Consider the following 278,267-nt stretch of genomic DNA (forward strand, 5'->3'; position numbering starts at 1 on the left):
AAAAAATTTTTTATATATATATATATATATATATATATATATATATATTTAATTAAATTATATTATATTATATTAATGCTAACTTACATGATGCAATGCAAATTCTGGATGGTCATATTTTTTTAAAGTAAGCTACCTATGCTACCAATATAATAAATTAAAATAACAAATCAAAGGTTTCTCATTTTTGTAGGCAAAATGTTTGTATATGTATAGATTAAAATCCCATATGTTCTATTATTTTTGTCAGATTATTATTTGTTATTCATTTTTGTAATGCAATCACTGAGTTAAAATCTGTAGGCTATGCAAAATAACTGTTTGAAACCAGTCATATGAAAATGGCCAAATCACTTGAATTCTATAGGCTACTACAGCTTAGTTGCTATATATCTCCACTGCTCTACATAAATATATCTTTATATTAGCTATTGACTGCATGACAAGATGAGCTGCCATATTTTCAACATTTCATGAAACATTGATTAGATGTATTAAGTTAAACTGGGAGGTCATTTTGAGTATAAGAAAAATGGTTCTAAACAGTTCCAAATTAAGGTTATTCGGCTTGTAACACTAGCAGAACCCTTTTTGGTGCTAAATAGAACCCTACGTTTCCATAAAGAACCATGCTTTGAACGTGCTATGGACCTTAATAGTGTTATAAATAACCTTTTCAACAATATTTATTTTAATTAATATTTATATATCAGTATCTTCAAATGATTCATATTATTATTATTACTATTAGGCTATTTGTATATGCTATATGTTATTTACCGGTATTAATATTGCTTTTAGTCCTCTCTACCCGGTCTTATTATATCTTGTTGCCTCTAATTGGGTTTAAACCATTTTTTTTAACAGCATGTTGTGTCAATTAGGTAGCCTATACTTTTATTTTTTATTGACATGGCAGATTGTATAATATATTACAGTAATAAATAACAATTGACATTGAACACAATATAGATGTAATGAAGACCAAGTTCCAGTGAAAAATGTTCAACCCCCTCTTTACATCCTTCATTATGTGTGTATTTCTGAGTGGCATTCTCTCTGCATGATGAGGTTATGATACATGACAGCTTCTGAAATAGGCTACTCTGAATATTCTGAAGTGTCATCCATTTGATTATTGTATATATTTATTATTATTATAGCTATTGTTTACATTTACATTCTGTACCATTGGTTTAGTTTCTCTCTCTCTCTCTCTCTCTCTCTCCTCTCTCTCTCTCTCTCTCTCTCTCTCTCTCTCTCTCTCTCTCTCTCTCTCTCTCTCTCTCTCTCTCTCTCTCTCTCTCTCTGTCTGTGTGTGTGTGTGTGTGTGTGTGCGCGTGCGTGTGTGCGTGTGTGTGTTCTCGAATGAGAGACTAAATTTCGTTGTATGCTATACAATGACAATAAACGGCTATTCAAATTCAAATGTGTTATGTAAAAACCATTATGTTCATGAAGGCCAAAATGAGTAAACATGGACAGTAGCCTATATGAGTCCTTTACGGAAAGGAAAAGGTGATATAAAGTCATATAGCTTTAATGTTTTTGCGACTATATGTTTATGGATCATCATAAATTCCATATGTTATTACTTTGTGAAGCTTAACTGAACAGAGCTGCTGACACATGTTCAGTTTAAAAGAGAAAAAGACATGATAGGAAACCAGTTACACTTTTTCAAGTGATAATTTATAGGCCTAGACATTTTAAGAAAGAAAACATTTAACGTTACCTGCTGAAAGTATGTTGACAGTCTGTTAATCAGTATGAGGTGGCTTTGACTGTTACAGATTTGAAAAACAAAAAGGCGGGAATAAAGAACCCTAAACTCGAACACTAAGAAGAACCATTTCAGCATAACGTTAAAGGGTTCATCACGACGATAGGCTACTGTTCTAAATATAACTTACGTGTTACGTGTAAGAACCTTTAAAGAACCATCTTTTTTAGATTGGGTAATATTGTCCTGTGTGTGTGTGTGTGTGTGTGGGTTTGTTTGTTTGTTTGTTTGCACGGCGCCCTCTTGTGGGTTTTCTGTCCACACATTTTGCCACTGATCGCACAAAAATTAAATTAAAGAGAAACATGCTACAAAATAGGTATGGAGAGTAAAAGGTATAACACGTGAAGATTGTACATTGCAAGCTAAACAAACTCTCCATGTTATAGGAAAACATCTGACTGTCAGGAGGAGCAAACAATTATAAACACATCTATCCTATATCATCCTATATCATGCAAGAAATGAAGAATCAGCCACGGGAAATACCTATTGTAGAAAATAGACCTTATTCTTTGCGGCGTCATCGAATGAAAGCTGAGAGGGACATATTCTGGGTTGTTCTGCTAATGAAACACTGCAAAAAATGTCTTTGCAAGACATTTTATTAGACAAAAACTCTAGACAACATGAGCTGTGGAAAATTATAAGTGATCTAGGAGCTTTTTACAGCGGAGATTCCATTGAAAACATGGTGAGTCTTTCCATCACAGCCTCGCTTCCCCATGGCTACTCTGAATAGGGTAACGTTAGCTGCTATAATGTAAAGATGAATGTGCAAATGACCAAGGACGGACATATTTTTTTAATTTGCTAAGGTAAGGACTGGACTGGACTGAAAGGACGAATTTTATTAAAGTGAGACAGCAGGTGGCAGTAATGCAACATTATGAATGCCAACACTGCCGTAAAACACCATAGAGACCATCCGATGCACTAGGTGGCAGTATAACAACATAAACTGATTCATCTGCCACCGAAAACAAACCAGAGAGGGAAATATACACTTGCAGGCTGCCAGGCTCACACACGTGGACACTGCGGTAATAACTGCAACCAAAGGTATGAGAATATATTTACTGTTACCACTACTAAAACACATAAACTGGATCAAAACATTTGATATTTTATGCGAATAACTTTTCCATGTGTCGCTATAGGCTGATTGTATGCAAAGAAAGTGCTTTATAGCAGTCCAAAATAATTCTCATTGGTCATTTTGATTGTAATTTAAACATATTCGTCTGTGTTGTTGAATCAATATAAGGTAGGCTGCGTTTTGTGGTCCACCACATATGCTCCAAATCTCATGTAGCCTAATGTTAGCCTGTCAAGAATATGTCCATTTTCCAAGTCCTTTTTCACCGGTCAAAATATATGAAAATTATTTCGCAATTGTATTATACAGTAATGAAAAAGCCAATGATAAGCGCAATGAAAATGAAACTAAAAGGTGATGAGGTTAATCTCATCATAAAATAATATCGCAATGCAAATAAATACATTAAACTAAAGTTCTTAATGTAAAATATAATTTATTTTGAGGTGAAATATGACCTTTGATACAACATATAACATTGATATGTATCTACTGAAATGGCAGAATATTGGTTACTTTGTGTAAAAACAAGTTATTTTATTATCACGTCACTTTAGATGACATCATTAGCACATCAGTTGAAGCGTCTGGCTTTGCCCCAGAATGACTCCAATCTGCTCAGTCGGAGAGAGGTGGCCTCTGTGCTCTTTGACCCTAAAGATGCTGCTACCATGGACCGCAGCACCTTCTATGCACTGGGTGAGTTGCTTGTCTTACCAGAGCTTGTTTTTCCTCCAACCCTCTACGGACACATTGAAGCTTGGTAGAGTACAGAAAATGAAGTGATCAAATGTAAGTAATGCTCTATGGTAATGCTACATAGTCTTCTAAACCTAACCTTGACTTATTTAGTTACCTTTTATTTGAAACTTTTAGTTACCTTTAGTGACCTTTTATTCACAAGTACTTTCCAAGGTAAGTACACTGTATGTACCTGTACTGTAAAATAAAGTGCAACCTAATAACTTACCTGTTGGTGGCAAGCGTATATAATTATTGCATCAAGCAGTAATACTCACCTTACCTAATTTCTGCTGTAATTAATATTTCTGAACAGGCTGCACAGGACTTGAGGAGCTGATGGGTATTGATTCAGCATTCAGTGAGTTTCAGGAGACTCTGTTTAGTCAAGCCTCTCTGACTTTAGAGCGCAGCATTCAGTCCAAAGAAGTCAACAAGAAACTGGACAAGAGCATCTCACTCTTTCTTACTCGACTGTCACCTTACTTTCTGCTCAAGCCTGCTCTGAAATGCATTGAATGGCTAATACACAGGTAAATTCAGTAGATTTGCCTTTGTCACACTTACGTGTTTGAGTCTCACTTTGTGATTCAACAGTTTGCAGACTATTGATTTAGGCCTGGTTTCACAGACAGGTCTTAGAATAATAAAAATCATACACCTTTTATAATATATATTGTTGCATGGGGAAATCTTGACCTGTCACTTCACTTATAAAAATCTTCATTTAACAAATTGAACTTGATTTCAGATTCCACATTCAGCTGTACAACAAGGACAGCCTGATTGCTTGCGTGTTACCGTATCATGAGACTAAAGTGTTTGTACGAGTGATCCAGCTTTTAAAGATAGAGGATCCAACCCACAAATGGCACTGGCTGCATGGACTTCAGGTAAATCTTATCAATTTCGTATCATATAAGTGACATATATATTGTCAACTTGTCGGTGTAAAGAAAGATATACTTTCATTTGTGATTGTGTCTCTTCTAACAACCCTGTGCTTTATCTATAGAAACCTGGTGTTCCCCTGGCTCGAGGAACTCTGCTCACACACTGCTATAAGGATTTAGGCTTCATGGATTTTGTTTGTTCTATGGTCACAAATTCAGTAAGGGTAAGAAACCTGGGTTGTGTGCTATCTATTCTGGTTAAAGTCTGCCAATTGAGTAATTCTGCTCTGGTTAATGCTTTGAATCATATTGTAGGCATACTCTGGATTGCTCCGGGATGGGAACTGTCCACAACTGCGCGTGGTTTTCTCTTTCTATGCATCTACCATCGTTTCTGCACTTGATGCAGTGGAGAAGATAACTAACTCTATAATTTCCAAGCTGCTTCCATTTGTACAACTGGTAAGACAATTATTCAGTAACATAATGCAGATGTGGTTAAGTTTATATTATATATGTATGTGTCTGAGATATTTTTGATGGATTATATTTTTGTAATATTGTATAATTATTTTTTATGTAACATTAGTATAATATAAGCTTTGATAATCAGAATTTTAATTAGTAGCCAACTGATAAGATTTTTTTAAATGACTATTATTTACATCCATCCAATTCCATTTCAAGTCCATATTCAGGTTGCAGTCATATTCCCAATACAGTGCTTTGCTTGTTTGCATGTAGACATTGGAATATTCCAGTGTACGTGGTTCTCCTTTCCCGATGTTATTTTCAGATGATTCAATATGCTGCGTCATTAGTTTTGTTGCTACTTTTTCCACAATAATTTAATTATGGGTAACACTTATCACCTTCAGAAATGCCTGACAACTACACCACGAAATGAAAAGTGCCAGGCAGTTAATAATAATATAATTATCATTCTTAATCATTTCTGTTAGTGATTTTAAAGTTAGATTTTAAAGGCTCCTAATTTTGTTTTTGAGGTCAACCCGAACCTCCATCGCAAGGACGACTTGAGCAGGATATTTCTCAGTAATACGCTACTCATTTTGACGTACATTATGATTTTTCAACTGCCTTTTCCTCACCATCAGCATTAACAAGAGTATGTCCATCAACAAACCGATGTGTATATTTCAAATTTATTGCAGTGCACATGTGGGAACTATATGAATAACAGTGCATACATTAGCCGAGCACTAACCTAAATCACTAATGTAACATAAACGTTTGGAAAACAAATCTTGCTCCATCCTTTATCTTTTCTCAAAGTAGTAAGAACGACAGACAATCTGCATTAATAATAGACACAGTTTTAGTAAATAGTGGCCCACAGCTGATAAGCAGAAGTATTTCAGTAAGACTCACACACCCGGTAGAAAATGTAAACATCAATAATTATTCAAACTTACAGGTTGTGATTCTGCGGAGCAAGTTGGTCCAAATAAACTGGGTACTGACACATCATTCCAGAGCAAGCGTTTTACTTAAGACTTCACAACTTTGCAGAACATTTGTACATTCACAAACCGCTATATTTTACACTGCATGACAGAATATTTGAAAAACCATAATAGGGGCACTTTAATAAATTATATTCTAGTTAAAAGTCTCATCACTCCAGAAATTTGTGAGCAACCTCGTTTGCATGGAGACGTTTGGCTTCAATCGAAATTAAATCATTATGATTGATGAATTCAAACAGTTTACATGAATGCTAAATTAAGTGCTCGGATTGATGTTTGCGTTTACATGTCACGAGCTTTAAATTAGATTTGGTCTTTTGACATGCGCACACTAAACCAATATACAGAGTTTCCCACTGTTGTCATGTACTAAACATCCTCCTCTTCTTTGTTTTAGAAAGCCGACTTAATATTTATTTATTCCGCGTCCTGTTTAGGAGACGACGAGCACATGAAGCTTTGTGCTTTTAAAAAAAAAAAAAAAATGCTGGCAAGGAAAGAGTTAACAGTGTGTCAAGCACAGTTGCCATTGCACACGCGCAAAACTTTTCATTTTTGGATTTCAATCCAGTCAAGTGTTTACATGTCCTATCGAATTGATTCGAGATTGGATTAAAAAATAAAAGTTGTATCCCTCCCTTCTCAAACCAATTGAAATTATAATCGGTTTAGTCACTTTTATTCCGATTGAGGTGTTTACATGGAGCATTTTCATTCTGATTGGACTTTTTAACTAATAATAATAAGGAATACAGTTCTCCATATGCATGCGTCTTATTTCCTAAAAGTTTTTTTTAATTTTTTTATTATTATTATTTTTATATATATATATATATATATATATATATATATATATATATATATATATATATATATATATATATATATACACGAAAAGCACAACTACATTTTGTATATATTCAGAATAGGCAGTGATTTCTCTTTTTAAAAATAATTCAGCATACAGCATCCTGTTTTTGAACATATCTCAATTTAAGTAGTCTGCATAATAAAAATTGTCTTAAACTAAATGAGTCAATCGAATAACTGTTCCCAGTGTCTAGGCTATATCAAGCGGTGGGGGCAATGCATTACCCATATATACATAATACAATTTAATAATATGTAAATGCAATATACTCAAAATTACTTGATTGTAATTATATAATATATTTCTCTACCACATTTTAAAGGTAAATATCACCAAATGGAATGGACAAAAATAAATATATGATAGGAATATTGTTCCAAGAAAGGATGTAAGCAACTGAACCTAAATACTTGTCTGCTTTTTCCCTACATAACCAGGGGCTGAAATCTAACTTTTTAGACTACACTGCTGCCACTTACATGATCGTGTGTCAGATGGCTGTGAAGGTAGTGATGGATGATCAACTGGTGGACACTCTGACCTTGCTGTTGTGCAGGTCTCTAGGTCGAATGCCACAACTGACCAGAGAGGGTTTGAGCTGCATTATCATCCTCTTGCAGAACCAGAAAGAAGGTGTAGTTGGTCCAAAGTAAGTTAGTAATTTGTACTCTACTTTGTCTTTGAATAGGACTAGTCTAATATATTTATCTCACAATTATCTCTATCTAAAAATTGTATTTATTTTGTGTCTTTTTCCATTAGGGCATTTGGGTGCCTGTCTGCTACCCCTACCCTGGTGTCCACACTCCAGAATATAGCTACGGTCCATGACATCAGTCCCTTACTGCGTTACCTGCTGCCCCATCTCATACAGTCTGTGATGACGCAGGATGGTTAGTTTCTATCTTTGAATCTATCTATATATATATATATATATATTGAGGCTGGGAATCGATTAAAAAAATTAACTAATTAATTGAAAATAGCCCTATATCAAATAATATTAAATATCAATATATTATTCTTCATTCAGTTCAATGCAACATACTCCGATTTAACAAATTTTGTATTTATTTTTTTACAATAATAATCAAAATAAAGTATAGTTCTACAAAGCTTTTATTACCAGAGCATGTGATCAGAGCAGGTCATTTTACCTTTGTTGTCCAGCATGGCTATACCAACTCAGTAGGGCTATTGCAAACAGAAGTTTACTATTGAGAAATTTCACGTTATTTGTGCGGACTTATTTTTCATTGCATGATTGGTACATGATGGGCGGTTGGGCCATGAACGACAGAGCAGAACGTGCAGTGCATCGACACGCACGTGCGAAACTGAGAGCGCGGCACACACACTGAGCGGAAAAGACCCGCTCGTGAAACGTGATCGCCGAACACTGAGGCGCTTATATTTTCGGCCTTTTTTCTCTTTCGGGCAAAAACTGAAAATGCCATTATCGGCCGAAAATTCGGTGCATCCAGCTTCTATGGTATTTGATTTCAGCTTTGCTAATTGTACACAGCATCTTTGTTTTGTCAAACGCGCCATCAGGCAACTTTTTAAATGCAAAAATTCCTCCTAAAACTCCTTCTCCATCTCGGTTCGGCACAATCACAATAGCAGCTGCAAAAGGAAGTCATTAAAAGGAGGCAAAAAAAGTGCTGCGTCAAGTTTTTTTTTTTTGTTTTTTTTTTTGCGTTAAACATCTCAAATTAATCGCAAAGATTAACGCGTTAATTCCCCCAGCCCTAATATATTTATATATATATACACAGTGAAGAAAATAATTTCATTTTGTTTGCCCACTTACAAAGAAATGAAGGGTCAATCATTATTATGGTAGGTATATTTTAATGGATAGAGACAGAATATCAACCAAAAAATCCAGGAAAAACACATTATATAAAGATATAAAATATATAAATTGATTTGCATTTCAGTGAGTGAAATAAGTATTTGATTCGCAAGCAAAACATTTGGTGGAGAAACCCTTGTTGGCAAGCACAGAGGTAAGACGTTTCCTGTAGTTGGTCACCAGGTTTGCACACATCTCAGGATGGATTTTGGTCCAAACCTCTTTACAGATCCTCTCTAAATCCTTAAGGTTTCTTAACTGTCACTTTGCAAGTCAAAGTTTCAGCTCCCGCCACAGATTTTCTATAGGATCAAGGTCTGGAGACTGGCTAGTCATTGTCATGCTGGAAGACTCATCCACAACCCAGTGTTTCAGTGTTCTAGCTGAGGGAAGGAGGTTCTCGTCCAAGATTTTAAGGTTTCATGGCCCCGTCCATCAGCCCCATGGTGAAGTCGTCCTGTACCCTTAGCCCAGAAACAGCCCCAGAGCATAATGTTTCTACCTCTGTGCTTGACTGTAGGGATGGTGTTCTTGGGGTCATAGTCAGCATTTCTCTTCCTCCAAACACGACGAGTTGAGTTGATGCCAAAGAGCTAAATTATGGTCTCATCTAACCACAGCACTTTCTCCCAAGCCTTCTTAGAATCATTTTAGATGTACATTGGCAAACTTCAGATGGGGCTCCCCCGTACATGTGCCTTCTTGAGCATGGGGACCTTGCGGGCGCTGCAGGATTTCAATCCATTGTGGTGTAGTGTTTTACCGGTGGTTTGCTTGGTGACTGGTCCTAACTGCCTTGATATCATTAACAAGCTCCTTCCGTGTAGTTCTGGGCTGATCCCTCACCTTTCTCATGATCATCCTTGCCCCATGAGGTGAGATCTTGCATGGAGATCATGCAAGGATGATTGATGGTTATTTTGTATTTCTTCCATTTCCGAATAATGGCATCAACAGTTGTCTCTTCCTCACCAAGCTTCTTGCTGATGGTCTTGTAGCCCATTCCAGCCTTGTGTAGCTCTACAATCTGGACCCTTTGACAGCTCTTTAGTCTTGCCCATGGTGGTGGAGAGGTTGGAGTGGAAGATACAGATTCTGTAAATGCAAATCAATTTATAACCCTTTATATAATGTTTTTTCTGGATTTATTAGGTTGAAATTCTGTCTCTATCCGTTAAAATAAACCTAACATAAAAATGATAGACCCTTAATTTCTTTGCAAGTGGGACAGATCTGTCGCGTGCATCCTGTCACTGTAAACTGCCCTGTCAATCATCTTGTCACAGTTAAAATCCTCCATTCAATCTAATTTATTTTCCTACCGTTTCGGAGAGAAATGTAGTAGCACGTTCATCTGCCAGTCGTGGGTCTTTCATGCGGAGACTCTCCTCATGTGTTTGGAATTTGAATATAATGATGCATTTAAAAGTTAATGGCTAAACGTGTCTTTACAAAAGTTCACAATGCTGCTGCAGATGCAATATAATGTGGACAACATTGAATAAATACATTTTCGTCAGGTTAGATACTGATAATTAATCACTTAAACCCCTTTATCTAAACCTCTCTACATAACGCCGGACTCGCGCGTCCTCCATGTCTGTAGTTTTTTTTAACACTTTTCACTCGTGTTTGTAGTTCTAACCGAATCCTCGCCCAACGCGCGATGGGTTATGGGCAATATTAGCCGTTAGTGTTCATCGATCTGCACTTCGGATTCTGACCGGAAATAGTAGACTATCCGGGTATCTTTGGAACACTTATTTCAGCATACTACGATTTGGGACGTACTAATTCTACTTTCGAATACTATTTAGGAAGGATAGTATGTGAATTGGGACGCTGCAATGGTTAATTGTTTTATTTATTGTTTCCCTATAGGTGAGCAGCAGATTGAAGGTTTGTCTCAAAGTACTGGACTATTAGAATCACTGCTTCAGAATCTTCAACTGTCCAACAACTTGGAGAACACTGCAGCCAAGTAAGCAGGGTTTAATTTAGCCTCAATTATGAGTAAAACTCTCTTTACCCTGGACATTATGGTCTGCTTTATTAAATCTTTATTCGTTTACATGTATTGCTTTGAACAGGCTGCTTCTTGAGGAGTATGTTTCCTGCGGCAGTGAGCTTCCCTCGGATAGGATTTCAACTCTTAATCAGAGAATTCAATCTACTGTACGACTGTTTGAATCCAGGTATGTTTAAAGTAGGGGTGTGCCAAAAAAATCGATTCACAGAAGAATCTAGATTCTCATTGGCAACGATTCAGAATCGATCTGAAATGTCCAAGAATCGATTTAATAAATAAATAAAATCAGCTGGCTGTTCGCCTCCATTTTTGTAACGGGACGTGAGCGGCAAATCACTAAAACAAAAAGGAAGCAAATGGATGAGAGGGAGATCTTTCGTTCCTACCATTTGCATGTGTTTTAAGTCCTGTCAGTTTAACAGGGCGCGCTTGACAGGGCATAAGAACGAGCAGAGAGAGAGAGCCGGCCGCGCGCGCGCACTCACCCGAGCGCTGTCTGCTCTCTCTCTCCCTCGCGCATATGAATCAAAATCAATTAATACAATGTTGTCGGGAAAAAAACTCTCCAGTGATGAAATGGTTTCTGTGTTGACAAATCTTGTGCGATATCCTAAACTGCCGAATGCATTGCTTGTTTTTTCTGTTTACATTTCATTGTGAATGCTGCTACGTCAGAGCGGCCAAAGCGTCAACAAGATTCCCCGTACTTTTTGACAAGCGTCCTTGACAGGGCGACCATAGCTTTTTTGCAGCTCAAGTCGGCGGCGGTGTGAACGTACAGTCAGCCGCCAGCTGCAGACCAACGCACACTGCAGAGTGCTTCACGAAACTCCCTGCTAACTCCGAGAGGGCAAAAAAAAAAAAAAAAAAAAAGACTCGGTCTATCGCTGCTTCATCGCCAGGTAGCTTAGGGGTAGGACTATTATTCATTTTGAAAGAAGCACTTTATTTTCATAACTTGTTATTCTTTAAGTTACTGTGTCTGACTGAGAAATATAGATGTTTTTTTGTCTTCACCGGTTGTGTTCTACATGATATTTGTGGTAAACTGCATCTATTTTCAACCATTTTGTATTATGAAGAAGCACTTTTGTTTTGTTCCAACTTATTTTATAGCTAGATACTAATGAGTAGCAATTGAGAACATGTTTTTGATAAAAGGCACTTCCCTGAGAATTGAACTTAATAAATGTGAAAAAGACACTTTAAAGTCTCCGTTTGTCATTCTGTATAGCAAAGCAGATGAGAGTAGATCATGATCAGAAACCCGATTAGAAATCATTATGGATAAAATCGAATCGAATCGTTTTGAATCGAAAATCTTTTTGAATCGAAAATCGATTTTGAATCGAATCGTGGCCTCAAGAATCGGAATCGAATCGAATCGTGAGATGGTAAAAGATTCCCACCCCTAGTTTAAAGTCACTTCTGCACTTTTGTGGTATAGTACAGCTCCTAAAATGTTATTAAATCATAAGGAGTGTTTTGTTTATTTTTGAGTGTTTTTTATACCCGTATAGGTATCCATGTGCATTGGATGTGGCACTGGAAAATCATGTCAAAAATGTGTTCTCTGATGATGAAAAAAGTCTGCTTCATCAGTTCATCTCTCTTACTATGAGCTGTGGAAAATATCAGGTAGGCAACCATGCTGTTTTTTTTTTGCAACCAGTCTTAAACAATTTTATGGATTATTTGTTACCTCCAGAATGGAGTCAGCTGACCTTTATCACAAAATAAATTCTGACAGGATAATCAGGACCCTGATGTGAAACTGATATTAGTTAATATGTAACATGAAACTGGCACAGATACGTATTAAATCAGTTGCCTGTGATAATCAGTTACACAAAAAAATATGCAAAATGCTGTCATTGTACTTTTTAGTTTGAATACTTCTGATTTGTCAGAGTGCTGTGTAATAAGAAATATTTACCTGAAATATTTAAACTTGTTTTTTTGTTTTTTTTTAAATATTTTTGATTTTCACACAAACAAAAAGAGACTGTAAACAGCATAAATCTTGCATGTGTAAGAGTTGAGTTTGTTTCACATGCTGAGCTTCTGTGATTAAATTTCTCCATACAATGACTGCAAATGACTTTACGTTCGTCAAATGTTCCATCTGGGTTTAATTTATAATGACCTTTTAAAGATGGTCTTTCTCCATCATTTACTGATCTGCAATGGTAAATTGTGTATGCAATTCTGATCTTTTTCAATCTGCTCTCAAGTTTCCAATCAGTTTTTAGAAATCAGAGAGAATAGAATGAATCAGATGTGTTAACGCTGTTTCAAAAATAATGGCTTTAATAATTTAAGTAAACCTTTAATAAAACCAAAACAAGACTTTTAAATGTTGTTTATATGCAGATCCTGCCAGAGTCAGACACCTCTCTGATGCTCAGCCTGAATCATCCACTACCCTCTGTGAGAAATATGGCAGTAGACTACCTGACGAAGATCCTCACCTCACAACATGTGTGTATCTTTTGTATTCTCTTTTGATGTTAGCTTACCATTTTCACCTCGTTTTTCTCATATCATCCCATTGAACATCCAATAGATGAACATTAATGAAGTAATGATGAGATGTTTTTTGTTTGTGTGTCTTTATGGAGCAGAATGGCTTTAATGAAGCATTTTTGAAAGATTCATTGCTGGAGAGAGTAAAGGATGAAGCGTCGGAGGTTGTGCTGTCTGCCCTTAAAGCATTGCAAGTAAGGACCACGTCATAAATGTAATTTTAAAAAAAATATATGTAAACTTTCAATTCGTCTTTTTGTATAATCTAAATGTTAATTGTCAGTTATGGTTGCTTGACAGCTTCACGTGGGACTTGTTGATCCAGAGGAGACTGTTTCCTGTTTGATTTCACTTCTTCATCGCATCAAACCATCCGCAGATTGGTTAGTTAACTGTTTTTTTTTTTTTTTTATCTTCTTTAACTCTGGAACTATACAAATGTATGAACAAATAATGACAAAAATATCAAGTCGGACACAAAATCAACAATCTGATGACTGCTTGTGCAATGAGATCAGCAATGACAGAACCAAGGGGTGGATCACACCAAACACCCAAGACTGCTTTATTTTCACTATGATTCACAACTTTAGAATGTAGCCTTCAAATATTTTTCAGTTAAGCAAAACTCAGTTGCCTTGAAAGAAAACTCCGGCACTTTTAGCGCAGAGGATTCTGACAAATTTTAAGGCACAGTATTTGAGTTTCGCCACTAGCGGTTGCTTATTTAAAACGATAAGAAAGGCGTAGCTTGATGACACCGTGGAAGTTGTCGTGTTCACCTCCACAGCTGATGGACAGCCATCCGTTTCAGTAATCCGACCGGACTCAGGCAGAAACCATGTTCATGGATGAGCTAAAGTTTTATTAACGTTACAGTGGTATAAAGCAGAGCATTTTACGTTCCTGTTTTTATTATGCCTGTATGTTGCCACTACTGCTGCGTTTAGTTGGTTATTTTTATTATGATTAAAGTTGCGTTTAACGTCCGCCTTCTTCTTCCCTGAACTTGAACTTTGTTATAGTTGCATTTGAAAGCTGAAATTCACAGTATTTTCATTCATTCTAATAAAACAGTCGCAAGTGCTGAATTACTACTCATATAGGTCACTTTATCTGCCGAATTAAAATTGTGGGGTAAACGCAAACACGTACGCAAAGGACCATTTGAAATCAGCCACCTATTGGCAGGTAATTAAGTCGGTTCTCCGTAAAACCTCAGAACTGCAGAAAGACTTGTATAATGTATAGACACTAGGGCTGTAACGATTAATCGCGATTAATCGCGATTAATCAAAATTCAAAATAAAAGTTTGTGTTTACATAATATATGTGTGTGTATTGTGTATAATTATTTTGTATATATAAATACATACACATGCATGTATATATTTGAGAAATATTTGCATTTATATACTGCATATATATTTTTATATGATTTATATTATATATAAATAGAACTATTTTATATATAAATAACACATTTTTATTAAATATATACATGCATGTGTGTGTATTTATATATACAAAATAATTATACACAATACACACACATTTATTATGTAAACACAAACTTTTATTTTGAAGTTTGATTAATCGCGATTAATCGTTACAGCCCTAATAGACACATTTTTACAATTTCAATATCCACTTTGTACCAAAGTACCAGTATTTTATTATTTTTTTTCTACAGTTTTCTGCCCTGCTGCAGCTTTTCTTTTTCTTTCTCTCGGCTCCTTTCTAGAGCTGCACGATTCTGGATAAATTGAATCACAATTTGTTTTGTGTAAAATTGAGACTGCGATTCTCCCACGATTCTGATGAAAAAAACATTCGACAACTAAACAAAAAAACATTCAAACTAGAGGTTCGGACAAAATGTGCATTGCTTTAGTTATTTAATATATTCATTTGAAGTCAACTAAATAATAATAAAAAATCATTCATAAAGACTTGTTTCATTATTGGATAAATCAGCGTTTATGCATAAATCTATCAAATTAATGATTCAAGGACAAGTCCTCCTGGCATAATGATAAGCAATACATACAAAAATTGTTGCATCAGCAATAGATTTAGAATTGCATTTTTTGTTGTTGATGTAGTTTCTTTGACTGCACATTCTGCAGCCGACCAGTTGAGAAACACTGTTCTAGAAAACAGTCCTAGAAATTTCCAGAAAGTTCTAAACAGTTCTATAAAGTTTTAGGAATGCTACACATAGTAACTTTTGTTATATGGTTGTTCCAATTTTTTGGGGTGATCTGGGGTGACTTATTTTTTTTACTGCATCTTTATGATATAGGAAGTTATAACCCTTGTGCCTATGTGGCAAAATAAAATTAGATTTTAAATGTCTTTCTTTTAAATTTATTTCTTTACACATTGCGTCAATACAACATATCATTATGATGTATCAATCCATATTAATGTACACTCATAATGACAATGTATCTACACTAAGAAAGATACTTTAATAAGATGCTTTAGTCAGGCTTTATCTGTTGTTTTCTGCAGGTGTTCAGTGCTAAAAGAGGCTGTGCAAGTTCTTGATGACCCACGTATTATTGAGGGCAACCCAGATCTTAAGGCACAGATTATTTGGGAGCTCCTGCCATTTCTGGTGTTGACCAATTCTGCGCCCGAGGGTGTGGAGCTGCAGATTACATCTTCTGTTGCTGAAACCAGTCTGCTTTCCAAGCATCCTCTAACTCAGGATTGGGCCAAAGGTACATTTTACAGGCAGGAAATAATATATATATTTATTTGAAATGCTGCCTTTTATTTAATTTTTCCTTCTTTTGAATGGTATTTTTGGGAAATTACCTTGAAGAAATGTCCAATAGATATTATCTTACATTTACAAGGTTTAACTTCCATATGTGACTTGTGTCTGAGGAAAAAAGGAATGTTCAGCATGAAACAATGTTTTATTATTGGTTAATATTATTTTTCCTGTGCACACTGGCTTTGTATTAGAGACAGAAATGTATTAGATTTGAATGAAATCAGTATTGATTAATTTCTTGTTGTCTGCTTTTTCTTTCTTTATAGTCCTGAAGGATGTTCTGGTCAAAACCTCTCCGTCAGATGTGCTGGAGGTGGCCAACCAAATGCTCACAACAACTCTGGTCAAGAACTTGTCCAACATGGATCATGCAACCAAGCGAAACACTGTAAGCATCCTGTGCAAGCTTAAGGGAATAATTTACCGCAAAATTAACATTCATCATTTACTAACCCTCATTTCATTCCAAAACTGCATGAGTTTTTTTTTTATTTTTTTTTATTTTTTTTAAATACTTTCACCCAAAGAAAGACTTTTTGTGGGTGTGTCTGGGACAGGTTTGTGAAGCGCTTAAAAGAGTCAGTTGTTTCCATTAAAATATCTTAATACAGAACCAACATTGTCTTTGTTGTGTTTTCTCATGTGTATTTTGCAGCTGGAAAATATGTGTGATATCCTGAGGCGTCAGGGCAGTGGTGTGCGGGACAGAGCCGTATTTGTTGTGTTCAGTTCAGCTCTGCTACAGAGCCTACAGTCCATGACAGAGAGCCAACACCTCCACACAGCACAGAGCGTGTACAAGCTACTGGAGCCATTACTGATACAGGTCTACACAATCCAACCTGAACAGGTCAGAGTGCAAATGCAGGAACAAATGTCTTCAAACTACTATTTGCCAGTAACAATTTCAAGAAGATTTTGACTAGGGATTCATGATGTTCATCAGCCTCTGGAGCAGGATGACCTTTTGATGTTGGCCATAGTTTTTAAAATGATCGATATTGCTCTGTTTAGACCAACCTCTTGTTGTTTTTGTTGGCAACATGTACTTTGTGTTGACTTGTGCCGATAATTTAAATCTAATTTTGACCCATACAGTTAGTTACTAGTATATTGTGAATTATATTTAGATTTTGTAAACTGGACTTTTTTTTACATATCTACATATGTTATTTAGTTAAAATTACACATAATTGTATTTAAGTCCTATGTTAATTTTCTCTTTTTTTCTCTAATGTATGTTAGCCTTCTAATGAGGAGGTATACGAGTGTCTTCCGGTCTTTGTGGTATTGGGTGAGTTTCTGAAGAAAATGAGCTCTGGTCTCAATGCAGAGAGAGAACAAGGCCGCCTCCTGCTTTCATTCCTGCGGCTTTTCATCGATGCACTTAAATGTCCAGATTCCTCATTCAAAGGTAAAGGACTGCTTATTTAGCTGTGGACTGTGACATGGTTGTAATACATATTACACAAGCATTCATTTGTGGCAACTTGCACTTAATGAAAACTGAAAGAACTAAAAATCTAAATATTCACACTATTTAAATGCTTAAAAAAAGTTTTAGTTTTTTTGTTTATCTACATCTGTATCAGGAGTGTTTCCTCCAAGGAGGCAATGAAGGAATTGCTGCCTCAGAAAACTGGATGATAAAATATTGCCATTTAAAAAGTGTATAAATAATTGTAAAAATCCAAATTGACTGTCCAATAGTGAAATCTCCAGTTTGTTACAATAGGAACCCATTGAATTAACAGACCTCCTAAAGAGTGCCGTGGGTTTGTTGGGGGGCAATTGAGGTTTAATGGGAAAAAAGTCACGAGAGTAGGCAACGATAAATCCTGCTTCTCGTTTTTTGTGCACGTTTAGCATTCGCAAATTGGTTTGAATTAATAAATAATGGTGTTAATGGGGATACTAATTAAAAAGTAAACTCACCCACTTCATGAGAAATATACTTAATTTTAATAAATGGAACAATATTTACAAAAAATTGTAAATTGAATTGTTTTGGTTGTTATTGTTTTCTTGATAGTGTAAGTAATGTTTATTTATTTAACCTGAAAAATGTCAACATTGTGTAACAAACACAAATTCACGTTTTTTTATTTATTTTTTAAATTAGGTATTTGCCTCATTTCAGAACATCAATGTACACCACTTATCCACTACCGTTCAATAGTTCATGATAGAAATCATGCTAATATTCTGATTTCTAATTGTCATCACTGTTAAAAACGGATGTGCGTGCGTTCTTTGAAAAAAAAAGTTCAAAAGAACAGCGTTTATTTGAAATATACGTTTTTTTGTAACTTTTGATCAATTTAATGCATCTTTACTGAATTTTTTTTGCACACAAAAAAAGGTACTGCTCAGTACACTACAAACTTAATATTTGATGTTCAAAAAATGATTAACTGTTTGGGCAAATTAATTGGTCAATTTTATCTAAAAAATATTTATTTAGCTAAAAATTGGATTTCTATGTAACAAAATTAAGTTTGTTAACTAGGTTGTGTTTTTCAGATGAGCCATGGTGGAACCCAGAGAAAATGGACACTAATACCTGCTGTTACCTGCATCTCATGTGCCGTCTGTTTGACGTGGTTATATCAGGAGCTAGTCAAGGGCCCCTGGCTCACGGCTTCAGGAGCCTAATGCAACCTCTGATACAGGTACTGTATTCTCACAGTTACTGTTTAACAGACAACTAGCCTATATACTTCCTCTTCCTCTCTAGAAGGAATAACATGCTGTTGAATTAGAATTTTACTGATGTATATGAAGAACATTAATAGTTTGCATAAATATGCAGTTCTTGGACATGATTTTCAATATTGCCATGCTAGAATTATTCCAGATACTGCCATTGTTACAGTGAGGAAATGCTTGATTTGAATATTTATTTTCTAGTGTATTTGATTTAAAACAATGGCATTGGCAAGATGGCTAATTTCTCTCTCTGGTTTTGTCATTTTTCAGATGCACCTGAATGAGCCGATGACAATGTTTAAGTTTCTCTCTCTCTTATGGGGCTACAACGGTAATTTGGGTGATCAGTTGGATTGTCGAGTTAGTGCCATACTGCAAACTCAGGTTCTTTATGTGGGAAAAACTTTGCTTTGCAACCAGCCACAAATAACCCTGAACTTACTGGCATCAGGTTCCTCTCCAGGTATGTCAATATGGTTTCTCCCAAATCAGGTTACATATGTTGTACCGGTACATGTTTTTTTGTTTTTGACTGTTTGCACATCCACACAGACCTATCAATAATTTGATACATTTTTAAAACCGTATAATCTTATGTTTCATAGTTTTTAACATTCTTACTTTTAAAAAAAAATTATTCGTTTTAGGCAAATGTTTAAATGTAATATATTTTGTATTGGTGACACTAATAGCGTAAATGTAAAACTCTTTTCGTTTGAGCAAAAACTCAAACGAGAAAATTCTAGATTTCACAAACTGCATTGGAAATGCAAACATGGAACACTCTTTCTAAATTAATTAATTTGATTAGCACTGTTTATGTAGAAAGCAGTTATGTAATTGTTCCTCTAAGAGGCATTACTGACTTTCATAATGTGTAGTAAGGCTGGGAGATAAATTATTTGTGAATGCAGAAGACTAGTTTCGAGCCCTTTCCTTGTCCCATCACCAAGATATTTTTATTCCCTCTCTGAATTAAACCTTATTCATTTCCATTAATTGTTTCTGTTTGTTTCAATTAATCTGTTCAAAATGCTCATTGGATTTCACTCAACATTTTTATTTATTTTAAGTATTATAATTATATAGTGTGCATATATATCTGATGTTTATTACCATTTTGTATTTGTGCCAAAAAATGAAAATTATTAAATAGTTTGTTTATTTATTCAGGGTTTTTTACTGCATTTTATAAACTAATAAATAACTACACTAATAGTTTGCAAATGATTTGTATGTACTTTTATAGTACACTTACTATAAAGTGTTACTGATTTTTTTTTTTTTCAGTGACATTTTGTTCTTGGCTTTGTCTCATGTGTGCTTCACTGTGGTCATGTTTTTGCAGTGGTGCCATCCTTGCTGGTGTGTGTATGTTCAGGCGTGTGTGAAGTTCGGAGAGCTGCCATTGCTGTGCTTCACTCTCTCTCTGGGGTTGTTTCTTCCCCTTATTATCCGCTTGTGGAGAACCTTCTCAAATCAACAGAGGAGATCATAGCTGACCCCTCATACATCAACCAGGTCAGTCAAACCACAACACAGCATCATGGCTGTGGTAAACGGGATTTGTCTTCTACAGCGTAGTTATGTTGCGTTATTTCTGAAAGATGCTTAAATAAAAAATAAATTACCGTACTCTTTTGATGTTACTGTAGGCACTGTCCAAGATGTACGAGGAGGCAGTGTCACTGAAAGATAAGAATAAGAAGCTGGCATCAATCGAGCAGCTCCTGCAGTGCGTGCAGTCACCTTGCTGCCCTGCCTACACCTCCAAAACACTGCTACGAGCACTTCAGGATGTTCATGGAGAGGTACTGTCACCAAACTGTTCATTTTAGTTTGCATCTCCACGCTATAGTAGCGTGTTTGGTCAGTTGGTTTATATGAAAGTGTTTTGAGCATTCCATGTATTCAGGTTGTCGAATTGTCGTTTTCTTGTCATTATTAAAAGAATAGTTCACCCAAAAATAAAATAAATTGTCATTGTTTACTCGCAATCATGTCATGTCCAATGTAAGATCTGGGTCCTGAAGCAAAACAAGTTGAGAACCAATGTGGAGTAGTAGAATGTGGAGTTAGTAGGCCTGGAGGCTTTTGTTTTTTAAGTAACCATTGCTTATTTGGCATGCTTATCTTATAATAATTCCCTTTTGTCCAGCATATTTTGGCCATTCTTCTGCCTGCTGTGGAGCGACTTCTTGAGCAGTGTGCTCCAGATTCATGTACCTTCCTGCCAGATGAGGCCCTCCTACTGAAGCTCCTGCTGAGCAAGTTCAATGAGACGTCTGCACCTTTACTGGTCAAAGACCCTCGGTGCCTAGAGGTCTTCATTAGGGCACTGGGCACCTCAGCCAAACCATACCCTACTATGCCTAGTTTCCAGATCATTGCCCTCGAGCAGGTTGGTAGACGTTTAGAAAAAGTTTTTGATTGCACTAACCCTTTACGTATACAATAGCTTTTAGAGTTCTATTTTGGGTCTCAGACTCCTCATTTCACATAGATTGCTCATTTTAGCTTTGCTAATACATACTCCATCAATACTAAATGTCGTCATTTAACATAGTTGTCTCTATAATGTGAAGATAATACATGTATCATAAATAATATATAATAAAAAATTGTTGTTGCACCAAATTGGAGACAGATCATTCTCTATGCTTAGTTTTGTTTATACGGTAAGTTAATTTCGTGTTTCCTCAGATCACCAAGCCATTCTTCACTGCTCTTGGAGATGAAAAGATTCAACAGAAAATTCTTTCTGTTCTATTTGATTTGCTGGTGGGGAACAAAAACCCTGACTGTGCCCAAACTATCAACAGCGTCTTTAAAATGGTATGGGAAATGTCCATTTTCTTTTTTCCAAAAAATATTTTTAAATGATATCTGGAAAAATGTGTAATGTTTTTCACTTATTTGTGGCAATAATAAACCTGTTAAATGTTTTGCTGTGTCCCTGTTTCTAGATTGCTGTGGATGCTGAGCTAGTGGCCAATGAGCTTATGCCTGTAGATAAACAAAGAGTTACTGCTACAGTTCAGCAAACACGCAGGAGTAAAATGCAAACGAGGTGTGTAGTTGTCCTTATGTAATAGACTCCAAACCCCAGTTCGGGAAAATTAAGATTTTAAATTGCAATTCCACCCCCAGAAAAACACAAGACTCATCCGGGGCAGTGCCGGAGGAGGGTGTTGTCTCTTGGCCAAGGGTTACCCTGATTTTAGAGCTGCTGCAACACAAGAAGAAGCTTAAGAGAGCCCAGTATCTTGTGCCTGCTCTGTTTAATCTGCTCTCCAGGTGTGTTAAGACAACATTCACTGCCATGTTTTGACATTAGACATTTACTTAAGTTTCCCATATCAAACTCTTGAATTTGAAAATGCTCTGGTCCAGTCAAATCAATATTAATAAATTAAATCTCACCAACGTTTCTGATTAAATATTCTCTGAAATATTTAACATAAAAGATTGTGAAAGCTCTTTCATTGTGTCCTGCAGATGTCTGGAGCCTGCAGCAGTTGAACAGGAAAATATAGAGTACATAAAACAACTCATCCTCAGCTGCCTGCTGAATGTCTGTCAGAAACTGTCTCCTGATGGAGATTCTATCAGCAAAGGTACCAGACACCTGGCATGAAATTACTATAAAAACATTAGAATGGTTATGATGAGGTCAGATGTTTTTAGCCTTATCTGCTTGGTAATATTTTACTTGAGGGTGTGAGATAATTTTGCCGACCTTAAGATAGAATTACCATCCAGGTTTTTGTCACTGCTGAGAATATAAGCACAAGCTTTCTCTAGAGGTTCTTTGAGTGCCAACTCAGGCAACTTTGGGCATATTGTATTTGTTTGTGTTTGTAGATGAGCTGGAGGAGGATAAATTTAACGTGGAGCTGGTAGTGCAGTGTGTCAGGATGTCAAACATGCCCCAAACTCACCATCATGCACTTCTTCTGCTCGGTGCTTTGGCGGGTATATTCCCTGTAAGTACAGTCATGAAACACACACGCATGCATTCAAATGCAGTGGTAACCATCTTTCTCTCTGATTTCAGGAGAAGGTTCTTCACAACATCATGCCCATCTTCACGTTCATGGGCGCCAACATCATGCGACTAGATGATACTTACAGCTTCCAGGTCATCAACAAGACTGTTCAGGCAGTTATCCCTGCTCTTATAAAGGTTTGTTTAAACACCTCTTTGTTCTGTATACTGTTTGATATACCATCTGCAGTTAAAGCACATCTTGTTTGTTTCATTTCAAATCCATTGTGGTGGTGTATGGAGCCAAAAATATTAGAACTGTGTCGATGTCCCAATATTTATGGAACCAGCAAAACTATTTAAAAAAGTGTGACTTATAGTCCAGAAAATACAGTACATGGCAATGCTTTTGCAACCAAACAGAACTTGCTATAATACAGGTGGGCAGTTTTACACAGGGAAGGCCCACTTCCCGTTTTCTTCATACAATGTGAAAGTCTAGTTCTTCCATTATTTACATGGAAAACGTAAAAACTGTTACAAATTGCATTACACTTGATTCTTGTTTCTCCACAGGCCCATGAGGGTGGAAGTGCCCAGTCTGAGGGGCATATGGAGACTGTGGTAACACACATCATGCATGTGTTTGTTGATGCCCTGCCTCATGTGCCCGAGCACAGACGTTTACCCATCCTCAGCCAGCTGCTGGGTACGCTGGGCCCGTCTCGCTTCCTCTGGGTCCTGATGCTGCTCTTGTTTAAGCAGCATGTCACACAAACATCTGTCAGCGCAACTGGGGCTGAAAAGGTACAGAAAGTTTCATGCATCTTTTTTTTTTTTTATCTCCAACTGTATTGGTATTATGGGGTTTTAGCCATTGAATAAGCAATTTTTTCCCAAAAAATGCTTTGGTACACTGGAAACCCTTTGTAGACACAGTTGTGTGATGTGTTCTGCAGGAGTCTATTGTAGAGACAGATCAGGACTTCTGGATCTCGGTGTGCTGTGAATTTGAGATAAAGGAGCAGCTGACCTCCCTCATCAGGATTCTGCAGTATCTAATGACTTTACCACAGGACAAGGAAGATGGTAAGAACTACTCACTTTAATGAAATGCCTCAAACTTTTTCTTCAGAAGAACACAACATTTTTTTTTTAGAAAATGAATCCATCTCTGTGTGAGTCCATATAATGAGTATGCTTTTGATGCATGAATAAAACTTCATTAAGTTATTTTAATTAGTGTGCCTGCCATACAATAATCACAATAACCTTTGTTACTTTTGATAAGAAACAAAGTCTCAGCTTTCAAAGCTTTCACACAGAAGGTATTTTAAAGAAACAGTACAACTTAGTGAAATATATCATGTCTCAAGTAGTTGCTCAATCAGCGTTTCAACCACAGAGAGATATAACAATATAACAGCGGTCACGTCAATAAATAGTGTCACAACGTTACATTTACCTAAGGAAAGCCATTCAGTGTCCATAGCTCAACTTAGCCAACTAGAAATAATTCTATAGAATATTTAGCTAAACATTTTTTATTATATTTTAACTTGACCTGTGATGTTTTTTTTATTCCATGTTTGAATAAATCATGAAAAAAAAATTTGACAGCCACTGTTTAAATGTTTATTTTTCAATAACAAATTGGTGTAGAAACTTTTTGTATCATATTAAAAACTGCAATTTAAATGTATTAACTCAGTTTTCATTTGTTTATTATATATAAAAAATGAATAGGTATTGAATTTAATTATTTGATATCGTAGTAATGACAGGGTGACCAACTGACAGGGTTCCCTGTTTTTCCTTAATGTACTGTAGCTGATATATATCTAAATGAAATTGAATCGAGATCGGAATCAAATCAAGAACTTATCAATAGGACTCTAATCAAATCTTGAAATCTGGGTCAATACCAGCCCTAATTTTAAGAATTAGATGTATAAAATTGAACTACAAAATAGTGCACAAAAGGAAATTGTTTGATATTTTCTCTGTGCAGCTCCGGAGAAAAATAGGACCCGTGGAAGAAGTGTGGCGAAGAAGGAAGAAACCATCTCTGATCTAATTTTCAATGTGGAAGCGCATAGTGGCAAAGACCTCCGCCACTTTAAATTCCTCTCTGTCTCGTTCATGGCTCAGCTACTTTCCTCTGAGAGATTCGTTGGGAAGGTAGGTTTAGAGCTGGAAGCAGTTGATTTAATGTTGATATTAAAATGACCCCAGGCATTTTTCAATAAACATCCTAAATGTGTAATTTTTTTAACTGATAGATGGCTGACTGTGAGGATCTGACAGAAGGCACCTTACAGACTCTTCAGCACGAGTGAGTTGAAGCTTGGCTACAGTACTTGACTTGATGGTGATTTATTGTAGTGTTGTTTGTGTGGTCGTGGTGTAATGTCTGTGTTAACTTGTTAGTTTGCTGGAGGAGGTTCTGCGTTACATCCATGCAGTTGCTCGATGTGTTGAGGATAATTCAGATAAACCCACGGCTAAGTTCTGGAGAGCTCTGCTCAGCAAGTCCTATGACACCCTGGACAAGGTAGGAATCGCTGCATTGATACAAATATATTTGTAATAATTGACATTTTAACATAATGTCCTTTTACAATGCACAATCTGATCAAACAACAAGCATACAGTTAGTTTTCATACTGTGCACAATACACATATTATATACTGCAGAAATAGTCAAATAAGATACTTTTCTATTCCGACAGAACCAAAGTCTGTTTTCTTAAACTGGCGACTCCATTGAATAGTTGTTTTGTGTACACTTTAATTTGTGCATGCATATGCAAAAAACATGCTGTATTATGTAACTTTTAGGTTAATGCCCTGCTGCCCATGGATACCTTCATTATGGTAACGAAAGCACTGATGGGTAATCAGTTAGCATCAGTAAGAAGGAAGGCTATGGAGTTACTTAATAACAAACTACAGCAGCGGACACACTGGCTGGAGGAACAGGTAAAATAAAAACTCATTACGCAAACCGATTTTAATTAAGCATGTAGACTGTTGTAAATGTTGTATTTTACAACTTATAACCATAGACTGCTTTTAAATGTTACCTCATCTCATAATCCTATAATATTTCTGACAGATTACTGTACTTCTGGAGCTCATTGGCAACCTCCTGAACACCGTAGGTCGGAGACACGGACAGGACACAGCACAGGTAGAAGAAGAGTTGGCCATCAATCGACAGACGGCCCTTTACAGCCTTAAGCTTCTGTGCCGAAATTTTGGCACGGGCCACCAGGAGGCATTTATACCAGTGCTGAGCAAAGCGGTGGAGCTGGTTGCTAATAAAGACGAGGAGAAGAACGTAGTGGGAAGTGCTCTGCTGTGTGTGGCGGAAGTTACCAGCACACTGAAAGCCCATGCTATACCACAGTTACACAGGTACAGTTAATCCCATAGTATGGCCTTTGGTTTTTACGTGTACGTTACCATATGCATACAGTGTATATGATGTACATATCGTCATCAGCATTAAGAATGCTCCAATCGATTGGCAGCAGATTGGTATCAGCCAGTAATCACATTCTATGGCTCGATCTGTAGTCACTAAATTTAGCCGTTTAGCTTATCTTTCAAACCAATCACAATTTGATGACGTAAAGCTATAAAAAGTTGCCACTGACACATGTAAACGGTATACAGATGAGGCTTTTGCGCCACTTTCTGCATTAGTTAAACCGCACAACTTTATTTAGAGCAGGTTGTCTCGATTCAAACAAGCTCACACACGTCAAGTCATCTTCATTTATATAGCGCTTTTAACAATTTAGATTGTTTCAAAGCTGCTTTACAGAGATAAACTTATCATTTAAGGTAACAGATTGTTTTGGCTTTATAGCGGTTCTTGAATAATGTAATTTTCCAGCTAAAGTTAGTTTTGATTGATTCACACAACATAACATGATGTGTAGGTCTTGAGAAAATCTCAATGTCAAGTGACATGACATGCTGCTTGGCTAAAGCTATAGGACTTCCTGGAGTCGATCGCATCACAATCATTTTCCAATGTCATTTGAAAGTTCAACCAATAGAAATTTGATTTGCCGTGTGGCAAAAGTGTTTTGTGGCGTTTACACATGCAAGTAGTTCTTATGTTCAGTAAAACAGTCAGATCACTTGTTTGGAGAGAGTTTTGGACTTTTTAATAAAAAGACTTCCAGGGTTCCAATTGCCATAACTTTTGATTTCTTTTAGATAACACAAAATTTAAACACAAACTACTGAAGAAGTAGCAACTCCCTCACACACAAATGTTTGTGCGAAGGGGTTAAGAGATTAACCGCAACTCTAGTTTAAGGGGTTTAAAAATAAATGTTTATCAGTCATAACTTCTGGATAGAAATAGTGCAGACTCTGGACAAGGATTAAACTTTCTTGTGCGCATGTCAAGCGCCAGTGTTCACGCACACCATCAAATGAAGTTTACTTTGAAAGGCTATTCGTTTGGCTGTACGCATACACTTAAGCATTCGTGTCATCTGAAGTATGCTTTGGGCTTTAATTCACTAGGGGTGGGAATTAAAGAATGATACTATTTTTAAAACTTACTGCAAGTGAATGCTCTTCATGACTTGTTAATTGTGTTGTATTTAGGCTGATGCCAGTAGTGCTAGATACTCTGAAGGAGAGGAAGGACCTGCTGAACAATGAAATCTACCTGCTGAGTGCCGTCACAGCTCTACAGCGCGTATCAGAGACGCTAACACACTTTCTCAGCCCCTACCTTCAGGACACTATCTCTCAGGTCAGTATCAGGGTTACTTCAAGACAAATCTTAGAGTAGCATGTGTGTTTCAAATAAGTTTTATTTAGTAGGTTCTTATTTGAATCTTCTCATTATTTCCTGGTGTTCTAGGTCACCCGCTTAACTCTGCTAGCCGAGCAACTGACATCTTGCCCTCAGCTGTCTGTACGTCTCGCCTCTCTCAGCTCTACTCTTGCCACAAAGGTGCCTCCCAGGGTCCTCATTCCCACAATCACAAAATGCTACTGCGACATGGTGGATGTTCATCAGGTAGGATTGGGTCCATTACTGAAATACCGAAGAGTTTGAAACATGCATGAATGAGAAAATAAAGCTTGATGTTAGAAATTCATTCACTGACTGACACACACCCGACATGCGCATGGAGAAAGCTGACTGTCATGCTTAAATGGTCAAATACACACAAAGCTGTCAAAAAGCCATCTTGATGTGTATTCATGTAAATGTTGTTGGTTAAGTGAACTTAAACAATTGTGAGAAAATCGAAGACTATCATTGTGTATCAGTGCATTAAAGGAACACTCCAACTTTTTGGGACTTTAGCCTATTCAACTTATCCCCCAGAGTTAGATAAATCCATACATACCTTTTTCATCTCCGTGCGTGCTATAAGTCTGTTTGACGCACCCACCGCTAGCCTAGCTTAGCACAAAGACTGGATGTAAATGGTTGCAGCTAGCATACTAATCCAAATAAGTGACAAAATAACGCAAACATTTTCCTATTTACATGTTGTGATTTGTATAGTCACAGAGTGTACAAAAAACAGTCATATGAGACACAGACATATTTTAACCGTATAAATAATGGGAACTATATCCCCTGAATATAGGGCGGAGTGATAACCGCAGCGCACCTGAGACGCGCTCTGAACAAACTCTCTGCTCCTCACCACGGCACGTCTCATGTGCTGCGGTTATCACTCCGCCCAAGTAGCAGTGCTTCGCCTTCAGAGAATATAGTACCCAGTATTTATACGGTTAAAATATGTCTGTGTCTCATATGACTTTGTTTTTTGTACACTCTGTGACTATACAAATCACAACATGTAAATAGGAAAATGTTTGCGTTATTTTGTCACTTATTTGGATTAGTATGCTAGCTGCAACCATTTACATCCAGTCTTTGTGCTAAGCTAGGCTAGCGATGGGTGCGTCAAACAGACTTATAGCACGTACGGAGATGAAAAAGGTATTTATGGACTTATCTAACTCTGGGGGATAAGTTGAATAGCCTAAAGTCCCAAAAAGTCGGAGTGTTCCTTTAAGTGAAAGCAGCCTAACATTCTTACTAAGACTTTACAAAATACCTAACTAAACTTTACTAATCTAAATAACTTTAGTAGCTTTAATCAAATTAATCAGGACAATCAAATCAAGAACAAACAGACTTAAAAACAGTTGTTATCCAACAGCAATAACCACCCTTAATGCCATAAAAAAAACATTCATAAAATGAATGGTGGTATGTGTGTGTATCTCCAATAAGATGGGGAGGATTTTTTATTTTATTTAATTTTTATTGATTGATATTGATTTACTGATGCACTAACTGTTTGGCACTTTAAAAAAAATGTCATTGTACAGGTTACAATGACAATGAAGGACTACTTTAATAAGGAATCAGTATGTTTAATTCATGTGAAGACTGTGTAGTGTCTTATTTTACATTTATTCTGTTTCTGTAATATTTTGTATTTTAGCCTACCTGGAGAGAAAAAAAGTTCAGAAACTATCTTTGTCCTATGGTTTTTAATTTGCTGCTTTGTTCTTATTTTAATAACTAAAATAAAAATAACAGCTTTTAAAAAAGTTTATCTGTAAAGAAAAAAAATTAACAACTTTCTGCATTTTGCTTTTTTTTCTGTCGTACGACTACTGCCATACATGTTTGTCATATCCTAATTATAAAAATGTTTCCATAAAATTCTAAAAGATAACTGCCACAAAATCGCACAAATCTCAACAAACTGAAATCCTTGTGTTATTACTAGTTTAATTCTCAGCTGATTCCCTTCTCTTACCTGTTGCAGAAACGTCTTGGTCCACTGATGACTATCCTGAAGGAACACATCACTCACATGGAAAAAGACCAACTCAACAATCATCAGTCAGAGCTCACTTCCTTTTTCCTGTCTGCTCTTGATTTCCGTGCCCAGCATTGCCAGGTACTGCACACCCCTGTTTCAATGTTATTTTTTAAATAAGTGCACTTTATGATTACTAATATAACTTGATTTAATAGGGAGATCTAAAGAAGACCGGTGAAATTGAGGGCTATGTGTTTGACTGTCTGCTAGTGATGGTTATGAAACTTTCAGAAGTCACTTTCAGGCCTCTCTTCTTCAAGGTAAGCATCTACTGTTTAGTGTGAAAAGACATCCTCTAATAACTTAAGACCACTTCTTTTTATTTTTAGATGCATAAAGAATACCAGTAATGGGCTCTTTCAACACACTGCTTAAAGAATCATTTTGGATTTGGAAACCCATTATGTCCTAAGCTTGTTAGTAAATTCTAGAGAGTTGTTTTGTTAAATATTTGCACTACGTTACATATTAATTACTTTTTGAAAAACATACTTTCATTATTAAAAAGTTTATATAAAAAGTTTAATTTGGACTGTCAATTTTAGCCTTTAATATTATAGTAATGTACCAACTGACAGTGTTCCCTGCATTGTTAACCGCATTAGTTGAGAGCTTGTTTTCCTTAGTCTGAAAATGAGGATTGGTTTGAGATAGGGTTGTCAAAATGACCAAGTCAGTACTGAAATGTTAAAAATGTGATGATACCAGCATTTCTGCAGTACAGGTAACACTGGGTATATTCGGTAGCGGCTGCTTTCAAATGCTCCCACATGTATCGGTGTAAGCGCTCTGTGAAGATCGTTAAAGGTTTCTATTTACAAAGTGTTTTTGAAGCATTGAACATTACAGACGACTACAAGCCAATTACAGACATATCTATTGAGCGAGTGAACACAATCAGTGGTGTTTTAAGTTTGTCCAAATTCTCTCAACACTGCTCAAAACACTGGAGTTTTAATTAATTGTATGGTTTCGAGTTCTTTCATTATTAATATTAATACGTTTATTTTATATAGCGCCTTTCTACAAACTCAAGGTCACTTTACAATAGTAAGCCCAATAAACATTACAGCAGGCATAAAGACAGGCATAAATGTATGAGTGCAGAGAAATATAACAGAAACATAACTTGCATTACACATTATATTATGATAAACATAAATCAGATCATGAGACTGGATCATATTACCAGCAAGTGCAAACTTGATGTAAATAAGAGATTCATTGTGCTGTGTAGACAGCTTTTTTGATTATAGTGGGAGTTTTCGCAGGAGTGTAGATACAGTGAGCAGGTGCTGAACTTAGTGATTGACAGCTTCAGTGATTATAAAAGAAGCATTCTTTGCTCACTTTCTTATAAACCTTATACAATTTGAATAAAGCTTTGTTTTTCACACACACACACACACACACATATTATGTAAACAAACTTTTGTTGGATGTGATTCATTGCGATTAATTGATTCGACAGCACTAGTTTAAATGTATTATTTATTTATGATTATCATCATAATGAACTTTATTTAAATGTTTTATTTTCAAATAGGTAAATAAAATGGTAAAATAGTTCCAACAGTTTTTGCTACGGTACCAAAATTGGTTCTGAAAACCATAAAATATTACTGGTATTGGTGCCAACTATTGGAATTGTGGATCCTGTAACAACACTAGTTTGAAGATTGGTTAAAAATTGACGCACTGTTCTTGGTAAATATCCAACTGAATCTATATTTAATCAAAATTATCAGAATTGAATCAAGAGCTTGTGAATCAGAATTGTATCAATTCATGAAATCTGTGTCAATACCCAGCCTTTCATCCAAGTAGGCACGGTAGTAGCCAATAAATTGGACGATTCATTAGTCAAAAATAGATTCTTAGACACTTATAGTAATTGTCAAAAGCTCAATATGTACTTGTAAGTTACTTTCAAGAACTTTTGAAGTGTAAATGCATGCTGATTAAATCTCCTTTTTACTTTTTCTGCAGTTGTTTGACTGGTCAAAGATTGATGGCGCTTCTAAAGACCGGCTATTGACGTTCTACAGACTGGCAGACCGTATCGCAGACAAACTCAAAGGACTGTTTGTGTTGTTTGCTGGGCAGCTGGTCAAACCCTTTTCTGATCTACTGCAGCAGCTCAACATTTCCCACACAGGTAGTCTGAAATATGTTTGTATGAAGTTCTGATTCAGTAATTTTTCTTCACACATTTATTTTTAAATTATGTAATTTGCTTTGACCTCCACCCTTTTTGTCTGTAGACAAAGCCTTCTTTGATTCAGATGATGACGACGACGACGATGATGATGATGATGATGATGATAATAACGTGACAAAGAGTAGCCAGCTGCTGCAGTATGTGTTGGACTGCCTCCACAAGATCTTCCTCTATGACACTCAGCGCTTCCTCAGTAAGGAAAGGGCTGATGCTCTGCTGGTGCCCCTGGTGGATCAGGTCAGTGTAGCACATAAATTGAATGTATTAAGAACTACAATCTATTCCTGTGTTATTCCATCGCAATGTGTTATAAAATAAACAAAGTTATTGGATAATCTGTTGGATAATCAATTTCATAATTGATTAAAAAATGCATACTCATTTTAATTTATGTGGACAGTGACTTAAATACATCTCATCAATGATGGACCTGTTTTCAGCTTCTGAATTTAAATTCAATTTGATATTTATCGGGCTTAAAGTAAAAAAAAAAAAAGACTATCTATGGTAACTTTCTTGAGATCATCAAAAGGCTGGATTTCTTGCAAAGGTCAGGGGGACAACCAAAATGTGTATTGTTGGTGTGCCTCAAGGACCGGGGTTGTAAATGCTGGTTTAACCAACATGTTGTCAGGTGGCAAGAAAACCATAAAACAAGAAATGAAATCACAAAGAGGATGCCTGTAATCAGGGGTGTCCAATCCTGCTTCTGGAGGGCCACTGTCTATCGCAGCAGGTCCACCGCGGCACCGCCCCCCCTCCAATTTCTTTATAGTAATAAAAATAATTTAGTTCAGTTAGAGAACAGACACCACAATTTAAAAACTGAACACGTCTGCTCAATTCAGCGTAAGCCAAACAAGTGGCACAGCTCAGCAGCAGGAGTCAGTTTTCAGCTTATTTCGCCTCACTCTTGAATGACGGAAGATTGGTTTTAAAGCGTAATCTAAGCGAGTTTGTTTTTGTGGTTGTTGTGGTTTTCATTAAGAATAATAATGAAGTTAAATGCGAAGTCAAAAGTTAAATGCGCACTGCCGCACAGGCATTCATAACGGTGCGTGTCAACTGCCGTGGAGAAGAGCGAGCATTTTCAGTTAATTTCTATTAACTGTTGAGTTGAGCTTCCATAGAAATTAATTGAAAACGCTTGCTGTGCACCGTAAGCGATTTTGGAAAAAGAGGGGAAAACTCCAACGATGGTACCGGTATTACTGGTGTTGTCACGCATCGATTAACTGGTGGGAGAATTTCCTCACCATCACATCTCTATCACTGTCCTGCACAGTTCAGCTCCAACCTCAAACAGCTGAACAGCTAATCATGCTCTTACTAGAAACTTCCAGGCAGGTGTGTTGAGCTAAATTGCAGGACAGTGGCCCTCCAGGACCGAGTTTGACTTCTGAAGACCCTAATGACTGTCAAAGTTGATACAGCTCTAAAAAGATTATTGGTTAATTTGACTTTTGCAGATACATGTATATATTTGTTAAAATACTTTTAACTTGGAAAAACTTGGATCAAAACTTAGTATTGGTATAAAGGTTTTTCCTGACATTGTGGTGTCTAATGAATTTGTTTTCATGTGTCTGAAGTTGGAGAACATGCTAGGAGGAGATGAGATCTACAAGACCCACATTACCAAACATTTGGTGCCTTGTATCGCCCAGTTTGCTGTCGCCATGGGAGACGACTCTCAGTGGAAAGTTCTCAATTATCAGATTCTGCTTAAGATGCGTCACAGTTCACCCAAGGTATGCAGATTCTTGAGTGTGATAAATGTAAAAATACAGTGCTCAAATTATGTGCCAGTGTGTGTGGTACCAATTTACAGTGTCCAAAAATCAATTATGAAAATTGGTATTGAAATTCATATTTGTGAATAAGGACAGTACTGATACCTTCTTTCAAAATTGCATTTAGTCCATTGTAATTTGTAAGTTGCTTTAAAGAAATAATAATGCCTTTCTTAATGGACTAGTTGCACAGTCAAAATAAATGTAATGAATTGGTTAAATTTTCATTTGGATTGTAAGGGGTGGGTTAAACCCTTTCTAATCCGTTTGATAGGACATGTAAACACTTGATCGGATTGAAAACAAAAACTGGAAAGTTCTGTGCATGTGCAGTGACAGAAATGGCGTATGATGCACAGAACGAGCGGTTGAATATAGTGTAGAAGTGAAAATAAATGTCCATGTTGGCATTTCTTTTCAGGTGCGTTTCTCTGCACTTGTCATGTTGCTGGAGTTGGCAAGCAAGCTGAAGGAGAACTACATGGCTCTTCTGCCAGAGACCATCCCATTCCTGGCTGAACTCATGGAGGGTAAGAACATTACATCAATATTTAATCAAATGAGCTCACATGATTCTGTAACTTCGTGTTATCTATGTTGCTGCGTTGAGTTGTGTTTTCAGAACACTTAAGTCTGTCATTTTCATAACGTTTCTTTAACAGTCAGGAATATTCTTCCTTGTTTTACAGATGAATGTGAGGAAGTTGAGCACCAGGTGCAGAAGGTTATTCATGAAATGGAGTCTGTCCTCGGTGAATCACTGCAGAGCTACTTTTAGAGTCCCAAGACTTTCACACCATCACAGGCGCTTCTCACACCCTCTGAGTGTGCATTCATTATTCTTACATAATATTTACCGATGAACTGTTCGGCTAGAACATGGGTCAGTCTGCCCGCCGGTTCCACAGCACACTTTATCACCTCACTGCCGGTTTGACCTGTCCTACCTTTGACATCTGCATGAGCATTTTGGGGCACAGGGCAATGTAAAATCACTGGATACCACATGCTTTTTCTAATGTTATATAAAAACGACACATGATGTTAGTCTAATTTTTTGAAAGAATGGTTTTATGGCATTGAATGACACTTTGTAATGCAAACTGATCTTTCTCTAAAATCTGAATATCATAAAAAGATGAGCCTGGGAAATGTGCATTTGTGTTTGATTAAAGTGGGGGGTGGGGGACAGTGGGTTCAGTGAAAGTTCAGGTTGAGCAATATGCTCATTGCTCACATTAACAATACAGTTTTAATGGGTTACACATTTAATATCTCTGGCATGCATACATATTCAGATCTAAGCTGCCTGTTCAGTGTGGTTCTATCTTTCTGGAACACCTGTGAATATAATGTGCCTCATATACCTACATAAAAATCTTTTTGCATGTTATTGTAAAACAATGATGTGAAACTAAAAAGAAACAATGACTTCAAAATGCCTGGCCAATATGAACCAAATGCAACTAATGCTATAAATGACATAGCATCAGCCTTGACTTTTAATTATATCAATCAGTTATATGTTTTGTCTTATTTACTATGATGCGATCTTTAACTTAGATGAGAAAGGGTTACGGTTTCTTTTGATCCCTTACTTTTTCATAGTTTATTCAAAGGCAATGGACCAAAGGCATAATAATATACCGTATATAACAACTGAATGTAACCTATATATGCAATGTGGTCACTGTACAGTGTAGGCTACTTGCTAGTGTGAAACTAATGTATTTTACAGTGTCCTTGTTACATACGTTACATGTACTTACCATAGTAATAACAGCAAATTATGCATACATGCAATTAAACCTCAACCTAATCCTACCCTAACCCAGGAGTAAGTACGTGTTCATTAATATTACTCCGTACTTAAATATATAATCACACTAACAATGACACCTTAAAATAGTGTAACCGTTATAACTAGGTACTAACCTATCCCTAAACCTATTCTATCTAATCACTTGCTTGCTACCCAATACTTGGTTATATAAAGTGTTACTGTTATAACCCAGTTATTGTTACATAGTATGTACAGGTGGAAAATGACTGTAAAATAAATTGTATTTTAACATCAAATTTTTAAGATTAAATCTACAGATAAGGATACATTCATCTGAGGTGTAGTAACAGTTTTTTTATTATAAAACTGCTCTCTCTTAATTTTAAACAATTTTGTAATGTGACAAATAAATGTTAATAATATTCTGTGTAGCCACTTAATATGAACTGCATATGATTTCGGAAAATAATGTTTTTAAAAAATTCTTAAATATTAACTAATAAAAATACTTAATACAAACATTGTACACTTGAGCCAAAATAAATAGGGCTGAATTCAGGTTGATTGGGGCACTTTTCCAAGTCATCTCAATGGCAAAAGGTGTCCCAATCACTCTGAATTTACCCCTATATACTTCATATAACTTCAAATGGCTTAATAAAATAATAAACCTTAATAAGATGGAGATCATAAATATATGATATAACCTATAGTAAAATGTATTTTCTTGATCCTTAACCCTTTCATGCATAGAGGTCACTACAGTGGACAGCTGTTAAAAAAAGCATTTTCTTGAATTTGCACGGGTTTGGATGGCATAGTTGCACATCAACCTCTCTATATATTATATTATACTATATTATACTTTTCACATGATTTTATATCATTTTATTGATTGGTTTGTGAAATACATACAATATTGCTGTGTTATTACTGTATTATGTTTAATAGGCCTACAGTATCTCTTCAGTAAACGCATGCTGTCCACTCAAGTGGACATCTGAAAATATCTTTGAAAAATGTGTTAAAAAAATCAAATCTTATTTTCCATGCCCTAAGAGCAATAAAAACACATAGGAAAAAAATCCTGACTCAGGATATCATGATTCATGCATGAAAGGGTTAATAGAAAAGTTCATATTTTCTCAATCGCTTCATTAATTAACCACGTTCTATGCAAATTAGGCGACTGCGGCTTCTCAAACGAGTTCTTTCCCATTTACTTTTCTTGTCCAAAACCGAAAAAAAAGGTTAATCGAGAACAGCGCGAGCAGCCCAATGACTGCCACCGGCCAGCGTGTCGTCACTCGTCCTGTAATCTGCTTGGATTTGAGCCGCTTTATTCCAGACTGCTGCTGGAGACACTGTAACAGTGATGAAGCGCTTCGGCGGATTAAGAGCCGCTTTCCCCATATTCAGGAGAGACCTCCATCATCAGCACAGTGTGGGCATAATAGGTGCGCCTTTCTCTAAAGGACAGGTGAGATATAAAGGCCAAAAGTCCTTTTCTCGTTTAAAATAATGATATTCACGAATGAAAAATGATATGTTTGCATGTAAATGCACGCATGGTGCAGTATGGTGCTGGTCTAGTGCTCATGTTATTGCCTGTTACTGCAGCAGAGGGATGGTGTGCAGAGAGGAGCAGACCTCATTCGAGCTGCTGGATTGGTGCAGAAACTTAAAGGGCAAGGTGCCACTACTACACCACTACACCTCCTGATATTTACACTACTTAGCAATATTTCAGTACAGTATAATGCATCTAAAATATTTGAAGCAACAATTTTTGCTTTCAATTTAATATCATTATACATTCATATTGAATATGCTGAGGACAAATAAATAAACTGCATGAAATGTTAGGTCAAATGTGATTTTAAAAAAAAATCCATTGTGCCTAATCCTTTAGTATCTAAAAAAAAGCTAGACAACTTATATTCTTTTACACATTCACCTAAATCTTAATGATAAAATGTTTTTTATTTTATTTGTTGACACAGTACCTAATGTGTATTTTAAGAATTTAGGCTGTGTTCACCATGCAGTCAATATTCATCATTGCCATTTTAAAAAGAGCTTTAAATGCTTCATTTCTTCTGGGCCTGTACACTATAAAAATTGCTGGGTTGTTTTTGAATTAAAGTGTTAACCCAACGGTTGGGTTTGTCCATATTTGGCCCAATTTTGGGTTGTAACAACCCAGCATTTTTTTAGAGTTTATAGCTCTGTCATTGCACAATGTTTTACAACTTTAAACAAATAGCTGAAGGGACTGATGCCATGAACAGGGACAGTAGATCAGTGCTGCCATGTGTTGTCTTTATTTATTTACCTAAGAAGATGCGATCTCATAGGAGCAGTAACACTGACGTTGTACCACTCCCCTTTCTCTGTGTATTCAATATTGAGGATTGGGTTACTAAATAAAAGTGAAGCATGTATTTGCACATCTTAACTCTAACAAACCTAGTAATGTTTAATGCTGTCACTTCCAAACTTGAGTTGGTGGTAGAATGGAAAACTCTACAGTTTGGAAAAAGTCAAATCAGTGACAGGCTGTAATATAAATGAGTCATTTATTTAGATATTCATTTCAAGATTTTTGAATCATTCATTTAATATTTGAATAAGCACACTTTTGAAACACCATAAGTCAATGTTAAATCTTCAGCTTGTATATATATGGTATACAACAGGCTAAATGCACACCTTAAGAAAAAAAATTGCTTTTTACTGCCATGGTGTATGATTGCAGAAAAAAAAATTAATGTTTGTATTGAACATTTATGGAGCAACAGATTTTGTGTGAAAATAAATTATAAAAGTGGTTTATTTTGTTTAAAAATCGTTTAAATATATGAGGTGGCGAGATGGGCCTTTCTACCTTTTAAATACGATTTATGTATTTCAATTACATATAAATTTCCCATCCATTGTCAGTCATGCATGAAATATAGAGATAAGATTTTCGTAGATTTTTTAAAAGCTACTTCGTTTGAAGCCCTCTGTCCCTCCCCAGGTTGTGTAGTGAAGGATTATGGGAATCTGACATTTGAAGAAGTTCCCAATGATGAGCCCATTGGCAGGCTGAAGTCTCCGAGAGCAGTCGGCCGAGCCAATGAGCTGCTCTCCGGAGCTGTGCAGAAGGTCAAAAGCGATGGCAACACTTGTGTGATGCTGGGAGGAGATCACAGGTGAGTGTGTGCTTTCGGGTCTGTTAAATATCACATTTGCAAGCACCAAACCAACATTGAGCCTTTATGCATATTCATTTTCAACAATATGTTTGCTGTTTCTTTCAGCTTGGCGATTGGTTCGATCGCCGGTCATGCCGCCTCAAGACATGAGTTGAGTGTTTTATGGGTGGACGCACATGCAGACATCAACACACCTTTGACCACGCCAACGGGAAACATTCACGGACAACCGCTGTCTTACCTCATCCATGAACTGCACTCTAAGGTCTTTAATCATTTCAGCAACTTGTGTTAAAGTTTGTGTAATATGTTACACAGTCAACTCCAACAGAGATGTTCAACTGTAACATCTTAACCTCCTGTCCATGGCTAGTGTGAGTATCTCTGCCTTTAGCACACTCTTAACAAACTAATAAAGCAAAGGCAAGTTTATTTACAGTATGCACCACATTCCATACACAATGGTAATTTTTAAAGTGCTTCACATAGAAATAATAAAATGGCTAGTCTTGAAAAACGAAGACAATTTGACGGTCGTCGTAGGAGAAGTCACTCTGCAGGACTGGAGTCAAATCTTCTGACACTGCCAGAATTTCGTCGGAGGTAAAATTCGATCTCAATGGTCATTAATCGGCTGTTGGTGAACACTTCAGATTTTAGCCTAGGATCAGAGGAATCTTTTTGGATTTGCACAATTTGTTGTCCAAAATTGCAAAGTGTGCGCCCGGCTTAAGTCTTGTATGGAAACAAAGCATCTTCAGATGATAGTATGCTGAAGAGCTCTCACAGGAGGATGGGGAGGGCAAGCTGGGCCACAGGCTTTGGTAGTTATTGGGCTTGCCGCTTTCTGATTGATATCTGGGGCCTCACAGAAATAGAGTGGGATAGTTTGGTTCCAGCATACACCAGTTCTTAAATTTTCTCTGAGAAGCACAGAAGTGGAGATGCTGGAGAGAGGGATAATGTGTCTGGTGAGAGGGGCTGTTGCTCTGGTGTTACCGGAGGCTGTAATATGTTGTCCTGGCTTCCCTGGCTGTTTTCCAGAAAGTCGCCCTTGGGTGCTGAATCTAGGAGCAGTTCTAATCCGTCACAGTCTGTCTGTGGTGAGCTCTGTGGGCAGGGCTCAGCTGAGATTGTGTCTGTGAGCAGAGGTTGTTGTGGCTGTGTGGTGTTATCATTGTCCTTGTCAACTGCATGTCCATTCAGGTGCTGAAGTGAAGTCCTGTGGTCATTCAAACTCTGTCCAGGTGTGTGTGTGCGTGCCATTCAGGATGAGTGCGTTGGCACACATTGCAGAAGGATGATGGAGGGAGAAGTAGATATTGTCCTTTAGCACCAGGTTTGTTTGGGTGGAGGCCATCCTGTTTAAACAGTTGTCTCGGACTCCAGAAAAGATTGAAGTTGTCAATTAAGTTCACTCCTTTTATGTTCAGGTTTTTTGCAGCCATGTATTAAGCCCAAGTAACCGTGAAAACCTATTTGTTCCTCTTGCTAGGAGAGATCCACCAATGAACGGCTGAACTTTTAGTCTTCTAAGTGTTTCAAAAAGTTTGTTGAAATCCCTCTTAGGAGTTCTGACTGCTCTTTGTGAATATCCTTCTTCTACACATGGATGCTAAGAAGTCGAACAATAAACACTAACAACTAACTTCATAGAAAAAAAATTAAAAGAAATTTTAAATTTATGAAACGAGGCATTGGTGAATCTCACAAAAACACAACCATATGTCACATTTTAGCCAGAAATAAAAAGGAAAATGAACCCTGTTTGTTTTTAGAACCATAATGATTCTTTTTTTATTAGACATTATTTATATGAACATTTAAGAAAGTCTCCTTAAATTCCCATTAATGGAATGTAACAATTTACTTTTATAATTCTCATTAGATTATCATAGATATATGAATTGCATTATGCAATTTAAAAAAAAGTTTCCAGTCTTTTAGCTTTAATTGACATGGCATTTTATGATTTGAAACATTGATAACATTTCGCTTTTTCTAATCTTTCTCAGATTCCCATAATTCCAAATTTCTCATGGTTAAAGCCTTGTGTAGCGGCTAAAGACATTGTCTACATTGGACTCCGAGATGTGGATCCAGAAGAACAGTAAGTTTGTAGATTATAATGTTATTAAAAGTCCAAAATAATACATAATTTAAAGTCCCCCTGTGGTACAAATCAAGCTTTTAATGTTGTTTATATGTCTATGTGGTGTTTTAATATGCTTTAAGACAAACAATGCAAATTCATGTCAACACCATTATTTATTTTCTCCTTAAAACTGCAGTGAATCAAAGAGTCTCAAAAACATGGTTTGAAATCACTGGTGTTTCTAACGTCACAAACTACCTTGTAACCAATCACGTCTACGTGTGATCGTCAACGAGTGGAACTTTGAGCTGGTGTGAGTGAGTGGAGGCAGGGCTAATTTGCATATTCATAGAACCGCGTATATTAAATGATGACAAGGGTGTAGTTGCATTCAAGCTGTTTTTTAGATTAGATTAGATTCAACTTTATTGTCATTATGCAGAGTACAAGTACAGAGCTAATGAAATGCAGTTAGCATCTAACCAGAAGTGCAGAAATATAGTGTTTAATATACAGATAAGTGCAGAAACATGCATAACATGTTCGTCAGTAGTACTATGAACAGTGCAGTATCAGTGCAAGGTGCAATTAGAGAGGTGGTGTGGAATTCAGTAGGATCACAGCCTCGGGGAAGAAGCTCTTCCTAAGCCTACGGGTGCGAGAGTGTAGGGTCCTGTAACGCCTGCCTGATGGAAGGAGGGTGAAGAGTCCATAGTTAGGGTGGGAGGCTTTCTTGATGTTGCTTGCCCTTCCCAAACGGCGTTTGTGGTAGATGTTCTCAATGGTAGGTAACTGAGTGCTGGTGATCCTTTGGGCAGTTTTCACCACTCGCTGGAGTGCCTTACGGTCAGATACGGAGCAGTTGCCGTACCACACAGAGATACAGTTTGTTAGTTTGCGCTCAATGGTACAGCGATAGAAGTCCACAAGGATCCTGGGACACAAGTTAGCTTTCTTAAAGGCTCTGTAGGAAGTAAAGGCGCTGCTGTGCCTTTTTGACAAGGGTGGAGGTGTTTAGAGACCAGGTTTAGAGATCAACCCGCCTGAAGTCTACAATGATCTCTTGGTCTTCTGAGTGTTTAGTTCCAGGTTGTTGGCGGCACACCACACTGCCAGGTGCTCTACTTCATCCCTGTAGGCTGACTCATCGTCATCTTTGATCAGACCTACCGTGATGTCATCTGCGAACTTGATTATGGTGTTGGAACCATAAACAGGAACGCAATCGTGGGTTTATAGGGAATACAAAAGTGGGCTCAGCACGCAGCCCTGTGGCACGCCGGTGTTCAAAGTGATGATGGCGGAGGAGAGGTTATCTAACTTAACAGATCGGCGTCTGTTAGGCAGAAAATCCAGAATCCAATTACAGAGCGAGGTGCTGTCTGAGCTTGGAAATCAGCTTGGAGGTTATCACAGTGTTAAATGCTGAACTGCAATCAGTGAACAGCATTCTGACATGTGCATTTTGAGGTATTAAGGCATCAATTGCATTTAAGCCATTAAGATTTTTTTCCAAGGAAAAACGTTTAATAAATACATTTTGGTGATCAAAGATGAGTTTTAAGGGATACAATTATTGACTACAGGGGGACTTTAAGTAAAACAGAGTGCATTATATCACAATTTCAGTGTTCATTATGAAGTCCAACTCATACTTTACATAACAGTTATATCCTGAAGTACCTTGGAATCAAAACCTTCTCCATGACAGAAGTTGATCGACTTGGAATAGCAAAAGTTATGGAGCAGACATGTGATCACATGTTTTCAAAGTAAGTGTGTTACTTTGGGAATCTTTCCTCCTTTTTTATAATTATTCAAAATATCTTAAGAGTAGCCTAAATATTTATTGTGGAAACATTACTGCTCTTTCTGAATCAGGGTGAAAAAACCTATCCACCTGAGTTTTGACATCGATGCATTGGACCCATCAGTGTCCCCTGCAACAGGCACACCTGTAGCGGGAGGACTGACGTATAGAGAGGGGATTTACATCACTGAGCACATCTGTCAAACAGGTGAGAACACGAGGATATGCAAGTAGATAACTAATTAATAAACCATGTTGGGGAAATTTACTTTCAAATGTAATGTGTTACAATATTGCATAACTCCCTAAAAAGCAATTAATTGCGTTACTACTTTTTATGGAAAGTAATGTTACATCACTTTTGCATTCATTTTTCTCACCTGGGTTAGGCTTGCTTGTTTAATAAAAATAAAATAAAAACTTCTGGAGCTCCTCCATGGGACTAGAGACCGGTGTGGCGCACAGGTGATGCTCATTAGCACTCGCTGCCTCGCATTGCCCTGCTTGCCACAAAGAGACTGACCCCTTGAGTTGGCACCGCGTGGAGGACGGAATAAAACCTTCTCGGAACCGAAATGCGCCGCAGACGTGTGCAGTGTAAATAAGGGGTTATGTAATTTACAGGCTGATAAACTGGCATGCTTTTGGGCTTTCTAAGATTATTAACCAAAAACTCAGCCCACTTGGCTGATGTGTTAGCGCCACCTTGTGTCAGTTTCAAAACGGACCAATGAAAATAATAAGAGTTTAATTTAATGAATTATAATCAGTCTACATTATTCTACATATCAGCATCAGCTATTAAAAAGCCAAATGACCCACTAATTACAGTGTTTTTGTGTTTGGCTTTTGCTTAGCAATTTCATTACCATGATCATTCTTGATAATTTTACATGGACTATTTGGCTTCTTGACTTTCCTCCAGGGCTTCTCTCTGCTGTAGACATCGTGGAAGTGAACCCAAAGCAGGGCACAACAGAGGATGAAATCACATCAACAGTAAACACTGCTGTGGATCTGTTACTGGGGTGCTTCGGACGGGTCCGCGAGGGCTCTCATGAGCCAGATTACAAAATGCCAAATCCATAAATCACAGGGGTTTTTTTTATTTCAGGCTTCATTCTTGTTATTTTTGATTACTTTTCTATTATATTTACTTACTGTCATCATTTAGACAATCATGTCGTTCTGAATTTAAAAAGACTAAAATGTAATTTACAATTTTTTTTTCTTGCATAAAAAATAAATTCCAAAGATATATGCAAATTACACCACAGTATATTTCCATAGTGAATGCAGAAAGTAAAAGGCTGTATAAAAAAAATGTGTTTGTTATTTCCAAAAATCAAATCAAAAAGTCATTGTTGCCAGGAAGTTTAACAAAGTTTAATGTAAGAACTAAAATGAGTATAAATATATTTAACCCTATAAATCTTACTTGCATATCATATTTGATATGCAAATTTCTCTAAATTGTCTCTAAATTATCAACGATCAAAACTTTGCTGAAAAAAATGTGTGCACAATCTACTACATGCTTTATTATGAAAGTAAAAGGCATTTTACCATCATTCTAAAAATGCTCCCTATTCCTCACATATCAGCAACTGCAACAAATTGAAGATTTGTATAAAGACTGAATAAAACTGAGGTGTTTGAGTATGAGTATGTTTGAGTTTTCATTGAGTATGAGCTCCTTATTCTCACTACTTCAAACGATATGAGCCATAAAAGACTGATGAATCAAATGATACGGGAAAAATGTTTTTTTGTCTAAAGTTAATAAACTGATCCATTAAAAACAAAGATATGTCAGGCTTTACAGAGTTAAAAAAAATAATCTAAATGTTTTTCAACTAAATCCACACAATGGGCAAATTATATTTAATCTATTTTAATTGAACATTTAATTTTTTAAGTTATTTTTCTTACAATTACCAGTGGACAAAAACAAGAGTTTGACAATTTGCTGATTATGTGTGGCTGTATTGGAAAATCACCAAATAATGTTTGGCAAAGCCAAGACTCAAAACATTTTTGGTTTGCCAAATATTAACATGTAATAACAGATCAGTTAATGTAAGAGACTAACAATGAGTATTGTGTTAGAAATGTTTGCAACTTAAACGTCGTAAGTAGTGTATTTAAAAGTAAAAGTGTTCGTGTTCCGCTATTCACGTTTTCTGGTTTACGTTTCAATGTAAACAATAATAGAACTTGTATGATTTATTATAAAGGAGAGGGAATGCGCAAAATAAAGCAATGAGATTCACTTTGGGAAAATCATTTTTATTAGACCATTCCCGAACATTCTGTGAATGCGGCAAACATGCATTCTGTGCATTTTCTGTCATGTCACTTCGTTCTGTCTGTCAGTCAGAATAAGTGTTGGAGATATGCTGTCACTTCAGTGCTGTGATTTGATGCCATTGTACAGCTCAATAGCTAAAGGCCTGTTGTAATGGAGTGTTGTCAGAAATAGCTGCTTTCTTTGAAGCCATAGTGTGCAATGATAAAAGGCACTAACAGAGGTAATGTAACCCAAAGGCTGGCTCACACTCTTTGATTAAAAATAATGTCATGGGCCACAAGTAGGCTGCTGCCAACACAGTAGACATGAACAGCAGGGAGGAGGCTGTGTTTTCAGAGTCTGTTCAGAATCCAGGAGGAGTGCATGAGGAAGACGAGTGAAGGCTTTGATCAATCTGTCTCTTTCAGGCTGCATGGTCTCCTGAATTCCTGACCTCTCTCGTGGATCCATTTATTTGACACTAACGGATAGGCAATGAGAGATTGAAAGAATGAAATTTGTCAACAAAAGTTGATATATGTCAAAATATGTATAACCATGCCTTCAGAAAAGTAACAGGGTTGAGAGTTTAGAAAAGTTTAGGAAGCTTTAGATGGTTGATAGTTTAATTTGACGCTATGAACAATTTGCTCAGGTGCATAAATTATTATTTTTTTAAACTGAATTTAATTTAATACATTTATCAAGGGAATTCATGACTTTTAAATTATGTATTATATCAACTACAATGTGCTTAAATGTTAAAACAGCAAGAATTACTAGTAAAATAAAAGTAAAGAGTTGATAGTTTAATCTGACATTAATAAATATTTGTGCATAAATTATTAGAAAGGAAATTTAATTCTGATGGTAACATAGTTGACAATGTTCCACAATAATACATTATAATAATACAATTATTAAAAAAGGTTATTAAAAAAGAAAAAACTTTTATTTGTTCTTACTTGCTAAAATAATGAAGATTTCACTAAGTGTTTTTTTATTTATGGAATAATACATTATTTGAACAATGTATAATTATGATGGTAACAGGGTTGACACATAACCAACTTCAAGACTTTTAAATGGATTATGTAAACTTAATTGTGCTTATTTGCTAATACAGCATAAAATACTCATGAAGAAGGTAAAAAGCAATCCGTAGATAGTTTAATTTTACATTATTAACTAGTTGCTCAAGTTTATAGTAACAAATGACCATTTAAGATTGTAACAAACTTAACACAATAAAAGATTAGTTATTAAAAAGATAAATGTTTTATTTGTCTTCACTCTCTGATAATGAATTAACTTAATGATAATGAAGATAATGAAGTCCTTAAAAGTTTTTTTCATTTATAGAATAATACAATATTATAATTAGCAATAATTATGATGGTAACAGAGTTGACATAACGCAACTACATGATTTTTAAATGATGGTTTATGTCAAATAAAATGTGCTTATTTGCTAATACTGCAGGAAATACAGGCAATCCTCATAAAGAAAGAAAAATGAAAATAAAGTTGCTGATGTGTTAGAAAATGCCTATAACACATAGTAAAAACTGGTGTCAGCGATTCATTAGAGGACTAAGAAACTCTCCTGATAATACATTGTGTCTGAGACACTCACCCCATTTGTTTCCCACCAGTACGGGGCAAGCTGCGTGTCTCGTGCTGTAATCTCCCTCTCCGCTGGGAAAGAGATTATACCAGAATACAGCTGTACCCTAAACACAGACACACAAATGTGAAGTGATAATTCTTAATAGGAAAGGCAGTGGTACATATAACTGTCTATTTAAACAAATAAAGCAACACCCATGAGATATTTTCTGTACCTGTTTCTATGGCTTGATGTTTTGACAGTATATATACTGTGAAACAGCAGAGTTGTGTCAAACCGTACAGTTTAGTTACCTACGGTTACCGAGTTATATTAAAGTATTTAATACACATCAAATTTTCCTAAATAGACTCTACTACAAGGTCATCCCTAGTGAAAAAGAAGTGAGCTTAATTGTACTGAATGTGCACTTGTAGTGTACCTTGAACTCCTAAAAGTATACTTAAAAAAACTGCACTTGCTGATAATATAATATTAATGAAAAAAGTTTTCTTAAACTTTTTAAAATTGCACTTTGCAATAGTCAAATTAAAAGTTGTACTTTAGTGTATTTAATAATGATTATATTTAATAATCTTTTGTTGTGCTTTAAAGAAGTAAATTTAATTTGATGTGTTGACACATAGTAAAGCATGCCAAGTACTTGATAGTATGTATGTTGATATTACATTTAAACTTACTTTATCACAAATTAAAATAAATGATAAATATTTAAATAATGAAATAAAAAAAATGAATAGAAATTACATTAAAGTATATTTAAGTTTACCATAAATGCTAGTACATTCAACAGAACTACTGTAACGTTTTGCCTTTGTTTTTGTTTCGTTTTCATATTGGACTTTCCGTTACACGTTTCCTGTGTTCCTTTGTTCCTGACAGTTATTATTTGCCATGGACACTAATTTAACAATCACACCTGTTGAGTCTGAGTTAATCATCACTGGGTATTTTAGTTCCTCATTTCTCTTCAGTTGCTTGTCTGGTATTGATTGTGTGTCACACGCTGTTGCTTGGCTACTCGTCATGGGTGTTGTTTATATTTAAGTTACTTTGTTTATAGTTATTCTGTGCTTCATCTGTTCATCTTCCTGAACCCTGTGGTGACATTACCCACATTACCACGATAGAAGTAACATATTACATATAAAGATACACCCCAGTCCTATAAGTGGTTTGCAAAAAAAAAAAAAAAAAAAAAAAAAAAAAACTTAGGTTGCATTTAATATAAATTGAAACTATAATATATTTTCATTTAATTGTAAATAACATGCAATTAGGTATCCAAAAAAATTAAAGTTCGTACTTATGTATATTCTTTTATTTCTGTAATAAGCACTTATTTTAAAAGTATGTTAAACGTGTACATCTTTTTCACAAGTGCAGGTAATATATAAATCATTTTGGCACAGAATTTCTAAACTCAAACAGCACCTTCATTGGCTTTACTGCAGCTCCAACTTCTGGAAAGACAGTGGCACCCCCTGCTAACACATCACTCATCTGCAACAAAGTAGACGTTTTACAGGGAATTTTATACCAAGTGAAAGCAATAGCAGAATCGATCAAATCTTACTCACATAGAAAAGCCAGGTTGCTATACGATTCCCTGTGCCCAGCTCTTTAAAAGCATCTGGTTCATCTTTCTAGTGGAAAAAGCATATTAAAATGGTACATATTGTATATAACTCGCATGCTTTGCAACATCAAATACAAAATGCGTTGTATTTACCCGTCCAAAGTCAAAGTGTGGCTCATATTGTCCTCCAACACCATAATTCGCCACCTAAGAAGACATAAAGTTGTAAATTGAAAGAAACAGAACTGAACTATTCTCAGTCTCCTGCATTAAAGGCCTCATGAACACGACCTGTAGTTCTTCTGCTGTTTTGACATCGAGGCCTGTGATGTCTTCTATGCGCTGATTTATGTGATCCACAACCGGATGCTCATAGGCCGCCAACCACGCGCTGACAGAAAAGACAATTAATGACTTATTGGCTCGGTATTCCCACTGAGAACTATTTGCAACAGTATAACATTTTCTGTTTTTACATAAAAACAAATATAACGTGAGTTGTCCAGTGTAAAGCTGCAATGAAGAAATGCAATGTTTAATATGTGATTTTAGCATGTGATATAAACTTTTAGTATTGTTAGTATGCAGAACGCAGGGAAAAATAGTCATTAGAATGAAACTAGATTTAGAATAGCATTTGCCCAACCAAAACTTATGGACGCTTGTTTCCGCCACGGAATAAAAAAAGAAAAGGTAATTGCTAAATTTTCTCTCACAAATCAGACTTTTTCTTAGAAATGTGAGATAGCTTGCAAGTGTGAGATATAAAGTCAGAATTGTGAGGGGGGAAATTCCATTTTTTGAGATAAAATGTCAACAACAAAAAAATCCCATTTATTTTGTGGTGGAATCAAGCTTCCATAAAAACTCGCCACCACTTAGCATGTCAAAAGTGGCCACCCTTCAAATTAGGTTAGATTAGGAGATATATGATATATTCATGAACTTGTTTATCAATCTGTGAGTTATTGACAGAAATGAGTTTCACCTCAGTGTTTAGCTGATGTTTTGAAGTGTGTGAGTGGTGGCTAGGGTTACTCAAACACTTTCAATTATTTACAAAGGCAGCATGACTTTAAATAGTAACCTGTCCGGTAGAATTCTCTATAATGAGGGTCACCCATGCAGTCCGTAGTCTCTTTTCATCAGATATGCAACTGTCATGTGTTTTCTCAATTAATATAACGGCGTGTTGTATGAAATATAAAGTATAACACATTAAAATAATATGAAGACAAATAAAAGATCATCATGATACCTGAAGTATGGAAGCTTGTTTCTGCCAAAAAAAACAAACATTTTATCTCACAATTTAAACTTTATTTCTCGCAATTGCAAGTTTCACAATTCTGAGAAAAATAGCCAGAATTGAAAGTTATAAATTCGCAACAGTGAGAAATAAAGTCAGAATGGTGAGATATAAACTCATCAGAATTGCAAGATATATCCTAAACTTGTTAATCACTCGCAATTCTGACTTTTTTTTTTAGAATTGTGAAATAAAAGTCCCAATTACCTTTTTGATATTTTTATTCTGTGGCGGAAACAAGTTTCCATACTGAAGTGTGTAATTTCTATATTTCCCATAAAAAATAAACTTACTCATTCATTTACTCACTCTTTTGTTGTTCCAAACCAGTATGCATTTTTTCATCCATACATTGGAAGCCAATATCAATTTGTACCCCAATGACTTCCATTGCATGGAAAAAAACTTTTGTGTTCTACAGAAAGTCATACAGATTTGGAACAAGAATAAGTAAATGATGATGACAGAACATGTATTTTCGGTGAACTATCCCATGAATGCTTTTTTAGACCCTAAACATTATTATTTGTGCTTTTTGTTCACATACCAAAATATTTTGTGAATCAAGATAAATATGTCTCTGCAGCCAGGTCACACTATTCACAGTTTTATAGACTGAGGTCCACAAAGAGGATTCTGGGTAAAGAGAGAAAGGGGGAGCAGACAGATGTGAACTCTGCGCTTTATCTTTGACCCCTTACCTCTTGGAGACTCTGTACAGGGCGGTGGTGAGTTTGCCAGTTTGAGGGTCATGCACGGTGGCACGCCTGAGCTAAAGAGCCAGCACAGAGAAAAAGAGAGGAAATAGAAGAGAAAGGTGAAAGGTGCTGTTGACACACAGCTTAAACTGAACTACACCAACTGCGGACCTGGACTGCATGGGTGGTTTATATGTAACATGGTGTGAAGTTTCTGCCAGAGTCGAACTGCTACAGGTCAAATTGATAAGACTAGGGTGTTCACTGATTACGTACCTCTTGTGTGTAAAGAAGCAGTGGAAGAGTAACAATCCCAAAAGCAAAACAAACAGGGATATCTATTTATTATGCATGGTATAAACGCACACTTATAGGGCTGGTGGATGGTATGATGGGATAAACTGTGCAACAGAACTATTGTGTCACTTCATAAATTGTGAAAGCACTATGCTCACAAGGCTGCATTTATTGAATCAAAAATACAGTAAAACAGTAATATTGTGAAATATTATAACAATTTAATATATATATATTTTATATAATTTATTCCTGTGATAACAGCTGAATTTTTTGCATTATAACTCCAGTTTTCAGTGTCACATGATTCTTCAGAAATCCATATAATATAGTGATTTGATTCTCAATTATTAAAAATGGTACTTATTATTATCAATGTTGACAAACTGTTTTTGCTGCTTAATATTTTTAATAAATCTTTTCAGGATTCTTTGATGACTAAAAAATTCAAAGGTTCTCTTTTGTTTTGTCTAAAAAAAAAAACAAGAATACTTACCCCCCAAACGTTGGAATGGCAATGTTTCCAAAATATTCAGAAATAACTATTTTCAACATTAATAATAAAAACGACACAAAAAAATTCTTAAGTACCAAATCATGTGACACGAAAGACTCAATAATCACATAGAAAACAGTTATTTTAAATGGTTTGAATATTTCAGAAATATTACTGTTTGTCGTTTTGCTTAAATAAATGCAGGCTTGGTTTTTCCTTTCGAAAACATTAATAAATCTTAATTATTGCAAACTTTGGACTTACTTTAGTTGTTTAAGTTGTTACAAACTTATATAATATATATGTGTATGAATGACTTTGGTCAACCCACCCATAATACGCATGTGACAAATATCCCCTTTGTCTGGGCTCTTGTTAAAGTTGCTTTTCCAGCATGCAGTAGAGGGATCTGGTGTGTTGGCAGTTCTACAGGCCAACAGAAGCCTTACCTTTTACTGATGCGATATTGAGCCGTCTCTAGGACACCAGTAATGGGGTTGGAGATAGTGGCTCGGCGCAGCTGTTGAGCCAACCGGCCAAGAGGACACAAGTTACACAGCAGCTGTAGTCTTATTGGCTGACCACATGAACTTGAGCGCCAGCCTTCTTACTCTATATGAGCCCTTGATTAAACTCTGGACTAATCACTTTAAATGAACCCTGAATAATGGAGGTTACAACAAGTTTTTTCATAATAAAAATACTCCAAATATAGGAGGCTTTATATGCTTAATGCTCATAAAGGATAATGCTCAAGTATTACCAAAGAAGTGAAAATGCCTGAACCAGTATGTTTATGTACCCAACAGACCAGATACATTTATAAGTGCAGTAAGAACATTTTGGTTTATGCTTTACAGTTGTCTTTCTCTTTAAATTGGAACCTACTAACATGGATAAAGCATCACATAAAAGCAAGGGTTGTTGGTACACAGTGTTATTGCAGAAATACTTTATTCACAGGCATATTTGTCATTGTTACTGAATGTGTCAGACAACATGAAGGTTACCTAGATAAAACGAGTTGTGATAGGCTGTCATGTGTTCTTATTATGGTAGCTGCCATTAAAGGTCAACCACCATTGTGTAGAAAAATCGCTCATTACCACTGATATGACTGGTGTTTTTATCTCATTCGAGGGGACATCATTTTAAACATGTTTGTCAAAAGTATTATTATTATAGGTTAAATTTTGTTACAGTGGAAAAAGAATAATTGTACACCTTTAAATAATTTCCGGAATGAATGTATATTTAATGTAATGGTAAATGCTATTTCAACTATATTTTGGTACCAGTTTCCATCATTTGTTAATAGATACAACTTTTAATCTTAAAAATGTATTATTAAAGGGGTACGGCATGAACGGCATTTTTTTTTATGTTTCCAAAGGTTCACTTTTTGAACGCTCTGTTTGAAGGGGCGTGTCTGCTGTGTGACATCAGTGTAAACGCCCACTGCTGTGGTTGGATGACATCTTTGTATATTAAATAAGTATTACAAGTGGAACATGTGGAGGTTGCAGTGATGCGCATTATAGCCGATGACAAACATGTCTGTTGAGCGCATGAATGCAGTGATCTTGTCATTGCAACTCGATTTCTGCACTCTCACGAATGCTTTCATCATAACTAACAGTGCAAACACAATGTAAATAAGAGATTTCATTGTACAGTTTAGACAGTTTCAATATTATATAATTTTAAATGGGAGTTTTGGCGAGTTTAGAACTCTGATACACTGATAAACTCGCCGTGTGATAGACAGCTCCAGAGTTTGTAAAGGGTGGGTTATGTGATTGCTTTCTGTATATTCAATTTAATCACAAATTAAATAACAGATTATTTTCATGCTACAAAGAGAAACAATGTAAAGTTGATTTACTGATGCATAAACAGCATGATTTTAATGATTATGAGACAATAAAGAACTGTACATGAATGTACATGAATCATTATATTTCAGAAATTACTGATCACAGATAAGGCATTAGAATTAACACTGTTTGCAAAGCTGCAACATTGTGACTGATTTACAAAAGAATCCACAGTGAAATAAATATCCATTCAACAAATAATGCTACTGAGACACCCACATAGTTGAAAATAAATAACCATTTTCCTAGCATTAGGATCCTTTGGACGGTAATGCTATTTTTAGTCCGGTGATCCTGTATCTCTTTTCTCTCTCGTCTCACTAACTTGCCAGTGGGCGGGGCCAAAGACGCTACGATGTAGAAGTAGGCATTGATTTAATTCTGCAGACGCGGTCTTTTGATGCACTATTACTTCATAATATGACAAAATCCAAAACTAGTTGTTTGAGCTTGGTTTCAATAAAAAAACTAACAAGGAAGCTTTGAGGTCTGAAAGTTGATTTTTTTCTGAAGGATGTTTTTAATAGTACAATGACCTCTTGCATGTCACAAGATCAAGAAAAATTGATGATTTCTCAATTCATGACCCCTTTAAATGTTTAAATTAGCATTAACTAAGTTGAATAAACGCTGTACAAGTATTGTTCATTGTTAGTTTAAATTAACTTATGTAGTTAACTAATGTTAACAAATGAAACCTTACATTTTTACACACACCGATGTGACATCAGTTTTTTTTTTTTCTCAACAATGCAATTTTGTCCTGATGTGATGTTTTTTTCCAGAAAATGCGGTGCATGGCCAAAAGGAAGTGAACACAAACACCACATCCATATTCTTGATGAACATTTAATTTAAAAACAAATAAGGTAAACAGGAGTTCAACCATACTTGCTTAATGCGCGAGAACAAACCTCATTGGTTTCCTCACATTACGCAAGCATGTTTGCAATTACTGTCCAATTTTTTATGTGCTCTATGTATGTGCGTTGGTCAATGCGTTGCTAAATTAAATTGGTTCATCATATAAATCGACTGTGTTTCTTCAGAAGAAAGTCTTTATGAACTTTTTGATGCATGAAAGTCTGGGTTGTGAGGACTTTCAATGGATGGACAAAATAATGAGAGAAGAATTCAAAACCCCAAATTTTTGTTCCTAAGATGAACAAAAGTCAACATGAGCTTAAGGTCAACGCGAGTAAATTATGATAGAATTAGAATTTTTGGTTGAAGTGATCACTAACCATCACTAGGACTAGGGGTGTTGTTAATGGCGTTTTGGCCATTAATAGTGTACATATTTATTAACATTTTAATGTGTATAAAAGTTGAACTCACCCTCGGTTTGGCCAGTTCCTTGACCTTCTCCATTTCTTTTTCTGTTATAATTTCATGGTAACGAATGATACGTGGACGGTCCCATTCGTCCTCTTGTTTCACTGGGCCGAGCATGTAAAATGGATGTCTGTTATTGTTGTAGTAACGGCAGAACAAACGGCTCTGTCTGCGAGGAGTCTGTAAGGATGAGATTATGTATATATTTATTTACATCTAATTTATATCTTGCGCAAGACAAATAAATGAGTTAGTGTTTTATGTTATCTCACAGCATGAGAAGTAAGTTTCAATGTGCTGAACCAGGCACTGCCATAGCAAAACCCATTCACTGACTCCCAAAAGCTGCATAGCAGAGCATGTGGGTGTTTTTAATGAGTTTTGTATGCAATTCAGCTGTGGTGAACTGAACGGACAAAAACAGATTTGTGCCATGCCCACATTCCTACCATGGCTGTGCATAAATAATTAAAAGTCCTGTCTTTAGTAATTACTTACCTCAAATACATAAACCACTATAAACAAACATAATAGGTTACACCAACACAGTAAAAAACAGCTTAAACTGGCTGAAAGAGAGGACTGGTCCCACTTTATATTAGGTGTCTTTAATTACTATGTACTTATGTAAAAAAAATATTAGGTACAACATACATATTGTGTTCATGTTGTATTACAAAACACTTGATGCTATTGAGGTGGGATATGGTTTTAAGGGTAAGGGGTAAGAGAAGTGTTATTACATCTGTAATTACAGATATTAATTACAGATTTAATTAAATGCAATCGTTTTTTAAAATAAGTGCAATATAAAACACACATTTATACAATAAGTGCATTGTATTCAATTAATTATTTTAATTGTATTACATAGTAGTTAAAGACACTTAATTTAAAGTGAGTGTGACATTAAATGACCGACATCAGCTAATGCATCAGCATTTCATGCTCAACATTCCAGTGAATATTTATATTAATGTAGCAGTTACAGTATATTAATAATCACCATTCTGAGTCCTTCTCCTCTACACAGCTTCTCATATTTCCTCTTCTCAGGGAGATATTCCTTCTTCCCAACCTCCTTTTCTTGCTCTTTCTTACTCTCTTCCTTGGGGCTCTGCTCCTTCTCAGCCTTATTCTGTTTGGCTAGCTGGTAGTCAAAATACTTCAGGTTCCCAAGTGCTCGCTGGTGCTCAGGATCTAGACGGCAGAGATAAATGTTAAACATATAGTTTTGAAAACTTATAAATACCTCAAATGGCTCAGAAATAATATTTCAACTCGCAGATCATGATATGATATTCTGGTCTCCTTTCTTCAATGGCATGTGAAAAGTATGTGTAAATATTGCATTGTAGGCCACGTTCACATTAATCCTAAGAACATATATTTTTCTCAAAATTTAGCTTTTTCAGCTTTTTGAAGACGCTCTCCCAAGTAGATAAATTTGAAAATGCTGTTTCCGCGTTATACTGTGGACTATGGAAGCTTGTTTTCATCATAGGAATAAAAAAGGTAATTGCCTGATAGGCACGGATACAATATAAACCACCTTACACCAACTTACACCTGAACACAAACTTTTTATCTCACAATTCAGACTTTTTTTTCCCCTCAGAATTGTGAGATAAACAGACAACTGCAAGTTATAAAGTCCGAAGTGTGAGATACAAACTTGCAGCTGTGAGAAATAAAGTCAGAATTGCGAGATATAAACTAATTTCTCCTTTTTCTCAGTTGAGAATTTATATCTTCTTATTCTGACTTTATTTCTCGCGACTGATTCCCCCCCACCCCCCCCACCCCCACCCCCCAAGATATAAACTCGGAATTGACAAAAAAAGGTCACAATTGTGAAATGAAACGTCACAATTACCTTTTTTATTACATAGCAGAAACAAGCTTCCATTGTGGACTGTGAAAACGGAAGTATTTGAAAGCGATGGTGCATGTTTAGTCATGTGACACATATTGTACCCATATTTACCTATGGTTGTTTTGGCATTTACTTTCTAGTGTTGCTAAAGATAAATGGACACACCACAGAGTAGTGATATATGTTTCTAAAAAAAAAAAAAAGATCATGCCAGAAGAATATTATTATACATGTTCTCTCTGCACCTTCTCAGTAAGATTTTAATATTTTTTTAGGCATGCACAGCAATGTGATTTAAGACATCTTCAGATGTTTCAGTGTGGACAAGCAACTTCTGGAAAGATCTTTAGGATCTTAAAGATCCTAGTGTGGCCAGAGAGTGTGAAACGCCATTTTCAAATACATTCCCAGATGAACGTGGACATAGCCATAGTCTTGTAGAGCAGACTAACCCACAGTGAGCAGTCTCTTGGTATAGTCCAGAGCTCTCTCCAGCTCCCCCTGCTGGTAGACGGAGTAGCTGAGGTAGTCCAGCACGGTCACAATGTCAACACTGGATTCTTCTCCTTCATCCAGTTGCTTGAGTGCCTGGACCATCCATAGCTCTGTGTGGTAGTAGTCTGCATCGGAGTAGGCGATTTTTCCTAGCTCAAAACAGTCCTCTACCGTCAGGGTGTTTTTAAATGGCAAGCCTGTAGTAACACCTGCAAGAACACGTGCAATGAGATGTCATACAAATGCAAAAAATGCATATCTGAAGTACAGTTGGAAAATGTGTGATCTTTCATGTAGGTCACACTCACCAGGCAGGTTTCCAGAAGAGATGGTCTGTGTGTCCAGTTGGTAGGTGTCCTGCAGTCGGAGGAGAGCTTTGGCTGCACCGTTCTGGTCTTCATCATTAGGGAAATACTGACGCTGTATGGTCAGGTTTGAGATAAAGCCTAGAAGAAAATGTGGTTATCTTTTCATAAGAAAAAACATATCTAGAAGAAGAACATCTGTGTTTTTTTTACAACTGCTAGTGCAAGAACACATTTCTCAATACTTAGGTCACATTTTCAACTCCTCACACTTCTCCTAAGTTTTAGCTTGGCACAGCAATAATTTCACATCTAAAATGCACTAAAACTAGCAAAACACTTCATACATGTCTCAAATCAAGCCATTCTTTCATAACAATAGGAAAGGTTTTCAACAAACAAACACACTTTGTCACTCTTAAAACAGTGACCTAAAAACACTAACAACAGGTTGCATTATACAATGTTTTCTTTTGTATATTTTCTTTACAAAACAAGAATGACACTTTTTAGTGTTTATAATTCACTGCAGTAAATTTGACATAGTCTATATTACATGATTTACATTAAAGTATAAACTATTCCTGAATTTTCCCTAAGTTTAGTTTGTATAGATGATAATGTACCTGAACACATACACAGCTGTTAGTCATTCAGTTTCATCTAATAGCTTTGACAGTATTTCATTTAGATTTGGAATATATTTCTATGTGGCATTACTGAAGAAATGTAGAAAGTTGCTGTTTTATTCAGTTTTGTATTATGTTAGGTTTTGAACTTTAAAGGGGTGGTATAATGCCCTTTTCACAAGATGTAAAATAAGTCTTTGATGTCCCCAGAGTGTGTATGTGAAGTTTTAGCTCAAAATACCCCACATATATTTTTATATAGCATGTTAAAGTTGTCACTTTTTGAGGGCGAGCAAAAACGCACCGTTTTTGTGTATGTCCCTTTAAATGCAAATGAGCTTCTGCTTGTGGCACAGGGGGCGGAGCTTCAACAGGGCGGAGTCCTTTTACCTCACACAGAAATGCACTGAAAATTTCAAAAACTTTTAGCCTTTTATGTTCAAACCGAAGTCAGAAAGATTTCTGAATGGTTAGTTTGTTCATTTATGTAGCTTATGTGTAGTTATCTTCTAGTCATTGATTATCATATTCTGTCTTGATAAATCGTTCCCGGGGGCGGGTTTATGTAAATTTTAGGGTTAGTGATGTCACTAATCATGCATATGTTGTTTATGATCAAACAGCAACATTACACACTAACTAAAGTTAGAAAAGGGAAATCATATTCAACCACCCCTTTGAATTAACATTTTGTAAAGAGTATAAAACGTGCAAATTGGCCTATAGGTACTTAGAGTTTTGGCAGTAGCTGCGTCTGATTAAGAAAATAATGTTATTTGAAAAGCGTTAAATGCATTTTGTGCCAAAGCAATGTTAAACGATCCACAGTTTAGCCCACATAGACTGCTCACTGTGTAAAGGGTTTTAAAAAAGTGACCTAAGTATTGAGAAATGGGTCCTAGCGATTGTGAAAAACTGTCATGGGTTAAATTACAGTGATACTGACCATCAGACATGTCCTTGAGCACTAGGTCTTCCACTTCACCCCACTCTGTGTTTAGTCTCTTCATGAGTTTAAAGGCATTGACAGGGTGACCCAAAAACCCCTCTGGGTCCTGTGTGGCTGTGGATGTTAAAGCATCAAGCTTCTCAGCCCACCTGACAACACACACATGTCTGATTCAGAGGCTTTATTGTTGTCATATACAGCTTACACACAGTGCCACAACATTCCTCCAGAACGTTCCATAAAAACAACGCCAAACTATGAGACTGAACTAGACAACACAGATTAAATAAACTAAATAAACATTTAGATTAAGAATTAAGTAAGTAAGAATTAACTAAATGAAGTAAGAATTAAATAGAAACTTATTTAAGGACAAGATAAGAGTACATAAACACACAGGACTACATGCGTGCAAAAGAGTGATGCATAATGCTATGATTACAATCCTAGTCTACTACTAATATCTACTGCTTTACATAAATATACCAACTTTGAATATTATCTGCTCCACACTAAGAGTGATGTAAAATTGTGTAATATGATATCAGACACGGCTAATGGAGAAGGAGATTAACTACTTGTGAATAAATGAATATAAGAAATCATAAAGCTTAATATGGCGATTGGCAACTATAGGAAAATATGTCCCACCTTTCAATTAAAAGTATCGATCATCTTATTGGCAAAAGCATCATCTAGACGTTGCACTCAAGATCCCACATGTGCATTTACTGGATCAGAGTGAAAAATACTGTTTAGATTTAGTTTAGATTTACTTCTTAGACTGCTAAGAACTGTATCTCTACAGCAAATCCTGTATCTCAATTGGGACATCCACAACAAAAGAGCTTTTTAAATAATATAGAACAATAAATAATGAAAAAAGATGTGGCTAACAAGAGAGTGTCAAAATAAAGGTGCATCTTAAAAATCTATATTGCTTTTTTTACGTGTCGCATTGATACATCAAATTGTTAGTTAGTCATTTGTTTGATGCATTGATCCATACTGATGTATCATTACAACTAAATATTGTCAGATTTTATTGACATACATAATTGGAATCAATGTAATCTCAGCCAACCATTTTGAAGATTTCTGTCATGCCCCATTCATAAATCTGTTACTGCCTATTCAAACTTAATATGAGTTATACTTGTTGTTATATACTTGTTATATGTGTTGTATGGCTCCGGTTGATACTGTTAATAGATATTACTCACCGTTTCACTTGCTCCAGTTTGCTTTCCTCTGCTTTGATGTAGTCTTTCAATGACGTCACCAGGTCTTTTTCTGTGAACAGCAGATCTGTCATGTGACCTGCAGACAGTGATTAAGAGAATGACCTGTCTAGTTTTCCATACCTGTCAGTTGCATGGTAATTGTTTATGAACACATGGGTTTAAAGGAATTGGTTGCCTGTTAGAACCTGTAGGAGTATTTCAATCATACATTTATAAAAAGTTGAAAAGGTTACATACCGATAGAAGTGAAGAAGTCATTGTGAGCAGAGGAAGACTTTAGCAGAAAGATGAGTAAAATACAGCACACACTCATAACTCCCATCTTTATCCTGTTCCACACACTGCCTAAAAGAGAGAAAATGAGATTTACATATAAGCTGTTACATAGCTCTCTGAAATGCTTGATTCTGATTGGTCAATCGTTTCATTGAGTGTGGGAGAGCCCAATACTTTTGTATAATGACTGCGAAACTGTATATTTGACTGTGGCAGGGTTATTATTGTTAACTAAACCTTAAATTAAGTTAGAAATTGAAATAAAATGTAAAATAACAATGCATTTTTCTTTTTATAAGTATAATATAGATTAATCCTTGGTAAAGTTACAAAAGTTATTCAGTCAAGATGTATATAGATCAAATATACTGTTACACATGTTTTCTTTCTCAACTGTTTACGTTTACTTAGACAACTAACAGTGTTTACAAGGACATTTTGACATAATTTTGTGTGTATTTGTCCGGTCAAGCGCAAGACACGAAAGACAACTCAATTCAGTATTCATGCACTATATGTATAACACAGAAAACAATGTGGGAGTGCAGAATTGAGTTCACTTTCATGTCTTCTTGCGCTTGAATGGTTAAAAACCACAATAATAATACACATTCTGGAATTGATAAGCAAAATCGAAAAACTGATTCATGAATTGGAAGTGATTTTCAATTCCCAATCCAAACCCTAGTTAAGTGTAACGTAATATACGATTTACAACTTGAGCTTGTCAATATCAAAAACAGCAAACTGACAAAACTGCCATCTTGTATGCTTTCTGATGATCTGCACTCTACACTGTTTTTGACATTTTTGCTGAGTTTTCACCCAAATAATGTTATCTGGCTGACTAACACAGACAAGGTTTGGTCAAATTTGCATAAATTACTTGTTTCTTGACACAACAATAAGACAACTAATCATCCAGTAATGTTTTGCATCATATGCCATCATGTTCCATCACGTTCCAGCAGAAGTGTGGGTTTATGTAACCTTGTTACATTTTTCTCTCTTTTTTTGAAAGTTTTTTTTAGTTATCAAAATTATTTTTTGTAAAAAACTTTTGATGAACCTTAAAATAATTGAGCAAACTACATTTAAAAGGGAATATGTCAGTAACACAGAAGATCTTTCACTAAGAATAGAAGATCCCACCGCTAAAAGCAGATCATTTACAGCTCAAATAACCAATTCCTATGGAAGAAGGTGTGGAAGTGGAGTTGATAATGCAAACCACATGGCCTAGATGGGGACATTAAATCTGAATGAAGAATCACAATATTTCACATATTTTCTTGTGCCAGTACAGTCGAATATACTCACAACATACCAGAAATAGAGTAAATCAGGAACTGACAAACAAAATCTATTGAGCTCAACAAAATATTATCACAAAAAAAGGAAGTGTATGACCCATGTGTATGTTGCGGAAGCATTCATTAAATGGACAGTCCACCCAAAAATTAAAGTTCATGTCATTTGAAACCTGTATGCATTTCTTTCTTCTGCAGAACATAAAGATATTGTAAAAAATTGACTTCCTTGACTACATCTACAAATTCTGTCATCATTTACTCACCCTCAAGTTGTTCCAAACCTGTATGAATTTCTTTCTTCTGCTGAACACAAATGAAGATATTTTGAAGTATGTCGGTAACCAACCAGTTGATGGACCCCATTGACTTCTATAGCAAACACTTAAGGGTGAGTAAATGATGGCAGAATTGTTTTAATTTTTGGGTGAACTATCCCTCTAATATACTGCATTATATTAATTTTGCGCAATGTTGTTGTCACCCCAAAAATGTGATGCCTTCTTTACCGCGGTTTTCAAATCTGCGCATGACAGCGGCATCTGTGTACGTCACAATCACACGTACACTTTGGTCAAAGTGCTATTAAAATCAGCATACGCCACATATTCTACTACAATAACTTTACATGAGGTAAAGATCAAATATTGCCTAAATCTCATTATAATGGAAACTTAGACATTGTTGTGAGAGAAAAAAACAGATATTTCTCAAAATATCTTCTTTTATGTTGCACAGAAGAAAGAAAGTTTTGGAAAAAAACATCAAAAGATGACAGAACTTTAATTTTTGGGTGAACTATCCCTTTAATGAACTTCTCACAGCTGCTGAATGTATTTCAGCACAGCAGTGAGGCGTAAAAGAACTTGAGGCGCGACGCGTTGTTCTGTGCCAGACAGATAGTCCACTCAAACCCCCGCTGGCACTGTGAAAGAGGACAGCTTGACAGCATTCAGTTAGCCTGTACCTTCAGTTTATAAATAGGGCAGAACAACGAGCAGATTGCACAATCTTCTTCCTTCATTTGCTGACCTTTTTTTTGGAAAGCTGCTGCATTCACTATGTCTTGATATGTCTAAATATATGCGTGTTATCCATCTTAAATAAAAATGAAAGTTTTAGAATTAGTGCATCCCAAATCTATAATGATGGAAAGATGTGTGTGATGGAAAGATGGATTTTGTTGATTCTGATTTTATTGATTGGTAACAGCCATTTAGTGTCTTATTACTCTAATTTAATTTATAGATATAATTTAAGAATTTGTATACATTTAATAAGGTTAGAGGTAAGGTTTAATAATGCCCATAATAAGGCTAAAAATGCCCTGGAAATCAGTTTAAGGAAAAGGATATCACAAATATTCTGATTTAAATACAGTGACAAAACACTGATGAGAACATTGCTTCAGAATAAATTAAACGTATCCTTTTTTTTATTATTCTGGACAAGTCAAGTCATCTTTATTTATACAGCGCTTTTTACAGTACAGATTGTTTCAAAGTGGCTTTACAGTGATAAAAGGAAAATAATGCAACAAAGTGTGTTTCTAGAAAAAAATAATGTCCTAGTCAAGCTTAAGTAAGTTCAGTGGTGGTTAATTTTTGTTGTAAAAAAGCTAGGCCTATTCATTTAATCAATTTATATATATTGGAGAAAACAGTGATGTCATCGTCAAGCTCAGTTCTCATATAATGTTGTCGATGCAGGCAGATAAATAATATTGTTAAATATATTAAATGTCCCCAACTAAGCAGGCCAAAAGCCAAAGGCGACAAGTAACTTTTTTACTCGGACAGGTGAACAACTGATTTACGTCCGAATGAACGCTTACATGCAAAGGCAAAAGACACCATTTTATTTCAGCAGTGAAGTGCATTTAGTGTGTAGTACAAGTATGAGAATTAGGATAAAGCCACTGTTGGATAACATGCCTCTTTTGAGTATTTGCTTTTTAGAAGTGATTTGAGAGCATGCTGAATTATTTCTCAGAAGGAATCTTGAAACAGATGATTTCAAAACCATTTTATGGGGGATAATTATTAGTTGTGTTTGCTAAGACATTCGGAAAAAACCCAAACCTTACATATAACTCCTAGCATCATGGCTAAGTTTTATACATGCAAACATCGCATTCATCAATTTCAGTTTCTCGGTTAAACTAACATGATCTCTATTCACTTTTGTTAGTAAGTAGTTTGAACCATAATAAGGGCTGCAGCAGGTTATTTAAGAACAACGCATTGTGTTTTTTAGTAGGTTATACATACAATGGCTGTCAGGTTGGGCTGAGCACCTCACTTTGTTCACATTGTCATTCTCATTTTACCTGTTTAAAAAGCCCCAAGAAAGAGAACACAGAACTAGAAACTAAAAGCTTTATCTTTCAGGTTGTGAGTGAGTAAGAATATAGGCTTAAAAGAAAGTCAGTTTAGAACTAGGAGTCCAAAGTTATTAACCAAAACAAGACAAAACAGCTGTTCCTCAATCACTACAACATATTTAAAAACTGTGCTGACCGTCGCTTGACCTGAACTGCACTTATCTTTCTGGTGTTAAAAATCTCAGAAAAGCTAAACAAAGCAAAAAAGGTTACTAATGCAATTCCCAGCGGTTTTCAAAAACTTGACCATCTGTTGGGCGAAAACCAGCTGCTAAAACAAGCACTACAACAGGAATTTACACACACACAAATAAGACCTGAAACCAGTAGCGCACAAACCATTTTAGATTCCTCCTGTGAAAACAAGTGCCTGTTTAAAATGCGTTATCCTAATTCAAAAAGACAAGAATGTAATCAGAACATATACTTGACTAAACCTTTGAGGAACTAGTATTGACTTGTAGAGAAGGCTTGCCTAAAATCCTGCAGTGAATACACTAAAAAAGCAATAGCCTGGGGTCACGTCAGGGAAGCTTACTGAAGGTGGTCACTCAGAAGGACTACACCCCTACACAGGCCTTTTCCTAACTAAAATATTATTTGAATTATTTACATTTTAAATTATTCTTTAAAATCAATGACGATACATATAAATTGTAGCAATTTTTATAAATACAACAATTTATTCAAATGTTTTTCTAATAAATCTATTTAGGTAAATCTATGTTTCAATTTAAAATGATAAAATTTTGTCTTTACATTTGGATTATTCAAACTGAATTGTATAACCATGCACAGTACTAAAAACGTTTTGTCAGGTAAGATAAAATGTGGACCTACTTAATAGTAGTAACAGCAAAATTATAGGTAAAAAAAATATTTTGACTGTCTCAATCTGACTTTTTAGGGTCAATCAGATAGAAATACATTTTAAGTGTGCATAACATGAACAAAAAGTAGCTATAATGGTATTAGGTGCCATGTTTTTTTATATATATATATACCATGAATATACCATGATACAACAAGAGTCCTTTTCTGTAAGTGTACTTGTGCAAATAGAATGGTATTTTCTAATGTACAAAGGTAGTTACATTATTAATAGGTCACAACAGACGGATGACTGTTATTATGTCCATGTTTTACAGTAACCGGGATATTTGTAAACTGATGTGGATTGAGTGCCACGTCCCTTCCCCTCCCCCAGTACATGACCCAAACACTGTAACTTTACTATACTAACTTCTCACTTCACTATACTTAACTAGTGCCTTTGAAAATGCGTCTAGTGTCTCTTTTTACCGCTGCAAATTATCTTTGACTGTCTTTAGCATACATATTTTCAGAACAGATCCACAGGCAAACCTCTAATTATAACGCCATGGATTATATTATCAATCTAAATGTTATGTTGGTGCTATGTTCTAATAAATAAGTACACACTTGACTTTATTACCATTCATATTGCAGTCAGCTAAGTTATTGATTGAAGGAATCTCTACAGTAGGAGAGGGATGGTTGTGATTTTATGATCGCATCGATTTTTGAAATCAGAACGCGAGAGGGTTTTCATCACCTGATCAAACCTACGCAGCAAAATCCCCGGAAAATGTATTGAGAACCGGCGTTTTACTAGCGAGAAATGGCAGTAAGTTACACTAAACGGAAAAACTATGGAAATATGCAGCCAGGGAAATTTCTAGAGTGGCTTGAGCCTGTGCATATAGAGAGTATGTTTACTGAAGCGATTATGTTTACTGAAGCATAATAAGCAGGTCAACTTACTGTTCCTCTCTGGAATGAGTCGATAAAACAAAATCGAAAAATGTTGTATGGTTAAGCTTCTTTGCCTTTCACTCTTCGGTTGTTCGTTCGCAGCTGAAATGAGGAAAAAACTACAGAGGAAAAATGCTTGCGCTGCAGCGCCTTCTGTTGTTTATACAGAGCAACTATAGGCTTTCACTGTCACATAAAATCACACTCCTATTTTGGCATACGTATTTTTTCTAATTTTGTGTTTATTCATGCATTACTTTTTATCCAAATTGATAAAGTGAATCTCTCCTATCTACTTTGGACTTTTACTCTGTGTTGTAGGTGACATTGTAGAAAATATTGCACACAGTTTCCCTTTAAGAAACTGAGTGGGTGAATGGGAGAGTAGTTTTTCTTGGTGCGCTGTTCTGACCAAAGACTGTACAAGGATTTTTTTTTTTTACAGTCTATGGTGCTGACGCATACAAATAAAATGACCTCCTGGTCTTGTGTTACTCCTACCTCTTGTGTTTTTGATTTATCAGAAAGCTAGGCTACTGCATTTAATTTTCAGCATGCTCTCGAGTCTTTACTGACAGAGCACTTGGTAAATAAGTACACTGACTTTTGACAAAATTGTTGGCTGTGGTAAAAATGATAATGAAAAAAAAACAAAAAAACATTTGTCATAGATTTTTGTAATAAAATGTTATGGATTTATATTAATAAATTAGACAGTGATTGTAACTATCACATCACATGCCACTTTGACTGATACACAATGGTGCCAATTATTGTTTGTATCACGTATGTCATATATTCACACATTTCTTCACTTCAGGGTACAGTTCAGGTACTTCAAAGAATGCCATAATTTCCCCCCCCCAAAAACGTAGTATCATCACAGCATGTCCAAAAACATAGCATGGTGCTTTTATCATAAAAAGCATAAATAATGCACACTTAAAAAACTATCTGTGTAGTCACACTTCTCCAACGACAGAGGGCGCTGTTTCCACATTGATTTCACAGACGCTCTTGATGACGTACTGACCTCGTATATATTGCGCGCAGGCATCGTTTGCAGGACTAACAGAAGCAATCACATTTGTCTATTAATATATCAGTATATTATTTAGGGTGCCATATGTTATGTAAACGGAAAGCTTCCTGGAGTGGAGAGCGACAAAGTTTTACGAAACATTATCTTTGAATCAGTCGCGGTGTGTTACGTTAGATTGTTATGTTAAAAAAATGTGTCATTCAACTGCTGTGCATTTTCACGAACATAATCAACGAAACTGTCATTCATAGGAAATCGTGATACTGAAAGAAGAGTCTATACTGCTACTTTACGTTTTTTACAAAGTTTCAAGGGCAAGTTCTATTTCGTGACTGCTGAACTCTTTAAAGTAACATTTGGGTCGAGCAAATGTGAATGTTAACCTTTATATTGAACACACAGGCAGAATATTGTGGACCTTTTAGACATGCTGAAGTCATTCAAGCTTCTCTTCAACTGTAACCTGGTGTTATCACGCTCCTGCTCTGGATATGTGTCTCGAACGAGGTGTGTCTTTTTAAAATACAAACATTTATTTATAATATAAAATAGAATGCCATGTTTGGAGTAGGCTCCTAGAGTTAATATAATGGATTAAGATAACCCTTGTTACATTATTAGATATTATTTGAATGAATCTCACAAACTTGTCAAGAACATGTCCAGGTCGTAAGAAAAGAAAGAAATAAGAAATGATGTTTTCCATAAAGAAAATAAAGACTATAAGAATCTGCAGACTTACATTTGTATAATTGATTTGTATTGAAAATAATTCCCATGAGTTTACAGTGCAAACAGTCCTAAAAAATTTGTATTTCTTTCTGTGTTGAGTTTTTGGATGAATGGCCTAATTAACATAAATTAAAAATCCATGAAACATTGATTGGCTTGATTTCATGTGCTGTTTTTGGTATTAAATGGTATTAATTATAAAGTTTTATCTAATAATTCCCAGCATGAATTTTGGAGAGATATTGCTCAAGAAATTCTTTCTTAAAAGTTTAACCCAAAAATGAAAATGATGTCATTAATTTCTCACCCTCATGTCATTACAAACATGTAAGTCTTTCATTCATCTTTGGAACACAAATGAAAATATTTTTGATGAAATGTGAGAGCTTTCTGTCCCTCCATAGACAGCTACGCAACTACCAAGAGATCTTAAAACTAATCCAATATGAATCGAGTGGTTTAGTCCACATTTTCTGAAGAGACCCGATCGCTTTATATGATGAACAAATTGAATTTAGGCTTTTATTCACATATAAACATTTATCATGTGAGAACAAACCTCATGGGTTCTTGTGGAAGCTCAAACGTGCTGCGTAACACGAGAATGAACCTCACTGGTTCTCGTTGAGTAAGAGGGTAACATCATGAGGGAGAGTAATTAATGAAATATTTTTCATTTATGGGTGAACAATCCCTTTAGTATCTTAATATAATATAAAACATTCATGTTTAGGTACCTTATGAGACTAAGAGAGGATGATGAGGCATGTCGAGAAGCACTGAGGTCTGGGAACTTTCTTCTGTATCATAAGCTTGCTCCGCTACTGCAGAAGACCAACAGCGGCGTTTACAAACTGGCATGTCTGAAAGCCTCAGGTCTCAATACAACACCACTTGAACTCTTCCATGACAGAAATGAAAAGGTTTTGGATATAAGTTTGTATGTTTGTTTGCCAATTCCTCTAGATTTGGAACACATACTGGAGAAGGTCGGAAAGGACAAACGCTTTGTTAACGAATCTTTTCTTCTGGGATGCACTGACAAGAGTGAACCACAATTCTCACTAGAAGTGGGTCAGTCAATACAGCCTGTACTACACAATACTATGAAAATATTTTAAAGCTGAAAAAATGATCACTAAATAAAATTTTAATTGCATGTATGCATTTGCCAAGTGGTTTTATCCAAAAGTTGCATTCCTTTACATTAGATTACTTTGGTTTTGCTACGTATTTCCATGCTCTACAGTTTGAGATACAGGAACACTATATAAATGGGAATGTGAGTAGTGTTTGTTTGTTCCTGGACACTTTAAGTTCTTATTTTAAATATGTTCTAGTTTTTCAGGCAAGGAAAACAACATTTATACTATACAGTACACTTTATATTAGTGCATGATGCACAATATATACATTATATATCATCTCATGGAGATTTCTTCTCTATAGGTGATTTAGACCGCAGTGCGTTGGAACAGGAGTGTAGAGGAATGTTTGTGGACCTCAGGAAAGCTTTCTTCATGATAACTGGACTAGAGTCTGCTCTGGTAGCCAAAGTATGTACTTTAAGTTTCTAAATGATCAATAATGCTACTGCTACTTGTAACCGCTTTGAAACGTCATGTTTTTGTGCCAGATGATATTTGATTTCAGAAAACATGGGGTAAGTAAGCAGGTTGAATCACAGGTATCATCCATGAACTGACTAAGGAACTTGATCCCACTCCCTCTCTGTCCCCAATACTATAGGCAATAGTTGTTGTTAAACTGGACATTTACAATTTCTAAAGTGGTGACGTGAATGTTTACTTGCACAAATCTTCCTGTCATGATGTTGGAAGTTAACCTGACAATCCCTAGTATGAACACTAATATGGCGTGATAAATTCAGCTCAATTGATTCTTAAAGGTTGTGCGGTGTAACTGGCAAATCTGATGTATTATGTGTATTTCTTTTAAAGCTGTTTTTGGGATGTTTGTTGGTTGTTACATGAACTATGAATACTGACATATCTTACTGAAGTCTGCATGAAATGAAAATACACCATTTTTTTACACACTTTATTGATCTTATTATGAACAAAAATTAATCCATGCGTGTGTTTAATTTCTTTTGACCTCGTCATTTTTAATCAAAATGTCATAACTGGATGTTCCGGTGAATACAGACTTCTTTCTGGTGACATATGCAGAAATTCTTCAATCATTTAGTTTGCTTAAACTACTCCTCCCCTTTTTTTACGATCGACTGTAAGCTTGTACTCAGATCTGCCACCATTCAATCAACAACTGATGCATAGAACCTAGTCCTGCACATTTTCTCGTCACAATATGGACGGAAATATCTGTTGCTGCTTCCGTTACATTGTATTTTTTTTTTTTTTTCACTATACGTTTTGATATGATGCCAAATAATAAAGCAAAGAGAGCTATTAAATGAATAAAGTTGGAACCATTTGTATGGTGACCATTTCTAAGACGTTATCTGTATAAATACGGTTTCATTTGGTGTTTGTTTTAGGGACAGGCTCTCCTTCGATGGCATCAGACCCATGGCTTTTGCAGTGCTACGGGGCAGCCGACTGTCAGGAACCAGTCAGGAAGTTTCAGAGTTTGCCACAGCAGTGGCGTCACTTACTACCCCAAAGTAAGCATGATGTCAGACAACAGGACAACTGCCACATATTGGACATACATCTGATACAAATGCGTTTTCAAATCATTTGTTTTGTCTCATTTGTCTGATGCTGATTTGAGTTATATTGATGAGCTGTTACTCTGAAAAGGACCCTCTTGGTAACACTTTATTTTAAGTGTCTAGTCATGTGGTACAGTAGTTAAGCATTAACACACCTGTGGTTAATGATTAATTGAACCTATAGAATAATGCCATTATATTTGGAATATCATGTATTATTTATGCAGTAGTTAAGCATGAACATTGTCTTTAATGAATGGAGTTGATCTCTTGGTCTTTAGTAGTACAGTATTACTGGCAACTTTGCCATAACTACTGGCTTATTCTAGTGAATAAACTTGAACATCACTCAATAAGTACCATACAAATCAATAATTAATGTGGAATAATACTTTTCACTTAAGAACAGGGTACAAAACTGTAAAACCAACACTTACTAAAAACAATAATTAATATTGTTGGGTGTACTTAATAAATGGTAAATCATTATTTCTGCTTATTTATCATTCAAATGTTTATCCTTTCAGATATTTTTTAAGTTGTAAATAATGCTAAAATGCTTGAAATATATGTTCAGTTAATTATAAATTACTGGTTATAACTTAACTACTGCATAATAAATGGCTGACTCCATTGGCTAACCAAACTCTCACAGTTTAAGTAAATAATGGTATTTTATCATTTTGCCAGTAATTGTTTGTAATGTAATTGTATGGCCACAATTTCTCGTTGATTATCTTGTTTCGGAGTACATTGAATTGCAAATGCTGTTTCGTGTTGTCTTTTAATTACGGTTCCCACTGAGAACATTAGCAGAGAGCGGTTTGTCCTTGACTTGCAGATGGCACCTGTAGTGATCGTGCTGGTGTCTGACGGGAGCAGATGTCTGCTGGCTCGCCAGGCCATGTTTCCTCCAGGCATGTACAGCGCACTCTCTGGCTTCTGTGACATGGGTGAGTCACACTTTATTACAAGCTGCTGTCCACGCCATGTCCGTCTGTGGGGTTACGCAACCATTTAGCTATTTTACCAGCTCGGTTTTATCAAATCATTTTGCAGGAGAGTCTTTGGAGGAAGCCCTGCACAGAGAGGTGGCAGAAGAGGTGGGTCTGGAGGTGGAGAACCTACAGTATTCTGGATCACAGCACTGGCCATTCCCACAAAGCTCCTTTATGTTAGCCTGCCACGCAACTGTTAACCCAGACAAAACGCAGGTGAGACTTGGATGATGCCTTTAACTATTGTTATTAACTGCTCTGAAACACAGGTTGAAGATCCAACACAGCTTTAATAAGGGAAATCCACAATCATAATCCAGATAACATGCAGAAGGTCAAAACCACAGGGCAAACAATCCAGGTCAGAGTCCATGACATAGGCAGAAGATCAATACCATAATACAGGATCCACGATAAAGCACTCAGAATTTGCAGAGCAAGAGTGAAAACACAGCAGCGCTTAACAAGCTGAACCTAATCACAACATAATGAGTCCACTCCAGGCAATGGGTTATGGGAATTGAAGTTCATGATGAGATAACCCAGAAGTCGCCCTCTGGTGGAGATTATGGGCACAACAGTCCAAAGACATAAATTCTGTTATTAAAACAACTGTATATAAAAAAAGAGTTAATATCACAAAACTTGCCAAGAAGATTTCCATGTGATATTTTAATCAAAAATCAAAAGAAAACTATTTTGGTGGGTTTTTATTGTATTTTTTATGACAATAGACACATTTCATTTGTTTATTATAATTTAAGTTATATTTACACATAATTGTGTTCCTTTTAATTGACTTTAAGTTATTAATATATTCGCGCTTTTTTTACATTGCGGGTGCTTAATTGTAAAGAAAATGTCAATGCAAAAAAAAAAAAAAAAGTTTTCTCTATGCGTTTTCTCTAAGTGTAATTAGTAATATGTTTTGGTAAAATGAATATACAGTATTTCTCTGTCAATTATAGAACTGGTTATGTGAATGAGAATTGGTTCAGTTATTAAAATGTGAATGAAGTGGAATACTATTTTGAGACCCGGAAAACAATCAGGCATATCCAAATAAATGTTAATGCGTTTAATTTAAAACAACACAGTAGAGGCTTTGCTGTTTGTATAACCTTTACCTGCTTTAACTGTTCATGGATAGGTGAATATAGACACGGCAGAGCTTGAGGATGCTCGCTGGTTCACTTTTGAAGAAATAACAGAAGCACTACAGAAACCTCCACGCAACCCTAAAGGAGAGCCACCTGTGTTCTGGGTCCCGCCTCCTTATGCCATAGCCAATCAGCTCATTCAGGAATGGGCCAATCAGCAACAGCTATCAAGAAAATGACATGGCCTAAAGTAACCATGCACATATTATACTTAAAGAAAATATAGACATGAAAACCTGAACAAAATGTATGTGCTGTTATAACCACAAGACACTGATGTGGACTACTTGTAAAATAATCTTCAGTAATATTCAAATGACTTTTCTTATACTTGTTTTGGAAAAAAAAAATATAAACACAAAATAATTATAGATTGAGAAGATAATTATCATTGTGTAATGATTTCATAACATGAAATATATTTGTAAATGTTGATGAATTGCATCTGAATTAAGAAAACTGCACATCTACCTCAAATAGTAATCAGCTATACACTGTAACTGTTTTTGCAGAAAATTACTGTTATGAATTTTATTACAATAAAGAGAATACCAAGAAATAGTGACATACTACATTTCTAACATTTCACAATAGAATTCTTAGAAAAGGTCTAGAAACATACTGAAGCCAAAGGCAAAATCTGAATATATTCTAGAGTAAATACGAAGATCCCTAAAAATATAACTAGACCTGTGTTGTGTATAAACGTCATAAGAGCTGACACAAAATTCAAAATGGGTTGTCATATTGGGAGAATTATGTTACCAATGTTGAATGAAAAAAAAGTTACTGTGGATTTGAGTCTTAAAATTGAGCCAATAACTAATAAAGTAAAAGTTTGGTTTAAATCACTGCAAATATTTTATGCAGTAAAAGCTAAATTAAAAATATTCAAAAGGGAGAATATTTTAGAAAGACTGTTGTATTGTAGGGTGTGCTATTTGGTCATTTAACTTTTAAATTTAGTAATCAAACATACATCCTCCTGTTGTGTTAGTTTCGTTGACTGACCTCAATTCAGGGGATAAAAACTCACCGACCAATCAGATTCATTCTTTTGCACCACGTGACCAATCCCGCCTCTCCTGCACACTTGGTGGCGCTGAAGCACTAAATCCTGTACTAATTCGTTAGAAGAAGAATGGTAGTCAAGATGGACGCGGAGCTCTTGTTGTTTTTGGTTTCTGAGAACAAGGAATTATTTGATAAAAACCATAGCGAGTACAAAAACACGAAGCGGAAAGAAGTGCTCTGGCAAGGAATAGCAGACAAAATGGGAGTCGATGGTGAGTTGTATTTGTGTAGCTTGCTATGTAGCGTTACTGTCAACGCGTTAACAAGCTCCGTCTATGGCTGTGTGTTTGTACAGTGGAAGAGGTGAAAGCTAAATGGAAAAATCTAAGAGACACATACACAAGAAAAAAGCGACTGGAGCAGGATGGTAGTCGGAGTGGACGGGCAGCTAAGAAAAAGAAGCAATGGAAATATATGCGAGTGATGGACTTTCTCGATCCCTCCACAGAACACAGAAGGTATTCGAGTGTATTTTGTATGAAGCCTCTCTTGCGCCTACAGATGTACTATTATATCAGTGCTTGAACAGTTTGAAAAGTTTCCCATTAAATTCACTAAATGTTCAGTATTCAAAATCCATCTGACAGCGGTGACGATATTGTAACATTATGTACAGTTGTGCTATTGGTCCTATCTTCCTTAAAATATTTATATACTGGATTCTGATTGGTTCTTTTTTTCTTGCTTCATTTGCATAGCAAATTGTGTAGTCTTTTCAGTACATTGGTGGTATTAAAGAGATAGTTCCCCCAAAAGTGAAAATTGTCATTTACTCGCCCTCCTGTCATTCCAAACCCATTGTAACACAAATGAAGATATTTTTTAACGAAATCTGAGAGATTTCTGTCCGTCCATGGACAGCTACACAACTACTATGATGCTTCAAAAAGTTAATTAAGAGATTGTAAAACTAATCCATATGAATTTAGCTGATTAGTCCAAATTTTCTAAAGAGACATGATCGCTTTAGCCTACATGATGAACAGATTTAATTAAGGCTTTCATTCACATATAAACATTCATCAACTCACACATCTGTGGTAAACATGCTCAAGCATGCTCATTCTCGTGTTACTCAGCATATTTTTCTCATGTTACGCAGCACGTTTGGGCTTCCTTAAGAACCAATGAGGTTCATTCTTGTGTTACGCAGCACGTTTGGGCTTCCTCAAGAACCAATGAGGTTCATTCTTGTGTTACGCAGCACGTTTGAGCTTCCTCAAGAACCAATGAGGTTTGTTCGTGTGTTACGGAGCACGTTTGGGCTTCCTCAAGAACCAATGAGGTTCGTTCGTGTGTTACGCAGCACGTTTGGGCTTCCTCAAGAACCAATGAGGTTCGTTCGTGTGTTATGCAGCACGTTTGGGCTTCCTCAAGAACCAATGAGGTTCTTTCGTGTGTTATGCAGCACGTTTGGGCTTCCTCAAGAACCAATGAGGTTTGTTCGTGTGTTACGCAGCACGTTTGGGCTTCCTCAAGAACCAATGAGGTTTGTTTGTGTGTTACGTAGCACGTTTGAGCTTCCTCAAGAACCAATGAGGTTCATTCTTGTGTTACGCAGCACGTTTGGGCTTCCTCAAGAACCAATGAGGTTTGTTCTCACATGTCAAGCAGGTTAGGTTGAGTTTGTTTATGTTTCGCTGGTCAATGTTTACAGTAGCCTATGTGTAAGTTCAATCTGTTCATCATATAAAGCAATCATGTCTCTTTAGAAAATTTGGATCAGACCACTCATTCATTTGGATTAGTTTTACGATCTCTCTTTGAACTTTTTGATGTATCAAAGTGGTAGTTTTGTGGGACAGAAAGCTCTCAGATTTCATTAAAAATATCTTTATTTGTGTTCCAAAGATGAATGAAAGTCTTACAGGTTTGGAACGGCATGTGGGTGAGTAAAATTATGAATTTTCATTTTTGGGTGAACTAACCCTTTAAGCGATGTTCAAAATAGCGTATTATTATACCACTCACACTATTTCTGCTGTATAGTACACTTTTTATAGTTAGTGATTTTCTAAACGCAGAGCAGACTGCAATACAATGCATGCAACCTCCTATTTCCAGTGTGACCAATGTATTCTGTATGTATAACTGTATGTATTATTTTATTGTACTGGCAATAATTTTTCATATAAAATTGAAAAATATTAAACTTTTATAAATAAAATGCATTTTAATTTGGAGATGACAATTGGATGCTGCTTACAGAATTAAACATTTTACAGTACATGAAAGATTAGTACACTAATAACTAGACTTGTTTACATAACAGTTATATAGAGTTAAACTATAGAGTTATAATTATATGAGTAGGTTATAGAATAGTTGTGATATTGGTTATTTTTTTCTTAAATGATTTACATATTGGATTTGATTGGTTCTTTCTTGTGTCCTACCTTAAAGGCTCTGTTATTTTTACCAGATATTTGTATTATTACTAAAAATAGCATATTACCAAACTGCTCATACTATTTCAGCAGTATAGTTAGTACACTTTATAGTAAAGGAATTTTCTTAACTCAGAGCACACTGCATTGAATAGTACTGAATCCATTAATTCAATGCACACAGACTTGTCAAATTATCTTTTTTTTAAATTAGATTGAACTGGCTAGAATTAAACTGCATAAAATGCTACTATTCCTCCCCGAACATAACTTGTCACATTACTTAAGTGTAATAAAACATGAACTCCATGTTTTTTGTAGTGTGCACTATTATATATACTGGACGTAACATTTTGCCAAAGTCTTGATATTCTCGACTGTATCAGACAACTAAAATCGCAACATTATTTGTTTACGCACAGATGTCAGTTTAATCATACCCATCTACTACAATGTGCTCTTTTTTTTGTTACAGAAATAAACATGTAAAAATGTTCTGTTTCAACAGTAATTAATTAATTTAATTAATCAAGAAAAATAATTTAATCTTTGTGAAATGGTGGGAAAATTAAATTTTAGGGTTTACACCGCAACGATGTACTAAAAACAGAAAGGTTTTTCGTGTACAGAATAACGTTGCCAAAACGATCCCTGTTCAGACAGATCTGTCACTTGCCTACATACTGAACTTGTAATGTGCATGACATCACCATTTTCACAAATTTGTTTTTTTGTTGTTGTTGTTTACACTGAGGCTATAATGGTATTGTTTTAAAAAACTTAGAAATCAGTTTGTAAGTTTGCGTTTTTAGGTAGAACCCCAAAATGTCGTTATGTGAAATGAATAGCCAAAAAACAAAGTGTGTAGGGTAAATGGCCCCTTAATTTAATTAACATTTTAGCAATGGGTTGTATCATGCATCTGTTCTGTGTTGTAATGAAGCATCCAAAACCTCCTGGTTATTCACAGTGGTTTTTACTGGTGTACAGTGTTATTTTGGACAGCATTCCCGGCAAAATCGAGGATGACGAGCCAGATGAAGACAGCGGGGCCGAACCAGCCAGCACCAGTACGGGAACGTCCGTGACAAGCCCAGGAGCTATCCGGTCTGGCATTGTAAAGAGAAGGCGATCAGAGACACTAGAGCTGTTGGAGAGGTATTTGGCCTCTAAAGACTCGAGAGACAAAGAGAAAGACGAACAACAGCAAGATGAAGTCGATTTATTTCTTCGGAGCTTAGCACCCGCGTTAAGACGCTTACCTGCTTCGAAGCAGTCCTTGGTGAAGCTTCAGATCCAAAAAATACTTCATGACGCAGAGTTTGGACAGCCGAGCTTTCCTCAGATTTCCTCAGTATCACCAAGTAATCAGTTGTTACTACAGTGTAGTGTTGTAAAACCCAGTTGAAATACTTTTATATTGAAAATAAATGTCACTTTAAAAGAGTGATTTCGTGCTGGTTCTTTTGTATTTCCAATGTTGAGTGTTCTAGTCTTTATGCATAAAAAGGATAAGTATATAAATAGATTTGTCAAAACATAAAACCCCACCTTAGACTTTCATACTGATCAAAACAAGTTTATTATACTCAGATGATCTACTTGAACAATAATACATCCAACACTACAAAACCATGGAATGGGAAAACATATATACAAAACATGTTACAGCAACACTTACATTCTCATTTGTTTCACAAGCTGGTATGAGCATGAAAACACGGAGCAGATTCACACTAATCAAATGCACTGTAATAAATGGATGAGAGTGTGTGTTAACTGTTATTATTCAGGTGTCTTATGGCTATCAAATGGTCAGTATCCATTATAAAGTGTCCTTTGATTATTATGTACATTTCTAGATTAGATCACAAGATAAATGATAACATTTGGTAGAAATAGCCGTCTAGTGAAACTTTACTTTTTCTTGCCCTTCTTTCCCGCTGCTGGTTTCTTGCAATATTTAGCCTCCAGATCTGAGATGAGAGAGTTGAATCCACTTTCTTTGGACTTTTGTCTTTGCTAAATAGAAAATAATTGTCAGGATACATTGTTTTTTATTCATGCTTCTTTACAGGCGGTGACTTGAACACATCTGATAATAGCGAAAATAACACCCCACACACACAAATATACTGTATATTATAGAATACAAAAATATTAATGAGTACAATTATGCAGCATAGTCAAAAATTATTTTCCTCTAATAAATTAGATGAGTCTGACCCCCTTTCATTTAGCATCAGATTAACTGCAACTGAGTAGTTAAACATTTTTAAATGATTTCACTTCAGTCAAAACAGCTGAAAAAACAAATATAATCACTGGGAATATGATTTAATTGTTTATCACTTTTGACCAATAGGTGGTGCTGTTAGCAAATTAATGTGGTCTGGTCAATGTGAGTTGACAATTGTCAATATGCTGAAGCTTTGCTGAGTTACAGCGTCAGAATCAGCTTGGCATGATTCTGGGCAAAGCGTTCAGAAGTTATAAGCAATATTAGCCATTTTCATATCTCCTGACCAGTAGGTGGCGCTATGCCAAAACACTGCAAGTAACCTCAGGTCATGCTTGTGATGAGATGTACCAAGATTGGTCTTAATACGCTAAAGCGTTACAGAGATACAGCCTCGCATCAATTTTAATGTGCCCTTCGATAAATTTGTTTGCCCGTTATTTAAGAACTGTTTGGTTTATGAAAAAGCTTTTAAAAACTTTTTACCAGGGCGGTCTAAAGATGATGTGAGCCAATTTTGGTGAAAACCGGACGAACTGTCTGGAATGAGTTCCTCAAAGGTTACTAGCATTAACATAAGTGCAACTTTGGACAGCTGGTGGCACTAATGCGGGTTAGAGACTCAAATTGTTCTGGTTATTATTCAGACTGACTGTATCTGTTTGCCAAATTTCACAACTTTTTGCCATACGGTTCTACAGGCAGCCATAGACTTGAGCAGAAGAAACCTAACTGAGACAAATAGGTGCTGGTCTCCTAAATATATTAAAATACAAAACGCTAATTTAAATAATATGAAAAACAATATTCCTGTTTTACTGCACGCTTGATTAAATAAATGCAGCCTTGGTAGCATAAGACAACTTTCAAAAACAAAAAAATCTTACCAACCCAAAAATGTAAAACTAGCATAGTTTTGATATATTGTCAGACATTTACAGCAGCTTCGGTTACATCTCAATTGTTTTTTTTACCTTTATCATAGCTACCAGGCTGTCCTCACTGTTCAAGCCCATCTCCTTCTGCATTTCCTCTGCCTCCTTGCGTTCTTTTTCTGCCTAGAAAGACAGGATAACACATTAAAAGGGCTTAAATCCTAATTTCTTATCAAAACTTCAAAGCAGTCAAGTGAATCAGCACCTTTCTTTTGCGGTTGTTCTTCTTTTTGACACTCTCGTGAGTGAAGGCTTGGTAGGCCGGCACCTCTTCAGCATCAACGGCTTGCTGTAGTACGTCTCGGACACGTGGCTCATCTTCAGAAGTACAGCACAAGGCGGACTCCATGATCAGATCCATGTCACCTTCATGTTGTAGGTACTGTCTCTTTAAGTCTTCTACCTCTTCATCAGAGCCTTTATACTGCTTCTCAAAGTCCAAGATCTCTTGCAATGTGATCTATGGCAGAGAAGTATGACAATCTTTTTAGCAACTTCCTTTGGAAAAACCAACATATAAAACAAGCACATGATGAAATACCTTGGGAAACAATCTTCTCCAGTGCTCTTCCCAATTGCGATCTTGATCAAGGGAGTCTGACTCTTCGTCCACTATTCCCTGTTCGTCATAGACCGCCCTTTGGTCCTTGTCAGCCAACACTGCATAAACCTTTCCCAAGACCTGTGGAAATGATGAAAATGTTATGTTTAAGGATGTATTTATTAGATGACATTTTAAATTTAACCTGGTACTCCCGAATTCTTTTTTCCCTTTTTTAATCAGAATGGTACGAAACTTTGTGACTTTTATGGCACTTGCTAGTGAACACAAAAAATTTGACATGTTTCAAAAAGACCAAATTGTCTAAAAATACTCCTTACTCTTAGCAGTCAAAAATGACCTCCATAGGAATGGCGCAATGGAAAATACTAAAATAATGTATCTAGTTACACCATGGCATTACGTATGAATATAATTTTTCTGATGGCTTTAAAGGCCCATTCACACCAAAAAAGATAACTGTGACGATAACGATACATTTCTAATTGTTCTAAATGTACAAGAAAAGCAGTTCACACCACAGTATAACAGAAACGGTATTGTTGGAATCACTTTCAGAGTGATTTTTTCCAACTGATGAACAATAAAAACATCAGTCAATCAGAATCAATCCTGCTTTCATAGCTCAAGCATTTAAAGGAACGGACGACAAAACTGCAGTGCACGCTTAGAAAATACAGAACAATATCATGCACTGGATTTGAAAGTCGGCATAAAACGGAAGTTGCTATAGTCTTTTCTTGCCTATTGTTATATATATTTGAGTGGGAACGGCTTCTCAAACAAGAAAAGAAAAAAAGTAGGACGGAACTTGATTTTGTCCATGGGAAATTGATTGGATGGTTGTAGTTTGCTATTGGTCGATCTCATGTGAGTGACAGGTTGTCCCGCCCTCGCGCCAGTAAACACAAAAGAGATGTCATTGCAAGAGGGAGTGGAAGAAGTTATAAACAAATAGTGCATAATTTCGTGACTTAAATGTTAACTAAAAAAATATTACTGAACTAAAATGTAGTACATTAATTTCACTGAAAAAAAGTTCAGACGGTGCTCAATCACTTTTAACGAGCAAGGAGCACCAGATGGTTAATGTTGATTTTGTGGATCACCTCTTGTAGGGCTTCCACCTACCGTAACCATTAAACAAGGCTCTGAAAGATTATTGGGCAGTAGTATAGTGTTGCATTAGAGAAACAGTGGTTACCTGAAACTTGGTGGTGGCTAACTCATCACCAGGAGCTCTATCTGGATGAACCTGCAGAGAGACTTTATAATAGCCGCGTCTGATCTCAGAGTCAGATGCTTCTTTGCAAACACCCAGAACTTCATACAGAGTAGAGGTCTTGAAGAGCTCCTCACACTGCTCCAGTAAACCCATGACTGTGTGAGAGAGAAAACACACACCAAATCACCCACTGACATGTTAACTACAAAACAATGCCTAGCATGCTAAATAATGCATGATACTTATTTAAGCGTGACACGTTATGACAAAAACCTTATGCTTAGAAGTTAAAAAAAAAAAATTGTAGACAATTGTCCAGAAATACATGGATTTAACAAACTCTCGTGTATCTACCTCATCTTACAAAAACAACAGTTAACGTTAGCTGAAAGCAAATCAACGTTTTATTAACGATCTTACCGGAAACGTTGACAACTGACAGCGTACAGAAACTTGTTCAAATGTGGCAGACAGAGATTAACAACTAAATGCTTTCAGCAACACAGCAGCATAGGCTTCCCCTAGCAATAACAGGTCGCGCCAAAATTTTGGCGCGTTGTGTACACGTCACAAAACGTCATGACGTAGGACAGCGCATAGTTAAAATTTAATGTACATTTACCAAACAAAGATATATTTTTTTCTGTTGTTATCCAATTACTTCGTAGATACTATAATAATAAAAAAGAAGATGATTATAACAGCCAACAAAAGCCAAAAGGAAGAAAACAACAAACAGCCAAAAAAAACTTTTATTATGCATTCTAGGACCCGGATTGTAATTGTCGCACGATGTTGTACTTCCGTGTACTACAGCCCAGTAAGCCCACTGTTTCCTAAAGTATGTTTACAATCGTTTTCTCACTTTAATGAGCTCTAAGTAAGTTTTAGTTTCAGGCAGAATGTCTCGCTGTGTTGCGTTACAGACGCATCTGGCGTCAGTGGTGGAGGCGTTAGTTCACGCCGCGATCGCTGAAATGTACAAACTAATGGAAGAGGAGAGACTGTCATTTAACGTTATCGTTAGTGATATTACCAGCGATCAGTGTGAAGACGAGGAGACTGGGTCAAGAATGAAGAGGGGAAAGGAGGAGAGAATGGTGAGATTGTAAGATGATGTTGTTTGGAGATCTGCGGCCTGTAACCTTAAACATGCGACGCGTTCAAAGCCATATAAGCGCATGTGTGCACATAGTATAAAGATCAGTGCGCAGTTAGCGCAAGTCAAAGCAGATGAACGCACCATCACCATATCAAAGGTTTCTTTCTTGCGGGATATAATGTGTTTAATACAAATTATTTACCCACGGACATCATTATTTTAAAAAAAATGCCTTTGTAATCTTTGATCAAAATAGTTTTTTTTTTTTTTTCACCACAGAGTAACAAAATTAAAAAGGGTTCTTGAGACTTATCTCACAAAATATTTTCTTCTCAGAATTGCGAGTTTATATCTCACAGTTCTGACTCTTTTTTTTCTCAGAATTGTGAGAAAAAAGTCAGAATTGTGAGATATCAACTTGGAATTGCAAGAAAAAAACTGTTTGTGAAGTCGCAATACCTTTTATATATATATATATATATATATATATATATATATATATATATATATATATATATATATATATTTATATATTTATTTATTTTTTACTCTGTGGCAGAAACAAGCTTCTGTACATACAGACAATGCAGTTTGATAATAGCAAATAACAAATACAAGTTGTTGGAATTGTTCTATTATTGTTGGAACTTGTTTTAGATAAAAACTAAACATATTTTTTCAAAAATCAATTGACAAGGCTGAAGATTTTGAAACTGACTAAGTAGTAGTTAGTAGTAAGACTAACAAAAAATCTTTAAAAATGTCCAAATAGTGCCTAATTAATCAGCTGGTATTGGTCTATCACTAGTAATTTGTAATTATTTATTCTTTCAGAAGCAGTTTGCATCAGTCATGGAAGTATTGGGCAACGAGGCTCTTGGGAAAATAATCAAACTCGTTGATGAAACCAAGTTTCTGTTGGACCTGGAGTGTAAAACATTTTCAGGCAAGAGGGCAAAACGTCCCGGCAGTATCTTGAACATTCTGTCTGTTGGAGGACTTGGTAAGAAATCACATTCTGTCTCCATAGGCATAAAGTATTATTACATTTCTGTCAAGTGGGTGTATCACTTAATATATATTTTTTTGTTGTTGTAAAATTGATGTCATTTGTACATTTTAGAAGAGGAACATTCTTATGATGGAAGTGCAAGAATCCTGGAGACAAGAACAAGAAATGAGGTAAACTGAACAACATGTACATCAAGGCTATTTACCAAAATGTAAAAATAAGGGCATGTGGGCGAGCCAGAATATTTTATCAACGGAAATCTATTATCAACCGAACACTGTTCTATAACATTTGTTTACTACCATATATTAACTACCACCCCTTCACTGTGCTTACAGTCGTGTTGCATAATAAACACACCAGTATTTGGTACACACAAGTACCTGTCATTCTGTTGTAGTTGAAACAGACATTTCATTTGTCTAAATGTCATTTTTTGGGGAATTATTTGGCATAATCAAATGTGCCACACTGATTTTAAACAATGCCTGACAGTTGAAATGCACTGAGCAATTCACCACAGATCACAGTGTTACAGTCTTACTTAGGAGACATGATATATTTTATAATATATATATATATATATATATATATACAATTTAAAAAGTAAGAAAAGTAATCAACCTCACATAAGGCACAGAACATTTCAAACAGGTCAGATTTAACCTCTAGTCCACAAGTTGGTTGGGCCTGATGTACATGTTCTTTATGTACACTTAACCCTCCTAATGCATTAAAAAATGTACACCTTTTGTATTTTCGGGTCAGTTTTGATCTGGTGTGAGCTTATAAAACATTCATAATGTAATTCTTTTTCACTAAAACCATATTGTATCTTCTTATTAATTAGTGAATATTAAAGTTTTGAATGCTAATGTGTTAATAATATGGGATTACTACATTTCCCCCCTTTTAAATAATAAAAAAAGTTGAGAAATTCTTTGAAATTTCAAATATTACAAGAACTACAGCAAAACCTCTGTGGTGCAAGAACAATTTATTTTTTCAATATGCATAACAATTTATATTTGAATGTATCATTATGAGTTTACAAGAACATATGAACTGATAATAACCTCCATTAGTATGAATGGAATGTAACTGGTGCTGATGCTGCTCAAAAACAGTCAAATTTATGAAACCTACATTTTCTTTTTCTAACAAAACAACATTATTAATTAAACATAAATATTTCTCCAGAATGTTTTTTTATATATACTGTGAATAAATGTTCACTTTCCAATTAAAAAGACAATCGACAGCCTGAATCTGCAATGCTTCTTTAAAAGGTGGCAGCAGAGTGAGACTCTTCCTTTTTATAAATTTAGACTATTTGGTCTTTTAACTTTTGCTCTGTAGCTCATTAGATTGGCTTTAGCTTGGTTTACAAGAACAGTTCACCAAAAAATAAATGAAAAATTCAGTCATCATTTAGTAATCCTTACACCTTATGATCTGTGGAACACAAAAATAACTTTTCTTGAAGAATATCCTGAAAAAAAAAGTAGTGCGTTTGATTCACTCTTTATGCACTATATTTGAATATTTATTTGTGGGTCAAATTTTGCTTCTAACTTATTCAACAATACATTTTCATAAAACCATGAAACAGAAACGGTTTTAAGTCTAAAAGAGAAAAGTCACTGAATTGCTCTGCTATTTTATGATTCATTAATTACATAACTACTTTATTCTCGCAGTCTGATGAGGCCACAGAAGACCGTCCAGAATCCCCACTGACGTTGGCTGTGACGATCAGAAATGAATTTGGAAAAGTTGACTTGAAGTCCATCAGTAGTGGTACGTAAATAATGTTCATTTACAAATGAATGAGACAGTCTGTCTAATTAATCGGTCCAAAAGTTATCAATCTAATGAATCCATTACATTCTGACTGATCTGATATTTATATGGCAAAGTGGCAAAATATTTTTTGCTGTAATAAACAGATATTGATTGCTCTCCTGTCAGGTCACTTAAACGCTTCTTCAGAAGACAGAGTGGCATCTGTTCTGCAAGAAGACAGCAGTGAAGATCCTCAAGACGCTGTTACTCTCTTTGGAAAGAGATCCTTTATTTGTTCCGAGTGCGGCAAGAGTTTCTCTTCTCAAAGCAACCTCAAATCACATCAGCGCATTCACACTGGAGAAAAGCCCTTCGGCTGTGTTCTCTGTGGCAAGGCTTTCGCCCACAAACAGAGTCTGTCTGACCACCATCGAGTCCACTCAGGAGAGAAGCCATTTGTTTGTAAAGTCTGCAGCAAATGCTTTGGGAAAGCCGCGCACCTCAAAACCCACGAAATAATCCACACGGGCGAAAAGCCGTTCAGCTGCAACGTTTGCGGAAAAAGATTCAACATTGCTCAAAATCTTGCCAGGCACCAACTCACCCATACAGGCGAAAAGGAGTTTCGATGTTCAATATGTCAGAAAAGCTTCACACGGGCCATCACGCTAAAAACGCATCAACTCATCCACACGGGTCAGAAACCGTACTCCTGTGTGTCTTGCGGGAAGGCGTTCCGCCACGCCGTCAACCTAAAAAACCACGAGCGCATCCACACGGACCAGCGGCCGTTTAGCTGTGACCTGTGTGGCAAGACCTTCCGCCAGGCTGTCAATCTGAAAATCCACAAACGGATCCACACGGGGGAAAAACCTTTCAGCTGCAAGGAGTGTGGGAAGAGCTTCAGTCAGCAGAGCAGCCTCATTTCACACGGACGCACTCACTCGGGAGAGAAACCCTTCGGCTGCAATTACTGCGATAAGTGGTTTAACAATACGAACAGTCTCAAGCTGCACCAGAGGGTCCACACCGGCGAGAAGCCGTACAATTGTGAGTATTGTGGCAAGTGTTTCAGTCAAGGTAGTCACCTGCGAACTCACAAACGCCACGTCCACGGAGGGGGGAAGCAGTACATCTGCGATAAATGCGGGAAGAGATACGCAGATCCTCGGAATCTTAAATTGCACAAATGCGTTTATGCTTGAACATGGTGTAGCTCATCACATTTGTCATTATAGAGATATTTTGAGCCCATTGTTCTTTGGTTTATAAATGATTGAAAAAGATTATCTGAAAATAGTTTCAATCACATAGAACTTTTTCATTTGATCAGTGAAATTTAGATTTTTGTTTTGTTGCCAGTGTCGTGGCCCCGAATGATGAATATCAATAGTTGTGACAAGCATCATTTTTCTCAACAAAATATAATTTATTTTGAATTATGTATTTATTTAAAATTCATATAATATTTTGTACCTTTCTTTACATGTGGATCCTAACTGAAAAAGCTATTTATATGCCAGTCATATTTATGTTTGATGGAACACAAGATAGTTATAGAACCACAGACAGAAAATACTAGGTTATGATATCTACAGTTCTGATCATCTAGCCTAACCCCTGATATTGACGTCTTATGCAAAACATACCAATGTTAATTATTTATTTAATAATTTTTTTATAATTCTAATTAATTATTATTTACAGCTACAGATGAGTGAGGTGTTAAACCCTTATTAAGACAAACTATTTAAAGCATAAGATGGCATCCATATGGTCAAGTACTTTATTACTGTTGTTGCCCTGTTTTCTGTCAAATAATTGATATTTGATTCATGAAAATGTTGCCAAATACAGTTTTCAATAAAACAGTGTTATTGAAGATATTGTGTGAGTATCTTCATCTGCCTTTTATTATAAATTATAATGCATTATGTTGGTGAAGATCGCAAAAACAGGAGAACTGAGTGTATTGCTGCATAGTCTGCCAGTATTTTTGGTATGGAAAATACAGGTTTGCACAGATTTAGATTTTGGGCTCATTTGCTGTCAATTAAAATGTTTATAAATATTTTAGGTCATGTTTGTGGGGTGTTCTTTTCCCCCTGTGATCCTAATATCCCTGAGAAAATAATGTTTTCAAAGATTATTCCAGGCATTTTTGGGGGTCACGGTTTATAAGTTAAGGATTGCACTTAAAGAACATTGTCCTTTTATGAAGAAACAATACTGGTATTATCCTTCTGTATTATGGTAGTTGATATGTGACATGAGTTTTTGTTTTTTACATAAAATGTATATCTATATCCTGAGCATTTATTTTATGTTTTAGTACCCCGTTTTATTTATACACTATTTTAATAACCATTTCGTCTTCAGTAGTTCATTTTAAATGCTCCTTCAGTTCGACAAATTAATGTATAAAATACAAATATTCAGTGTTATCTCTGGTTCTCTCGACATTTATACAACTATTTGCAGTGTAACCAACAACCAGTATTGTGCATATTATTTGTAAAATTAATGTTTTTTTTTTTGTTTTCTGCAGAGCTACACAATTATTATATACAATATATAAACAATCATGCTTTTTAATTGTAACAAATCTATCTTTTTAAATGAATGTAATAATTTTCGATTGTGATCATTCATTAATTTGAGTAGTGTGCAAGAGAGAAAGTGAGAGACATGCGCATGCGCGCTGATTTTGCACTTCCGGGTTTGTCTTTAAGTGAAATGTAACATTTCGCTTGTGATGTGTCTATGAAACTTGTTGTCCGGGCAGCGAATGAAAGGTGCTTATTTATAACTGAAGACAAAAGACACTGTGGCGGAGAATACTGTCATGCTCGGTCAATGAGACTCTCACTAGACTCGCTGTAATGGCCTGATGTTGCACTGTTGTGCCTTATGACCGGACGGACTGACAGCAGCATGACGCGCCTGATGTTTCTAGCGGCCGCGGTGTTTCTCCTGTCCGCTCCAGCGAGCGCCTCTCAGGGGGACAAAGAGCCCGTCTACCGCGACTGCGTCAAACAATGTGTCCGGACGAACTGCACGGGGGCCCGACTGCGCGGATTCCAGTCCGCTCAACCTCCATACATGGCACTTATAGACGGTGGGCCGAGGGTCCGTATCTGCTTTACTTTTCGAAATGGATGATCCCCATGGAGGGAGAACCTGAATTTGTAAAGTTAGGACGGTTGTTTTATTCTCAACGATATGAAAAGTGTTGCCACTCCCATTTATTGCACATTTTCCCCCGAAATGCTAAAATGTCCCCGTAAATATGCAGGCAAACGCGGTTGCCTACTATATCAGTCAAACCAATAGCGCGGCAAGATACTGACATATGATTTTTATTAACCAATCAGGTGTAGTTTATTTAGAACAGCTGTTACACGGATTCAGCTGTCAGACACGAACAGCACATTGACCATCGCCAAGGACATTCTGTGTAATTGTAAGTACATTTAATTAGAATATAATATCTATATAAAATGTTTGTTGTGTACACTGTTTTGTTCAAACGTATGTAAGCGTCTCGTTAGTGTCGTTTTAAGTAGGGTAACGTAGACTAACCATGTTCCGTACAACAACGATGTTCCGTACAGATGAACTTTTACCGCCGATCGCTGAATAAATAACATTTATGCTTTTCTTAGTATTACAGTCTTTATTAAATGAATATAATGTTATCACAAATTGTTAAATATATTACCTTTTTGTTTATTCAATGCTTTGAAATGGGGAATTTAAACGATTGCGCGGGCGATGACTGTTTGTCGCCACTCTCAGGTGACTGTCAGCACAGGCGCTGTTTGCCTATATCATCCTGCGTGCAGTGATGGTGTTTATATTCTTAAAGGGTCAATTAAATTAATGTAAACGTAACTTGTTACATTAATTGAATATTTTAACTATCTAACAATCTAAACATTAACTCAATTGACAGTGTTATTTCGTTGCCAACTTTTCATAAAAAGTAGCTTATGTTATTATTAACTTTAATGGTAAATGGACTGCATTTATATAGCGCTTTCACAGACCCAATGGCCACCAAAGCGCTTTACATTGCCTCACATTCACCCATTCACTCACACATTCATACACCGACGGCGGTGTCAGCCATGCAAGGCGCCATCCAGCTCGTCGGGAGCAGCTGGGGTTAGGTGTCTTGCTCATGGACACCTCGACACTTGGTCAGGTGGAACCGGGGATTGAACCACCAATCTTTCGGTTTGTAGACAACCTACATGAACCACTGCCGCCCCAGTTTAAACTTTAAATTAACTTTCAGCAACGGAGGAGTGGTCGCTGGCGTGCAGTGAAAGGCGGAAAGTGTACGGAACATGGTTAGCCCACTTTATTTTGAACTGGCTAACTAGTAACCAGTGTTGGGGAAAGTTACTTTTAAAAGTAATGCATTACAATATTGCGTTACTCCCTTAAAAAGTAATTAATTGCATTTCTTAGTTACTTTTTTACATGTGCATCTACCCTTAACACAATTTGGTTTTTTTTTACACGAGCAGTGCACAAGTTCCAGTATGGCCTCTGGAGCTGGCGGAAGTGTCATCCAGTCCACTCCGTAGAAATCTCCTACCATCTTCCAGCCATGATTTACAGGAGGAGGAATGTCTGGATCACTGTATATATCTATATTATTTGTATTACTCTTATACTTTTACTACACTGCACGTGTGTGTGTGTGTGTGTGTGTATATATATATATATATATATATATATTACACACACACACATACATACACACACACACACTGGGTATGTGTCACATTTCTGTGTATACAAATCTTAAATGTATATCTTATAAGGCTACTGCTAAAACATTGCATATTTATATTACTGTAAACCATACTACTGTCTATACTGCACTGTGTGTCTATACAATATAATACCAACCTTTCTTTGCAGTTTCTTCAACTAAAACTGCCTCTCTTCTCTTTTGTGCGTGTTTTATCTTCGTGATATTTGTGAAATGGCTGTAGCACTCCCTGTGGTAGCCAGTGTTAGCTGGTTTGACTAACTGGTTTGTAGGTTCCTGGCTTTGCAATTTGTATGCCTGTACTGCCTCTTTGCCGATTTAATGAATTTCTCCCAACTTATGTCTGTGAAGGGAATGGTGGGTCTATTATCTTCAAATACATGCATGCAGCACTTCATGTTTTGACATTTCTTTCCAATAAACATGAAAAAGCGGGAAAAGGGAGAATTGTCTGGCTCATTTTTATGACGTGTTTTCCAAGCAATACCATATATCAAATGTGTGAAATCAGAACGGTGTATTTATTAAAGATTAGAAAGAACTGACAGGACATATTGCCACCTTGGAATTATAAGGTTCTATCTGCATTCTGATTGGTTTTGCGATTTTGAGCTTTAAAGTTTTTGCATTCCATTCGACTGTGTAGAAAGAACCTTTTTTTTTCTAAATAAAAAGTTCAAAATGTACACAACTTAAAAAAAACATCACATAATGTAAAGAAGTGGTCACAGAATAAGAATATGTGAATAACTTAATTTTTACAAAAATGTCAGACAGAACCTTATAATTCCAAGGGGACGATTTTATGACAAAAGATGGTTACATAAAATAAAAACGGTAAGAATAGACAACGTTCCCCCTACATTCACATTTTGTGTCAAACTGGATATGTAGCATAAGTATAGTTAGTTAACAAGTTAAATTTTTCCTGGGCGCGAAACGCGCTAGTTTGTTGACAACCGCGTCATCAACACCGACAGTTTTCCACGCACGCTATTGGATGAAGGCAACAAATACGTCATGAAGGTCGGACCCCACACGTAGCTGCTTGCTCTATTCGCCGGGAAAATAATTTGGAGAAAGTTACCGATATTATAGTTATGTGCAAAGTATGTGAGTGGCAACAATTTTTATTTGCTTTGTTGAAAAGCGTAGCGGTTACTTATAAAAAACTGGGTTATCCATCACCACAGATCGTCCGAAAACACGAAATCTCCCCTCGGCCCACCGTCTATTACAGGTACTATACTAACCTATTCGTGTTGGGGAACACCACTAACCTATTTGAGTGTTCTGCAAACTGCAAATCTCAATAGAAAATATGTCATATTTTTTTATCAATTAAATTAAGAATTTGTATAGTAAATTATTCATGGACCCATTTTATTGAACAGTATTTAATGTACATCTTGATATGAGTATTTATGAAAATATGCAAATTACGACCAAAAGGGGTTTTGGGCACTTTAGAGGGGTTTTGTCATGCTGGAGACCAGTTAAACTAAACCAGCAGGCTGGTAGACCAGTTAAACTAGCTAGGAACAGCCAACGACCTTAGGCTGATTGAAGTTTTTTCAATCAATCAATGAAGGTTTTTTTACTTTTACTTTTGAAAGAAGATCAGATGATCCCCACACACACACCTTAATTTTGAAGAAGACTATGCTCTTCTTAATTTTGCAATTTTATCTTAATATCAAATTTTTAAGATTTAGTCAGCTGAAACCGTGAGGTTACTGATCTAATTTGTATTTCTGGAAAATAGTGATCTTTGACCTTCTGTTAAATTGAATGACAATTTCTTTAGTGCCCAGTTTTTAATGAGGGATTCAGTTTTATTATCGCCAATTAAAACTGTTAAAACAATTTCTGATCATTGGAATAAAATATAAATATTTGTTAACTTTAACTAAACAAAATTGTGAAATATTGCTTTGGCAATATACTGAAATAAGTTGAATCACTAAAATAATTAACTGGAGATAATTAAAAACTAAAACTGAAATAAAATAAATTAATTCTAAATAGCAATATTTAACAAAAGAAAATGCAAAAATCACATAATGAAATGACTAATACAACTAGTGGACACATTCATCTTTTTATTTGTGGATTAGTTAAAATTTTGTTTTTATTTTTAAGTGAAAAGATAAAAATAGATCAGTGGAATAAGAAGAATTGGCACAGAAAGACCTTAGCGGCACTTTTCAAAATGTATTTTTTATTATTATTTTCATCAGGGTTTTTATTCAGTTCGATGTGCATTTTAGACATCTTTGCTATTCATTCAACCTATAAGCTAATCGAGTAAAAACATTCAGATTGAATTCATACCGTTGCTGTTAAGATATATCTTCAATTAAAATATAGGCAATTCAATATCTATATATTATTCATATGTCTATGACTGTCATATTTCAAATGTACCTTTTATATTAATTTATTCTCTTGTCTGTCATCAGTCAATAATTCAAATAAATTGTCAAAACACAATTTTAAAAATATGAAGCAGAACAACTGTTTTTAACGTTGATATTAATAAGAAATGTTTCTTGAACTGCAAATCAGCATATTAGAATAATTTCTGAAGGATCATGATGTGAGTCTGACTGAAGACTGGAGTTATGATGCTGAAAATTCAGTGGATCAAAACCTTTCATGAAGGTTATACATGATTTTTGAACAATTCCCGTTCTTGTCATATGACAACTTTGATGAACTTCAAATGTTGACTACTATATACAGTATATATGTGCATATTTTGCAATAAACAAAATAGTTTATTATAAGTAGTTTTATATTCCTAAATCAATTTTTGAATTGTATGTTATTTCCCTGGCTAAACCCGTTTAGTACGCTGTATTTTTGTCCGATTTTCAAAAACTTGTTTGCTTCAAATCAAAGTTTGTAGTGTTGTGATTCACCTCGTATCTGATTGGCTTGATTACTGGCTCATATTATAATTCTTTAACAAAGACTATTTTAAAATATCTATGGGATAAATGAATGAAGATACTTCCAGAATCAGCACTGCATTCTCTTATGTCAGGGAAGATAACTTTTAATGTAGGGGTCTTTAACCATGTTAGACCAAGAACCCATTGCTGGATAGGGAGACAGATTGTATATTTAAAATGTTTTAAAACAATAATTGGCGTACCCCTGTTCTAGTGGAAGTATGCCATATAATAAATTGTATTGAAGGAATAACTTCCAACGTGACCGGCACTAAGTTTGTAATATCATTGTTCCTGCTGGTACGGCGGCACAGTTCTGATTATTATGCAGGAATGAGAGTTAAGCTAAATCGACAGAATTTGTCATAATGTTAATTAGTCTGTGTTCAGACTTCAGACTAATTGTGTGTATAGTAAACCTTTTGGTGAGATTTGGTTGGTTATTATTGTAATTTTACGAAATGTCAGATTTACTTGATTTACATGTCAAAATATGTTGTCCTGAAACCTTTCCTGTGCAATGGATGATTTGAAGTCCGTGATGTTTCAGGCTGGACGTGTCGTGATGACTGCAGGTATCAGTGCATGTGGACCACCGTGGGTCTGTACCAGGCAGAGGGATACAGTGTACCACAGTTTCACGGGAAGGTCAGTGTCAGAATGTCAACCAATGTGAAAGGTGACCAATTTTAGTGATCATCATCATTGAAATCTGTACTTTTTACCTTGATTCTACATCTTTTTTCCTTTTTGTGTCTTTGTCTAGTGGCCATTTACCCGTTTCCTGTGTTTTGAGGAGCCTGCGTCTGCGCTGGCGTCTCTGCTCAATGGTCTGGCGTGTCTGCTGATGCTGCTGAGATACCGAAGCGCCGTCCCTCGTCAGAGCCCCATGTACCACACCATCACCGCCTTCTCTCTGGTGAGACAGTGTCTGCACTAGTACCCAGAACCAGTTCTTATTCATAACTAGTTTAATTTTTTGCCAAATATGCTGCAACTGAATGACAATGATTTCCATGAATGATTCCAGAATTTCTGCATTCTTGCTCTGTTTCCTGCACTATTCAGTGTAATGGGGGAGAAATAGTGGGTGGTGCGTTGGGCTGCACTATAAATTATGTTTTATTAACATGATGATGATTGAAATACAATTAATCGAGCAGCACTAGTGGTGTGGAATTAGACAGTAAATAGATAACGTGTCTTCCTATTGTGATGTTCTCACTGGTTGCATGCAAAAACAAACATGCAGCATAACTATTGTAATTGCATTTGCATGAGCTTGTTCAATTAATGTCAAAATGATTCAAAAATCATTTTCAAATTCATGAGATATTAGTTTGAATTAGTCTGACGACTCACTAAATTGGTCGAAATGGGTGTTGACTTACACACTGGTCCATAATACATTACTTTTGAATTGTTACTGTGTTATGTCGTATTAAAAGTCCCCCTGTGGTGAAAAACAAGCTTTTAATGTTGTTTATATGTCTATGTGGTGTTTTTAATATGCTTTAAGACACAAATTGACCGTGTACAAATTTGTAAGTCAACCCCATTGCTGAGTAATTTCTCCTTAAAACTGAACCAAACAGTCTCAAAAACCTGGTTTGAAATCACTGGTGTTTTTCTGACATCACAAACTACCTTGTAACCAATCAGGTCAACGTGTGATCGTCAACGAGTGGAGTGGAGTGAGTGGAGGTGGGGCTCATTTGCATATTCATAGAACCGCGTATACTAAATGAGGCAATGGTGTAGAATTACATTCAAGGTATTTTAAGGCATGGAAAAAAAGATTTAAATATGTAATTTTGGTGATCAAAGATTAGTTTTAAAGAATACAATTATTGACTACAGGGGAACTTAAAGGCTTGTAACATATATTTAGGACCAGTTATTCTTAACAAACCATTTTTAGTACTCTCAAATACTAAAAGAATAGTGTAGGATCCAGGGCTCAGTTGTAACAAGCTCCTTAAGCTAAGCAAATCCTTTGTCATAATTATAAGCAAATTATCACTAAAAGCTTTTTTGACTGAAGGGATTTGTTGTAACAGGCTGCAATAAACCGCCGGAACCAGTATCATTAAATTCCTTACAATTTCCATCCCTATTCTACACCTCTGCATACAAAAAAGAGGAATCAAAAAGTCTGAAACCGCACTGAAAATGTAATATTTGACTTTTATTTCATTAATTAATTTTTAAATGTTAATGGCGTAAATAAGTGGGGAAATATTAGGATTTTTCATTATTTCTATGTCACTAATCAAATTAGTGATGTTGATCCGGTGACTCTGATCATGTTGTACAGATGGTCAGATCCTCTTTGGAACATTAGGAAATCATGCTGGATCACATGATCAGTTTTGTTCATGTCATCTCCAGTGCTGCGGTCTAATACCAAGACATTCTGAAATTCATGATATATAATTGATACAGTGGACCCCACTGTAAATGTAAGTGGTGCTCAGCCATGTTTGTGTCTCTGTGCAGATTTCGCTGAATGCATGGTTCTGGTCTACAGTGTTCCACACGAGAGACACCTATCTAACAGAGGTAACCTTTTAAAAAATGATTCAAAGACAAATTCTAAACATTTTTTATTAACATTAATGACAAAAAAATATTTGTCCAAAGCATTGATAGATTTTTTCTGTCTTTGTTTAATAGAAGATGGACTACTTCTGTGCATCAGCTGTCATCCTCTACTCTATCTACTTGTGCTGCGTCAGGTGTGTGAACAGGAAATGCTCATAAACGGTCGATTGACAATATGCAGTGCTGTTGAGCTCTGTTTATGATGGTGATTCGAGGATTAATATTTGTGTTTCAGGACTCTGGGCTTGCGTAGGCCTGCAATTTCCAGTATGGTGGGAGTTCTGCTCATTCTGGCCTTCACGTCTCATGTGTCATATCTGACCTTCGTCAGTTTTGACTATGGGTACAACATGGCTGCCAATGCCACTATAGGTAAGGTGTTGTGAATACCACAGTAAGTGTGTTGACATGCATGATTTTACAGTGATTATGATATGCTAATAACGTCTAAGGTCATGTAAAAATGGTGTGAGTGGCCTAGAAGAGTTAGGTTCGTTTTGTCGACATGTTGAGGGGACGCCGTTTTCTGCGCTGCGAAAGCAAATCCACTTTGCATGCACTTCCAAAAGATGAAGACTCGGGCTCAAATTGATATGGTAAAGCAATGCCATTGTTACTGTTCGATTCACTGTCTATCAAGCGCTGAGGAAGTCTCCGGTGCTGAAATTTAGATATGATAATGGCCATTTTATTTCTCACACACGCTGTAAGCAGTAGACCAATCACAACAGACTGGGCCATCTGACCAATCAGAGCAGAGTAGGCTCTTGGAAAGGAGGGGTTAAGAGAGACCTGATCCTTTATCAAACCATTTTAGACTGTAAAAAAAAGAGATGATATGAATTCAAGTGGGGTTCTTTTACCTTGGATGCATGTAAACCTATTGTAGGAGACCTCCAAAACTAAATTAGGAACCTTTAAAATAGCATAATAGAGGCACTTTAATAAATGATCTTAATAAATATGTATGGTCTTATTGTGAATGATTCATCAGTGTACATCGTTCCAAATAAAAAATCAGGGGAGTAGTTTTCCACAATCCACTGCAAACTTACATTCAGCTATTTTATTCAATTCTGGAATCAAATAGGTGGTTTTCACAACCTATCAATTCTCACTGAATAAAATCGAATTAAAATAATAAAAGAAATGAATTAAATCAAGTCAAGACCTATAATTTTAAATATTTTTTTCCATTCAGAAAAATGGGTTTTGAATGTGGTTTCATATTTAATTTAATTAATGCTCAGTCAATTTATTGAACACTGTAATCTAGTAGATCTATCATTTCAAAACCTCATGTAAACATGTACTGTTTTTTTGCAGTGTTATTTTGATATTTGCATACAAACCTTAAAATAAGTTTTTTACAGGGTGCTCATTTTGGATCATTTTTAAGCATTATGTTGTGTGTAAACACACTCAGTGTTGTGTAAATAGGTCTGGGTAAATACAAAAAGGTTTTTACTTGACATTTTAGATTCAGATTCAAGTAGCTTTATTTGCAAGCTTTATATTGCCAAAGCACTGATATCATTAAATTACACCATACATCTTTACACATAAACATTTTTTTCCAAATAAAATAATCAGAATGAAAAGTGAAAACAGTTCACAATATTTGTTATTACTGAATGCAATTATTTGTTTTATTACATATGCACTGTTTATGTTGTTATTTCACCTTTTCCCGGATACATGTTAATAACAAAGATTGGTCGCTTCAGCTCGGTGTGATAAACTATGCATTAATAAACACCATACAAATATGATATTTGTGAAAAAAGGTGTTAACTGTTAAATGGCAGTGTTTCCAAAATAAGTGGACAGTGTGACTTAAATCATTCTGAAATGTGTTTATGTATAACATAACCCTATTATAATGCCTATTTTGGAAATCCAGTTAAATTCTCTTCAACAAAAATTTCATTTAATTTATATATATTTTTATTTGAAGCCTGATGGATGCAATCCAAAAAAATATATATATTAATAACAAAATGAATGAGTCTGCAAAACCAGCTTTACATTATGTAATACTTTAAAAACAAGATTCAAACCGTAATGGGAAACCAATAGGTATTAGTTTCTAACCCATGTGTCTTTCCTCTGACCTTGTGCTTCTATCACAGGCATGATAAACCTGTTTTGGTGGCTGTGCTGGTGTTGGCTGAACCGGAAGATTTTGCCGTACTGGTGGAAGTGTGGTATGGTGGTGCTTTTACTGCATGGCCTTGCCCTGCTGGAGCTGCTGGATTTCCCTCCACTCTTCTGGGTTCTAGACGCTCATGCCGTCTGGCACCTCAGCACCGTGCCCGTCCACTTCCTCTTCTACAGGTATTGTGTCTGGTTGTTATCTAAAAGAAAGAGCTTTCAGTAAGAGTCTGTACCAAAGTTTCCAAAAGATGAAATCCCATTAATTTCCAATGCAGTCATTTGTGACCGTGAACAATACAAGTGTGACTATTTTTTTCAGGACCATTTTAACCCTTTCAAATAATGTCCATGATTTTTATTTAATTTTTCACACAGCAAGTGCCAAAACCGTTACAAAGTTTCGTACCATTAGGTTAATTCTAAAAAAACTGCTTTATACAAAGCGATTGTTACAAAGCAGCTTTACAATAATAAACAGGGAAGTAATTATCTATGATCTAAACAGAATTAAATTCTGCGGTACAGCAGCTCTAAAAAAGACAATAGTGGTATTGTTCGGCTGAAGTCAGTTCAGTGTTGAATGACTAGTATCACCACCATAATTCTTGCCTGCCATGATTATTAAAGACTGATTTGATCTTTATGAAAAGAAGAGTTAATGACTGGCATGATATGAGAAAAATATTCTTTGACATGGATTTTATAGCATACTTTTTATATATGTCCGATCACTTTGGTGCTTTATTTTGTTGACAAATTTTCATTTTGATTGTTTGATTTCCTTAAATTACAGATAATAATTTTTACCCCCATATTAAACTACACTATCCATGTTTCCATCCACCTATTTTTATGCAAATTTCAGGATATCACAATAAAAAATGCTGGATGGAAACGCCAAAAACAAGAAAATTAATGCTTGTTAATTTTACTAACAATTTCAAAGAAGTATGAAAGCTTGTTTCCACCACTGAATAAAAAATAAAAAGTGACTTTTCTCTCAGTCTGAATTCTGAATTGTCTGAATTGCTTTACGAGTTATAACGTCAGAATTGCGAGATATAAACTCACAATTGCAAATTATAAAGTCAGAATTGCAAAATGTAAACTCCCAATTGAGAGAAAAAAAGTCAAAATTGCGAGTTTATATCACGCTAATCTGACTTATAACTCGCCATTCTGACTTTATATCATGCAATTCTGACTTTATATCATGCAATTGTGAGATTATGTTTTGCAATTGTGAGAAAAGAAGTCAGAATTGTGAGATAAAAAGTCGGAATTAACTTTTAAATTGTTTTATTCCGTGGCAGAAACAAGCTTCAATAAATAAATGCCAAGTAGCGTCTTAAATTAAACATGAAAGACTGAAAAAGTAATTTCTTGTCAAACAATCTTTGTTATATTTACAACTTTGAAAATCTTTTTTCCTTGTTTTTTTTTTCATTCTCGTAGTTTTCTCATAGACGACAGCCTTCACCTCCTCAACACAGAGAAGCCTGGAGTGAAACTGGACTAGGAGGAAACAGTCTCAGAACCCCAACCCCTCCTCTGATATCCTTCCCATCAGGGCAAGTGCGAGCCGGGCTGAGCCAGGCCTCAACCGCAGTGGCTTCCGGCACGTGTCCTGGGGCTGAAGTTTCGAATTCGAATGTTTTTCTTGTGTTTACACTTTCTTTTTACCATAACTTTTTATTTGTTTGCATTGGACCGAAAGGGTTGTCGTTTGGTCAGGTTTTAAAGATGTGCCACAGTACTGTAGTTGAAACCTGATTGATGTTTGCATTCACTGAGCTTTGCCTTCAATTAAGAAGTGAATTAGCCTTTCTATGCCACTTTATCAACACAGCATTCTTTTAAAAAGGTGCACTGATTAATAACACCACATTTGCTGATAAATATCTTCGCATAAGTTATTCATATCTCCCATTCATATCCGTCTACATTTGTGTTGCGTGATTTAATAACCCTGCAGTGTATATATATTTCAGAGGTATACAGAGGTAGACTGAGTTTAAACATCCGTTCACTATAAGTGTGCTGAACATCAGTACTCAGAAGGGGTTATGAGTGAGCAGTGTTTCTGAGACGCGGGACGGTTAAATCGCTAGGGTGCAATACCACGAGCTACCAGCAGATAGCGCAATGCTGATTAGTTTCCACACTGCGGGAACTTTCCCAGCATAGACTTGTGATGGATTGGACGGTTTGCTATTGTAGCAGTGCATATCAAGTTACCCATTTTTTCTATAGTTATCACTCACTTTAATCATAGTCCGCACGCATACGTGAAAATACTGTTGATGTTTATTCATGATTTTCAGTGGAACACATAAGGAGAAGTTTAGCAGAATGGTTGTACAATAAAAGTGAAAGGTGACCAGGGACTGTCAAGCTTCAAAAATGACAAAAAGCACCATTAAAAGTATCTAAAGTAGAATGACTTTACTCTTTATGTGAGTAACGGACCAAAATTTTGGTCATTATTTGCTGATAATATTTCACTGTAGTTCTTAACTATCATAATATGCAAAGTATTGTAATACTGATGGTATTATGATGGTGTTTTCTTTGCCCATTTTGGAGGTTGCTGGTCACAGTATGCTTCTTTTGAATGGAAAAGAGCAGTGCAAAAACATTCTACTAAACGTCTCCTTTTATGTTCTATGGAGGAAAGTCTTGAGTAACTGTTTGGGTCAGCTACTCCTTTAATCACTTTAAGGAGAGTGTCTAATATCACCACCACAGAGCTACTGGTTGCCTGCATATAAAAGACTGACTTTATGGCAGGAAGATTTAAAGAGATGATATGAGATAGCAAAGAAATTACTTTTCCTTTGACATATTATGATTTTTCTCTATGTTGCTGCTTTATCTTTGTTTTTCATTTCCTTACACTTTTTATATATCCGACCACTCTGTGCTTTATTTTGTTGACACATTTTCATTTTGATTGTTCGATTTTTGAGTGACTTTCATTTATTTTCACCAAGAATGCCTTTGCAATGAAAATATTACTTAGAATTGGTTTTCCACAGAAGGTAATGGAAAAAGGATGAAGAAGGGTGCGCGTGTGTGTGTGTGTGTGTGTGTGTGTGTGTGTGTGTGTGTGTGTGTGTGTGTGTGTAGTTGCTGTGCAAGTTGAGCTTGTAGTGCATTACATTTACACACATTTATTACTATAGCAACCTGCTGGCTACCACAGCTTATATCCTTATGTTATTAAGCTCCTTTCTTTCAGAACACTTGTCACACTATGCCTTACATTTTTATCTTTTTATGTTTAACACAAGGCAGCACTTCTCCACAAATCTCTCACCATCCACCATACTCTTGCTCGCTTGTGCCAGACTATTTCTCTATTTCTTGTATCATCTTAAAATCAATTCACACAGATTCTAGAGTTATTGTAACTGGAGCCAAACCACATTTGATTGCCTGACATGCCTTTGTTCCAAATTGTCACTTGTGCACTTTGTGTATGTGTGTTTGTGTGGGTGTGTGTGTGCGTGCATGTTTTTCTATCCCGGTGGGGACTTCAACCTGATTGCACACAGACTCATGGGGACTTGTGTCACCGTGGTCCCATAACAAAACAAGCTTATAAATCATACAGAATTAGTTTTTTTGAAAATGTAAAACTGCAGAAGGTTTAGGGGTAGGGTTAGTGTAAGGGGACAGAATATACAGTTACAGAATGTACAGTATAAAAAACATAACATCTATGGAGAGTCCCTTACAAAGATAGTGAACCAGACGTGTGTGTGTGCGCGTGGGTGTGTGTGTGTGTGTGTGTGGGTGTGTGTCGGAACAAGAGTGCAAGCATGATCGGCCTGGAGGGTAAATATAGCCGTTTAGAAAGGCTAAAAGCGGTATAGAGGGGGAGGGGACAACAAGGGTATCCAGAACATTGATGTAGGACCACTGATCAGACTCAACTATTCATCGCATCTGTCTTTTGAGAGTGTTAATGATTAAAAAGTCAATGCTACAGTATTTCTGAGGGAGTTTTACCACTATACTACTTTTTAAGTTGCAAAGAAGTTGTCACCAGAAGGTCATTTTGATTAAACATTACTAGATCAATTAAAAAATAGAACATATGCATTGATGAATTGTTCACAATAATATCTATAACATGCATTTAGAAAATAGATAGGGTGAATTAATTCCAGGTGCAACTTAAGCTCTATAACCAGCATCACATAATTTTCTAGATGTGTTTGTATGATGGAAATGTTAATAGAAATCAATTGCACTCTTAAAAAAAAGGTTCAGTTGGTTCTATATTCAACTTCTGTTGAACTTATAACTTCAGTTTTAAGTATCTAACTCAACACATCTTTTTTCTTTATTATACAATCAAAGTTCAAATAATTTTCTGTGGTGATTGACAGCACATCACACAGATGCTCCTGGAATGTTCCAATAATTGAGATGACCAAGTTAAAGCAAGATAATTGTTTATGGACACAATACTAATATTTATATAATCCTTTTCAGCTTCCCCTAAAACATGTTTCATATTGTGTTCTATATATTTCTAAACCAGAACGGTAGTTGTTTGTTATATTTTCTGCAAATGCATTACATGAAAATGTACCGTTTGTTATGCTGTACTTTTAAACAACCTGCATGCTGAATGTAAACGTGACCATTTTTACATTAAAGAAACTAAAAAGAAAGGGAATGAGATTTACTGTATGGCCTGACTGGTAATTGGTTGCCTTCTGAAAAGCATTTATTAGTTGTATACATTTTTGACACTGTATTCTGTATTTAATGCAACATAATGCCAAACACGAGAGGTGTCTTCTGGGTATTCTAATTGTTAAGGTCCCACAGGAGTTCCAAATTCTCCCTCTTTTTCATTGGCCAGTTTGATTGTGGCCATCTATAGGCTCAACATGGACTTGCCCTGTATATCTCCCCACCTTCACTTTCTCTTCTCACTCTTTCTGTCCCTTTCTATTGCTCTCTTTCTTTGTCTTGGTATTGTAATGCACCTTTCTCCACCAATTGTACACAAGCCCAAATGTGTATAAAGGAACCTTGAGGAAATTAATAAAATTGTTCTGTATTAATTATTTTACTGGTACTATGTTTATTTCAGTAACACCATGAGAGGTTGTGCTGCATTGTGACTAGTCACAATAATCCACAAGTGCCTTATTGCTTTGATGAAATGTTTACTACATAATAAAAATGTTAAGGAAAACATGAAATTTTTCTTAGCAAAGTCATATAATGTGTAAACTAAGGATAATAGTTGGTCCTATGGATGCTAAGGTGTAACACAATGGCTGAATAGGTGTTTCATGTCATAGCTGTTACAAAATTATGTATTTTAGCATGACTGAAAGACGGTTTATCACCATTCAGGACTGGAACTTTCAATCCAGCAAAAATATGTCAGAATTACTATTTCCCTATGAGAATCACTATCTCTTCCTTTCTATAATAGTCCAAAGGCTTAATTTTCAGCTCGCACTAAAAGAACACAGATACTGACAGTGTGCTCACTGTAAAAAAAAGTTTGTAATTTTTACGGGGAAAAATTCCGGGTAACACTTTATTTAGATGGTCCACTTTAGATTTTCTTTTTATAAGTAACTAGTTATGCTATGTCAACTAGCAGAGTATTTGTAGATTGTCTGGTTAATATCTGCTAACACTTGTGATGGTCCGCAACAAACTTTCTATAGACTTTACGTCAACTTATTTGACTAACTCTGGCCCTCAAACAGTCTTATACAGTCAACTAATCAAATGAGAGCAATAGTTAACGTAGTTGCAAAGTTACTTGTTTAAAGCGGAACAATAAACTGTAACCAAATACTATAGTAAAAACGTTTAAGGTTATACAGTGAAAAAATGTAAAGGTTTATCTAACTGTAAAATACTGACAAATTTATGGTTTTCACAAGTATAAAATTATGAATTAACAGTGAAAAACAGTGAAAGCACTTTCAGAAGTCCCTGCGTTACACATTTATATTTTATTTAAACAGTTTTGTTTCTTCTTATTTTTTGTCATCATTCACTTTTGGGGTTTTAAATAGCTTTTTATTTTATGTTATATAGTTAATGTTTAGTGATTAGAATGAATTGTGGTCACACTTTAGATTATGGTTCAATTCTCATTACTAACTATTACTATGACTTTTGCCTCAATAAACTCATAATTACTACTTATTAATAGTTAGTAATGTAGTTGTTGCATTTAGGTATTGGGTAGGATTAGGAATGTAAAATAAGGTCATGCAAAATAAGGCATTAATATGTGCTTTATACTGTAAGTACTAATAAACAGCAAATATCCTATCTATGCTAATAAGCAACAAGTCAATAGTGAGATTTGGACCCTAAACTTTTTTTTATTGCACCCTTCAGAGCAAATCTCATAAAGTACTTAATAAGAATTCACAGAACCATGGTTCATTCCTCCTGACCGCCAGAGACAGTGTTATATTAGTGGATGACCCATAAATTCCTATAAAAAAGGATTTCTCGGAAAGCAGTGCGTGAAACACCCCTAAACACAGTCCATGAAGAGGACAAAACCCTAGTGGAATGGCAAGTGATGGTCCCAGGCATGAGTTCCAGAGCCTTAGGCCAAAGCAATAACCTCAACAACCCATTGTGACAGCCTCTGCTTAGATAGAGGGGGACCTTTCTTAGCTACCCTGTCTAGCTGGGATAGCAGATCCCTCCTGAAAGGAAGCTGCTTTGGTCAAGGTTAGGAACAAAGGAATCTGTGGTTTGGACAGCCACCGTGGCACTATCAGAAGTAACTTGTGTCTGCCCTGAGAAATCCTGTGAAGTGTCTACCACAACAGAGGAATCGGAGGAAAAGCATAGAGAAGACAATCTGGCCAATCGTGTGTCGCCTCGATAGACTGGACGCCTCTATCTGGGCAAACCACAACGTGCAGTGAGTTGTGTTTTCCAAAGCAAATAGATCTACCTCCGCCATACAGAACTCCTGCCAAATGTCCTGAACTACATCCAGGTGGAGCCTCCACTCTCCAGGACGTATCCAATTCCTGGACAGAGAATCTTCAATCTGATTGACTACCTCTGGCAGATAAACAGCCCTCAATGATGCAAACCGTAGAAGTCGAGGATATTGTGAGTGAGCCGCAACAAGCTCTCCGGCCTTGTGTCCTCCTGGTGGTTCAGATTTAAGAACATTGACGTGTTGTCCGAATGTACAAGCACACGGCGGCCCAGCAGAACAGGACAGAAATGTCTTAAGGCCAAAAAAATGCACGTATCTCCAATAGGTTGATGTGATCCATTGACCGTTCCCAGACAAAACTGGGCAAGAAGGTTTAGTATATCTGTTGTCTAAGACGAAGACAGCGCGGCACACATTGTGACCAAATTGATTGTCATAATGATGAACGTGATGGACTATGTGCAAGAACTCTTTACTTTGTTTACTGAGGACATCAGCAACCCTAAAATGTACATAAACCCCGCCCCCGGGAACACGCAGTCCATGTTGAGAAGAGGAACAGTTGTTGATACATTTGTGAGTCAGCTCAAACTTTAGCATCCATCTTTTCACATGCAATAGAAAGTCACTCTGTGTGCATCTCACAACAGTTCCTATAAGAGCGATTTATAGATTACCATGACAGAATATCTTAATTGCAGATAGTTAACTCCACATCTGCAACATAAATTCATCAACTAACCATTCAGAGACGTCCTGTTTCATTCTACGTTGTCACTTCTTCTTAAGTCTCTCCATCTTTGTCTGACGTTTTAACATTAAAGTCATTTTAGTGTGTCTGCGTGAGGTAATCACAGCTGCTAACACACGAGCTTTTGAAACCCCGCCCTCTGCAGCAGCTCATTTGCATTTAAAGGGCCAGACACAAAACGGTGCGTTTTTGCAAACCCTCATAAAGTGACAAATTTACAGAGGTGGAAAGTCCAGGTTCAGAAAGTAAAAGTCCTCCTCAGTATTTTGTTCCAATCACCTGGATTTGCTAATTAGCACAGTTTTTCAGCCAGGAGATAGAACTAATTAGTGAAATCAGCTGACTTGAGTTCATGGGTGGAATAAACATATGGCAGGACTTTTACTTTCTGACCCCTGGACTTTCCACCTCTGCAAATTTAACATGCTATATAAAAATATCTGTGGGGTATTTTGTGCTAAAACTTCACACACACTCTCTGGGGACATCAGAGATTTATTTTACATCTTGTGAAAATGGCACTTTACCACCCCTTTAAACCAGTAGGCTATTATTATTGCAGAGATGGGGTTTGGGGCTGGGTCCGTGGGTTTCTGGGGGATGAGTCTGAGGGAAGAACAGGAGACAAGGGTAAGGAGAATGCAGAAGACAAAAGGTAGGTAAAATAAAAAGTCAAGTGAACCCCCAGAAACAGTCCCACGGAGCACGGACCCAGCCCCAAACCCCATCTCTGCAATAATAATTAATAAAGGCTGGTTTAAGTACTTCTTACCTCTTTGTATTTATGCTCGTGGGTAGCCTAAATGGGTTACATTCCAACCTTAAAATTAAGTCTTTTACTGTTATATGTCAACAAGATTTAACAAGACATTTTCACCTGGCTATACCCAATGTTAAGATCTGTTGTGGTATTTATGCAAATTAGCACATGTATAATTAGATTATGCTTTGTTTGCCCATGATAACAAACAATTAAAAAAAAACTTGTAATACATTTTTTGTTTGTCTTGATGCAAGTAATCAGCTCAATAATTTTCATGGTGATATCTGAAGGTTAAAATTGTGACCCTATTCACGTGAGAAAAAGAATGAATAGGGTATATTTGAGTCTTTTTCAAAACTTTCCTCTAATGGGATTCTTCAGTGATTTTTTTCCATAGACGTAGACATTCCTTTTTACAGACATTACAGTACAGAATAGCTCTTTAGGCATTATTCCTGCACATTGTGTAAGCATTAGTTTTATGTGCAGAACGGATGTGCGCTTAAAAATCACATCTTTTTTTATTTTCCCAGAAAAAAAACGCCACGAGTCTTTCACATAAAAATCAATCTACATGTTTTCAAGCACCACCTCTTTTTTTTAGGTTTCGTTACAAGCTGTTCACACATTGGCAATAAAAAAGCGACTAAAACATGAAAATTTGTACATGTAGCCCCTTTATAAAAAGCAGATTTTGGTATGAAATATTGTTATGGTAGTTTTTTTAGCACCAATATACCATCAGTATACCACCAAAATACCAATGTTTCCATACTGGAAACATTGTCAAAGTATTTTTTTCATGCAATTTCTGGCAACCGATTCTGCTAGTTATTTTTTCAAGTAAATTGAACAGGATCATTTAACAGTATAGCCTATCTACATTTAAATAGTATGTATTTTCACAAATGTAGCAGATTATCCAGGTATTCTATGCATACTGAAAAGTATATTATGCTTTTCTGAATATGCAGCCTACTTCTCATGCTCTGCTTAATAGCACTTGATTGCCTAAGACTGTAAAAGCATTTGTCTCAAGAAATGTACTTTGGTATAGATAAATGCACACTGAGAATACATTAAATATACAGCTACTGTATATGATAAACTGGAGTAAGGTTTACTCAATCCCGGGCTGTATTACGAGGGGTCATGTAGGTGACAAGACGCTCGATAGTTTTGAATGAAAGAGGTTTATTCTTCTTCCTCCTCTTTCTGCCTACTCAGAGTTTGAGCTTGGGGTACAAACACACTCACTATCAATGTGAGAAAAAAAGATCACTTTTGGCAACACATGCCATTCTCTGGAATTTTCCCCATGTCTATTGACTTTTGAGAAAAGCAGCCACTGCAAGTAGAAATGCATTTTTAACACTCCCCAAAGACTGATTTTGGAAACAATTAAAAAAAGATCATAAGAAATGAATTAATTAATTAATAAATGTTCACTTTTTGTTTAAACAGTTAATCTAGTTTGAACAATTGCATTTTCCAAAGATCAAATATTTATTCCTAAAAATGTTAAAATAGCAAAGTTATGAATTCTTCCTTTTACTAATAGCTCATCCATTAGTGATTATATCTATTTTAGCTCTACTGAAATAGTTGTCCTTATTCACTAAATATTGGACTTTTTAATTGTTAACCATTCCAGTTTTTCCAGTAACTATTTATTACTAAAGCTAATTCTTTTGGTGTACTATACTAATAGCTATTTCGTCATTATAAGTATTGAAAGTTCAATAAAAAGTCTTACTAATAAAACTGCAATAGTTCTCAGAAGCAAATAGTTTCTGATATCTGAATGACAGTATCCTATAGAATTGAATTAGAAATATGATAAGTTGCTAGCCATAACTGACTACTGACCAGAGTGGGGTTAGTTGTCACAAATCCTATTAGGCTAATTGCTGAAGTCAAAAGTCCATTGACACAAATGTGTTTTTGTTGTTTGTTTCAAACACCTTATTCAGAACTGTCTTAAATTAAAATATTTGTATGAATTCTGTCTCTAAAATGTCAGTATCATAGTTTTTGTAAGAGGCTGTGTAACACGCTAACATTCAGACAAGAGTCAAGTTATAATACAAATTTAATGTAACTTGCCTAAGGACAGGTTGGCACATTTTGGGCCAACAATGGCTGGAAATGTAGTGTTGTTGAATGGATTTTATGTGTTGTGTTTTATATTTTAAGTTTTTTTATTGTTTTATAATTGATCGAATATGCTTTTTATTTAAAGTTGGCAAGTAAAAAATATGACCACTAGCCATGGCCTTGTTTTAACACTGCTCCCGATTAGTCTGCACGAATCAAACCAATTCAACCAATGCAAGGATAGTCCGGACTGCTGGGAGAATCATTGGTACACCCCTTCCCACTCTCCAAGAACCATACTCGTCCAGAGTGAGTTGGCAAGGTCAGGCAAAATCACTCTGGACCCCTCGCAGAACCCTAGATCACTGAGCGCCAGAACAGCCAGGCACAAGAAAAGTGTCTTTCCTCAGGACCTCATGAACAGTTAAATGCTCCCACTGGGCAATAAACATGTGCAATACACAACACTCTTTTATAGCATATATTTATTCAGCATCCATGCTTCTTATTCACATTCCCTTGCATATAACATGCATGTATATTGTCTATTGTTTATTTTGTATTTTAATATATTTATTCTCTGTCATTCTGTCTGTGCACTGGGAGCTTCTGTGTAAGCACACTTGGCAATAAAGCTCATTGTCACTGATTCTGGATGTCAGTAGAGCTGCTGAACTGCTGGGCTGGAGTCAATCTACTGCCACTCCTCCGCGGGAGCGCGCGCATTATGGCACACGCACACATGCACACACTGACTGGAGAGTCGGGCGCACTCCCTCCTGCCAGGAAGTTGTTGGTATTCGTGAAATAACAAAGAAAAGAAAACAGTAATATTAAAAGCGTCGAAACTACACGAGGTGGATCTGTGTAACATATTCGAGATCTGGGTATGAACTGGAGGACTATTAACTAATGGAGGACTAATCGATGGAGGCGGACGGAAGTTTTGGGCTCGTCTGGGTCCTGTTGCTGCTGTTGGGAATTACAGACGCTACAGGGAGAGAAGGTGGGTCATCTCCACACATTCCCATATTATAGTTACTGAGCAGAAATAGAGTTTAACACGAACAAACTGCAGCGGGGGACATTCTTGTGTTGAAACTGTTCTACTCAAGCGGTTGACACCCCATATACACTGCTCAATACGCGACCGGCGCGCGGGGCCCACTGCATTTTCACGCGACTGTTCGTCGCTTGCTTTCAGTGTGTAGACGGAGTGTGGAATTTGAGTTGTTGTTTTACTAGAGTAAACAACTTTACAATTTAAACTTGTATTAATTTAACTAATTTATGCTTATTTAAAGTGGATAAGTTCAACAACAAAAAATCTCGTCGGTGTTTTTTTCTCACACTGTTCTCGCATTAGTCGTAGGTGAAGTATGTCGCACAAACTTGATTTGCAACTTTTGCATGACAATAGCGCTGAAACCTGACAGCCAAGAGCTCATGAGTTTAATGGGCACAACTCCTTATCATAAAATTAAACCAATATACAAAAAGAACTGCAGACAATAAAAAAAATCTATTACACCATCCTGTTAACCAAACGTACTGTACCACGTAATGTTAAACCAACGTAATGCTAAACAAAATTTGTAAAAAATATAATATAGAATAACAAACAATTAAATGGGTCATAATCGCAGAATAACAACATGATGATGACACACAACAAGTTATTATTTTAACAATTGGTAATAATTCAAAAGCAATCAATTGGGTCATGAACACAGGACAACAACATCATAATGATGATGCAGTGCTGCTAATATCAATAATAAAAATGGCAATTAATTAATAAATAGTGGTAGCAGACATGCAAATGTACAATGTAGTATGGTACAATGGTAGTTTGAGATAGTATTACTATTGTACTTTGATATCCATCGTAGTAATAACCATTTACATAGGATAAGTGCAATAATTTCAAGGTATTACTATGGTACATGCTTAAAATCATGGTGTTTTTGTTCTTTTTTGTGCTATTATTATGATCTCACAGAGATTAACAAAAATCGTGTACAAAACTGAATTGATGGGAGGTTTAATACCAGTTTAAACTTTGTAGTTCTCAACACAAAAATACCACTTTCATAAACTATTATTGTTTTTTTTGTTTTTTTTTACCTAGATCTACACATTGAATTTCTTTTAATTTCTCTGTGTGTACTGTACATGCACTCAGTGGTGGAAGAATTCATATTTTCTTAGGAATCATATACACTCCTTCCTGCTCACTGAAAGTTGTTCCAAAGGTCGTTTGCTTTAAAGTTCTGTGTAAGTGTCAGCTTCTGATTACACACGTACAAAACAAATGTGTTTCTGCATTTCAGTTTGATTTGTTATTGTTTCTAAGGCATCTCAATTGTCGACACGATCAAGACTTTGCTGAAAAAAGTTTTGTTGTGCCTTTTAGTAAAATTGTAAAAAAAAAATAATAATATCCCCTTCAGGTAATTTTGCACAAGTTTTTTTGTTTTTTTTTTGTTTTTTTTTGCTGTGAAATCTTTAAGGATTTTTTATAAAGTAAATAGAACAATAAAAACTTTTATATTGTTAGTAATATTTTTTGATATTTTAAGATGGACTAAAGCAACTTAGTCCTTAGTTAGGCTACTTGATTATCTATACATTATAAGTTTTTTTTTTTAAATCAGGTTTTTGAGAAACACTTATTTGTACATCTCTTTTATTTTTGCCCCCCACCATAAAAGCATTATATGCTACAAAGTTTTGATCTTAAAACCTTTTATCTTTTATGAGCTTTAATCATAAAACTAAGCATATATAATATAATATATATATATATATATATATATATATATATATATATATATATATATATATATATATATATATATATATATATATATATATCTAACTGAGACATTATTGGGAGATATAGAGAGTGACAACTGATATTTATATGCATTTTAAGTCTGTTATACATTAATTTGCTAATTTCATCTTACTATATCAGCAACTATAACAAATTGCATATTTTTTCTCAGTTTGGTCCTCTAAATAAAAAGTGTTTTTCTCTCCATATTCTCCTATACTGAATGAGCCACAAAAGCCTCAGGTATCAAATATTGTATCAAAAATCACATATGCACATTTTGTAAAAGATTTTTTCAAAAACTTTTATCTTTAATGATAAAACTAAGCATATAATATATGAGATCGTATAACAGACTTAAAATGCATATAAATATCAGTTGTGTATATATATATATATATATATATATATATATATATATATATATATATATATATATATATATATATAAAACTGATATTCATAAGTCTGTTATACAATCTCATATATTTACATTAATTTGCTAATTTCATCTTACTTTCTGGCAACTATCAGTAACTACAACAAATTGCATATTTTTTCTCAGTTTGTTCCTCTGAATAAAACTTATTTTGTCTCTCTCTCCATATACTCCTATACTGAATGAGCCACAAAAGCCTCAGGTATCAAATATTGTATTCAAAAATCACATGCTAATTTTTGTAAAGATTTTTTCAATGTTTTTGATAAGCTGATGCATTAAAAAAAAAAATTCTGACTATTCTTGTCAGGCTTTAGTTTAAAGGGTTAAACATCCTTGAGGTGCTCAGATTGTCAACAGCCTGCAAGAAGCATCCAGTCTTGTTGATAAGCAGAATCCATAAACAATGGCATTGGGACATTTGCATGGGACATTGTTGTCATGGGACCTTTTCTAATGTGACCACGTCTCCAATTATTCTCAAAACTTAGCAAAACCAGTCCCGGTCAAACTTTTGCCATCTGATTCTGCATATGCATAAGTACGTGTTGTGTGTGCGGTTACTCAACTAAGAGTTGGTTCATTGCTGTGCTTGGTGTTGGGCTTGTCCTTGTTATCTGTTGTTGCGGATGTACAGAGCTGTCTTAGATATGCTTTACGTGTTTCATTGTTGAGTGTTTCAGAACCTGTAATGGGGCTTTTAGCAATGCTGTTAGCTGAAAGTGTCACCACACGCTTACTGGTCTTCAGGATCTTTATCAGCAGTTATTATCAGACTAAAGGCCCTTTCACACCAAGGACGATAACTATAACTATAATGTTTTAATAATCGTTCTACTATAATAGAGACGTCAATGACACAGACATTCTGATATCATTGCATCACTTATAGAAAGATTTGTTTCTGCTGATGAATGATAATTGACAGCCAATCAGAATCCACCTGACTAGAGCATTAAGAGCCAGACAACATAACTGCAGCTCACTTATAATAAACAACACATTACTGTCAGTTGGTATGTGCTTATATAGTTATAGTTATTCTTGTGAAGGTGTGAACGGGCCTTAGCCGTCAGATTTGTAACTCATTAGAGCCAGGAGGAAATTTCCTTGTCTGTGTTTTGATGAAACACAAGTCTGTGAGTTTTGTCTCACAGTCACAATAAATTTTGTTACGTCACAATAAATGAAGAATTCAATATTAAAAGTGTGATACGACTGGAAAAGATGGAACAATTTTCTGTTACTGATTTTCTGAAGTAGTTTGTCTTGTGATTGTTGTGCTTTTAATAGGCTAATAGATAATAAAACTATTTTTCATGCAGATATTTTTGTCTTCGGTTCTGTTTTCCCCCACAGTTTTAGCTAGCATACAATTTTTGAGATGCGTCGTAAAGAAATAATTTTCTTCCAAAAATGACAATTCTGTCATCATTCAATTTCTCATGTTGTTTCAAATAGATTTAACTTTTTTCTTCTTAGGAACAGAAAAAATATAAATATGTTTAGCAGAATGTATGTTGTCCCCATACAATGAAAGTGAATGGTAATTAAAATGCTGTTAAAAATAGCAGACAAGCACCATTAAGTGTCATCAAAGTAGTTATTTTAATTTGTGTCCTACATTCCAAGGCCTTGTCAACTCCACACTAATACGTTTTCGTTTGAAAATGCTTATTTTTGGCCTTCCATCCTCAATGAGACTGCGGTTTTATGAACGAAAACAAAGCTTTTTGAAAATGCTGTCCAAAGTGTATACATTTGAAACCACGGTTTTCATGTTTATACAGGTATTGTGTCTCTTATATGTGCTATTCTCTTTCACACAGTTGCTAAAATATGTTACTTTGCACACTTTCATATCGCAAGCCTGCAAAGGGGACAGATCATTTACTCACATTTGCTGACTTGCGGCAAAACATGAGAGCAGTTGCGTTTTAGAGCAAACATATAATGGTGAGTGAGTGCGACCTGGACACATCAGTGAATGGTGAGATATTTTGCTAAATAAAATGATACTGCCGAAAGAATTGCGTGAGATCTGTTTGGTTCAGTCTGTATCATCTAGTGAGCTTTTATGAGGGCTTACGCATGCGCAGTAAGGGGAATTTATCATTTTCTGATGTTTCTGTGTGGTCGAGAAACTTTTGGAAACCGCTTAAAAACGCTAGTGTGGCGGAGAGAATTTCAAAACAAAAACACTGTTTTCAAATGTATCCGGATTAATGTAGACTTAGCCCAAGTTTTAAACCACAATGAAAATGACAAAAAATGCTGGATGGACACGACAAAATGCACATAAACGAAAAATTTGCATAAAAAAATAAGATGGAAACACATTTACTGAATTACTTCCTTGATGCGCATCGAAAAAAGACATCTGACAATGTCAAACGGCGCAAAAAGGGTCTTACAGATCAAATAAAAAAGTTGCTGTACAGTGTAAATAATGTTTTTGATGTATTCACAATCTTTGGGTCACTATGGTCTCTGTAGAGGTTCTAAATCCAAAACTAGATAAATATTGAATGTTTAAGAATATTTTTCAAGAAGTTTTTACTGTGCAAAATGAACAGCTAAAGCCTCGCCACAAAAAAGATCAAACCCGTCCCATATAAGAAAAAATCTAGATAAATAGCCAAACTGATTAATGCTTTGTCGTGCAAGCAGGCTGTTGTTGTGTGGTGTACGTTTTGTTTGATTACTGCAGGAAAGCTTCTATATGTAAAATATGTTCAAGGTCATTAGGCATTAGTTCAGCATATGCATACGTGCATCCCATCAGTATTTTGGTATGCGTGTAGCAGTGTGTCAGAACGGAGTGATACACGCTTCACAAACACAGAGACACAAGGTCTCATCCGAATCCTGTTCTTCCTGTCGGTTGAGTAATTCTTGTTTGTTGTGTGACTGACTATGTGCAAGAATAGAATATGCATGTAGAAAAGCACTGATAGGTTTTGTAAAAAGCTGTTACACGTGTATTTGAATGAATAAGGAACATTTATTTTTGCATACAGTATTATATTAGTGACCAACACTTGAAACTATTTTGTTTATGCCCTTGGTTCACAAATTGAATTCATTTGTCATTGTGCACTTAAACGTTCCCTTTAGTTGAGTGTTTTTGTCATCGCTGTGTTATTGAAAGTGTTATCGATTTTGATGCAAATACTGCCTGTCCATTCAGCAGCATTTGAGGTCAATGCCCAGAGGACACGGTCAAAGTGATAATACTCCGTTTGGATACTCTGTTCCTCTGGGCAGTGATAAAGGGTCGTAATGGTTGTCTTGGGAAGATCTTTGGTGTTTCTCTTATTATAACCAAGGTCAGGACCTAGTAGACAGCAGTGTATCTTTGGTGGCTGTAAATGTCAGCTTGCACTCTGTTTTCTGTATTGTTGTTGTTGTCTGTGAGATCAGTCTCCGTGACAGCAGCGGTTAACAGAATTTGGCAGCTGAAAACCTATTGAGTACACGCTTGTGAAGTACACACTCTACTTCCTGTCTGGCCGCACACCAAGAGTAGGTGTGGTGAATTTACTCGCTGCACAGGTAAAGAGCACTGATTTAAATTCAATCTGTCTCTCTCTCTTGTGTTGTTGTCCTAGAGACCAAGAGCAGCTCGTGCACCGTGTGACACAACAAGTTTCCAATGACAAGGAATGTGTCTATATGAGCTCTTGTTTTGCTATTATACATCGCTTACTGTGTCAGTTTGTTGTTACTGCATGTTTTAAAACACAGAATAAATAAAAATGTGATTCTCCAAAATATACATTTCACCACAAACACAACATTGTAAGCAGAATTTGACTGAAATTTTATTGGAGTACCTGTTATTAAAGGCACAGTTCACCCAAAAATGATAATTTTGTTTATTAATCACCATTATGTCCTTTCAAACCCATAAGATTATATTTTTGAATGAAATCTGAATGATTTCTGTCCTTCTCTTCAAGGTATATTCACCCAAAACTGCGACACGTTCACAAATCTTTTATAAAGAGATCGCAAAAGATATTCATGTGAATTGAGTGGTTTAATCCAAGTCTCCTGAAGAGGCACGATCGCTTTATGACGAACAGATTTAATTTAGGCTTTTATTCACATTGAACAGCGTTCAGCGAACGTACATAGAGCACTTACATCTGCTAAACAAACATGCTCAAAGTCAAACATGCTTGCTTGACGCCCAAGAACCAATGAGGTTCAGCATGCAGAGCACTGAAGAGGGGGCATCAAGTAACAGAAAGGGGGTGATGCCATAATGCAAAGTACCCCCAGTTAAGTTTTTTAAGACTGTAAACAAACCAGTCTCTGCTGCAATTATGAAACTAAAAACTGAGTACATACAGATGGTACATACAGATAGTAGAGCATTGAATAATATTGCTACATAAAACAAAAAGGAAAATTGCCTAGGCCAACATGGTAGAACATTCTACTTATCTATATCCATGAAATAACCATGTTTTTGACCACAAGATATAAATATTTTATTATATTGTCTTAGATACACAATTTCAGCGGCTTTACCATGAATACAGACAAGTTACCATGATACCAGCCACCACCACCAAAAGTAATGAATTGTGTCTGCTTTTCTATAAAACACGCCGCTTCACTAACAGAAGTAGTTAGAACAGCCAGAAATGCAACCGGTGACAAACAATAACAATCCAGAGGAAAAAAATCAACTAACTACGTTCAGTTATCTAGCCCTCTAAACTTTAAAAAAATATTTAACTATACCTTTATCCTACTTAGTAGAGCTGCCTTCTTCATGTCAAATGTGCCAATCAATATGTGACATTTTATGAAACTGATTGTCCTTAACTAAAATGTTGCTATAGTAGCCTAATATTAATGCTAGAAAGCCTATGCACTTGGTATTTGTGATTTAAAAAAAATGTGTATTATATTTCGTCATTAAAATCCCCAATTTTCACATTCATCTTTTCATCAATTAGGAATTTTACTGCAATTTTATTGAGTACCTGTTATTAAAAGGCACAGTTCATCCAAAAATGAAAATAGCTTGACACGTTAGAACCACCAATAAGGTTCATTCTCGCGTGTCACACCAGCACATTTGAGTTTTAGAGCAAATGAGGGATACAAGGGGAGTACTCTGGGTTCGGGCCAAAATACCGAGCTCGGAGCCATCTCTTCGGACAGCACGCCAAATACGCATACTTCTTTTAATTTGATTATTTGTGTGAAACTCGTGAAATTATATCTAATTGGCTAATTAAAGAAATGTTTTATTTGTCTCTCGTGAAATTTGGTCGCATATGCTCGCATTGTAGAGGGTTGCCGAGGTACTCCGAGCATGCGTGTGTGTGTGTAAACCTGTTGGTTTGGATGTCATTGGCGAAACGTTTGTGGTACTTCAGCCTGTCAAAAATAAGTTTGAGTAGGAGTAAAAAATAATGATGTAGAAACAGAAGTACAATGAGAGAGAAAGAGAACAGAGCTTGCCAGAGACATGGACGAAGAGAGTTGTTTTCAATTCAACACACACACACACACACACACACACGCACAGAGACGAGGGAATGTTAGGATGATGAAAGTGGAGGAAGGGAACTTGGAAAGGAAGTGTGAACAGGAGGAAATAGTGACTTATAATTCAATCTCAGTCCTACTATTCATTGAGTAATCTTACTTATGTTACTGCACAAAACAGCTCTTTAAATAATGTCTCATACAATAGCTTATCAAAAAAAAAAAAAAAAAATGAATCACCCTTATTTGAACATTTTCATTACCGCAGTTGCATAAACAAAACCACTGTATTAAGTCTGTTTTAAGAACTATTCTGATCAGCAGTTATCCACGGGGTCATCAGTCTTATTTTTAAGATTTAAATGAGACCAATCTGTGTTTTTATGTAATTGACTTCAAAAAGTTATGACCTTAAAGAAAAAAATTAGATGACTATCTTGTACAACTAGTTTAAGCAGTTTATGCAACCGGCCACTAGAATGAACTGACTTTAAACATCAAAACATCAACAAAAGGCTACCGGTACATGAAATATGTGTGCTCATTGAACTCGTAGAGGTGTAATAGAAATGATTTTGGTCTATTGTCAAATGCTAGCCTGCAGTTTACAAGGCACTGAATAAAGTGACTTACAATAAATCATCTGTGAATGATGATTTACAATAAATCATCAGTGAATTGACACACACATGCACAAATCTCAGTACAGCACTGCACATGTCATGACATGGACACTCAGAGTGAGTGCCAAACACATCTATTTACAGTCTCCTGCACAGAGTTGCAGTGTGATAAAGCCAAGACAGGAGGACAGTAGTCATGACTTTAAATGAAACATCATGTTTGTGCCTTTAAGGTGTTATTTTCCTCTACAACACAAGTGAATAATACATGTAAAGTGATATTAATTTAATATTTGTAGGCATTTCCATTATGTTCATTTTAAAATGATGTTGATTTTATTTTATGTAGTGCTGGGTGGTATACCAGTTCATGCGGTATAACGGTTTTATCCCGTGTATGATATGTATTTTTCAAATACCCCCATGCCGGTGCGTAGCTGAAACAAATTCTGAATCTTTTCAATGGCCACAAAGAGCGCCATGCAGTGTTTTGAGATTCACACCCTTCTTACTAACGGTTATAACATTATAACGCAACAATAAACAGTGTTGGGGTAACACATTACTAGTAACGTAAGTTATGTACAAATTTTCAAGTAACAAGTAAAATAATGCATGACTTTTAAATTTACATAACGCAAGTTACTTTGTTTTCCCATTTATTGACCGGCAGCTCTCCTATCCCCATGTCGAGAGGAATCGTGAGTAAGATGCAGAGTCGTTGTGTGTTCTGTGTAAACATGATGGTTATTGTTGTTCTAGAGTCTAGACTAAATGTGAGCATGCATTTACTCATATTACTTGCACAGAAACAGATTCAGTATTCCTCAAAATGAATAAAAATAGTCAAATGCAAACTCAGAATATTACACACACCGGCAATAATTAAATATGTTAAATAGGTGGATACAAATATTCTTTGTGTATTTAATCTCACTTTATTAACCAGGGTCTTTGCTGCTGCAATGATCCAATTCAATAATACCAATAAGCACAAATGACGTTACACAGATGTTTAATAATTTTTTATTGCTGAAGTAAGTGTTGCACTTAATTCTCCTGTGGTGTCACTATATGAGTACATGAACGCATGAATTTCATCTGCAGAGCTGCTCTGAGAGTCATGAGCATTTCATTTGATAAAATCATTCGTCATATCACATACACACAGAAACTCAGAAGCCTTCACAACATCATTTTATACAGCCTGCTGATGTGTGTGTGTCTGTGTTTTACTTTTCAGTATGTCTTGGGACAGATATGAAGCTGGCTTTACCCTCCAGTCTTGAGAATCATTATGACATGCTCAAGCTGCTGTACAAGGGCTGTCAAGTTGTTCATGGTAACCTGGAGATCACGCATCTGCAGGGAACTCCAGACCTCTCCTTTCTGCAGGTATGGGACTGTCATGTGTTTGTGTGTGTTATAGCTCTTTATTATACAGCAGCTAGATTTCTTTGGTGCTCATGCATTTCCAAACTCCTGTTAATTTTCTTGCCATTGTGTGAATAATCACATTATAATGAATAATGTGTGTGTGTACCTGAGTTTGACCAGAGCATATTTCTGAAAGTCTGCAATACCCATTTATAAAGATACTTCAAGTTTAAATTTCATAGGCATAATCATTTTTATAAAGTTCACGGCTTAAAGGGTACGGCATTACAGGAATTGAATTTGCCTTTAAATGTAATTTGGTTTTAGTAAGGTTCACGAGTACTTACACAAATTATTAGCAATTATATTGTTCATATTGTTCATATCAGTTAAGTCACTCACTAATAATTAATGAGTCTCAAATGAAAATGAAAGGATGCTCATGTTTGTCTGTAGGAGATTGTGGAGGTTCAGGGGTATGTGCTGATAGCTCACGTCTCAGTGCGTTCAGTTCCTCTGGACAATCTGCGGATCATACGGGGCAGTCAGCTGTATAACTCCAGCTACGCTCTCGCAGTACATAACAACTTCAACCACAGCCAGGCGGGACTCGGCATGAGAGAACTACGTCTCAGGAGTCTTACAGGTAAGGAGTGTGGGACTTACAAGCATTAAGTCAAATTTATATTGGGTTATTATAGATTTAAGAGTGAAAGTCTTATTACTGGCTACTCTCATTTTTTTCAGTCTATTTCAGTTAAAGCTATGTTAATTTAAAGATTCAGGGACACTTTTTGTTATACTGGTTGAAACTATCTTCACATCCTGATAGTTATTAATAATAGAAGTGGTATAATTATTAAAATATGTATATATACCTTCTGTGGAAGTCTCAGGACCAAAAAAATGTTCGTCCAATCATTGCATTTGGTCCTGAGAGGATGTGCTGCTTGCCTGTCAACCTATTTGCATACCTCCGCTCACCCTGCTTGCACAGATATTACTCACTCAGATGTCATCATTGCGTTCAATGAGGCTAAGCAGAGTTGTAGACAGACAGTCACCGAGCGCCGAAAACAAACAGAAGCCACCTTTTAAAGTTCCTCCTGAACCAAAACAACAAGCTTATGCTGCGTTCAGCCATGGTGTATTTACCGTAATTTAGAGATGGCAACCCTCTATATTGGGAATTTTTTCCCCTGACTCAAAACTCCCAATCACGTGACTTCTTATTGACTTCTTTATGCTCAGGTCCAAAATATTTCATTGAATAGAAATTACTCTTTGTGTTTGCATTCTCTATAAAATGATTTAAAAAAAATTGTTGTACAGTCATGAAACCGGAAACTTGTGATTAAAATGATTGACTGTTTCACAGAAATCCTGCTCGGTGGGGTTTATATTTGGGGAAATCCTCAACTTTGCTTTCCTCGGAATATTAATTGGAAAGACACTGTCACAACAGTTGAAAACAAACTGCTGCACCTGCAAGACATTCCAAAGAACTGTGAGTGAACTATCCCATTACACATTACACTATTCAATGCATCATATACTTTGCATTATTGCGCAATAATAATGATATTTTTTCAGGTCCTCTTTGTCCTTCTGCTTGTGGGTCCGGTGGATGTTGGGGAGAAACAAATCAGGACTGCCAAACATGTGAGTGTCATTAACATATTTGTATTTTTTCGTGTTTGATAAAAATTGTTTTTTTTGCCATGAATTCAGTTTAATTGAATCAAGATTACCAGTCCATCTCATATTTAATAAATACATTTTCATGTCCCTAAATGCTCTAATTTATACAATATATTATAATAATCATATAATGTTGTTGTCAATTTGTTGTCATGTTTTTTATTAGTTAATGTGGTGGACATTTTTTGGTGCTCTGTCAAAATAAACATCTAGTTGGCACTTGTTTTGACAGTATTTAACCTTGTTTATACAAGAGAACATTTCTGATCAGTTCAACTCTGCATTCCCTATAAGAGAATGAATAGTCACAGTTTGACCAAATTAAGTGTCTGACTATTTGTGTTTTGTCTTGAAACGTAATGGAATTCTTGCTCTGAGACAATTCTGAATCTTGTCCGGCCTGGTATGATACACCATTGCATGTACCTCTTTCTCTGCAGTGACCTCTGTGCAATGCTCATCTGGCTGTTTGCGCTGTAAGGGTCCGAATCCCAATGATTGCTGTCATGTGCAGTGTGCTGCTGGGTGCACGGGGCCGAAAGACTCTGATTGTCTGGTAAAAAGATCATTAATATTGCATTTATATCATTCATGTCTAAATGACATCTAATGATATCTGTTTCACTCTATTTTCGCATGTTTAGGCCTGTCGTCACTTTAATGACAGTGGGACGTGTAAAGACAACTGCCCCCCGCCCACCATCTACGACCCAACCACCTTCCAATCCAAACCTAACAAGGACAAAAAGTTCAGCTTTGGAGCCACATGTGTTAAACAGTGTCCCCGTATGTCAAACGTTTAATTGGCTAACAATGCAATATCTTGCTGTATGTCCAAAGGTCTTGCCTTTTCTTTCTCTTCATATGTATTTATTATATATATTCTGTACTTTCTACTTCTTACTTCTTAGATAACTATTTGGCCATGGAAGTGGCATGTACAATGGTCTGTCCTAAATTTAACAAGGAAGTCATCACCGTTGACCCAGATGGACAAGAATCACAGAAATGTGAAAAGTGTGAAGGAGAGTGTCCAAAAGGTTTGTATGTTTTTGGCTGAAACAAACATGCGCTTATACATGGCCGCTAATGATTCTAGCTAGCTACACAAACTTGATTTTAAGTGTTGTTGAGTTCCAAAATCTGTGAGAAAGCCATTCATAACATAAGATGTATTCTTATAGTTGTTCCAAAATAATGTATATAGGCCTATACACACACTACCTGTCAATAGTTTGGAATAATTCATATCAAAAAGGCTGCATTTATTTGGTAAAAAATACAGTAAAAACAGTAATATAGACAATAACCCTTTTCTATATAAATATATTTTAAAATGTAATTTATTCCTGTGATGGCAAAGCTGATTTTTCAGCAGCCATTACTCCAGTACTCCATGTGATCATGTCACATGATCCTTCAAAAATCATTCTAGTTAAAAGTTAAAAAAACATAATTATTCCAAACTTTTGACTGGTAGTGGATAAATACTATGTGTGCATAATTTATTTTATTCTTCTAGTAGTATTAATGTATGCATGTTCTGTCTGTTAGTGTGTTATGGGCTAGGAATGGGAAACCTTCAGGGGGTGACAGTGGTGAATACCACCAACATTGGCATGTTCATTGGCTGTGAGAAGATCTACGGCAGTTTGGCTTTTCTTTCAGACTCCTTCGAAGCGTAAGGACCTTTTTCACCTACATATTACAATGCCGCCATCATCTACTCAGCCGTTATGTTGCTCGTCCTTTTGCTTCTGTGAAATGGAAAAAATGAAGATATTACAAAAAAAAATTACACAAAAAAGACTTATAAAAGTGGTCCATATGATACATGCGCTATAATCCAAGTCTTCTGAATACATACGATAGCTTTGTGTGAGGAACAGACTGAAATTGAAGTCATTATTGATTCTTTTCACCTCTGCTGCAGCTCTCCAACATGTTTCAGTTTACGTGTGAAGAGACACTTGAGAACAATTAGCTGTGTGTTTGCATCCACTTATTTTATGCAAGTTATGGGATCTCGCATAAAAACACGGTGTATGGAAAATCATAAAATAAAAAGCATAAAAGCATAAACATTTGCACGTATGAGGCGGTTAATTTTTTTTATTCAATAAGAAAACATGCACATCAACTACATTAGAAACACATTTACTGGATACATTTTTCGATGTACAATGAAAAGATCATGCACTTGGATAACTGAACTGAACAGCAGACTTTATTGTTTTAGTCATTCTGAGATGACTGAGCCAAAGTCTGTCACCAAAATGATTTGGGATAATTTCCTCCCAGAACTGTCTCACACGTTTGCGTTCCCAACCAAACGTTGGCCTCTGAACGCAAGATAACATAACATGTCAGCATTTGTTATTGCGGTTTCATCTGCATGCTCTGAGGTGCATGTAATTTATTATATAGGAAATAAAGGCTCAAAGGCTTCCCTGGTTGCAGAAACGATTTATTATTTTATTACTGATACTTTGAGCCAATATCCCAGGAAGTGAAGATTTTATTCTTGAACACATGGGATAAAAACGTTGCTTTATTCGTAAATGTTTTATGAATGTTTAAATTTTTTGCACAAGTTCAATTCGCAACTTAGCTATTGACACAAAGTTTCTTGAAATGCCAAGTTTTAATTTGTGTATGCTTTTAGAATACTTTATGGTGCTTTTGGCCCTTTTTAGAGTTTAACAGCCTCTAGTCACTGTAAGCTTTCATTGAATGGAAAAGAGCTGTCTGAACATTCTTCTGCAGTTCACTTCATGTGTTTCACAGAAGAAATAAAGTCATATGGGTTTAGAATAACCTGAGGGTGAATAACTAACTGACCTTAAAACTTTTCTTATTTAAAATGTTCCATACATTATTGATTTGTATTGTTATACCTATTGTTACACTTATAATGTTACTGTATATTGTGTTGTCAATACAGTAATGCAGTTACCAATTCATCTGGACTGCAGTTGAGTGACCTCGAGAAGTTGAAGTCGATAAAAGAAATCACAGGTGAAGATCTCAGTTCAACTGGATTTATAAAGAAAATACAAGTCGATAGATCCAAGATCTGTGCTTTGAGAACTAAACTCTTCATAGCAATGCTACTAGCTGTACCATTATTACATTAATTTTGCATTTTAAATAACATTATATTTGTATTTTAGGATATCTGTACATAGATGCATGGCCAGATTATTTGCTTAATCTGAGTGTTTTTGAAAACTTGAAGGTGATCAGAGGAAGAATGCTTTACAAGTAAGTAAATCTGTCTTTCCCCTCCCCTTTTCCCATTTCCTAATCCAGTCTTTAAACACATTATTTGCTAGACTGTTTACCCACTTTCTTGTTTGTCTGACGTCTAGTTAGACTTATCAAACCTGCAGTTTCTTATTAGCTGTAAAGGTTAATGATTATCCTCTACACCTGCTGCATGATGTATCTTTTTTCTTTTCTTTCAACCTTAAGCCAGTTCTAACTAGACAGACTGTGAGAAAGGAATGTGCCTAGTTAATCTATAAAATTGTTGGTAATTTTTCCACACTTTAGTCAGATTAAAGATTGATGCACACAAATGGGTGTATGATAGACTAGTAGCTTTAACATTTAAAACCTACCAAGAACAATTCATCATCATAGCAAGGACATTTGCACATGCAAACTGGTCATTTTTTCTGCACAAATGTATAACTCTAGTATCTCATTGCCTTATAATGTAGTTTTCGGTTTATCTCTCTGCAGGGGTGTTTTGTCTTTGGGAGTTCAGTCTTTGCAGATCGAGTCTCTCGGGTTGCGTTCCTTGCGCAGTGTCACCGGAGGTTTAGTTCTGTTTCATAATAACTCCAGACTATGCTACACCTCCTCTTTGCCCTGGTCCCCTATGCTCCACCCCACACAGGCACCCAACCTCATCATCAGCAACAACCAAGACCCGCAAACATGTGGTAAAAGACCATTATATTTAGCCCTTTTTGGATGGTAATTGTTTCTCATGGGGATGTAGTGTCATTTTTTTTTATTGCTGTCTAAATCTAAATCTTGAGAGATGGAAAAACAGAAAACTATTTAGACTACAGCACGTCATTTTACCTATTTTTCAAAAGGAAATTTTAATTATTTAATTATTTACAAAAATATTATTAAATTAAAAAAGAATGTATTAATTGTTCAAGCAATAACAATCATGTGACTAACCATGTGAGGAACACATTCCAAAGTTTGTTGGATTTGCAGAACTCTCTCCTCCACAGTGAAAAAAATCACTTTCAGTTTTATCACTAAAGTGCCATGCAAATGTATTTGTACAGACGTTCCCATGAGAAACAATTACCATCCAAATATTGTTGACCGTAAAAGAATCATACTGTATTTTAAATCCTGAATACAGTGTGTCTCTAAGCATGGCATGGAGTAGAGTGACTATATGCAGAGCATAGCCTTGAGTGTCTTGTTGTTTTTTAAAACAGTCACAACATAATGAAAAAATTATGTAGACACATTCTTAATGGCATCCTTGCAGTAGTCATTGTCTAAAACTTGATTTCAAGAATTATTTAGTATTTACAACTAATTTAGAAAACGCTTTATTTTGATGACCCACTTAAGACATTCTACTAACTATAAGTTACTTTGCAACTAATCCTACTAACCCGAACCCTAACAACCTAACCCTAATTTAACAATCTACTAACACAAATGTAGTTGGAAAGTTACTTATTGTTAGTAGAATGTCTGAAGTGGACCATCAAAATAAACTGTAACCCTGGTGGAAAAATCCAGTCACTAGAAACTAAATTTGGACTTTTGTTAAAAAAATGTCTTTGTTCACACTTTTTAGTTTCCCATAATGAATAATATTCCATTACATGCTTGATTATGGAATCAAACAGGACATTCTTCTCTCTCTTGTGTAGTTTCAGAGGGAAGAATATGTGACCCCCTGTGTGCGGATGCAGGCTGCTGGGGGCCGGGACCAAGTCAGTGTGTGTCGTGTGTGAATTACAAACGTGGGACAGAGTGTGTGGAGCAGTGTAATGTCCTGCAGGGGTGAGTACAGTATAAATAAGCAGATTTTTCATTTGTTGTTGACGCTTTGTTGTGTTTACTTGCATAAATACAAGTAGAGTTCATATCGATTATTGAATGCTGAATTTTGTGCACAGGGCTTTTCCATTGCTACATATACTATGTATATATCAATATCTGTTAAAGGTAGGGTAGGCAATTTCGGAGAGGCTAGCAATAGCAAGCTTTGATAGCATAAGATCCCACCCTCCCTTCAGAGCCAGGGTTGCCAACTTTGGGACTTTAGCTGGAGTGAGAGACTGTAAAATTTCAGTGCATTTTTGGTAACCCTAATTTAAAAAATGTCAGTCCTTGTTTACTTAGTATAAACCCTGATTTATGCAACAACAAAAAACAACTAATAGAATGGAAACGCAAAATGTACAATTCATTTATTGATTGCACTATAAAAAAATTAAGATAAAGGTGATTAAATAACAAACATGTAAAACAACAACATCAAAACAATAAGAAATCTCAAAACAAAAGGGACACATAATAGTTACTCCACCTTCCCAGAAAACCACAACACAAGTTTCACAAAGTAGGCCTGTTATATGCCACAGTGGCAGTTTGGCCTGCTTCACTACCTTTGTATCTAAAGCAGGGTTCAAGGCTGCTCATTTTCATTGTCATGATTGATGACAGGGTGCCATCAAGTGACAGTGTGTTCCTGGTGTCAGTCTTGTTTAGGCCAATAACTGAAAAGGTTCGTTTAGCATCCGCATTTGAGTGTGGCAGGCTCAACACAATCTGGGCACCCTTTGATAATTTGGGGAATTTTAAAATGCCACTTGCCCGATTTGCCAAAACGTAATTTGTACCATGAGCCTATTTTTATTGAGTAATTAGCTAGCCCACATAACGCACGTCAGACAACAATTTGCAACTATAGTTGAAGTCTGTACTCTTGGCACACAGACTGATTAGGCAAGGCTACGTCTGTAGTGACAAGGCACACCATTTTATTATCTGCTTACCTTGGTTGTCATCCAAACTTTCAAAAGCGCATCAGTGGGCTCCGACTCCGAACCGTGCTCCGAACCTATGCTCTGAACTCTCTCTAAACTTTGCACACGCAACCGATGTATCAGGTGCAAGGTTTTCAGCGAATCAACAATCAGAGACTACTGCAGTGAGAACGTTGTAGGCAGATGTTACAGCTGTGGGGCTTAAACTCCTCTCCTGTCATTAATACACTGTGGTCTAGTCTAGTCATCAACAGAAAATTAACGGATTGAAAGGGGACAAAAAAGGATTTTGGCGTGACATTTCGTGCGTGAGAGCGTGAGATTGATGCTGAAAGCATGGGTGTCACGCCAGATGCGTGAGAGTTGGCAACACTGAGAGCGCTCTCCATAGACACACCTCCTCCAAAAGACATGAACAAAATTTACTTAATGTCAAAGCACTCAAAGCACATAACATTACAATAATAATGAATTTAAACAACTTACAGAGCTCCTACTTGTACTACCTGATTGCTGCAGATTAATTTAGCCATTGATGGTGTAGACAGAAATGCAAAAACTTAGAACTCCTTAGAACGCCACGGGATGCCATCTGGTAATTATGGTTACGACATGGCGTGCATGCAGCATAAGCTTGTTGTTTTGGTTCAGGAGGAACTGTAAAGGGCAGCTGCTATTTGTTTACGGCTCCGGGTGACTGTCTGTCCTCAACTCTGCATAGCCTTACGGAATGTGCTGATGATGTGTGATGTCTGCGTGGGCATCATATCATTGCGCAACGATTGGACAACTTTTTTGGTCCTGAGACTTCCACAGAAGATATATGTACATTTTTAAATATTTATACCATTTGTATTATTGATTGCTTTTAGGATTTAAAGAGAGTTTTTAACCAGTATAACAAAAAATTGCCTACCCTACCTTTAATGTAATACAATAAAGAATGCAGATTTATATGCTGTTGTTATAGAAGTTGGTTTTAATCTCTTAATGTTTATCTCTACATCAAATGCATTTTCCACAGATCATTCCGGGAGTTTGTGGATGGATTTAACTGTAATTCTTGTCATCCAGAGTGTCGACCAGTCAACGGCTCTGCCTCCTGTACAGGCCGAGTAAGATGCAAATGCAAAATTCGAAAACAAATACATATATATATAAAATATTCTAATTTTCTTTTAATATTGTCACCAAAAATATAAATAATTCATTATTTACTCACCATTATGTCGTTTCAAACCTGTACGACTTTCTTTCTGTGGAAAACAAAAGGAGAAGAATGTTCCTGTATCTGAATGTTGTTCACGCTGCTCTTTTCCTTACAGTGAAAGAAAAATTTACAAAAATACACCATAAAAGCACCAAAAGTCAGTCAACTTTATTGTGATTTTTAGTACATCACATGGTACTTGATAAAAGATAAATGCAGTTCCTCAGTTCCAAGAAGTGGTACAAAAACAAAAAATTTCCTTTTGTGTTCCATGGAAGAAAGCAAGTAATACAAGGTACATTTTTACCTTAGATTTTGTTTTTCTACTAGAATAGGTTTTCATGCTTTAATAATAATTTAACAATAATAATTTTCAAAAACACATTATTTTTCACCTATTTTACATAACTGCAGAACCTAACTATAAACTAAACTACTTTGTTTAGTTCCTGTCTCTATGAAGCCCCTCCTTCCGAAAAGTGCAGTGTACTCTGATTGGTTGGCAGGACCAGTGTGTTGTGATTGGTCAACCGGTTCGAATGTGTTTCAGAAATGTTACGCCCCTTAAAGGACAAGTTCGGTATTTTACACTTAAAGCCCTGTTATCAGATCGTTTAGAATCGTAGTTTTTGTTCAACTCCATTGACTTGTATTGGATGTGCTCTGAGGTACAAGTCAATGGAGTTTGACAAAAGCTACGATAAAACCTGTTGGAAAGCATCTTTTGCAGCGATTTGTGTGTGAGCATATCAGTGAACATCCCTGACCACTCGGTGAGTTTCACTTCTTTGTAAATGAAAGTTTAATGCGTTTTAGGAAGGATATTCCAGTGCACCTATGCAGCCATTGTGGAGGTGGGGGGGAAAGCGAAAGAAACCGAAAATTCTCGGGACAGCAGCATGTGTCCACATTTTAATCTTAACCGTTCTATTTCATCAGAAACGATCTGAAAACAGGGCTTTAAGTGTAAAATACCGAACTTGTCCTTTAACCATAACTGGTAGTTTCAACACTACTGACGCAACTCAACCAATCATCGCCATTTTTTTTCTCATGCCTTGGGGAGGAATTTTTTTAATGAGGAATATCGTGACGTGTACGTTCCTGGAAGAAAAATGAAGACTACAATCGTGGCGTTTCAAAAAGTTCAGAAACAGTGCTTTACTGATATAGAGTCATTCCTTTTTTGAGTGACATTTTTCATGCTCAAACAGCAACATACACACTAAAGAAAGTTGAACATGTAAAAGAAAGTATAATTAGGTCTCCTTTAAGGTTTTAACTGTGTTTCTTATACAGGGTCCAGATCAGTGTAAGGAGTGTATGCACTTTCAAGATGGAGACGTGTGTGTTGAGCTCTGTCCCAGTGGGGTGAAAGAGGACCAGCACACAGTGTGGAAATACTCCAATGATACGGGACACTGTCTGCCCTGTGAGACCAACTGCAGCGTCTCGTAAGTCCTTCAATGAGTTCATGGATTGTTATCCCACTTTTTTTATATCAAGCCATGAGCAACAATTTAGGATTTGGAATTCATTTTTTGTTTTGTATTTACTGCCAGGTGTCAATTTGATGATAGGAAGTGCCCGATCCAACAGAAAGCTGGGTAAGACGTTATCAAATGTGTATGTATGCAGAATACTGATATTCATTAGTAGTGTTTCCCAAAGCAAGTATCATTTATACTGCTCGTACTTTGGTTTAGGGGTTTGACCAAACCTATAATCTCAAATTTTATCAATCTCAAACTGCATAACGTGCAACTTGTGAATCCTCAAATGTGTATTTTCAAGTGAGAGGTGGACTGTTACTTTTCTAAGTGATTGAAATTATACTATTTGTCTGGTGGGCATTAAAACAAGGCAGAAAAATGAATTTACTTAAAAAATCTAGCAATCTGAATATAATAGGTCCTGTTTACACATGCTATAGGGTTTCGTGAAATGGGGGGTGGGCTATTTAGACATGGCAAACTCCACAAAAAATGTAGAACATTTAAAATTCTAGTTATTAATTATAGCTATAGTAGCCTGGGTTTCCCCAGACTGCCTTTGCGCAGCGCGATTTTATTCTCGCTGAAAGGCAGTCTGGAAACCATGGACCTGATTTTCGCCTCGTTTAGGGAACCAATCACAGAACGGGGAGGGAGCAGCAAGACGATGACGACATCTTTGCGACACAACTAAGCAGTTTGTTTATATCTATGAAGTCAACATGACAGCAGACGCGAAGCTACCTTTTGATGCAGCCTTAGATATTGTTCTAAGTAGTTTAGATCGCAATTTTATTTAGAAAAAAGAGCAGCGTTTGGCGTTAAACCATTTCTCTACATACGTCATCTGGTATAATGGAAACGATTGGCTATGCGCATTTGATAGACATTCTTAGCACCCAATAAACGGCGCCGGCGCATTCGTAAACCACGCCTCAAATACGAGAAAATGAACATGTGGTTCCCAGACCCAAGTCTCAACGAGAATTGGGTCTGGCGTTAGCCAGGCTATAGCTATAGAGTAAAGCTAGAGTAAAGCTTTAACTATATAGACTGCACAGTCCTGCTTAAATCTAATTGTTTGTTATGAAAATCCTGCAGGCCTGGGACAACCGTTGCAATAACAATTGGTGGAGTGTTTCTCTTTATCATTTTGCTGGCGCTGCTGGTGTTTTACCTGCGACGACAGAAACAGCAGAAAGAGAAAGAAACCATGAGGAGAATTCTACAGGAACATGAGGTCAGAACTCTGCAGAGTGTTTTGTTTGCATGTAGAATTTGTTTTCGATCTTTATTTTAATACTGACACTTTCATAACTCAGAATCAGTCTAAAAGGAGCATTTATTGATACTAAGAGGCAAAAATCTAATTTTGAACTTGTGCAACTTTCTTATGTCGGCTAGATGAATGCATTAGGGTTTGTCTGCCAACATTTACACATCTATTCTTTGTTGTAAATCAGCTGATTTTGAAATTGACGTTAGCATGTTGCAAGCTATCAACTCATTCTTCTAATAAGCATACAAATACATAGCACATGCAAATACTGGATAGGATAGTGCATTTTAATTAGAATTCGATTTTTTTTGGTACTGTACTTGATCAGTTTTTTATTTTTTATAATTTACATTTTACAAAATATTTACATTTGAAGCTAATATTTCAATAATTTAAAAACATAATAACATGGTCACGGTTCTCTGATGTTGGTCAATTGTCACATGACATGCAAATAAATAGATAAAGTATCATTATCAAAGTACATTACAGAGGATTAAAGAGCATTACGTAATTTATCAATTTGCAACAAGAATATTTTCATACTCCTAAGGCGTGTTCATACCTTTATTTTGAAATAGTGATGAACATGAAAAATCCTGAAAGAATGGTAGAAACCTCAGTTTGTTTTCATGCCAAGAGTTCAAAAGTTAGCATCCATTCAATTGTTTTAGAAAAAAAGGTCTGAAAATGTTTTAAATATAAAGAAAAAAATTATAGATTCACCATAAGTGATGTGGCAGCGAGCTATAATGCACATACGTGTCCTTTTTGTTTCTTAAGAGGTTGAATTCATTTCAAAATCTGCCAAACGTCCAATACTACTTCTGAATATGATGCCTACTTCATAAATTGTATGAAAATTGTAAAAAATAATGGTTCAGATCACTCAAACAACACATGGAAATGGAGGCGCCCTTATATGGGCAGTAATGTCAACTAGTGGAAAAGTTTGGTACTGCGCCCAAACTAAATCTCACTGAAAGCTTATTTTTTGAGATATCAACCTAAAATTTGAAACACAACTTGTTCAGATTTTTGGCTTTGATTTTTTTGCAGTTTTAGAGTCCACCAGGTTTTGAAAATATATATTTTATATAAAATATGAATAATTAAATTTTTAACGTACATTTTCATAAACTCAAACTTCTATAACTTTTTTTCTGTTTAACTGTCTTAATTTATTTCACATCTACAAAAATCTGCCTAATCTGCCAAAAACAAGACCAATCTTTCATCTATATTCCAAAGCATATGTTTTGGAACAGATTTTGCTTCTTCAGAGTGCCTATGATTCCATAAAAGCCCATGTAGGCAGCAAACTTGGTTGTGGAACTGAGTCTAGTGTTCCTAAACATACAGTAAATAAAAACTAATAATAGGAGTAAAATATAGGAAAGTCTGCTAGACTTTGTGCTGTTCCTGGCCCCTTTAATTGTAGTGAATATCAGTTGGCCATGCTTATGCATTTCTTCTGTTTATGCAGTCTGTTTGGTTTGACTACTTCACATTTAGTTTTGTAGTCTTATGGTATCTCAATTTTCCCTGAAGCTGGTGGAGCCACTGACCCCGAGCGGAGCGATGCCGAACCAGGCTCAGATGCGGATTCTCAAGGAGACAGAGCTGAAGAAACTCAGAGTACTGGGCTCTGGAGCCTTCGGCACAGTCTATAAGGTCAGACACTGCACACAGTAAGAAAATCTGTTACCCTTCCTCATCAAATCAATGTTAGTTTTTTTTTAGCTGGCACATGCGGCCTCGGAAATGTGACTAGCATTCTGCCATCTTTGCTCATAAGCAAATTTTAGCCAGTCACCAGGGGCCTCATTTATAACCGTTGAATCAGAATACATTTTCGAATTATGTTGTACTTTAAAATCTTGAATTAAATATATTTGCATACATTCATGTTGGTTCTGTTTTGTTTACCCCAAGGGGGTTATTGCTGCTCTCCCTGCTCTTATCCATGCTAGGCTGCCATTCTCGCCCAGAACGGAAACATACCGCCAAACCAAACTGTATGCTAATTGTCAATCATATTTGACGATAGTGGTCCTGACAGAACTGTGATAAATTACAATGGTACCCGCTGCCTTTTATTTGATAATCGCACTAAGCTATATCAAGATTATCGCACAGCCCCATTTATTTATTTACAATGTACATTTGATATAATTATTAGCTTTTCATCAACTCATGAACCCCCTACAGTTCCCTTTGCGAACCCTGTTTGGGAAACCCTGTTCTACATTACTGTTCTTAATGTAGTTTAACCCTATTCACGCAGAGTTTATCTCATCTCACCAGGGTATATGGGCTCCTGATGGGGAGAACGTCAAGATCCCAGTGGCCATCAAAGTTTTGCGTGAGAACACCTCGCCTAAAGCCAACAAAGAAATCTTGGATGTGAGTGTTGCTTACATTCCTATATTTTGTTGCAATATTAATTTCCTGATATAAACATTCAGAAGACTCTTCTTCCTAATGATGGTAGTTGTTTATTTTGTATGTGGATATGTGTGACTTTAAAGTGTTTTTTCTATGTGTTCTATCTATATGCTATCCACAGGAGGCATATGTGATGGCAGGTGTAGCGTGCCCATATGTGTGCCGCTTGCTAGGCATCTGTCTGACATCAACAGTTCAGCTGGTTACTCAGCTCATGCCATACGGATGCTTGTTGGACTATGTCAGAGAAAACAAGGATCGAATCGGCTCTCAGTACCTCCTCAGCTGGTGTGTACAGATTGCGAAGGTAAGACATCTACACAATGTAAAATGCACTGATGGTGGAAGACTTTGTGGTATGTTGTTGCAGTTTAGTGTTTCAGGATTTTGTGAGACTATTACATTTCTTCACTTACAAGAGTTTTTATTTTAGAGGAAAACAGTTTACAAATGTTTCTCAGAAATCTAGTGAAATGCTGTAATCATCTGTCCACAAAAATGTTGGAAATTATGCAAATGTGAAAATAATGCATAAGTGGTGCATGTTAATCTTTTATGATTTGAGAAAGTTAATGTCTAGTTAATTAAAGGGAAACACTGCAGTTACTCACATTAGGGCTTTAACCCAGGTTATGGGTCTTCTAAACCTTACTTTTAACCCTGGATAAAGAAATATTCCACAATTGTAATTTAGAAGCGGGGCTAATCAATGGAACTGACATTAACCCCAGGTTTAGGAGCCTTAAACGCAGGGTTTAGGAATGTAAAATGTGAAATGTCAGTTTATGAATACCCAGGATTAATTGTTAACCTTCTATTATGACAACTGAGATTGGCATGGTAATGGATGTGGCAATGCTAACGCTGCTGCTCCTGTTGATTATTGCTGCTGCAGAGCAAGTATAGAGCCTCTACACATATAACATACATGAAATAACCCCCGTAGCATCTGTACAGGTGGAGCTGGGGAAGGTGGAGTGTTTCTGAAAGCGCGCTGCAGACTGCTAACAGCAAACAATGCCAAGTATTTGAATGTTGAGCAGCAAGCTCATTGGCTGCTGATGCCACAGCAACCAATCAGCTGTGCTATGTAGATAACGATGTGATCACTAACAAATTGAGTTAAGGACCCATCATCCTGCGCCATCTAGAGTTTAATGACAGAACTTTGTATTTATGCAAATTATGATATTATAATTAAATGATAAATGATATAGTGTGAAACATGAAGCAAGATAACACAGGATTTTTATTTTCCCGGAGTTTAGAATGACCCAGGGTTAACTATCGCTATTCTATTCGCTATTCCCCAGCCACTTGTGCTCATGTTCTCATGTCTGGTTCTTTGTGTACCCAGGGAATGAGTTACCTTGAAGAAGTGAGGCTGGTTCACAGAGACCTTGCTGCTAGGAATGTTCTAGTCAAAAACCCAAACCATGTGAAGATTACAGACTTTGGGCTTGCCAGACTGCTGGACATAGATGAGAAGGAGTACCACGCTGATGGGGGAAAGGTGTGTGTTTTACATGTTGCTTTGGTTGAACTGCCAAAACTGATTTGGAAACAGAGCTTGAGTGTGGATAAATCTACTATCATGTATGTATTGAGAATAAGTCTATGTGTGTGTTGAGTAGGTGCCAATCAAATGGATGGCGCTGGAGTCCATATTACACAGGAAGTTTACTCACCAAAGTGATGTATGGAGCTACGGTCAGTATCTGCATGGGTTTACAGTTGCTCTGCTGTAATTGATAACCCTCTGGTTTAAAATAACCTTTGAGGCTTGGCTCTTTCCATCTCAGGGGTGACTGTATGGGAGTTGATGACCTTTGGCATGAAGCCATATGACCTCATACCAGCGCGGGACATTCCAGTACTACTGGAGGAGGGAGACAGACTCCCCCAGCCGTTTATCTGTACCACGGACGTCTACATGATCATGGTCAATTGTTAGTGTTCATTTCTAATGATGAATTTGCATAGTCATTTGAATGCTTATTTGATTCAAATATGTATCTCAAACGTTAAAATTGAGTCTGACTATCACAAAAAGAGTACAATCTTTCAGTTTACACTTTCCCCAAAAAGTGTACAGTAAATGCTGTGGCTTTGTGGCACTCTCAGGAAATTGCTGTTGGTTGTTTGATAGATTGTCTTGATAAGTAACTTGACAGTCTTCTGTGACTTCTGCATAGTGAATTTTACTTGTTTTGCAAACGAGAGACAAATCAAAATGATTTTCTGTGGCAATCAACAAGATGTCACTGCAGCTGTCCATGGAGATTAATTTGTATTGAATATGTAGAGGACTTTTTTTGACCTTATGACTTTATGCCAGGTTGGAAGATCGATCCTGACAGTCGACCGCGATTTACGGACCTGGTGGAAGATTTTACCATCATGTCACGTGATCCCCCACGTTTTGTAGTCATCCAAGTGCGTAAATATATATATATATAAATGTATTATGATCTTGTAAGGAAAAATATAGGGCTGCGTCGATCAACTACATTGATAAGCAATTAAATATAATCTGTATGTAGTTACAAATAATCAATTTTTCTAAATATATAAAAGTTTTGTGAAAGTTGATTAACTTCCTGTTTAGATAAGATGATCTGCAAATTTGGAATATGTATAAGAATATAACTAATGTTAAAATGTTTCTCTACTTTAAAGTGCCAATGTTCTTGTGCAAACTGAGCAATTATGAGATATGTTGTCAACCATTTACATTATTGAGTTTATCAATGAGTTGCTGCAGCCCTAAAATTATATATTCCTATTCTCCTTTTGCAGTAATCTTTTGACAGATATGCAGAGTTCATGCCATTTCTGTTTTTTTCCTGCTTTTTTCAGAATGACGATCAGATGAGTCTGTCGAATCCTGTTGATAGTGAGTTCTTCCGCATGCTGATGGCAGAGGAGGGGGGGGATGTGAAGGAGTTACTGGATGCGGAAGAATACCTGGTGCCTCAGCCTGGCGGCATCTTCAGCTCACAAGGAGACATGAGAGCCAATGGACCCAGCAGACACCACTCTCACCGGGTCAGAGATGATTTCAGTCCCTTAAATGCTACTATAATGTTTGTCCCATTTTAAAAATCATGTAACTTTTAACTTTTTTTGTTTTTCTTCTTTAGAGTACAGACCAAGGTTTAGAGGTGGATGGTATGCAAAGCGGGAGGGATTTGTACTCCTCCATCAGCACGTTGGGGCAGAGTCAGTACCCAACTCTTCCTGTCGGGGCAACAGCCAATGCCATGTGGTCTGGGACACAGTACCCAACTTTAGGACGGAGCATATCACACCTTTCCGCTGGAGGCCAATCGGACTCTGTGTTTCTGGACGGTTACGTGGAGGACAACGTCCCTCCATCCAGTCCTGGTCGTTATTCTAAAGACCCCACTGTCCCCAACGGCATAGATGGAGAGCTGGAGACGTGGAGAGCTGGAGCGGATGGCCCTATTGGCTTCCTTTCAAACACACTGCCACGTGGAGCGCACACACAACCTGGTGAGTGAAACATCATTTGCAGTAAAGGCAACCCATTTTACTACTGGATTCTGGTTGAAATGGTATTTGGCAAATTTTTTACGATGTCATCCAAAAGAACGAGTATTTTCCAAGGCAGATCAAGTTTTGATTAAATATGACAGACATAAATATATATCTAGACATGCCTTGCAGTCAAGACTCTCTGGTGACGTATTCAGGACTTCTTCAATCATTTTCCCACTTAAACCCTCTCCCCTGCAAGCTCACGTTCATCTGCCTCTCCTTTTGAGGGCAACAGACACATCTCCAAATCCAATCACCATCTGTTCCCCCCCTGCATTTTTTATTTTTCAATAATCCATACTTGACAATACAGAAGAAAATATCTTTTGTTACTTTCGTTTCATTGCAAGCTGGGATATGAGAGTGTATTGCAACATTGAGAACATGTTAACCAATAGCAGTTTTAGACATGATAAAACATTTCTTTACATTTATTCATTCATATTTTCGTGGTACGGTGCCAGCAATATAAAGTTTCAAATATCGTCAAGAATAGTACAATATAGAACAGGGAAGGATTAAAGGAGTCATCGGATGCCCATTTTCCACAAGTTGGTATGATTCTTTAGGGTCTTCATGTAAAGTTTTTAACATGCTTTGGTTAAAATTCCTCAATGGTTGAGTAAAATAACACCCCTTTTACCTCCTCAAAAACAGCTCTGTTCACAGCGACCTGTTTAGGTGCATGTCATGTTTAGGTGCTCTGTTTAAATGATAATGAGCAACTGCTCACCCCACCCCTCTCTTCCATGGGGGGTGTCGTGTATACAAACGGCTGAGGGCAGATATATGCTAATACGGGACAGTCCGTCAGTGGTTGTGGGCGGAGCATGATCAATATGACATCATATTGCTCCGAAAATCCAAATGGCTGGATTGAGTGTTTAGACTTTTTGAGGATAAAAAAAAAAGAAGTGAATGGATTTTTTTCATTGTATGGTGGTTGTGTCCACATACTGCAAAGACACATTTATATGCAAACACAATATAAAAGTGAATTTTGCATCCGATGACCCCTTTAAGAAAAAGTGAAATCATAGAAGGTTTTTTTTTTGGTACTAATATATTGGTATAGATTTGGTACCAATTTACTGTGCAATATTAAATTATACAATTATAAATTATTAGCTTTATATTGAATATTCTGTTTCTCTTCTAAATACAACACAAGTAAAAGTTGCAAAATCCATTTCACACTGACTTTATCACTTTTAACACCATGATTTAAACGCAATATCTTTAAATGTTTTCTTTGTTCTCAGAGTATGTGAACCAGGACGTCCCATCAGAGCGTCCCAGCACGCTTCCACGCAAAGCGAGCGAGAGGAGATTCATTATCGGTCTTTGTACAGGGAACAGTGTGGAGAATCCAGAGTACCTGGTGCCTATGGGCAACATCTCACCCACTTCTCCCGCCTTCGACAACCCCTACTATCATGATATCGCAGCTAAAGCTCAGGCAGTCGCCAGAGCGTCCATAAACGGAGGTACGAATCACAGGCAGCCCAATGGCTACATGACCCCCACAGCAGAAAACCCAGAATACCTGGGCTTAGCAGAGACATGGAGTGGTCAAATGGAGTATACTTGAGAGGAATCATTCGGTACAGTTTGTGTGCAAGCGTGTGGAGATGAATGTTTTGGTGAGGTTGTGTGCGTGAGCGAACGAGTGAGCGAAAGACATTTTGTGAAGGACGTTCCCAATGGGAATGGTTTCTAATGGCTTTCTATTAAATTACAACAAAAACCTATGTAGCATTCTGTGGAGTTTGAACTTGAAGATGGATGCATTTACAGTCTTTGCCAAAAATCTGCTTTTTTTTGCATCTGACAAAAACATGGAGTGTTTTTCAAGACCGCTTGAATGATTTTAACACTGGATGATGTTTGTGGATATATGTAATACATTAAGGATTTTCATTAGAATTTTTACTTTTGGTCATCTCGCAAAAACGGAGGTTCAATTCAATTCCAAGCCAGGACCGTACACACTGCTTTACAGAGCGCTGCGTGAGAGCTGGACACAATCAAAGCCGCTCTGTTCTGTGTGTAAAGGCCCTGGGTGAGCAGCTACAGTGCCAGAGAATGAAAGACTGACATTATTGCCGTACCAAACGGATGTGGTGTGTTCAGCCATGCAACTAGCTCTGAAGATTCTTCAGCATTTCTTATCTGTGGTATATTCAGGTTTTCACATTTGTTTGGGTATTTTTTTAATTCCTTATGTTTGAGCAACGACTATCTTCATTATATGATGGGTAACAGTTTTACAGATGTATGTAGAGCAAAAGGTGAATCTCAAATATTGTCCTGGTCATATTGCCACTAAATTGAAATTTTGCATACACAGAAAACTTTTGGCTCTCTAGCGGTTAATAAACAGAACTGCATGCATCTTGCAGAAGAACAGTGCAGCCGGAGCTACTTCTCTTTGTTTTTGTCTGACGAGTCACGCAGGAACTGAGCTACTCCACAGTGGTACAACCCGTACGAGTCTAAAAGTCTAAATATAAACACTTATTATAGGTGTACCGTAGTGATTCAGGATAAGACGAAAACACGGTTTGGAATATTGATTCATGATGAACACTTAAAAAGTTACGGACTGCAGCTTTAAGCAGAGCTGCATTATATTGGTCAAAAGTTGACAGTAGACTTGCACTTTGTTCAAAATAACAGCATTTATTTGAAATACAAATCTTTAACATTCTTCTCATCCAAAAACAATCATGGAAAAAAATGTGTCATGGTTTCCACAAAACCGTTAAGCAGTACAACTGTTTTCAACAATGATAATAATAAGAAATGAGCAGCAAATCAGCATATTAGAATGATATATAGTAATGATGCTGAAAATTCAGCTTTACCATCAGAGAAATAAATTAGAAAAGTTCTTTTAAATTGTTAGAATATTTCACAATATTACTGTTTTTACTGTATTTTTGATCAAATTAATGCAGCCTTAGTGAGCATAAGTTGACCCCAAACTTTTATAAACGTTTGTCAAAATGCAAAAAGTCTTCTTCGTAATATTTATTTTCTTTAAGCAAAAATATGATTTATTTTCATTCCTTTTGATTTTGGATTGAAATCTGACCTGGACAGAGAGATTCATTCAAGGTGAAAAACGTTTATCTCCTTGTATATTTTTGTTGTACTTTTTAATGTTATCTAACCGAGTTGCTCCTGTGCAGTGGTGTATACAATTTGGTATTAATTGATGTGAAGGGGCCCTTATTATCAGATTGGCTGGTTTATTTGTAAAATGATGTTGCAAGCAAGAGAGAAGAGGATTTTAGATCATTATGCAGTAGTTTTGAAATCAATGTTTAATGTGATCATTCATGTTCATAATGTCTATTATTATTATTATTATTTTATAAGGACTTTTTTAAGGCATGACACCTCCTACTCATTTAAATTTGCCTCACATATACGCAGAAAGACGGCTAACACTAAACACAGTGTTGTGGAGTAAATACTTGACGTTTAAGAATGTGGTCTAATTTCCATATATTAGCAGCTGTGGCCTCTGGGTGGACGAACGCCCGTTCAATGCCTCCATTGTTCCAAATTACGTGTGCCTTTTGTTATACCCGACTCCAGCGTCCAGTTAATGTCACTTCTTTGAGGAAAGAAGTGTATGTTTTGTCCTTGCCGTGTCAATACGCATTCTGTGGTGCCATTACATGCATTATGCAGTCCTTCTCACTAAAGCACAACTTAAATTCCAGATGTTTGAAAATCAGTTGTCGATTTTCCTGATTATGAAGTGAGAAATTTTGCGAGTGTGTGAATCTGCAGTCACAGATGATGAACTGTGAGTGAAGTGAGAGAGTGATATTATGTGTGCTAATGGCACTCCAGTGCGTTTCCACGTCAGCCCAAACAATGACATGATTGTGTTTCAGAACAAGGGATGGGGAAAAAACGCTTTGTTGAATTTCTGCCTCGTCTCTGCATAGCCAACACAGTCTACAGAGTTTTTTGGTCCACAAATCAAAATAAAATCTGTTCGGGCATCTTGAGCAACCCGGTATAAGTTTAGGGTCAGGATATCTTTTCACTAGTTTTTCAACCAACAGGATATTATGGAAGTTTGTTTCTGCCACAGAATAAAAATTAAAAAAGATAATTGCGACTTTTTATCTCACAAGTCAGATGTTTTTTTCCTCGCAATTACCAGTTTATATTTCTCAATTCTAACTTTTTTACTTAGAATTGTGAGTTTATACCTCGTAATTCTGACTTTATAGCTCGCAATTGCGCAAAAGAAAGAATTGTGAGCTAAAAACCTGGAATCGTGAGATGAAAAACCTGGAATTGCAAGGAAAAAAGTCAGATTTGTCAGATATAAACTCACAATTCTGACTATTTTCCCTTGCAATTCTACGGAGCACCTAAAGGGACACGAAGAAGAAAAAATGAGATGGGAGGAAATAATATTTGGCTATGATTTTGCGTTCACTTGCAAGGAACACAAAAGTTTTGCTAGCGAATGCAAAAAGGTTTTGCGAGGGAACGCAGAGTTTCTCAGAGGAATGCAAATATTTTGCAAGCAAACAGAAGGTTTCTCGAGAGAACGCAAAAGCATTGACATTATTTTCCCCCCACCACCATGTCCCCTTAGGGGTTCCGTACAATTTGAACTTTATTTCTCAGAAAAAAAAATTGTCTCAGAATTGTTTGATGTAAACTCAAAAAGTCAGAATTGTGCGATTAAAAAGTTGCAATTGTCTTTTATATTTTTTATGTCTTCTATATCTAAGCTTCAATAGGATATCTTTCCTGTCTATAACATTTATTCTTTTAGGAATTTAGTTTGATGCCTTTTCTGATACAGAAATAAGTCACTTCCCCTCTGACCTGTCCATTCTTGTAGTTGCCTTTCTTGGGTATGCGATTCTATTCTTGCATGTTTACTTTATTACTCTTCCCTAGATGCATAAGATGTAAATTCCAGCATTCACAGTTAAGGCTGGACTACACTACACAACTTTTAAAATCTGAACAGACTTTCAAACACTAAACATCACACACTTGCTGACTTTGTAAATGGCTACAGAGAAATACTCTGCATCATACACTAAACGCCTGAGGATCACACACTACCAGACTCCATTCCAAACACAACATACTCATGCAGAAACATGTGACTCGTTGCTAGGAAACACACGACAAACGAAAAACAATGTGTTTTAAAACAGCTCAAAATATCAAACATGTATGATATCCTCCGACTGCACAGAATCAAAGTTTGAAGCTAAAAAATCCCCTCTAAAGAATCATACATGTTCTTCTGTGAAATATTTCAACTTGGACTGCCCAAAATCTCAACTCGTTCAGACTGCAAATCGAGGCAAAAATGTGTGCAAAGGTTGTGTAGTGTATTCCAGGCCTAAGTCAAAAAGTTTGTCAATGGAATTAGGCACCGAGCATTTAAGTTTTAGTTTCAGGGCCCATGTGTAATGCCATAAACCAGCATTGATTCCAACTGAAATTATTTCAGGATCCAATGATATATAAAGTCTATGCAAGCACACTGAAGGAATTGTAAAATCTGTTATTGCCTTGATTTTAACGAAAATATTCTTCTGAATGTTTAATATTGAATGTTGTACTTTTTATATGCATATTGTCCAGATCTGTTAGTGGTTGAATGGTAATTGTCGACTTGAGTTTGATGTAATTTAGCTTTTCTTCTTGTGAGCCAACCAATTTAATTGTAAATATACTGTATAATAATCGACTGGATGCACTGTGATCTGCACACTCAACTTTGAGAACTCTAAGGGTACTAGTGTGCGAAAATCATCGTAGATGTTTTTTTTAACAGTGCTTCTGGGTAACCAGAATAGTGCCATGTGGCTTATTTTAACTCAATTTGGTAAAAAGTTACTTGATGCCTAAAATTAAGGCAAACAATCATCTGCTCTTTCTGTTATTCTACAAAACAAAAGTCTGTTGTGAGAAAATAAAAAGAAATGAAATCAGAGAGAACTCCAATTCATGTGATTTCATGGGATCTAAAGCACCAATCCATCTTCATTTATGTCATTTTGAATTACAGGGATAATTAGGGGATTATTACAGGAATATTAGGTTCCTGGACGCCCCACAAAGGTTAGGAAGCAAAATCAGCATAACCTATTTGTTTGTGTTATAAATATTCTTAGTGAGAATAAGCTTGTTCTCATAAGATTAATGTTTATAATTTGTCAGGAATACGTATAAATTATCCTTCGTTACTGTTTACTTTCACCATGAAAGGGGTAATTTTATGAAAAGTTTAAATGTATATATTTTATATATATATATATATATATATATATATATATATATATATATATATATATATATATATATATATATATATATAGAAGTTAGATGCTGTATCAGAACTTTTCGTCTCACAATTCTGACTTCTTTCATGCAATTCTGACTTTTTTCTCTCTCACAGCTCTGACTTTTTTCAGGCAAATTGCAGGTTTATATCTCAAAAATCTGACTTCTTTTCTCAGAATTTTGAGATACATGCTAGGAAACATGGAATAAAACAATTTAAAAGATAATTGCAACTTTTTCTCACAATTGTGAGATATAAACTCGCAATTGTGAGTTATACACTTGCAATTGCGAGTTAGTAATAAACTTAATTTTGACTTTTTCTCGCAGCTGCCTTTTTGTCTCGCAATTGAAAAAGAAAAAGTCAAAATTGCGAGGTATAAACGCAATTGCGAGTTATATCGCAATTCTGACTTTTCTTGCAGTTGCACTTTTATAAAGTCAGAATTGCAATATAAACTCGCAACTGTGACAAAAAAAAAGGTCAGAATTGCGAGATAAATAAAATGTGGTTACCTTTCCATTTTTATTCAGTAGCAGAAGCTTCCATAAAAATCTGTGGCCTTGTGACGTTCAAATGAAGAATTCATAAACACACGGCCTCACAGTGAAGTAATGAGGAAGTAGAGACTGTTATTCCTAAACACCAGAAGAAGATAGATAACGTTCATACTAAAGATAAGAGTAAGTTGTGAAAATGCTGTTTGGCTGTATTTCATCAGCAGTTCAGGAAACGTTGTGATCTTAAGGAGACAGTGCCACACAGAGGCCAGTAAAGGTCCAGCAGAAACACTTTACTGAAATTAGTTTTTAATGTAGAAGATGCAACAAAAACAAATGCAGACAAATTTTAATTGTGCGTGCATATACATTTCTTTACAAAAATAACATTGGACTGGATAGTGAAAAATATGCAATACATCATATGAACATTCCTGCCTAATTACTTTTTAAAAGAATCTCAGTCTGTAATGAAATTGTCTGAGAGAATGTTAGCGGAGACACAAAGATATACAGTAAGAGTTTTGATTTGACATTTTTGGTCACTACATAAATCTCATACTTCTATTTATGTTGTTTCATAGGTAAACTGGAGCTGAAACCTGCTAAAGTGCGGGAGGAATAATGGAAATACGCTGTTTTAATTTAACGTTACTGGTTTTATTGTTGCAGCATGTTTATAATCTTCAAATGGTATAGTCAGGTCACGTAGATCATAAACTGTGTTTTCCATTTTCAACATAATTCTTTTCCAGCACTAAAATAGTAGAATTTTTAATATTAGAAAGAGCTGATAAACTAGACACTGCCAGAATGAACTTACCACTAAATGAAATATGATGATTCGCATGATGATTTAATTTTTAAAGTAGCATAGTCTCAGATGTTAAGATGTTTGATACACATATTTTCTCCAAATGAGGTGAATCTAGAACAGAGATCGACTGGTGTATATTGATTTACCCAGATTTTTGATGGATAGTTACACTTAGCAATAACAATAACATAGCATTTTTTTTGTAAATATCCGATCAGCCAATATATATCTGGTGGCGGGTCTTCAAAAAACAGTCCCAAGAATTATCATATTTTTATTGAACATTGTTTTAATTACATTAAGTAAATACACAGAATATACAGAGCTCAAATCCCAGTCATACAGAGACATTCTTTGGTTTGGTCTTTCCAAAGGTTTGTCGACAAGTGTTACATTGATGTTCATGTACAACAAAAAGATTCTTCTCAAAAAGGTCGCCTTTTTTAACGCTAAAAGAGGGTTTGCGCTGGCTAGTAAATCTGGCCCATTGAATAGTGAACACACACACACACGCTGCAAACCACAGACGCACACACCCGGAGCAGTGGGCAGCCATTTGCTGTGGCGCCCGGGGAGCGATTGGGGGTTAGGTGCCTTTGGCCTGCCGCAGTCATTTCCTGCAGGTATTGAGAATCGAACCCGCAACCTTCAGGTTACCAGTCTGACTCTTTAAACATTAGGCCACAACTGCCCACGACTGAGGTTTGAGATGCTACTCACAACTGTGTCTTATGTTGGATTTTGTCCATTAGTGTTTCTTGTGCTTTTATACTCTGCTGAAAGTACCAGTTTGAGTTTTCATGCTAGTTACTAGTGCTAGTCTGGGGCTGTCCTATCTGATGGGCAGCGACATTTGGTTAACCAAGATGATGGAACCGCATGGTCTTCCTAGCATCCACAATACAACATAAGCTGGTGACATCAGCAGGGATTTTATCGGTTGAGTTTTGATGTGTGCTCATTGTCCTGTAATGAAAGCTGGTTGATGGCGTGTTGTGATTTTAGCTGACTGGCAAGGAAGGATCAGACATGTGTTTTTGAATGTCTTCTGGATGTGATGAAGTGTCCAGGTTGCCAGGCAACGAGGGAAAGCGGAGAGACGCACAGAGCCGCGGTGCATCTATAAAAATGGGCTTTAGCGCTGGAGTTGAAACGGCATTCGTCTCTAGTTTATCAGGTTCACAGTCATCTGACGCAGCTCCCATGTGAACGCCACTGGACAGAGAACCCTGGGAATTTGACTTGAACATGGATTCTGGCTGGGTTGAACTCTGGAAACACAGTTTTAAAGATTGTTCATTTGGTTTGGTTGTTCACTTGGATTGTCCATTTGGTTAGCTTACTGTGGATATTGCTTAGCTAAAGGTTAGTATTTAGGATCAGGACGGTTTGAACAACATGGAGGTGTGAGTAAGAGAGGGAAGGAGAATGTTAAACATTCAGATCGGGGAAAATGAAAAGTTCTGAGCAATTAACTCTAGTGAATGATGCAAACAGAGTTACATTTTTCTGTACAGCAGCTCTAAAAAGAAAATGGTGTCATTGTTCAGCTGAAGTCAGTTCAGTGTTGATACAGTTCCGTTGTAAAGAACATTAGTTATTAGTTCAATTCGTCTATAAAGCAGCTCTGCAAAAACAGTGATGGACGATGACACTGAACTGACTTCATCTAATCAATGACACTATTTTCTTTTTAGAGCTGCTGTACAGCCGAATTAAACTCTGCATCATTGAAACATTGTCCTGTTATTACTGTAAAGCTGCTTTGAAACAATCTGTATTGTATAAAACGCTCAAAAATAAAGGTGACGACTTGTGAAAAAGAAGTACACTTGAACATACTTTTAAAAGTATGTAATAGTATAATTAATAATATATACTTCAGTGCAAACTCCCACACTTCTCTATTGAAACTTGTGTCATATATTTAAATATATTTGTAATTACTCATTTGTAATGAAGAATTTCGTTTGTTTTAAATATATGACACAATTAAGTGAAATTATAATCAAGTACGTTACATGTGCTTTAGTATGTTAGTCACATCAAAATAAGTGTACTTCTTAAAAGAAATTTGACATGATTACAAAGTGCACTTTTTAAAGGAGAACTTAAGTGTGTTCAGAAACAGTCATGAGAGTGTACTCTCTTTAAGAACATTTAAGTGTCCTTTTATATTTTACTTAAGTGGCCATTAAAATTATATCTGCAAATACAAAAAATATAGTTTTTTTAAAAAATATATACTTTTAAGGCATGAAGTAAACAAATAGTGCACATTCAATACAATTAAGCACACTTCATTTTCACAAGGGAAGTCTGGCATTGAAAAAAAAAATATATATATATATTGGACAGCACTTTTACCTGAATGGTAGTGCTTCTACTGTCCAGTTGAATATTTGTAATGGGGAACATGCTGTGAAGTACCGGTGTGCTGCTTCCATACAGTGTCGCGGGGTCAGGAATGTGGTTGTCAGGTAAAACAGAGCTGTATGCTGGAGGCACGGGGGCAATCTGTCTCTGGAGAAGCTGAAGAATCACATTGATGTCTGCTGTCATTCTGGTCTCTAGCCTAAGAGAAAGGGAGCAGAAACCCGCAGTATTTAAGTAGTTATTTGCTGGACATCTTGCCTTAAACCACTCAAATAAGTTGTGACACGTGAGAATCAGTGGCAAAAACCGAGAGCTTGACAGCCTCTGGTCAATGTAACAAAGAGAGCGGTTTGGGGCTTGCTGAGCACCGGTTCTACACGCTGGTTCTACAAGCACCGCTCCGAGCAGGATTCGAACCAGGGTTTCTGGCATGGGAAGCAGGCATACTAACAAGAGTGCTAAAGACTGCAGCCTCTAGCGTCATTTGCTAGTGCGCCTCCTGAAGCCAGGGGAATGAGGTTTACTTGCACAGCTCTTACTAGCTGGCCTCTGTTACTCTCACCCCCCTAAACCTCAATCCTATCGGGTCACGTCACCAATGTAACCCCTCCGGTTCTACTCGCACTGCTCCAAGCGGGATTCGAACTGACATGGGAGGCGCCAAAGACCGTAGCCTGCAGCGTCAGCTGCTAGTGACCCATTCTCTTACTACAAAAAGACATTCAGCTTCGGTTAGAGAAATGCAAGCCTAAAATCGCTGTATTGAGACCTTTAAAGATTAAACGGGTCAAGAACAGGTCAAAGTGAACGGGGCATTGCGATGCTACACACTACAATGGATGTTTCAGTACTCAATTTTTCATGTTTATTTTCTTCATCTTAATAAAACGTTTATAGTTTTTCTTGAATTTTGGAATCACTGGTATCTTTTGGTCTGACGACTGGGTGTGGGAGTCATGTCTATTTTCCATTGTTACGATTTAACCTAAATGAGTCGTAATAACTATACAGCATCATCATGCACCCATATAGAAAGACAAATGTACCAGTTTATAATGCTTACTTTGATGTGTCCAGTGTAGACAGCTTTAAAACATTTTGGCGCATCATATCAAAAAATGCACCCGGTGCAGATACATTGGTTCCCAGATAGCACATGTATACGTCTGCAAGATATCTGAAAAGATCACTTTATCTGGAAAGCATCTGCTGTTTAATAACATCTGATAGACGTCTTTAAGATGTCAGTTTTACATACATTCTAAATCATAAACACCTTAAAGACATTTTCTAAACGTCTATTTGACATCTGACAGGAAATGTCCTATAGATGTATTGGAGATGAGCAAACACTCTGAAAAATACGTCGTCCAGATGTAAACACGCACATCAAATAGACGACTCCATGATGTAACTGTGCTTTCAGGGTTGGGTTTATTATAAGTGAGACGCTCACGTTCGCTGTACAGAGTGGTACGTTTACTCAATTGCTTACTCATGACACATAGCAACACAGCTAAAAGTATTTCTAATATGTTGGAGCTTTTATTGAGAGTTGCCTACTTTTACCTGTTGGGACATGCTTTCAGAAGCACCGTTAGAGCTTTGTTTGACTTGGAGGAGGCGTCACGTGCAAGGTTGTTCGAAAATATGCTTTATTTCTGTAATTCCGCTAAGCGCCACTAGTGTTGCAGAAACTACGTACTTCAGCCTTAACTGTTCCTATAAGACGCATCACATACCTCATAAGCTGACTCTGCAGGAGCTCCAGTCTGGAGTCGAGTTCACTGGGATGATGATCTGCAAAGAGTGGTGGAGGACATGAGGTCCAGACAGAGGGGAGGCACTGAGACTGTTCAGCAAAATGAGCTGCCTGGTGGTCAGTCCAGTAATGGTACAATCCAGATGGAGGAGGAGCTTGTGTTAGGAGGAGATATTGAATAATAACAAATCCAACAATTCAAGAAAAAAACACAATTTCAATGTCATTTAAAGTTCAAGTTTGAGAGATTTTAAGGGTGCAGTAATTTTTCAACTGTGAAAATGTTTAGCACTATAATAGTGGTTGCAATGACCTAAAATGACCCCAAATTCTTCAATAAATTCCTGCAGTGATGACGGTTTTTTGTAGGCAACTCCAAAATATTTTTTTTATGACGGACGAAAGTTCCAGAGGCAGTGTGTAAATGTGATTGACATGACGTGAGGTTGTATTTATTTTTTAACGTGCAAAAATTCCGTCAGTGTGTTCAGTGTTCGGACCTCTAGCATCACCCTCATTCCCTTGATAAAAACCCAATAGGATTTTTTCATCTGCTTTTGGATTATTGCAGAAAATAAGCTCTGTGATAACCAAAGTTTATCATACTTACACATTTTATTCATCATAATAATCTTCACAAATGAAAACAAATTTTATGAATTTAGAAGCCTAATAGAATGTCCAGAAACAAAAAACTAAACCTATGCTATAAACAAACTACAACACGCTGGCACGACTTTAACTAGTGAGTAGATGAGTTTTGCTGTTCGGCGTGAAGACGTTTAATGTCCCCGACAACCTCTGTAGACTGTAGTCCACTTGTTAGCAACCGCCTTCTTCAAGACAAGTAAAAGCTTAAAAAAAAATCACAAGGGAGTATCACTGTATTTTATGCCATAGAATAAAACTTGAGCTTCTAATATCTTGAGCTTCTGTTAACCACAGAGCTTATTTCAGGCATTTAACCAAAACCTCATTCCAAAAATCCACTGACTTCAAGAAAATGGACCTGGAAGTGCTTAAATGCTAACCTGTTTCCGGGTTTTGGTCTACAAATGTATGTTATCCCCACAGCACTCAATGGTTTGGCTTCAGGACCCAGATTTTACATTTTTGTAATGCTGTATCCACACCTATAAGATATCAGTATAAAGTCCAATGAACATTGTATGTATACCCACCCAACTGCCCCATATCCATGCCAGGCTCTCTGCTGATCCCAGAGGCACCACTCGCTGGTATTAGTCTCACAACAGGAGAGGGGTAGTCCAGATGGTCTGCCTCAGAGGTATACAGCTCACAACGGCTGTTGGGAGACTTGCTGAGGCTTTCACTGGACTGTGATGTGGAGCTTGCACAGCTGCACAGCTCCTCCCAGTGCATGTGAGCCGTTAGAGAATGGTGGTGACCCAGCGCCGAACACGTCTGAGATGGGTATGAGTCATTCTGGTCCATTCCATCTAGAATAGAGAGACAAGAGCAAATAACATAAAAAAAAGTTAAAACAATTAACATTAAATTAAAAAAAGAAAGTGTACTTTCACAATCTATTTGCTGAATTTGTATTCTCACAGTAGGTTTTTTTAGTTAGGTGATTCAAATATTTTTTTACACAATCTACAAAATTATTCTCTTGTCTTCTGACTTCTGTCGAGAGTCAAATGTCTGGCTCTGAAATTAGGGTAGATGTGAATCCACAGATTGTGAACTGTGAATTAAATGATTCTGAAATATGTCAAGTTTTAGTTTGTTTGCTACAGTTAAAACATTTTTACTTTGTAAATGTGGACTTCTGGACTCAACTTCACAACACTAAGTCTCTAAAATACCCATTGTGTTTGTGTGTGTGTGTTCTACTCACCTGGGCGGTTGCGCCTGTCTATTGAGTTTTGTCTGTGTCGTATTCGGCTCGCATGAAAACCGCAGTCCAAATTGTCACTTTCCATCATCTGTTCAGCCTGATTACATACCAATTACAACAATGATTACTGTACAGAGAGGATTTGTCTCAATGTTTTAGATTAATTTATATCATAATAATAATGTGTTGTGCGTTGTGGAAAAAGTACACTTTAGCATGCTTTTCAAAAGCGTAATTATTACAGAAATAATATGCTATAAAAGAATAGACTTAAGTGCGAAATTAATGTGATGTTTTTGGACAGTTACCGTAATTGCATGTTAATTGAAATTAAATCAAAATGCTTAATAGTTTAAATTTATATTAAATGCAATTAGCTGAACTATAGAGTACTTTTTCACTAGGACTAAATGACATATTTATGGCCTTGTTTCACAGACAGGGCTAAACACATTACTGATGTGCATCTTGAGACAAAACAGTGTCACTGAAATATTTGAAGACATGTCAGTGCAAGTTGCTTTCAGTTAAATCAGTTAAAACATGCATATTAGTCTGGGACTAGCTTAAGCCTTGTCTGTGAAACCGGCCATGTAATTTACTTCTATTGGCTTTGAAATATGGTAATGTAATCTCTATTGAAACTTAGTATTGTATGTCATGTATTTAAATATATTTGGAATTGCACATTTGTAATGAAATTGCAATGTAATACATTTAAAATATATTTTAAAATATAATAAAAGTTTAATCAAATAAAACACAAAAAAAATTATTAACACATGACTTAAAAGTGAGCTAAAAAAACGGAGTTATGAAAGTGGTGTACTCTAAAGTAAACATGCACATTCAGTTATATTACGAGCACTCCTTTTTCACAAGGCATATAATATAATTACAATAATTGTGCTTATTATTTCTGTCATAATAATGACTTCAAATCCATCACACAAACTGTAAAGAAATTGTTTAGAAAGTTGGTTTGAATTCATCCTATATTCTCAATTCATTCATTCTTAGCTGTGAATGTTAGATTTATCAATGTTTATAATATATATTTACTTTTGTGACCCAATTAATAATTATTTCCTTGGAAGAGAAATGTTTATGCTTCTTTTTTTTTTACCTCAGTACTCAATAAGCAGTGAGGGGTATGTATGTGTTTGGGACGTTGGGTTTACACACGTCTCGTAGGTTAAAGGTGATTTCTAGTTTCCTCCAAAAGCTCTCTCCAAAAGCAGGGTACATGTCCAGCACCTCTATAAGGTCGTCTCTTTGGATGCGGTGAAGGTCACAGTAGGTAAGTGCAGTAACATCAGCATTACAGCGACCAGGATCTGCATACAGATTTATGGGCTCGCCAAAGACGTCGTTCTTTCCTGTACATGAAACCGGAAGTCGTTTTTATTATGTCTCAAAACACCAATGGATCAGAAAGCTGTTTGCTCAGGTGTAATATTAATCTCACCCAGTATGGCCAGCACAGTGTTATGTTGCGACACTTGAATGGAACCCCGGGAGATGAAGTGGAGAGCTCTGAGCATGTCGCCGCTATGATAGAGTGTGTCTCCAGGTGGGGAGTGGGTGGTTTTGAAGCGCATGGCGAGAGCTCTCAGACACGCTTTACTTGCCCCACGAAACGCTTTACAGCTCTGCAGCAGACTACGGTTCAGATGCAGGCAAATGTCAGCTTGCAAACACTCTGGAAAACCTCTCAGGACCTATAATTAGAAAATAAGCGGTATGATTGGGTTTTTATTATTACATAGATTAACCTATACAGGAGTAAACAACAATGATATTTGGGTTATTGATTCTAACTCAGTATAACCTACTCCATTCATATTAATGCCATTGGTGTATGACCAGGCATGTTGGAAATATTCCTCCAGTCTCAGCCTCAGATCTCCAGGTATCTGATGGAAGCGGATGAACTCTTTAACCCTCAGCAACTGAGTGTGATAGCGTGTTGTTCCAGAATAAAGCCTCTGAATTATTGCTGAGACATTCCCAAATATGCTGGCATACATGAGAGCTAAAACAAAAAAGTCAATAGAATAATATTTAGTCAACAGTGTCAATTTTTTTACATTAAGCAAAGGTAAGTTATAAGGGTTATTAAAGGTGCAGTAAGCAATTTCTGAGAAATGTTGAAAATTTAAGTCAACACCCAAACAAACTATTTTGTGAATATTTGCTAGATGTCTGTTATGTGTGTGTGCTGAAAAAAATATTATGTTTGTACATAGTTTTGGCTGTGAAAATAGGAGAAAAAAAGTGGATCGGACTGAACAAAACACTCTTGAAGCCAATTGTGCTCCTGATGGGGAAAGAGAAAGAGTGAGCAAGTGGGACATTTCTAAGGCTGTGTTTAAAGGCCCATTGAAATGTCTTTAAACGTGCAGGATTATTCAATGTGGTGACGTAATTTTCACTGAAAAAGGAAGATAGGCTGGCCTGGGACATATCTACCAGATCCTCTCCTTTTTTTAAATAGCCAATAGTGTTTTGTTTATATTACAGCTTGTCCAGAGACATTGAGCTCGATAAAGCTGCAGTTTCCTCCTAACATATAACAGTTTCTCCAACTAATATCCTCCATATAACTTTAAAATTTAGCATTCTGTGCAGAATTCAAATGGGTCCGATACGTTTTGTAGTCTGCGCAGACTCGCGTATATGATCTGCTCTGTGCTATTATGTCTCTGGACTGGAGCAAACTGTGTGGGAACTGAGGCGTTTCACAAGACACTAATGTCAAACCAGACTTCATTCATCCCAATGAAAAGCATATTTAGAATGCTATAGAATCACACAGAATGCGTTTTTGCCTTGAAAAATGCCAGACACAGGCAGTGGGATGGGGAAAACCGCAAGGTCTCGAGACGCGCCTTTTAAAAGTTTAACTTATTTTAACTGTCTTAATCATTCCCTATACCCTATATAGTACAGTATATGCAATTCACAGTGTAAAAAATAGTAATTGTGTGAACAAGTAACCAATTTTAGCTGCAGCTTCAGTGTCTATTTGGGGGCGGGACGTTGTAGATTCTAGCATTTGATTGGACAGAAAATCTGATGAGAAGCTGAAGTGCAGAGTGAGGTCACCAAAACCATTGATCCATATTGGTGGAAGTGAGAGATTGTAAGCTTTGAATGCTTATATCTTCTAAATGCGAATTTAGTCATTGTTTTGGAGCACACTAGCTTATAGATAACAGTAAGACTACATTACATATTTATACCAAAAGCCAAAAAACTTACTTAAGACTTTAAGTCAAATTTTTTACACCCTTCTTTCCATCTCGTACATTCGAGTACATTATTGCTTCCGATGCACGAGTGCCCACAACTGGCGGAACCCTTGCAATGTGTTTAAATGGAACACCCTAAGCCCTTGGAATCTGCCATGGAGCGATTTATTATTATTACACTTTTTTTTTCATATTAATTTGTTTTACGCATCATTCCATAGGCCTGTATGTATGCTTGGGCTGTTAAAGTAAATTTTAAAAATTACACAAACAAAAATTAAAACAATACAATCAACTATAACAGTCAGCTTAAGGTAGCTACAAGTATTATGCTTTTAAATGTCAAAATAACTCCAATATCATACACTAGAGTTGTGTGGGGTGGGGTTAAGCGTGATTTGCTGACGTCACAATTATGTTGCATTGTGGCCTATGGATCTGCCTGAGGTGTACGTTGAGTAGCTCCCTCTGTCAAAATCGAGGGGTCGAGTGACTGTCCAAATAAACTTCTCTCACGCACTTGACGAAGATGAAGGCACTTCAAAATGGCAAAGGGGATTCCCCCGAGGGGAAGTGCTTAGGGAAGTTTGTCAGTGTATGTGTAAAAGTGGAGTTAAACGCAACCAAAAAAAGAAAGATAAAATATTCCAAAAGAGGATAAAGGTCAGTTATAACTGGAAAAAAGAAGGGTTACAATCAATCAGACAAGAGCTAGGACCCGAGTTAAAATTGGAAAAGCTTTCCAGTGCTGGAGGGACGTTAGAGAGTGTGAAGGCCTGAAAACGATGCCAAGGTTTCTTTGGTTTCTTTCTTTGTTTCTGCTCGATATGAGTAATATTGTTTTTTTGTTGTTTCACGTAACTAAGATCCAGTATGCGGATGTTGTTGAATCACAGCTGATTCATTCATACTTAAGTGAGCTGGTTGATGTGCCAGCTGTAGTTGCCTGTGTTGGATAGCGTGTTCGTTATTTTTGGGGGCGGAACAATGAAGGGAGGGTTGTGTTTCTTTTGGGTAGGTGTGTGTTTGCTTGGGTGTCAATTTCAAATATCAACTGTGTTTCTCAGAAATTGCTTACTGCAACTTTAACTAAAACTGAAACTAAAAGTAAAACCATAACCATCTGGTATATATTTTATATGGTAGCATTTGCCCACGTCATATACATTTCCACTGTGCTTAAAAGCTAAAGGACTAAGACTAAAAATAGCAAGTGTTTCAATATGTTACTGACAGATGAAAATATCTGTCAATCTTTTAAGGTAATTGTTCAGACACCCCATTACTCTGGTTACACTCTTAAAAATAATGGTTCCAAAAGCAGCAGCAATGTCATTAAAAAACACATTTTGGGTTCCCAAAAGAACCTTTCAAGGAACAGGTCTTACAAGATCCAGGTTTTTCTTAGTGTGAAGAACTTTTTTTTAAAATAATCTTTAAGGTTCTTCATGGAACCATAGATGCCAATAAAGACCTTTTATAGAGTGTAGTACATCAACATTATCTTTTTAGGTCTAAATTTTACTAGCCAAGTAGTCTAAAGAAGGGATTGAAGAAGTGTTCAGGACAGTGGGACAGAAATGTCATATTTCAGTGTAAAATAGAGAGCTTTTTACAGTTACTTACAGCCAATGAGCATGACACAGATTGAGAAAAGCTTCTCGGAGTTGGTGTTTGGAGAGACGTTCCCAAAGCCCACACTGGTCAGACTACTGATGGTGAAATAGAGAGCAGTGATGTATTTATCCTGATTGGAGGGTCCTGAGCTGGCATCGCTGTCGTTGTAAGGCTTTCCCAGTTGATCGGCCAGGTTATCCAGCCAACCTGTCTTCATGTAAGGCCTCTCCACATGGCCAATGGCATACCAGATACAAGCCAACCAATGAGCAATCAGCAAAAAGGTGCACATGAGCAAAAAGAGGACTGCAGCTCCATACTCTGAGTATCGATCTAATTTCCTGGCCACACGGACCAACCGCAGCAGACGAGCTGTCTTCAACAGGCCAATGAGAGTGGCTGTCGTCTGCAAATTGGATGATGGGAGGTCAAAGAAAGAATAGTGAGCATCATGACACAAATAGTGAGTCCCAGTCTGATATCCCTTGTGAAACCGAAATACTTTTAAAATGAGTGCCTATTATAGAAATAATATACTTTAAAAGAAGTTAAGTGCAAACTGAATGCAATGTTTTCAGGGCATTGAGTTGAAATTTAGTTTGTTTAATATATTTAGTTTGTAAATATAATATTGAATAATACACTACAGTTCAAATTATAATCAAGTAATTTGCATGTGCTTTGGTATTTTAATCAAAACATAAAAATAAGTACTTCTTTACAGCACAAAAAAAGATTTAAAAAGTGTTTAATTTCAATTTGACATTATTATAAGGTGCACTTATTAAAAGTGTACTTCAAAGTAAGTGTGTTAAGGAAAAATCATGAAAGTGTACTTTAAGTACACTTAAATTGCCTTTTAATTCATTATTTATCTGCAAGCACAGTTTTTATTAAATATCCTTTTACAATTTGAAGTGCACATTTAGTACAATTAAGTGATAGTCTTTTTTTTATTAATACATTTTAATATATGTTTATATTTAACTTTATTTCACTTTTAAGTGTAATAATGGGAGTGGGTGTGAATGTGTGTGTTTCACCTACATTTTAATGTTGCCATTTCTACAAATATCCTCTTTTCAATTAAAATATGTTTACGATACAAATTCATGGCAATAGGATTGATATTTTTTAATATCGACCCCTTCTGAAAAACAAAACATAAGATAAAACACAAAGTGATAAAGATGACATTTTAATTTGTCCTTGAAGGGTTCACTTCTTGAAATGTCAATGTGATTATAATGATTTTATTTTTTAAATTAGTATTATTGCAATAGTTCCTCATTTTAAAAAGGGGACAATATGATAGTAACAACAAGGTTAGAAAACATAACCTGGTCTAAATAAAATGTTGCAAATTTAGTTGCATTATATCAAAGAGAATATATACAAAGAGAAAATAAAGATAAAATGCTAGCTATTATTTCCATATACTTCATCAAAATGTGCTAAAATTTCAAATGACATTCTGGGAAATGTCTGTATTAAGATTGATATGTAAAAGTACATAATCTATTCAATATTAAAGCCGTATCTTACACAAATGTAGACGAGGCTCTTCAATCATCTCGTCTTGATCTGCCTATGGGAAGTGCATCAGTACCTGACTTCTGCAGAAGCATTTCGATTGCACCAAGTCTGGCTTGACAGATAGGAGAGTGTGCCCAATGCCAGGGGAGGACACTTACCAAAGTGCATAAAGCACCTCCACGCGCTACATTTCCTCAGTTGACATTCGCTTCTCACACCTCTGGATTATTTTCTCACAGCTCGTTGGATTTTTTTCAGGAGGACATATTGCTCAGATCAGCCTCCGCTGGACGTCGTCTTGCTCTTCAAGCTGTGTCGTCCTGCAAGCCGTCCACGCTGCACTTTAAATTAGGCTGTCTGCCTTTTTTCTCGTCATTCCCTCTGTCATGGCTGCCAACTGTTTGAATGTTAATGCCCATTTCGATGGTGCTTTCTAAATCTGCAGCTTCCTCTGACGATAGCCTGTCTCGTGCTCATCGCCGCTAGGGATTCTCATCCTTATAACTCTAAGCGTGGTCTGCATGGGCCTCAAGGACACAGAGGAAGCTGTGGAATTCCCTGAAAATTCTGACCACTGCCTGACGCTTCCCAAGAAGCTCCGGCACCGCATGCATAAGGTGGCCGCTACTCAAAGTGTGGATTTCTAACAGTCGGATTCTGACGGATGAAACGGCGGTGACATCACGCACCAAGGGGACTCAAGCTTTGAGTTGGGCTGACAAAGCCAAGCCTGCCTTCCTTGTGGACATCTTAACTGGTGAACCCTCATTTGCAAACGGACGCAGGCCTCCTTGATGGCTCAGAGGACGAGGATGCTATCCCGCCTTCTGTCACTCCTCAGGCTCACGTGTCTGCTGCTCAACGCCAATCCGTCCTCATTGAGTGTTGTGAGCGAGCTGCAGCTCGACCTCAATACTGAATGGCTGACATTACAAAGAGCCAGCCACTGACCAGAAGTACCGCTGACCGATGGGAAACTCCTAGGACCGTCTCCCGGCCCAAGAAAGCAGCTTCCCAGCTTGCAAAGCACATGACGCACAGCTGGGGAGACCCGCTCGACCTCGCAGGTCTCCAGGGGAAAATCATGACGCCCTCGACAGCTTGCACTTTGATGGGCACTCTCTTACTCTCGCTCTGGTTGATGTGTGCGCATGCCCTCTTGGAGAATTGCCCATACAAGGAATTCTGCCCTTTATGCCTGTCATGGAGGGAGTGTATTTGGCACAGAAATACTGTGAATATTTCAATGAAATACCAACTTTTTTTTTAATTTGGCCATGTTTAGCATAAGAATCCAACTCTTTAACAGTGTTAACAAGTCAGAATGCATGAAATAGCATTAGACATCCCATTTAAGCTTTTGACAGCTCCTGGCCTTGGCATCAGCCAAACGTGTCAGTGATTTGCATCCACTCTCTGTTCACTTCTCGTGCACTCTCAGCGGAGATAAGGTTTTTCTCAGGCCCAACTCGGCCTTTATGCCAAAATGCTTCCCAGCGTTCACATGCGAGGTGATTGAGCTTTCCGCTTTTCACCCACCTCCTTTCTCCTCCACGGAGGATTAGAGGTTGAACGCTTTGTGTCCTGTACGTGCTTTGCGGGTTTCCTTAGACAGGACCAGCTCTTTCAGGAGAAGCGACCAGCTTTCCATCTCTTGGGCTCCTAGATGTCACCAGGACCCTGGTAGCTCACTCTGTCCTGGGTGTGGGCTCTTTGTAGCCACTCACTTTATGTGTTGCTGCTACTTTGTGACGTGTCCATGCACCGCCTTTCCAGGTGACCCTCCTCTGGCTTCCAGGGCCTCGCTGTGAGTGTGTTGGGCAACCGGGAGCCGTCCATAGGTTCTCCCATAGGTGGATCTCGAATACAAGATGATGAAAGAGAACAATAGGTTACTGTTCGTAACCCTGGTTCTCTGAAACATTGAGGGGTGAGATCCACCAAGCTTGCCCCGCTTGCTGCACAAGAAGTGGATATGGTAAATGGACTGCATTTATATAGCGCTTTCACAGACCCAATGGCCACCAAAGCGCTTTACAATATTGCCTCACATTCACCCATTCACTCACTCATTCATACACCGACGGCGGTGTCAGCCATGCAAGGCGATCCAGCTCGTCGGGAGCAGCTGGGGTTAGATGTCTTGCTCAAGGACACCTCGACACTTGGTCAAGTGGAACCGGGGATTGAACCACCAACCTTCCGATTTGTAGACAATCTACATGAACCACTGAGCCACTGCCGCCCCCATATGCTCACTGAGGAAAGGTAGCGCTCCTATCTGTCAAGCCAGACTTGGTGCAATTGGATGCTTCTGCAGATTCAGATGCCCTTCCCATCTCTTGTTTTGAATGATGTTGATATAAAAGTAACTGCTTTGAAATTTCCCTTATACATTTATATCTATATTTAGATCTACTGTTTTCTAGATGCTAAAAAAATGCTTCTTAAAAAGATAACTAAACACATCACTGTCTTATCGGTATCACAAATAAGCCACAAATAAAACATTCAGTAGAAGTTCATACCTCATCTGATCCAGATCTGAAAAAGAGCAGATCAAATGGAATTGCAGCCACCATGTCAATGAGAAACCAGCCTTTGATATAATGGATAGCGATGCGCTTGGGATGGGTCACCACCTCATTATTTTGATTCACGTACGTCGTCCTGAAGGTAATCACAATGTCTATGATGAACAGAACGTCCACTATCACGTCTACAACATTTAAAGGGTTACAGGTGTAACCACAGGTGTGTCTCCTCTCCTCCTCAAGCTCATTGAGGAGGAAAGCAGCAGAGTACGGAGTAAAGACCGCTGTGTAGAGCACTAGCAGGAGGATGATCCAGTCCCACATGGCTTTGAAAGGACTGTAGTGCAACATGATCCACTTGTGGACGTCTGGAGCCTGGAGCTTGTACTCGGGCAAGACATCAGCACCAAGAGACAGTACCTGTGCATGGAAAGAGATGATCAGTTTTAGCAAGAATGTCTAACAAATGGAAGTCAGGTGCTTTTGCTCAAAGATGTGATTTCATTGAGCCTAAGCTGATGTTTTAAAATGAATATTTTGGGTTTAATGCAAGCCCAACTTAAAGTCACCATAAAATAATTTGACAGTTATTATTTTTTATGGAATATTAGTGTTTGTCATAAATTATTTATCCATGCATGTCATTATTTATTTATTTATAATTTATTTTAATGAATGTGCCCCTGTAACCTTTAATCAAATTAACTTCTTGCAGCATCATCTTTTTCTCTTTTTGGATGATGTGTTTACTGGCGTGAGGGTGAGAAAACCTGTCACTCACATGAGATCGACCAATAGCAAACTACAACCATCCAACAATCCATTAAATTCCTGATCAAAGATCAAGTCCCATCCAAAAATGTTTTCTCATTCGAGAAGCCGTTTCACTCAGATGTACGTCCAAACTTGACGGCTTATCTCTGTCAGCTTGGTCATTTGTGGTGTTTGGCTCTAAACTTTGTAATGCTGCTTTGGAACAATATGTTTTGTGAAATAAACAGTGGTGTCTCCAATGGACACAGCCACCAAAAAAAAAAAAAAAAACTCTGGCCACCCCACTGGCCTGCCCCATCCACCACCATGCTTATTGTTTATATTTAATGGTCACCATTATTTTGCCAAATAAGACATGTTCCTGGATAAACATCATTTATTGATCCTGGAACAACATTTCTTTCCAAAAATGTAGTTCTAACCCTATCCCTAAACCTACCCATAACATATGGGGAACAGGGGCCACAGGGGTTATAGATTTTTGCCATGGCAAAGAGCCATTTCTCTCGCACTAAAGGTTCATGTGTCTGTCCTAACGATCTTTCCACGAGTGGTTTTTGGCCACATTGTTTTCCATGTGCCAACTGCTTTTATTATTCAGACATCAACTATCAAGTTCTCGACTATTTTGATGAGAGAGGATCTGAACATGTTGTACAGCAGCACAATAGCCAGAAGTTTTTACAAAAACTGTTTCAATATCAAGATCTTCATCTAAGATTTAAAGCAAGCCCAACAATGCATCCTACCTGCGTGAACTTCTCTGTCACGTACTGTGTGCGCTCCTTCACCTTTGGTGTAACAAGCTCAATGTTGCAGTGTGCCGTGGAGTGATTGGATCGACGCAAGTTTAGATTGAATGAAGGGAATCGGTTTAAAGCTTTCATCCGCTCAGAGCTGGAGGTAGAGTTCCACAAACTTGTCTTCAAGCCTTTATGATAAAAGAAAAAAAATATATATTGAATTCAGAGCAGTCATTTAATTTTATATATATATATATATATATATATATATATATGTAAACAGAAAATACAGTCATTTTATTTATAAATAATTTAAAAATGTTTTATAAATATCAATTAAATATATTTTTTAAATATTTAATATAAAATATATTTTATATAAATTGAATTTATATTATATACAATTCTAAGATAGATAATGCCCCCATTAATATTACATTTTGATACATACATTTTATATAAAGAACTATATTAAAATATAAGAACAAGGCAGGGTTAAAATGAGTTCACATTTGCTTAATTTAAGTAATAACTTTTTCTCAGATATTTCCCCAGAAATCTCTTGGGAGAAGAAAAAAAAAACAGTACATTCAACACAAGAGTCAATTGCTGATATTCAGGTGTAGTATGTAGATAGCGTGGCTCAGTGAGATAATATGATCTTTGAAGGATTTGATGAGATGCTAGATGTATCTTAGAAAATCTAAGAACATGTTAAAAAATGATTAAGAACATCTGAAGCACAACAGAATATGAGATTAGTCTTTTTCTCAGGAAGAACATCTGAGAAGCAGGAGACTACATTTGCACTTTTAATTTCATTGGTGTCAAGAAAAACATTTAAGATATTAAGGAGATCTCTTATTTTTATTTTCTATAGATATGAAATTACCTATAGCCACATAAAAAATATATACCGGTATATATATTTATTTGAAGAACCAGGCTACTCCCCTTAGCAAAAGAAAATCGCTGTTGCCGTTTGTCCCAAATAGTGTTAACTTCACATTAAAAAATAATAGAACAATAATATCATACACTCAGAAATTCCTGGTATCCAGAGAAGTTGCTTCATGTGAACATCCATCCAGAAAACTTAGCAAAATCACATCTTTAACAGTTTTATTTTATTTTATATCCCGTTCTGGTGCAATTAATGTTCCTCCCGTAGTCTTGTTCTAAGCCAGTTCCCCTGATGTTCTGATGCAAATCTTTGCCAAAATGGAAGTTTCTGTTGCTTTTATTAACCAGTTGTTATGTCCATTTATTGGAATGACAAGCAGATTTTCTATTTGTGGTCAGCGTATGAATGATCAAAGTTTTTTTTTTTTTGCTATGAGTTTTCAAAACATACCTAAAGTCAGTTGTAAATCCTTCAAAGAAACAGTGTCTTCACGAGTGGAAGCTCCTCCTACGTCACTGTTGGGGTCTCCGGTCTACATCTGACCTTAACCGAGAGACACTCCGCTGTACAGTAAAGTTATATAATAAACTCTCTCTTACCGTGGAAGTGCTGCATTTTGTCAGTTCTCGCCGTTACCCGCCAGGGCAATCTGTTACAGACCCAGCTTCATATGGTACATAATCCACATGCCCTTCCTGTACAAACATATTGAAATCTCTGATAGGGTCGTCCTCTCGTGACTCGACCCAGAACATCGACAAACAAACCCTCACATGGACAAAAACCTGTCAGTGTGAACCAGCCAGCTGCATGCTGCGGCAGCGGCTCCTCTTAAACAAATCAATCACATCACAATCAAACAAGTTCATGAAGGCACAATTATTTCTTATTGGCGTTTTCAGACTGTTGAATCAACAGAGTGCTTTTGCCTTCAGGACCAACCTCTTACCAGAAAAAAATGAATATGCGACTGGGTATGCGACTCAGTGTTGCATCAATATTCACATCACATATAGATTGAACTCTAGGCCTTTGTGATGGGGCTTTACATTGACCTATTGATAATTCATCATTATTCTATCACTAAAGACAGGAAGTGGCCTTGATCAGTGAAACAGGATTTTCTGAGAACTGACTGGACATGGTTTGGGTTACGCACAGGACGCCAAGTCTGTATTACTACTGTATATGTAGTACTGTATATTGCTATATTCATAGTTATGTCTGATAATGAGGTCCCAAACGAAGGTCATTAATTATGAAACAAAGTCTAATATCTTCATAGATGGAAGACCTTAAGTTTCGTTCAAGTTCTCCAGGGAATTTCGTATTTATGACATCTGGTGTGTCACTTACTGTAAGTCGGAGCACAATCACAATTAATATTTTCTACAAAACTTTTGGCTCTACTTTTACAAAAAGATGAATAAAGAATCTCTATGTTTTTGGTGTTTTTATTCACAAAGATGCTTTAAATTAAATCGTAATTATACAATACTGTCGTATTTTGTACATGCAACTTAGATAGTTTTATTTTAAATAAAAATATATAATTTCATTAGTTTCAACTAATTTACCATTAATATACATGCTATTGCATCCCCAATATTTTCTCACTGCCACTTGTACTTACGACATTGGGGTGCCTTTCATGTGTTTTCAACTCGTAAATACAATCTCTCCAACATGACGTTAAAGGGCCCCATTATGGATTTTTGAAAATGACCTTTCATGTAGTGTGTAACATATCTCTAAGTGAATGAAAACATCCTGCTGATTTTTAAATCTGAGAGTGCACCATCTATAAAGTTATTGTCTTTCAAAAGTAAGAGTCGACTCTGAGTCAATGAAATGAATCGTTTTTCAAACGAGTCATAAGCCGTTTCGTTGTGATGTCAAGATTAAACATTAGCATATTGCCCGCCCACTTATTGCACACGCAAACACCAGGGAAAACTTGAACTATTCCTGGATAGCATCATGTCGAGAAGATGCTGTGCTCTACAATGTGAAGGTAAAGCCAGTTTTTTTCCACTGTCCAAGGACGACATGTGAAGAATCAGTGGTTAAAATTCATCTTTACCATGATACCACAGCCATATAATCCTAAACATTTGCTGTGTTCCCTTTATTTTACTGACGACTTCTCAAATCTCGGAGTTCAATGCAGGATACGCAAACCGCTTGCTCTTGAAAGACGTTGTTCAAAATACTTAGTTTTGAGTTTTATATTGTGTAGGTCTCCTGCTAACTGGCTAACTCACATTATTAATACTTCTGCTAATCCGTTGTGGGCCTGCTGGGACACTATTACCTAAAACTGTGTCTATTAATGTAGATTGTCTGTCGTTCTCACTACTTTGAGGAAAGATTGGCATGGAGCAAGATTTGTTGTTACCAACCTTTATGTTTTTTTTTCACTTCCTGTGTCATTTTCGCCCCAAGCCACAATTAATTCCTGACCCTGATTCTCACTGTTCAATAAACATTTGCATAGAGCAGCTTTGTTTTTCCTTTTTTCAGATTTTGGAAAAAATTAATTGCAAGTTGCCTTGCTATCTCTTTTCATACAGAACTGATTTTCAAAAATACAGTAAACAAAAGTTTTATGATAACAACATTCAGTATATAATGCTACTCAAAATGATACACATCTATGACTAATATGTCTTCTTTATTGCCACGATGAAGATATATCAACAAGGTCAATCAAGCATTTAATCATCCAGTCAAATTTGGCCAAGCAAGTCATTTTGTTCCAGTTGCTCTTAAGGCATGTAGAGCATTTATTAGTCCATCTATCTGTGACTTACAGTACGGTGAATACTAGTCCTGTGTGTCGATGTTATCCCATACCCGGATCACATCAGGGTAGTCATTGACAGCCTCCACCAGGGTGAACGCTGTCTCTAGCTGAGTAGGAGTCAGGAGAGAGGTGGTGTGAGGAACATACTCCAGTCCGGCTGACAGTGTGTGAATGCCCAGACTTTCTAGAGCATTCCGCACAGCCTTCATAGACGTTATGTCACAGACAAACTGAAAAGGAGAGATGGTTATTAATAATTGAGACAATTTCTCCTGACAAATTCTACACAATCCTCTAATTACTGGTAATATGTAAACAGGAGGTATACAGTATAACTTCACTGAAATAAAAATCTCCGAATAAACAAATTAGTCCCGGCCTCCACTCAATGGGTCAGCTGTAGTAAACTACTCTACACAATAGCAAGTGGAAATATTGGTTTAATTCAGCCATACATGTTTGAACCAGAAACTGATTCAGAAGAAGAGGAGGAAGAGTGAATTATACAGGAAATAAACTCAGCAATGGTGTTGACATGAATTTGCACATGATTTGTCACCCCATAGACATAAATAATGTTAAAAACTTGATTTTCACCACAGGTAATCAATGTATAAAATTCCACGAATAGTGATTTGTATTCTATTTTAAAATCTTATAATAGTTATTTGACCTGTGTGGTTATGCTTCAATATAATGAGCAAATTTAGTTTCTATAAATTTATATGAAAATAATGTGCTGGACATTTTTGTGATTTACAGCAAAAATTAAATCTTACTTGATGGCTGTTTATTATTTTGACAGTATTATTGTTAAAACAAACTATCATTGTTTCTTGACTTATCAGATGTATTTAATTAAACCATGCGTTCCACATTTCAGGGAATAAATAAGCATAATTAGTCAATTTGTTATAAAACTACAACTTCCTTTGTTTTGTGACTGTTGTGATTTAATAAACGATCAAACTCTGCCTGTAAATCCAATTTAAATGTCCATCCTTTTGGGGCATGTTTGCCAAGGAAATTCAAATTCACACTCATGAATTTGAAGGCAGATTTAAATGCTTCAATTCTGAAATTTGTACAATCCAGTTACAAGAGAGTGCTCAGACCTGTAGTATGGGTTTCTCCTCCTCATCCTCCGTCTCCTGCACATCTTCAGCTCCTGCCTCAATGGCCAGTTCTAGAGCTTTCTCAGAGGAGATCCCATCTCTGGATGCTGCCACGATACCTTTCCTGTCAAAGTTACGGCGCGCTCCTTCACACAGCGCCCCACTGTGGACAAACAGAGAAAAGCTTTGACTCCTTTGCCTAGTTACACATACAAGTTAAGCAATACAAGGCTTGACAAATCTTAAAATATATCAGTGCTATTGATTTGTCTAAAGATGCACATCAGTAATGTTTTTTTCTAAGGCATGTTCATAAAAGCTAGTTTAATGTCCTTATTGAACTAAGGCCTAATCCTGGCTTAATCTAAGCCCTGTCTGTAAAACTAGGCATATATATATACCTACTTATATCTTATTATCTTCACAACGCATCAGTACTAACCCATTTTTCGTCATGATATGTTTGAGTTCATTGTGGGATCGTGTGTGGTTGTCAGTCAAAACATCAATGAGTAGCGTGCATCCGCCCGGTCCTGTGGCCTCATAAAGATACTGTCCTACAGGTTTTGACTTCTATTATACATTAAAAAAGACAAAAGAGTACCAGTTAATGCTAACATTTCATCAATGCATGATTAACTGAATAGAACACTCTAGAGCATTTTTGAAAGATTTTATTTTCTAGTGATTGCTGTATGGAAACAAAGAGAACGGTATGTAGTAGGTGAGTAAATCATGACTGACAGATTCGTAATTTTTGGCCAAACTATTTATTTAAATCTTGTTAAAACCTCACTCTTAATCATCGCATTTATATATATATATAAACATATATAAACACACATTTTTCAAAGTCTCTTATGCTCATTAAGGCTTCATTTATTTGATAAAAATACAGTCATGTGTGAAATATTAGTCTACAATTTGAATATATTTTAAAATGTCATTTATTCCTGTGATAACAAAGCTCTCACGTCATCCTTCAGAAATCATTTTAATTTGCTGATTTGGTTCTAAAGAAACATTTAATATTATTATATTATAACAATGTTGAAAACTATTTTTGCTGCCTAATACATACAAGAGCACATAATTCCCCCCAGGATTTTTTTGAATAGAATGTTTAAATGAATACCATTTATTTAAAATAGAAATCTATTGTTAAAATCTATTTTTTTTGTTCAATTGAATGTGTGGATGTGCTGGATAAAAGTATTAACTTATTTTCTTTAAAAAAATATATACATCTCATCTTACCACAAACCTTGAATGGTACCCCATAGCACAGTTTACACAAAAATGTTAAACAGCAAAAAAAAAATTCAACATTAATAATAATCAGAAAAGTTCCTTGAGCAGCAAATCAGCACATTAGCATGATTTCTGAAGGATCATGTGACACTGAAGACTGGAGTAATGATGCTAAAAAAAATGCAGCTTTATCATCACAGGAATAAATTACATTTAAAAATATATATACTCTAACATTTCACACATTACTGTGTTTACTGTATTTTTATCAAATAAATGCAGCATAGATGTAGAATCTTATATAATATGTTATTTTATATATATATATATATATATATATATAACAATTTCAAGCATGCAGTGGCAAAAAAAAATACTGTATGAGAGTGAAAACCTACATTCCTAAATCATGATTATATATATATATATATATATATATATATATATATATATATATATATATATATATATATATATATATATATATATAATAAGAAATGTATATAGTATTATTTAGAATGGTAAAATCTGCCTTACAGATCCTTTTATAGCTCCTTCTATGGTGGCTTTCGGAAGATTCTTGTTCCGACACTGCTCTATAAGTTGTGCCAATGCAACATTAAATTCTGGATTGGGTCCTCCCTCTGAAACACAAGCACATGGTCATCTCAGCAAGCACATGTGTAGTGGAACCACAGTAAAGTGATTATACCAGATGTGTCACATGGTAAATACTATGTTCTTTATGTGGTAAAAAGAAAAAGAAACGAGCCCCAATGTACACTTAAGAATACCATGGTATCACCATACTTGTTGGTTAGTGGCAGATTGGATAATGGCATTTTTTTTTGTAAAATATAATGTATTCACCTCTGACTGCAAGCCTAATCGTCAAGGTGAGCTTAGCAATCATACGGGCTCGAGCAGCATCTTTGGGTATTTTAATGTCCTTCACTTTGGACCATTTGTTGTGTCCTGCCCAGAGCACAGGGCTCGAGTGCAGAGCTCTAGCTGGACACAGACAGCAGGCTTTCTGAACCGCTGAAGACACTCTCACTGTCAGTCTGAAAGCACCCAGCATCATGTCTCCTTAAACTCTCCTTCCTTCTCTTAACAGAAGTAAGTTATGTGTCCAAAATCAAATGACTTTGGTCGAACTTTAAAATGTCATGCTGTAAGGCTTAAGTTACAGGTCTTGAGCTTCAACATGCACAGTTTATAGACTGTAAAAAACCGGATAGTTTCAATAACGTTTTACGACAATTATTCAATATATTCCGTGCTCGTTATTAGCGAAAATAAACTAAATGGTAACGTAAAATTATGCCATTGCTCTTGTCTTTTGCAGAGCTAATTTATCCCACACAACACGAGCCCAAGAGAAAGCAACACTGCTAGCGTCATTACCGGTGAACAAACTAATGCCAAAATAAAAGTCCTGAAGTGCGCTCGTATGGACCGTTCTCAAATTTTGATTGTGTTTAGAATTATTTTTATGTAAATTATTTCAGAAACACATTTCACAGATAGCTATACATTACTCCAGTAAAAGTATTAAGTAGGCTAGGCCTACTCCTTTTCAATTTTACTTGAGTAAAAGTGCAATGTACTTTATTTTTATTGTAGGCCTAGTATTAAAAGTAAAAAGTACTGATTGATGAATGTTTTGCTATTTTATAAATAATGTAGCTATACATATAGCTAAAATAGGTTACAGCTCAGTCTGACATCATAATGAATTATTATGATTTGTCAACTAACAACACTAGTAAATATCATAATATGCCGCCATGCAGTTGACAATTCTGATTATGCAGAAACTCAATGGCAGGCCATATATATATATATATATATATATATATATATATATATATATATATATATATATATATATATATATATATATATATATATATATATATATATAATAACATATTCCACAGACAGGACTAAGATTAAGCCAGGATTGGGCCTTAGTTAAATTAGGGCATTTAAGTAGTGTGCACGATTTTATAAACGTGTCTTAGAAAAAAAACTTTGCCTACACAATACTGCAGTGCATCTTGAGACAAAACAATGGCACTGCCATATTTTAAGATATGTCTGTGCAAGTTGCTTTCAAAAAACCTAGTATAAATGATCAGTACTTACACATTTCTGAGTTCGCTGATGCTGACGCTTTCATTCACCTCCATCCTCCCCACCACCACCAGGATGGTCCCTTCCCCTCCATCCTCCATCCTAGTTTTTGAGCAAGGCCACTTGTGCGTCCAGCTCCTTTGTACAGCTTCATCATGCTAATGCAACAGTCCTCGTCCATCTCAAGTTGCAAAAGATCTACCAAAGCTTCCCTGATATACTCCCCACCACCACCAAGATGGTCCCTCAACCTCATTAATTATTCAAGGCCCAGTGGGAACACCAGTATCAAAAAAGTTGAGTAATTTTACTTAATTTTATACCGTTGATATTTACGCTTTCATTTCTACACGCTTGAATTGAGTAGGCTACTAACATAAAATTTACTTCGTTTTTTTTATTCTTGCCTGAACTAACCTTTTCATGTAAATTACATTGTTTTTTTCTGTATTTACTTCACCACAAAATACTGATAATTCAAGTGTGCAAACAACTGAAAGTAGAAATTCCGTATAGAAATGAGGAAAAACATAATGTGTGTTGTTGACAAAATATAAACAACAGGCGTCACATAGGACAAAATGTGTTAACATTTTAGGAACGCTACAATTCATTTGAACGCGGAAGATGCATGAGCATAATTTGCGGCATTTTCACGTTGTTTTTACCTAAAACATTCCCCATTCAGTCTTGATAGCACACGTAGGCCTACATCATGGAGTCGTTTATTTGATGTGTGTTTACATCTGGAAGACGTATTTTTTAGGGTGTTTGCAGAATACGCCTGTAGAACGTTTCCCGTCAGATGTCAAATAAACGTTTAGAAAATGTCTTTAAGGTGTTTATGATTTAGAAAGTATGTAAAACTGACATCTTAAAGATGTCTATCAGATGTTAGTAAACAGCAGATGCTTTCCAGATAAAGTGATCTTTAACAGACATTTTGCAGCATACCTGTGCTATCTGGACATGTCCTGATATCTACATAAAATTTCATACAATGGGCTTAAACAGCTCTCCCTTTTACAACAAATTTAGTTCACAAACAACTGACAGTTGTAACCTAAATATGATTTTCATTTATAATAATAGAACCTAAAATGAGCACTTAAGCTCAGAGGATCTCCTGGTTCTTGGATCATTTTGAGTTTGTTAACTGGAGACTTGCTCTGACTTTTGAATTAGTTTGAATTAGTGACGTGTTGATTTGAGAACAGATGCAATCGAATTGGTCCTATTTGTGAATAGGAATTTGTGAACTTGTAAACCGATTAGTTCAAAATATATGTTTATAGTGGAGTAAAAAGTAAAATTGTATGCTTTGGAATGTAGTGAAAAGTACATTTTCCCAAACTGAAAATACTCAGACAAAGTGCAGATGTGCCTTGAAAAATGTAGGCTACTAAGTAACAAAGTAGCCTAGTAATTTTTTTTATTAAATAGCAAACAATAGTTTAATAATACAATATAATAATATATATGCATCTGAATATACAGTATATTATATAATCGTGTGTGTGTGTGTGTGTGTTTGTTTGTTTGTTTGTTTGTTTGTTTGTTTCCAGGGTTATTATAATTAACTCAAACTAAAGCTACAAGTTTTTCGTTAGGTTAGCCTACGTGAAATAAAATTAACGTTAATTGGAATCAAATGAATTGTATAAAAAAACTGAAACTTATTTTATTTCAGCTATAGTTACCATGGCAACATTTCTCATTTTCATTTTGTTTAACTTGATGTACTAACACTAAACTGAAATAAAATTTAATAAAACTATACACACATAATAAGAAAGAAGTAAACACACACACACACACACACACACACACACACACACACACACACACACAGACACAGACACAGACACACACACACACACACACACACACACACACACACACACACACACACACACACACACACACACACACACACACACACACACACACACACACACACACACACACACACACACACACACACAGACAGACAGACAGACAGAGAGACAGACACACACACACACACACACAAACTAATTAGTTTAAAAACTATAATAGTACATCAGTGATACTAAGAAAACTGTTTTGTTTTGTTCTTTGTTTTCTTCACACAAAGCCAGGAAATACAGTAAGCAGCCATGGATATTGTAGGTGCAATTAGCAAGTTATTATTCCAAAATAAACCCGGTCAGGGTGATCACTGAAGGGGAAGGTTATGGGTTATCTGGTTTCATGTGTCACACTGTTTATCCTGCTTGTGAGTATTCATGTGAGTAGAAAAAGAGCATGCATGGATACATGTGGCTCAGTTATACAATTGATAAATATTTGAATGCAATGATCAGTCACAATCTAGTATTCCAGAGCCACATATAAAGAAGTGTGTTCGTAATATGTCCAGGAGTAGACTTAGAAAAATAGAAACCTTTGTAATTAGGAGGGTCAGGGCTTTGTCTTCTCATGACAGTGAAGGGTTAACATTCTTCATGCCCACCCCACATGATAAACAGTGGTGGAGCCCAACAGCCGAGGGCCAGTGATGACCATCACACTAATAACCTCGCTGAACACTCTCACAACACATCCTCACATGCAGGAGATCACATCTCTACAATGGCAGACAAGTCTCTCTTTAACAGATCTCCAAATGAACGTCTCATCTTCAATCAAGGATAAGACTTTAGAAGAAGAAGAAACAAGAGTCGGAGAAATGGAAGAATATCTTCTTTGATGGGTAAAGAGCGCTCAGTTGTCATCTTACTTGTTTTGTTTTTTTACTTTATAAAAAAAAGGGGATTTTACTTTTTAAAATTTGCCTACATGTAAGTGTATCCAGTTATTCCATAAATGAACTTCAGCTAAAACAACATACTTGTCAGACTCCAACAGATGAATCACTGGTGGACACAACAGCGTCAGAATAACAATAAATCGGCAATGGCTACAGACTTCTGTTCTCGGCACCTCGATGAGACCACCATGTCCTGAAAAGTAAGAGGAGCTCTTTGGTGAGCAGAAGTTCTGGAAAAGGTCAAAGGTCTTGGGTTAAGCATGTTGTCAGTGGAGGTCGCCGTGGCTTTTGTGCTGTGCAGTGTGCTGATGAAAGCCAGAGCTCTGGTGAGTACGCCTGCTTTCCCTGCTTTATTCATAACAGAAACGTAATACTTAAAACTTAATAACTAATACTGTGCATGGGGCCAATTTGCACACATTTGGGTTGCACACTTTATTACACTTATGGCAATATAAGGTAATACAGCAAGGTTAGGTTTAGGGGTAGGTTCAGGGTTATTATCTAGTCATTATTATAATTACTATAACAAGTATGTACATGCGGAACAGGGCTGTAAAATATAGTGCTTTACAATTTGTCAATTTACAAAAAGAATTGTGTTAAGTGTGTGTGCACTTATAGTGAACTTCAGACTTCAGAAAAGGCATTAGCCGATAATATAATATTAATAACTAAAAGTCATTAATATTATATTTGTCACGATGTAGTCCAAAGAGGAAGACGATGATGAATAAAAATCAGACAAAGTTTATTTAAACGACTCAAATATAATCCAAGTAGCGTATAGTGTGTAAAACAAAAGCAACAACAGACAACGGAGGAGTGCACTGAACGAAACTAAATAGGTAAATGATAAAAACCTGTGATAATTAATGAATAGCCAGGACAACTAAAAGGTGGTGGGAGTAACCTAGACAAAGGAGAACAGGAGACCAATGAAAACTAACTAAGAGTCCATGATAAACTAATGAAAATAATACAAATATAACTGAATGTTTGTGACAATATTATTTTTAAGTGTGCTTTCGACAATGATTTCTTAAATTATTACGTTTCAATGATCTGCAATGCTTCTTCAATGAATGACAAAACTGACTAAAATACTAAAGCACATATAAAGTACTTGATTATAATTTTAACTGTAGTGTGTATTTTGATATCATGTTTAAAGTCAATTCTGCAGTTACACTAGTACATGACATGCAAGTTTCAATTAAAATTACATAAAAAAATTTCATTACCAGTTACATTACCCACTCGCTGTTGTTGGTCAGTCCTTGAAAAAATGTACCAACTTCGGTTAAAAATGCTTCCTCTCTAAGTTTTAAGTATCAACTTAAAAACACACCTTTTATCAATAGCTTTCAACCAGGTAATGTATGTATTTTGTTGTGTTGTGTTTTTTTGCATTGTTGTATTTGTATTGTATTGTCTCCGACTTCAGTTGTATTTAGCACTTTGTATCAACCCTGAGTTGCATTGAAAGTGCTTTATAAATAAACAAAAGAAGAAAGAAGGAAGAGAGATTATCATATTTCAGAGACAATAGAAGTAAGTCTTAAGTTCAACTAATTGCATTTAATATAAATGTAACCTATAATAGATTTTCATTTAATTGTACGTAACGTGGAATTAAGTGTTCGGAAAAATTACATTCAGTTAATTATATTCTTAAAGTATATTTTTTATGTAATAACTCTTTTTTAAACTATGCTAAAGTGTGCTTCATTCACAATCGTAGTAGGCTATAATGTTGTCTGCTGCTTTCCCTCTTCACCAGAATTATAGATCAATATCTGACTAAATTAATTGTTTATTTTGTTAAGATAACCAGAGTCTGCCGCTCCAACTGAATACAGTATTATCAAATGTGAAATCAAATAGTGCTTAAGCAAAGCTAAAGGTTTCTTCCTATTTGTTCTTTTCTCTATCAATAGTTAACCATTTTGATTAATAGAATTGCCTAAGTGCATGCATCTTACAGAACTACTTTAGGTAGCCTACATTAGTATTTTAAATTAATCAAATTTTATGATAAAAAAGGAGACCAAATTAAGTGTAAATATATGTGAAACATTAACCTAAACTATCCGATCCACAAAACACTGTAAAGGAAGAATATCACAAATACATGTCACATGTATGTTCTGTTTTCATTTGGTTTTCATTGTGTTGTGTTTCTAGTTGGCTTCTCCGTTTGTTCCATTAGATCAGTCATCTTTGTTTCCCACCTGTTTGTTTCCATAGTTACTGATTTGATTAGAGTTATCTGTTCAGGTGTGTCTCGTCTATTATCTTGTTAGCTCCCCTATTTGCCTGTGTATTTAAGCCTGAGTTTGGTCCGGTCTAGTTGTGGTAAACCTGGTTGTTCTGGGGTGTGTTTCCCAAAAGCATTGTTAGCAAGTTCTGTTGAGCATAGTTCAACAAATCAGTGTTTCCTGAAATCATAGTTCTAATGAACATTTGCAAACAGCGTCACAAAGTTGTGTGGTTGGAACGATAGCTCTCGATCTGTGGTTAGAAACAGAGTTTCTTGTTTGCATGACATGTGGACTCAATAAATCCTTATCTTGAGTAAAATAAAGCAAGCTGACATTCAGTACAATCTGTATCTTTTATTTAGATTACAACTGTCATTTACCTTTTAGTTTGTCAAGAGATCTAAAGCAGCGTTTTTGAAGAGTGCGCACGTGGTAGTACGTAAAGAGCGACTATGATTGAATCTGGAAATAAAGCAAAAAAACGAAGATTTTTTTTGAAATGGTAATCAGATGCCATGTTAGTAATTTATTGCAAAACATCTTGCAGTAATTCGATCTCAAAGAGATTCATTAAAAGAAGTTATTACTCCACTACTGGTTGAACGACCAAATTGTGACGGGAAACAGTCATCACTAGCTAGTTGATTTCTTCAACTATACATCGTACTTTGGTAGGGAAGCAACGAGTTACGTCGTTGTACAGGAAACGCACCCCAGTTCGTGCTTTTTTGAAATTCCAAAGTATCCTGAGTATTTCTGTTAGTTTGAGTTTGTGATTAATAAAGACTGCTGCATATAAAATGGTAAATGGACTGCATTTATATAGCGCTTTCACAGACCCAATGGCCACCAAAGCGCTTTACAATATTGCCTCACATTCACCCATTCACTCACTCATTCATACACCGACGGCGGTGTCAGCCATGCAAGGCGATCCAGCTCGTCGGGAGCAGCTGGGGTTAGGTGTCTTGCTCAAGGACACCTCGACACTTGGTCAGGTGGAACCGGGGATTGAACCACCAACCTTCCGGTTTGTAGACAATCTACATGAACCACTGAGCCACTGTCGCCCCATATAGATCCTGTTTCTTTTCTGCTGCAACCAAGACCTGTGACAGATCGACAGACCTTATAAAATAGATCTCCCAGCAGTCTAATTGCTGTGTTTGGACCAGGAACAGCAGACCCTCGAGGCCCACACTCGGAGGTTTCAACAACTGGCGTGCCTCATTACATTACAGAGTATATGGTACCTGACCAGGGGTGCGTTTCCCGAAAGCATCGTTAGCCAACTATGGTCGCAAGTTCCGTCGTTATCAGCATAGTTCAACGATTTGGTGTTTCCCGAAACCATCGTTCCAACGAACGTTCGCAAACAGCATCGCAAACTTGTGTGGTTGGAACGACTGCTCTCGAGCTGTGGTTAGAAGCATAGTTTCTAGTTTACATGAGATGTAGACTGAATAAATCCTTATCTTTAGCAAAATAAGCAAGCTGACATTCAGTACAACCCGTGTTATTTATTTAGAATACATACAAATGTAATTTACGTCTTTTAGTTTGTCAAGAGATTTAAAACACCGTTTTTGAAGACTGCGCATGTGCGAACGCGCTCTACTATGTAAGAACGAGCCAAATATTGAGTCTGGTAATAAAGCAAAATAACTGAGAAAAATTAGAAATGGTCTTCAGATGCCATGTCTGTAACTTATATGACAAAATCTAGCGTTAATTCGATCTCAAACAGATTAATTAAAATAATTTATTAGTCCACCACGTGCGAGACGTCATAAACCAGCGTGGTTGAACGATACTTTGCGACATATGGTTTCGGGAAACAGTCGTGACGAGGTAGTTGATTTCTCCAACGATGCATCATACTATGGTAGTTAAGCAGTGAGCTATATAGTTGTACGGGAAACGCACCCCAGGTTGAATGTGGAAATGAAGGCACGCCTATCCAGTGTGGTTCCTCGGGGGAGTTTCTTCGAGTTTCTGGAGTTGGTGCTGGGAAACTATAAAGCTATCAACACCAGCTGCTAAGTGTGAAATCTCAGAGTCCGTCCGTTTCTGAGTGTGAAATCCCAAACTCTGTTCCTGAGTGTGAAATCCCAGAGTCCGTCCGTTTCTGAGTGGGAAATCCCAGAGTCCGTTCCTGAGTGTGAAATCCCAAACTCCGTTCCTGAGTGTGAAATCCCAGAGTCCGTCCGTTCCTGAGTGTGAAATCTCAGAGTCCGTCCGTTCCTGAGTGTGAAATCCCAAACTCCGTTCCTGAGTGTGAAATCCCAGAGTCCGTCCGTTCCTGAGTGTGAAATCTCAGAGTCCGTCCGTTCCTGAGTGTGAAATCTCAGAGTGCGTCCGTTCCTGAGTGTGAAATTTCAGAGTGCGTCTGTTCCTGAGTGTGAAGTCCCAGAGTCCGTTCCTGAGTGTGAAATCCCAGAGTCCGTTCCTGAGTGTGAAATCCCAGAGTCTGTTCCTGAGTGTGAAATCCCAGAGTCCGTTCCTGAGTGTGAAATCCCAGAGTCCGTTCCTGAGTGTGAAATCCCAGAGTCCGTTCCTGAGTGTGAAATCCCAGAGTCCGTTCCTGAGTGAAAGGAGAATTTTAGAATGACGGGACACTCATTTATATGGCACTTTATTCAACAGGAAGAAAAGGTGTTTACATGAAGGCTTTTCAGTCCGATTGAGCTTTTAATCGCATGTAAACGTAGCCAATGTGTTGTGTTTCTAGTTGGCTTCTCCATTTGTTCTGTTTCCCACCTGTTTGTCTCCATAGTTACTAATTTGATTAGAGTTATCTGTTCAGGTGTGTCTCGTCTATTATCTTGTTAGCTCCCCTATTTGCCTGTGTATTTAAGCCTGAGGCCACATTTACACATAGCCGGGTATTTAGAGAAACGAATATTTCTCCCCCTCCGTTTTCAATAATAACATCGTGCACACAACCCGCATGATTACGCCATCGAGCGCCTTTATAACTATGCTAAACCTATGGGCGGCAGTGTAGGGAGAAGGATAAAGCCATGGAAGCCAATCAGAATCCTCAGAATCGACAAGAGAGAACCTAAAACCCCGTTTCTCCCAGTTGACACGACAACATATAACCGGCGTTTTCAGAAATCTCCACTTTGGCCGGAGTTTTTAGAAATAATCGTTTTCTGGGATAAAAACGGCGTTTTCGTGTAAATGACAGGCCAAAACGCAGAGAAATATCTGCGTTTTCCCATCGTGTAAACGGGGCCTGAGTTTGGTCCTAGTTGTCGTCGCTGTAAGCTTGGTTGTTCTGTTCATGTTTTTTTTAAATTCCGAATATTTCTGTTAGTTTGAGTTTGTCATTAATAAAGACTGTTGCAAATAGATAGAGTTTCTTTTCTGCTGCAACCAAGACCCGTGACAGTTAATATGTACTAATATCTGTTTTGTACCTTTGTGATACATTGACAACCTGAATCAAAGTCCATCACAAGCAGGTTTTCCTCAAGCTGAGAAGGTAAAAACTAATATATAAAAGGTCCACAGTGTTATTCTACTAAACACCATTATGGTAACACACATGACACTAAAGTAATAGACCCAATATAACTTCAATGTAACAACAGTGTCAAAAAGAGGATTTTGTGAATGCAAATTTACGTTTTTTTCTTCACTGCAAATTATACAATGACTTGTTCTTTTTCAAATTACATTAAATGTAAGGTTAGATCTATTACAAGTATAGTAAGGAAACAGGTTTTTACTATCGCAATTTTACCATTTTTTTTACAGTATACTATACAGTATATTACTTTATCAACAAATGTACTGTGCACGTTCTTTAAGAGATATCTGTGGCACTAACAATCTTCTCTGATGTGACTTAATTGCAAATTGATTTTTACTTTAAATCCAGCTTTATAAATCCAATTTAGAATTCATCTTATTCAGGGTAATTTTCTGGTTGAACACAAATGATCATCTTCAGATGATCGGCTATCCCAATAATACAGCTAGATCAATGTTTCATCAGCCACAGGTATTATATAGATTTGTTTGGTTTGAGTGGTCTGCGCGGAAGACCACTGACAGGGCAGAGTGTGTGAGAATCCCCAGTGAAATCACTCTGCAAAGAGAAAATTACCTTCACCCTTCACTCTTTTTTTTCACTCGCTCTTTGTTAGGTAGCAACATTTTACACTTTACACTTTCATTTGTTAACATTAATAAACTACATTAATGAAAAATATTTCTACAGCATTTATTTTTGTTAATGTTAATTGCTATATTTACTAATACATTATATAAAAAAAAAGCAAAACTTGCATTAGTCGATGCATTGTGAACTGACATGAACATGAACATTAACAAAGATTAGTTAAGGGAAGGCTGTAAAAATATATTGCTCATTATTAGTTCATGTTAGTTAATGCAGTGTTAACAAATGAGACCTTATTGTAAACTAAAGCTTCAACTGGTATCATCAAAAAACTAGGCCTATAAAAAGCTCAATTGTTTAAAAAATTTGTCTTGGGTGTAAAGAGATGTATACTGTTCAAGGTTGTGCATGTCCTATATTTCTTGGCAATTAGAAAAGGAAAGTGTGTCTCTTTGTTTGTGCTGTCAACTTCAGAAAGACTTACTGGCCAATGCATGCACAAGCTCAATGAAGCAGAAAATTAGTCGGTCAGCGAGAGATGAACACTTGATAAACAGGCAATTTAGACCCTGAAATCCACGATTGATCAAGAGCACTGCCATGCCACTAATTTCACCTTTGCTGGAGAAGGCAATTAGAATTAAATGTGTTCGGTGTTCTGGATATCATCTATCAAGATGATATCCTTACAAGTGTTTGAACACAGGGCAGTAACACAAACCAATTATTAAGAATCGATGACATTAGAGCATCTGACAGTGTGATTCATCAATGCCTATGCTTTCCAAAGGTAAAAAACAACAATCAAGTGTGACAGTTGGTTAATTGACTCTTGCAGTTTTATTGTAAGTGTAATTTCAACTGTAATTTCACTTACTCCCTGTAGACTAATGTGAAATTGTATGCAGTGATTTAAATGCTATGTGTCTTAAAGCATTTTAGTATTGTATTTGTAATTTCGAGTGTAGACCAATTTCATTAATGAGAAACACCAACACACATTTTGTGATGCTACTAGAAAATAAATAAATATCTTTGTTCTATAGCTTTTATGAATGTGCCTTAGAAAAAAACACTGATGTGTATCTTAAGACAAAACAATAGCACTGACACATTTTAAGATATGTCAGTGTAAGTTGCTTGCAGCTTAAACAGTTTAAACGTGCATTTTAGTCTAGGCTCAGGCCTGTGAAACTGGGCAATAAACTGAATAATGGACCCTAGTTATGAGACCAGAATATTATAGAGTTGAAGGTGGGCTATTTTGATTCGGGCCTGTAGTTACCTGTAACACTGTAGAAACCACATAACACAGAAAATGAAAAATACAAAGAATCAAGGAGTGTCAACCCTTGTAAAAAAACAAACAAACTTATATTGCCTTTGAAATATGCACGGTAAAACCTAACACTGAAAGCATGGTTAAAGTGTACTGCTGAATGTACTGACAAGCATTTATGGTAAACTACAATACACTTTAATGTAATTTATATTCAAACATATGCCATGTTTTTAAATATATTTGTAATTGTTGCAAAAGTAGAAATTTAGTACATTTAAAATATATGACTTTAAAGATTATTTAAACATAATTAGTTAAAATTTACCTTTTATTTCATATATTATTGTCAAAATATGCAATATACTTTTAAGATTTGAAGTTCACTACAAGTGCATTTTCAATACAATTAAGAGCACTTTTTCTCCACAAGGGAAATCATTCCAATAAAGTCAAATGGCTATCGAACAGAATGAGACAGGCTTGATTTATTCATCGTTTGTTGATTGGATTGTAAACCGTGAAGCGTGAACACTGCATGAGGCATTTATATAGTGGTTTTATAGTATGTACTATTGTACACCCAAAGCTTTTACAAGCTTTACAATTGCTTTACAATCATATCAGGGATCTCTCCTCCACCACCACCAGTGTGCCGCATCCATTACAACGGCACCAGTGCGCTCACCACACACCATCTATAGGTGAAGAGGACAGAGATTAATAGAGTCAATTAAATGGATGGGGATTATGAGGCGGCCATGAGTGGTTACGAGTCAGGACCTCGGTTTAACGTCTCATCCGAAGGACAGTACTTGTTACACTATAGTGTCCCCATCACTACACTGCAGCGTGGTATTATATACATCAAATAAAAGTGAGTCTTAACACAAGAAGAGCAAGTTGCTTGACATTCGTATAAGATTACAAGGTCAAAAAAAGTATAAAATATAATAAAATATGGACAGATGAACCAGTAACATGCATTATGAAAACGTCTGATGGAGGGAACGAGATGTTGTGTCGAATGAGAGACACTAGGGGTCGCACTTGGGAGCCCCAAACACCTCTGACATTTTCAGAAAAGCCCAAAGAAGTTGGCGTGTAGAATTTGGACATACAGGTATAAAAGGAGGCCAGCGTGCTTTACACATTCATGTTTGTGCTGAGGAGCCGAAACGGAAAATGACAAATGAAGCTAAGCTGTCTCGCAACCTTCCAAACCCCAGGGTAAAATGACATCTACTACTGAGAGAGGTCAGTCCAGTCATAGGGCCTCTTCTGATGATTTTTATTTTATTTTTTAAATATATTTCTTATATATTACGGCTGAGTACCACAGTTGGGGAAGTGTTCTCTTTTCTCTAACGAAGGGGGGAGGTTAGTATGTGAAAACACATCCTACATAGGGAATAGTCCCTGTGGAGGGCTTCACCTGATGAGGAGAAGACTCCAGGCCACAGCAAATAGAGACGGGGCTAAACCCAACTAGGGGAAGAGACAGGGTTCACCGACTGGGAAACCAAACAGTGGAAGAATATAACATATGGGGTAACCGTTAGGGAACCACTACATATGAAGCACTAACTAGGTTACAAGGGCTTACCTGAAAGGGGCATACCACGAGTAACAGGCCTGGAAGGAGCACGTTTCCGCCTCGTGGAGGGGGAGGGCGCTCATGCAAGCATTACACTGACAAGTTGTCCAAGCCTTACCTGTTATAACCCAAAACTCGGGATGACACTGGTTCTGCGCAGAGATTATAGAATCTCACAAAGGTTGGGTGTAGCCCAGCCTGCAGCTCTACAAATGTCTGCCAAAGAAGCACCGTTAGCCAGGGCTGCAGAGGCCTCAATGCCAATGTTGGATGAGCTCTGAGCTCCAAAGGACAAAGCACATCTTGGGCTTGGTAAGCCAGATGAATGGCATCCACTATCCAGTGGGCCATTCTCTGTTTGGAGAAAGCCTTCCCCTTCTGCTGACCTTCGAAGTAGACAAAGAGCTGATCCAATCTTCTGAAGCTCTGCGTGCGATCCAGGTATATGTATAAAGTGCAATGGGCACAACAGAGACTGGGTTGGGTCTCCCTCGTCACGAGGGAGCTCTTGCAGGTTCACCACTTGGTCACTGAAGGTAGTAGTGGGAACTTTGGGCACATAGCCGTAGCACATAGCCCAGGATCAAGCGAGAGTATGCCGTCTCGAACTCTAGGCATGTATTGCTGATGGAAAAGGCTTGAAGGTCCCCTTCCTCTTGACGGAGTCAGGGGGGCTGTCTTCATGGAGAGAGCACCAAGCTCAAATGACTCCAAGGGATCGAACCTCTGTAAGGCCTGTAAGACCAAGGAGAGATCCCAAGAGGGGATGAGGCGAGGTCTTGGAGGATTCAACTTCCACGACCCTCTCAGGAACCTGACAATCAGGTTGAGTTTCCCTAAGGACCCGCCACCTACTGTGTTGTGGTTCACTGCATGTACACTTTGAGGGTAGAAGCGGACAGGCCTCCAGGCCTCCTTCTCCAGGCCTTTTTGGATAAAGGAAAGCACTGACCCGAGTTGCACCTTTCTGGATGTATGAGTAAGAGTATGAACCATCCAAAAACACTGTCTCCGCATGAGAATGACAGCAAAGGGTGCTAACTATCGCACTTGGTCAGATATGAAGACTGGCTCAGGCTCCTGGATGAGTATGGCTGCAGGCTCTTGCTCCAGGATGTCCTTCTCCATCCACGGAGGGCAGATGTTGGCTCTGGTCTCTTGGCAGGCGGGGGGCTCTGGGTCTGTGACCATGGCAGGTGTGGTGAGGTGCTGGATGAGCTAAGGGTCCGTGACAGGAGGAGTGGGGAAGGACTGGGAAGGAGTTCCGAGACAGGTGGTGTTGCTGCGATAATGAGCAACGGCAACAGGATTACTCGAGTGGGCTGGGGAGGCTGCATCTGAATGACGCTGGTGTCTTCATCAACTTCGTTTACTGAGAGGGAGGAGCCACACAACCACAGTTCATAGTCCATATACTGTGCCAGGGTGCAGGTGGTCTATCCTGCTGGCAACAGTTTAAATAGATAATCATCCAACCCACTTAAAAAAACAACCTTCAGGGCTTTCGTCACCCTAGGACACCAGGTGGCTGATCTTGAGGAACTCCTCCATGTAGTCTTCCAGGTGACGGCCGTCTTGTGAGAGGGAGAGGAGAAGGTCTTCGGATGTGAAAGAACTGCTGCTAGATACATATTTTATGGTTGGTTCGTTCTTCTGTTAGCGTGCTGGTTGCAGCAGGAGCAAGGAAATACAGAGGCGGGATCTGGTGGGATCAACAGCAAACGTATTTATTTATTAAACTGCAAGCCAACAGTATCAATGCAAGAACGGACAAGCAACTAAACTACACAGGAAGTATATGTACAGAGACTAAATGAGTGAATTAACAAGGGGCAGGTGGACACAATAGTTGCATGCTATGATAACAAACAGGAACACACCAGGAACTAGATCAACTACGGTAGGCAGGAAATAAACACAGGAACCAGGAACACAGAGAACATAGAACTGAGCTAAAATCTAAATAAGAGTACAGTATTTTCCGGACTATAAGTCGCTCCATAGTATAAGTCGCATCAGTCAAAAAACGCGTCATGAAGAGGAAAAAAACATATATAAGTCGCACTGGAAGTCGCATTTGTTTAGAAATTATTAAGGGAGCGTGCATTCAGTCATGGCAAACCATGCACGCAGCCTGCTTGCTTTTTATGTTAAATGAACAGTGGTTTGTGAATGTTAATGCTTTTAATAACAAATAATTTATCAGGAGCATTTATGTTGATGTGTATGGTGGCGACACGTAGGCTCACACAAAGTTAAGTTACACCTTAACTAACACATTTTCTGCGGGAAACCCTACACAATAGCATAAAGAACATATACCTGGGAGGCTGAATAAGCCAGCGAGTCCAACAAGTTACCTGTCAGCAAGTTCCCGCGATCTCATTCCACAACACTGAATCCATTGAATTCTTCCTCGGTTTCGCTTTGAACAACTCCGCTAACTAGAGCGCCCTCTCGCGGCTGTAGACGGTAATTTTTTCTCTTGGTTCATCTCAGTCAGTATGAATAAATTTTTATATATAAGTCGCACCTGACTATAAGTCGCAGGACCAGCAAAACTATGAAAAAAAGTGTGACTTATAGTCCGGAAAATACGGTACCAAACCAGAACATAAACCTGACAATGTTTAAAGGAAAGTTACACTTAGTTAGCTTGTATAATTCTAAGCTTGAATAATTCAAGTTCAATGAAAACCATTTATTCAACTAAAACAATTTATTCATGTTAATTGAACACCATTGATTCTAGTTAATTTTACAAGGTTGATTTTATTGGGTTTTGCTTGTTTCAAACACATGGGTCCACTGTATTTGACTGAATCATGTTCAGCCAAAGAGCTATTTTTTTGTCTCTCTTTCTTTGTCTCATGTTAGGTGTGTGAGTTTGAGGTTTTGTTTGGTGGTTGTGAATGTATTCAGGGCACAAATGCTCCTGTGTTTCTCCAGTCGTGAGGACCCAGAGATCAGCTCTCATAATGTGGGAGGATGGTGAGGGATGCACATGGGTGTGGGGTGTGTAAGGTTGGATATGTTCTCTCATCCTGAAGGTTGAAGAGAGCTCGTCACATACCACAGGACAGTGCAAATATTTCACAACACTGAGAGACAGCACATCAGCCTAAAAGAAGGTGTGCCAGATGTGGTGATAGATGGATGATATGTCAATGATTTCAGCTGAGATCGTGGAAAATGAAAAACTAACATGTACAGTATATGCTTAGAAACAAACAAGGCTTTCGTCAGTCTTTTGTGATGTGACGTGTCACGACTGTTCAATGCAGATGTAATAGTAAAACAACAAATCTACTAAGAGAGCGTCATAAACATTGACTTTCTTTATTGACATGCTTCCACCCCTTCCCCCATACAATACTGATCTGGATTAAGTATGTAGTACTGTGTCTTGCATTACAGATGACTTCTAAGCAATGAGTAATGAGACAGAGAAAAAAAACCCCAACTCAAATTATAAGAGAGCAAATACTACATATTTTAGATAAAAATACATGTTTGAATGTCTAAATTGATGGTAGTGGAAAAGACACCAAAACTGACAGACAGTCTGTCAAATGTTCTGACAAGCATTTATGGTAAACTAAAACATAATTTAATGTAATTTCTATTTCACATTTGCAATGATGAAGATACAATTTAGTACATTTAACATATTTACTTAAAATGTATTATCAATTATCATCAAGTGATCTGAAGTATGTAGTCAACTGATCAAAATCAGCATATTTCTTCATTTTAAATAATTTTAAAGAGGACTTTTTAACAATGCATTTGTTTTTAACAAGTGTGTTAAGAAACTCTCTTAAGTACACTTAAGTGGCCTTTTGTGTCATTGATATTATATTATCTGCTAGTAATGTTTTTTGTTTTTAAAAATATATACTAAAAGTGCACATTCAATCAGTTAAGCACTTTATTTTTCACTAGGAATAACAAAAAGGTTCAAGTCAGTTAGTTACTTGAAAAAAAAATCAGTTAGTTGAAGGCTAATTAAAATCACATCATATCACACAATAAAAGTGCCTAGTTAAGGAAACATCCATTTTATTTTAAGTAATTTTATCTAGAAAATGTAGAAATTAAGATACAAAAAAAATCACTAAAAATCTCAGAATCAAAAATAAAGATATTCATCCAACATGGTTTGGTTTGGGATTATATATTGTGAAAATATGTGAAAAGGCGAGAATAATGTTCTCTTTCTGTGTCGCTCTTCTTACAGATTGATTCTGATGATGTCCTCACCAGAGATGAACAGATCTTTCTTCTAATTGGTGCACGTGCGAGGTGTGAGAGAAACATCCGTGCACAGTTAGATGTGGTCAGAGGTATTATAATAAAAATTTTGTGTGACTATAGGGCTGTTACAATGTCATTATTGTTATCAATAATGGGTGTTGATTATGAGGAGTGGTTAATTATGATTTCACTTTTCTAACTTTAGTTAGTGTGTAATGTTGCTATTTGAGCATAAACAACATCTGCAAAGTTACGATGCTCAAAGTTCAAAGCAAAGGAAGATATTTGCTTTTAAAGAAATCGTTTTTTAAGGACTACAACAAACGGCTGGTAGGGACTACACGACATTCCCTCCTGGTTAGTGACATCACTAACCCTAAAATTTACATAAACCCCGCCCCCGGGAACATGCAGTCCATGTTGAGAAGAGGAAGAGTTGTTGTAGTAGAGCACATTTATGAGTCTGCTAAAGCTGTCACATCTGTCTTTTCACATGCAATACATACGTAACACAAATGCAATAGCATTTCACTCTGTAGGCATCTTACAACACTTCCTACATGCACGATTTTATAGAATATCTTGACAGAATATGCTAATCAAAGACTTGAAGATAGTTAACTCCACATCAGCAACAAAAATTCATCAACTAACCATTCAGAAACGTCCTGTTGCATTCCACATGTTGTCACTTCTTCTCTCCATAATTGTCCGACTCCAGTTTAAACATAAAAGGAAGAACAGTTTCTGACATTTTAGTGCTTGTCTGCGTGAGGTAATGGAGCTGCTAACACACACAGGAGCTCTTGAAACCCCGCCCTCTGTGCCGGTAGCAGCAGCTCATTTGCATTTAAAGGGACACACACAATTTTTTTTAACTGACCCTCAAGAAGGGACTATTTTAACATGCTGTAAAAAATTTATCTGAGGGGTATTTTGAGCTAAAACTTCACATACACACTCTGGGGACAACAGAGACTTATTTTACATATTGTAAAAGGGGGCATTATACCACCCCTTTAAGGTATTGTATTACTTTTAAAGCAATCAGTTTTCACCTGGCGAATAATGTCGAAAAAAAATCTACCCTATCAATTAAATTAAATGAGTAATTTGGCATAATATAAAGCTAACCAAAATAGTTGTGACAAACTTACAGCTACTGAAGCAATCAAAAGCATGTATCTTCCTAACCCTATCCAATTTCCTGAAGATCAGGATCAAATTAGACTGCGGCCCTGTTTATAAGATAAGGAATAAGGAATATTGATTTGAGCTCAGGTTCCTTTGTTATTCGTAGTGATGACTGAGTCACTTTATAGCAGGACACGGATATATCCAGAACTGTGGATACAGATCCACTACTGTTTGGTTATGAGAAAAGATCAGGATTCCTATCTTTGGCTTCCTATGATAAAGAGATTATTTGACCTGTCACCTTCAAACATTTTGTTGGAGAATAATTTGATAGCATATATTAAATTAGTGTTCATTTATTAAACTTGTAAAACATATGAATCTGATATTTTGTGTATGGTCAGAGGATTACTGTCTTCCTGAATGGGATGGGATCATTTGCTGGCCTGCAGGAAAACCCAGTCAGATGGTTGCAGTTCTGTGTCCGGAGTACATCTATGACTTCAACCACAGAGGTCGGCATTACTTTTTATCGATACTTGCTTGTTTTTAATAACAAAATAATTATATTTCAAATTCCAAAAAAGTTGGGGCAGAGGCATGTTTAGCAATGTGTCACATCACCTTTCCTTTTAATTACACTTTAATTGTTCAGAAATACTGTTGCAGTTCTCAATCTCATCTGATACCACACAGCTGCTCAACAGTCCATGGTCGTTCTTGTCAGATTCTCCTTTTCGTGATGGACATACATTTTCAGTACGAGACCTATCTGGGCTGCAGGCAGTCAAGCACATGCACTCTACAGTGTAGTGTTTACGAATCACTCTGTTGTATACACCTCCATGTTAATGATAACTTCACACATATACAAAACACCCATACCGTTAGCACTGATGCACCCCCGTATGACAGATGTTTTCTTTTGTACATGTCGCTGATGAAAGTATTAACTGTCCCTTGGCTTTCGTCTTTGGGACTGAGAACTTGATGTCCATTTTCCCCCAAAACAAGCCGAAACGTGGACTCATCTGACCACAGCACACATTTCCACTGTGTTTTGGATCATCTGAGATGAGCCCGGGCCCAGAGAACTCGCCGGCATCTCTGCATAGAATTAATAGCTTCTTCTAAAATACTCCTGAGCCCATGTGGCTATTTTTAGCACAGCATGATGTTTCTCAAGCAATGCCATCTGAGGGTTCGAAGGTCACGCACATTCAACAGAGGTTTCCTGCCTTGGCGCACATTTCTCTGGATTCCCTGAATCTTTTAACAATATTATCTATGGTAGATGGTTAAAGACCCAAAGGTTTTTTTAATTGTTTGACAATCCTCTCATGAAATTTGGCACAAAGTGGTGGAGCCATGGCGCATATTTAAAGACTTAGCCTTGGGTGGATGGTACTATTATACCCAATCACGATACCCTCGATCATATGAACGGTTTCTAAACAGTTCAATTTGGATATTCTATAAGCTTTTCACTTTTATTTTGCCTCTTTCCCAACTTTTTTGGAGTGTGTTGCAGCCATTCAAATAAAAATGTGTTAATATTTACAAAATACAATTAATTTGGTCAGTGAAAACATTGGAAATCTTTTCTTTGTAATTTTGTCATTTAAATAAAGGTTAAAGAGAATGATCAAGTCACATATTTTTTATTTTATGGCACTTTACAAAATGTCCCAATGTTTCTGAAAATGGACAACTTATAATATTTTTTTGCACTTTAAGTATACTACTGGGTTCCTATTTAGATATTATTTTTATACTTGAAATAATCCTTTAACTGTACTCTAAGTAGACTTGAAGTTAACTGTAAGCTTGAACATGTAAGTTGATCAGATAGTACTAAAACATATCCTGGAGTACTTCCTCAAAGAAAAGAAAAAGAGAAGTATTTAATTGGCTTTGCTACTAAAAGAGTAAGCACAAATACAAGCCAATTATACTTAGAATACTTATTTACTTTTAAGTAAATTAAGTACCCACCAAATATTAATAGACTTTTTACAGTACACTTAAATATAAATTCATTAAGTATATATCTGATACTTTAAAAATAGGCTGAAAGTATAGCTACTCTTTTATTTTTTAGATTAAAAGAAGTAATAGCAATAATAGAATACACTTTTCATTTGTAAGAGTACACAAAATAGCTGTATGAAGAAATGCCCTCAGAGGCTGATACTTTTTTGGTGTACCTATTTATATACTGCTGAAGAATTAAGCATGTCTGTTTTACATGCATTTTAGGACATGCATATCGCCACTGTGATGCATCAGGTTACTGGGAGCAGGTGTCCACTATAAACCGGACATGGGCCAACTACACAGAATGCACCACTTACCTGCACACTAACCACAGCAATCAGGAGGTGTGTGCATTTTTTTTAATAACTCATAGGCAGCTATAATCGATAATCTTTGTGGCATGCATTAACTGTTGCTCAAGTGATTTGAAGTTGAATAAATCCATAACTGTAAGTATTAAACTTCAGAATGATTGACTGCAATTTTCTGAATGATTAGACTTTTATCTCCTGGCAGATAAATAAATTGGGTGAAAAAAAAAAAAAATCAATATATTCAATTGAAGATGAGACCTGACCCATATATAGACAAGAATATCATAGTGACTTTGACATGGATTTATTTGACATGGGTCAGAAACCCACAGTAGCAACCATGCAGAAACATTCACAGAGCAACACATAAATGTATTTAGTTTTAGTGATTGAGAGTATTTATTTGTCTAAAGGAAATTGAAATGTATAGACATTAACATGTACAAAATTCTATACTATTGTGTACTATTTTGCTGTGTTAATTTAGGAAGTATTTGAGCGTCTTTACCTCATGTACACTATTGGATACTCCATATCACTGGCAGCGTTACTGGTGGCTGTCTTTATCCTTTGCTATTTCAAGTAAGTGCAAAATGAACATTTCAACAAGACAAATTTCATGTTTTTAAATAAAATATTAGCAATGAATATCCAAGACAATAAACACTGCATACAAATCTAATCCATCAGGATGCTAGATTTATGTTCATGAGTGTGTGTACCTTGATGCATATCTATGTGATAACCATGTGTACAGACTTATGTTCTCTGAGATATCTTTGCTATGATCTGATCAGACAGTCAGCAGGTCCTCTGCTCTCTGAGGAAGAGATAGGGAATAGAATATAATAAAATAGAATGGAATGGAATGGAATAGAATAGGCTTTTTGCAGTTTACCCACGCAGAACCCTTGTGAAAAAGAAGTATGCACATTACTGCAGTATTTATGGAAATAATATACTTTGAAGAAATGTACTTAAGTGGGAACTGAATGTAATGTTTTTTTGACACTTACAGTAATTACATATTATTTGTAAATAAAAATGTATTCGAATTTAAATTTAAGTTGAACATAAGAGTGCTTTTTCCCCACTTACTGTACGTAAGTAGGACTTACATATTTATATGTAATTACTTCCATTGACTTTGAAGTACTGAAGTATTTTAAATGTGCTTTATTATGTTAGTCAACACATTAAAATAAGTGTACTTCTGTAAAGCACAACAAAACATTATTAAAACATAATTATTTAAAATGTAACACATTATTACAAAGTGCACTTTTTTACCAGCGTAAAACTCAAAAAAAGTGGGTCTTCAATTACATGTTTATAAAAAATATACTTTTAAGATTGAAGTATACACTCTAAGTGCACGTTCAATACAACGAAGCCCGCTTCTTTTTCACAAGGAAACACTTTCCTGGATCCATGTTCTTGGTCCAGGAGCAACGTTTGTGAATTGATTTTTTTAAGTAACCAAATCAATGTCATTCACTCTTTACTAAAGTCTTTCCCTTTTAAAGAAATGAAGGAACCCATCATTTAGATGGAACTACCCTTCACAGACTGAAGCAGTGTTTTGGGCCTGAACTACATCTGTTTGTCAACAAAATGAATGAATTGGGACATTTAATTTGTGCATTTGTCTTATTTCTATAGTTTATGATGCTTAAATACTCTACAATACATTTGTAGTCTCAACTTTGAATGAAATATAGACATTTTCATTTAAAGTGATTTTAATGAATCGGTAAATGCGTAAATGACACAGTTACACAAAAAAGGACACTAGATGCATCAGAAATTGCAACATATAGCGTAGACTACATTTGACTTCGCAACCATTAAATATGCCATACAGTACGTGTCGTGTAGTATATGCAATTCGGATGCATTGTAACGTGATCTATGAGGCACTGAAATTAATCAATTTCCACCACTACTTCAAAGTCAAGATTCTTTTCTTTTCTATGTTTCTTTTTTTCTCCAGACGTCTCCATTGCACCCGTAACTACATCCACATCCACCTCTTCACCTCATTCATATGCAGAGCAATCAGTATATTTGTGAAAGACGCTGTTCTTTACACCGTCACAGATGACGGCAAACTAGAGGATGGGGCAGTTGGACAAAGACCTATGGTACTCACAAACCATTTGCACATGAATACATAATTAATGCTTCAAAGCCCGACATCAGTTTTATTGGTCTGTGTGTTTATCAGGTGGGCTGCAAGGTTGCTGTGACCCTCTTCCTGTATCTCTTGGCAACCAATCATTATTGGATCCTGGTTGAGGGTCTGTACTTGCATAGTCTGATCTTCATGGCCTTCCTGTCTGATAAGAACTGTCTGTGGGCTTTAACAATCATAGGTTGGGGTGAGTTGTCACTTTTGTTTTCAAGATTGCAATTGATGATAAACTTTGCCGAGCAATCCGTCATGATCTTGAGGGTGAAAATAAGGTTGTAGATAGGATTTTCCATTAACATCCTGTTTCGTTCTATCTTGTTTTTTTTTTCATAGGGATACCCGCAGTGTTTGTGTCCATATGGGTCAGTGCTCGAGCATCTCTGGCAGACACACAGTAGGTTTATTTGTGCATTTGTTTTTGTATAAGGTTTCTGGTAAACCTCTAAATGTTAACACCTTGGAAAAAATTCCACATGATCACCTGTTCCCTGCCTTCAGCCTGAGATGCTTGAATAGGCTCCAGCACCCCCATGCATAGGACAAGCGGTTTGGAGAATGGATGGGTGGATGATCACCTGGGTGTTGAGCTTTGTTTGGCTTGGGGCAAACATAGCACTTCGCTTTTTGGCCAAATAGGGCTCATCAGACCACAAGATTTTCTTCCAAAAGGTCTAGGTTTTGTTGCATGGTTTTGTCGCAAATTCCAGGCATGACCATATGTTGGCCTTTCTAAAAATAGTCTCTGGCTGAACCTGTGAAGTCAGGATTTATGATTTATGGTGCGGTCAAGCAATTAAGTTCATGTTTTTGTAAAGAGACAAGTTAGGATTAGGGTACTGTGCTCACCCTCGTGTCATTTCAAACGCATGGGACTTTGTTTCATCTACAAAACACAAATTAAGATATTTTTAATGAAACTTGAGGGGTTTCTCTCCCTGCTTTCAAAGTCCAGGTAACAAAACCAAAACCAAATCCAAAAAGTTCCGAAAGGCATTGTAAACCGAATCCATATGAATTTAGTGGTTTAATCCAAGTCTTGTAAACAGATATGATTGCTATATATGATGAACAGATTTAATTTAGGCTTTTATTCACATACTGTAAACACACATACATAGGCCTAGTTTCACAGACAGGACTTAAATTAAGCCAGGTTTAGACCTTAGTTCAAGTAGGACATTTAAGTAACTTTAATAAAACACTGGTGTGCATCTTGAGACAAAACAATGGCACTGGCATATTTTAAGATATGTCAGTGCAAGTCGGTTAAAATAGCTCAAACATGCATTTTAGTCTGGGACTAGCTTAAGGCTTGTCTGTGAAACCTGGGGAGATAGAGTGCATCGCATATGATCAACACAGAAGCTTTTGTGCATGTCACGTGTTAGAACAAACCTCATTGGATCTCATGCGTCACACACACTCGTTTGAGCCTCCTTGTTTACCATACAGTATGTGACATGCTCTTTGTATGTGTGACTATCATTGTTTAGATGTAAATCAAAGTTAAATCATGTATCTCTTCACAAGACTTGGATGAAACTGCTCAATTCATACGGATTCAATTTAAAATGCCTTTTTGGATCTTTTAACTTTTGGTCACCTGGACTTTCAGTGAAGGGACGGAAACCTCTCAGGGTTCATTAAAAATATCCTAACCTGTGTTTTGAAGATTTCCGAAAGTCTTATGGGTTTGGAATAACAAGTGATTAAGTAGCTACATTAAGACTATCAATACACTATCAATAAACACCAAATCCAAAAACATGCAGGATAGGTGAATTGGAGACGCAAAATTGTCCATATAGCTGTGTGTGTGTGTGTGTGTGTGTGTGTGTGTGTGTGTGTGTGTGTGTGTGTGTGTGTGTGTAGATTCTGCAAAGCGTCACAAGAGACTGCGTTAAATTACCTATCTATTAAATTACAATACTAATGAATGTAGACAACTTACAGAGCTCTGACTTGTACCAGCTGACTGCTGAAGATTGAAATATTCAATGAAATATTAAATTTACATTGGAACCCTGTGATATGGAAAATAATGATTGTGGATACTTTCTGAAGCATTGAATGTTGGATTTCTGCATCTCTAGGTGCTGGGATATAAGCGCAGGCAACCTGAAATGGATCTATCAAGTACCAATCCTGGCATCCATTGTTGTAAGATTGTTCTTCTCCAATTAATTATAATACTGTAATAATTTAAATATACAAAATGTGATACGCAATAACAAAACTCTGTACTTTATAAAATACAAAATATTTAATCCATTTTTTATAAACACTTTTTAACTCTTAAAGCACACATAAATATATATAAATATTTCTTATCAGTGAATACCCTACACTGAAAAGTCACTTATGTTCCTCATAACTTTTCATCTAGGTAAACTTCTTCCTCTTCCTCAATATCATCAGGGTTTTGGCCTCTAAGTTGTGGGAAACAAATACAGGAAAACTGGACCCTAGACAGCAGTACAGGTTATAATAAATTACCACACACACACACACACGCACACGCACGCACGCACGCACGCACGCACACACACACACACACACACACACACACACACACACACACACACACACACACCAGTAGTGATTGGTTTTCTGTGGCCTGTAGGAAGCTGCTGAAGTCGACCCTGGTGCTGATGCCGCTGTTTGGAGTTCATTACATGCTGTTTATGGCTCTTCCGTACACTGATGTCACGGGTCTACTGTGGCAGATTCAGATGCATTATGAGATGCTCTTCAACTCATCGCAGGTATATGCCAGTTGTTGTTGTTTTTTTACAAACAAAAACAAATCCATGTCTTCTCTGACCTTTTGAGTTTTGCCCAAGGTAATTTTACATCTATAATCTGAAATTAAGAGCTTATGAAGAAAATTACATTTGAATTAATTTACCAAAAAGAAAATAGTCTGTGAATGGGTTACAGTATGTTTCATAGTGACAATTGTTTATAGTTTCAGCAACAAGGCAACCAGAAGTCATTCATTTTCAATGAAACACACACTATGCCACTTGATAAAGTTGAGCACTGCAGTTGAGTGGGAATGTAGTTAGGGTTAGTACAGCAAAGTTGGTGTCCATGTGTGGTTTAAATTAGTAGTAGCCCCTCCAAAACAGCTGTACATTAATCATGAAAAAATGTTGCGTGGAAAGACAAATGACTTGTTGCTGGAACTGTTCGTATTGCTCGTGGTTAGGACACATGAAACATCATCCAAAACCGTTTTGTTGCTGCCATTAAAAAAATTGTGCTTTTTTCTTTTATAATGAATTTTATTTCCTCAGGGTTTCTTTGTGGCCTTTATTTACTGCTTCTGCAATGGGGAGGTGAGTTTTTGAGTTTTTATTTTGTTCAAATTTATAGTAACATTGGAGTGCTTATCTGCGAAACACATTTGTGATGATGAAGTTGCAATTTAGTATATTTAAAAAATATTAACTTTAAAATGTTGCATCGAATAACACTACAGTTATGATTGTTATCCTAATCATTTTAAGTACTTTAATATGTTAGTCTACACATCAAAAAGTGTACATATTGTACATTAAAAGTGCATATAACAGCTTGCATAAATTTCCTTTATTGGTGTTTTTTGGAGAAAAAAAATTTGCTTTAACCCGAATAAGTTGACAAACTCAAAACATTTAAGGCAATCAATTGCCTCAAATTTTTTAAGTTATGAAATTCAAAGTTTAAGTAAGCAGAACTAGCAGATTTAATTTTTTTACTTAAACATTTCAAGTTAAGAACAATTAAAATATATGAGTACACTAATTCATACAATTAATTTATAACTGTCATGTAATCTCAACGTGAAAATTTATATTAGTATAAACTTAGTTAGCTTTAACAAGCTAATCTGCTAACAACATACTAATTTGATAACATATTAGCAATAGTATGTTATACAGAAGCAATGCAACATTATATAGATATTATTTGCTCTCAAATCAAGCTCATGCACCACTTGTCACCATGATGGTAACTATCCAAAAACCAACATTAACAGAAACTCTTCTAAATTAGCATATCAAAACATTAATCACTACTAAATCTCCCACTTAACATTAATCTTGCACAAACCCCCCCCCCCCCCCCCCCCATTATATTACAGTTTATTTTAGCATTTACTCTCCCTTTTGAGTGCGATCGGCAAAGCATGCTGGGAAATAGACATCCCAGTCATTTCAGTTACACTTAAACTTAAAAATTTGTCTAAATTAAAATAAAAAAATTCATAAAACTCAAAACAATGAAACAGTTCAGTTTACTTAAAAAATATCAGTTCTGTGAACTTTAAAGAAAAAAAAGTGCTAAATACTCAAAATTTAATGAAGTTTGTCCTACTCAAACCAATTAATTATTTTAAGCGTTAGGGTTTACAGTACTGCATTCAGTTTCATGGCAGAGAAAAGAACTGTGAAAATCAACATGAGGGTGAATAAATACAGAATTGCTATTTCCATAAGCTGGAATAGGATAATGCATTTTAAAGTGCCCCTAAAATGCTATTTAAAAAGATCCTGGTTTTGTTTTAGAGGTCTCATACAACAAGTTTACATGTATCCAAGGCCAAAAAAAAAAAAAAAGACTTCTTATTCTTCTTATTAAAAAAAGCATTTTTTTTTAACTGCTTACACACTAAAAGTGGAACTTGAGGCCCAGTTATCGAATCCATTCACTCATGTACCGAATCTTCAGTCTGCAAAACTTTCAAACTGCAAAACACATTATATGCTTTACAGTCAGTTTGCAATTGAAAAACAAACTTTTTGCTAAACTCTAAACACAGTTCTCTACATAAGACACATCTTTCAAAACTAACAGCTCTTTTGTTTCATTTGGGAAACACTGTCATTGAAATGCCACACTCCTTTACTGATGATGTAATGATGGAGTCGCTTTTACCGTATCAATTCTTGAGTCAAATTCAATTCAAAGTCTTGAGTCCTCATCCTTTGGAAGTGCATGGATTGCTTTTGCAGCGCAGAAAACAATCTTCTCGACAGTTCGACAACATTAACCAAACTCTTCCAGGCCTCAGCTACAACTACAATATTTGAGGACGAATCAAATTAGATGTTGTTTCTGGGCAGCCAATAAAGACCATAGGCAGGCATTATGCAAATTTGTTACAAACTTACTAGGTTTTTGCAGGAAGTAAGACTGGAATTACCAACCCGATCTCACAGCAATTCGTACGAATTTTACGAGGTGGCTAATTCGTACCAATTCATACGACCTCACTCGTACGAATTTGTACGTTTTTTGCTAAAACGTACATATTTTACGATTTGCCAAAATCGTATGAATTCATACGAATGACCTACCCCTGACCCCGCCCCTAAACCCAACCGTCACGTGGGTTTAGACAAATCGTACAAATTCGTACGAGTGAGGTCGTACAAATTCGTACGAATTAGCCACCTTTTAATCACTCGTACAAATTCGTACGAATTGGTCGTGAGATAGCGTTGGAATTACTGACAACTCATTTCAGGCAGTTCAGAATTTATCCTTTCTTTTGGCAGACAATAACTCCATTTATTGCAGTTTGATCTTTTTTAAAACTGTACAGACATTTTACATTTACAAACTAAAAAATAAAATTACAAAACTACAAGATAAAATACACATAGGTCATTCTAGAAATTATTAAACAGTACCTTTCTGTGTGTCAGAGTCTATTTGCAAACAATCTCTCTCTCTCAGCCCATATATTTTCTCTTCATGTCTTCGTGTCTCTTCATATCTTCTCTACAATGCCATCATGAACAGGTGCAGGCAGAGGTGAAGAAGGCATGGCTGAGGCGCAGTCTTGCGTTAGACCTGAAGCAGAAGGCTCGTGTCAACAGCAGTGCGGGATGTGGAAGTGGCTACTATGGAGGCATGATGTCACACACCACCACACAGAGCGTGTGTCTCAGTGTCAGTGGTACCAAAGGCCTGCCGCTGGGAGCCATCGGGGGCAAAGGACAATCACGTCTCCACCATTCAGGAAACTTACCTAGCTACACGCCTCATGACGCAGAGACTGTGTGTTTTACAGTGCAGCAGCATGAGCTGGTTCTGAGGCAGACTGATGGGAAAGGGTCTCCGTCCAAGCAGACCGGCAGGAACGCAGAGGAAAGGGAGCACGGTTTTGAGCCATGTTTTGTAGCAGATGAGGAGCATTCTGGTTCGGTGTCCTGGAAAGAACTGGAAACGGTGCTTTGATGGTCTCCTGGGTGGAAATAGTTAGTGGTGCTTACTGTTGTCAGAAACTCTTGTATTAAATATAGTATTAAAGTCAGGTGAAACGGAATTTGCAATAGTCTTTTCTTATTGTGAAGTGAAATTGTTCATGGGGAATTGATTGGATGTTGTGGTTTTGCTATTGCTGTGATGTCATGACTCATAATCTTTTATTTGATTAAAGATTATGAGGGCACATGAATAAAAGAAAAACAAATAAATAAATAAAAAAACAATGACATGCACAGATAAATCATCTGTAAAAATGTTTGTTGATGTTCCATAAAAAATAAGAATTGTCAATTTTGATTTCATGGTGACTTTAAATAAGGTAAGCTCAATCGATTTCAATCAATCATTTCAACATGTGTCTTGTTTTCTTAAAAATAGCTAAATTTGGGTTACATATAAAAGTGGATGGGGCTTATCCGTATCAAAATATAAGGTGTTTCAAAAGAATAGCCACATGATGCCAACAATATTCGTATTAACACGAATTTAGTAAGTAAGTAAGTAAACTGAATTTATAAAGCACATTTACACACAGCATAAAGCTGACCAAAGTCCTGTACATCGATTAACTAAAAAGACAAATAATAATAAAAACACATGATCAATAGTCATAATTAAGAATAAAAAAAAAGAAAAACTTCAATATCAGGACACAGAAATACAGAGAATGAGCAGGAGTACAGGGTTAGGGAACAAGGAAGGCCATGGAATAAGTGAGTTTTTAGCCTGGATTTAAAGGCAGAAATGGAGGGGGCAGATCTAATATCCAGGGGGAGCTGGTTCCACAGACGTGGAGCAGCAACTGCAAAAGCTCTCTCACCCCTCTGTTTGAGCCGTGCGCGCGGCACAAGCAGGAGCCCTTTGTTTGAGGATCTCAGTGACCTTTGAACTGAGTACGGCTGTACAAGGTCAGTGATGGGCCAGCCCATTAAGTGCCTTAAAAACAAACAATAAAACTTTGAACTGAATCCTAAAAAGTTTTAAAGATAGTTTTAAAACCACTTAATAACTTTACCTGTGTAAACTACATTATAAATACTTACATATTGTAGCTTTAATATGAATCAAACAACAAAAAGAAAAACAGAAAAACACTCATTGCTCTTTATTGAGCAATAATAAGGTAGCTAAGAATAGCCTACATTTCTTACTTGAATGCTGCTGTTAAATGCTCTGGCGAGGAGCTAAACATGGCGGACTGTGTACAGCTCACTGAGGGCGGGGTCTATGCTAATAGGGCAGAGTTCGTTAGCGTAGTGGGTGGGGCCTAATCATTTATCACAAAAGCTAAAACCTGCAAACGGCTTGTTCTGAGACACTGCTTATGATTAAATGGGGATTAAAAAAAGAGGACCGGGTTTTTTTTTTTACCATTATAAGGTGGTTGTGCTGACACACATTTATGTTCGAACACAATGTAAAAGTGAATTTTGGATAACAGGTTCCCTTTTAAATAATATGAAATAGACGCAAATAGTTAATAATAAACTATCCCATTAATTTTTTGAGTGCAGAAATCTTATCTGTTACATTTATGTACAGTATGACTGACAAATATGCATCACATTAAGTTTATTAGATTGTTTGTTAAAACTGCATAATCCAAATGGATGAACATTTTATATGCAATTCAAATACATAAATCTTTTGGCTAGATATTTTGGTTGCATAATGCTGTAGTTTATTGAATTAGTGAGGAAGATCAAGACATTGTCCTACTCCTCTTTCAAACTCTGGAATGAATGAATAAATTAATATTTATTAAATACTTTATGTCACTGGAATTTGTACTTTATTAATGTTATAATTATAATACATTATAATTTTAATAAAAACAGTTTCACCAGGATACAAGTACTGTAATTTTTTTAAGTACAGTGAACTTGGATGTTTTAGTCATTTCAACTTAATTTACATTAAACAGTTTTTTTTATGATAAAACGTAAACAAAGTTGAAAATTGCTTAAAGTATATACCTGCAGTATAAAACTGCAGCAAGTATTTAACTAGTGAACTATCAGTATGTTCAATTATAGTATAGTTGCAGTATAAATAAATAAAAAAGTTGTAAACCAGTGTAGGCTATAAGTTTATACTGTTACAGTTAAAATACTTAATATATACATACACTAAAAAATGGGCCAATTTAGACCCAAGCAGTATTGAAATAGTACACTTACAAGTATACAACTAGAATATTAGTATACTTGTAACATAAACTTTAAATATTCTTGAACTTTACTTAAATATCCTTAATAAAAGGCTTTGAACTTGAAGTATCACTTATTTTTTTTGTTAGGCTTATGTTAACTATATGCAATCAGTGACAAAATCATTTCCAAAATATAAGTGGAGATATTATTGTAAGTGGAGATGGATTATGATTAAAAATGTTTGGTGAGGTTTAAAAAATGGATGTGAAAGGATGCATGTGCACAGCAAACACTTTGACATACCAATTGTTTCAATCCTAATTTGAAACAAACCTTTTGTCTTTGTACTATGGATCTTCCCCCCATAGTATTTCTATTCATTTCACAGTATTTCAGTGCCCTGCCCTAGACGCCCTCTCATTGCTGTCAGGAATTTCACAGCTGAGCTTCAGGTCCAAACCAGGACATAGACAGTCTCGGCCGGCCTCACATACAAATGTGCAACCATCTTAAACTTGTCAACTGTATTGTCTGTTATTCTTTTGGCATTATGAATCTGCAATGCATATTCAGTGAACAATTACTGACACAATTTCATATTTACAATACACAGTGCAACAACAACAAGTGTCTTAGCAATTCGTAAGATGTTGACAAGAGGACCTCTAGTGGATATATTGGTAACTGCATCTCAATCATTTTTTTTTTTTTTTTTTTGTAAACGTGGGCATGAGTTTTAAAGAGATTAAAATTGTAATCAGACACTAAAAATAAATCACCATAGGTTTGAGGCAGTAAGCCACCTAGCAACCACCCACAGCACTCTAGCAACTAGCCTATAAAGTAAAATCCTCCAGCAACCATAAAACAACACGCTGACAACCACCCACAACACCATGGGCCGCGAGTAGCCTATATATGTATATATACACCTAACATATGTTGGAAAGATCACAATTAAGTGTTCCGAGCACATGAATGACCAAGCAAAGTCCTTTTTACAAGTCGGACACTCTGAATTCTAGATGTATTGACGTTGGATATGAAAATATGGTGGGAAAAAAACTGAATATAGCCTATATCTAATCTCTATAGGCTACAGGGAGATCAGTGAGTGGAAAGCAAGTCTGTGAATGATGTAAAGTTAATCACATCAAGCTTTATGTAATGAAAACATTTAGCCTAGTTGTAATCCCAAGTATAAATAAACTAAAGATTAATTTTCATCACTTTTAACTCAGAAGTAGTTATTTGGGTTTAACATTCATAGTATTATTATTTTGCTTTGTTTAGGTTTCTTCTGTATGTTTCGTACCTGAATGCAGATCAGTATTAGTTACACTATTCTAAAATAGAGCGCTGTAGTGATGATGTACTTTTGTTGGCCAACCCGGAAGTTACAATTGCCCTTGTACCCTGCTTGTACCCTTGACAAAAAACAATAGGATTTTTTTCATTGGCTATCGGATTATTGCAGAAAATATGCTCTGTGTGACCAACAAAAATGTTTCATTATGATAATCTTGACAAATTAACAACTTGAACAAAAATTTGAAACTCTGACTTGAACATAACCACCATTATGCTTCCATTTAGGCCACTGAGGTGCCTTGAAATGCGCAGTGTTATTCAATGTGTTGACGTAATTTCCACTGACACAGGAAGACAGGGTGGGACATATCGAGCAGCTCCTCGCTTTAAAAAAAAAAGAAAGGCCAATAGCGTTTTGTTTATATCACAGCTTAGCTTAGAGCCGTTGAGCTCGGCAAAGCCGCATTTGAAAGCCGCAGTCTATAGATTCTTTTAGATTTAATATGAAACTGTCACTAAAGCAAAACAGTGAACACAATTGTGCTGACGAAGTGTAGTTTGAAAAGTGTGTAATTTATGTTCTACTCCTCAGTGCTGTTTTAGTGTAGCTATAATGCTGAGTTTCTCCTCCTAATCTCCTCCATATCGCTTTAAAATATAGCATTCTGTGCACAATTTAAATGAGTCCGATATGTTTACTAGTATGCGCTGACTCACGCATATGATCTGCACATGCCTCACCATATAGAAAATAGTAATTGTGAACAAGTGACCGAGTTCAGCCACAGCCTCAGTGTCTATTTAGTGGGCGGGACACTTTAGATTCTAGAGAACATTTGATTGGACAGAAAATCTGATGAGAAGCTGAAGTGCAGAGTGATGTCATCAAAATCATTTTGCAAAGAGTTTTGAACACTTATATCTTCTAAATGCGAATATTGTCATTGTTATGGAGCACACAAGGTAACTAGATAACCTTCAAGCTAACATATTCATACTAAAAGCCAAAAAGCTTGGCTTTTTCATTTTGATTTCATAGGGACTTTAACCACCAGCATAATTAAGCTTTTTACTTTTTATCTCATAATATAGATTTTTTTTATCTAATGTTTTTTTTTATGTCATGATTATAATTTAGCAAAGCATGATTTATTTGTTTTTCTTATGTGGCGGAAATTAATTTTTATATTTAGCCAGATGGCAACCTAGTAGCATGGTAGTATGCTTTATTCCGATTTCCGACCCGCTTATTCTATGACTGAAGCCCTCTAGCGGTCGCATTAGTTCACTGCGTCTCAGCGGCGGTGGAAAGGTCTGTGCGTCCTTCATGCGCATCCCTTCAGCACTAAACGACCCTCTTAAAATAATCTTTCCACTAAATTAGTCTTATGAATTTAGCCTCACTGTTGTTTAATATGAAGAGCTTCTTCAGGGATTTGAAAGAAATGTGAAACATCCTTAAAATGATTTTGCTGATCCGGTGGATGCTGAGATCATGATGAGGTCAGTATAGAGGAGGGGTGCAGACGGGCGCCATCAGTGTCTCTCTTTAACAGCGCCCAAGGAGAAAGCCTCTGTTCAGCAGCACTTTATAATAGTGGAGAATGGCGTTTTCATATCGACTGTCTTCGGCTGTATATATGCCTCATCTCTGAATGCGGTTGTGTGTGTGTTTGTGGCGTAAGGGAGGGGTCCAGTGGGATGGAGCAGAGTTTCATGCAGTCCGCGATGGCTATGGGTGCACAGTCCAAGAAAGGCTTCTCCAGAAGCATCGCCGTGGAAAGAAAAAACCTGATCACGGTCTGTAGGTGAGTGACAAACCTTCAGAAGTCACGAATGTAGCTACAGTATCCTATGTTGCAATGTTTATGGCCTTACGCGGAGTCATAAACAGGGATGCGATATCCGAACAAATTAATTTTTTTCTGCTGAATATGTTCCCTTAATTAATTTACTAAATGCGAAACGGGTTTATAGAGAGGCTTGCTGATAACAAAGGTGAACGTTTCACCGTCAACCCAAAGAAATCTGTAGATTGGAGATAGGCTACGTTGAGGTCTGACAGCCTTTACGGAGGTCTGGGTCGCTAAATATCTTTAGTTAAGTTCTGTAGACATGATTTTACGAGTCTGTCTGAATATATTTCATTGTAAGGGCAGGTTATATGGTTATATTATCAAATGTCTGTGGTAACGAACATTATTTTTTTCAAACCGGTCATTGCACGCGATGTGACTGTTCCCCGGATGATGTCGTCGCTATGACGACAACCTTCCCCCCGCAAGGGCATCAGGGCTGCTGGGAATCTGCTGTGCTGTACAGATTTATCGAATTGAAGAATTGAACGTTTTGGGCCCACTTAAAGGGTTAGTTCACCCAAAAATGATCCCATAAGTTTCTCACCCTCAAGTCCTGGGTGAATATGACTTCCTTCTTTCAGCCAAACACAATCAGAGTTAGCCTATATAAAAAATATATTCTGGCTCTCCCAAACTTTAATGGGAGTGAACAGTAGCCTTAAGGCTGGTTCACACGGGACGATTTAAAAATTGTCGGCCGATTTTCCAAACCTGAGAGACCCCACACACGCCGATAAAAAATCACGGGTCTAACAATTTGGTCATACAATGTGTGGTGTGCAGCCACACGGCAAAATCAACACATCACACATGAACCGATTTGACTACCGAGCATTCCCAGGTCAGACGGGAAATTTTGCAAAATCCCTCGAGATCAAAGTGACTTCAGAGTAAACAATCATGGCGGACGAAGAGGATGCAGTGGCCATAGTTTGTGCTTTGTTTTTAAGCGGAAAAAAACATAAGAAAAACAAGAAAAGGCGATGGTCAATGAAGTGGAGACAACGCGAGCATGGTCCACCGGACTTTCTGGGTCCCGATGTCCTTCCGAGCAGACAAGAGCAGTCTTAACACACCACACACGGCAGGAATATTTGATCAGATTATTTTACGATAATCGGAGCATCCTTAAGATTGTCGGAAGGAGTGAATCGGGACTAAAATCGGCCTAATTATCCTGCCGTGTGAACAGGCTTAACTGAGATTTGAAGCCCAAAAAGCCACATCCATCCATCATAAAAGTAATCCATACAGCTCCAGGGAGTTAATAAAGGCCTTCTGAAGCGAAGCAATGCATTTTTCTAATACAATACATGAAAATAATAAATACATTGTGCATAACAATTGTTATTGTGATTAAAATTTTAAGTAGCAGTTTATTTTACAGTCCTGTTCCAATTATAATAACTGGGTTATAACTAAGTACTAATCCCTGAACCTATCCCTAAACCTAACCTTAACCCATGTAGTTACCTTACCAGTACCTTATTTGGTAACTACACTGTGAGTACACGTATACTGTAAAATAAAGTGTAACTATTTTTTTCTTTGAAGAACTGAAAGGTTTAGCAAACCCAAAATTTGCATGTTTTGCATTACAACATGAACACTATAAGTACAGTGTACCTAACAATTACGTTTTTGACGTTAATACATAGTTAAGACACCTAATAAAAAGTGCGACCAAGGTTTTTCCTTCCAGTCTCTGGCTGTCAGGCCATACTCTGCCTTTTGTACTGCTGTGGAGGGCTGTACTGAAAGAGGCATTGTTGTGATCAGAACAATTGATGGTGATTTCACTGCTGTTTTTGGCATTGACAGGAATAACTCATTACTCCATGTATGACTATCATTTTAATTTTAAGCATTAAATGAAAATGTAATGTAAAAGGCTACAGTATATCTTCTCACTAAAAATTACTGAATCAGATTACAAACAATATCATTAATTCAATACAATTATTTTAGGAAGTCACCTCAGATGCTTGGACTCCAGCACTCCCGCGCTAAACAAAGGGGGAAAAAATTTAATCAGAGTAAAAAACAAAAAAAACATCTTGTTTATAAAGAAGTAGAAACTAATTACTCATCATATCATCATTGGCTATTACCTCACCATTGCTTCTCACAACAGGTTTTTAATGCATAGAATCAAACAGTCTCACGGGACAAACATAAGAGCCAGGTAAGAGCAACCAGCAGGAGGGTCCAGGGAGGAGACGATGGAGGCAGAAACCAGGGAGGAGTTAATGGGAAGAGGAGCCTGGGTGGAATCCGCAGCCGTAATCCCAGGACGAAAGCCCACGGCAGAGTCGAGGGAGGGAGGAGCCATGGTGGAGACTATGCAGACAGGACCAGGGGGGCGAACGACTGAGACGAGGTCGATGGTGATGGAGACCCAGGCAAAGCCGAGAATCAGAAGAGTCCGGGCTACACTGAAGGTCTTAGCTGCGGGGAGGATCTGCCGAGGCGAAGCCAGGGTGCTGGATGATTGAGGCCGAGCCAGTGCGCCCGAGGACTGAGGTGGAGCAAAAGGGAAGGCGGAGCCCCACAGAGCCCAAGGGGTGAAGGGACAAAGCGTAGCTGAAGACCCGGAAGTCTGTGGCAAAGGCAGAGCGCGGAATGACCAAGGCACAGCCGGAAGGATGAGGAATCCCGGTGGAGCCATAGGGACTTGTCGACTGGCCGAGGTGGAGTGACGGGGACCTAGGTTCTAGGCGGATCAAACTGGTCTACAATCCAGGGCTGAGCTGGAGAACAAGCAGTCCAAGGCGGATCCATGATCCTTAGATCAGGCAGAGTAGAAGGAGACGAAGGACTGCTGGAGTGAGACAGTGAGGACAGGGCTGAAGGACTGGGCAGTGCAGGCTGTGCACACAAATTTCTCAGGAATGGCCTCCTTGACCAACGCTGAATGGACAGACTTCTCATGGATGGCCTCCTTGGCCGATACAGGACAGATAGATCTAGGAACAATTCACTTGGTCGATACGGAACAGGCAGACATTTCGGGAACGGCTGCAAATCGCAACTTTATCATTACGAATGTGTAATTACACATATTTAAATAATTATAAACAAGCTTCAATAGAAAAGACATTAAAGTATGTTTTAGTTTATCATAAATGTTTGTCATTATATTCGGCATCACTGGACTGCTCCCACCATGGTGTTTCCCTCCGATTCCTCCTGGCCCCTGTCCATCATCTCAACGCCCTCCATCGAAGCCTCCGCCCCCTTTTCCCTGAGACTTTGTTGTCACGGCGTGAGCACGTGCCTTTTCCGAGGGGGGCGTTAGGTCAAGAGTATGTTCTGTCATGTCTTCACCTGTTCTCGTTAGTCCCTGATTAGTTGATCTTCCTCCACCTGTGCCTGTTTAGTTCCCTCATTTACCCAAGTGTATTTATACTCACTGTTCTGTTCAGTCCTTGTTGGTTATCGTCTATATGAAGTGTGTGTGTTGCTTCCCATTCGCCTATCTCTTGGATCTTTTTGTTTAATAAACCTGTATTGGATTATATTCGTCTTTCTCGTCTGCCTGCCAGCAACCCCGCGTAACAAGTACATTGTATTGTTTGTTTTTGTATGGCAGGTTTTCTGTAAAGACACTGTTAGAGAAGTACACAGCAGAGCCTATTGATGACTCATCTGAGGAGTTCATTAACTTTGCTGCTATTCTGGAACACATCCTCAGCCACCGCTTTAAAGGCAAGACAGTGCATACGAAATCACTAGCACACTTACTTTTTTAACCTAATAAGAACATTAAGGATATATTTAAGTGATGTGAATGGAAGCATGTCTCTTGCAGGCTCTGGCAGTTGGTTTGATGGTCAGCGCAGTTTCTGGGACTTCATCCGTCTGGCCTGCAGTAAAGTTCCCAATAACTGCATAAGCAGCATTGAGAACATGGAGAACATCAACTCCTCACGAGCAAAGGTGGGCATGCAAAATAGTTATTGTAGGATAAGTAAATACCTGGTACTTTTTTGTGCCACAGTAATGGTAAGATAGAAATACCTAGGATCTTACTTTAAAGTGATAGATGAAAAATGAAAATGTGTCATCCTTTACTCCTCCTCACGTCATTCCAAATCTGTATTACCTTCTTTCTTTTGTGGAACATAAAAGAAATTTGTCCATACAATGAAAGTCAAGTGTAACCAAAACTGTTTACCAACTGGTTACCAATATTCTTCAAAATATTTTTTTTATGTTCCACAGAAGAAGGAAAGTCATACAGGTTTGGAATGACATGAGTGTTAATAAAACTTTGGAAAACTGTTATGAATACTCCCACACAAGAGTACAGGGGGAAAAATTATTTGACTTGATATGTTTTATACTCATAAACACTTAATAGACTCAACTTATTTGAAAGGTGTTCATTAATGTTTCTGCAGCATATGCATGTTTGATATGGTTTCTATGATGAAGCTTGCAGTGATTTGTGATTCATCCGTGCCTCTAGGGCAGAGCATGGCTACGGGTTGCACTAATGGAGAAACGTCTGTCTGAATACATCGCCACAGCTTTGCGAGATAGTCGCACCACAAGGTCAGACTTAAAGAGAAAACTCAATATTAATCATACCACCAATATGATCCACACCCAGGCATCAATTCAATACATATATCCAGTTTTAACATAACAATTTAGACAGCCATTAAGAACATTAAACTATTGAATGAAGAAAATAGTGCATCTTTAATGTGATGTGTGTGTTTATGTATTGCATGTGTGTGTTTGTCTGCAGGAGGTTCTACGATGAAGGTGCCATAATGTTGCGAGAAGAAGCAACTGTTCTGACTGGAATGCTCATTGGACTCGGAGCGATTGACTTCAGGTAAGAGGATGGATATTGGAAGGGGTAATAAACTGAGGAATACAAAACACACAAAAAATCTCAGCATTCCAACTGAAATAGAACCTCATACTGTAAGTAACTGATTTGGAAAGCTTTACATAGGCAGCAACCACGTCAATGTAAAGCGTACAATACTTTAATGCTGGTTCTGTAACTGTGCTAGAATGTTATGCAGTGAAATCAATGTTATATAATCTTTGTTGATCTGTGTTTGTTGTCAGTTTCTGTTTGAAGGGGGAGGCTTTGGATGGGAAGTCTGAGGCTGTTATTGACTACACTCCTTATCTCAAATTCACACAAAGGTGAAGAACGTTTATATTCTACAGTACAACTCAGTTTCATGCAGAAAATAATGTGGGAGATATGTTTAGATTTTATTTATATTACCCGGCTGCACAATCATATTTTAAACGATTTCTGCTTGCTTCTCTCGATAAATTAAGCATAATCGTCACGTCAGCGATATTGGCCTGCTGGTCTTTGCACTGGTAACAAGCCTCCACAAGCTTTCATTGCATCTGTGTTCTTTCATGAGGACTCTTGTGGTATTTGCTGTGACTAAGGGTGTGTTCACACATGGCATGTTCTCAGTTGGTCAAAATGCCATCATATATATGCTACGGATACACAACGAGCGGATTTATCCCAGCATACAGTTTTGTTTTGGATGTTCGGGAAGATTGAAAATAGACAATGCATCATAAAAGCCGACCAATCAGTTTGTGAACATATTCCTTTGCCTTTAAGTTCGTTATCTTTAGGTTCGGTGCTAAAAATTGCAATCTGAACGCTAAGCGGACCATGGCTGATAAATGATTGTTTCTGTTTTTTGGTCCGGACCAAACGAACAAAGCATACAGAACTACAAGTGTGAACACACCCTTTCTCAGTAAAATACTGTAATAAATCCAAACATGAATCTCGACTACCATATATTGTTTGCGGTTGTGGTTGCTGAATAAATGCACTTTAAGCTCTGTGCCACATTGCAAAGTTTTTTTTATTGTTGCTTTAAATTACATTAACATAACGACAGCGTTTTGCTTCGGGGGGTTGGGCAGACGTTTTCTTTTCTCCTCTGTTTGGGAGATGCCATCCAGTTTGAAATGGATACTACAAACGTGGAGGTTTTTCAGATTTTCCATCACGTTGTTCTCTTCCTGTTTACGATTCTTTGCAGTATTTAGCCACTGCCCACAATGCTCTGGTTCCTTCACTGGAAACCGAAAGTAGCTCACTCCCGCTAAACGTTTATTCTGAAATATTTTCTGTTGTTAATAATACTGCATTATAATATGTCTGATCACAATGAACTAATAATGATATTTCATCATAAGAGATACACAAAAAAATATTGAAGTAAAATTAAATTATATACAATATTACCTTAAAATTTGCCCAAAATATTATGAAAACAGAAAACGTGTAATTCTTTGATAAGGCTGATTTTGGAAAGTTCAGTCAGATGTGAATTCAGTGACTGTTTGGACAGATTTAGCAAGTCATTTGTCGAACTGATTCAAACTGATGAATCATGAGTCTTAAACCTTACCTTTTCATTAAAAAATATCTTTGAATTCATTTCTGAATTTATGTTAATCAGGCGGGTAGCCACAATTATTGGTTGGTGTTGACAATTTCACTATAGCCACATTTAGGCTTAATATATTAATCAGAGTAATTATGACAATGTACAGTCACATATAGTCATTCTGGTTGGCTGCCAATGTTTTTATTGCTCATCAGCTGGAAAAATATCGTTGTGAAAGTGATTCAAACGATATAATTTCTCTGTGGCATTATAGTTATGTTGGACATTTAGAATGAGTTTAAAACTATATCTTTATTGTTATCATCCTTGGTGTGAACGGCCTTTAGTGCCACTGGTCTGTTGTCATGGCAATGAGATGTTGTATTTTGTTCAGTTATGATTATCTTAGTGACGATGAGGACGGTCAGAGCGTGGACAGCAGTAACAGTGATGACAGCGTTGATCATCCTTACGTCCCTCTGGTCACCGATGAGGAAAGCTGGAGGAACAAGTGCCGCAAAATGGAGCAGAGATTCAAGATCGTCAATGCGCAAAAGGTTAAACACACACAGTACATGATTTCCTATAGTGGGTGAGTATCACTTAAAATGAATGTTTTATGTGCTAAAGTGTGTGTGTTATTTGTGTTTAGGGGTACCTTGAGGAGCTGGTGAGGCTGCGGGAATCTCAGCTGAAGAATGTGGAGATGGAGAATAAGAAACTAACAGCTGGACTAGAAGAACTGCAACTACAGAGTCAGAAAGAGAAGAGAGAACTGGAGAACATCATACTAGAGCTGCAGGAACAACTGTGAGAGCAACATACAGTACACACACCTCTGATTTTGAAGACATGGGATGTTTATGGAATTATTTTGGATCAATTGGTTCAGAGCTATTCACCTGTCTTTGTCAAACATTCTGCTTCTTTCGTTTTCTTTATCAATAATTTAATATTAATCAACACTGTCAGATACATAAATCGTCTAAATAAATATGTATAAACATTGACACATCTTGCATTCATAATGATGAATGAATGAATTTACGATACAGAATGGTTTCAGACACATTTTCAGCTTCATTTATTATTTTGAAAATAACCGTATTTTGGCACATCACGTATGTTGCCATTTAGTTTTTCTTGTATTTCTAGCTACTTAAAATTTGGTGAATTATCTAACAATACCAAAAAAATTCTTTACTATTTGCGTGACAGTGTTGACATCATGATTGTGTCATGAAATATGACTACAATTGTTTTTTTAATATATAAATAACTGATCATGTCAACTAAAATCAGTTGTAAAATTTTATAAAATGTATATTTTAAAGATCTATTTTTAAGACACATATTATAATATCAAGTTTATTGTATATGTTTATCTATATGATGTATTCAATCATGATCTGAGGAGATGATTTAAAGTAATAATTGCAATAAAATGAAATGGCACGTTTTGCATTTAAAACATTTTAGTGATTATCTCTGATTCATTTCAAAGTGGAAATGTTGCTATTGTAAAAATGAATGTCTGGTGAAAACAAAAAACAAAACAAAAAACAGTGGGACGTACAGTATCTCAAGAATCAGTGACACGCACATCAAATTGTTTACTCACTAAGTCCATAATATGTTTTTGTCTTTAACTGTATTGCAGGACAAGTCTGATTCCAGGTGAATCACATCCTCTTTCTAAGGATTTGTCAATCCCTCTTGTTAACCAGTGGCCATCACTTCACAAATACAACAACCAGGAGGACAGGAAATTGTACCACAGGTGATAAGAGGCTCTCTTTCATACATTGTAGCAGCTTACTCAAAAACCCAGTCATTAACCAACATGAGTTTGTGTTGCTTAAAATTATCTAGAATGCTGACAAAGATTTAACAGCAGATACACTTATGCTGTGGGTCTGTTGTTGCCTTTAGGGGTAGTTTCCCCAGCCCGGAGCCACATATCAACCTAACCACAGATTCTCAGAGGACGGAAAGGAAACAAAATGGAAAAGCCTGGTGCACAGCAGGTACACCTTAAAACCCACCTGCTTAAAGTTGGCATGAAGTTGCAATAGTATCTTCAATAGGAAGTAATTTTGATTAAAGGTTAAGAGGGCACATGAATAAAAACAACAACAACAATGATGCGCAGATTGCTCATGGATAAAAATAGATAAACACTGCAATATAAATACTGCAACTCTTAAACAATAAGAATTGTCCAATTGATTTCATGGTGACTTTAAGGTGGTGGCTTTGTTTTGACCTTGCTGTCTTGTCCAAGCTGGTTGTCATGGTTGTTCAGCTAAGCTACTAGCTCTAAGATGGATAAGCAGGTTTTTGGAGCATGGTTGCTAGACTTTTGACTATCAGCACGAGGTGTGGTCCTCTTTAGAGCTTATTCTGCCAGGAACTACCCACTTAGGAGGAGACTGACTGATCTGAGGTGCGTTTCCCAAAAACATTGTTAGCCAACTGTGGTCGCAAGTTCTGTTGTTACTAACATTGTTCAACGATTCAGTGTTTACCGAAACCAACGTTTCAACAAACATTCGCAAACAGTAAGGCAATCTTGTGTAGTAATTACAGAACTCGACCTGTGGTTACATATAGTTTCTTGTTAGTATATACAGAATTATGTGAACTTAATACAGATCATGTTTTTAACAACCAAGCTAACAGGGATTCTCAGGACTCCCCTAATGTTCTGGCAAGTTTCTCTCAAAGTTATGTCCAAATGTTCTTCCAATAAATTAATAAAATGTGTGTTATCTGGTCTTTAATAATGTTCTGAAAATGTTAGCACAAAAAAATAATGAATACATCGTTCCGGGAATTTTTTCATCCAAAAGAAAGGAGGTCATACATGTTTGGAATGACATGAGGGAGATTAAATGATGGCAGCAATTTCATTTTTGGTTGAACTATCCCTATAAGCTTGTCAGTTTAGGATTTTCCAACAGTAAATGCTAATATTGGTGTTCAACAATAATCTATATTTCCTCCATTTTTATTTCAGAAAAAGACTACACTCCATCCATGTTAGGTTTGTGTGGTTCTATGTCGTCTTTACCCAGCTGTAAGTCCCTGCCAAGCCTGAGGTCAACAGAGTGCCTGGTGAACATCAGTGCAGAGCCCAGTCCTGCTCTAACCCCCAGCTAGGGACCAGCAAATGAGACCAATGTCACAAGCAGAGAGAATCTGCACTGTCAGCTAAGACATCCAAAGATATAATGGCTCGGATACAGCCTGAGTAAACCATGTTACCCTAATTCTCACAGAAGTATCATCCTGTTTCCCCTTGAATGTTATGGTGAGATGTTTTCTCACAGATTTTTCTTGTCAGAAATGTTCAAATGTGGGTATCTCTGAATGTCTTTGCTGTTCAGGTCTTTCTCCTGACTTGTTGTGGTAATCAGTGAAGGCAAACTGTGGACTATGCACGGACTGACTTGAGACCTGCCTGAATTGTCACTACGAGAGGCCAACACAGCTTTCCCACATTCTGTTGCCCTTTAAAATCTCCTACGGGAACATACACTTACAAAACACTTACAAACAAATGGACACTTACAGTCAGAAATTAACCATGAATGGTGTGCGAAAGAAAGCATATTAGTTACAAAGTAGTATTTTGACATTATCGTCAATTTTGTTTAATTCTCACATTTCAGCCATCTAAACATCACTTGTCTGCCAAATAACATGCACAAACTGATAACAAGATGATGTGTATATCTAACTTTACAGTCTACTGTTAAAGTGGTAATAAAATGAAAGACATTTCCGGAATAGCTGCCTTATTCCTCTTTTCTTGCCTCTTGAAATAAGTTTGAGCATCCTGCACATGATGGCAGTGAACTATTGCTGAATGACTGACGGTGAGTGACATGAACAATTGGACCAGTATATACTGTACGTATCTGCATACTGTTGTATTGTACTGTATGTTTGACATCTATTTGTCATCTGTTGTTACATCATTACAACAAGTCTGTAATGTGTGGATCACTGTCATTTTTGGTATATTAGCTGCATCAATTTTAATTGCATTGGCAAAAAACTGATAAGCTAGATTTCCCTCCTACATTGTCAGTGTAATTGAAAGTATTTGTTTGAGAATGTGTGTGTGTTGTGTTAGACGGCTGTTCACCTTCAATTAGAATTAAATAAATTCTTTTTTTTCCCCATTCATTGCACATTTCGTTGTTTAAAAAGCCATTGGAAACTATGCTGTTTGTCACTTAAAATCGCAATAAAACTGCCTTTTTTGTCCTAATGTTTTCCGTTGAGTCATAGTTGTTCACTCTGTCTTTATTGTTTTTCTCTTTTGTCCCACTTGACAGCCACTCTCTGAATGGATGTTTTTATAACTTGACAAATGCTTAATTCAAATGCATAAAAAAATCTTAGAGTTTTGTTTCCTCAAACAAACATGAAAAACCAACTTCAGTGCCATTTTTAGTGTTTCTAGGTGTGCTGTATTTGGTTTGTGGGTGTAAAGACTAATGAGTGGAACAATAAGAGAAACTGGTTAATTTAACTCTGTGATACATTAATTATTATTTCACAAAGGAAAAACACGCCTGAGTAGGGAACGAGACACTGTGTAAGGATGTTGACTGGGAATGCTTCCACGTAACTTATCTCTGAAGTATGTGTGAAATAAAGTCAATTTTATTGGCAGATGGCAGTCATATGACATGAAAAAGCTGCATTAGACATCATTAGCTTCTGATTGGCTGAAATAAGACACTGAAGCATGCAGGATGTATGGGAATGAGACGCAGCGTCTCATTCTCTACGCAGGGAACCAGGTTATAATCGTGAGACATTCCCTTTCGGGGGAACTCAACACTGCATTGGAATATTGACGCAATGGGAACTTTAACATGCACAACGCCATACTGAAAGGATGCCTGCATGAAAAAGAAGTGCAGTCATTTGAGATGCATGGCTTGGAAGTCACAGAACCCCTGCTGTGTGCACCGAAACAAACAAACAGCTGCTCAGTTTTACGCCACTGGCCTAAGCTGTGGCCTAAGCTCTAATAAAGAGAGCCCAAACAGGGCCTAAAAAATTAAGCCTCTCCTGTTCCGCAGGTGAAAAGGCAGAGAACCACAGAACGTGCCACTGAGGAAGGTCTTTGGGACATAATCAAGCCAAGGATGAAGAATAGTTTTGATTTCATCAGGTGCAAAAGCCAGGCAGGAGGAGGCAACTGACAGGTTGCATATTCTACTCTTTTTACAATAACTAAGAGAAAAAACACCTTGAAGGGTCATACATTTCTCAAAAGCTGACTCCTGGGGCTCGAATGGTGCTATAGAGAGACCTTCCTGGACAACAGGATGTCTGCTCCCTGTTTCAGTTACCAGGGATATAGACTGCTCTCACCAAGATCAGCTTGCCCTGGGGCCAAAACAGGATCTGGCGCGAACGGATTTGGAAAGAGGGCGTGAACGTAGACTGCCCGGGTGATTTATGTATGCAACTACCGACGTGTTGTCTGATCTGACAAGAACATGGTAGCCACTGAGATCTTGGTGGAAGTTTTTCAAAGCCAGAAATACAGGCAATTTATGTGCCACAAAAGATGGCCCGAGACGAGCGGCCATCTAGGACTGCACCCCGGAACGTGAGGGAAGTATCTGTCGTTAGCGTTTTGCGATGAAATAATGGCCCCAACACTGTACCTTGGGCCAAGGACCAAGGTCTCTTTCACATCACAAGGGTACGTAAGCATCTGCGTGTAACCCTGATTATGCGAAATGGCTTGCCCTTTGGGGAAAACCCCTTGGCCTTTGCCAGTGGTCTCGTGTACAGTACACAAGGCACAAAGGAAAGACGTTGGACGCAGCTGCTATAATGATGGCTGTATTATTGACTGCACCTCAAAACATTGGATGTGGCGGGGTTACCAGACCAATTTCCTGAAAGCATTGAAAGGAATTGGGCACACTGTGGAGTGCTATGGACTTATCCCCCTCGGGAGGACCTGCCCTCAAAGCTCTGTGTGCCTTGCCCTTGACATCAGGACTTTTTGCCAGCAGCCTTCCAAGCGGAAATAACAGTCCTCAGATCTGCCCTCTCCCTGGAAGACTGCGGCTGAGACCGTTGTCTCGACCTCACGACTCTCTGAAAGGGAGCTTAAGCAGCAACGCTCTCTTTTTGCTATGTACTCCGTCCAGGCTGAGGTTGGGAAACAGCCACGGGCAGTGAATAAACTGAGAATGAGAATGTCACCAACTGCTTCTTTGCGTCCTGAAACCTCTCAACAACGATATTAACGGCGTCACAGAAGAGACCAGAGGGAGCCATTTGGGTGTCCAAATGAAAAGCTTTATCCTTTTCTTTATTGCCCAATAGGTTGAGCCAAAGGTGCCTCTATGTGACAGCCATGGCAGTCATCGAATGGTCGAGGGAGCGGGTCATCTGCTTAGTGCTGCAAAGAGCCAGACTTACCTGCAGCAGCATAGGCTTTGCAATGCCCACCAACGCAGATGTAACCCCACATGGCTTGGTAAATAGCGTCGGAGCCTTCAGAGACAATGCCGATTCAGGGGAGAGATAAATAGCTAACGTCTCCTTAACCTTTGCATTGCCCCATACCCATGCAATAGTTGGACAAAGCAGGACATACCCATGCAATAGTTGGACAAAGCAGGACATACCCATGCAATATTTGGACAAAGCAGGAGAGTAACCACAAGCTGAGTACGGTTTTAATCAGTATCTCGACACCTCAGTGTGGAGATCCGGAAAAAATGGAAGGGTTCGATGCTGAGGTTGTGCTCTACCAAAGAGAAAGTACTCATCCAGTTTACTTTTCCTGTGCACTTCCTGGTCCTCGGCTGGCCAATCAAGGGATGGCATTTTCTCTAATTCCCTCGCCTAGATGTTAACCACATCCAACTCCTCGGAACAGATATAGTTAACATCGGGCCCTCTTTCAGATCAGAAGAAACTACAGAGCCGGCTTATGGAACCAAAACAAATGCTTTGGGGTTGGCGGATGAGAACTGAGAAAGGGCAGAACCCGTCTCAAGTTCCTCTGCCAACTCCATTTGTGACCCCCATGATCTGAGTCACTGTGCTGCCACGGGGTGCTCGAGCTTGGGCTTCCTCCTCAGAGAAAAGAGCCAAGCATTCTCATTGAGAGTCCTTCACAATACATCCAGCCAGCCTCCTCGAGGGCCCCCTGACATGCTTCACTCCCAAACGAACAACACAAAAGTTGTGCATGTCACTGGCCATATTATAGTGTGGACACAGAGACAGATGATTTCAAAAAAAAAAAAATTGCCATCCCAACTTTTTTTTTTTTTGACAAACAACAAGACAAACAATTTCACATATAGCGCTTCCTGAAGACAAAGCTGAATGTCTAATGTTATAGTCGTGTTATAGCCTTTTATAGTCATAATGCCATCGAACAATAGAATTAGCCGGATTTCACACGTGCTTCAGAGACTGGTCATGCGGAAGCGTTCCCATAGTGTCAATATTCTGATACAGTGTTGAGTTCCCTTGAAAGCAAACCCTATGTTTCTTTTTACTTCAAAACAACACTGTAATAACACTGATACAGTTATACTAGTATACTATACCTGTAGGTGTTGTTACTAGAACTTTACTGCTAACCTAATCCTAACCCTAAAGCTAAAAAAAATTCTAAAATGTTGTATTGTCTTTAAAAATATAATTGGAGGGTTCATTTAATTTCTTGTTCTCATCCATCTTTGTGTTTTAATGTGAGCTGTTTTTTTCTGGCCTTCTCTGAAGAAAATGTGAGTAGAATTTGCTTGGGTGTTGCCTGAGTGTTCTTTTTAAGTGTTTTTAGTATTTTGCTGTGGTAAAGGTTGGTAAAGGCTCATATCAAAGTTATGAAAAAATATTCTTCCTGTAATGTTAATAGAATGTTCATTCAAAGTTATCCGGTCTATTAGTGTTCTCAAAAAATAGCCCAGTTTGAACATTCAGGAAACAATCAGAAACACATTAATGGGAACATTAGCATATCGTTCTTAGAATATATTTTTTGCTAGCTGGGGTGTTCTGGGTGGTTGATACAATCTCAGATAAATACATAACATCATGGTGTCTCATATGCATAGAACACATCATTCTAATCTATTTCAAACCTGTTCCTCAACCAGATGTCACTCTTTTTTATTACAACATGGCTCGTATTTAAGGTCACCATGACCCAGGGGTCAAACCAAGAACAAGTGTCAATTATGGGTCAAAGGTCAGCATCATTTGTTCACTGTGTATTGTTGCAGTAAAAGAACCAAAAAAGATGTGTCTAAATGCAAAATGGGGACCAGGTTAAAAATAAGCTTACCAAAAAGATGTGACACTTATTCATTTCCCAGAATGGAGCAGTTTGAAGCTAAAAAAATACTTTTGATCTTGAAAATAACTCAATTCTAAGGGAAAGACAAAGAGTAAAAGAAAAGCCCTTCCTGTTGAATGTGTGGTCAAAGAATGCAAAAAATTTTTCATGTGAAACATAATGTGAACGCATTCTTGGATCACTGTTTTTATCTCAAAAACCTCCTTTGAAAGATCTAAAAGTCTCTCAGTATTCATTCCTAAAATTCTCTGCAATCCTAAAATATGAAATTTTTATAAATGTACACCACAGATAACAAAATATCATTTATTTTCAAGAAAGACAATAAAAGCATTCTTTTCAAACCCCCCAAAAATACAAAAAAACAAGTGTACAAACCACAGAACAGCTCTTCTGCAAATATGGGCATATTCAGAAGGTGTTATCTCACACAAGCTCCACCCTATGCAAACCACCACTGATTGCACTCCCTGGTCTTCAGACATTGGGAGGAAGGTTATCTCCAACAATACATGCTGAAGACACCCACAGGGACGGGACTGTTACACCCTTGGAAGAAATACCACTTCTATATACAGGAGATATGAAAAAATGTAAAGCAGTTTAATTATGTAAATGTATGTTTTACTCACAATTCAATGTGATAGTTTCAAAAACAATTATACAATATTATTGTATAATTGTATCATTGCCTAAAGGAATAGTTCACCTGAAATGAACAATTTGTTATAATTTCTTTCTTCAAGTCTTTTGATTCTGAAACCATACCATTGTATGCCCTCAACTATAGCTATCAAATCTATGAAAGCTTGTTTCCGCCATGGAATAAAAAATATAAAAAGGTAATTGCGACTTTATCTCACAGTTATGACTTTTTATGCAAATGGAGTTTAAATTCCACAATTCAGACTTTATAATTCACAACTGCTAGCTTAACTCTAATTTAAGTTTGAATCATAAATTCGCAGCAGAAATTGTGAGATTAAATTTTGCAATTACTTTTTTTAATTGAGAGTTTATATCTAACAACTCTGACTATTTTCCCTCTCAATTCTGAGAAAAAAAGTCTGAATTGTGAGCTATAAACTCACTATTTGATAAATAGCCTACATTTGCAATTGTGAGAAAAAAAGTCAAAATTGTGAGATTAAAAGTCGCAATTAACTTTTTTTAGTTGTTATTTCATGGCGGAAACAAGCTTCCATACAAATCTCATTTGCACTTGTAGGCCTACACATTCAACATGCGTTGAGACATCATTACTTCAGCTTTTGTCAGTTTTGTCATCAGAAGTAGCCTACACTAGATAAAGATGGCCTCAGAACTAAAAGAAAGCAACTCAAAGCCATACACATTTTATTTTATGCGTTTTTTTGAAGTAGTAGGCCTAGGCCGCACTCTAGCAGAGTTTGGCAAGTATTTGCATAGAAGTATCAGAATAGGCCTACTTTATTTTTTGTGTGCTTGTCAATTAATGCACTGCAAAAATCGCTGCACTGCATTTAATTCTTTAAGATAAAGCCAAAATAATGTTTAAGTTAAATACTTGTTAATGTTAATATGGTGTATTTCTGGATAGCCATTTCTTTTAGCCAATCAAAATGCGAATTCTAAAGGTATCCGCCCACTTCCTACAATGAATGAAAGATCCGACAGAGCGTTTCGATAGGCAGAGTTCGGTTCACTCAGTTCACTCATTCGGTGTTTGTTGAGCAGCAGAGTAACTTACTCTCAATTCGTAGGCAATACTTATACGATTAATTAAGCATATATTGTAGTTATCTGTCTAGTTAAGAAACTAGATGTTTGCATGCGTCGTCTTCTACGCAGTTTTGTTATGTAACTACACAGACAAAAAGAAGCGTATGAGCCTCTGACGCCAGAGTGTTTGTGGAGAAATGAAGATGTCCAGGAGCGGATCAGGTCTCCAGCCTCTTAAAGCTACTGTTCCCTTCACACTGCACAAACCAGCTGGAGCTGCAGTCACAAATATCACTTCAGGTGAAGTATACACATCAGTGACTATCACACATGATCTGAGCCACTAAATGTCCTTGAAGATTAACAGGAAATGATTGAGTTTGAAAACACATTATTATTATTATTCTTTTATTTTTTATTTTTTTAATGTGCTTAACGATCTAAACTTATTTGAGCATAACTGTTTAGGCTTTTTAGTATGGTTTCTCGTTATCTCTGGGCAAAGATGGAATCTAGTGAGTTAATTTCATCTACCCACACTACAGTATTCTTCTGGACTTTGCTAGTGCATAACATCATCTTCATTATTAGTTATAAATACTGGCTGTATATTAACTTTAAACGTATAAATGACACGTTTAAAGATGGATGGTTTCATACTTTGTCCAATATACAGTGGGGACTATATGAAACATTTGCGTTTCAAAATCTAATTTAAAGCGAAATAAAGAAGCTTTTTTGGTTAAAAATAAATAAATACAATTTATGAAGCAAGGCATTTTTTATGACATTTGGAGAAAAAATAATAAATAATTTAGATATTTCACTAATCAAATAATACAACACTGGTGATACTGGTGGTCATGTGAACTCCTTTGTACTAAAGGTCACATTTTCTTGCTTCCAGTGAAGCACAAGATGCTCTTTGAAACATCTCAAGTCATGGTGGAAAACATGATCTGGTTTTGTTCGTGTCAGCTACAGTGTTATCATCATTAAAGCAAAAGACAGACCATCTAAATGCTAAGACTTTGTGAAATTCATGTTAATCTTTACAGCTCAAATTGTGATATTTTAAATATTCCATTGTATGTACAGTAATACATAATGTCTAATATATCCTTTTCATATCCAGTAATTCAAGAACTTTTATGATCTAGACCAGTGAAAAGTGAAGTTTACCGGTAATACAAAAGAGGATATAGGAGGAAACTTGCAATACACACATTTATAAGAACAAGATGTTTAATAGCATGTTTCCTCGTTGAAGTGTATAGATAACTGCTAAGCTGTGGTTTTCTCTCTATGCAATATACTGTAATCACAAACCTTTTTATTTAATACACAAGCTTTCTTGGTTCCTCAGGTGATTGGACCAAAGCCGAGTGGTGTTTGCAAACTCGGATCCGGCGCACACTATCTTTGGATGCGATTGTGGGGCCATACTTGCAAGGCCAGTGGCCCAAAGTGGGTGACGAACACAGTCCCAGCAGACACATCGGGGAAGATAAATCCACACAGGTGAAGTGATTCAATGTCCTGGCTGGATCATGTGGGCTTGATTCAAATTATAATCTGAGTCCATAATAAATTATAATCCATCATATCACCGCCACAGCCATTAGTGATATTCTGTGAAGTGTGTGATATAAAAGTAATGAGGGTTTTTCACAAGGATAGAAGAACCATTTTTGGTACCTCAAAGAACCTTTCAGAAAGGTCAAGTGGTCATATGGTGCTTTTCCACTGCATTGTGCGGTTCGGCGCGGCACGGTTCGGCTCGCTTCGCTTTTCCACTGCGTGGTATGACTCGGCTCTGCACGGCACGGCTCGGTTCGCGTCTGCACTTCGTCCACTGACCACGATTAAGACATTTTTTTTCAAGCAAATAGTTTAAAAACAGGTGCTACAGCGGTGGCTGTTAATGGCTATTTAAATCTAGCGAGTTTGGTGTCTCGTGTCGCAAATACAATGACGCTGGTAGTGACGATTCTGTCTGACCAATCAGTGATCTGCAGTGTTTTCACGTCACTTTTTAGTATCGGTAAAATAATATAAAATATAGTATTTAGTACGGTACGCTTGGAATCTCAACAGAGGTGGTACCATTTAAAGTGAGCCGAAGCGAGCCATACCATACCTTACCATGCAGTGGAAAAGCGCCACAAAGTGAGCCGTACCGAGCAGTACTGTACCGTACCATGCATTGGAAAAGCGCCAAAGCGCGCCGTACCGAATCTTGCCGTACCGTACCATGCAGTGGAAAAGCGCCACAAAGTGAGCCGTACCGAGCAGTACTGTACCGTACCATGCAGTGGAAAAGCGCTAAAGCGCGCCGTACCGAACCGTACCATGCAGTGGAAAAGCGCCAAAGCGTGCCTTAGCGTACCGTACCATGCAGTGGAAAAGCACCAATAGTGTCATAGTGTCAAGAACATCTAAACAAAATAAAAAATCTAAACAACCCTTTTCCACTATAAAAAAACCTTCTGTGGTATAGAAAGGGTTGTTGGAATTCTTCATGGAACCATAGATGCCAATAAAGAACCAAAAAGAGGAATTGTATAGATTCTAGATCAAACCGTTAAAAGGTTCCATTTGATTGGAAGGTAGAATGTCGTATTCTATATAAATGCCATGGTACATGAAAATGGTAATATTGTCCCAATATAGACCTAGTGCATTCACTTTTAGCCCTTGTTTACACCTGGTAATAAGATGCGTTTTGGTTGATCGGATCTCCAGTGGACGACGCTAAATACATGTGTTAACGGGATCTAAAAGGTTTTGAGCTTGTCCACTTTCGACCACTTCCAGAGGTAGTCGAAAGAGCATTCGACTGGATTGCTTTCATAGTGTAGATCATTTGGTAGAATGCGTTCGAACAGCCACAAAATGGGTAAACATTATGGGAAGTGCCCTAGCCAGACAGGATTTGAACTTTGTCAGCTGGAGATCCAAGTTTGGTTTGAAAATGAAAAACGTAACAAGTACAATGATCTCTCACCATTTCTGATTTCTAACACACTCACAGCATTCGGTGTGGTCTTGTCTATCAGAGCAGTAACGAAAGCTGATGCTCTCATTATGTTTTTACATTTGTCTGTCTGCATTCATATGTAAATTGCACTAGAGTATTTTGTCTATTAGATCTAAAGATCTGGAAAAAAAAATACATTTACCCGCCCAGACACTCCCTTTGAAGAAATCAGGACAGAAGTTGTTTAAAGTGTGCAAAAGAGATTAAAATACCAAGTGTAAACAGGAATATGTCTCTCTCGTGTACTTGCGATCCAACCTAAACGCATCCTAATACCAGGTGTAAACAGGGCCTGCCAGCTGACTCATCCGAGACTTATAATAACTAATAACAGTGTAAACAAAGCCATGCAGTACCATGGTAAATACGAGAGGTCCATTGTATCTTCGGACACTATCATTGTACCATGGTGTGCACAAACTAGGCTATTACATCACAGTCTATGATTTACTGCAATCACTATGAACTTTAACCCTCAGCTCAGCTGTGAAGGGAAGTGGGCACATTAGCTTTTTATTTTTAAATATCATCTGTTTTCTGTTCCTTATAATATAAGCCTAATATATATGCTTCCTTTTATATTGTTGACTTAAGACCGTTTACCTACTAAAATTCCCTTATAAATTAGTCTCTCTAAGGTAAATGTATTTTCTTTGCTTGTGATGCTGGTTAATAACAAAATATCGGATTGTACTAGTTCACCCAAAAATTAGAATTGTCTTATTTTACTCAACCTAAGGCAAAATTAAACAAATCGTTCATTGAAAATCCTTATTGACTTGTTAAGGGGATGTGGTGGCTTCAGCCCTGGTTCCAAAATGGTTCTTCCATGAAACAAAAGAAGACATTTAGTGGAATGTTCACACATAGGATGAAAGCTGCATTGTGATGTACATCCGCGTGTAACGGTTAATCAAAAATTAATAATAAATACTTGATTTTATTTATTGGTTGATTGGATTTTAAGATGTGGGCTTTGCACTCATAAGTGGAAGCAGATGAAGGGTTTAAGTGAACTAAATGATTGGAGAAGTTCTGCAAACATGTACGTCAGCAGTCATTTCCACCGGAAGATCCAGTTATGACATTTTGATTAAACATTATGAGGTCAAAAACAAACAAACAAACATACAATCATTCCCAATAAGATCTATAACATGCAATTATTAAATATATGGGGTGAATTTTCATGTCATGCCAACTTTAAAATAAGGCCAAAAATGCAACACAGTTGCTGTCTAAGCAAAATAACATGTTTAAAGTGTAGTTTTATGTATTTATGATGGCTGTTATTTTTGTAAAAGACACCACATGCATGGTTAGCTGGAGCTAAAACAACAGCTGTTGGATTCCACAAACGCTCAGCATCATGGGGAAATTCAGAACATCTCCAGGATGGAAGTGACATGTGTGCAGGTTCATCGGTAAGTCATACATCACAGTTAACATGCCACTTCAATTCTGTTATGGAAATAGCTTGATACTATATTAAGTTCATGTGTGGTGACTCATGGGAAATGTATTACTCTGTCACACTACATATATCTGTATTTGTGAGTAAGAAAATGTCTGCTGTTTCTCTGCTCTTTTTTTTTTTTTTTGTCCTTACACTGTTTTTGTTTCTAAGTTTTCCAAGCTGAAACAACAACTACAACAGAAGCAACGGTCAGGTTTTCCAGTTGGCAACCAAGAGAAACTGCACAACCAACATCAGGTACTAACACACACACAATCATTCTCTCTTTCTCACTGTTCTATGCTCCCTGGTTCCTCATTCACAATCCTCATTTCTCTTTTCAACCTGAACATACGATTAAACTGAGTTATTTGGAATTTGTCTAATTTTATACTTAATACCTAATCCAAATAGTGGCAGATACTATTTGCACCTTAGTGTATTGTTGTACATTATGAAACAGTAGAAGATACGGTATCTCAGATTTAACCAAGATCACCCAAGTTAAAATACAAATCCAGTGAGTGTATACCAGAATACCAGGAAGAGGGAGTTGGTTGGCAAGGGCTTTTAGCTTAGCATGTAGCACCACATCCAGCGGTACCCTCAATTAAAAATACCCATTAGGCACTTATTTCCATTTTTCAAATATTTTCTTTATTATTATTTTGAATGAACACCTCTCTGAGCTGATGCGATAGAATGGGATCGGAAAAGGTGGATTCAAACTCTGGTCTGTCGCAGCAAAAGCTAAATTCACAATTACTCATGCCACTGTTTGTTATTCAACAGGTTTCTTTTGTTAATTTTGTCTGTCTCAACCAGACAATTGTGGGTGAAGTTAGGGTAAATAGCCTCTGCCAACAAGGAAGTTTGACGCAAATGGGGAAACGGTTTCCTCAGAATACTGAATCCTGATTGGTTCACATCTGTGCAGACAAATGGCTTTTTAGCCCACCAGAAACGGCAGGGCCAGCTGCCTTTTTGAGTTGTGCTAAAGGGCCATATGAGTCAGAATTTCTCGACTGAATTGCAATAGCGTTGACTCGTCTCATATGCTCAGTAGCACGGGAGGTTACGCAACGCTTGTTATCTCTTGGTCTTTAGTGAGAGAGGCTGGAGGTCCCTTCTCAGTAGGATTGGCCATTGTGCTGCTGACAGCAGCTGAACCATTCCCGGGAACCACGGCTGGTTCTGCCAGAGTGGTGTCACGAGTAAGACTGAGCATCTGTCCTCTCTCATTCAGCTGATGACCTGAGGAAGCAGTGCTACCGGAGGGCAGGCATGAAGGTGTAGAGGCCACCTGTGGGCTAATGCGTCATTTTTCTTCGAAAAAAATATTGGGTATTGGAATATTGAATAAAAATGCTCCAAATGCAGATGGGACCCCACCCCCTTGGTGATATAGGCTACCACTGTCATGTTGTCTGACCGGACCAGGACATGGTGACCTCTGAGCTCCTGTTGAAATTCCCTGAAGACCAGTAGCACTGCCATCATATCCAGACAGTGGATGTGTCAGCTCGACATTGGCTCCTCCCAAGAGCCAAAGGGCGGCCTGCCTTCGCACAGTGCGCCCCAACCAGTCTTGGAGGCGTCTGTCACGACTACCTTCATTCTGGAAACTGAGCTCAGTTCCACACCCATCTGATGCAGATGGGGCAGTTTCCAGGGGGCCAGGGCTCTGATGCAGGCGTGGTTCACTCTGAAAACAATACGGTCCTCGCACCACGCTCAAGGTGGGAATGATGCTGGCCTTCAACCAGTGTTGTATGCATGTTTTTGCAAGTGAATTGGAATGAGTAACCCCTTTTTATTGTATCTAAAACCCAATTCGACACGCCTGGAATGGCTTCTCAAGCCTCCACTAGAAGGAAATGCTTGGGAAACGGGTAGCACTTCGCTGGATGGAAGCCTTGCTTAAACTTGGGGCTGAGTGGGTGTGGAAGTCAACGGCAATTTAGGATAACTTGAAGCAGCGGAGGAACTTGCTCTCTTTGGCAGAAAATGGCACGTCACCTGCCATGTCTTCTGTGCTGCCAAAACATTTTTTTCATATTTTTCCACTGTGTGCTTGAATTAATTATCTCATGTCAGGCTTTCGTCTTCTGCGCAAGAGTGTTTGATTATAGCAGCAAGCTTGGGTGTTTTCCCCCCATCTTTCAAGAAAATGTTTTTCCCTCCTTGGTCCAGTTTGTTTAGATTTCTTGTTTCTAGTAGCCTACTGTAAAGCTGCTTAGCACACAGGACTAGGCATCAAGTCACGTCAGCTCTTGGACACCAAACATATCATTCGGTACTTTCGTGCTTCAAGGCTGCAAAAAATCAGTGAATCTAATCACCAAACAGGCAAAGTGGCATTGATGTGTGAGTACAATACAGTAACAACGAGCTGGACAAGTATAATGTAATTTTATGAAAAACTACGCGAGCGGCACGGCATTTTGAGCATCCTCTGGTGTCGTAGGTGGACTCATAGAGATGTGCTCGAATTTTAGGATGCTCTGTCGTCCGTCAGATTGCCTTTAATAATTTCCATAACTCAAATATTGTACTACAGCTGTATAGTTTAGTAAATGTTAAACTTGTTCAAAAGTCAGTGGTCCATTTTGTCCTGTTTATTGTTTGAAATTGCATAACTATAGCAACCACTTCTTCGTTGCTGTGTTTTGCCAGACACAATCGCAAAATGCTTAGTATAAACACTTAGGTAAGGGTGATGTTTGTTGCAATCCTCTTAAAGAAATCCCTTGCCTCAGGGATTTCCCCCCCTTAGGGATACCTTTAAGTCAAACCACTTAAGTGGTTTCATGCAACTGGGCACTGGACTCCACCATTCCATTCATTGGCCAAGGTCCGCCCAAAAGTCTGACCAGCACGTGAAAATTTTACGTTGATGTCCCTACAATAACAAACTGGCATGTAAAACTCTTGGACGCATTTTAAAAAGTCTATGCTGTGAAATTCACATACTTCTGAAAATCCAGCATTTAGTTGAACCTGATAAGTGCTCATTGTCACAGTTGTAAACACAGCGGCTTTCTACTTTTATGAGGGGGTTTGGCATCATGACAGATTTGTTTCCAGGCGGATCTTTAAAGAATGCGACACGCACGTCTCCAGGAAATCATGTAGAATTCAACCTATCAGATGACAACTTCCAATTTTGTGTGCCTTATGCATCAGACGTTTGGTCCATGTGCGTGACTTCTGAGGCTGAGCCTAAATGTTGCTTGCATTTAAGGAGGGATATCATATTCAGCAGCCATATCACCCTATAGCCCAAGACTGGTTGCCCACTGAAGCTAAGCAGGGCTGAGGCTGGTTAGTACCTGGATGGGAGACTCCTGGGAAAACCAGGTTGCTGCTGGAAGAGGTGTTAGTGAGGCCAGCAGGGGGCGCTCACCCTGTGGTCTGTGTGAGTCCTAACACCCCAGTGTAGTGACAGAGACACTGTACTGTCAAAGAGCACCGTCCTTCGGATGAGATGTTAAACCGAGGTCCTGACTCTCTGTGGTCATTAAAAATCCCAGGATGTCCTTCGAAAAAGATTAGGGGTGTAACCTCGGCATCCTGGACAAATTTGCCCCTTGGCCTCTGTCCATCATGGCCTCCAAATCATCCCCATATACTGATTGGCTTCTTCACTAGCCCCGTTTACATGTAGCATTGTATTCCAATTATAACCAGTTTAAAAGTCGAATCGGAATAAAAATGCTCAAACCGATTGAAATTTCAGTCGGATTGAAGGGGGTGGAATAAACCTTTTCATGAACCGATCAAACGGAAAATTACACCATGTAAACGAGCTGATCCAATTACTTTGAGTGTACGTCTTTCCGCGCATGCCTGGTTTTGCGCCGGATAATTCTGTCAGCTAACATCAGCTTTGAAGACTTTTTAATTTAAAGATAATTTACCTCAAAACTCACTTTCATGTTTGAATGCCTTGTTTGTGATCTGATGTGGATTCTGATCACCGTATGAGGTAGAAATATTTATACCCGATGCAAAAGACTATGCACGCTAACCATTACCATAGTAAATATGAACGCTTGAAGAAATCAGACAAATCATAAAGGCTATCATAATCCTGTTTTTATTTTATCTGTCAGTGGCCTATGTCTCGTCTCTTTACCAGACTATCATAAAATAGTATCATAAAACTTTTTTTTTCGGGAGCTACCTCTGTTTCTCTGACTGAAAATATAACTGTAGCATAGCTTTAGGTCGTATTTTTGGTGGCATATTTGTAGAAATTATATTTTTTTCTAAATGTGATGTAAATATGTCCTGTAACTATTCTCTTTCTTTTTTTAAATAGATGGTAAACCGGTAAACCACTTTTCTGTGTGACTAATGTGCAATTTTGACACAAATTAATTAATTATGATCAATGTATCACTTTTTATTGTAAACCTGTGGTAAAACATAGATTTTTGTGTTTTAAATATTCAATTAAACTACAAAAATGCCAGCAAACGGTCGCTTTTATCGTGTTTGTTTTGAGATCACGCTGTTTCCAGGGATTTCTTTCTGATAAAACTACCATTTGTTGGTGAAATGATGGGTGTAACGCTGTTCCAGAGAGGCGTGTTACGGGCGTGTTTTTAAGTGAAGCGCTGTGGAGCTGCTGGCCCGACAGTGGAAACGCAGCAGACTTTGGGTCTGGTGCTACTGGCCCGAGGCTATTAGCCTGGCACAGGCCGTTTAAAGCCCTGGCCCGACTGCCTAAAATTAGTGCGACGATTAAGTGATGCACCATCTTGACAGGGTTGAAAACGCGGGAAATAATGAGCTTCCAGTCAGATGTGGCAGACAAGCTGTGTGCATGTCACAAAATTATTCCGATTAAAAGCGTCAGCACATGTAAACTTCAGATCGGTTTAGATAACATCCCATGTAAATGGTCAACCGGAATCCGGCAATCAGAACGATCTCAATCAGAATACCAAAAAAGTGTGCATGTAAACGGGGCTACTGTATCCTTTCCACCAGTAAGCTGGTGTGTGGTGGCCGTTCTGGCGCAATATGGCTGCCGTCGCATCATCCAGGTGGATGCTGCACATTGGTGGTGGTTGAGGAGATTCCCCCCTTCTATAAGTGAAGCGCTTTGAGGTCCCAGAAAAAGTGCTATAGAAATGTAACAAATTATTTTTTAAATTATATCCGTGGCATCCATAGCATATCCAAGGATCATATCATAGAGAGATTTTTTTTTTCACTTAGTTAGCAACCACCTAACAAAGCAATATGCTAACAGCCACTTACAACATCTTAGCAACATGGCAACACCTTAGCAACCTCCCACAACACCCTAGAATAGTGACAGTGAGTTTTGCACAGGCAAACCGCTTTTACTTTTTATTTAGAAGATGTAAACATTTAGTTATTATCTGTATTATTTATCTAGCTAGTTTTTGCATGAAAATCGATGTGATTGCATGTCATGTATCAGTGTGCTATGACACATTTTTGCATATGAAATTAGAATAAGATCCTGTTTGTATTGTAGTTTAGGGGGGCTCATTATTTGCTGTACCAAAGCTCATACAATTCAAATTCAGTTCAGTGGTCTGTGGGTGAAGCCTTCAAATGCACTCAAGTGATATGTTCTGACAAATGTACACAAATGTTAGAGGAAGTGTGGAGGATTGCAAAATGTCACAGGAAGAGTGGTTGTCAAAAGCTGTTCTGCTTTAACACATGCTGGCTCGCTGCAAACAAAAATCACACACTCCAGGGTTATTCATTTCAGAGTTTTATTTCATTTTGTATTATGGTTCCTACACTGAACAAAATTATAAACGCAACACTTTTGTTTTTGCCCCCATTTTTCATGAGCTGAACTCAAAGATCTAAGACTTTTTCTATGTACACAAAAGATCTGACTGCACATTTTAGAGTGGCCAGCCTAAGGCACACCTGTGCAATAATCATGCTGTCTAAACAGCATCTTGATATGCCACACCTGTGTGGTGGATGGATTATCTCGGTTGTGCTCAAAGAGCATTCTAGTGCATTCTAGAAAAAGTTTGAGTTCAGCTCATGAAAAATGGGAGCAAAAACAAAAGTGTTGCGTTTGTAATTTTGTTCAGTGTAATTCCAGTTCAGTTTTAGTTGGATATGAAGGTGTTTTTCTCACTATTGTCATTTATTAGTTTTTATCCATTACTAGGCTACATGTTTTAGCGCCAAATTGAAGGCCATCCTTCTGCCTCATGACACGCAGAGCACTTTATCAGATATGTTCTGTAAACTTGGTGTTATAATTGCTACTACAAGTTTTATTAAACACATGTACAACAATGCAGGAGACTGCAGTACTACCTGACAATGAAATGAGCAATAAATATTGTCAAGTCATCTATTTATATAGCACCTTATACAATACACATTGTTTTAAAGCAGCTTTAAAGTGATAACAGAAAAATTATTCAGTGATTCAAACATTTCAATGTGGCTGTACACTTGTAAGAAAAGTTTCATTTTTCAGCTGAAGTCAGTTCAGTGTTGATACAGTTCCATTGTAAAGATCATCAATTATTAAATTTGTTAATTTCATCTTTGCAACATCCATCAATTATCTTCAGGGCATTAATGATTCAACTCCATAAAGTGGATCCACACAGACAGACAGACAGACAGACAGACAGATTGATGGATGAATGGATACACACACACACACACACACACACACACACCAGGCTTAGGATAATAATTAAATCAGAACATCCAGCATTGATTGAAAATATAGAAACTGAAACCATCTTTTTAGTTTTTGTCTAATGTTCTTACATATAAATAAACATTCAAACAAATCCCCTTATCTTTGCTAACTTCATCTTAAATTGTGAGCATGAAATGTGTCCTATCTGTGAGGTGGTAATTTTCATAATTTTCAGGAGTTTGAAGATGTATTGCATGCCTTTTAAAGTCTGTTTGTTGTTCACCTACAATTTGGGGATAAAAATTTAGGAAACATAGGAAAACTCAGTTTCTTTTTTTTTTTTAAGTGGCCACTGACAATAGAAAGGATAAAAAATATATAATTAGCTCAATTTAAAACCAATAGATAAAAATGGAAAGTACCAATATGTGTGCGTTTCCTGTCTTCTCAGTCCTCGGCTGCGTCATTGACTCGGCTGCCGTCACGTCTGCGACACAGTGAAGAGAGACTAGATCAGGAGCTGGAGAAAGTCTTCATACATTATTCACCCGTTGACCACTGTGGAGTAAGTTTCTTAACACTTTTCACGGTTTGAACTGATTGTGAAGGCTGATGTCATGCTAATTTGCATATTATTTAAACTGGATAACCGAGCCCAAATGCTCAGTTTTTGGTTAGTTTTTTACAAACCTGCACAACTGGAAACGTATGTAACTGTATTTGTGTTTTTCTTTTGTTTTATAGGTTTATGAGGTTCCAGATGGCCACAGGGCTCCTGTTCCACACCTGAGCTCCAGGAGTGGGTTTCAGATCGAGTCTTCTTGTGTATCTTCCCAGTCCTCTTTATCTTCGTTCACATCTTGCACTCCACAGCGCCCTTTAGATCTTGATACTGGTAGGTCTCTTTTTTTTTTTTTTTTTTCTCGAACTCTCACTGTATGTAACGGTGGACAGGCGTCCCCGTTTCCGGAGACAATCCTGGTTTTTGGTGTCCTGTCCCCGAATAAATCTATTCAAAACACCCCTCAAATACACAACAAGAAGCCCGACCCACATACAGTACTCTGCAGGTTACCTGAGCAATTTTGTAGTGTAGTGAACAGAGGGCTGCAAGCTACACTGATTAAAAGAACACTCCACTTTTTATGGAAATAGGCTTATTTTCCAACTCCCCTAGAGTTAAACAGTTGAGTTTTACTGTTTTTAAATCCATTCAGCCGATCTCCGGGTCTGGCGGTAGCACTTTTAGCATAGCTTAGCATAGATCATTGAATCTGATTAGACCGTTAGCATCTCTCTCAAAAAAAAACTACCAAAGAGTTTCGATATTTTTCTTCTGTAGTTACATCGTGTACTCTAGGCCAATATGACTAGGAACTATACTCTCATTCCTGTGTAATAATCAAGGAACTGTGCTGCCGTACCAGCAGGCGCAATGATATTACGCAGCGCCTGAAAATAGTCCCCAGCTCGGTAACTTCCAATGTGACCGGCACTAAGTTTGTAATATCATTGCGCCTGCTGGTACGGCAGCACAGTTCTGATTATTACGCAGGAATGCAAGTATAGTTCCTAGTCATATTGGCCTAGAAAATTGCAACTTTTAATTTTCTGTCGGTCTTAGTACACGATGTAACTACAGAATGATAATTAATTATAATAATAGAATGTTAGTTTTTTTTAGTTTATAAATAACTTACTATGTATTGTTGTCTGATTTGAACTGACTGTGACCCTGCTCTGTCCTCAGTTGGGGAGGTAAACTCATGTATCCTGATGTTGTCCTCATCGCCACGGCCTAATAACAGCTATTGCTTCCAGAGAGATCCGCCAGAGGGCTGTGAGAGAGTCCGAGTGTGTGAAGAGAACGTGTAAGTAGGCATGACATGGTGTTGCTATGTGGTTGCTGAGGTGCTCTGAGTGGTCACTGAATTTTGCTTTGAACAACACTACTGTTTTTGTAGTTTTCCTTCACCTTGCATGTTTTTTGTTATTTTCCTATCCTCTAATTTAGCCCACCATGCTTGGATCAGGTGTATGTATCCTCTTCCCCCGACCCCAACAAAGTGAACTTCACCACACACACAGGCTCAGCCTTCTGCCCTGTCAATCTCCCAAAGCCTCTCCTTCCTCCAGTGGACTTCCTGATCTGCAGCCTCTCAGTTTCTCCAGGGTCCTGCTGGGTGGGACAGTAATGACTTAATAAGAGAGAGAGAGAGAGAGAGAGAAAGAAGAAGTGACTGTGTCTTTAAAAACACTTGTAATGTTGTGCTTGCTTCAGCATCCTCACTATTAAAAATAATATTTTTCATTGTTGAACAGTGAAAAATGTATACATTTATTTTCCACTTTAAAAAGTAATTGTAATACGAGTACCAGCTTCTTTAAATTTCTTTAATGAGAGTAGTGAAAAATATCCTGTTGGAATGGCAGACAGAATAGATTTATGGTTTAATACTAGGCAGTTTTATAAAAAAAAAGGCTGTCCTTTGAATATTGAATATTGAAGTGGGAAGAATGAGTAGATTTGTTTGTTATAAAGACAAATGGTACTATTAAGCCAATGCTTGAATTTTTAATCAGTATTTACCACCCAATTTTTATATTTGTACCTTAGCTTTATTTAGTTACAGTAATTGAAAAGATCGGAAGAAAGTATTGTGGGTGGATTTCAGTGGGTATATTTATGTCATTGGATTCCAGTCGTATACATTCACCTTTTACATTTGTGCTTTTTACAAAAGTAGACTTTTTTTTTGGTTTAATAAATGTTTAAATTGTGTACCTTGAACATATAAATGTTAGTTTTTTACTTGTATAGATGAATCTGGACTTGAATGTAAGCTCAGTTGAGTGCTAAGTACTGTTTGCACATAAGTTTATGCTAAACATAAGATATAATGTGGTGACGCACTATTTGACTTCAAAGTATTTCTTTATTCAATGTGCTTATTTAATGCACATGATTTTTGTTGTTGTTGTTTTAAGCATAGGTTATAACTTTATATTCAGATGTATTAATTTGAACTATTGGCCTTCTTATTGGGAAGTGCTTGGGGAAACTACATGCAAATCGATGAATCGACTTGTTTTATTATTATTGTTCTTTTATTGCTATAAATCAATTTAAAAATTCTTGCATGTCTGCAGTATGTTTTGGCACTGATAAAGGAGAAATTATCAATGGTGAGTGAACGTCTATTCCATCTTAATTATAAGTGAACACATTCTGAGAAATACAGTAGCAAACTGTGATTTTGAATGACAAGAATGTAAAAAAAAAAAAAATCAATTCTTAAGTGCTAATCTCACGTCATGTAATCTGCACTAAACAGAAAAAATACGTATTTTGTGTGCCCTTACAGTTTTTTCACAATTCAATTTCCTGCTGCTGGAGCAAACAGAATGTTTCCATATGGGAATCAAATATGAATGTTCTCTTTTATTGTAATCAAAAACAGTTTTTCCCAGAACGTACTGGGAACAAAAAATTGCTAGCTGGATCCATGTGTCTTGTCAAATTTAATTTATGTTCCTGAGAGCACCTGGTTTCACAGAGAGGGCTTAGATTAAGCCAGAAGTTAAAGGGATAATTCACCCAAAAAATTGTCTTTAGTTTTTGTCTATCGACATCATGATGTCTATGGCCTACCCTATTTGATTTTTTATAAGGACGAATATCTCTGGCCCGAGGTGTGAATGGGACTCAATGGAGGAATGTGTACCCGCGGGCGCCCCCTGTCGGCTGTCGCCAGAACAACAGACTCCGAGAAGCTGCACTGCTCAGCGCATTTATCAGGCATCCCTTCACACGCCGCTCACTCTCCTACACAGTTGAGTGTACAACTAACGCCCTTCAAATCCTGCTGTATAGAAATATTTTTGGAGTTTGAAATGCTGAAAACCGTACTGAAACAACTGAAAAGCCACCCGGCTGTAAGTATTTCAGATTTGATACTGATTATGCTCATGTCTGTTAATGATGAGGATTCATTTATTCTCCAATCATGTCTCTGAATCATTTCAGGCGTTACGTTTGCTAATACATCCTCTGCTCGATAAGGTTTGATAAGGTTTCAGTAAACTTAATGGCCGCATAGGGGAAGTCACGTCACACAGTGATTAGAAATTCTGGCCATTCTGTGATGGAGAGGGTATTGGCATTTCCCAAATGTATTTCTGTCTATATATCCATACCGTGTGCACGTGAATTCTCCATATAACAACAGTGTCTGAGCACGTATGTCTGCTGTAGGTCGCGGTATCTGTCATATATGGCTGTTCAGCAGCTGTCAAGGGCATTGAGGTTAAATCAGCTTTGCCTCTTTTATTCATTTAGCATAACAGCTTCCTATCGAGACTTACAAGACTTAAGCATAAAATATTAAGACAGAACATACATTAGCCTGTGTGAAGGAATTCTATTGTGGTTGATCGGGCAACATTTTCTACATATTTTCTTGTACAGTAAATATAAAGCTGCATTTTTAACACACACACACACACACACACACACACACACACACACACACACACACACACACACACACACACACACACACACACACACACACACACTGATTTTTATTGATTAAATCAGAATCAATATAAAAATCCTTGCTCTAATTCCCTCAGAGAAGCATGTCAGTGTCTCAAAACCTAGTGAGCTGCCTACAGCAGTATAGGGGTCATTCTAGGAAACTTACCTTTTACCATTTTTATTAAACGTTTTATTTAAGTGATTTTTGAATATTTAAAAAAAAAACATATTATTTTACATCAAATTATGTTTCAGGGTCTAATATATATGATGATAACAGGTTTGACATATATAAGGCAGCATAATAGGCAGGTTATTGGTTGTTCAGCTGTACTATTGACCAGTTTAGTAATTTTTTTGTCATTCATTTCTAATTCTTTCTCTCTCTGAAGTTGATTCCTCTCTTTATTTTCATCGGTGGTGGAGCGACCATGTCTATGCTTTACCTGGGCCGCCTCGCTCTAAAGAACCCTGACTGCTCGTGAGTAACCTTTTCATTCAGTACCTTGTCAAACATATGGAGAACTGACTAAAATCTGTCAACAGATGGGATCGCAAGAACAACCCAGAGCCATGGAATAAAATTGGGCCAAATGACCAGTACAAGGTGAAAGCAACATTTATGTAGACCACTTGGTTTTGCCCATTTCTGATTATGCAGCTTTGTATATTTAGTTATTGTAGCCTGTTAGCCTATAGTACCCTTCCAAATAGTCTCATGGTGGTAATAATCTGTACTTTTTTGTTAGTGTATTAATATTTAATAATATAAATTTACCAAATTTCACCTCCCACAGCTCTTTGCTGTCAACATGGACTACTCTAAACTGAAGAAGGACAGGCCTGACTTCTGAGCAAAGTGAATCTGCTGGCTGTGTTAAACGCTGCACTTCCTGCCCGGAGGTCTATTCAACATGACATCAGATGCTAGAATGTGAATCACCATTTAAAATCTTTAAAGAAACGGAAAGTGAGCACATACACATAAGCTATAAGATCTGAATGTATATCTTTAAGAAACAATATTTTCTTTACAGATACACCTATTGACACCTCAAAGGAAATGCATCATCAAACCTGTAACAATATCATCTACAGTTATCTTCCTGTTACCCAAATAAACAAGACAGACAGCAATAACAGAAGGGTTTGTGTGTGTGTGTGTGTGTGTGTGTGTGTGTGTGTGTGTGTGTGTGTGTGTGTGTGTGTGTGTGTGTGTGTGTGTGTGTGTGTGTGTGTGTGTGTGTGTGTGTGTGTGTGTGTGTGTGTGTGTGTGTGTGTGTGTGTGTGTGTGTGTGTGTGTGTGTGTGTGTGTGTGTGTGTGTGTGTGTGTGTGTGTGTGTGTGTGTGTGTGTGTGTGTTTGTGTTTGTTCAGGTATGGGGAAAAAATGTCCTCACAAAGATGGCAATATCTAAAACTCCTTGTCCTTTTTTTGGTCCCCATAAGGAAAACAGTTTATAAATCATACAGAATTATTATTTTTGAAACTGTAAAAATGCAGAAAGTTTTCTGTAATTGGTAGGGTTAGGGGATATACAATTTACAGTTTGTAATTTTACAGTTTGTAATGTAGGCTATAAAAGTCATTATGTGTATGGAAAGTCCCCATTAAGCATGGACATCCAACAATAGCCTTACAATAGATGGCGCCATTTACTCAAAAACGACTTTGGTGACAGACTTAAAGAGATAGTACACCCAAAAATGACAATTCTGTCATCATTTACTCACCCGTGAGTTGTTCCAAACCTGTATTAATTTCTTTCCTCTGCTGAAGACAAAAGAAGATATTTTGAAGAATGTCAGTAACCAAACTAATGGGACATTGACTTCCATAGTGTTTCTTTTCAATACCACGGAAGTCAATGGGGCCCATCCACTGTTTTATCTATCTATCTATCTATCTATCTATCTATCTATCTATCTATCTATCTATCTATCTATCTATCTATCTATCTATCTATCTATCTATCTATCTATCTATCTATCTATCTATCTATCTATCTATCTATCTATCTATCTATCTATCTACAGTGCTATGCTTAAGTTTAGACACCCATGCTAGAGTTGACTAAAAAGAGGAATAAAAAAAATCATCTTTTGGAAATTGAACTTAATGCCTTAATTTAAAAAAATAGGAAAAATCCAACCTTTAAGGACACCAATTTTCTCTGTGAATGAATAATGTATCGTAAATAAATAAATGTTCTTCCTTAAAATACAGGGTGCATAAGTTTGGACACCCCTATGTTAAATTCCCATAGACTAGAGGCAGGCAGATTTTTATTTTTAAAGGCCAGTTACTTCATGGATCCAGGATAATATGCATCCTGATAAAGTTCCCTTGGCCTTTGGAATTAAAATAGCCCCACATCATCACATAGCCTTCACCATACCTAGAGATTGGCATGGAGTACTTTCCATAAGATCATCTCTCAATGCAAATCAAACCAGCTATTAGGCTAACTGAAATAAAACCATGCCAATCTCTAGGTATGGTGAAGGCTATGTGATGATGTGGGGCTATTTTAATTCCAAAGGCCAAGGGAACTTTATCAGGATGCCTATTATCCTGTACTCTTTACTCCACTACATTTCTATCCATAACCGTGAGTACTGAGTACCCGTTACTTCTTCAAAAAAAAAAAAAAAAAAAAAAAAAACAATCTCGGAAACCCTCAGTTTGTTGTTTCCCTCTCAAACGTGACTGGATTGTGCAGGCGTCACTGATTGGGACAGCCTATCAGCAATCAGCTTTCAGAGGTGTGGTTCAGAGGTGTGTCAGAACATTGCTATATTGCCTTCTTTGCTGGTTTAGGTTTATTGATTTGATTGATGAAAAAACAGAGAAACTCACATGTACACACAATTGTTAGTTCAAATGTGGGTGCAAAAAATCCATTAAAACTCTAGCAGAGGTTTGTCAGAGCGTTGCCATTGTGCTATTGCCTTGTGAGCAAGTGTGAAATGTTAAATAAAGCAACGTGGTAAAAAGATGAAAATGACTTGATTTTACTTTCAATTCCTTTTACATTATCCAAGGTATTAACATTTTTCATAACTCCATGTAGGACGTTTCTGTACATATGTAAGCACTGTGGCAGTAGTAATGCAATTTTTAGAAAATGTACTCTTGTACTCTTGGTACTCAAGTACTTTTAAAAACAAGTACTTCAGTACTTTTACTTAAGTAGACATCTGACTGTAGTACTTTTACTTGTACTTGAGTAAAATTTAGCAAGAGGTATCTGTACTTTTACTCAAGTAATGAAGCTGTGTACTCTGTCTGCCTCTGTGCATAGCACTGTATCTATCTATCTTTGTTGGATTGCCTCCTGTCATTTAGTTAAAGATCGAATATGGAATATCAATTTGCAATACCACTTTATTCTGAAAGGGGGCGATATTATGTAAGCTTACTTTATGTATTTACATTTTTTTTGCAAATTAAAAATACATAAATATACAAAACTAAAGCTGTGTATAATAATGTTAATGTTCAATTAAATCAGCATTTAAATGTACAGTAACAAAGAAAAATGGTAAAGGTTTGTTTTAATATGATTATTTCAGTGAGGCTATTAGCCTATAATTCGATGGCTTTTAAGTTTAAAGTTAAAAGTTCTTTAAAAAGTGTTGTTTTTTGTGTGCTGTGCATTAAATCTATAGCTTACATGTAAACTATCAAACTAAACAAATGATTAATGTTTATGATGCAAAGTTGTATTTTGCTTCCGAACCCTGAGGTGTATTATTACATGCGTCTCTTGCTTGAAAGAGTCTGCCAGTGTAAACTTACTCTATTAAGTTTCTCTCCATTGTTAAAAACATAAAGAGCTCATAAAAGAGCTCCCCAAACATTCTTCTCTTTGAGCTGAGAGAAGTCCTAATCTTTCCTGTTAGAAGCTGCTAACATGACAGAAATGGGTCTTAATCTTGGCCATGAAAACAGACATGACGCTCTCATAACAGATCTATTACCCAAGAGGCTTTGCAGAATAGGTTTATAAGTGGGTGTGGGAACTTTGAGGTTTCTGTGAGGTTGGAAAGTGTTTCCAGTAGGTGATGAAAGGAAATTGCAATTACTGAGATGAACAAATAGTTCTTTATAAACTTAATCCACTAGAAGCCATACATTTATTAAAGCAATCTGCTCATATCGATCAGAACTTGGTGATCCTGCAGGTTTCGTAGTCCTTATTTTCTCTCAGTTGACTTGAGTGACATTTTTCCATACTAGATTCTAGGCTTGTTTTGATAAAGAACCAGTTTTCATCCGTCGTAAAGGCTCTAAGATTTCACCACATCCCCATTCTGCTCCTGTAGGGAGTTGGTCAGTGAGCTGATGATAAAAATGTGAAACCAATATTGTGTGGGAGGGAGGTCATGCGGCTGGGATTATGTCCTGAGTTCTTTATTGAAGGAAAAACATGGCCAGGAATGATATGTTTATGTAGAGGGTTCATTGCAGATGGTGTAAGCTTTCAATCGCAAATATTTTGTTGCAGATGTCAACCTTCAAGCATGAGGTAATGTGTTTAAAGGATATTTCCCAAAAGGATAGCCCCCAAAATTCTTACTAACTAGCTGGTTGATTTGCATGACCCTTGTTGCACTCTTTAAAGGAGCCATGACATGAAAAATCCAATTTTCCTGGATCCTTTGACATATAAAATGTCTTTGTACCATTAAAACATCCCGCATGTTTCAAGGCTTAAAACGTCCTCTTCATTATGAACAAAGCATTTATCTAACCAAGCTCCAACCGTGATGTGTCACAGGCAAATACATTTGCATATGACTTCCTCAAAAAATAGTTTTCAAATACTTTCAGTTGTTTAAAGTCGGCATGAAACGTAAGTTTCGATATTTTCTTTGTGATGTATATCTGAAATGGCTTCTCAAACAAGAAAAAAACAATTGGGGCGGGACTTGATTTTGCCCATCAAAAATGTATTGGATCGTTGGATCTATTGCTGTGATCTCATTTGAGTGACTATATTAAAGTCACCAAAATTGACCGTTCTAATTTTTTATGGAAAATTGCAGTATTTTATTTTAAATGATTTATCTGTGTGCATCTTCATATGCCTTATCAAAATAACTTTCCCTCCCTCTTGCAGCGAAATAGTATGAAAGTGTGTAGTATGAGCATTACATTACTACTACATTTGCCAATCGCCATGTTGTCATTATCATGTGACCTACCAGCATCTGTTGTGTCCATCATATGCACACTTCCGAATTTTGCTGGTAGTAGGTCGTCTGCAAAATTTTTGCCTAATGTTTTATGAGTACTGTGAATTCTGACATACTTCTTTTGTCACATAGGGTAACATGAGGAAAAAATTCCCCCTTTAAGAACAATGTGGATTTACTTTTAAACTGCAACATATTTAGATATAAGTTTAGCGTGTTGCTAGATGAAAATGCATCAGCCAATGTGTATTATAGGAAATAAATGGAAACATTTGCTAATTTAGTTGTTATAGCACAAAATGTAAATGGGGCTTGGGGTCATCTTACCCCAAGGGTCAAATTTGGACTTATTATTTCAAAATAGAAACTATAACTTTTACTCCACAGATCCAAAAACATAGCCTGGGTTTCCCCAGACTGCCTTTGCGCAGCGCGATTTTATTCTCGCTGAAAGGCAGTCTGGAAACCATGGACCTGATTTTCGCCTCGTTTAGGGAACCAATCACAGAACGGGGAGGGAGCAGCAAGACGATGACGACATCTTTGCGACACAACTAAGCAGTTTGTTTATATCTATGGAGTCAACATGACAGCAGACGCGAAGCTACCTTTTGATGCAGCCTTAGATATTGTTCTAAGTAGTTTAGATCGCAATTTTATTTAGAAAAAAGAGCAGCGTTTGGCGTTAAACCATTTCTCTACATACGTCATCTGGTATAATGGAAACGATTGGCTATGCGCATTTGATAGACATTCTTAGCACCCAATAAACGGCGCCGGCGCATTCGTAAACCACGCCTCAAATACGAGAAAATGAACGTGTGGTTCCCAGACCCAAGTCTCAACGAGAATTGGGTCTGGCGTTAGCCAGGCTACCAAAAACATGTATGTGTCTACAAATCCCTCATTTACAAAATATAGACTCAAAATCTTTGATATTCAACATAATACAATCATGTATCACTATTTTCACAAATCACAAATGTTGATATTCAGATGAATCTCTTCTCTTCTCTTCTCTTCTCTTCTCTTCTCTTCTCTACTGATGTGAGGGCAGGACAGCCTGCCACTCACATGTGACCACAGCAATAGCAAACATTCAATTAATTAGATCCAACCAATCTCGATGGAAAAATCCATTTAAGTCCATTTTTTACTTGTTTGAGAAGCCGTTTCAATTGGATATACAGTACACCACAATAAGGAACAAAGACTATCGCTATACTTAGTGGCGCTGTCCTGCAGAGTTTAACTCCAACCCTAATCAAACACACCTGAACAAGCTAATCAATGTCTTCAGGATTACTACAAGGCTATAGGCCAGGGAGATTTTATTTATTTATCAGGGTTGGAGCCAAACTGCAGGACAGCTGCACGCCAGGACCGAAACTGCCCATCCCGGGATACAAATGCCCTTTCAGTTTTTTGACATACTCCTGACAACAGGACAAATAGAAAAGTAAAAGTACTTTTGCTTTGTTAAAACAGCTTGTTTGCATCTACAGTACAGACTTTAGAAGGATCTCAGTGACAAGAACAAGTGGATGGTTTAACTTTAAATGGTAATTGTAATAAAGTCCCTTGTTTGTGGGTGTGAGAAGGAAGGAGACCGGGGTCGGCTGACTGAGGATCGTGGGTATTTATTAAATAAACTCAAATCACAATCGTGCCACATGCACGTCAAACTCAAAACTCAATACTCATTCCACTATTCAAATTACTCGGCAGCATTAGTCTTCCTTAAGCAGAGTTCTCTTTCCACGGTCCCACGAGTCCTCAGTCCTCCCTCTCTGTTGCATGTTCCAGTCTGGCTTAAATATGGTCTCCCCAAGCCAATTACTGTAACGAGACACAGGTGTAAGTCATTTTGCAATTAACCCACTTACCACCGCTCGTCTCTCCACTCTCTCTCCCGTCGCAGACCTCGCTAGACCACGCCTCCCCCGCCACATACCCCCACCGCCCGACTCAGGCCGGGGAGCCATCCGGCCTGCAGTCCCCCCCCCCCCCCACATTCCTGGAGAGGAAGTCAGCCACAGCCATCTGCGCCCCCGGCCTGTGGATCACCTGAAACTTAAAAGGCTGTAAAGCTAGATACCAACGGGTGATCCGCGCGTTGGTGTCCTTCATGCGGTGGAGCCACTGCAGGGGCGCGTGGTCCGAACAGAGGGTGAACTCCCTCCCCAGGAGGTAATAGCGAAGGGTGAGAACCGCCCATCTGATGGCCAAACACTCCTTCTCTATGGTGCTGTACTTAGTCTCTCTCTTTGAGAGCTTACGACTAATGTACAGCACCGGGTGGTCCCCTCCTTCCACCTCCTGGGACAGGACAGCACCCAGCCCCCTGTCCGACGCGTCAGTCTGCAACAGAAAGGGAAGAGAGAAGTTAGGAGAGTGCAGGAGCGGCCCGCCACACAGAGCAGCCTTAACCTGGGTAAAAGCCTGTTGGCACCGCTCCGTCCACTGGACCGTATCTGGTACCTCCTTTTTAGTGAGGTCAGTCAGCGGGCTGGTGAGGTCCGAATAGCTAGGAACAAACCTTCTGTAATATCCCGCCAGCCCCAGGAACTGCCTCACCTCCTTTTTGGTCTTAGGTCTGGGACAGGTTGCAATTGCTGCTGTCTTGTCAATTTGGGGACGCACCTGCCCATGACCCAAGTGGAAGCCCAGATACCTTACCTCCACCCGCCCAACTGCGCACTTCTTTGGGTTGGCCGTTAGCCCCGCCTGTCTCAGCGCCCCGAGGACGGCCCTCAAATGCTCCATATGCCGCTGCCAGTCATTACTATAGATGATAATATCATCCAAGTAAGCAGCGGCATATGCAGTATGGGGCCGTAGAATTCTGTCCATGAGGCGCTGAAACGTGGCGGGAGCCCCGAACAGCCCAAAAGGAAGAGTCACGAATTGGTGTAATCCAAACGGCGTAGTGAAGGCTGTTTTTTCTTTGGACATGGGAGATAAGGGGATCTGCCAATATCCTTTTGTTAAGTCCAATGTCGAATAAAAGCGAGCCGTACCTAACCGATCAAGCAGCTCGTCAATCCGCGGCATTGGATATGCGTCGAATTTCGACACTGCGTTCACCCTGCGATAGTCCACACAAAACCGTACTGAGCCGTCTGTTTTAGGAACTAAAACTATCGGGCTCGCCCAGTCACTGTGGGACTCCTCGATTACTCCCATCTCCAGCATCGCGTCTAATTCTGTCTGAACCACTTTTTTTTTGTGTTCAGGCAACCTGTATGGCCGGCTGCGAACCACCACACCCGGCTTTGTCTCAATATGGTGCTGAATCAGATTAGTACGACCAGGTAGAGGCGAAAACACGTCTGCAAACTCTGTTTGCAATCTTGTGATGTCAGTGAGCTGCGAGGGCGAGAGGTGATCTCCCCCCGGTGCCAGGGCGAGAGATTTTTCTTTAATAATCACTTCTGGCCCGAGATCCTCCTCTCCGCTCACTGCCGTCGCAAGCAACACTGACTCCTCCTCACTCCATTTTTTTAGGAGATTGAGGTGGTAGATTTGCCGTGAATCGCCTCTGTCTGTTCGAACTACCTCATAATTGAGATCTCCTATTCGCTGTGTGACCTCAAAGGGTCCTTGCCACTTTGCTAATAATTTGGAGCTGGAGGTTGGTAGTAAAACGAGTACTTTATCTCCCGGTGCAAACTCTCGGAGCTTAGTTCCCCTGTTATACAGCCGGCTTTGTCTGTCCTGGGCCTGAAGCAAATTCTCCATAGAGAGCCGCCCCAGTGTATGGAGTTTTCCTCTCAGGTCCATGACATACTGAATTTCATTTTTGCTATCCGAGCGTCCGTCCTCCCAAGTTTCTTTTAGGACGTCTAAAACCCCCCGGGGCTGACGTCCATAAAGAAGCTCGAAGGGGGAAAACCCCGTGGAGGCTTGCGGGACCTCGCGCACAGCGAATAAGAGGGGTTCTAGCCATCTGTCCCAATTTTTCGCGTCTTCTTGTACGAATTTACGAATCATTGTCTTCAAAGTGCGATTAAATCGTTCGACCAGGCCGTCCGTTTGTGGGTGATAGACGCTGGTGCGCACCGATTTAATGCCCAATAATTCATACAATTCGCTTAACGTGCGTGACATAAACGCGGTGCCTTGATCCGTGAGAATCTCTTTTGGGATTCCCACGCGGGAGATTAAACGAAACAGGGCGTCCGCCACACTTTTAGCCGAAATGGTGCGGAGCGCCACTGCCTCAGGATATCGTGTTGCGTAGTCTACTATAACTAACGCAAAGCGATGTCCCCGTGCTGATCGTTCTAATGGCCCGATGAGGTCCATACCAATTCGTTCGAAGGGGACCTGCACAAGAGGTATAGGGCGCAATGGCGCTTTTGGGGTAGCCGGTGGGTTCACCAACTGACATTCCCGACACGACGCGCACCATTTGCGAACGTTCTCGTGAATGCCCGGCCAAAAAAATCGGGTCATTAGACGATTTAACGTAGCTGACATCCCTAAATGCCCTGCCATCGGGTTACAATGCGCCGTCTGGAAAAGCATTTCCCGACGGCTCCGGGGTACTAACAATTGGGTTGTATCTTCCTTTGTCTGAGTGTCTTGGGTCACTCGATACAACCTGTCTTTAATAATGGCAAAATAAGGATAGGAGAGCACGCGATCAGGTTGGAGAGCCTGCCCATCGATGGAACGGACCTGTTCAAACGCATGTTTGAGCGTCTCGTCCTGAGACTGCTCCAGGGGAAAGTCATCACAACTGGAGAGGTTCAGCCTCTCCAGGCCGCTCGGTTCCTCTGAAACAGTCGCACTGGGTCCAGGCACAGCCTCTCCCACCTGAGCGCTCGACCCCCTTCCCCGCCTTCTTTTTTTCCCAGAGACATCCGCTGTTAAACATCCCAATAATTGTTCAAAAGCTGGCCAATTCGTTCCCAAAATTAGCGGATGTCGGAGGCGCGAGCTAACGGCCACCTCCACAGAATGGTTTTGTCCCCTAAATTTAATGGTGATGGCTTTCAACGGGTATTCCACTATATCCCCGTGCACACACCTCACCTTAACCATGCGGCCCGTATCCAATGCCCCGGATTGTATCAGGCTTTGATGGATGGAGGTCTGGTTACAACCTGAATCCACCAAGGCCTGATAAGTACCCCCCTTAATACTCACAGGTATCTGGTATAACCCGGCTTGATTGGGGGCAGCCTGCGGGACGTCCGGGATCCGGACCATCGTTCCCACCTCCATGACCGGGCAGCGGTCCACGAAATGCCCCGGATCCCCGCAACGCCAACAGGCCGGCCCAGGCCTCCCCGCCGCCCTAGTGGCAGGAAGTGGGTCAATGAATTGGCTTGGGGAGAGCGCAGGAACCACGGCGAGCCCCTCTGGGTGAACTGGCCCCGCCCCCTTGACGGGAGCTCGTGACCCAGCTGGAACCTCTGCTCCAGCCTTCCAACGCGGAGGTGCCCTCGGTGGCCCAGAAAAACGTGTCCTAGGGAAAGGAACGGGTTTAGGGGAAGGGGGAGAGAGAGAGACAGGTGGAGAGAGAGAGAGAGAGATAGATGGGAGGGGTTCGCCGACCCCGGAGCACGCTGCCAGCTGGTCCTCCGCCAGTTGGATGGCCAGATCCAGCGACGCCGGCCGGTGGCACTGGACCCACTGGGCAGTCCTCTTGGGCAGACGAGAGATGAACTGTTCCAGTACCACCTTGCTGATAATGGCCTCAGCGTCGCTTCCTCCGGCCAACAGCCATTTGCGGCACGAGTCCCGGAGCTGCTGCGCCAGAACAAAGGGTCGGCCTGCTTCCGCCAATTCCAGAGATCGGAAGCGCTGACGATGTTGTTCGGGGCTGAGGCCGACCCTCTGGAGAATGGCTCGTTTAAATCGGCGTACACCAGGAGGTTCTGGACGGGCAGTTGTTGAGCAGCCTTCTGGGCTTCCCCCGACAGCAGCGGAATCAGCCGCACCGGCCAGCTGGTCGGTGGCCACTCACATGCCTCAGCCGTCCTCTCAAACAAGTCCAGGAAGGCCTCGGGATCGTCGGACACCCCCATCTTGTTCAGAGACATGTGAGCGGCGTGGGTGGAGCTGGGGAAAGCCGGCTCCGTCCGAACCTCCCGGTTCAGCAAGCTCCGGAACAGCTCGCGGTCCTCCTGCTGGTTCTGCATCATGGCTTGAAACCGATGTTCCTGGTTCGCCTGAAATTCCAGCAGGGCTTTATGGTTCTCTTGATTTAGTCCCGCGAGCGACGTGATGATGTCCGCAAATGGCGTTCCCGATGTTGCTGACGGAGTTTGCATCTTTGGCGGCGGCGTTCTCCTTCCTTCCCGGGTTTTCGGCACCAGTGTAATAAAGTCCCTTGTTTGTGGGTGTGAGAAGGAAGGAGACCGGGGTCGGCTGACTGAGGATCGTGGGTATTTATTAAATAAACTCAAATCACAATCGTGCCACATGCACGTCAAACTCAAAACTCAATACTCATTCCACTATTCAAATTACTCGGCAGCATTAGTCTTCCTTAAGCAGAGTTCTCTTTCCACGGTCCCACGAGTCCTCAGTCCTCCCTCTCTGTTGCATGTTCCAGTCTGGCTTAAATATGGTCTCCCCAAGCCAATTACTGTAACGAGACACAGGTGTAAGTCATTTTGCAATTAACCCACTTACCACCGCTCGTCTCTCCACTCTCTCTCCCGTCGCAGACCTCGCTAGACCACGCCTCCCCCGCCACAGTAATAATCTGGCGAGGGATTCAGAATTCAGGACAACTGATTACATTACTGTAAATGATTATATCTTTGTTCGAAGCAACTCAAAACATTTAAAGCAATCAATTGCCTCAAATTATTTAAGTTATGAAATTCAAAGTTTCTGTGTAGCAGATGGAGGGCGATAAACTCCAACAACAGAGACAAACACATTTCGAAAGGTTTCTACATTTATAACAAGAAGCTCATATTGTTTAGAAACAGAAATACTAAAAGATTGTGTGGCCTTAAAAACCTTATGTACATGCAGACGCCTCAACCCTTTTTTGCTCTATCACATCTAAAGACACTATAATAAATTATTGTGATTATATTAATTGTGATATAATCATCACTCGCCACTCTGCCCAGGGACAGCAGATGTAAACTACCTATTAGCTAATTCTGGTGCAATTACTTTTAATTGTGCATTGTCCCTGTAAAAATAAACAATAAAATGAACACGTCACGGAAATTTACAATAAAACGGCGTCTTTTCAGTTTCGAGTCAACTAGTAACCTATTTGTATTCTTCCGATACTGGCCTCTGTAACCGGTAGGCGTGGCCTCGTAGGGCAGCGAAGCAAGTGCATTCTGGGAGTTGTTGTCCACATGAGCCAAAAATAAATTTTCTGGCATTTCTCAGTCTAGAAGGCACTAACTTCTAAAATAATTTCAATTTCTACAACATACATGACCCAATTTAAATACACATTCATCTTTCCAGCGGTGTAGATTCCTTCTAAAAACTGCTAGATCTGCTTATTTTTCAACACTCTTAGAAGAAAACAAACACAACCCTAGGTATTTATTTGAAACAGTAGCTAAATTAACGAAAAATAAAACTTCAACACCGGACGTTTTCAAACAACACAGCAGTAATGACTTTATGAACTTCTTTACTTACAAAATTGATAATATTAGAGAGAAAATTATAACTATGAAACCGTCTACTACAGTATCGCATCAGTTGTAGTCTCCTGAGGAAAAATTCCATTCATTCATTGCTATAGAAGAGGAAGAATTGTCTAAACTCGTTAAATCATCTAAATTGACAACATGTATGTTAGACCCTATACCCTATACTAAGCTATTGAAAGAGATGCTTCCAGAGGTCATAGATCCTCTTCTTAATATCATTAATTCATCTTTGTCACTAGGATATGTACGAAAACTTTTAAGCTGGCTGTTATTAAACCTCTTATTAAAAAACGCAACTTGATCCTAGAGAATTAGTCAATTACAGGCTAATCTCTATCAAAATTATTAGAAAAGACATGTATTCTCACAACTGTTCCTTTTTTAGAAAGAAATGGTATCTGCAAGGATTTCCAGTCAGGATTTAGACAGATTTCCAGTCAGGATTTAGACAGCTCTCATTAGCTCTCATCCGCTCTCATCCGATCGTGGTTGTATCTCTCTATAGCCCCATTCACACAGCACTTTGAACCCGGCAAATTGCCGGCAAATTGCCGGAACGCCTTCTGTGTGAACGCAAACACGACCCGGGTTTAATGCCGGGATCGATGCCGGGTTGGGGACCTAGTAACATTGCCGTGTTCAGACCCGGAACGCGCGCTGTGTGAACAAAAGCCAGGACAAATGCCGTAAGGGGTGTGTCGTAGTGATGATGCACGAGCCTTCGCAATGACGTAGTTATCGTGCGACTCTGTTACTCTGTTAGAAGAAAGTTTGTGTTCGTCATCGATCACATCGATCATCGACCTTCAAAGAACGAAAAGATGTCTGCAAACTGGACTGAAGCAGAGACCCGAGAGCTCCTTGCAATCCGCGCCGAAGCTGAGATCGTTCGCCAGCTTTGTGGAACGGTACGTGATGCGTTAGTGTACGACCGAATCCGAAAAAAAATGATCGAGCGTGGTTTCTCGAGATCGAAAGCGCAGATCATAAGTAAACTTAAGGCGCTGCGTAAAAAATTCCACCAAGTTCACGACTACAATGGAAAGAGCGGTAGTGGAAGATTAGACTGGCCTTTCTACGACCTGTGCTACGGCATATGGGGAACGAGCCACTCGGCAAACCCAGTGGCACTACTGGGTAGTATGGACTCGTCTTCGCCTTCGTGTACAAATGACGAAGAGGAGTTATCACCAGAACCGTCTTGTTCCTCCGCATTTTCCTCTTCTTCTGCTTCTCCCTTGCCCTCAGTTGCCTCCAGACCGGAGACCATTGAAGAAAACCCTAGAGAAATCCGTTCAGGTGAGCTATATAACCATTAACTATATTGTTGGGGACATTCTAAAACGATGAACGTGAAAATAGCTCATGAAGCCAGAATTGCACTTAAATCTAACGTGAAAAATGTCATATTAAGTATATTCTTCGCTTTATAGTATACAGTATTAATAAATAAGCTTTATAGTAAATTAGGCCCTCTAATATCACTGTGTTCATGCATCAATCCTAGTTTAAGTGTTTTAAAATGTCCCCATGGTTGTAGTCTTTAGTTTGTGTTTTGTCTGCCATACATCACGTGTGTATTCCTGGTTAATAATACAACTTTTGGGTTTGTCTTTTCAGAATCGCCTCAACCACCTCCTGCTAAAAAGGCCAGAAAGCCCCTTTCCAGGACTCAAACAATTATGAAAGAGGTGAAGGACCTGTTTTTTGAAATGGACAGAGACTTTGAGGAGAGGGAGCGTGTTCGCTTGGCAGAGCAGAGGGAATACGAGGAGCGACTGAGGAGAGAGGCGAGTCTGGCAAGGGAAGATGAACTGGCAAGGCAGATGTCGATGCTGCGCGAGCTACAAGAGACCCAAAACCGTTTTTTGGGTGAACTCCTACGCCACATGCCAGCTCCGGCACCCACACATTATTACGTGCCTCCACGTCATACCCGCTTCAATATCCCAAGCACATCAGAAGAAACGGAAAACAGCACATTCACGCCGTTGTCATCCTCTTCGTTTCTACAGCTGGATTAGGAATAGTATAAAGTCATAGTATATTTTAATGCTGTGCGAGCTACAAGAGACCCAAACCCATTTTTTTTGGGTGAACTCCTACGCCACATGCCAGCTCCGGCACCCACACATTATTATGTGCCTCCACGTCATACCCGCTTCAATATCCCAAGCACATCAGAAGAAACGGAAAACAGCACATTCACGCTGTTGTCATCCTATTCGTTTCTACAGCTGGATTAGGAATAGTATATAGTATAATTTAAAGAGTTTTATTTATTTTTTTTCTTTAAGTGTTTTCATTTGTGCTCTAATTTATATTTGCAATCTAGATTAAACACTTTGTATTGTTTCATATGTTTATATGTTTTATTTGCAAATATAAAAGTTTGCATTCAACATACTGGTGTGTGCTTCATTATTGCTTTTTCAATATAACTGTGTACAGTGCCATATTACTACAATTACATATAAAATACATAATGTATTTTAAAAAAAGATAAATATTAAATAGATTTCATTTAATTGAAATACAAACTACTGAAGTCACTTTTCTATATCTTAAAAATAAAAAAAATGCTGGGCTAACTTGGACAAGCTGCTAAATGATTCAATATACATAAAATGTTTTTCAAATTATATTTCAAATTGTTTATTTATCATCTGTGACCACACTCCATTATTTCAGTTATGAAAAAAGTGACTGACAAACGTAGTGAATAGTTTTACAATAAATAATTTTTATTGAAAAACTTTGACATGGTGTATTTTGGTTGTGCAGGTAAAGTAACACGAGTCATGACAAGAGAGTCATCATAGCCTCACGAATTCCTTGACAATTATGTCCTCCCACCCCCTGAAACATATCTTGATCAGGCTCTTGCAAATCATCTGTGATGTTCCAGTCAGGCAAATAAACTTCTTTGTTCAGCTCACAAATATTGTGCAGAACACAACAAACAGCAACAACATCAGACATCAGAGCTGTATCGACATCGTTGCGCTTCAGCAAACACCTCCAACGACCTTTAAGGCGACCAAAAGCGTTCTCCACAACCATCCGTGCTGAGCTCAGTCGGTAGTTGTAGTGTCGTTGTTGAGGGGTCAGGGCATGGTGGTTTGTGAAACCCTTCATAAGCCAGTTCTTGAGGGGGTATGCCGCATCGCCGATTAAATGGACAGGAACCTCGACATCATTCACTGTCATTGAGTTCTGTTAAAAACAAAATGTACAAATAATAAATCACAATGCAATTTTTTTACAATGCAGCTGTTAATGTTAATGTCATACATGGTTTAATACACTTGCATCTAGATATCAAAACATGACAAATAAAATGTGCCAGTAAAACAAATACTGCGTACCTCACGAGGAAACAGGTATCCACCCTGTTGCTCTGCCATTTTGAAAATGGGAGAGTTGGACAACACACGAGCGTCATGCGTGCGCCCAGGCCAGCCCACATATACATCTGTAAAGCTAGTTCAAGAGACATGGCATTAAAATATGGACACATAAAAATTAATCGAATTTCGGTAATGAACACAATAGCTTAGGAACTACATTCTTACCAGAAATTGTGGTCCACAACAGCTTGAAGTACAATCGAATGCCATCCCTTACGATTGTAGTAAGCTGTAGCATCTTCTTGGGGAGCAATTATAGGGATGTGGCTACCGTCTATGGCACCAGCACACAAAGGATACCCACGTTCAGCGAACCCATTTAAAGCCTTTTGAAGAGCTTCTCCTTTGGGCAAGGAGATGAAACGTTTCAAAAGCTTTCTCTTCAGTGTTGCAGTGACTTCGTGAACCAGTGTACAAACAGTGGATAGCCCCACACCAAAGAGACAACTGATTGTACGGTACTCGCCAGGGGTAGCATACCACCACAAAACAATAGCCAATCTACGGCGTGGTTCAAGGGGCTTTCTCCAGTTCGTAAGCTTGCGTCTCAGGCTTAGCTCAACAAGTTGCAGAACAAACTCGAACGTGTCCCGTGACATCCGAAAGTGCTGCCGCCACTGATCTTCGTTGAAGTTTTCCAGGACATTTGACCAAAACACAGCCCCTTGAGGTCTTCGTACCATCCACAGTCTTCTCTTCGAAACACCCAGTTGCATGAGCCGTGTACAAAGAACTGTAGCTTTTAGCATCCGATGGCGTCTCCGTGCTTTACGTCTCGCGGCTTTATTTTCTTTCATACTCTCCGCCAATTTAACTTCCAGCGTATTCCGTATCGAATTAACACGTTGAAAAGAACTCAAAATCGAAAATAAAATTGTGATTTGACCACGAAACATGTTGTACATAAACAACAAAGTTTGAACAGCAACATCTAATGCCTGATCAGCTGCCATGTTGTTCAAAGCAATGCAAACACTTCCGCTTTTCGACGCGTACCTTATACGTCACATCATAACGTCACGCGTCTATCCGGGACATACCCGGGTTGTGTGTGAACGCGCTCTCTGATTCCGGCAAATCACTGGCAGTGTGAATGAACCATTTTCAAACGAACCCGGGTCAAATCCCGGGTCACTTTATCCGTGTATTTTCCGGAATCTCTGTGTGAAAGGGGCTTATTAGTGTTACTGGATCTTAGTGCTGCATTTGATACCATTGACCACAATATTCTTTTAAATAGACTTGAAAATTATGTTGGTATTAGTGGAATTGCATTAGCATGGTTCAAATCATACTTATCTGACCGTTATCAGTTTGTAGCAGTAAACGAAGAGATGTTTATCGATCAAAAGTTCAGTATGGCGTACCACAAGGCTCAATACTAGGACCGTTGCTCTTTGATACCAATCTTTCATTTGAAAGTCGCGTGTCCAGCATCTGTAAAACCGCATTCTTCCATCTTAAAAATATCTAAATTACGACATATGCTTTCAATGAATCATTCGGAGCAGTTAGTTCATGCGTTCATGACATCAAGGCTAGATTATTGTAATGCTCTACTGGGTGGTCGCCCTGCACACTTAATAAACAAACTAAAGCTGGTCCAAAACGCAGCAGCTAGAGTTCTTGAGAACCAGGAAGTATGACCATATTAGCCTGGTTATGTCAACTCTGCATTGGCTCCCTATTAAACATCGTATAACTTTTAAAATATTGCTGACTTCCTACAAAGCACTAAATGTGTACGAAAGCCCAACAATGCCCCCTGGAGGTATTTTTGAGTATGTTACTTTTTTGGTGCTTGTACGGGCATGGACAAGTCTGAACTAGTATAAGAGGGCAGTCCATATACTTGGAGGAGTGACTGACTGCTTCTTACACAAAGCGGACTGATGCATGTTTGTTGTTCCCGTGAGTGATTGATTAAGAAGCAAGTTATCTGTTACATTCTATGCTGTTCGAACTTTAATATTCTGTGTATCCAGTTACTGTCATCTGTGAAATGTACTAGTTCAACTAGTAATTTGAATAATTATATTTCAGTGTGAATTGCATGTTACCCAAGTCCATGTAAAATAAAATTGAAATTATTTTGATATTGTCTAGTTGTTTATGTTCTGCAGTATAATTCAGATATGTAAGCTAAATTATTTATGCTATATTTAGATTCTAAATACTTGAATACACTTTGCCAAAGTAATGCTAACCTATGGTTAACAGATATTTCTTTATATTTAACATTTAATAACCTGATTTACTATTACTTCTGTTTTGTATAGTGACCATTCTTTATGCTATCTGTAATACTGTTTATACTTGCAAATTGATATTGTATTTTGTTTTCTTTGTTCATTGTAGACCACACATAACCACGAGTAAATGCCTGTAATACTTCATACATGCAGTCCGAATAAAGCCGTTCTGCTGGGACACTCTCTCTCTTGCTCCAGTTTCTTTAACCAGAAACTTCCAACACCATTTCTACTAGTGCTTAACCGAACCCTTTGAGCGTCCCATACGCTCGTATAAAATGGTTTAGCTCCGCAGTACTTAAGCGAGCTCTTAACAAATTATTTATAGTCCTTCATGTCTATTGCGATCTCAAAATTCTGGCCAGTTAATAATACCTAAAATATCAAAATCGACTGCTGGCGGTAGATCAATTTCCTATTTAGCACCTAAACTTTGGAACAGTCTCCCTAACATTGTCCGGGAAGCAGACACACTGTCAGTTTAAATCTAGACTAAAAACACATTTATTTTTCCTAGCATTCACATAGAACATTATACATTTCTATTATTCAAATCAGTTAAATGATTATTAGGCTGCATAGATTAGGTCAGCCGGAACCGGGGACACTTCCTACTTCCTATAACACCTGATGTACTCGTTACATCATAAGAAGAATGGCATCTACGTTAATGTTATTTTTTTTTCATTTATTCCGAAGTTTACTGAAGTTAGCCGGATCCGGGCTGTATCCAAATCAGACGGTGAACCTGTGCCTGGACACGATCATAACGCATCCCTGAAGTGCCAGCCTCATCGGCCCTGTGAAGGCCTCATGGACACCTCAACAAACTCGTCTCCATACCGCCGTGATGACTCCGACCTGCAACCAGATGGACCTGGGTAAATATTATGAATGTTCTGATCCAGTCTGACTTCTGACCTGTAATGTTGCCTGAATCATAATCATACACTGTTTGTTTGTTGGCCAGAGGAGAACTGGTCCCCGACTGAGCCTGGTTTCTTCCAAGGTTTTTTTTATCCATTCTGTCACCTGATGGAGTTTTAGTTCCTTGCCACTGTTGCCTTGGCTTTTGGCTTGCTTAGTTGGGGACATGTAATATTCAACAATATTATTGATCTGCCTTACTTCAGGTGGACGATGACGATGATGCAATTTTCTTCTTGAAACAAACTTGTTGTATTATTTTCATGTTATCACTGTGAAGCTGCTTTATATAAATAAGGGTGACTTGACTTGTTTCCACTGATGGTATCAAATCAGGTTTTCTTGATCTATTGAAGGGTGTTCCACAGGGATCAATTTTAGGTCGTTTTTATTCCTTCTATTTATATAAACAATATTGTTTAAACAATAATATAAGTGTATCACTGATGTACTGTATCACTGAAAAATGAAGTGATGTTTGGAGGAACCGGTAATTTGATCATATAATGGAGAACTTTTTCATTCCATGATTGCAGTTACTGAGGCTACAGTGCATTTAACACAAAATGTATACATGTAAATTTATTGTAAAGCTACCAAGTACTGTTTTCGACTAGTGTGAATGTTTGTCATGGTAGAATGAGCTGTTCTATAAAGTATGATGTTTGATATCTATGAATTCTGTTAATCATAGGTATCATTTTGCACATTCTCACAATTCTGCCAATTTATAAACAGAATACTCCATGAAGGTGTACACACACACACACACACACACACACACACACACACACACACACACACACACACACACACACACACACACACACACACACACACACACACACACACACACACACACACACACACACAATGTGCCCAAGATCAGCAATAACAATTTATCCCCAGTTTACACCTTTGAAAAAGCAACAGTCTCCAAACATTGGACAATGACAGGCATTCATCTTAGAAACCCACAGGCATGAAACACAAAAATGACAGAGAATGAGATTTATGCACCTTTCAGGCTGATCAGTTTCAAAACCAGCTGGATTATTTTAAATAGAACATTGTGACTGCCTGGAGACTTGAAATGAACCGTATTATTTAAAGGCGCAGTATGTCATTTCTGTGCCACTAGCAGCATGTATGTCCCTTCACAAACTCGCGTCATTGGCACTTAAAAAAATTGAAAGGACATAATATGAACATAATAGCCTTATGCTCTGCCACTGATATCCACATGGTCAATTTTTAACAGTAAACTAAAATTGCTGTCGCCTAAACTTGTACTGAACACATGAATATTCTTTTTACAGTAATGCAGTCTATTAAAAAAGACTTCCGTCAGCTAGTTAAATGCTGCTTCGGTCTATATCACACAGACAAGTGTGACTTCTCAAGACAACTTAATGCAGGAAAACCATCGTTGTTGTTGTTTTATCATGTACTCAGCAATTTTGTGTTTTCTGACCCTCCAATAAACCTTGCAACCAAAAATTTCCTACATAAAAAAGTATCAATGTACAATGTACTCAATGTACATAGAGCGCTTATGTCTCTTCAGAAGACATGATTAAACCACTCGATGGAGTATGGAATATTAAAAATATCTTAATTTGTGTTTTTTCGAAGATGAACAAAAGTCTTATGGTTTGGAACAAAATGAGTGTGAGTGATTAAATACAGAATTATCCCTTTAAGTGTACAAATAGTTTTTGGGGTCACTGTATGCGTTTCTCTTACTATACTGTATGAGTTCCTTGTCATGTGGATTCACTCTGCCCCTTGCTGTTTTCCTATCTATACAGTCACAGAGAAAGTAAAGTATTCAAAGGAAAAAGTAGAACATGAAGAGGTCACCTAATGAACTAGGAGACATGAAAAGAATAATGCACAGTACACACGCTTTACTTGCACTTACTGTCTGACCCCTGATTTGTTCTGCCTTCCTGAAGAAATACTACAATAAATCACACAGTGTGCACACTCCTAAACTTTCTCTTAACCACTTACACATGCACACACTCACCAAGAAAACAGGCAAATAATTACAGAATTATCACTTGTAGCAAATTAGCTCTATGAAATATTATTAATCAATAATAACTGGTTATAATTGATTATGAATATTTGGATCAGTTAATATAATTAACTTAATGTAGTAAAATTAATGTAGTAATATTACAATCAACCCACCTGTTTGTCCCGTGAACACTCAGCGTTAATTGTTAATTAATTCTAAGAAATATTAATTTCCAGGGAAGGGAAATGTCTTTCTTATTGTACTGTACTACTGAGAGCCTGTAGTCAAAATCGAAATCGTAAAGTAAACTTTGATTTCATTCCATTCAACTATGAAAACAACCATCAGCTTATCATTTTCAGAGCCCCTTATTAAATGTATACTTGCATGGCCTGTGCAGTGGACACAATTCTTGAAGTTGTTGATGGTTGATGGTGAAGTTGTTGAGTTGAGTTGTCAAATAATGAAGTTGCAATCGTTTTCTTCTCCGTTTGTAGGAAAAAGATATGATAAACTTGCATGGTTAGTTCGACTCTGTTCTCGGGCTGGAGTGCAGATTGTGGCCTGCCGGCCCTGGGCCGGAGAGGACATGCAGCGCAAATGGTGGGAGTTGCGATGGATTTCTTCTGCATTGAATGAAGACGTTGTGCCAAACTCCTGAGGTTGTCCTTGATTCTGTTGTGTTTGAGAGAGTCCTCTCTCTCCTGAATGAGCACATAAGTAACTTGTGGAGGTGCTATTTAAAGCATAACTCGGTAACTCTAGTCATTTCTTCGCTGATTTTCACTTTTGTCGTTGCATGTTTTCCCCAGGATCTCCACCTACAGCTGTGGGGCGTATATTTCACAACACTGGTGTAAAAAACTCACTTGCGGCACCCTCCTCCCCCTTTCATCCACTGCACATGTGCATTTGTTATGATCGGAGCAAGCCAACTTTATCGTGTGGAGCTATGTCTGCCGAGGTGGGTAATACATCATACACATTATCATAGAACATGTACATTTTGTATTCTGTTATCAACCATGAAGCAGTTTGTGTTTCTCTCTCGTTCTCGCTTCTTATGAGACTTCCAATTTCTATCTTGCCGGGACGGTAGTCCGCAGGTTGCAAGGTTGGTTTTCCACCTGGGAACGCTGGGGGGAGCGGGGAAAGTCACCAATATTGTCACGGGGTGACTATATTCTGTGGGGGAGGAACGCACACGCCAGGGAATGGGTTTCTCTTGGGGAATGTTTTTAATGTGACACCCAGCAAAATGGCTGCTTCCTGTGCCCATGTAAACAGTGACAACCTAGCGATCTGTTAGATAAATCAGCTTCAGGTGTTCGGCGGGAATAATCAAGGCTGGCAATTGGTGCATATGTTGGGGCGGGAGTGCTTTATATGTTCATTTGTTGCAGACAGTTCGGACACAGCAGACGCGGGGGAGAACGCGGCGGAGAAGCCGGCGCCCAGGAAGGGGTGCTCGGCCGACGATTTAATCGAGCGCGTTTGGAACACGAGGCCGACGAGGATCTGAAACGAAACTGGCATTCTGACGGAACTGGAATTCGCGATCACTACGGCTGCCGCCGTTGCGTGGACACGGCCCCGATTGTCGGGTTGAGAGGCGTGTGTGCCTGCTTCGTGGTCCAATGCGATGGGATGTGTGCCTGCTTCGTGGTTCAATGCAATGGGATGTGTGACTGCCAGTGACTCCTGTGATCTGGTATGGTGAGCATTGCTCATATCCTGCTTCCTCTGCCAGTTGAAACAAAGACTTTCTAAGGGATTCCCTGACTCGGCCTGACTGCTTTACTGCTCTACTGTTTTACCGCTTTACCGCTCTACTGTTTTACTGCTCTTCGGCTCTCAACACCATAGCTAACCAGCCCAGCTATCCAGCCCAGCCCAACTTCAAGGAGACGTTTGCCTGGACACTGTTAATTTGCCTTGGTCACAGTGAGTTTACTGTTTGAAGTGTCCTGTTCTTAAAGTGTTCACATGGGGAAACCTTTGCTGTTTGTAGTGTGTGCACGAGTGCTTTAACGGTTCCAGATTGTTTGGTCTGCATCTACAGTTCCAGATAAACAGCCTCCTGTGACCCGGGTGTGTTATGCTGATAACCTGAGTTAATCCTGAGTATTATAAGCACTGCTGCGCTGACGCTAACCTTCTACTGTCTGAGCCTCTGCTGTAGAGAACGAGAAACTGCTGCGCTGAGGCTAACCTTCTACTGTCTGAGCCTCTGCTGTAGAGAACGAGAAACTGCTGCGCTGAGGCTAACCTTCTACTGTCTGAGCCTCTGCTGGAGAGAACGAGAAACTGCTGCGCTGAGACTAACCTTCTACTGACTGAGCCCCTGCTGGAGAGAACGAGAAACTGCTGCGCTGAGGCTAACCTTCTACTGACTGAGCCCCTGCTGGAGAGAACGAGAAACTGCTGCGCTGAGGCTAACCTTCTACTGACTGAGCCCCTGCTGGAGAGAACGAGAAACTGCTGCGCTGAGGCTAACCTTCTACTGACTGAGCCCCTGCTGGAGAGAACGAGAAACTGCTGCGCTGACGCTAACCTTCTACTGTCTGAGGCTCTGCTGGAGAGAACGAGGAACTGCTGGTCGAATCCTCCTGGGAGCATTTGCTCTCTTTAAAGACTTTTTAAATAATTTAATAAACACAAAACCTTTTGAAGTTATTCTGTGTCTCGTTCTGACTTTGAGGGAATACGGTCTTGCTCCTCAGGGTGGTACGCAAGCTAGGGGTGGCGGCTCGCTAGCGCCTACCCCCCGACCTGTGACAATATCACCAGAACAGGTTGTTTAACCATCCAAATGATTTCTAGACAGTTTTATTAAGTTAAAAAAGTTGCCAAGTTCTCCTTTACATACCTAGATATAACAAAAACACACTGCATTCTAAGAAAAGGTGATGTACACTAAAGTGTGAGTCATTAAATGAAGATTAATTAGATAGGAGACATGATACAGATGGGGTTACATTGACCTTTGGTTGTATAATAAAATACATACCGTAGTATCAAATACATAATAGTATGCAAGACAGTAAATCATTCACACAGTTTCTGGGATGCATGTTCATTTATAGATCAGTTGTTCTATGATTAATGCAGCAAAGTCGTTTTAAAGTCTGAAACGTTTAATTTTCTATGAAAATGCATACAGCTTTTAAAAAAACGTCATAGTCCAGACACTTTTAAATGGAAAGTACACTATTTAAATTTCAAAATTCAAAAGCAATTACAATTTAAAGAGGACCTATTATGCCCTTTTTCAAAAACTTCTCTTCTATAAAATGTTTTCATGCTTCAATGTTAAAAAAAAATATATATATATATATTTAAAAATATATATTTTACATTACAGCACCTCTCTTCCGAGTCTGTCTGTAACGCTCTAAGGTGCATTTCCCAAAAGCATTGTTAGCCAACTTTGGTCGCAAGTTCCGTAGTTCCAACATAGTCCAACACAGAACGATTTGGCATTTCCCAAAACCAAAGTTCTCATAGTTCAACGTTACGTCAGAACTGAACTGAGGAATTGGAGTCTCGCCTGAGAGATTGTGTGTTTCTGGATGCAGTCGTTACCTGTCTCCGTCTGACAGTCACGGTCACTGGGCTGAAATCATGCTGAGGTGGCTTTCGTGGATGAGCCATGCACCCACTGCAGGAAGGTGACCATCTCGATGCTGCGGTCGAGACTCGAGTACCTCGATAGAGGTAGAGTCCCCTCTGCTATGCCCTGATCTAGTTAATTTTCCCAGCAGAAAGCTACTTTGGTGTATACACGGGGTGACCTGAGGATTGCAGTGAGGGCTGCGCTGCTGAGTCCGTCTCCGCACCTATCAGGCCAAGGCACTCAAAGAACTGCACAAGGTCAGTTCTGACCCAGGGTTGATGCAGGAAGCCCTATATGCGACGAAAGTCACTGTGCAGTCCCTTAGGCAGATGATGTCCACACTTGTAATCCAGGAGCGCCATCTCTGGCTGAACATGGTAGATATGAGGGAGGCTGACAAATACCGTTTTGGGAAACAATTGTCACTAGCTTGTTTCTACAACAATGCATCGTACTATGGTGGTTAAGCAGTGAATTATGTCACTGTAATTCCCACATCCCTGTTTTGTTCCAGTCTCTATGAAGCCCCTCCAACCAAAAAAACAAAAACAAAAAACAATGCTGGACCAGTGTGTTATAATTGGTCCTCTACTTTGAGTGTGTTTGGGAAAATGTCACAATAACGTCACCATAATCTTGAGTTTCAACACACTACTAAGACAACTCAACCAGGCCTCACCACTTTTTTTGCGTATGCCTTGATCGGGAATTATTTAAATGAAGAATATTATGCCATTTCGTTAGCTTGGGTTTCCCCATGCTGTCTTGCACGCAGCGCGATTTTATTCACGCTGCTAGGCAGCCTGGATTCCATGGCCTAGATTTTCGCCTCAGCGAGGGGACCAATCACAGAATGGGGAGGGAGCAGCAAGCCGATGACGACGTCTATGCGACTCACCGAAGCAGTTTGTTTATATCAACATGTGCACCGCAGATTTACCTTCTACCCTCATGTTTGTCTTGCACAAATGGAAATAGTCGCTGAACGCCATCGTGTACAGTACACATAAATCTATGACCCATCGTCTTCTTCCTCGTCTACCATTTTGTATGAATTCCCAGCAAAAAACTCAAGACTACAATCGAGGCGTTTCAGGGAGGTCAGAAACAGTGCTTAGTGATATAGAGAACAACTCCTTTTTGGGTAACTTAAGGGGCTTTCGCACTGCAGGAACATTTTCATAGTTCTTATAACTATTGGTGGCAGTCCCGTCTTTTTGGCATGTTCACACCTCAGGAAATAGGAATAATTTTATTTATAGGTGTAACAGAGTCAGGGGTGTGCCAACTGCCACAAAGAGGCCTCAAAGATGTTACCAGCAGTAGCAGCACCACTGCTCTGGATGTACCGGCAGATGGAGGCGTAAAAATGAAGTGACGTGATGATGAGGTCAAAAGTTCAGTGTTTAATCCAATAAGTGCATCTGATATTTACAGTGAAAATCCAAAAAGAAAACTAAACAAATAAAAATAAAATAAACTGTTCAAAATTATCTGCACACAACTTTGGCTATGCCAATAAATTGACCCAAAACAGAGCAATTACTTATACACCCACTCACTCTACGAGCCTCCAATAACACTGAGGTGCCTTCTTAAAAAGGCTACGCCCCTCCTATCTGGACCAAACCATTTGATAATTAAAGATAATAAAGCAATTTAAGCAAGACCAAACTAAATAGATTTAACAGTAACAAAGATATAAACTGTTAGAATAATACCAAAATATATAAACATTGAAAACAAAACAAACTCAATTAATTATTAACGTTAAACAATGTTTAACAAATAATCAAACAGAACCCCAATCTCCCCCTCACACATGAGAACAATTAACTGTGCCTACTATTGGCGGGAAAGAGGTATTCAAAAATGGTGGCAGTTACAGTGACCGGGTTTTGTCTGTTTGGTGAAGTAAAATGTTCCAGTACGTAAGTATGACAATTTATTATTATGCAAGTGGTTAATTGAAAATAAATAAACATTTAACATGGTTACCGGTCTTGTTTGAGTTCTTAATACATAAATCAACAAAGAGAAATGAATAACTCCGTAAACGTCAAACTAAAGAAAAAGGACATGGAAAGGACAGGTACAACACGCAACAATACACAATCAGTGACACACATATATCTGCGTTAAAGCTGCCGTCGGCAAGTCTGGCAGATTGAGTGGACTTAGACAAAATTTTGAATGTTTACAACTCTCATGCCCCTCCCCCACTACCAACGAGCACCCGCCCATCGTCAGTGCGTGTGTACCTGATTTTCTGTGAATGCGTCCGTCTTCAGCATCGATCAACACCATAGACTCGGAGGTAGGCTGCCCTGGCTAATCTATCCATAGATAGCAATAACCGAGGAATTGGAAGCTTGTTATTAGATTTTCTCTCTGCCATCACGCTTCGTACAATCTTCAGGCGAACTTCAGGCGTGTCGTGAGCATGTGATATTGTAACGTCTGCGCGAGGGAGGGGGATCTGTGATTTGTGCACGACCTGTGATTGACAGTCAGATCTCACACCGCCCTGCGCTGATTAGACCCGATGATCCGGGAGCGGTGGATTTTTGCAAAACAAAATAACACGCTCCAGGTGGAGTTAGAAGCTCGGGTTTTTTTCTAAAACCACTTTATTTATGATGTTCTGTCGGATTATAGTGTCAATTTCACTGAATTTGATCAAAAAAATGTTGCAGACGGCAGCTTTAACTGATGTTAAAATATGCACAAAACAGATAGTGTGTTAGGATGTTAGTGTGAAAAGTATGCATGCATGTATGTTCTCAGTCCACTGTGATTATAAGAGGCTTCTCCAAAATAAGAGTCTCTAGTCACAGAGCCTCACTGTGACAATAGGAATGCCTTTTGATGGGACTAATTAGCTCCTACTTCAGAGTAAGGTCTAACCCAGCATAATAGGTACTACCAGTGATGTAAGTCTATGTTGAGGTGCAGACTATAAAATTCACAAGACAAGTTCACTGGTGAAGGCAAACCGCGCACCTGGTAGGCCGAAGCAAAAGCTTGAACGATCCAATTGCTGACCGTTTGCTTAGAGGCGGGGAGCCTCCTCCTGGGTGACCCGAAATATACGAACAACTGGTCTGACCTCCTCCACTGAGAGAACTTCTGAATATAAACAGGGCAGAGCAGATGAAGCCTCTCTTCAATTTTGCGATACAATTACGATTTGATTCGATTCAAGGCTATATCGATTTATTTATCGATATTTAGATATTACGTGGCAAGTTTACACAACCAGTTACATTTTTATTAACTCACAACAGACATTTTTTGGCAAAAGCAGATAACTCCACATTTTATGTTTCAGAGTTAAACAAAATCAAGTAACTGAAATATAATAAAAAACACTGTTAATCTTTGTAACGTTAATCTCCTCCGCTGACATAGACGCCTGACAAACTTTGTTGTTGTGATTACATGGAATACAGGGAGATTTTCCCTCACCACTGTAACGTGCTGCTTTAGCAAGGTTCCGTGAAAAAGTTTCAGCTTTTATTTTCATTTTATGCCCCGAAGAAGATATCACAGGTTCATCAAGTTTGTTGAAATGTTCCATCCTCTATCACTTTTAGTCAGCTTTGATGAAACTCCTCTCAACTAGCGCGTTTTTTCGAAGTGACTAGCAGCCTTGTCACCTGACCTGAATACTGTGCGCTGACTCGCTAAAACTGACTCATCGGGGTTGGGTTCACAAAGAACAAGGGTGCTTGATGGTTTCTGCTGTAAAACATGAACTCGCGATGCCTTGACAGTGGACAATACTGGCTTTGTGTCAAAACGTGTTTAGGGTTCAGTCAATCTGGTCAGGCTGAGGAGATTAACGTTACACAGAACAGCATTGGCAGAAATACTAAGACGGACGTTACGTAAGGATGTGGAGAGTGTCAAAAAAAAAGGTACCTCATATCGATATTTAACATGTGGCATCAATGCATCATATTGTTAGACGTTTGATCGATGCATCGATCCATACCGATGTATTGTTACACCCCTAGTCTGTTCGTATGAGAATGTGGTGACAAGATTTCTAGACAGTTTATGTGCCAAGAAGAACGATGGTCCTGCCACAGACCACTCGTAATGCAGCCGTCCATGACCACACCCCAGCCCGTGAGGAATGCGTCTGTCGAAACGTTTTTCTGGTGACATGGCGCTCCCAACACTGGGCCTTGGGACAGGAACCAAGGTTTCTTCCATATAGATAGGGAACAAAAGCATCTGTGCATAGCCCTGATTATACGTAATGGGTTCCCCTTCGGGGAAAATCCCTTGGCTTTCAACCACCACTGCAGGACCCTCATTTGAAACAGGACAAAAGGTATCACATTGGACGCGGCTGCCATGAGGATGGGATCTAATGAGGATGGGATCTAGGATGGAATCGATACGCACAGGAGACAGTTGTGCCCGCATCGTAGTCGAGTCCCAGAAACGTGGTTTCTTTGTGTTGAGTCTCAACCCTAAACTCTGAATGTGGCCACGGATGACATCTCGATGCTGAATTGCCAATTCCTGAGACTGAGCTAAAATAAGCCAGTTGTCGATATAATTCAGCATAAGGATGCCTGCGTCCATGCACTTGGTGAAAGTGCACGGGGAAAGAACTAGGCCGAACGGAAGAACCCAATATTGGAATGCTTCCCCCTCTGAAAGTGAACCTCAGGAGCTTCCTGTGAGATGGAAGGATGGATATGTGGAAGTATGCGTCTTTTAGATCTATCGTGACAAACCAAACCTAGGATCGGATTTGAGTGAACTTCCTGTTCCAACACCCGACCCTGCTCTGGGTCCACTGCAGTCCAAATCACCAGAAAACCGAACTGCAGAAAAAATGTACCAAGGGAACCACCCCCTCGGCAGGGAAACCGATTATCAGTGTGCGGGCGCGAGTGCTGCCTGGCCGTAAGCCTGTGGGGCAGACAGAGCAGCATGCATTCGCTGGAAACTGATGTGTCCAGAAGCGTACTGAACGGTGGCATACTGACATCTATTCCCTGAGGGCTCCGTGAGGGAGCAGATCTCGATCGCTCCCTCCCAGGTGGGTGGGGGGTTCAGCCCTCAGAGGCCTGTTGGAGTGAATACCTCCTTCCTGAAGCCTTTTTAGCCTGAAGTATGGTCCTCAGATCCGTCTTCTTATCTGAAGGCTTCGGGCGAGAATGCTGTCTATGTTCCCAAGCTCTTTGAGGGGGAGCTCTAGAGGCAACACTCTCTCTCTGTTCCTGCCTCTACGAGGAGCTCATGGACGGCTGAGGCTGCCCCCTGGCGGCAGCCTTCTTAAATTTTGAGCGATGAGGAAAGTATTGCTTAAAGGCTGCAGATGGACAGCCAAGAGGAAAAAGGTCTGTTCCATGACTTACACAACTCATTATGTAAGTCAGAAAAAAATGGCAAACCCCGGCGTTGAAGCTGTGACCTGTCACAGGTCACAGCCTCAACGCCGGGGTTTGCCATTTTTGCTGCAGAAAGCGCTCATCCAACTTGCTTTTTACATGCGCTTCCTGCCTTTCACGTGGCCAGCTGATGTTAAGTCTGGCCACAGCACGAGTCACAACCTCTACAAACTCCTCGTATGTGGGGGCATGAAGTGGCAAGCTTTCTTCAACCTCCCCAACGCCGATGCTGAGCACATCCACTTCCTCAGAAGCAGACAGCTCAAGCAACGGGCTCTCACCCCGAAGCTGAGAAGATGCCGAAGCAGTCTCATGTCCACCAGCTCCATCTGCGAGCCCCACGATCTGAGTCGCTGCGCCGCCTTAGCAGGCGCAGGACCTGAGCTCGGGGAGCGGACGCGGGACCCGAGCTTGGGGAGTGTGAGCCTGACGGTTCCCCAAAGTGTTGTTACAGATGCAGTGCAAGTTCCCTCAAAAGGGAACAACATTATACACAAAAAAAAAGTTTAAAAGTTGAATTTTATTTTTTAATCTACAACCTATTTCAAAAACAGAATTGAATGTAGGAGAGACCGGAGTTCATTTCTGCATCATTTCATTTTAGCTAAAGTCCTCTAGTGTCAATTTTACACTCCTATAACAAATCAACTTACAGTAAGCATGCTAGACTGGATACATTTATTTTTACCCATTCTTACTGTCCTACAAAAACACAATCTTCATAAGTGAAACCACAAGCTTTAACTGGAGATATTCCATGGAGATTGTCTTGTACCTTTTCTTTTTCTGATTAATTGTTGAACCTAATACTCCTGAGAACGGCCTGATGACAGACACCTAATTCTATAACTCTAAGCAAAGGAAATTAACATGCCACAGAACAAAGACTGGTTTGTATTTGACATACAAGTATCTTCTAAATAAATAACGAATTACACACAACTTCAAATTAATTGCTCTGAAAAATAGCAGAAGCATCCTCTTTTATTAAAAATGTATTCTGACATTAGATACTAATGCACTGCAGTGGGTGTGTGTGCTTCATTTGATAAGGGTAAAGAGAATATCAGTTAAGACCTCAGAGACAAAGTGAGTTCCGCATGTATCTATTTCCAGACTGCACACTGTCACAATGATTTTTATGAGTCTGACTATATGTCTTTTACAGCCTTTTTTGAAAACAAAAGACAATGAATATTACGTAGGTGGTAAATTTCTTCCTATTGTAATAGGGTCAAATAAAGTTCCCTAGCAGCTCTCTGGCCTCCACCCTCCTTCCCTCTATCAGAATAAGGATGAAATTAGATCTAATTCGCAGAGATTCATGGAGGAAAAGATCAGCTAGTCGTTACTAACCTGATTTTGTTCCTCAGTCAGAATTACTCTTGAAAGCAACATTCTCATTTCTGAGACCGTCATAATGCTCTTTTAATACTCGCTTACATCGCTAATAGAGTGAAACTGTGCCCGCCTACTTTTTCAGCGGCTTTGGTTCCGGAATTATTTTTCCTATACATTTTTCCCATAGGTATTTTTAAGTCTTAAGTCTTCGTTTAAGGGCTATAAACCATGAATCAAACCAACCAGCTACGAGGTAAAACACAATATTAAAATCTTTGATTTGAAGCAAAGAAGTATATGAAAATAGGACAAAAAGAAAAGGTACAAGTCAAATCAAAACCTTTATTTATACAGCGCTTTTTACAGTACAGATTGTTTCAAAGCAGCTTTACAGAAATAACAGGAAAATAATGCAACAGTTTGTTACCAGAAGAAAATAGCGTCGGAGTCCAGCTTAAGTACGGTAAATTCAGTGAAGGTTCATTTCTGTTGTAAAAAAGTTATTAATTTAGTTAATTAATCTATACAGCTGCTCTGGAGAAAACAGTGATGTCATCATCCAGCTCTGTTCAGTTATAATGGTGTCAATGCAGGAAGATCAATAATATTGTTAAATATTAAGTGTCCCCAACTAAGCAAGCCAAAAGCCAAAGGCGACATCAGGTGACAAAATGGAGAAAAAATACTAATAATTTTCACACAAGAATGATAAAATATGCACCCACAAAAAAAAAAATCCCATAGACTTACAATAGAGACTAGAATATTATGGAGACTTGAAGGTGCAATGTTTTGACCTTTGACATGGGTCCATTAAAAATGCACCCATTGGACAAGGAGTTCACGAAAGTGAGTTTCTCACGAAAGTTTGCATTTACTTTGGAAAGTTAATGTAAACTTTCAAAAATAGCATATTAAAGTAAATAAGAAAGCCCATCACCTCCAGCCAACGCCATGTCCCTTACTGCACTCTGTGATTGAGAATGGGAGTGGATGGAGGCAAGTTCTTCTTTTCCACTCTTGATTTCAGCTCTGTCTTTTAACAGCACGGCTTTGATGTCGCTCCATCCCTGATAACCGATACCGCCGCTAAACCCGACACCATTGCAGCGCTCCAGTGGGATTCAGCCACAGAGAGGAGAGAGATATAAAGGATAGTGGAGTACAGTAAGGGAAGACTGTAGCCTGTTGGTCTTGTTTTGGCGTGAAGATTTTTGTACCATGTTAATAATATTAGAGGAAGGTGAGCGGGATCATTGTGCACAGGTTTTCTGTTTTGTGGATGTCAGATACATGATACCCTTCAATGTGTGCGACTTTTGTAGTATCTTGTGAGATGTACTGTATACCATGTCTGGTGAGACTGGTGATCTTGTTTAAGTAATTACAAAAGGATAGATGCCAGTGTGGATGAGAGTAAGCTTTTGCTTCACGTCAATTTACTTAATTTTATTTTCGAACTGAATTACTTTTTTTTATGTATGACTGGGTGCATCCTATTTACTGTAACAGCAGGTGGAAAGATAGAAATGTAGAAGGACAAGCTGAGGAATGAAGAGGAGATGTTCAGGATTTAAACAAGATATAACCAAATTGCTTCTCTTTACAACATATGAATATTAAAATACTCTGTCAGCATTTTAATGATTAATATTCTGGGTTCAATTCAAGTTAAGGGCCCTCAACAGCATTGAAAAAATAGCAAACATTTAAATTACATTTAAAGTTAAAATTCGAGACGCAGGATTTAAAAGCAAAAATTGTAAGGTTATAATAAAGGCACTTAAAAAATTTTATGAATTAAATTCAGTGAATTTAGTGTTTTAGGCATTATGTTGTCATGCAAAAAATGTGAAAACTTTATACAGGTTACTGAGCACTGACTATTGTTCGTGTCTTATGGCTGTTGAAACTGAGTATTTTAAAGAAAAATTACTTTTTGTTGTTATCAACATTATACTGTATGAAATAATGTTGATTGAGCCTACCTTGTACTTAACTCTGAATACTAATGAGAAATATGAATTTTCTTGCGCAATGATTCTTTATTTGACGCCCTCAACTTAAGTCTGGACTTAAAGAGTTTCCCGCTGGCAATTATGATATTATGGTGCCATTCACATGCTCTCATTTCGTAAATATGATAATTCCTTCATGACTTGAAGGCAGCTTAACAACCTGTAAAACTACTAAGTCATGTGATTTTAGACTAATATACCTGTCCAGGAGCATTTCTATTCATCTATATGGCAGTTATAGCCCTGGAATATGCAAACTGGATGCTACTGTCTTTGACACTCACTCAGAAACAATCTTCTTCCTCATTCTTCTCTCCTTTCAGCTCAAAAATGTGTGTCTGACATGACATTGACTGAAAAAAGTACACACATTTTTTATTTTATTTTTTTTACTTATTACGGATATAATATCTCCTTTAAAATTATATACTAAGTAATACTGTATATAATAATATAAACTCCTTTTTTACCTTCTTAAGTAGGACTTGAGCACATCTTTACATACCGGTATATGCAATTTTTTATAATTACTTCTAGCTTTGAAATATGGTACTGCTGAATGTATTGACTAGCATTTTTGGAATACTAAAATACACTTTGATGTAATTTCTATTGAAACTTTATCTCATGTATTTATATATATTTGTAATGATAAAGTCGCAATTTTAGTACATTTGAAATGTATTAACTTATATACTATTGGCTTTTTAATATAATTTTAAATAACATGGTAGAAAATGTAGGCCCTACTCTAAAATGTGTGAATGTACTTTTTAAAATGTACTTTAAAGTATTGTTTTTTTTTAAACTGCATGAGTCATTCTCAGCTTCAAGAAAGTCATTAAAAAATCACATTTGTAAGCGTGCATGTAGTAGATGGCCTCATATATTCCTTTTTGGTGGTCTGTTCGGAAATGAAAGCTATGTTTTAAAAGGAAAATGTATGAAATATGAGCTTATAGATCTTTTAGCTGGAGGAAAACTATTGAGTCATTATCTTGAGTGTGATTGGTTTGACATCTAGGTGGTTAGCAGCCTTGTGTCCTGTGATTATGAGCTTTATAATGGATTCACTGAGCCTAAGGGGGGGCCTGGCCTTACATGTGACAGGTGTGCAGATTGGCTGAATTGCTTATGAATCATATTTAACTGTATGGGCTTTGCTTATGTTCTAGTGTGAACTGATGGTAACCCCTACTACTCAGCTTTCTCCACAGAATAAGAACCTGTTAGCCTAGCTTCCAAATAAAAGATGGCTGACACTGTTTGTACATTCTGTGAGTGAGATCCCACCCTCAATGTGCGGGTTGAAAACATGCAGATCTAGTGCCTTCTACTGGCTGTAGTTTTTCGCCTCTGGCCAAAAAAGCCTCTGATTACGCAAAATGACGATTTTTGCATCATCAGAGGATTTTTTACAGACAAAAAATACATAAATCTCTTGTCTCAGGGGGGTATGAGGGAGGGAAACACGGTAACTTGAAAATACTACAGGTTTTCTACTGATACAAAGCTTAATGCGAAATCCTGAAGTATCCCTTTAAGTAGGGATCGGGGACCACACGATTTCGTCTCTGCTCTTTGCGGATGATGTTGTCGTGTTGGCCCCTTCAGACCAGGACCTGGGATGAGAATCAGCACCTCCAAATCCGAGGCCATGGTCCTCAGTCGGAAAAGGGTGGCTTGCTCACTTCAGGTTGGTGGAGAGTTCCTGCCTCAAGTGGAGGAGTTCAAGTATCTTGGGGTCTTGTTCATGAGTGAGGGAAGGATGGAACGGGAGATTGACAGACGGATCGGTGCAGCTTCTGCAGTAATGCGGTCGTTGTACCGGTCTGTCGTGGTGAAGAAAGAGCTGAGCCGCAAGGCGAAGCTCTCGATTTACCGGTCAATCTACGTTCCTACTCTCACCTATGGTCATGAGCTTTGGGTCATGACCGAAAGAACAAGATCCCGGATACAGGCGGCCGAAATGAGCTTTCTCCACAGAGTGGCCGGGCGATCCCTTAGAGATAGGGTGAGGAGTTCGGTCACTCGGGAAGAGCTCAGAGAAGATCCGCTGCTCCTCCACATCGAGAGGGGTCAGCTGAGGTGGCTCGGGCATCTGTTCCGGATGCCTCCTGGACGCCTTCCTGGGAAGGTGTTCCGGGCACGTCCCACCGGGAGGAGACCCCGGGGAAGACCTAGGACACGCTGGAGAGACTATGTCTCCCGGCTGGCCTGGGAACGCCTCGGTGTCCCCCCGGAAGAGCTGGAGGAAGTGTCTAGGGAGAGGGAAGTCAGGGCATCTCTGCTTAGACTGCTGCCCCCACGACCCGGCCCCGGATAAGCGGAAGAAGATGGATGGATGGATGGATCCCTTTAAGTAGCGTCTAAAACAAAATGTTGGGTTTCAATGCACGAGGTCAAACTAAACATTAACAATTGTATTTTAGTAGTTTATTGCAATTTTGTTATTTTGTTATTTGCTAGTAAATAAATAAACATCCAAATTAAATTAAAAAATAATAATTAAATTAAACAACCATGGTTGCAGATTTAGCCTAAATTAATTACTAATTGAGGACCAGATAGTTTGGGACAAAATATTATTAATAACTGATAAACTTATATCTGAAATGTTTTAATATAAATATAATATATTTAGTTTTATATTTTGTTATATACTGCTATTCCATGCGAGTAACAGAGTTAAATGGCATAAATATTGTCACGTTTTGTTTGAGTTTCCTTGTTAATCTTCTAGTCTGTTAATCAGTTCAGGTGTGTTTCTTTAATTATCTCATCAGCTCCTATGGTTTCCCTCCTACTTAAGCCCTCGCTTTCGGTTAGTCCTTTGTCTTGCATTGTTTAACGTCAGGTTGTTTCCTTCAAAGTTAATTGCCTTGTTCATTGTTTTCATTATAAGACTAAAGATCTGTTTGTGAACCTGTCTTGCGCTTCTTCAACAGCAGCCCGTGACCCAAGCAAGTTCACCCAAGCAAGTTTTTACATAATGTTGATACCTCGGTATCAAAAATCAGTGCTGTTTGATCAATAGGATATATGTTAATTGAGTCAAAATATTTGAGTCAAGACATTCAGGAATACCATTACCCCTACACCACACTGACTATAACCTTTAAAACAATGTGTGGTGTGTGTGGCAAAAGAACTGATGCATATTTGACTTCAAAAATTCTCTTAATAAATACTCTTTGAAACTGAGGTGGTGCTGAAGTGGACCAGGAGGAGGGGAGGTGGGCCAGGAGGAGGGATGGTGGGCCAGGAGGAGGGATGGTGGGCCAGGAGGAGGGATGGTGGGCCAGGCTAGCGAAGAGGCAGAGCAGGTGGCCAGGGCGACGATGCTGGAGACCACCACAGCAGAGTAGATGGGACTGAAGATCCCCAAGAAGGAGCAGAAGGCCACCACAGCAGAGCAGACGGGACTAGTGACCACCACAGTGGAGCAGGCGGAGCTGAAATCCCCAAGGCGTAGCAGAAGGCCACCACGGCGGAGCAGGCATGACAGAAGACCACTTCAGGGGAGCCGACGAGACTGGAGAACTAAGAATGGCCTCTCTGGCCGAGACGAAACAGTCAGGGAGTTCAGTAATAGCTTCTGTAGTCGTAACAGTGCAGGTAGGGAGTTCAGGGAAGACCTCCGTGGCCACAACAGAGCCGTCAGGGGACACAGAGAGTTCAGAGGAGAATACCAGCACTGCCTCTGGAGAAACAGACGAGGTGTGTGCAGCCCACACACAAAATGGCTGCCGCCATCATGGGAACACAGGGGACATGGGAAAGAACTCTGGGACAGGCAGCGCTAAGACTGGCAGGCTTGAGAGCACTGAGGCCGACGGCGGGCTTGAGAGCGCAAAGGCCGCCATGCTTGAGAGCACTGCATTGGGGATGCTTGCTGCTCGCACTGACATCAGCGGCGGATCAGTCACTCTGGAAATCAGTCTTGAATGCCTTGGGCCTGCCATTGTAGCTTCGGGTGCAGGGATGTGATCACTGGAAACTCAGATGTGGCGGCCATGTTGGCTGAGGACACTGCGTGGCATCTATGACAGCTGGGATACGCAGTGGGCCAAACCCACAGTGAAGAGCATAGTCCAAAAACTCACAAAAGTTACCTCAAAGACCATCACTGAGAAGTTGAGATTTGAATGGTTCATGAAGTCCCGTCCAGAAAAATTAAATGAGTGAACTCTCAGGAAAATTAGTCAGGTAAGCCAAGTCGAAAAACTCATTAATATAGTCTTCAAGCAGCACTCGCCCTGGCGAAGAAGACATACTCCTTGCTAGATCCATTAAACAGTCAGTCGATCTGTAATGTTGGGTCCAAAGAATGCAGGAGATGAGGCAGATCTAAGTGCAGGAGTTTAATAAAAAGGCAAACAGAACAACAACCAGGAAACAAAGGGAACATACACGTAGGGAACACTAAACATTGGCCGCATCTCAATATGCGTTCTTGTCTGTACTTGTGTTCTTCTAGACTTGCAAAACATCATCAGTTGCTGTCCAAGCACTGTTCCAATTCAAAGTTCACATCTAGCCAAGTACAGTTCAAATCCCCAGATGTGTTCTTAGTCCGCCCCTTTTATCGATGATGCATCAAGAGGTGACGTGTGCGGACTTGAGACAGCCAGGTATCCCAGAATACATCTCGCACCAACCAGCAAGCATCAATAGCAGAAGAGAATTACTACTGTTATTGTATCACGAAATGTAGTTGTAAGAGTTTTCCGGGCGAGAATGTGGTTTATCTGTGGAGAATCTGTGATTTATTTATAAAGTTAGCTCCTATTTGAAAATTTTAGTTGTGAGTGGGCGCTCAGCGCTTATGTAGCCTACCCCGAATGAATTTAACAAAAAGAGACAGGGTTGTATTTTATGTCATATTTAATCAGAGGCGGACAGAGTACACAGCTTCATTACTTGAGTAAAAGTACAGATACCCCTTGCTAAATTTTACTCAAGTACAAGTAAAAGTACTACAGTCAGATGTCTACTTAAGTAAAAGTACTGAAGTACTTGTTTTTAAAAGTACTTGAGTATCAAGAGTACAAGAGTACATTTTCTAAATATTGCATTACTACTGCCACAGTGCTTACAATTATGTACAGAAACGTCCTACATGGAGTTATGAAAAATGTTCATGTTAATACCTTGGAGAATGTAAAAGGAATTGAAAGTAAAATCAAGTCATTTTCATCGTTTTACCTCGTTGCTTTATTTAACATTTCGCACTTACCCACAAGGCAATAGCACAATAGCAACGCTCTGACAAACCTCTGCTAGAGTTTTAATGGATGTTTTGCACCCACATTTGAACCTGACTGTGTTAAATACTCATACGCATACTCAAGAAAATCAAAGCAAATGCTCAGCTTACATTAATCGACAATCGCCCGAATGCAGATGGATGCGCAGGAGCGGGCAGAGACACGTAAGGCCGACATGGAGATGCGTTAAGGGGGGAAGAAATCATCTGAGAGAACTGAGGAAATCGATAAGCTGACTTCTAAGTCTGTCGCTACGTCTGTTGCAGTTGTTTCAGCACCCACTGCTGAGGATTGCAAGGTGATATCGCCATCTGCTGGTGAGTTGTTGGCTGATGATGGCGTTTCCCTTTGTAATGCTCAGGGGTGTGCCAGACTGTCTAATTCTGAAATACTGGTGTCGTTACTGTCGTTTCTGTCTGATTTACCCCAGGCCCAGAAGCAGGATGTTATAAAAGTAATTTGTGATTTCCCTATGCTGTTTGGGGATGTTCCCTCTCAAACGACTGTATTGCAACACGACATTCAGATCACATGTGATTTTCCAATTAAACAACACGCTTATCGAGTAAATAGTACGAAACGATCAGTGATGAAAACCGAAGTTGAGTACTTACTAAAAAACGATCTAGCTGAACCCAGTTTCAGCCCATGGAGTTCACCGTGTCTTCTTGTCTCAAAACCAGATGGTACATTTCGATTCTGTACCGACTATAGGAAAGTAAACTCTGTTACCGTTCCGGACAGTTATCCTCTACCTAGGATGGAGGACTGTATAGACAACTTGGGTTCCGCAAGATTCGTAACCAAATTAGATCTACTTAAAGGTTACTGGCAGGTCCCTCTTACACCTCGCGCTGCAGAAATATCCGCTTTTGTAACTCCTGATCATTTTCTACAGTACAAGGTAATGGCGTTCGGATTGCGAAACGCTCCAGCAACATTCCAGCGTCTGGTCAATATTGTATTATCAGGAGTACCAAATTGTAATGCTTACCTTGATGACCTGGTGATATATTCCTCCGACTGGCAGGAGCATTTGTCCCTCTTGAGAACCGTATTCAAACGCTTAGCGAGTGCGTCCTTAACAATAAATCTGGCAAAGTGTGAGTTTGGGAAAGCCACAATTACATACCTAGGTAAGATAGTCGGCCAAGGTCAAGTCCGGCCGGTGGGTGCAAAAGTTTCCGCTATTGTTTATTTTCCTGTGCCCACCACACGACGAGAGTTACGCCGTTTCCTAGGCATGGCTGGGTATTATAGGAATTTTTGCCGAAATTTCTCAACTGTTGTGCATTCCCTTACCAATCTATTCTACTCTCCAAGTCCTGCAACTGATTTCGTATGGTCAGAATCATGCCAACATGCTTTTAATAGCGTAAAGACCCTGTTAAGTAGTGCACCTGTCCTAGCCGCTCTGGATTTCTCGCATCCATTTAAACTTGAAGTGGATGCGAGTGCGTTGGGTGCTGGCGCCGTACTTCTTCAAGAAGATGACATTTGTCTAGATCATCCAATTTGTTATTTCCGGAAATTTAACAAGCATCAGATAAATTACTCTACAATAGAGAAGGAAGCCCTTGGACTTCTTCTAGCATTAGAGTTCTTTGAGGTTTATGTTGGTCCTTCTGCTTTAGGGGTATGATTCTTCTAGAATCGATTGTCTAGGGGTATGATTCTCGCTTGGGGTGCGAGAGGTCCCGGGTTCAGATCCCGGACGAGCCCCCATAAATGTTACGTCCCTTTTTACGTTGTCTAGGGAATAAAGGAACAACACTTTATAAAAATGTTATGTGTATCTCAATCTGCAGGACAGAGCAAGAAAATGAGAACTAACTCTCAACACTCAGCTCGAAAGGATTTATTAATCCACAGACTAGGGCAAAAATGAATGAGTGAAGAAAACAATATTTACAATATGTACAAACAATGAATAATAATGAAACAAAATAAAGACGTTAAACATTACGAAAACCCAAGGTGGGAAGGCGAGCACGAGAGATGCCAAATCAAACAAATCAATAAAACAAAACAAACTAGCTAAAGGTTAAATCAACTAAACTAACTACCAAACATAAAATGCAGAAAGGAAAAGTCTTTGGCGTCAAGACGCTCTAACCAAACTACACTAACTATATAACAAAACGTACAAGATGGGCACTCTCCTAAACTAGTGTTCCAACATAGTCCAAAATCCTAAATGGTGCAAAGTGTATGACGCGCGACCTACTAACCTGCTCGCTCCCACGAAACGATCAGTGATGAAAACCGAAGTTGAGTACTTACTAAAAAACGATCTAGCTGAACCCAGTTTCAGCCCATGGAGTTCACCGTGTCTTCTTGTCTCAAAACCAGATGGTACATTTCGATTCTGTACCGACTATAGGAAAGTAAACTCTGTTACCGTTCCGGACAGTTATCCTCTACCTAGGATGGAGGACTGTATAGACAACTTGGGTTCCGCAAGATTCGTAACCAAATTAGATCTACTTAAAGGTTACTGGCAGGTCCCTCTTACACCTCGCGCTGCAGAAATATCCGCTTTTGTAACTCCTGATCATTTTCTACAGTACAAGGTAATGGCGTTCGGATTGCGAAACGCTCCAGCAACATTTCAGCGTCTGGTCAATATTGTATTATCAGGAGTACCAAATTGTAATGCTTACCTTGATGACCTGGTGATATATTCCTCCGACTGGCAGGAGCATTTGTCCCTCTTGAGAACCGTATTCAAACGCTTAGCGAGTGCGTCCTTAACAATAAATCTGGCAAAGTGTGAGTTTGGGAAAGCCACAATTACATACCTAGGTAAGATAGTCGGCCAAGGTCAAGTCCGGCCGGTGGGTGCAAAAGTTTCCGCTATTGTTGATTTTCCTGTGCCCACCACACGACGAGAGTTACGCCGTTTCCTAGGCATGGCTGGGTATTATAGGAATTTTTGCCGAAATTTCTCAACTGTTGTCAATTTGTCTAGATCATCCAATTTGTTATTTCCGGAAATTTAACAAGCATCAGATAAATTACTCTACAATAGAGAAGGAAGCCCTTGGACTTCTTCTAGCATTAGAGTTCTTTGAGGTTTATGTTGGTTCTTCTGCTTTACCTATTACGGTATACACTGATCATAACCCTTTAGTATTTTTGTCGAAGATGTATAATCACAACTAACGACTCATGCGTTGGTCGTTATTTATGCAAAATTACAACCTTAACATTAAGCATAAGAAGGGTTCTGAAAATGTTGTTGCTGACGCCTTGTCAAGAGCATAATAGGTAAAATATATAGGCCTAATTATTTTTTTATTATTTTTTTGTTGTGTATATGGTTTAATGTTTTATATTTAAAATTAATTTAAATCTTTAAGGGGGGAAGTGTTACATATTCGTACGTATTATGTGTTGCAATATGGAAATGTGGGTGGTTTGTTGTTGTTGTTGTTGTGGTGTGTGTGTTTCAGGTGTTCGTTAGACCAATTTACCACCTGTCAATCTTCATGAAGGACGATGACATTTCGGGTCACTTCATCCAATCACATTTCACCACCTCCTTTAAATACCGTGATCACGTCAATGACGGCAGCAGCTGTTTGCTCACTTTTGACATTTGCGCTTGTTTGACTTGCTGTCAATGTTTCTGTGTGTCTAAACATTCGATTTCTGTTTATAATGGTATAGTGTTTTGTAATACTGTTCGTCCTGGCCATTGTTAACACGGAGCGTGTAAGGCTGGGGAGCGAGCAGGTTAGGTTGCGCGACATACACTTTGCACCATTTAGGATTTTGGACTATGTTGGAACACTAGTTTAGGAGAGTGCCCATTTTGTACGTTTTGTTATATAGTTAGTGTAGTTTGGTTAGAGCGTCTTGACGCCGAAGACTTTTCCTTTCTGCATTTTATGTTTGGTAGTTAGTTTAGTTGATTTAACCTTTAGCTAGTTTGTTTTGTTTTATTGATTTGTTTGATTTGGCATCTCTCGTGCTCGCCTTCCCACCTTGGGTTTTCGTAATGTTTAACGTCTTTATTGTGTTTCATTATTATTCATTGTTTGTACATATTGTAAATATTGTTTTCTTCACTCATTCATTTTTGCCCTAGTCTGTGGATTAATAACTCCTTTCGAGCTGAGTGTTGAGAGTTAGTTTTCTTTTTCTTGCTCTGTCCTGCAGATTGAGATACACATACAATTTTTATAAAGTGTTGTTCCTTTATTCCATAGACAACGTAAAAAGGGACGTAACAGGTAATATCAGAAAAGAAAATTCAGCTAACAATTGTGTGTACATGTGAGTTTCTCTGTTTTTTCATCAATCAAATCAATAAACCTAAACCAGCAAAGAAGGCAATATATCAATGTTCTGAACCACACCTCTGAAAGCTGATTGCTGATAGGCTGTCCCAATCAGTGGCGCCTGCACAATCCAGTCACGTTTGAGAGGGAAACAACAAATTGAGGGTTTCCAAGATTTTTCTTTTTTAGAAGAAGTAACGGGTACTCAGTACTCACGGTTATGGATATAAAATGTAGTGGAGTAAAGAGTACAATATTTGCCTCTCAAATGTACTTGAGTAAAGTCATGAGTACTCCCCAAAAATGATACTCGAGTAAAGTATACAGATCCCTCAAAATTGTACTTAAGTACTGTACTCAAGTAAATGTACTCCGTTACTGTCCGGCTCTGTATTTAACTGCATTACAGTGAAGATAATCAGAGAACATATATTTGAAATTCAAATTATTATTATTTATTTGTTTTAATTTTATTTATCCTTTATTTTACCAGGTGATTCAAATCTCTTTTTACAAGGGAGCCCTGGGGCAACAATTACACAAGTTACAAAGAATCACAGAAACAAACACAATTGAACCACATATTAATGTTTAATATTTTTAAAATGTAAACGAAAAAGGTTGTGTTTTACATTTTGTTTTGTTATAAATGCATGCTGTGAACATAAACAATGTTACGAGTTGTTATTATGTTTAAGAATGTCATTTTTATTGAAATGGCTAACTGACAAAGCAAGAGAAACACTATGTATAGGCTTACACAGTGGCAAACCAGCTTAACAAGATAAACGTATTAGACACACCTGGGGAGACTAATCAACAGGGAAACACTACAAAGGAATACAACATGGCACACAGAACAGGAAGTTACATAAAAGTCCAACCAAGAAATTCACACAA

The 278,267-nt window shown here is 37.7% G+C and overlaps 17 protein-coding genes across 34 annotated transcripts; 12 read left to right on the forward strand and 5 right to left on the reverse strand.

Moving 5' to 3' along the window:
• Positions 1-2,700: 2,700 nt before the first annotated feature.
• On the forward strand, positions 2,701-35,796 carry heatr1 (HEAT repeat containing 1). The gene is made up of 45 exons (XM_079595437.1): positions 2,701-2,845; positions 3,440-3,581; positions 3,940-4,156; positions 4,375-4,516; positions 4,639-4,740; positions 4,832-4,978; positions 7,315-7,526; positions 7,640-7,770; positions 10,617-10,716; positions 10,826-10,930; positions 12,285-12,402; positions 13,138-13,245; positions 13,389-13,484; positions 13,591-13,673; positions 15,808-16,019; positions 16,345-16,466; positions 16,734-16,928; positions 17,324-17,492; positions 18,602-18,750; positions 19,058-19,250; positions 20,136-20,308; positions 20,443-20,598; positions 20,946-21,188; positions 21,491-21,622; positions 21,754-21,857; positions 21,938-22,084; positions 22,286-22,404; positions 22,652-22,773; positions 22,845-22,973; positions 23,352-23,582; positions 23,735-23,864; positions 24,787-24,956; positions 25,058-25,110; positions 25,206-25,329; positions 25,617-25,757; positions 25,894-26,195; positions 27,408-27,558; positions 27,670-27,828; positions 29,612-29,746; positions 29,824-29,928; positions 31,658-31,826; positions 31,933-32,126; positions 33,482-33,640; positions 34,104-34,212; positions 34,372-35,796. Exons 2-45 carry the CDS (start codon positions 3,440-3,442, stop codon positions 34,458-34,460), a joined length of 6,489 nt encoding a protein of 2,162 aa, XP_079451563.1. The 5' UTR covers positions 2,701-2,845; the 3' UTR covers positions 34,461-35,796.
• An 852-nt stretch (positions 35,797-36,648) lies between these two features.
• arg1 (arginase 1) lies at positions 36,649-44,231 on the forward strand. Of its 2 annotated transcripts, none has more exons than XM_079596165.1 (8): positions 36,649-36,945; positions 37,086-37,158; positions 38,488-38,662; positions 38,771-38,930; positions 40,681-40,775; positions 42,428-42,532; positions 42,642-42,778; positions 43,496-44,231. In XM_079596165.1, exons 1-8 carry the CDS (start codon positions 36,841-36,843, stop codon positions 43,657-43,659), a joined length of 1,014 nt encoding a protein of 337 aa, XP_079452291.1. In that variant the 5' UTR covers positions 36,649-36,840; the 3' UTR covers positions 43,660-44,231. The 2 variants fall into 2 exon arrangements, with proteins under 2 accessions (XP_079452291.1, XP_079452292.1); XM_079596166.1 differs by having other exon boundaries at positions 36,803-36,945; positions 37,089-37,158; positions 43,496-44,230.
• Positions 44,232-44,805: 574 nt separating this feature from the next.
• p4ha1a (prolyl 4-hydroxylase, alpha polypeptide I a) lies at positions 44,806-65,466 on the reverse strand. Of its 2 annotated transcripts, none has more exons than XM_079596163.1 (15): positions 65,334-65,466; positions 59,817-59,924; positions 59,559-59,655; positions 58,333-58,484; positions 56,761-56,898; positions 56,410-56,661; positions 55,088-55,281; positions 54,085-54,261; positions 51,319-51,389; positions 48,361-48,460; positions 48,223-48,276; positions 48,071-48,136; positions 47,925-47,993; positions 46,497-46,593; positions 44,806-45,341 (listed from the first exon to the last, which is right to left on the reverse strand). In XM_079596163.1, exons 2-15 carry the CDS (start codon positions 59,899-59,901, stop codon positions 45,271-45,273), a joined length of 1,623 nt encoding a protein of 540 aa, XP_079452289.1. In that variant the 5' UTR covers positions 59,902-59,924; positions 65,334-65,466; the 3' UTR covers positions 44,806-45,270. The 2 variants fall into 2 exon arrangements, with proteins under 2 accessions (XP_079452289.1, XP_079452290.1); XM_079596164.1 differs by lacking the exon at positions 51,319-51,389 and adding an exon at positions 50,080-50,150 and having other exon boundaries at positions 44,841-45,341.
• An 814-nt stretch (positions 65,467-66,280) lies between these two features.
• On the forward strand, positions 66,281-72,507 carry nudt13 (nudix (nucleoside diphosphate linked moiety X)-type motif 13). Of its 3 annotated transcripts, none has more exons than XM_079596171.1 (10): positions 66,281-66,526; positions 66,618-66,680; positions 66,769-66,873; positions 67,832-67,974; positions 68,065-68,172; positions 68,548-68,654; positions 69,620-69,745; positions 70,638-70,749; positions 70,856-71,010; positions 71,945-72,507. In XM_079596171.1, exons 3-10 carry the CDS (start codon positions 66,794-66,796, stop codon positions 72,131-72,133), a joined length of 1,020 nt encoding a protein of 339 aa, XP_079452297.1. In that variant the 5' UTR covers positions 66,281-66,526; positions 66,618-66,680; positions 66,769-66,793; the 3' UTR covers positions 72,134-72,507. The 3 variants fall into 3 exon arrangements, with proteins under 3 accessions (XP_079452297.1, XP_079452295.1, XP_079452296.1); XM_079596169.1 differs by having other exon boundaries at positions 66,391-66,526; positions 66,618-66,684; positions 66,773-66,873; XM_079596170.1 differs by lacking the exon at positions 66,281-66,526 and having other exon boundaries at positions 66,548-66,684; positions 66,773-66,873.
• A 566-nt stretch (positions 72,508-73,073) lies between these two features.
• Positions 73,074-76,917, forward strand: LOC306990003 (uncharacterized protein). The gene is made up of 3 exons (XM_079596173.1): positions 73,074-73,240; positions 73,324-73,486; positions 76,406-76,917. Exons 1-3 carry the CDS (start codon positions 73,096-73,098, stop codon positions 76,821-76,823), a joined length of 726 nt encoding a protein of 241 aa, XP_079452299.1. The 5' UTR covers positions 73,074-73,095; the 3' UTR covers positions 76,824-76,917.
• dnajc9 (DnaJ (Hsp40) homolog, subfamily C, member 9) lies at positions 76,801-81,149 on the reverse strand. Its single transcript, XM_079596172.1, has 6 exons — positions 80,797-81,149; positions 80,356-80,531; positions 79,131-79,271; positions 78,795-79,049; positions 78,629-78,712; positions 76,801-77,437 (listed from the first exon to the last, which is right to left on the reverse strand). Exons 2-6 carry the CDS (start codon positions 80,527-80,529, stop codon positions 77,333-77,335), a joined length of 759 nt encoding a protein of 252 aa, XP_079452298.1. The 5' UTR covers positions 80,530-80,531; positions 80,797-81,149; the 3' UTR covers positions 76,801-77,332.
• A 10-nt stretch (positions 81,150-81,159) lies between these two features.
• Positions 81,160-86,154, forward strand: LOC306990000 (uncharacterized protein). 2 transcript variants are annotated; one of them, XM_079596167.1, is made up of 5 exons: positions 81,160-81,476; positions 82,313-82,481; positions 82,602-82,660; positions 84,191-84,290; positions 84,462-86,154. In XM_079596167.1, the coding sequence occupies exons 1-5, from the start codon at positions 81,279-81,281 to the stop codon at positions 85,478-85,480; spliced, it is 1,545 nt and encodes a 514-aa protein (XP_079452293.1). In that variant the 5' UTR covers positions 81,160-81,278; the 3' UTR covers positions 85,481-86,154. The 2 variants fall into 2 exon arrangements, with proteins under 2 accessions (XP_079452293.1, XP_079452294.1); XM_079596168.1 differs by having other exon boundaries at positions 82,316-82,481.
• Positions 86,155-86,956: 802 nt separating this feature from the next.
• Positions 86,957-101,866, forward strand: pgap3 (post-GPI attachment to proteins phospholipase 3). 5 transcript variants are annotated; one of them, XR_013795818.1, is made up of 10 exons: positions 86,995-87,468; positions 90,255-90,301; positions 92,569-92,666; positions 92,785-92,937; positions 94,518-94,580; positions 94,695-94,756; positions 94,858-94,994; positions 96,755-96,959; positions 98,235-99,874; positions 99,909-101,866. XR_013795818.1 is itself a non-coding variant. In XM_079596422.1 (8 exons), exons 1-8 carry the CDS (start codon positions 87,186-87,188, stop codon positions 98,296-98,298), a joined length of 990 nt encoding a protein of 329 aa, XP_079452548.1. In that variant the 5' UTR covers positions 86,957-87,185; the 3' UTR covers positions 98,299-101,866. The 5 variants fall into 5 exon arrangements, 1 of the variants encoding a protein (XP_079452548.1); XR_013795817.1 differs by lacking the exon at positions 90,255-90,301 and having other exon boundaries at positions 86,957-87,393; XR_013795819.1 differs by lacking the exon at positions 90,255-90,301 and having other exon boundaries at positions 86,995-87,404.
• Positions 101,867-108,071: 6,205 nt separating this feature from the next.
• Positions 108,072-141,900, forward strand: erbb2 (erb-b2 receptor tyrosine kinase 2). Its single transcript, XM_079594468.1, has 27 exons — positions 108,072-108,357; positions 118,007-118,158; positions 118,597-118,786; positions 119,519-119,647; positions 119,734-119,802; positions 120,282-120,397; positions 120,486-120,627; positions 120,753-120,881; positions 121,396-121,522; positions 122,786-122,859; positions 123,015-123,105; positions 123,589-123,791; positions 124,761-124,893; positions 126,907-126,997; positions 128,392-128,546; positions 128,655-128,699; positions 129,687-129,825; positions 131,416-131,538; positions 132,172-132,270; positions 132,434-132,619; positions 133,670-133,825; positions 133,947-134,022; positions 134,115-134,261; positions 134,651-134,748; positions 135,172-135,360; positions 135,456-135,828; positions 137,136-141,900. The coding sequence occupies exons 1-27, from the start codon at positions 108,279-108,281 to the stop codon at positions 137,462-137,464; spliced, it is 3,840 nt and encodes a 1,279-aa protein (XP_079450594.1). The 5' UTR covers positions 108,072-108,278; the 3' UTR covers positions 137,465-141,900.
• A 1,004-nt stretch (positions 141,901-142,904) lies between these two features.
• Positions 142,905-161,592, reverse strand: kcnh6b (potassium voltage-gated channel, subfamily H (eag-related), member 6b). 8 transcript variants are annotated; one of them, XM_079595546.1, is made up of 12 exons: positions 161,348-161,413; positions 160,000-160,181; positions 158,471-158,896; positions 154,416-154,812; positions 151,371-151,570; positions 151,004-151,256; positions 150,721-150,914; positions 149,536-149,632; positions 148,856-149,134; positions 147,655-147,712; positions 145,967-146,111; positions 142,905-144,807 (listed from the first exon to the last, which is right to left on the reverse strand). In XM_079595546.1, the coding sequence occupies exons 2-12, from the start codon at positions 160,135-160,137 to the stop codon at positions 144,538-144,540; spliced, it is 2,457 nt and encodes an 818-aa protein (XP_079451672.1). In that variant the 5' UTR covers positions 160,138-160,181; positions 161,348-161,413; the 3' UTR covers positions 142,905-144,537. The 8 variants fall into 8 exon arrangements, with proteins under 8 accessions (XP_079451672.1, XP_079451671.1, XP_079451669.1 ...); XM_079595545.1 differs by lacking the exon at positions 161,348-161,413 and adding an exon at positions 161,497-161,592 and having other exon boundaries at positions 142,906-144,807; XM_079595543.1 differs by lacking the exon at positions 161,348-161,413 and adding an exon at positions 161,497-161,592 and having other exon boundaries at positions 142,906-144,807; positions 145,904-146,111.
• A 911-nt stretch (positions 161,593-162,503) lies between these two features.
• On the reverse strand, positions 162,504-167,535 carry taco1 (translational activator of mitochondrially encoded cytochrome c oxidase I). The gene is made up of 5 exons (XM_079595547.1): positions 166,940-167,535; positions 166,607-166,713; positions 165,261-165,391; positions 164,819-164,981; positions 162,504-163,933 (listed from the first exon to the last, which is right to left on the reverse strand). The coding sequence occupies exons 1-5, from the start codon at positions 167,151-167,153 to the stop codon at positions 163,724-163,726; spliced, it is 825 nt and encodes a 274-aa protein (XP_079451673.1). The 5' UTR covers positions 167,154-167,535; the 3' UTR covers positions 162,504-163,723.
• Positions 167,536-170,718: 3,183 nt separating this feature from the next.
• On the forward strand, positions 170,719-196,521 carry pth3r (parathyroid hormone 3 receptor). Its single transcript, XM_079595548.1, has 14 exons — positions 170,719-170,942; positions 171,088-171,325; positions 184,512-184,617; positions 186,070-186,180; positions 187,925-188,046; positions 188,504-188,598; positions 190,010-190,160; positions 190,244-190,397; positions 190,544-190,604; positions 192,304-192,370; positions 192,597-192,691; positions 192,834-192,975; positions 193,510-193,551; positions 196,004-196,521. The coding sequence occupies exons 2-14, from the start codon at positions 171,260-171,262 to the stop codon at positions 196,439-196,441; spliced, it is 1,650 nt and encodes a 549-aa protein (XP_079451674.1). The 5' UTR covers positions 170,719-170,942; positions 171,088-171,259; the 3' UTR covers positions 196,442-196,521.
• Positions 196,522-201,212: 4,691 nt separating this feature from the next.
• Positions 201,213-212,475, forward strand: rundc3ab (RUN domain containing 3Ab). Its single transcript, XM_079595947.1, has 12 exons — positions 201,213-201,438; positions 201,621-201,743; positions 205,387-205,502; positions 205,606-205,733; positions 206,266-206,351; positions 206,551-206,640; positions 206,883-206,963; positions 208,587-208,749; positions 208,845-209,002; positions 209,853-209,972; positions 210,125-210,219; positions 211,212-212,475. Exons 1-12 carry the CDS (start codon positions 201,431-201,433, stop codon positions 211,352-211,354), a joined length of 1,311 nt encoding a protein of 436 aa, XP_079452073.1. The 5' UTR covers positions 201,213-201,430; the 3' UTR covers positions 211,355-212,475.
• A 5,692-nt stretch (positions 212,476-218,167) lies between these two features.
• On the forward strand, positions 218,168-232,747 carry fam117ab (family with sequence similarity 117 member Ab). The gene is made up of 8 exons (XM_079595438.1): positions 218,168-218,552; positions 219,619-219,773; positions 222,597-222,716; positions 222,920-223,006; positions 229,870-229,983; positions 230,163-230,313; positions 231,169-231,289; positions 231,433-232,747. The coding sequence occupies exons 1-8, from the start codon at positions 218,450-218,452 to the stop codon at positions 231,611-231,613; spliced, it is 1,032 nt and encodes a 343-aa protein (XP_079451564.1). The 5' UTR covers positions 218,168-218,449; the 3' UTR covers positions 231,614-232,747.
• A 377-nt stretch (positions 232,748-233,124) lies between these two features.
• On the forward strand, positions 233,125-236,032 carry ndufa4b (NDUFA4 mitochondrial complex associated b). 2 transcript variants are annotated; one of them, XR_013795732.1, is made up of 5 exons: positions 233,125-233,354; positions 234,351-234,439; positions 234,505-234,565; positions 234,756-234,892; positions 234,996-235,093. XR_013795732.1 is itself a non-coding variant. In XM_079595796.1 (4 exons), the coding sequence occupies exons 1-4, from the start codon at positions 233,136-233,138 to the stop codon at positions 234,810-234,812; spliced, it is 426 nt and encodes a 141-aa protein (XP_079451922.1). In that variant the 5' UTR covers positions 233,125-233,135; the 3' UTR covers positions 234,813-236,032. The 2 variants fall into 2 exon arrangements, 1 of the variants encoding a protein (XP_079451922.1); XM_079595796.1 differs by having other exon boundaries at positions 234,756-236,032.
• An 11,596-nt stretch (positions 236,033-247,628) lies between these two features.
• On the forward strand, positions 247,629-248,831 carry LOC306989608 (uncharacterized protein; the record flags this gene model as incomplete). Its single annotated transcript, XM_079595457.1, has 2 exons — positions 247,629-248,106; positions 248,428-248,831. 2 exons carry the CDS (start codon positions 247,629-247,631, stop codon positions 248,829-248,831), a joined length of 882 nt encoding a protein of 293 aa, XP_079451583.1.
• A 775-nt stretch (positions 248,832-249,606) lies between these two features.
• Positions 249,607-251,310, reverse strand: LOC306989609 (putative nuclease HARBI1; the record flags this gene model as incomplete). The annotated part of the gene is made up of 3 exons (XM_079595458.1): positions 250,383-251,310; positions 250,176-250,290; positions 249,607-250,023 (listed from the first exon to the last, which is right to left on the reverse strand). Exons 1-3 carry the CDS (start codon positions 251,168-251,170, stop codon positions 249,607-249,609), a joined length of 1,320 nt encoding a protein of 439 aa, XP_079451584.1. The 5' UTR covers positions 251,171-251,310.
• Positions 251,311-278,267: the final 26,957 nt, after the last annotated feature.

The sequence above is a fragment of the Phoxinus phoxinus genome, assembly GCF_949152265.1.
Source record: "Phoxinus phoxinus genome assembly, chromosome: 21".
NCBI classification, from domain to species: Eukaryota; Metazoa; Chordata; class Actinopteri; order Cypriniformes; family Leuciscidae; genus Phoxinus; species Phoxinus phoxinus.

Bases quoted from the DNA above. Each gene is read 5' to 3' on its own strand.
- dnajc9 (XM_079596172.1), bottom strand. From the start codon at position 80,529: ATGGGTTTACTGGAGCAGTGTGAGGAGCTCTTCAAGACCTCTACTCTG. The intron at 79,050-79,130 runs GTATTTCATCAT...TCTCTGCCATAG, and splicing joins GGAGAAGATTGTTTCCCAAG to ATCACATTGCAAGAGATCTT. The intron at 78,713-78,794 runs GTGCTGATTCAC...CTGTCTTTCTAG, and splicing joins AGAACAACCGCAAAAGAAAG to GCAGAAAAAGAACGCAAGGA.
- pgap3 (XM_079596422.1), top strand. From the start codon at position 87,186: ATGACCGGACGGACTGACAGCAGCATGACGCGCCTGATGTTTCTAGCG. The intron at 92,667-92,784 runs GTCAGTGTCAGA...GTCTTTGTCTAG, and splicing joins TACCACAGTTTCACGGGAAG to TGGCCATTTACCCGTTTCCT. The intron at 92,938-94,517 runs GTGAGACAGTGT...GTCTCTGTGCAG, and splicing joins CCATCACCGCCTTCTCTCTG to ATTTCGCTGAATGCATGGTT.
- p4ha1a (XM_079596163.1), bottom strand. From the start codon at position 59,901: ATGGGAGTTATGAGTGTGTGCTGTATTTTACTCATCTTTCTGCTAAAG. The intron at 48,461-51,318 runs GTAAGGCTTCTG...CTTTTCTGTCAG, and splicing joins CAATATCGCATCAGTAAAAG to CGCGTGGTTGGCGGCCTATG. The intron at 47,994-48,070 runs GTGAGTAAGATT...ACTTTGTTGCAG, and splicing joins TAGCAACCTGGCTTTTCTAT to ATGAGTGATGTGTTAGCAGG.
- LOC306990003 (XM_079596173.1), top strand. From the start codon at position 73,096: ATGGTAGTCAAGATGGACGCGGAGCTCTTGTTGTTTTTGGTTTCTGAG. The intron at 73,241-73,323 runs GTGAGTTGTATT...GTGTTTGTACAG, and splicing joins AGACAAAATGGGAGTCGATG to TGGAAGAGGTGAAAGCTAAA. The intron at 73,487-76,405 runs GTATTCGAGTGT...ACTGGTGTACAG, and splicing joins CCCTCCACAGAACACAGAAG to TGTTATTTTGGACAGCATTC.
- nudt13 (XM_079596171.1), top strand. From the start codon at position 66,794: ATGCTGAAGTCATTCAAGCTTCTCTTCAACTGTAACCTGGTGTTATCA. The intron at 67,975-68,064 runs GTCTCAATACAA...CAATTCCTCTAG, and splicing joins GGCATGTCTGAAAGCCTCAG to ATTTGGAACACATACTGGAG. The intron at 69,746-70,637 runs GTAAGCATGATG...CTTGACTTGCAG, and splicing joins GCGTCACTTACTACCCCAAA to ATGGCACCTGTAGTGATCGT.
- ndufa4b (XM_079595796.1), top strand. From the start codon at position 233,136: ATGTGTACCCGCGGGCGCCCCCTGTCGGCTGTCGCCAGAACAACAGAC. The intron at 233,355-234,350 runs GTAAGTATTTCA...CTCTCTCTGAAG, and splicing joins AACTGAAAAGCCACCCGGCT to TTGATTCCTCTCTTTATTTT. The intron at 234,440-234,504 runs GTGAGTAACCTT...ATCTGTCAACAG, and splicing joins CTAAAGAACCCTGACTGCTC to ATGGGATCGCAAGAACAACC.
- arg1 (XM_079596165.1), top strand. From the start codon at position 36,841: ATGAAGCGCTTCGGCGGATTAAGAGCCGCTTTCCCCATATTCAGGAGA. The intron at 37,159-38,487 runs GTGCCACTACTA...GTCCCTCCCCAG, and splicing joins GCAGAAACTTAAAGGGCAAG to GTTGTGTAGTGAAGGATTAT. The intron at 42,779-43,495 runs GTGAGAACACGA...ACTTTCCTCCAG, and splicing joins TGAGCACATCTGTCAAACAG to GGCTTCTCTCTGCTGTAGAC.
- taco1 (XM_079595547.1), bottom strand. From the start codon at position 167,153: ATGATGCTGGGTGCTTTCAGACTGACAGTGAGAGTGTCTTCAGCGGTT. The intron at 164,982-165,260 runs GTTAGTACTGAT...GTTTGTCCACAG, and splicing joins CATATCATGACGAAAAATGG to TGGGGCGCTGTGTGAAGGAG. The intron at 163,934-164,818 runs GTCTGAGCACTC...TCTCCTTTTCAG, and splicing joins AGGAGAAACCCATACTACAG to TTTGTCTGTGACATAACGTC.
- kcnh6b (XM_079595539.1), bottom strand. From the start codon at position 161,080: ATGGATGTTCACATGAAGCAACTTCTCTGGATACCAGGAATTTCTGAG. The intron at 151,571-154,415 runs GTAAGTAACTGT...TTTTTGTTTTAG, and splicing joins CTGTGTCATGCTCATTGGCT to CTCTCATGTATGCCAGCATA. The intron at 146,112-147,654 runs GTATGTGATGCG...CCTTTCTCTTAG, and splicing joins CTGCAGAGTCAGCTTATGAG to GCTAGAGACCAGAATGACAG.
- pth3r (XM_079595548.1), top strand. From the start codon at position 171,260: ATGTTGTCAGTGGAGGTCGCCGTGGCTTTTGTGCTGTGCAGTGTGCTG. The intron at 184,618-186,069 runs GTATTATAATAA...GTGTATGGTCAG, and splicing joins ACAGTTAGATGTGGTCAGAG to AGGATTACTGTCTTCCTGAA. The intron at 190,398-190,543 runs GTGAGTTGTCAC...TTTTTTTCATAG, and splicing joins TTTAACAATCATAGGTTGGG to GGATACCCGCAGTGTTTGTG.
- erbb2 (XM_079594468.1), top strand. From the start codon at position 108,279: ATGGAGGCGGACGGAAGTTTTGGGCTCGTCTGGGTCCTGTTGCTGCTG. The intron at 128,700-129,686 runs GTAAGACGTTAT...AAAATCCTGCAG, and splicing joins CCGATCCAACAGAAAGCTGG to GCCTGGGACAACCGTTGCAA. The intron at 131,539-132,171 runs GTCAGACACTGC...TCATCTCACCAG, and splicing joins CCTTCGGCACAGTCTATAAG to GGTATATGGGCTCCTGATGG.
- fam117ab (XM_079595438.1), top strand. From the start codon at position 218,450: ATGAAGATGTCCAGGAGCGGATCAGGTCTCCAGCCTCTTAAAGCTACT. The intron at 222,717-222,919 runs GTAAGTCATACA...TTTGTTTCTAAG, and splicing joins ACATGTGTGCAGGTTCATCG to TTTTCCAAGCTGAAACAACA. The intron at 230,314-231,168 runs GTAGGTCTCTTT...CTCTGTCCTCAG, and splicing joins CCCTTTAGATCTTGATACTG to TTGGGGAGGTAAACTCATGT.
- rundc3ab (XM_079595947.1), top strand. The intron at 205,734-206,265 runs GTGGGCATGCAA...CCGTGCCTCTAG, and splicing joins TCAACTCCTCACGAGCAAAG to GGCAGAGCATGGCTACGGGT. The intron at 209,973-210,124 runs GTGATAAGAGGC...TGTTGCCTTTAG, and splicing joins GACAGGAAATTGTACCACAG to GGGTAGTTTCCCCAGCCCGG.
- LOC306990000 (XM_079596167.1), top strand. From the start codon at position 81,279: ATGTCTCGCTGTGTTGCGTTACAGACGCATCTGGCGTCAGTGGTGGAG. The intron at 81,477-82,312 runs GTGAGATTGTAA...TTATTCTTTCAG, and splicing joins GGGGAAAGGAGGAGAGAATG to AAGCAGTTTGCATCAGTCAT. The intron at 82,482-82,601 runs GTAAGAAATCAC...TGTACATTTTAG, and splicing joins TCTGTCTGTTGGAGGACTTG to AAGAGGAACATTCTTATGAT.
- heatr1 (XM_079595437.1), top strand. From the start codon at position 3,440: ATGACATCATTAGCACATCAGTTGAAGCGTCTGGCTTTGCCCCAGAAT. The intron at 22,774-22,844 runs GTAAGTACAGTC...CTCTGATTTCAG, and splicing joins CTTTGGCGGGTATATTCCCT to GAGAAGGTTCTTCACAACAT. The intron at 25,758-25,893 runs GTAAAATAAAAA...TATTTCTGACAG, and splicing joins CACACTGGCTGGAGGAACAG to ATTACTGTACTTCTGGAGCT.